The 288358-nt window shown below is 45.3% G+C and overlaps 1 protein-coding gene and 1 pseudogene across 1 annotated transcript; both read left to right on the top strand.

Annotated features, from left to right (window-relative positions):
* The first annotated feature begins 76102 nt into the window (after nt 1-76102).
* On the top strand, nt 76103-277465 carry NPHS1 (NPHS1 adhesion molecule, nephrin). The gene is made up of 30 exons (XM_069201119.1): nt 76103-76181; nt 81644-81841; nt 81954-82076; nt 95621-95752; nt 100764-100845; nt 103507-103610; nt 104053-104174; nt 114826-114997; nt 116636-116793; nt 137655-137796; nt 148052-148176; nt 156342-156540; nt 161295-161424; nt 162664-162836; nt 168686-168826; nt 174080-174220; nt 180939-181060; nt 183764-183929; nt 185127-185283; nt 187771-187922; nt 194064-194175; nt 211957-212138; nt 216370-216379; nt 237253-237293; nt 244496-244612; nt 259713-259740; nt 262005-262128; nt 269548-269662; nt 271657-271814; nt 275583-277465. Exons 1-30 carry the CDS (start codon nt 76103-76105, stop codon nt 275718-275720), a joined length of 3843 nt encoding a protein of 1280 aa, XP_069057220.1. The 3' UTR covers nt 275721-277465.
* LOC138246480 (protein arginine N-methyltransferase 5 pseudogene) lies at nt 189510-191789 on the top strand (annotated as a pseudogene).
* Nucleotides 277466-288358: the final 10893 nt, after the last annotated feature.

Genomic DNA, 288358 nt, shown 5'->3' with positions numbered 1-288358 from the left:
TGAATGAGAGCGGCACCGGACGGTAAGGAAAAGGCATCAAGATGACATTTTAGAGCTTGACTGTAAATAGAGGGACTTTCACAATAACCTTGAGGTGCGCGTTTAAACCGGAAGCTTCGGCCTCCGAGGGAAAAACCAAAAATATCTCTACTCTCTTCGGCGATGGGAATACTAAAGAAAGCATTCTTTAGATCAATAACTGAAAACCAAGTCGCTGTAGAAGGTATCATCGTCAACAGAGCAGTGATATCTGGGACTACAGGAAACTGCGGTACGACAATCTTGTTTACCTCCCGAAGATCAATTACAAAACGATAAACAGGAGGCTGAGAAGGATCAGTGCGTTTAAGAACCGGAAGAACAGGACTGTTACATGTATTTCCTCTCGTTTCCTCAACCACACCCTTCTGAATCAAATCATGGACAATTTCCAGAAGTGCTTTCTCACCTTCAGTAGAGATTCTGTATTGCGGAATACGTGGCATTTCAGCATTGGGCTTGAGAGTAACAACATAAGGTGGGATCTCAAGACAACCAACGTCATTCGGACCCGTAGCCCAAAGCGTTTCGGGAAGAGAAAGCAATTCAGGTGGGAATTGATCTTTTGATAAGTACATTGGACTAGTCATTTTCTGTCCTAGAGTGAGGTATACACCAGAAGGTGAACAATATATCGTAGCATGCATTCTTTTTAATAGATCTAAACCCAACAGATTTTCACCACAACCATTCGTCAGAAGAAGCGGAGCTTCTAAATCATAAGGGCCTATTGAAACAGGCAAAGGGCAAGAAACTGGATTGCGAACAGGGGCGCCAGAAAATCCTACAGATACATTCGTTAAGCCAGACAAAGGTGCGCCAGGGAGTTTAGAATGAATGATAGAGCTTCTCATGGCACCAGTATCTAAAAGAAATGGCTCTGAAACACCCATTGTAGTGACATTAACATAAGGTCCATTCTGATCCACTGGAATTGACGTAACCCCCTTGCTTTGTCCATGGCTGTCCTATTCAAAATGAAGACTTTCATTCCCTCCTTCAATATACTGATCCTCACTGTAATACTGTGTAGACCTAACATTTTGCTGGTCAAAGTAATTTCCGGAATTTGGAGGAACAAAAGAACGCTGCTCTTGGGTTAACACACCTCGACCTCTACCTCTATTTGCTGACTGAGGACCACCACGACCTCGTGAAGCAGATGTTGCTCCATTACGCTGCAACAATGCCGGACAACTGTTCTTAAAATGACCTTCCTCCCTACAATAAGCACATTGATTGGGACCTAGCAAAGGTCTTGGAATGAATGGTTCAGGCTTTTGATACAACCTCTGAAACTGCGGAGGCTGTTGAAACTGAGGCTGAACATAACGAGGAGGATAAGCCTGTTGCAAGAGAACTTTAGTTTTTAATTCTTTCGTCTTTTTCTCTTGTTTTTCCCTTTCTTCTTTGTCTCTATTTTCATAATATTGTGCAGTAGCCAATATCTGGGCGGAAGAAGAAACTGCCCATGAACTCTCGGAGTCTTTTAGCTTGTGTGATAGTTCAGGAAGCAAGTTATATACGAACTTATCCACAAATAATCGCTGCCCCCCTTCTGTAGCCATATCTTGACCACTGTGATCAATGAATGTCTCCTCGAATCGGGTAAAGAAATCGGAAACACTTTCATCTTTCTTTTGTTTACATGCTGCTAGCTTATCCCAATTAACTCTCAAAGCAGGCATCATTGTTTTCATTAATGTAATAATCCTACCAGGGAGTTCTGAGATCAAAGCGTCGGGCTTTGCACCACCTACTTGACCTCTATCTGCGGCAATAATAGCGTTCCAATCGCCGCCTAATTCTTGAGCGTGATCCTCTCTACGAATTTTAGCCCATATTGTCTGTGGAACTACATTTCCCATCAACATGTCAATATCTGCTAGATTCATAGTACATGCATCAACTGTTTGCGACAACTCTTTATAGTAACCAGCAGGATTTTTGCGTGGATCTGGTAGTGACTGTTTAAGTGCTAAAACTTCAGACCTTTTCCAGGGGACATGTACCCATATGCGCTGAAAATGCGCAGGAATAGCTGGATTAGCACCTGCTGCTGCAACTTCTTCCTTCCATATTGGAGAAACCTCTCTCATGGGATAGTTTTTCAGTGCTGTCCTAACTGAAGGATCAGAATCAGGAAAAGTCTGTGAGAACAATAGGGATCTGAAAGAAATAAGTGTTCTGACAGCGTTTTCAACCTTAGGACCCACAATAAGTCCTTTGTCAAAGTCAGCCTGAACATCTAACAGATCCTGTGGGACCGAACCCAAATTCATATCCTCCCATTCTTTAGCGAGAGTATCGCACATAACTTTAAAAACATATCTCTGCGTAGGTGCATTCCATTGCAGAAAGGTGGACATAATATCAGACGTACTACATTGGGGACCCTTCTTGATCCATCTACAAGCAAGTGAGTCCAATTTTTCTCGCTCTTCGGAGTCTGGGAATTGACTACGAGACTGTCTTCGAGAAAAAGCTGGAGACACATTTAAAGCTTCAAAGAAAGGTGATAAGAGACCAGAGACAGTATCTGCAAATCGCTTACGCATAGATGGAGAATTTGACATAAGGATAGGGGACAAGGTATTAGGTGAATTAACTAAAGGAGCATTAGGAATTGCCAAAGGAGCAGAAGGCAAAGGAGTTAAAGGCAAAGCTGGCATAGGCAATACTTGAGGAGGCAAATGTGGAAAAGCTGGAGCAGGCGGAAGCACAACTGGCGGCTGAACAGGCTGTAACATCGGGGGTGCATTAGCACCTTGTACATAGGGCGGAGGCAATTTCAATAAGTGGGACATTAAGGGATCTTCCTCAAAATCTTTTCTCTTATCAAGGGAAGAGATAGGCAACGTCGGATAGCATTTATCTATTGCCATTCGATGCTGTCTGTCTGAAATTTCCATTGCATTATCTATTTCATCATCTTTGAATTGCTGAGCAGCCTGTATAATCGTCATTCCCTGTGTTTTCCTATCTCGTTTCGCTTGTTTAATTTCTCTCTGTTTGGCTTCCTTACGCCAAAGGCGAAAAGAGTCAAACATTGCCGGCCGGGCTTTTCTTTTAAATAACGTTGCTTCTAAATTATCTAGCACATCAGTTTCGAAACTACCATTTTCTGGCCATTTTAAAACACCATCTTTCTTTGTATATCGGGTCCATGTCTTATTAAAGGCAATAGGACCAACACCATGTTTAGAATAGAGCTCATATGTGGGAGTTCCAACCGAAGGAATCGGACAGGAGTCCTCAAGCTGGGAGTCCCTATTACAACCAAAGCAACAAAGTTTTCCAAACTTAGTCAGACCAGACATCTCACGATTTTTACTGGCTGTTCACAAACATCAAGGGGGTAAAACTTTCAGTTTACACAGCACAAATGCACTTACCCCTCGGCTTTGGCCACTGCAATGGCCAAATCTAAGGACCTAAGGACAAAACAAAGACCAAAATTTGTGGGCGCGACCCACCAAATACTTAACTAAGGATGTCTTCTTACACCAACAGAGGCCCGTCTATCGTCTCGCTTTACCATACATCATCAAAGAAAGGGCCAAGGCAGGGCGGCAGTCAGGGCAGCAGTCGTCAGTAGCCGTCAGGAAGGAGTAACCGCGCTGAAAAAGACCTTCGGACCACTTTGACATACAGGGGTCGCTTGACGTGGCTCGCGATTCCTCCAGAATTTTCTTGCGGGGTTCCTCACGACCTTCAGGCAGAACCGGTACCGCTGAAGCCGCCCCACGTTGGGCGCCAGTTGAAGAACCAGAACCTTATGGGCCTGGCGGCGCAGGGTACGCCTGAAATCTCCTTGGATTCACCTGCCTCAACTAACAGAGACACGGGACACTCTGTCAGGCGTAAAAGATCAGATTTTATTAGCTGCAGCTAGTACAGTTGTCCAAGAAGTACACAAGGTATGTTCTCAGGAGACTGCCACTTTACTTTGTGGCGCACAATCTTATATACCGTATAAAAACCATTTATTAACTACATACACTCCCAGAACACATAGAAAGGAGCCAGTAAGAATAATGTAAAGATAGAACAGAGCCAATAGAAATGTCGGAAAATAAGACAGCACCAATAGAAGGAATTGGAAAACAAAGTATCAAGTGACTTAAGGTTGCCTCCCCTCCAGCTGTGTTTGTCACCCCTCCCTTGAACTAATTCATTAACCGATCCACAACGAAGTTGCATGTGGTGCGATAAGTTTGTGTGCGTTTGGAGGACAGTTGTGAAATGAGAGAATACTAGCAAAGGACAGCGAAGGCCAGACGATAAGATAAGATCGGCGGAGAATAGTGTGAGCCTACAGATAGTTGAAACAAGGATTAGAAAACCAGACAGGGATTAGTGTACTCGGTCAGACCTTAATACCAGCCTTGTAAAGATAGAGGCAGAAGGCTGTTTTGAACACCATGTTGCAGAATAAGCAGAAAAGGCAGAATGGACTTCGTTCGCTGTGCTGCCTGAGTGAAGGCAACATAAAATGGCGGCGGGCCACAAAATGGCGGGTCGATACGATCGTATTAAAAATCGAATTTCCTCAGGTCCTGATGGTCACATACTGATTAGGACTACCAGACAGCTGTTTGCAAATCGGAGGGTGTCTTCATCACGTGGATAGGGTTATTACTAGACAACAACTAGATTTGGTGTAGTTGGTGCTGGTTGATGTGGATAGATATATTGCTTCTGCCTTTTCTAAGTCTGTGCGCAGGAGGGGACAACAAGTGATTTACTTGTAACTGAGAGTTTACCCAAATGAATGTCTTTTATGAGACAAGCTGAATCTATTCAGACTTGGGAGAGGTGCAGAATGTCTGTTGTCCTGGGGTATGGAAAATGTTTAAGAAAGGTTTGAGTGCACCATAGGGCAGAGATCTGCTGATACAGGAGGAGACAAACCTGGGGTCATAACTGGCTGGTTTTAGAGATCTGATGATGTCTGAAAGGGTGTTTGGGGAGAGAGGGTTGAAGGAATTCCATTTGTGTATGTTTTTGAGTGTGGCATAGATGATAGGAAGCAGTGATTGAACTCTGAACAGTGCTATGAAGTCACTGTTAACAACATAGAACGTATCAATACATAATGTATCATAATGGAATGGAATGTATTTTGACACAAGAGGGCATATTTTCAAGCCCCTAACGCCTCCTTGAGCCACATTAGAGTAATTTTTTATGCTAATGTGGCATTAAGGAGGCATTTTTGCCATGCCAAATTTACAAAGTGGCGCAATGCATGTATTGCGCCACTTTGTAACCCCTTGCACCACATTATGCCTGGGCGAGGAATAATGGGCGTTCTGGCGCTTGGAGGCCTGCAAAAATAGCGCAGTGAAATTTACAACATTTCACTGCACCATTTTTGGCATCAATTATAACACCTGCTCAAAACAGGTGTTAAAATGACGCACTCAGAGTAACCTATGGGCCTCCTTGCACTTTGCTGCACTAGCGTCAAACTTTTTGTCGGTAGTGCAGCAAAGCACCTGAATGTAATAAATTCTGACGCTATTGGTCTAACAACCGCCTTGGTGCAGTGTATCATAAATATGGTGCAACCATGGTGTAGCTGGGTGCCGGTAGGGGGAACGCGAGAAGAGTAACGCATCATCTATGATGTGTCACTTTCTTGTAGATATTCCCCAAGGTATAACTTAACATAACAAAATATAACATAACATAACATGACGTATAACATATAACATACCATATAGCATAACATAGTAAAACATTTCACAACATAATATAACAGTGTTTTGTTTAGCTTACATTATATTTAGAGCATGATGGTCTGAGTGTTAATGAGTTTGTTTTTCAGTAGTGATTTTGAGGTATGTAGTTTTGTTTTGCCGCTCTTGAGTTATGGTAAGTCTAGTAAAGGTTTTATGGGTATTTTTGTGAGCGCAGCATGTTGGTCAGTGATATGCTGTAGGGCTATGCTAAGTGTCTCGGGCAGAGAGTGTTGGGTGTGGGTCAAGGAAAGGGGAAAGGGTTTGCTGTAGTGGTCTACAGGTGCAAAAACAACAGATGATGAACAGAATGCAGAGCAAATCAAACATTCACCCCCAGTCACAGATCTGGGATTAATCCATCAGTTGTTTTTCCCTACAGGGACACTTTTAAAGGACTATCTGCGTTTTGTAATTAGGGTGTTTGGTGTGTCAGTTCCCAAGAGGTGTTTTATGTGGGTTGAGACAAATGGTGACATAATGGCCCATCCAGTCAAGGGGTCGGGCATCTTGGCCTGCTAGTGAAGGACACAGACATTAAGTTATAGACTGCTGCCTTTAGAGCAAGGGGGATTTCATTGTGTCTGTATATGACGTGAGAAGTGATGGAGTTTGAAGGTATAAGTGAAAGGTGAGCAAAGAGGGACTTAAAGCTAGATGTGTATGCTAAGGTGATGCCCACACAGGTGCAGAGGGTTTGGTGGGCGATGGTTAAACCGCCCGAGAGTCATGCTACAGTCTTTAAGAATTAAAAAGAAAGTAGTGCATTGAGTTAGAAGGTGGTAACTTAGGGTTTGTGCGACCAAGTGCAAATGCATGCTTTTAGGGTTGGCATAGATTGCAGATATCTTGACTGTAACATTGGCATGCCTGGTAGGCATGTACTTTGTTTTGTGCACATTCTGCATAAGAATGCTTAGGTGCTGCTAGTGCAAGAGAACATGGCTCCAAATGAGTGACTATTAATAATTCGATGTCACTCCCTCCTCCATTGTTAATTAAAGTACATTGCAGTCGGTGTTCGATGCATGTAATGGGAACACTCCAAGTGAAGGCGCTTCTCATCTGACAGCATAACAAGAGCTAGACATATAGATCACCATCCAAATATAGCTGATGGTCGACATCATGGTATGTGCAGTGCTAACCACGATCCATAATCCACACTAACTCTGCCACTTGTCTACAGGCCTTGGTGTCTGTTAAGACATGTTAAGACTCATCGATTGAGTGTATGGAGTGAGCAATCTAATCCCATCACATAAGGGCCGCCTGGAGAGGTACCACCCCTGGACCATACTCGACATGAAACACATCATCCAGTCGCAATAGCACAAAACAGCATCGACCCAGCACAGCATCCTGCGCAAGCCCAGCTGCAATCCAGAGGCGCAAAGTGCAAAATAAATAAATAAACAAACAAACTAAAAATATATGTTTGGACCCGGTAGAATCTAAGTCCTATAGGAGGACAGCTTGATCTCTACATGTGGAAGAAAGCCATAATTAGCAAAAATGGTAGCTCAGGGCTCCAGGTGGGTGAACATTATAGGAGACAAAGAATGCGCAGAATTCAGGGGGTTTTCTCCATCGGTGAAATGCATAGCCTTCCGTCCCTAATTTCTGCCTCTTTCCCATCCCATCTGGTGGAAGGCGTAGATCGTTTGGTCACTTCAAAGGACCCAAACGCCGATCAGTTGGGTTGGAAGAAATGACCTCCTTCCTGAAGCATGGTGCCTCTATGGTCTGCTCTGCGATCAGGGCCATTGTTACATTAAGTCCAGCCTAGGGAATGCCTTAGACCGGTGAGGGGCTCTAGATTGTCTGCTTCCCGCTTACCAGGGACTTGGTATGCTGCAGTCCTTGTCGTCTGCTTTCAAGGCTGGCAGCTACTTTAATTGCTGCCATGAAAGCAGCAGCTGTGAAGGTAGCTGTGCCAACCGGTGCCCGATCGGCTGGCACTGCAGTGCATGCCTTGCCCATATCTGCATGTGCACTGCGCCTGTGTGACCCTCTATCCATCTTTACAGCCTACGGGGCATATTTATGAGCCCCCTGTGCCACAGTTGTGTCACTTTTTGTGGTGCAATGGCAGCTCAAACCTTGAACTTATATATATATGAGGCCACGCGACACCACTTTGCGTGGCTTTGAATGGTCTCATAGATGTGGAGTATGGCAAGGCATGCAAATTGCTGCGTTGCCTTAGTCTGCCAAGAGAGGCATTCCATAGGCGTTGTGGTGGGTATTCCCACGCAATACACATGAATTTTGACGCATCCCCAGATCTACAAGAAATGCCTTTATTTCTCCTTGTTTTTGCTCTTTCTATGTGTACTGTATTCTGCACCACACATAGAAACAGCCTTTCAGGATTGTTTTTGTACAGGAAGGTGCCCTTCCTGCACAAAAACAAGCATGGCTACAAGCCAGACACCCTTGAACCATGGTGCAAGAAGTTGGCACTAGACAGCCAAAATGGAACCCGCGCAGTGGGAAAGGACAGGAATGCGCCTTGTTGTATTGCTATGACCCATTCCTGCCCTTTCCCTTTGACGCAGGGAAGCACAGTAAGGTGACTTGCTGCACTGTCAAAACAGAAAAAGAGGGCTTATGTGGTGGGAGATTTTCTAATTTGTCCTGTGCACAGTACTCCCATATAAGTCACAAAAGAATGGATGCACAGTGGAGGTGGTTGATCTCCACCAGATCTGGATTGGGCGGAGATTAATCACCTCCATTGTGGAACTGTGCATCCATTCTTTTGTAACTTGCTGCACTGTCCTGCATCATAAGCCCATAAATATGAGCCTATGTGTACATTTATAGTCCCCGGACATGTAGGCTGGGCCAGCAGAACACTGGGCAATCAGCACACAGTTTCCATTGTGCTGAGCTGTGATTGGCTAAGGTGATGAAGGCATGGAATGTCTGTCAAATGTGACTACACCCAGACCTGGGCTAAAGTTGCGACTGTTCCAAAGGCCTGAACCTTTCACTGGCAACAGCAGGAGAGCAGTGCAGGAGGCATTGGCACTGCCAGTGGAGGAAAGGAGGAGCCAATGTTACAGACCAGGTTGGTCAGTCTTCCTGGAATATTCCACTGAGGGCAGTACCCAGCTCCTCTCTTGCCCTCACACCAGTCACATCACTTGTTCCTCAGCAGTAGCCTTTACTGGACCGGGCTGGTGTATAGTCTCAGCTCACACAGGGACTATGCTGAGCTGAACTGTGGCAGGCCCAGCTGTATGTGGAGGCCAACTACACCATTAGCACAGAAGGCAAGACTTTCATATGTGCCAAGATGCTAACTTTTCTGTATGAGAGTATTTGTGAGTTACAATGAAGCAGATCAACTGGAGAACTTGTGCATTTGTCTAAAATCCTGTGAGAACCATTTAGCTACCAGTGCAGATGTGAAATGAGACACTTTGGGCCTCATTACGAGGCTGGCGGTCGGACTGCCACAGACAGGGCAGTCCGACCGCCCCATTATAACCGTGGCGGAGCCACCACGGTCCAACTGCCGACACTACCAGGCTGCCGCCAGCCTGCAGCCTGGCAGTCCCGCTGGTTGTAATCCGCCAGGGCAGCGCTGCCAGCCTTTCCATGGGGGTTAACACCACCATGGAAAGGCTGGCGGAATGGGAGTGTTGGGAGGCATGGGCAGTGTCGGGGTTCCCATGGACAGCCCCATCGTGCATTTCACTGCCCGAATTACAGGCAGTAAAATGCACGACAGATGATGACGCACCCGACGCACCACAACATTGCCACCAGCTCAATTATGAGCTGGCATCAATGTTGTGGTGAGTTTTCCACTGGCCCAGCGGGTGGAAATGCTGTTTTTGCCTACTGGCCCAGCAGAAAATTCCTAATATGGTGGGAAAAAGACCTCCAGCACTGGCAGTCGTAATAAGGCCCTTTGTCTTCAACATTGTTTAATTGTGAGTGTGGTGCAAGAGTGGAATTTAAAGTCATCACTCAACTGGAGTTTTAAACTCAGAACTCAAAACATGAGTCTCGATAGGAAGAAATATCAAGAGAACATTACAACATATTATTTGGAAATGTTTGAAAAAGCTCCACTATCCTCCACAGAAATGATGGAGACCAAAATAATGCTAAGTTCAAGATTGCCCAGAACAGTCACAGCTACAGTCCCCAGCATCCAAAGACACTGGGAGTGACATTACTCTAATTCACAGCATCCATCTCCACAAGAAGTGACATTCTTACTTTTCCTACCATCTATCTCTAGAAGATGTGACATTAATGCTTTCCCATCAAAGCCAACCTCGAATGAAGAAGGAAGAAAACTTCTTCTCTGGCATAAGTCTCCACAGGAAGTGTCACTACAGCACTTTTGAGTATCCACCAAAATAGGGCGAGATGACACTTCTTGTCTCCTCCCTGTATCAATCAGCTCCTTTGGGTACCATATCATGCATCCTACAGCCTGGGTGCTTCGAGCAAAAGGTGGACACAGACAATGGCATTACTTGTTTGGGTCTGTTAATCCCAAGAAGAGCCTAGGGTCACAACCTCTGTTACACTGCAACCGACAAGCTAAGACCTTTTCATTTGTCTCGCCCAGATATACCTCACCCCACTACCTATACCCACATTCACTCTAAGGCATGAAACACTCACACATCACCCTCACAACACATGCACTCAACTTGTTACACATCCCATTAACAACGACACATCCTTCAACAACTGAAGAGAAGCTCCATCTCGTATTAATCACTGCAAGCTTTGCAATTCCATGCTCCAGACATCACAGACCTCATTGCCTATTACATCACCTATTTCAAGATGGGAAATTAAGTCATCTTGCATGGCTTTTTCCTTTAGAGATGGTTTGGCAGGATGCCAGTGATGTCACTTTCTGGTCCAGTGCTACAAACACTGTTTGCACCGCACATGTAAAGTGATGTGCATCACTTACCTGAAGCTTGCACCCTGAACCAGAATTCTTCCTATTCGTTGTTCATCAAGAACAGCAAGTAACAACTCGCCAAACCAGGCTCAGCAACATGAACCTGGACAGATTTGAACCCTTTCACTCGATGCCAAGTCACTTGGGTTCACCCTGGACACCAATCTCATCTTCAAGGAACCCATTGTGGAGATAACCACTAGTCTGGTACAAGCTCTCTCTACTAAAAAAAAGAAAGTATTCCTTCCAATGCGGAGATGCAGAACTGCTATTGGATCTGGATGGTAGCAACACCCTGCTCCTCAGCCTCCCAGACTCCAGACTGACCCTTTTAAGGGTATACTACACACTGCAGTTCATCTCATCAAGGGCATCACGAAATATGGCTCCATCACTCCCCTGGCTGCCTTGGCTGGCCTGCACCATTATCAAAGCCAAATGCATCATCTAAAAAGCAAGAAAACAACCACAACCTACACGCATGCCTATCTGGATGACAAGCTCACCACCTCCAGTGGCTGTGGACACACACGCAGCCAAAACACCATCAGACTGTAGACAAAGATGTTCAGAAAAGAAAAAGCAAGGACACAGGCCATCTCCAACTATACACCCAGGGTCCAGAATGACATCATCATATTCATCAAGAACCCTGTTCCAATTTGGGAAAGAGCTAAAATCACACCTCTTTAAAGAAGCAGTTCTCCAACACTCTTGGAGACCAGCTATCGCTCCAGTCCCACATAGACTGTATGTTTGCCTTTGATCCTTTCCAGCAGCTCCACTGCCTTACAGCTAGGTTCATACAATAAAATAACCATATACATGCACACTGTAGAACAATAACACTGAGTAACCAAAGACGATCTGGATTACTTGCATTCTGGACAACCCTACGGATTCTACGCTAAGGGTGTATCAGAGTCATCCCACTGTATCTGGTGGAGCTGTGGATTTATCCACTAACAGGTACATTCTAGATCCCTAACCAGTAGGAGACAACCCTCTGACGAGTGCGTGGCTTTTTTTATACAATCTTTTTTTTTTTTTTTGCATCAGACTTTTCTGTAAAAATGGCAATGCAGAACTGAAGTGGCTGAGATGAATAAGCCCTCGAATTGTTGTTGCAAAATAACCTCCCAGAACACTCGACCAGCACATAACAATGCCTATAGTGCATAGAGTTCTTTGAATGTTTGCTTCTTTGCAGCTACTGTTAGACTTACTGTGTGACAATCTACTTGAGGTCAAGGCTGCCTAAAGTGAAGAAATCTCCCTCTTTAGTATCACACAGTATCATCCAGGTCATACCCCTGAATATTACAATTGTAAATACAGAAGCAGCCGCCAATCTCACAAACCCAATCCACCTCTCTATAAGAACAAAAGATGAACCATGCATGGTCATCAAAGAAAACTCAATACCAAAGCATAAACCTTCTCAGGAAGCACAAATATAAGCTGGAGTTAAGTCCTCAACAAATATGTTCAGGGTGCACAACTGATGTCCTTCTCCCTAGGTTTCCTCCACTGCCAGGCTTGTGCCCTCTCAGCTGGAGTACACAAATTACCCACATCTAAGAGCCCAATAATCTCTCATACATAAATTATAATGGGTGCACATGCAGCAACCAGGTTACTACTACGCTTGTAATCCTGGGACCACATAATGCCTATCATTGTGTCCTTGCACTGGCTCTCAGTGTCTTGCCAGATTGTGTGCAAAGCCATTTTCGTTGCACATCAACTAGTGCATGGAATATGATCAATTTTCCAATGAAAGAAATTCAAGGCCCACCACCCAAAGGCAAAGCCTTTAGGGCCAGATATATCAAAGGATTTTGCATTTGCAAATGGTGCGAATCAACCGTTTGCGAATGCAAAAATGCCTTTCAAGATTTATGGCATTCGCAACGCAATTTCAAGGAATCGCTAAAATAGCAATTCCGTGAAATTGCGACTCCATTTAGAGAATCACAAATTTAGATGCTCTTAATAGGAAATCGCAAATAGGGAATTCCTATTTGTGATTTCCATAGCACATGTTTCAAGCATTTCCTAAATGCGAATTGGGCATTTAGGAAATGCAATTACCACCAAGTCCAATTTGGTGGTAAGCATGTGCAATTTAAAAAAATGCATTATTAATGCATTTTTAAAATGACTTGTAGCACACACATGTCCCTAGGGTATGTGAGCGCTTCACATGTTCACAAATATTTTTTTGGGGTGCATCGAAGAGCACCCTGGGGTTTGCATTACCTAATTTGCGAATTCCTAGCAGGAATTTGCAAATTAGGCAATGCAAAACCATTCTCACCTATGGGCCTTAAGGCCCACAGGGATGAATGGAGTCCCATTCCCTAATTGCGATTCGGTAATAGCGATTGCAACTTTTACAAAATCGCTATCACCAAATCGCAATTTTCATACATCCCATTTCGCATTTCTTAAATAGCAATTTCTTAAAATCGCTATTAAGGAAATGCAAACCGGGATAATGATACATCTGGATCTCCCTCACTGCACCTACCTCTTCCCACATAAGTCATACCACAGCTGCACAATTCTGCAGTCAAAGACAACATGTAATAACCCAGAATGTAAGGCCCATATTTATACTATTTTAGCGCTGCAGTTGCATCATTTTTTGACGCAAAAGCGGCACAAAATTGTATTTTGTAAGTTTTCGCCGTTTTTGCGTCAAAAAGCGGCTCAAATGCAGTGCTAAAAAAGTATAAATATGGGCCTTAAAATGCGCACAATGCCACGTTAGTGTTAGCTGAACACTAACTAGTGCCATAAACATGACATTTCCTCTAATCTAGGTCTCACTTCATGTCATGTGATTCCTCTGTGATATCATTGCTGGTCCAAAAGGTCATGTGATTTCATTGCTGGTGAAGACATCTGGATGGTAAATAGTGATTTTACACCTCTAAAATTATTTCTCTATGTTTTGTGCCACAGAATGTTGTGACACATGGACCTTGTAGCATTATGGGTCTCTGGGTGGGTGGAGCAGTTCAATATCTGCTGTCTCTTTCTATTTGTTCATATATGTCAGCAGGCTGGTCAAAGGGCAACATTTAGACACTCTTAATATTATTACGTATACTGGGACTTGGAGTTTCAATTTCAGTTTTATATGTATGAGCCTACACAATCCAGCACAGTAACTGCTGCTGGTAATCAAGCATTGGCACAGCCTGGCTTTGTTTGCAACTATTTGGTTCTGTCAATGCTTGTTTTGTGCTTTTTTGAAAATATTGTATTAAAAAACAAATGGGCTAACAGCAAAACTATTTTTTGGTCTCAAAAGCACACTTTGCCATAGTGGTCCCTGGAACTGAAGGGAAATACTTTGGGCCTGATTTATACATTTTTTGCGCCACATTTGGATCATTTTTTGACGCAAATGTGGCGCAAACTTACAAATTATGGCCCATATTTATACTTTTTTGTGAGCCGCATTTGCATCATTTTTGACGCACAAGCGGCGCAAACATACAAAATATAATTTTTTTTTTAAGTTTGTGCCGCTTTTGCGTCAAAAAATTACGCAAATGCGGCACGCAAAAGTATAAATATGGGCCCTTAACTGTATTTTTTAAGTTTGTGCCGCTTTTGCGTAAAAGAATTACGCAAATGCGGTGCTAAAAAAGTATAAATCAGGCCCCTTGTGTGTAGACGTGCTCCTCGTGAAAGTTCAGACTGCTGTCACTCATAGTGAAGTCAGCCAGTGACTGAAGTGGGCTGATCCCCTGCTTTATTCTGTATGCTGTAGTAGGTGGTCACAAGAATGACCAATGGAGGAAAAGGTCTTGCTCAACGTCACTATAAATAAATATATTATACATGACATTTTAGTAACATCGGAAGGAAAGGCTAACGCCAGACCTTAAAATCACGAACTTGTTTCACCCTCGTTTAAGGGAACCAACTGAAAGCTACGTTGTTATGAATCGCTTTACAAATCACACAAATACATTTAAACTTTCAGACATAACAAAGAATAGTACCCTCCCCAGGTCCAGATAAAAATTATCGTTTTTCGCCTCAATGCCTCAGACCGCATTGCTTGGTTATTGTGGAGGTGAGTAGTCGCCTAGAAGGAAGGATTCCCGTTACAGGCTTTTCTGCATTGAAGTTGACTCCTGCAAATCTGATGCTTTGCTTCCTCAAAATCTGGTACATTGCTTCCCCCTTGTGGTCAGTTTTTATATAATCATCTACAGGCTACTGCTGGACAGAGAAAGTTTAGTTAATAAAGCATATAGGCCCTCATTATGACTCCGGCGGGCGGCGGAGGCCGCCCGCCAGAATTCCGCCCTCCGTAATACCGCTCCGCGGTCAGAAGACCGCGGAGGGTATTATGAGTTTTTCCCTGGGCTGGCGGGCGGTCTCCAAAAGACCGCCCGCCAGCCCAGGGAAAAACTCCCTTCCCACGAGGATGCCGGCTCGTAATAGAGCCGGCGGAGTGGGAAGGTGCGACGGGTGCTGTTGCACCCGTCGCGTATTTCACTGTCTGCAAGGCAGACAGTGAAATACATTTTGGGGCCCTCTTACGGGGGCCCCTGCAGTGCCCATGCCGTTGGCATGGGCACTGCAGGGGCCCCCAGGGGCCCCGCGACTCCCCCTCCCGCCATCCGGTTCCCGGCGGGAGAACCGCCAGGAACTGGATGGCGGGAGGGGGAGTCGGAATCCCCAAGCCGGCGCAGCAAGCTGCGCCGGCTTGGAGGATTCCTTGGGGGCAGCGGGAAACCGGCGGGAGACCGCCGGTTTCCCTTCTCTGACCGCGGCTAAGCCGCCGCGGTCAGAATGCCCCGCAGGGCACCGCCGGCCTGTCAGCTGTGCCTCCGCGTCCAGCGGCCCTGGCGGTTACAAACCGCCAGGGTCGTAATGAGGGCCTATGTTCTTCTGTACAGCTTTTTTCGTGTTCCATGCACGCCCTGTTTGCCTCTTCTGACAATTCGTTTTTTCTTGTCCTCCTTCTGTCTGAGGCGCAGGTCTCTAGATAGATAGATATGGCCTTAGTCTGATTTCCAGGTCTGAAGCGGCTTTTATTCGTTTTCGGCCTTAGACCCTGTCTGTTTCTTGAGATTTGACCTCTTCACTGTGAGCTGATTGTCTGTCCGAGTACAGTTGCTCTTTAGTAGTTTGTAACCTTTCATTTGTTCAGTGTCTGGTCCTGGGGTTTCTTCAGAGATATATATTTGCTGTGTTTATTTCAATGGCAGATTCAGACAGCGTGTTTCTCTGTTTTTCTTCTTTCGTGGGAAATAGTATTTATGATTTTCTGGTTTACTCGTCTATCAGGATGCTTCTTTATTTCTTTTTTAGGTTTGTATAGCACTGAATTGGAAAACGTCGCTGTTACTTCTCCAGAAGTGTCTCTGGAATATTGCACATTGCTGTTCGTCTTGGCATGTCCTGTTGGGGGCACTCCCAGAGATCTTCTCTACATGACTGTAGAAGTACATGTTTTCTGTTGGTCTTAATTCTCCTTTTACCAGGGTTTCATGGGGGATGAGGTGGGAAAAGTAATCTAGTAATACATTGGTTCATGCTTTTCTGAAGAGAAACTAGCATTCTAGTGATTTGTTCTGGGAGTCATTTTTTCTGTGTTGGGTACACATTTGCACTAGATTTCGGGACTTTAGGCAAAATGACAGACCCCTCCCAGAGAAACAAGGCCGTTTTTGAGTCCTCTTTTTGCCTGTTTTTCCTGTTGTTTGTTAACACCACAAGGCAGCTATGTACTTAAAATAATGTAGTAAAAGACATAGGTGGTCATTCCGACCTAGGCGGGCGGCGGTTGCCGCCCGCCCGTCGGAAGCCGCCTGAATACCGCCCCGCGGTCAATAGACCGCGAGGGGTATTCTGACTTTCCCGCTGGGCCGGCGGGCGATCTGATTCAGATCGCCCGCCGGCCCAGCGGGAAAGCGCCTTCCACAAGGAAGCCGGCTCGGAATCGAGCCGGCGGAGTGGAAGGCGTGCGACGGGTGCAGCAGCACCCGTCGCGCTTTTCAGTGTCTGCATCGCAGACACTGAAAAGCCTAGTTGGGCCCTGTTAGGGGGCCCCTGCAGTGCCCATGCCATGGGCATGGGCACTGCAGGGGCCCCCAGGGGCCCCAAGACGCCCATTCCCGCCGCCCAGGTTCTGGCGGTAAGAACCGCCAGAGCCAGGCCGGCGGGAAGGGGGTCGGAATCCCCATGGCGGCGCAGCATGCTGCGCCGCCATGGAGGATTCCCCAGGGCAGCGGGAAACTGGCGGGAGACCGCCAGTTTTCCCTGTCTGACCGCGGCGTTAGCGCCGCGGTCAGAATGCCCTTAGGGGCACCGCCGGCCTGTCGGCGGTGCTCCCGCGCCCCTTGGCCCTGGCGGATTGTATCCGCCAGGGTCAGAATGAGGGCCATACTTTTGTGAAGATACCAGAAGAACATAAAGTTAAATCCATGTTGACCTGGGGCCGCATTATAGAAGTGCCCCGGGGGCGCAACAGGCATGTGTGCCTGCTTTGCACACCCCAGGGCACTTTGGTATTACAGAAGGGGCCACAGACACTTGTGCACCGAGGCTCTTTCCTCATTTGCATGAGTGCGTGGCGCCTGGCAAATGAGGGAATCCCTTTGCCTCCACGCCTGTGCGGTATTATAGATGCAGGCACAGAGGCAATGAAACTAAGGGGGCGCACTGTTAGTGCACCCCCTGATGGCAGCCCTCTGAAGTGGGGAAAGGGAGTTTCATGGGCTCCCCCCCCCCGACACATCCCCTTTAAGGCGGGTGCAGTCACTCACTGCACCTGCCTGCAAGGGGATCTCTAATCCCCCTTAAAAGTGCAGGCGGGTTGCCGTCTGTACTGTGAAACACAGAGTGACTTTAGAGCAGCTGCTCCATTTTTCACTTAAATGCCCAGAGCAGCGCGGATTTGTGGCTGTCCTGGGGGCAGCACATTCATGCAAATATGGCACATTTTCCTTGCTCGCACCTGGTGCACCTTTTAAAGGGTGCGCCCGTCACAAACAAGGAAATGCACAAAATGTGTGATACGGCCCCTGGTGTTCATTTCACTACATCTATCCTTTTTTTTCCAGCATGATTCCGCACCCCCATTTGTTCAGCAGAACAATGAGTCACATGGTGGAATCCTAGAGAGCTTTTCTCTTCTTTCGGCGTTGGTCAGCGTGTGTGTGTCATCTCTCACCCATTTGCCTAAACCTATTTCAAGTTCTGGGCTGCCACTATGTTGTTCACTTATACAGATGATACTCAATATTCAAATTTGTTGGGGGCTTGGCTATGACAATGCATCTGCTCCAGATAAATTAAGGACTTGGTACATTGGCCTCTGGGGCTGCAGACGGAAACTTCCTCAAACTAAATGGAAGATATAAGTGCCCCTTTGTTGCGAGGTGCATCTGTGGTCCCATGCTTAAAGCCTGGAGTGCATGTGCCTAACCTGGCACCTTTACACTAGCAGCACTTCCTTCTCAGAGGCTTCAGGGCACAGTCCCCTGCTTCCTGCCAGGCCCCTGTGCATTTTTCAGTTTAGCAGTGTTTATGAAAACACAAGGTTCGTGTTTTCAAGAACACTTCAGTGCACAGGTCAGCCTTGTCCGCCTTGTCTCCAGGCTCTTGATGATGGAGTGGGGGGACTTAGGAGGATAAGGCGTAATCCACCTACAGAATAGTATTTCAAAATAAAGCACTCTGCAGCTGGATGTCTGGTTTACGCATGTCTGTGGAGTGTAGTTGAAACCCTCACACTGACACAATCCATTTTATTTAGCAGACATACTACACGTGCCTCAAGCGGCGCAGTATGTGTGCTAAAATGTGGCTATCAGGGCGCACATCCGTGCATCCCAGAAGCCAATGAGAACCCACACAGAAGAGCAGGAGCAGCATCCCCAGCACTCTCCCAGCCTCTTGCATTGCTGTGCGTCCAGTCCTATCAGGAAGCTGGGAGAAGGAGTGAGGTGGGGCTCCCCTTTTCAGTCCTGCTGTTGCTGCTCCATCTGCTTGCTGGTTCCAATGCCCAACACCAAATTCCTGCTCTGCTGCTGCCACGGAGCCTCTACGTTGCCAGCTAAGCAAGGTAAGTAAAAAATGCTACTTCTCCATGCATGCGTGTAAGTGTTTGTGAGTGATTGAGTCAATGGGATTGAGTGTAACTATGTGTGTGAGTGTATTTGAGAGTGTCACTGAGAGTGTAAGTGAGTCAGAACCTGAGTTTGAGAGTGCGTATGAATAAATTAAAGTGAGGATGAGGGAGGGAGCGAAGGAGTGTGAGTGGGTTAGAACGAGTGATTCATTGGAGGTTTGCAACTATCAATGGTGCAAAAGGTTTAGTTGCACCAGGGCCCAGAGTCAGCCAGTGTGTGTAAGTGTGTTAGTAAGGACGAATGACAACCAGTGAGTACAAGTACTTTTGCATGTAACTGTACGTGGGAGTAAGTCTGTGTGAGAATGAGATAGTAAGAGAATGAGGTAGTGTGAGTGAAGGGTGAAGAGAGTAAATGTGACAGGGAGTGACTATGAGTGAGGCACTTTTAAAGATCACTAGCCTCACTGCTTTACCTAAGATGAGATCCCCAATCTGAACAGGACAGACATGGCGAAAAATGGAAATGGAGGATCTGGTGCATTGCATTCCAGTATGTTATTGTGACAGGAGGTGGTCCTAAACTCTGATGGGGCTCTTGTTCCAGATAATCTGGAGTGGTGTCTTAAAAGCATCATGTAGCTGCCATTGCTCTAAGGTTACTTTAGGTGGATTACGGAGGTCACATAACGTGGGGCACCCAGTGCTTAATTTGTGCTTGTTGTTAGCGGTGCTGAGCACCGGCACTTATTTTTTATTTTTCGCCTGATATAAAGAAGAACCAAACTACAACTACCAGAATGCCCATGGATGCTTAAAAGACTCGTGGGCACAATTTGAAAGTTGCTAATTGACTGCTCAAGCTGCCGTGATCAAGACCACAATGGTTGAAACGCGTAGGCGGCGTTATTGTGCTTTGCTGATGCCATTAAATTCATGCCATCCCTGAAGCCCCCTGGGAGTGCCGCGTTTTTTGTGCTTTGTTTAACATATATATCTATATATCTATATATATATATATATATATATATATCTGGTCTTTGTAACGACGTGCTCCTGGCTGGTGCCCGCACCAGGAGGGGAGACCCACCCCTCAATAATGATTAATGTTCCAAAGAATTGTGCACGGCATTCCGTTAATATAGATATCCTTTATTATAAATATCGCAACTACACCGACTTGTTTTGACCGCACCTTTCTTTTTCACGATTAGTGAGTCCTATCACTATGTTCACCTTTTATACTGCCCTTTCCAATAGCCCATTATGAAGCATTCTGGGAACTGTACTGAAAAACTAAAATCAACATCTAATTAAACCACAAAAAGGAAGTCAGTATTGTCTACTACTATTGCTGATATGGAACGGTCACCATCTCAAAATAAAATTATTATTATTTTATAAAACCTATGTTTACACGAATAGAAACCATCTACTGGGGCCTCATTATGATGGACGGACAGGGATAATACACCCTATTACACATAATGTGCTGCCCGCACGGGCAGCCACAACTGTGAGGCTTCCCTGGGAGCCTCGCATTAGTGAAAGGTGGAGCGACTATTTGAAGCAGCTGCTCTGTCTTTCAGTGTGTAGATTGCACACAGCCTGCTTTATAAAGACAGATAGGGATCCACGTGCAGGCAAGTTTAGTGTGCGACTGCACCGACCTGTAGGGGGATATCTGGTGGGTCTTTACCCCATCTAGAGGACTGCTTGCAGGTGTCGTCGTTTGGACTCTTGCTCTAGGCAAGACTGCTGGTTTAAGGATGACAGTACTTTTGTTTGTAGGCGACTATGCCTATCCTACAACAAGTCGCAGCTGTCGTCCCAACCCTTCCAGCTCACTAGCAGCACCTCACCAAAAACCCAAATAGTAAAAGGTGATTTGTGGCAGCCTTTACGCATGGACTCGAGAGTAAGACATCTAAGGGAGTGTCGTGGTTAAACGGAGATGACCCCTTTCTCACAGATACATCATGTCTCAACCAAACACAGGCAATAACGAAGATGCAGTAAGGTTTCAATAGTTTTTATTTAACACAACTGCATTCTGCAATAAGTTGCATGGGCTGCAATGATTAGGATAATAAACAGTGCAAGAAACAGAATTGTAAAGACAAGAGTCATTATTACAAAGACCCCTACCACCTTGAAATAGCATGTAAAGACATAAGGTGTGCAATATGCCCTAATACCCTAATGTGATAGGCCTATCCTCCTACCTAAAGGAGAGCTGGGTTTGTTAAACCTAAATCTGCCAATGCCATGTCCATGAGAGGAGCCCCCAACCCTCGTTACCTTTGAATGAGGTCTGTATCTCAGACTCCGCAGGGACACGAAGACTGGGTCAGCATCAAGATGACTGCAGCATCGGTATCAGCGATGGTGGCGATGCCCTCCGGTCGGAATCCCTCTGAATATCTGTCTAAAAGTGTGATGTATTTATACAGATCTACTTGGACCCCTGACGTAGGTGTGTTCCCAAACAATAGATAACAGACATGCTTGGGGCGGCAATTACTATAAACTATTCCCTCGAAAGTATAGAGAGGGAAAGTCCCTAAGTGTGAACACCTACTGTTTGTATATCTGTGTCGCTTGATCTGGACGCCTTAGCGCGGTGGCACTGATAATGCAAAGCATAACAAGTGGCCTAACTATAAAAAGGCAGCCATCTTAGAAGAATTAAATAATTAAATGGGCTAAGACAGAGCAAGCTAAGTAGGTTAAAAGACACTAGGTGATGGGGGCACGAGTCTGCAAGCCGAAGGCTAAGCAACTCCTGTTGTCCCATTAAAACAAACTAGGATTTACACAGGAGTCACACTGAAGTGCACCTCCCTTGTGGCACACAGTCAGTGTGCCTTTTGATGATCCCTGTGCATCTGCATCCATGTTCATAACAGGGCCAGGAGCAGAGGCAATAGGTTCCCCTCATTGCATTGGGCACTTTTTTGGTTGAGCGCGCAAGCACTCTGAAGTGTTATAATCTCTGTGTGCTTTTAACCACACCCACCGCATGCCCATCACTATCACTTATTCATGGGCTTGCCTTTCAAAAATCCTTTGTTACCATTGGTAAATGATTTACGTCTGTCCCTCATTGGGGCAGTTTTGTTACTGCCTTCGCCATCGACCCTGTTACATGGATAATTGCACATTTGCTGATAGGTTTGACTACGAGTGAACTTCTTTTTCCTTTTGTGTCTCTACTTCGGGCTCATGCTCATGGTGGCCATGGCACTTTGAATCGACTTGTAATATGACGTTAGGGTCAGTATTATACTTAGGGTGCACTGTACCCTGTTTGTGCTGCAGCTCACCTTTACTATGTTGCACCAGGTGCAAGCAGGAACATTATGTACTATGACTTTTAATGCACTACCCTCAGGGGAGCTGTAAATGAGTGGCTGACCTGAGGGCAGTGAATTAGCGAATGGAAGAGCACCTGTTTGATGCAGCCACTCCATCTTTCATAGTGCAAGCAGCATCTGGCTTCCACTTCAAAGTGGGGACAGAGATCTCCCCTTCGGGCGGGTGCAGTCAGTTTCTGTACCTGACTGTGGTGGATGTCTGAATAAACCACAGGACTCCTTTTTCCCTTTCAGAAGGCCATCTCAGGGGCACAATGACTGGGTGACACTTCTTTGTGTTGCACAGTCAGTGCACCTCCCAACGGCATCTTCACCCTGGCAAGTGAAGAACCAAGCTGTCTGCCTCATTTGCAAGGAGCAACGCCCAATGCAAATGTGGGACTGCCCCCATAGGATGTGCCAGTGTCGTACATGCATCGGCCTGATCTGTATTACAAAAGGGGCCACACATGCATCTCCAGCCTCTTCTGTAATACCAAAATGCCTCTGGTGCAGGAAGTGGGCGCACAAGCCCATTGAGTCCCCAGGGCATTTTATGTAATACAACAGCTGGTGCTTAAATCTGCCAAAATCTTTTAAGGGAAGTATAGTCCTCGATAAGATGTGAAATTGCTACATACATACATAATGTTCTACTTTTGCCACAAAAAGTCTTCAATTTGCCAGACAGTCAAGCCCTCAGCTCGGGTCTGTTTTTGGGCAGACAGGAACGCAGGATAACTCTGGATCCCATGACCTGCCCTACAGATACAAAGGTGCTGGTAGTCCTGGATATGCAGTTGTATAACTGAGAGACAGAGCTATAGCATGAGACAACATGAGTGGCTGTAAAGGCTGGTAAGTCACACACAGTGTTACATTGACTGAGATTTGCCCTACTTGACACTGGTACATTTCTGTCATTGCCTGACACATTGACCCAGCTGGTAGAGGACTGGTGAACTGCACCATGAGTGTTTGTAGTAGAGCTCCCAATCAGTCGCATATAGTTAGTGCACCCTATTTCAGAATACCATGCTGGCTCCAAGGACACTTGTTGTCCCCACGGTTAGAAGCTGGCTGGAGGCCGGTTTCCAAAAATTGAGTGATTCAGTTAATGAGGGATGGTTCATCACTTGTCCGCTGTAAGAGTGATAATAGGATCTTCACAATGAATATGTTGATGTTTGCACAGGTCTAACGACCATGTGCTCTGTGTTTACTCATTCCTATCATGTCCATGGGTGGATAATTTATTAACTTCAGAAGTTTGCTGGAAACAGGGATCTGGAATGTCACCTCCGGCCAGCAGTGTTTGAGGCACATAGGGGCACCCATAGGATTTTGTTAAATCTCGGTTATAAGGTTTTCCAGCAAAAGATATGCAGAAAACGGTACATCAGGCTGCACCTTTTACACAAAATGAATCCAGATATCAATTTGAAATGTCCCATTGAGACTCCCCAGAAACACCCATTTGAAATTTTGTTGGCCCAGTCCCTGGTGCCTTGCCCCATATTATCCTTGCTTGTGCAGTTGCCGTTTATTTTACTCAAGAAGCGGCTCCTTTCTTCTCTGAATCAAGAAATTCCATTGAGGGATCAAGTCACAAACTTCAAAGACAGGGAGGAGTTGAATCTTGGATCCATCTCAAACAGTGAAAAGGTGTTGTGACAAATTTAGAAGCTGTCTTGATACTACAGTGAAGAACGACTCCAAGAAGAAGATGGGTAGGACATGAGTGGGGAAGTGAGGGTACTGTCCTACAGTCATGAAGAAGTCATCCTTCAGCGCTTAACTCAATGCTTGTCCATGTTTGGCAATATCATTACCTTCCCCCTCAGCAGATTCTGCCCATCTTATATTCCACCCTGGTCTCTTTCCTTTCCCCTCTGTAGTTGACTCACCTATTATGTGCCCTCTCTGTTTCCTACTGTCCTCATCAATTCTCCTGGTTTTCTGGAACTCCTTATCCCTCCCTTAGGCTCCATCTTCAGTCCTCAGCAGTTCCTGCACATGAAACCTTTGAAGGTCTGTGTTAAGATAGTTCTCTGGAAACTGTGATGCTTAAAGCCAGTTAGAAAACCCTTGCAACATGTATTGCTGCTGTTCTCATAGACACAGGACTCGAGTACTACTGCACGCTTCCTGCATTGCCAAGTAGATCCTTTGTGGGCTTTCATTTTCATGGGTCGGAAAGTTCAGTAGTGAAAGTTTACTCTTGGAGGGTGGAGTGGAGTAGAACATCTAGATCAGCCTGCACATGTATGACGTGCAATACATACAGCATGAGTACCTGTCAAAAGAGAATGTTGGGTGCCAAAAATGAGCAAGGCATGATCACCGGTCACTGAGCCATCAAGCCAAGAGTGGCACATGGGCCTCACAAGGCTATCAGCCACCGATGCATTGTGGAGAGTTAGGAATACAGCACACAGGCTCTGATAGGTGTCAGGCATGAGGGAATCTTACTCCGCAGTCACTGTGAGAAGCACACACCAGTTTCAGGTAAACCCTAGATGGAAAATGAAGATGAGGGAAAACATCTTGGGTCTGCTAGAACTTTAGTGAGAAGCAGATTGTTACATGGACTTTTGACTGTACAACCTTATGGACGTGATATGCCACGAATCGCAGCTGTGACCCCAAGCTTGTCCCTTGCTACCCCTAGCACTGGCTATTTGTAACCTGCCTCAGTGGTAGAAAAAATAGTGCTGAGAAAACATGGACACCCCGCCCTAAAAGGCATCTGGGTTCCACCTTCCTTGTTGTTGCCCCTTTTTCATTACACGCAATGCGAATAATAGTAGATCATTCACTGTTAGCATAGTAAAAAAAATGAAGCACCAGGAGACGGAATGAGACCTGTAGTTGCAGATGATATAATAAAAAAATGTAATGTATTTGAGTGTGTACAGGTTAGAGTGTGTTTGTATGTGAGACCATGTGTATTTATGAGCGTGTGATTGTATGTGTGTGAGTGAAAGTTAGGGAGAGTCAGTGACCGGAAGTGAGTCAGAATGAGCGAGTGAGTGCCATTAGATGAGTATGAATGAGTCAGAGAGAATGTGTGAGAGTAAGAATGACTTAAAAAGAGCAAGAAAAAATGAGTGTGGGTGAGTGAGAATGTTTGGGTGATTGAATGTGAGCAAACAGCCACAACAGCAGAGAACTCTTCAGCATCGTCAAAGAGTTCTCCAACCCCAGCGCCAGCGCCAACGCCGTCACGCCCTCACAGGATTTGTGCGAATCCCTCGCCACTTTCTTCCATCGCAAGATCAGCGACCTCCACGACAGCTTCGGACACCAGACCCAACCATACACCACTGAACCCGCTTCCCCGGACATCACCCTCAACAACTGGACCCACATCAACACGGAAGAAACCAAATCCATCATGAACTCTATCCACTCCGGCGCCCCTTCGGACCCCTGCCCGCACTTCATCTTTAACAAAGCCGACGACATCATCGCCCCGCACCTCCAGACCGTCATCAACTCTTCTTTTTCTTCTGCTACCTTCCCCGAATGCTGGAAGCACGCTGAAGTCAACGCCCTACTAAAGAAACCTACGGCTGACCCAAGCGACCTGAAAAACTTCCGCCCCATCTCTCTTCTACCTTTCCCAGCCAAGGTAATAGAAAAGACCGTCAACAAACAGCTGACCACCTTCCTGGAAGACAACAACCTGCTCGACCCTTCACAAACCGGATTCCGAACCAACCACAGCACGGAAACCGCCCTCATCTCAGTCACAGACGACATCAGAACCCTGATGGACAACGGTGAAACAGTCGCCCTCATTCTCCTCGACCTCTCGGCTGCCTTTGACACCGTCTGTCACCGCACCCTAATCACCCGCCTACGCTCCACCGGGATCCAAGGCCAGGCCCTGGACTGGATCGCCTCCTTCCTCGCTAACCGCTCCCAAAGAGTTTACCTCCCTCCGTTTCGCTCAGAACCCACCAAGATCATCTGCGGCGTACCTCAAGGCTCATCGCTCAGCCCGACACTCTTCAATGTCTACATGAGCCCCCTCGCCGACATCGTACGCAAGCACGACATCATCATCACCTCCTACGCCGACGACACCCAACTTGTACTCTCCCTCACCAAGGACCCCGCCAGCGCCAAGACCAACCTACAAGAGGGTATGAAGGACGTCGCAGATTGGATGAGGCTCAGCCGCCTAAAGCTGAACTCTGAAAAAACGGAAGTCCTCATCCTCGGCAACACCCCGTCCGCCTGGGACGACTCCTGGTGGCCCACGGCCCTCGGCACCGCACCGACCCCCGCAGACCACGCCCGCAACCTCGGCTTCATCTTGGACCCTCTTCTCACCATGACCAAGCAAGTCAACGCCGTGTCCTCCGCCTGCTTCCTCACTCTCCGCATGCTCCGCAAGATCTTCCGCTGGATCCCCGCCGACACCAGAAAAACCGTGACCCACGCCCTTGTCACGAGTCGCCTGGACTACGGCAACACCCTCTACGCCGGGACCACCGCCAAACTCCAAAACCGCCTGCAACGCATCCAAAACGCCTCGGCCCGCCTCATCCTCGACGTACCCCGCAACAGCCACATCTCCGCACACCTGAGACACCTGCATTGGCTCCCAGTCAGCAAAAGGATCACCTTCCGTCTTCTCACCCACGCACACAAAGCCCTCCACAACAAGGGACCGGAATACCTCAACAGACGCCTCAGCTTCTACGTCCCCACCCGCCCCCTCCGCTCCGCTGGCCTCGCACTTGCTGCCGTCCCTCGCACCCGCCGCTCCACGGCGGGTGGGAGATCTTTCTCCTTCCTGGCGGCCAAGACCTGGAACTCCCTCCCCACCAGCCTCAGGACCACCCAGGACCACTCCGCTTTCCGGAGACTCCTAAAGACTTGGCTGTTCGAGCAGCGATAACCCCCCCTTTCCCCCCTAGCGCCTTGAGACCCGCACGGGTGAGTAGCGCGCTTTATAAATGTTAATGATTTGATTTGATTAATGAGGATATGGTATCATGCTCGTGTGTCGGCTGTTGGCCCTGAGATATAGAAGGTGATTCGTGACTTATAGAGGAATTCATGGTACGTTTCTGCACCTAAACTAATTGTTAGCATGGCAGGCACCTATGGTAAAGTACTGATACTGGCACACCGAAGGCAACTCCTGGTATATGGAACATCTATTGAAAAATGATGATCCTGACATAATCGAGAAAACTCTTGCCTTTGTGGACAGCTGTGGCAAAATGCTGGTGCTAGTTGAATGGAGCTAATTCTTGGCATAAAGGAGGAACACTGTGGCATTTGGAAGCAAGTGCAACCATGACAAAATATTGATCCTGATATACTAGAGGTAATTGTGATATAAGGGTCACCCATGGCATGTGGACAGCATTGATGGCAACATTTTGAGACTGATAGATTGTATCTAAGGGAGCATCCATGACTAAATGGTTGCCTTGGCATGAGGGTGGAAATGTTTGACATATACGGGTAGCGATATCACATTTTGAAAACAATGGAGTCAATTCCTGGGGAGCATCAGGTTTCATTAGTTTGGCACACCATGAAGGGATATGAATATTTAATAGGTGACATCTCACAGCTGATGTCTTTTTAGCAAATTTGTGTGAAAATAGTGCTTTTAAATGCACTATTTGACCAACATTTTTTCACAAATTTCTCAGGGGGAGAAACCTCCTCCAAACCCTCCTAAAGAGGTTGGGTTCAGTCGCTCACTACAACTCAGGCTAGAATTACGCCCATCATTTTTAATCTTCCTGCCAGCACATGAATTTAGGTGGTATCTAAAATGAAGATTTGTCTGTGTTGTCTTATTTTACCCATAGTGTTATTATGGAACTTCAGCAGTGTCAATGATTGTGAGGTTGTCAGTGCTAAGGTCATGTTACATCACTTCCAGTGATGTAATCAAGGTCAAAGGATGTCTGATATCACTTCAGCCTCCCCTGGCATTTTGTTGAATCGATGTTCATTTACAGCCTGTTTGTTCGACCTTTCTCACTCTGACTCCTTCTTTACTCCTTAGAGGTCTCTGCTTCTCCTACCTTTTGGGGATTTTTATGACCAAACAAGTCTCTTCAATGGTCACTAATTCTAATATTGCATATATTGCCACATCAGCATCGCCCTCTCCTCTGCTATTCCTGCACCTTTAACCTTCCCTTTGGTGGATCCCCAGTCAATAACTGCCTGGTGGTGCCCACCCGCACACCTGAATTATATTGATTTTGAAAATAAGGTCCTTAACACAAGTCAATGCTCATGGTACTGTATTGGTGGAAGACTAAGCAAGGGACAATTGTGCTCCTGTTTTTCAGTAATGTAGCACTATTAGAATTCATGTCTGCATATATAAACAAGCATTTGCAATGCAACGGGTCTCGCATTACGTCGAGTTAGATCTATTAGCATTGTAAACTCCTAACAGGACTTTTCTTGCCACATTAAATGAAAAAAAAAAAAACGAGCGCGATCGCGCTGTGTAAAACACAGTGCGATTGCGCTGCGAAATAAAGAGAAAAAGTAGTCCAGAAACCATACGCAAAACATGGAGCCTCGTATGTTTCCAGTGGTTTACCAGTGCTCTGGAGGAGGGCTAAACACCGGTAAAGGCATGACATATGCATGCCTTTCATGAATGAAAACAAGCGGATTTTAAAAGGCAAGCCATGAACCAATGAAAGTGACTGACGTAATATGGGAGTGGTTAAAATCCCCACAAAGAGAGATTAGAAGAGGGACGGAGCGCTTTGCGCACGCCCCTATAACAGTTTATCTCCTGTCAGTATTTGATGCACATTCTTTCAGAGCATACAACTTTGTCTCATCCGTATTTCATAAAAATGACGCATAGCGGGTGCTATGCGGAAATGGGGAGGCTTTTACAGGAAATGCAGAAATCACTTCACCTTTCTTTTAAGAAGCAACATCAACATTTGAGTGAAAGGTATGGTATCCTCCCCCCCCACACTCCAAGTAAATGTCATGTGACATATTCCTTGACAAAAATATAGCATCCGCTACATCGACATGAAGACTTTGCTGAGGCGAAGTACAGTGAAAGTGGATCTCGAATTGAGAATGGTAACTATTTCCTTCCCTTGACAATGTAGTGGTAGGTGATGTGGGACATGCAATATTTTTATAGAACGATATTAACAACCTCTCTGTTATTATTGTACAAACAAAGGTGCTGTGATGCTTTGTCGTCCATGTCATGAGGAGCAACCGGAGAAAAATCGATTGGGTTCTCGGTTCTTAACCCCCTGACACTGCACTTCATCTACAGACAACAGAGTAAACTAGTTCCCTCCTCTACCTTGCTGTTCAATGACAAGGTGGAGAAACAGGTAACTTACTGGTTTGCAACTATGGATGGGTTGCCCCTGCGTGGAGAAGTGAGTCCCCCCTCGGTCTTTAGACAAGATGATTACAAGGTTGCTGAGGGAGAAGAGCTCATTGCAGTCATGCTAATCTGCTAATTTAATATGTGTATCCTGAGAGCACTCTTCTCTTCCACATCAAATCAATGCACCATAAACCTAAGAGTAGCTAGCCAGTGTTTCCCAATACATAGATTAGAAAAGGCGTATGGTCTCTCACCCCAGTTGAACATACACTCTAGTATTAAGGGAATGGAGCCTGTCGCAGGCTCTCATGTGGTGCTTTTCTCAGTTTGATGCAACCTCTGGGTTATGGCCTGGGGTAAGGAACTCTGGCCTGCAGTCAGTGCAATAGAGTTGAATCGTGTCATGCGTGATGTCTGATAATGTTTGTGATGTCCACCATGAATCCCCCGCCTATTGCTCGCCATAAGTAGATACATCTATTGATATTCTGCATTTTTTAATGCCATGGCTTTATCCATACCAGCAATTGATGTTTTATAGAATTTAATTATTTAGCTTGAAAAGCAGAAGCAAAAAAGAAGATATATATATATATATATATATATATATACATACAAGATCTCACTATCTGCTCATAGCCATATGATATCTCTGCTTGTGGTCATATCTGTAAGATGTCTCTGACAGTTACCATGTCTATCCAATCTGTCTCAAGATGTCACCGTATATGTGAGATCTCTCTTGCCGCTGTCACACTATGCACTATGTCTAACATCTCTCTGGTTACTTTGATATCTATGTGATCTCTTTGGCTGTCACCATTTCTGGAAGATATATCTAAGATGTTATTGCCTATCATAATATATCTAAGATCTATTTGTCTGTCATGCCTACATGGCCTCCTTGGCTACCTCCTTTGAAATTTGTCTCTGAATTCCTCAAGATCTATGTGACAGCTCTCATATCTATGTCATGTTTTCACTATAAACGTATCAGTCCCCTCTGCTTCAGACATCCAACACCTCAAACACTGCGTGCATCTGATCCAGACCTGCACGTCCAGCACCTACCTAAAGCTGAATCCCATCAAGAATGAATTCCTGTTATTTGTAAAAATCAACATGCAACACCTAGTGCAAATGTGGCTCAATGCCATGTACCTGGGGGATTCAAAACCCAACTTTTACTCTATGAAAACTCACTTGGTTCATTATGGATACTGACCTCACGCTCAAGACAAACGCTGCAAAAAAAACAAAGATGTCCTGGCAACAGCCCTCTCTGCTAAAGTGAAAATGTTCCTCTCAGAAAGTGACATCAAAACTGCTGTTCAAGCCCTTGTACTCATGCATAGTGATGGGAGCAGCACCCTTTTCCATGACCTCCTGGTATCCCAGCCAGGGTTGGACTGGCCTTTATGGAAATCAGGCATTGCCTGATGGGCTGGTCTGACAGATGTGTGTGGGCTGGTTTTTAGCAGGTTGTGGGCCAGTTTTTTGGCTAGGTCGGACAATTTTTACTGTTGATTTCACTGATATTATCACTAGTATTGCCTGCAGTAAACACAAATGCATGTAGTCTCCTATACGTTGCAAAATACTCATACATGGTGAATTTACGAGTTCAAAATTGGCCAGATTTGCAAATGTGGGCCACTTTTGTAGCTATCTGGTTCCATATTGTAGGCTACTTTTATTCTGGTGCCTGGTCTATTTTATGTCCCACACCAAACCTCTCCTCATACGTCTAAGAGGCCTCTGGTTCTTCTCATATCTCTAAGAAGCCGATGGTTCTTCTCATATCTCTAAGAGGCTTGTGGTTCTCCTCACATCACTGAGGGACTGCCGACTCTCCTCACATGTCCAAAGGGGCCCTGCCAGCCCTCCCAGCTCCATGGGTCCCTGGCCGTCCTCATTTCTCTGGGGAACCCACAATCCTAAAGGTTCCCTGATCGTCCTCGCGGCTCTAAGTGGCTCCTACCACTTCCTGAATCTTTAAGGGTTCCCTCTCTAAGGGGCCCCTGTCTCCCCTGGCTGTCCTCACATCCATAGGGGTCCCTTGGCTCTCCTCCCATCTCTAGGGGACCCCTCCACCCTCCTCTTATGCATAAGGGCTCCCTGGCTTGTCTTCACATCTCTAAGGAGCCCTTTCGATCTCCTAACATTCCTAAGGGTCCATAGACTCTCCTCACATTTCTAATGGGCCTCTACCTGTTCTCACGTCTCTAAGGAGTGCTTAATTTGTGCTTGTTGTTTCCGGTGCTGAGCACCGGCCCTTATTTATGAGGGCCTGGGCTTATTCTTCTGCCTCAAGCATTTGCTGTGAGCAAAAGACACATATGGGAAGATGGAGGAAGAGAAAAACGAAAAAGCGTCACAAAGGGAGAAAGTAGAAAGTTGCAGGATGAGCTGAAGGGGCAGGGGTGGTGGTAAATGGATTGAAGAGGCCAGAGATGGCTTCAGGATTACGCTGCCTCAGTATTCAGTGCTGGCAGATTTAATCACAGCAGCCTCGTGTTTAAGAGAAGGGCTTTGAGCACCGGCACCTCTTTATTTACATATTAAGCACTGCTCTAAGGGGCTCCTTGTTCTCCCCTATCTCCATAGGGACTCTACCGCTCCTCAAATGTCCACGGGGGCCGTGGATGTCCGCACATCTGTTTCCCCACATTCTTAAGGGGGCTTACCTCTCCTCACACCCCTAAGGCGCCCCCTGTCTCTCTTCACATCGCTATGGGGCCACCGGCTCTACTCACAGCGCTAAGATATTTATTTGCCCAATACTACACATGTTAAGGAAGAGTCACTATCGTCCCTATGCCACATGTCATATCTGTGGCCTGTGGGCGGGGCTTCACCCAGGGGTAACCCAAACATACTGCAAGTGTACCCTGGTACACGGGCTGAACTCACTGCTCTGTCCGCGCGCCAGCATCCCTCTCGTCACCCGTGGGAGTCGTCGGTCAGGGGGCGCGCGCTCGAAATGGTTAAAGCAAAACAAAAGCCTTATTTGAAAAATGACAGATAATTAGGAACCGCTCCTTTTGCCTCCCTCCCCCATGTTTTTCCAGCTGTGTCCAGCTGTGTCCAGCAGAGCCTGTGGGGGGGCGTTGGTGCGGAGGGTTGGCCTACGCAGGGCTCTGACACCAGCTCTGCTCTTGGATTCCTGTCTTCTCTGGGCATATTGTGATCCTGGGCAAGCCTGAGACGCTGCACCGCAGGGAGCACCAGGGAGTCCGGAGGGTGGTGGAGCAGAGCCCGGCCCGAGACGGACCCCAGGGGGCAGGTGAGTGAGGGAACCCGAGGCAGGTACAGGTGGGACTAAAGCGCGCGCAAGCCTGCAAGAGTGACGTAATAGACAGGAGGAGTAAAGTGCAGAAGGAAAGAAACACGAGGTGGAATCATGTCTGGGAAGCCTTGGGATTCGGTAACTCCAGCATTTGTCCGGCGGTCATCTTAGAAAAACTTTGGGTCCCCTACTTAAGTGTTTGACTAATCAAGCACAGATTTGGGGCAGCGCACTAGCCTTCCTCAGTCACGCCCAGTATACTGATGGTTTTCTGCCAGGAACACGGTAGAGTTCATCACTACAGGGGCTCAAACCCGTCCGCCATGGCCGTCCATCAACCCGGGGTTCAGATACATCCATGGATAAGACCATCAATCCGTCCATGAGTCCAAAGACCTCCCCAGAAGGTCCATGGAGAGGCCAAAGTTGTGTATGGGATTCTGAGATCGTCCATTAACCAAGCACCCAGGGGAGTAATGATTTGTTTCAGAGATTCACTGGCGTCCCCCTTCCACCCAGAGGTAGGTAAACAGGACCTCTTCCAATGGGAGACAAGGAGAGGCCTTCTGCCCAGAGGCAATAACGTCCCATTTCACTGAAACCCTGTGGCCTTCCTTCCACTAATGTGTTACCACTGGTGTCACCATTCAGCCAGGCACCAACAACTCTATTCAGCTGGTTATGGGAGGTGTCTTCCACTGAAGCAGCAAAGTCCACTGTGACTTCTCTTCTAACCAGGGGTCCCAATGACTTCCTTTCCGATGGACACAAGGATGGCCCTTCCACGGGGAGTCGGAATGAGTGACTTCATCCCACTTATTGTGCAGTGCACACAGGCCACCACCTCTGGCCACGAGTGACCACTATGAGGGGTAACACTGGCTCGTCCATTCTACTAGGGCACCTGATTACTACTGAGGATGAAAACATCAGGATTATCAATGCAACCAAGGGGAAGAGAGGGAGTCATGAGTTTGTAGGGTTAATGACACTAGGAGTCTTGTTCATTTCGTGGGACTGATTATTAGCCTCCCCACAGACCCGAGTGACCCCCTGGGGTTTACCCACGAACCCTGGATAGTCTGCATTTATGTATGTATTTATATATCTATATGTATTATGTATGTATTTATTTAATTTAACTAATCATCACCAGCCAGAATACCATTTCTTCTAGAGATGTTTTACGCAAGGTAAAAAACAAAGTACATTACTAAACAGGTGTCAGGAAATACGTGAACGAAAGTGGTGATTAAAGTCTTGGACATCGAAGCTGTTCGGATGTAGAACCAACAGTAAGACAAGGGTACTTCGTGTAATGACATGGTAGATGTACGTACAGATTTAGGGCCTGATGTAGTGTTTGGTGAGTGGGTTACTTAATCACAACGGTGACGGATATCCCATCCGCCGAAATCTAAATCCCATTATATCCTATGGGATTTAGATTTCGGCGGACGGATATATTCTATTCTATGGGATTTAGATTTCGGCGGACGGATATATTCTATTCTATGGGATTTAGATTTCGGGGGACGGATATATTCTATTCTATGGGATTTAGATTTCAGCGGACGGGATATCCATCACCGTTGTGACGGAGTAGCCCCTCTGCCAAACTCTAAATCAGGCTCTTAGACTAGAGTGTGCCGTTAATTGTTCTTCTGCTCCAGAGGTCTATCTTACTAAGTACCAGTGAATTATTAGTGCCCGGCAGTGTGGAACGGAAGCAATGCATGCATTTTTCTGGTACCGTGCTTCTGCAGCTGTGCCAACATAGATGATTTCATATGCATTGAAGGGTTAAAGAAAACTCCAAGGTTTGTGACGCAGTAGAAAGTAAATTTATTTGGAGGAGAGGAGATAGAAGTACGCAGCGGTACGTACTGAGGACAAGGACAACTGAAGGACCTAATTTTTGGAGGAGCTCAAAATGAGAGACCATGATGGACAACCATTGTCAATGATGTGTTATTGGAGATAGAGAGAGGATGGAAAAGGCAAAAGGATGTCTGTGCCCTCAGCCTCGAGGTAATAAAAGAAGCTGAAGTAGGGGTGATGAACCCAAGAGAATTCACATGTAGGGAGATGAGAACTGGGCCTAGGAGAGACCCCAGAGGAACCCTCAATTAGTAGAGAGGCCACTGTGAAGTCTCTAGACCCATGCCATTGCGAAGGAGCAGCCTGTCAGATAAAAGGAGAATCACTGAAGAGAACTGCTAGCAGTATGGAGGGAGGGACGTAATGTAGGTTGTTTGAGGGTGTCAAATGCTGCAAATAGATCAAGCGGATGAGAAAGGAGGGCAGAGGATTGTAGTGAGCAGAGGAAATAAGGTTTGGAATATGAGCAGGTGCTAGTTTAGTAGAACGAGCAGTTTCCATGTGAGACTAGAGTCTCTTTTCTACCCATAGACCAAGTAAGTTCTCAGACTTATCAGGGTCCATCGTCCATCCACAGACACAGAGGTCCTCCTCAGGATGGGGCACTAGGATCCATCTTCCAACCACAGACCCAGAGCTTCGCCTTGGGATGGGACACTAGGATCAATCTTCCGAATACAGACCCAGAGGTCCGTCTAGGGAAGGGACACTAGGATCCATCTTCTAACCACAGACTCAGAGTCCCTCCTCTGAGTGGGGCACTATGATCCATCTTCCAGCCACAGACCCAGACCCAGAGTCCCTCCTCTGAGTGGGGCACTATGATCCATCTTCCAGCCACAGAGTCCCTCCATTGAGTGGGGCACTAGGATCCATCTTCCAGCCACAGACCCAGAGTCCCTCCTCTGAGTGGGCACTAGGATCCATCTTCCAGCCACAGACACGGAGTCCCTCCTCTTAGTGGGCACTAGGATCCATCTTCCAACCACATACACAGAGTCCCTCCATTGAAGTGGGCACTATGATCCATCTTCCAACCACAGACCCAGAGCTTCGCCTTGGGATGGGACACTAGGATCAATCTTCCGAATACAGACCCAGAGGTCCGTCTAGGGAAGGGAAACTAGGATCCATCTTCTAACCACAGACTCAGAGTCCCTCCTCTGAGTGGGGCACTATGATCCATCTTCCAGCCACAGACCCAGAGATCCTCCACTGAGTGGGACACTATGATCCATCTTCCAGCCACAGACCCAGAGTCCCTACTCTGAGTGGGGCACTAGGATCCATCTTCCAGCCACAGACACAGAGTCCCTCCTCTTAGTGGGCACTAGGATCCATCTTCCAACCACATACACAGAGTCCCTCCATTGAAGTGGGCACTATGATCCATCTTCCAGCCACAGACACAGAGTCCCTCCTCTGAGTGGGCACTAGGATCCATCTTCCACCACAGACCCAGAGTCCCTCCTCTGAGTGGGGCACTAGGATCCATCTTCCAGCTCCAGACCCAGATTCCCTCCACTGAGTGGGCACTAGGATCCATCTTCCAGCCACAGACACAGAGCCCCTCCTCTGAGTGGGACACTAGGATCCATCTTCCAGCCACAGACTCAGAGATCCTCCACTGAGTGGGACACTATGATCCATCTTCCAGCCACAGACCCAGAGATCCTCCACTGAGTGGGACACTATGATCCATCTTCCAGCCACAGACCCAGAGTCCCTACTCTGAGTGGGGCACTATGATCCATCTTCCAGCCACAGACCCAGAGTCCCTCCTCTGAGTGGGACACTAGGATCCATCTTCAAGCCACAGACACAGAGTCCCTCCTCTGAGTGGGCACTAGGATCCATCTTCCAACCACAGACACAGAGTCCCTCCATTGAAGTGGGCACTATGATTCATCTTCCAGCCACAGACACAGAGTCCCTCCTCTGAGTGGGCACTAGGATCCATCTTCCACCACAGACCCAGAGTCCCTCCTCTGAGTGGGGCACTAGGATCCATCTTCCAGCCACAGACCCAGAGTCCCTCCACTGAGTGGGCACTAGGATCCATCTTCCAGCCACAGACACAGAGTCCCTCCTCTGAGTGGGGCACTAGCATTCACTTCCACACACAGACCCTGGATGGCCTCTTTGGGATGAGGCACTAAGACTCATTTCCACCCACATCCCGTAGATGACCGTCTTTTGGTGAACACTAGGATTATTTTAACTCACACAGCACAGACCAGGATGACTCGCCACAAAAAATTGGATTTAGGACAGTAACATTTTTTTCATAAGTCACGCATGATTGGTGTGTGCGCATGAAGGAGCTAGGAACCCACGAACCTACAGCAAGTTGAGGTAAATAATTATTAATTTACAGTAAACGCATCCTACAGAGGCAGAGGTAGACTGGCCTACAGATAGCTGGGGGTTACTCAGTAGGCTGACAAATGAGTTTAGTCAGTCAGCCACATACCAGGCAACCCCCATTGTTATTGTAAATGTGTGACTTGCACTAAAAATGCACTGTCAGCATTTTCTAGAGAAGGTTAGAAAGTCATACCCTTTACAGAACACACTTAAGTTTAAAATCCTCATACTCCTCACACTTACGTGCACACTCATAGCACACAGATATTTATGCCACACCCACGCATTCAACACTACAGACTTACCCACGCTTACTGTACTCACATGCTTATCACACTCATAAACTTGCATGCAAACGTATGACAAACACTACTGCATAAACATGTAACTTGCACCCAGGTGCAGACACTTTTCACAAACTCACATATTTAGGGCACACGCATTCTTACACTTACATTATATTACTTAAACTACTTACGCTTACTATTACGTTACACGTACCCACTCGTTTTACTGAGAAACACGCTAGATGTATATTTGTACCTGTATCACACGCTAACCACACTTACATGTTTATTACATGCTTATTACACACAGGCATATATCACTGCATTCACTCACTTTTCACTGTCCCTGCTACACTGCACGTGCATGATGCGCATCTCAAAGATCACAAAGGCCGCGCCCCCACAGATAACAATTATGTAATTTTCATAAAGCGCTTAGAACGCACTTCTGCCATTCTTAAGCACTATAAATAACAGATGTTTCTGTCACTCACTTTCATTTGACATCAGAGGAGGAGACGTTGTACTGACAATAGGAAGCCTGATTTACTCTTCTCACCACAATTTTAGAATATTTTTCGGGAAACTTTGCAATTCTTCCACTACTGCAGATCAATGTTTTACATTTGTAAACTAGGATCTCAGCACAATCCCAGGAATCGCTGCACTGATGGAACAGAACTAGGAATACTCTAGCTCAGCCTCTCCCGCCAGGATGCCTACTGCTTCAGTTGCACACTTTAATGATACAGGCCTATCACATGCACTTATGAATCAAAACTGTCCAGTATGGTTACACACTCTGACACTCGAATAGCCCTCTCACCCGCATTTACCTCACTCACCCACACACTATTCACACATCCCCTACCACACTTTGACATGCTTACCAGAATGTGATGTAGACCTACCACACTTTAATACGATTCTCAAGCAATCTTACCACACACCCAGGTTTCACATATAACTTAATCATACACGTCACACACACATGCACGCATCCACACACACTCACAGAAGAGAAACCACTGTCTAAATCTGGGATGTGTCCGAGGTCCCTCACTGGTGAAAGAGAGACCTCTCAGAGGTCTTTCACTCTGAAACAGAGACCCCTCAGAAGAAAACAGGATACCCTAAGGGTCCTTACGCTCACCTTTGGTAGCAATCCAGAGTGTCAGCATAATCTACGGAGACAACGTGCATGGTCCGTGTGCCCCAATCCATTGTAAAGATGTTTAACCATGAAACATAAGAGCTTACAATGTGCATACCTGGTTTAGGTAAAAAACAAATGTTTAACAGGAAAATCAACACAACCTGCTATTTATTTTATCCACCCAACAGCTCCTGTCGCTGGAGTCCATTACTTTATCATACTGTGTATGTCTGTAAAGTCATCCTCGGAACCAAATCATCCCAAACATCTGAGCAGGCCATCCTTCAAACCAGGTGGTTTGACCTCACTGATACATTCCCCTCCACCCCCGATTTTTCCTACTCAAATCTAATCCCTTAAGAATTCCTGAGCTAGCCAAGTGCAGGGAGGATCACCCACACATTCGTTGCACAATTTTAACACACCTGACTCCCTCTACACATATAGCTCATTTGAGTACACATTTCACATTTACAGTGATTTGTTAGGCCAGATTGTGGAGATCTTTAAATATGGCAGGGGGTCCTCCCCCAGGGGAGCAGCAGCCATAGCATCTACTGACCTGGCAAGCTGTCTGGCCACATTCCAAGGTCAAACAGACACTGTTAGAGATTTTATTTAATGAATACATAAGCAGAGTTCAGGCAGGTAAAGGGTAACTATTAACAATTAACAATTAACTTTCCAAAAGGTACCTTTTCCTTAATATTTGTGAAAATTCGGACTTCACTATTGAATTGGGAACAAAAAAAGCAAAATACAGAAAACAAGGAGGCAGGCCTTCACCTAAGCACCTAGGATTTGGAGCATCCCCATCAACATCAGAACTGCCCCTCCCTTCTGCAAATCAGAAAGTCTCTGAACACCAACCCCTTCAGAGAATAGTACAACTCCACACTGTCAGACTCACCACCTCTGAATCTTGTTCAGTGCTCCATTGCTCTCTAGCTAGGTTTGCATCCCACAAACATATCTAGTGCCTTTACATACATACACACACGTTTCATTAGGCATAATAATTATATGCTAGCTTATATATGTTCTGAAAATACCAGTTGAATTGTGTTTTCCAGTGGGTAACTGTGTCTGCATCAGCTGTGATACAGTGTTGTCCACTTTCTATGTGCAAGTGGATCTTATTCCCCCATAGCATTGACGTGTCACCTGAGAACACAGAAAACAAGGAAATGTCAATCTTGAACCAATAGAAAACAATGGATATCGTGCTCACGTCCAGCCTCGTCTATCATTCAGGGATGACAGTTTATTTAAAGGAACCGCATAGTCCTTGTATCAGGAGACTGATTCTACAGTAGTTTATTGCTTCCGTCAATCACATCTATCTACGAAGTTGTTGGAATACGACCAAGGCCGGATCGGCTGTAGTAGGCATCATGCGTTTCCCTGGGACTCTAGAAGGGTGGTGGTGGGGGGGTTCTTACGTTACTGGGGGCCAGTTTTGTAGTAATGTAGCAGTTTTTAAAGCACTGTAGAGTTCCTTGTATATCCACAGTTTTAAGATAACAATAAAAGTGGCAAGATAACTCTGGTGTTTGATGGACCTGCTGGAGAAAGACCGGAGTTTTGTCTAGTAGCAGTTTTGACTCATCGACGGTAGCGCAGAGGATTAAAATACCTGCTGCAAAGAACATGTACTGTGCAGATCACAGAACAGTATTTTATGTGCATTGTTCAGTGGGATACTGCTTTTGTCACAGAGATCCCTTTGTTACTGTATAGTTCATAAGTTACAATTGTAATCTAGCACAGTGAGTTACGAATTGCCATTAAAGAGCTGCATGCAAACCGCATGGACAGGGTAGAAAATTCTGTGGCATAATTGCAAGCCCCTTGTGCCACCTTAGTGTATTTTTTTTGATGCTAAGGCAGTGCTAAGGTGGCCTTTTCCCCGCGCCTTATTTACAAAGTGGTGCAATGCAGGCATTGCGCCACTTCGTAACGCCTTGCTTACACCAGGCATAATGTATGCAAGGGGGCATTCCCCCGTTAGGAGGCCCAAAATAAATGGTGCAGTGAAATTTACAAGATTTTACTGCGCCATTCTGGCATCATTTTTTACGCTAGTGCAGCAAAGCGCCACAATAGCGTAAACAATGTTGACGCTGTTGGCCTAACGACCGCCATGGTGCACCGTATTGTGAATACGGTGCAACCACGGTGTCGGTTGGTGGTGGTAGGGGCAAGCAAGAAAAGTGACGCTTCAGGACCAATGCGCCACCTTTTCGTAAATATATGCCCCTAGGTTTTTTTAAAGTGTTTGATTATCCTCATTTTGCCAAAAAGGGTTTGTATGGGTAGAAAAAAACTGTTATTATTAAAGTCAACCCTAACCCCTGTGTTACGTTCTAAATCCTGAGTTTATGCTTCCCCAAACCATGCACTCTTAAAAAATGCCAACCATTATGGATGAAGTGAACCCTACACCTTGTCTTATATAACATTTTCTATACACTGATTTACACACGTATGATTCATTGTCTCTGTATGTGTGTGTGATGTAAAGTGCTCTAACACCCTACACTGGTAAGAAAGGCGCTATAAAACAAATGAAATACATGTGAGAGAGGGACTATGAAGGGATGAGAGGCTCTGTTAGAGGGAGAGGGTGAGGGAATCAATGAAGAGCCCTAATAAAGATTGCTGTATCCTGATGCACTCTGAGGTCATCATTTACTATCCTATAAAGACGAATACAATTGAATATACAATGGTAAATGTGTTGTTGAAAAACCATTCTTGCTATTGTTTCCCACATTTCCTTGGGGTGGGGGGGGGTTGGGGGGGGGGGGAGAACGCCTCAAGCCCCATTGTACTGGGCTATAATGCTGATCTGACAACATTTGTCAGGGATGCTTTGGGTTCCTACTCCAGCCCTAAATACCTCGACCTTTCATTCCCACAGCAGTAACACACATCTTCACGGAAACGACCTATGTATTTTGTTTTGTGTGTCACTGCTGCCATCTGGTGGCTATTTACCTTCAAAGCACCCAGCCCATAGGAGTAGAAAATACATAACAGCCACTTGACAGCTCCTGACATCACATGTACAAATACTTGTAGTCAATTCCTGAAAGCCACATGCGTATTCTTCTTCGTTCTGGCCAAATGTGAATTCTTTCATCCTCTTTTTACTGCAAAAATGTCTTAATTCCAGTTTCTGAATAATACAGTAAAATTCTGAACTTCTTTTCACTATTATTAATATTTCTAACCATAAAAACTTAAATAATTGTTCCAAAGATTACATTTCTAAAACTTAATTACTACAATGTCAATCAACCCACTTTGATCCCGTTATCTCAGCCCACAAGGCAATACATTTACAAATACAATCAGTGGCGCTGAAACAATTTTCAGAGTATGGGTGCTGTTGTCAATGTGTGGGGTCACCAAAGTAATGGAGTTCTGGAAAATCCAAGGGTTGAAGCTCAAGTGTAGCAAATGAGCAAGGCCCATTCAGCAAGAGAAGAGTGGGGGAGCAGTACGAGTCCAGTGGTGTATTTTGGACCACACTCTCCTGAATACATACTAAAGCAGGGTTCTGTAATGTACTGCTATTTACAGATTTCAACTTTTAGCTGCCTTAGACTCAATGCTGAAAATACAGAAGTCATGGTGGCAGGGAAACAGCCCTCAATATGGTTCTAGGCCTTGTGGCCAGATGATCTAGGCCCAACACAGACCCCCAAACCAAATGTCAAAAACCTAGATATTGTATTTGACTGCACCCTGTCCTTTAATACTCAGATCTATTCCCTGGTTGTAACCTGCTTTGGCATTCTAAAATGCTTAGAAAGTTACTGGATATCCTGAGTCAGTGAAAAAGGCAGCTGCCCAGGCTATTTTGGTGTCCAAATTGGACCACTGCAATGTGCTATACCTTGGGGTTTCTCAGGCTAGATTTAAAATGCTTCAGAGAGTTCAAAATGGGGCAGCGCGGCTGCTTTTGAACCACCCCAGGTACTTGCTTACTGATTCAGCGGTCTCTAAATTCCATTGGCTACCTATAAAGAAAAGAGTCTTATTCATAGCACTTTGCTTTTGTCAGAAAATCCTGAATCAGAAAGGTCCGCAATATCTTTTCCTCCTGATTAAACAATACCTTCCCAATAGGTGCATTCGATCCTCGGAGACAGCACTGGCTGAGGTCCCCAAGGTAATGAGAGCACCCTTTGTTGGCAACTCCTTTAGATATCTGACTGCTAAACTATGGAATTCCCTCCTACTGGAGTTGAGACCAGAACGTTTAGAAGTCATCTTCCAAAAAAAACGTAGGAGCATATTTAGAAAAGTTGCACCGCACACAGTGCAGCATCACTATTCTTGCACCCCATAACGCCCCCTAACGCCACCATGTTTGCTCCTTATTTAAAATATGGTGCACCATTGCGGTAGTTAGGAGACCAGCATCATAATTTTTGATGCTAGCCCAGAGCTTTGCAGGAGTAGCGTAAAAAATGTTGAGACTAATCCTGCAAAACCCTTTGAGGCCCATTGTAATCAAAGCTGTTCCTCCTTTTAATTCCTGCTCTGAGCAAGTGTTAAAAGTGCAGAACTAAATGATGCAAAGAAATCTTTAAGATTTCTTTGTGCCATTTTTTCAGCTCCCCTAAGGGGAAACGTTCCCTTTGCATACATTCTGCTTGGCACAGGCATAATGTAGCGCAAAGGGTTACAAGGTGGCGCAATGCATGTAAATATGGTGCGGGAATTTTGGCCACATTGGGCCACATTAGCGTAAAAACAATGACGCTAATGTGGCACAAGGAGGCGCTAGGGGCTCTTAATTATGCTCCTTAAAATCTGTTTTTTCATAAAAAGTGAGTGCATAGAGCATTGCATGGCTGACCTGCAGCTTTCTTGAAAGTTTAGCGCAGGGCCACTGCATTTGGAGTAACCAAGTACTCTACAAATTCTTAACATAACATTCTTGAAATGACTACTAAATGTTTACCGCACATGCAGTTTTGTGCTAAACCTGAATGGCACAGAAACATGTGTCTTTGTTTTAATCTTTGCTTCCATTACACTTCAGAATAAGAAAAAAAAACACTGGACCTCATTTGTACTTCCCTTGCTGCTGATATATATAGTAGTAAAGTTAATTTACACACATTTAAAATTTTAATGTGTGTTAGAAAGCACTTACTATCCTAAAGCCTTTCCATTCACACTGTACCCCAGCGAGTTTATGATTTGTTTCACATTACAAAATTGCCTTGCTTTTCAACTAGGAAAATGAAAAATTAACACTAATCTCTGTGTTAAATAAGCAGCAATTTGTTGGAAGACATTGTCTGAGACCTGACCTCTGCCTTTGACCTCACAGCAAAAGCAGGAAGAAAAACACAAACAGTTAAATGCGTCTTTATGGCTCATTCTCCTTCTGACCTCCTTCAAAAAATGAAGGGGTGCTACAGCACCCCTGAATCCATACCCCAGCATCCCTGATTACAATTTACCAAACAATACTTTCTTGTGTTCTGCTGCCACAAATCCCCCCCCCCCCCCTTGCAAGCAACTAACTAATACAATTAAGCACACAATTTTCCCCTCAGGCACCTGAACCTCCTCACCAACCAGCTTCCCACTTCCTATCCACAGAAAAATGTGTTTCCAAAACCATGTAAAGAGCATTCAACACACTCACGGGCCAATCGTGCTAGGTTATGTTATGTAATAATATTGGTGATTAAAGCGCACAAATTCTCCAAGTGGCGTCATGGCACTCAGGGAAACGAGGCACGAAGAATAGCAGAGGATTAGTAGGAAGCCAGGTCTCCTGAAAAGGATACGATCTGGAATACTTTTCAAGGAGAAAAGAGTATTTCAAGGCTGCTATTCCAAGGTTTGGAAGCCATGAAGCAGAAAGCTTGAGCAACCAGTCTGGCCTTATTAATAAGTGGGTCTGTTAACAGTAAAGAAGAAGTGGATCTCAATGTTCGGGAAGGACAATATATTTTCATTTTTATCTCTGAGCTGGATCGGGCCACTATTGTAAAGGGCTTGATAGACAAAACAGAAAGCTTGACATTGAGATCAATTTTTCACTGGTAGCCAGTAAAGGCTCTCGAGATGGAGGGTGTGGGAAACTGGCACCCTGTTGTAGTACCCACCTGTGAGAAGGTAGCCTCTTTCTAGCCTTGTTACCCCCACTTTTGGCCTGTTTGTGAGTGTATGTCAGGGTGTTTTCACTGTCTCACTGGGATCCTGCTAGCCAGGGCCCAGTGCTCATAGTGAAAACCCTATGTTTTCAGTATGTTTGTTATGTGTCACTGGGACCCTGCTAGTCAGGACCCCAGTGCTCATAAGGTTGTGGCCTATATGTATGTGTTCCCTGTGTGGTGCCTAACTGTCTCACTGAGGCTCTGCTAACCAGAACCTCAGTGGTTATGCTCTCTCACATCTTTCAAATTGTCACTAACAGGCTTGTGACCATTTTTACCAATTTACATTGGCTTACTGGAACACCCTTATAATTCCCTAGTATATGGTACTAAGGCACCCAGGGTATTGGGGTTCCAGGAGATCCCTATGGGCTGCAGCATTTCTTTTGCCACCCATGGGGAGCTCTGACAATTCTTACACAGGCCTGCCACTGCAGCCTGAGTGAAATAACGTCCCCGTTATTTCACAGCCATTTTACACTGCACTTAAGTAACTTATAGGTCACCTATATGTCTAACCTTTACCTGGTAAAGGTTAGGTGCAAAGTTACTTAGTGTGAGGGCACCCTGGCACTAGCCAAGCTGCCCCCACATTGTTCAGGGCCAATTCCCCGGACTTTGTGAGTGCGGGGACACCATTACACGCGTGCACTACATATAGGTCACTACCTATATGTAGCTTCACAATGGTAACTCCGAATATGGCCATGTAACATGTCTATGATCATGGAATTGCCCCCTCTATGCCATCCTGGCATAGTTGGCACAATCCCATGATCCCAGTGGTCTGTAGCACAGACCCTGGTACTGCCAAACTACCTTTCCTGGGGTTTCACTGCAGCTGCTGCTGCTGCCAACCCCTCAGACAGGCATCTGCCCTCCTGGGGTCCAGCCAGGCCTGGCCCAGGATGGCAGAACAAAGAACTTCCTCTGAGAGAGGGTGTTACACCCTCTCCCTTTGGAAAATGGTGTGAAGGCAGGGGAGGAGTAGCCTCCCCCAGCCTCTGGAAATGCTTTCTTGGGCACAGATGTGCCCAATTCTGCATAAGCCAGTCTACACCGGATCAGGGGACCCCTTAGCCCTGCTCTCGCGCGAAACTGGACAAAGGAAAGGGGAGTGACCACTCCCCTGACCTGCACCTCCCCTGGGAGGTGTCCAGAGCTCCTCCAGTGTGGTCCAGACCTCTGCCATCTTGGAAACAGAGGTGCTGCTGGCACACTGGACTGCTCTGAGTGGCCAGTGCCACCAGGTGACGTCAGAGACTCCTTCTGATAGGCTCCTTCAGGTGTTAGTAGCCTATCCTCTCTCCTAGGTAGCCAAACCCTCTTTTCTGGCTATTTAGGGTCTTTGTCTCTGGGGAAACTTTAGATAACGAATGCAAGAGCTCATCCGAGTTCCTCTGCATCACTCTCTTCACCTTCTGCCAAGGAATCGACTGCTGACCGCGCTGGAAGCCTGCAAACCTGCAACATAGTAGCAAAGACGACTACTGCAACTCTGTAACGCTGATCCTGCCGCCTTCTCAACTGTTTTCCTGGTGGTGCATGCTGTGGGGGTAGTCTGCTTCCTCTCTGCACTAGAAGCTCCGAAGAAATCTCCAGTGGGTCGACGGAATCTTCCCCCTGCAACCGCAGGCACCAAAAAGCTGCATTACCGGTCCCTTGGGTCGCCTCTCAGCACGACGAGCGAGGTCCCTCGAATCCAGCAACTCTGTCCAAGTGACCCCCACAGTCCAGTGACTCTTCAGTCCAAGTTTGGTGGAGGTAAGTCCTTGCCTCACCTCGCTAGACTGCATTGCTGGGAACTGTGACTTTTGCAGCTACTCCGGCCTCCGTGCACTTCCGGCGGAAATCCTTTGTGCACAGTCCAGCCTGGGTCCACGGCACTCTAACCTGCATTGCACGACCTCCTAAGTTGTTCTCCGGCGACGTGGGATTTCTTTGTGCGACTTCGGGTGAGCACCGTTTCACGCATCCTCGTAGTGCCTGTTCATGGCACTTCTCCGGGTGCTACCTGCTGCTGAGAGGGCTCCTTGTCTTGCTCGACGTCCCCTCTCTCTCCTGATGCAATTTGCGACATCCTGGTCCTTCCTGGGCCACAGCAGCATCCAAAAACATTTACCTCACGATTTGCAGCTAGCAAGGCTTGTTGGCGGTCTTTCGGCGGGAAAACACTTCTGCACGACTCTCCAAGGCGATAAGGGATCCGTCCACCAAAGGGGAAGTCTCTAGCCCTTTTCGTTCCTGCAGAAACCTCAGCTTCTTCTGTCCAGTAGAAGCTTCTTTGCACCCGCAGCTGGCATTTCCTGGGCATCTGCCCATCTCCGACTTGCTTGTGACTTTTGGACTTGGTCCCCTTGTTCCACAGGTACCCTCGACTGGAAATCCATCGTTGTTGCATTGTTAGTTTGTGTCTTTCCTGCCTTATTCCCCTATCACGACTTCTTTGTCCTTTGGGGAACTTTAGTGCACTTTGCACTCACTTTTCAGGGTCTTGGGGTGGGCTATTTTTCTAACCCTCACTATTTTCTAATAGTCCCAGCGACCCTCTACAAGGTCACATAGGTTTGGGGTCCATTCGTGGTTCGCATTCCACTTTTGGAGTATATGGTTTGTGTTGCCCCTATCCCTATGTGTCCCCATTGCATCCTATTGTAACTATACATTGTTTGCACTGTTTTCTAAGACTATACTGCATATTTTTGGTATTGTGTACATATATCTTGTGTATATTTCCTATCCTCTCACTGAGGGTACACTCTAAGATACTTTGGCATATTGTCATAAAAATAAAGTACCTTTATTTTTAGTATAACTGTGTATTGTGTTTTCTTATGATATTGTGCATATGACACTAAGTGGTACTGTAGTAGCTTCACACGTCTCCTAGTTCAGCCTAAGCTGCTCTGCTAAGCTACCATTATCTATCAGCCTAAGCTGCTAGACACCCTATACACTAATAAGGGATAACTGGGCCTGGTGCAAGGTGCAAGTACCCCTTGGTACTCACTACAAGCCAGTCCAGCCTCCTACACCACCCCCCACATTTTGCCTGGTTTCTGGATGCAACTTGGACTGGAGTGCACTGGGATCCTGCTAACCAGGTCCCCAGTGCCAATGTTCTTTCCCTAACAATTGCAAAGGTATTGATACAATTAGCAACACCTTTAGCTGCCACTGTAAGTCCCTAGTAAATGGTACTTAGTTACCCAGGGCATGGGGTACTAAGGGTAGGCACCTGAGGGCAGCAGCACAGATTGTGCCACCCTCCAGGGTTGTGCATCCAGAAGCACTCAGCATTGCCATTGCAGGCCGAGTGTTCTGATGCAATACTAAACGGCAAACTCAACATAGCACACAGCCTGTTCACCCTGTCCACTATACACTGAATGCACTATAGGTAAGTCACCCCTCTGGCAGGCCTTTCAGCCCTAGGGCAGGGCGCACTATACACTATGTGAGGGCATAGATGCATGAGCAATATGCCTCTACTGTGTCCCTGCCAAACCTGGGACATGGTAAGTGAACAGAGCAGCCATTTTAATGCATGTGCTGGACACTGGTCAGTACAAGTTTCACAGCTACAGGATGTCTACTCTGAACCCTCGGTTGTTTCATATCAAACAACCCAGAAGGATAAATCCAATCTGGTGCCAGCCGTGGATGTATCCCAAAATACACCCAGGGGTCACCTTACAGGTGTCCCTTGAAAAAGCTAACTACCCTGGCATGGTTGCTGGCCGTTCACAACCAGCCTGCCATCACCAGCCAAGATTCTGGAACCCTAGAGTGAGAGATCCTGCACTCTGGGTCCCAGAACAAATCCATTCCTTGCAGAGGTGCTATCAGACCTCCCCCCAGGAATGTGCACTGCCCTGCTAGCGAGCTTCAAAGGGCTTTCCACCCTTGAAACTTGACCCCACAAGCCTGCTGCTCGCAGCAGATGCCCCCGCCGTTGCAAACCCCCACTTTTGGCAGGAGCCACAACAGGAAATCACACAAAGGACTGGAGGAGTGGTCAGCCTCAGCTTCCACCACCCCTAAGGTGCTGCATGCGAGGTGACCCCTACATTTCATTTTCCTCCATCCTCAAGTGTAGGGAAGTGACCTCTGCCCACAGGAAGTGGTCACTTAGTGGGTGTGGTATATGACCCATTGGTCACTATTAGGTACTCCCCTAAACGCCCACTAAATACAGTATTTAGTGGGCATCCCCAGACCAAGAAATCAGATTCCAAGGACAAAAAAATACCAGCAACAAAGAAGACCTAAGGCTCGAGAACTAAAGTCCTGCTGCACGAAGAAAGGGCTCCAAACCCTGCCTGCGGCACCCAGGACTCGACTATCTCCATTGAGGGGTTGCTTGGATGTTGGACAGACTCTACAAATCCCCACAGGACCTCCACTCTTCGAAATCACCAAAAGATCTCCCTCCAGAGTGAAAGCATCACTCTCCTGCAACCCAAGACCAAAGACCCAATGAAGGCCACTTTACTGACTGGCTGCTGACCAAGGAACCGGATGCCACAGCCAGACTAAACTCCACCCAAAGGTACTGGTCACCTAACGTCAGACACCCAGAAGGACATCCCATTCTGGACTGTAAAAGAACCAAGAGGAAGCCCCAGTCGAGGGACTTCAGAAACCACCAGGACCTCTCACTAGAGTGTCCCTGCTGATCTGCAAGCGACCCTCAAGGTGACCTACCTCCTGTTTCCAAGGCCACCTTTGCTCACAGCTCCTGGCTCACTGTTTGTTCGGCACCCTGCGGCCCTGTGCCCTGCACTGAAGATCCAGCTGTGCCCTAAGGGTCCTCCACCCCTTGCAAACTCGACACTCCAAAGGGACCCAGCGGACTTACCTATAAGTCCACCTGTGCAGTGCTTTACCAAGTTGTCCCCCGCAGCCTGGCACCAACTCGGACAAGTTTCTGCAGCTGCTCCTGCCCAAACTTCTCCAGCTGGCCATAGTGCCCACCGACGACCTCGACATGCCTGCAAAACAGAAACATAGGCTGATTTTATATGCATTTTTAAAGTATTTCTTCATTGATTCCTCTGGTGCGTAATTATGTACAAAAAGACTATTTTTGTTGAAATTTGAAAATTCATAACTTCAAAAGTACTTACCCAAATTTGATGATCTTGGTCTTAAAAACGTTATAAAAATGTGAAGTATTTTTGTAAATTGGTCCCGAGTTATTCTTTTGAGTGTGTGGCCTCATTTATTGATTCTGTGAGTATAACAAATGCTTTGCACTTCTCGAAGATTAGCCTAACTGCTTGACCAAGCTACCATAAAATTTAGAGCATAAGGTTTTCACCTCTATAAACCAACATGTGGTTGCCTGGACCACCTGCACAGTGTGCCTAGCTTTGCACACTACAGAGGGCCAGCCGTCTACAGAGGGAAATGGAAACAAAGGGAGGAAAACTAAGGGGCAGCCTAGCTACAGCTTTCGAACAATTTGTAACCTACTGGTCAGGTAGTCCGAGAGACCTATACAAACAGCACCAACATAATCCAGGCACAATGTGAAGAGGGTGTGGACTATGGTTTTCTGCACAGATGCCTGGAGCATCTGAACATTCACAGGTGGTTAAAGCATGTGCCAGTAATCATACTGGTATGGTTGGCTAAGTATATCTCACCAACACAAAGTATGTCCAGGTTCCCAACGAGAGGGGAGAACTAAGTTGGGCCTAGTTCAGCCGGGCACCACATGGAAGTCTAGGAATTTGCCTGCATGCTAGAAAGTAAGATTTCTAATTTGTAACTGTTAAGTTTCAGGGAGTTGCTGCTCTACCAGCGAGCAACTGCACTCAAGGAGAGTCAAAGCTGGGAGCGAGTAAGATCAGGATTGTTGGAAATAGACACAATTGTTTGGGTGTCATTGGTGTAAAATACGAAGTTGAAACCAAAAGGCGGTATGAAGGATAGCCAATATAAGACACTTGCCAAGGTGCAGGCACCTTCAAATGTTAAAAACCTCACTTTTGACTGTATCTCCTTACAACACAAGTAACACACTATTACCAAATGCTTTTTAAACAATTGCTGTAGAATCCTGGTTTATAACAATTCTTAAGCCTTCATTGACATCCGCGTCCTTCCTAAACACAAGATCATCAGGTTGGATAGAAGGTAGAAAGCGAAAAATACCTCAAAGAATGCATTGCCCTACAATACCACAACTTCTGGAAGTTTATATATAACAAAACAAAATGCCCCGAATGAACTCTTTTGTAACTCTGAAAGAAACTATACCTCACAGACTTCAACTTAAACTGAGGAAATAATACAAAGCCTATCTCCATATGCTTTCAAAGTCTACTAAAATGTTGGTGACTGGTTAGACTATTTCTAAATTTCAGTTGAGATGAACTTTTTCACACTGAATGACAAAAAACATCATAAAAGGTCCTTCAGTTGTATCCCTTATAATTCTACAGCAGAAGCATAAAAAGCATCTCAGCTGTGATGCCAATGCTACCTTTGACAAGTACTAAAAGTCAAGAATTACTTCTCCTAAACTCAAAACACTTTAGCTAATATTGGCAAACTTTGGCTCTCACTCCTCTTCCTTGCTGAAGGGAAAGCCTTTTTCAGTTTGGGAAAAAGGCTGAAGATCCAACAAATTGACCAAGAAATCAGTGTGCACTAAAGGGAATTGAGAACAAATACCAGCTTGGTTTCCTCAGACAAAGGGTCAGAAGTCTCATATTTGACGAAGAAGCTATCTCATGTTTTAAAACATAATTTCAATCCTGCTGTAGATTTTGATATAGGCCCCCACTGAATTAAATGTAAATAAAATCAAGACTTTTTCTGCAAAAAATTAACTCACTCAGAAACCGTATCACCCCAATCAACTGCACAGCCCACAAACACGTGTCTCCTGCCCCTCCCACTCATAAGCCATGGTCTAAATTATCTTTGTTATGTGACAACCAATTAACCAAGACCATCAAGTACTGAAATCCACCATTTATTATGGTGAACTAATTCTACCCTCCATGCAAGATGAGCAATGAAATGCAGGAGATTGCTTTCATAATATGTAGGTACTTCAAGCATAGTCGTAGGAACCCGTAGTTAGCACCTCGATCCTGGTGGGTGTTTGCACCACAATTGAAGACAGGAGGATCATGGCCAGCACCTTTACGCCTGAAAAGATAGGGAGTGCACTTTTCCTGAAGAATTTCAATGAGAATGAAATGTGCGGAAATTCAAAACTCTAATGTATTGCACAATGCATTTGTGTGAGACAGAGCTCCCTCCTTATTTGACCAGTGCTGAACTGTGGAATAATGTTAAGACTACAGAGACTAGAAAGCCTGGGGAGGCTCACAAGGGTGCCTAGTAAAAGATGAGTGCCGAAGTGATGAAGGAGAGCACTGACACACTATGTTGCAACTATCATAAAAAGATCCTTCAAAGATCCACCAACCATAACGCTGATAATTCTTTGTAAGAATCATTGAAATAAATTACCACCAATACTCATCTCAGCAATGATATCAACAACTCCATTGGCAACTATCAAAATGGCACAAAATCAGCCATCAACAAGCCTGCTTTTCCGAAAATGTCAACAAGAGGTCATCTCATACCCACCTATTGAGCTCTTCCCTCTTAGTTACAAAGTTACCTCTACACCCTCCTTAGGTTTCATGCCCAGCTGGTAACAAAAAGTGCATCTATGTAAGATAAATTAGATTGTCAGGAGGTTAAATTATGCTTCAAATGTATGAAGAATGCTGACATTTGTAGCCACTGCAAAGAATAGGGACCTTTAAGGACTGGCAAAGGAGAGGCCAGCAATGAAATAATTATTGAAGGGAGTCCTTCACTAAATCATCACTACACAGCTATTTCATCACCAGTTTACCATTTGGACTTTATTCTAGTGGTAAATAATTTGCTTTTTTTATGTACAATTGAAAACTTTCTAACAAGAACAAGTCAGTGTATCAGTTTGTTTTTATTGTTTTGTGAACGTGTATTAGAAACCATCAGTGTTGCAATCGTGAAGTTGATATCCATGAGTACATGATAAAAGGCAATTATGCACACTAGGGTCCGGCTGGATAGAAAGTAAGTTGTTTTCCTTTATGTACAACTATATTCTTAAGATGCTCTTTGAGGCCCACTGAGGACCAGGGCAGCTTGGTCTTTCATTCACCTCACGCTTTTGGCCATTTCTTTGTATCTTTCATCCTCCTATGGCATCCTAGCATTGCAATGTATGAAGGTCTATTTTACATCTCAAAATTACACTGAATCACCACACATTAAACTCTTTATCTCATGGGGCATGCTATACAGAAAGCACTAACTGTTTTGCTTCTTCACGGCAGCAGGCTTTCCTTTAATGTTTTAGTCAAGACTCAAAATGCATATGTCAGGGATACGTGTGGGTCAGACAGAAGGTGACACACTGGTACGCAACACATATGTGACACATACACAGCTGTCATTATGGTGCAAATAATCATTTCCAAATGAATGCTGGCCCCACAATGACAGTACATTCACACTTGTCAACTGTGCCAATGTGTGTACATTGCAAGGGAACCTGTACGTGTCATGTTGTACTTTGAGTTGTGTGAGTGAGTACATATACGCGTGTGTGCAAGACGATTGGATGGATGAGGTGGAGGGAGGTGTAGTGGGTGATATAGTTGTGTCAGTATGTGTCCCTATTACAAATTGTATGCACCCTGTCCAAGTAGGGACCGTAATCCTAGTCAGGGTAAATCACAACACAATCTAAATTATCATGTGCTCACCATCCTGTAGCTTGGCAAAGAGCAGGCAGGCTTAACTTAGAAGGCAATGGATAAAGTATTTGTGCAATAACTAATACAGTAACACAGTGAAAACACCACAAAAAGTACTCCACACCAGGTTAGGAAAATCAATATTATTTATCTGAATAAAACAAGACCAAAACGACAAAAATCCAATAAGCACAGGTCAAGATATCACTTTGTAGAAGTTTAAATAATCTTAATCCACAGGAATTAATCAATGTATCTCTTTAGTACAAAGTACCTAGGATACGTCAAAAATAATTACAATATGGGGCCGCAGGGGTTGAGGCATCGGAAAATAAAGCTATGCGTTGACTTTTCTGGTGCGGTGGAGATGATGCATCCATTCTTTCCTCTCAGTAAGGGTGATGTGTTGATTCCCAGTCACAAAGCCTCTGTTCCTTTATGTGGGTGCGGTGACAAATTGACACCTATGGACGAGACGTTGAAAATCCATATGCGCTGTGATGGTGAAACAGCCGCTGCATTGATTTTGTAGGCGTTGCATCGATTTTTTCAGCCCGGTGGATTGTCTGTCTTAAGTGAAGTTCTTGATGAACTTGAGAGTTCTTAAAATGAGGCAAGCTGACAAGGCCTTGGAGTTTACTTGTGGGGGAAGGCAAAGTCTTCCAGCAGAGTCAGAAGCAGCAGGCAGCAGGACAACAAGCAGCAGGACAACAAGCAGTAGGGCAGTCCTTCCAGAAAAGCAGTCGAGATGAGCCCTTTGGGCAGCACCGCAGTCCTTCTGACAAGGTCCAATATACATATATATATATATATATATATATATATATATATATATATATATATATATATACGCCTTTGAAGTGGAGGAAACTGTTTTTGAAGTGCACCAGTTCCCCTTATATCCTGGTCCTGAGATCTGTGGGGGGTTATCAGTCCTTTGTGGGAGGACAGGCCACTAGACTTTGAAGTGTAAGTGAGAGCATCTCCACCCTTCTTGCCCAGGAAGACCCACCAGTATGCAGATGAATACAGCTGAGTGTCCTGTGTTTATGGCTGTCTGGGTGGAATGAACAAGGAGAGCTGTCAACCAGCACAGACTAGATGTAGATTGGAGACAGACTGTATGGCATAGAGAGCAGTAAGTGCAGAGAAATGCCTTCTTTCTAAAAGTGGAATTTCTAAAATAGTAATGTTAAATCCAACCTCACCAGTAAGCAGCATTTCTCACTACCATTCCTACCATAACAAACATGGCAATGCCACTCTTTTCAGATCAGAAAGTACCGCTTAAAAGTATAGAAGGGATTTTGCAATACTGGCTTATGAGAGGAGCAGGATTCACAATAGTGAAAAATTACTTTGGATGTTTTTCACTAACAGGACATGTAAAAGTTACAAGTACATATCCTGCCTTTTACTTACATAGCATCCTCCTCTATGGGATACCTAGGACCTACCTTGGTGGTGACCTATATCTAATAAAAGTGGAGTGTAAGGCTTGGCAAGTAGTTTTAAATGCCAAGTCGAAGTGGCAATGAAACTTCACATATAGGCCTTGCAATGGCAGGCCTGGGACAATCAGTGGTGCTGGCCCATTAGTAGCATTTAATTTACAGGCCCTGGGCACATGTAGTGCACTTTACTATGGACTTACAAGTGAATTAAATATACCAATTGAGTATGAGCCAATGTTACCATGTTTAAGGGAGAGAGCACAAGCACTTTACCACTGGTTAGCAGTGGTAAAGTGTGCAGAGTCCTAAAACCAGCAAAAATGAGATCAGAAAAATGGAGGGAGGAAGGCAAAAAGTTGGGGAAAGACCACCCTAAGGCTGTCAGGTCTAACAGTGCCACTTGCATATGGTGTGGATGTTGTCTTGTGTTGCTTCATGCAGAATTCAGGTGAGTCTTGTGTGATCGTTGTTGTTGTGATGTGTGTAGTTATGCTTGTGTGTGCATGTGTTAGTGTAGATGAGAATGTTGTTGTGTTGGTTGTGTTATGTGTGATGTAGGGGGATGCATTTGTGAATAGTAGGGTGTGCATGTGTGTGACTTACCTGTAATCCACGGGCATTGTCTGATGTCCATTGGGTCCAGCAATGTCCTCCCTCCGTCAGAAAACCGTCAGCAGGACACCGCCTGTCCAACTGTAACATCTAAATACAGGCAGCAGGTACCCACCTGGCTCACGGCTAGGAAGAGCATTATGTCATGGCGGTCTTTGGCTCAGCCACAATACATCTAAATATGGCGGGTGGAACACCAGCGACTTGACGGTCTTCTTTTGGTGGATGGGCTATCCAACACCACTGTGATGGAGTAACCCGTCCGCCGAAGTCTAAATAAATGCTTGACAAAACCACCTGTTAAAAACTACTGTGTTTTATTTAACAGAATCATATTCTGCTGTTCTCTTTCTTTTCCCCAAGATGGAAAATGCACTAGAACAGTGAATGCTTCACAGAACACAAAGGCTAAGTGCCTTGGGCAGCTCTCACACGTGCCTAGAAGGAGCACAGTCCCCACACTGCTTTCAAATAAACAGAGGGAGTTGTGTTTGTTATAAAACAATTCTTGGTGGTCCTTGTGCTGGCTTGCCAATAAATACAAAATCCCACAGGCATGACCCAATGATCTAAAAACATCATTCATGGTGTGAACAGTACAAGCAAAGAAGTCTAAGGCATCCTGCAGGTCAAGAAGTTTATTTACTACCTGAGCTGGATAGCAGTCGAGTTTGTTGTCACCAAAGACCGCATAGCTAACAGTCTGCTATTAATTCCTTAGCAGACATCTCCCCTGTGACCACTTAGAGCAGGAATACACCCCACTCAGAGGGTACTGCAACATTTACTAACCCAGTCCTTGCTTGGTATCTTGAGACAGAGAACAATGTAATCTCATGGCATAATTAGATACTCTTCATTGAGCCTGTCTTTGTAATTTCTCCGAAGAGTAGACCAGCAAGGCGGAGTGTGAATGCTGACCATTATTCTTTTATTATGTGCTACAGTTAAATCTTAATGGGGTGCAGATACTGCCATCCATGTGAGTCTTGCAAATAGGTTGTGACCGGACTGCTGGAAAGAGGAGTATGACTGCTGGGAAACAATATAGGCAGAGAGATGAGGGAAATAATGAAAAATTACTTGGAAGATCAAATTTAATGGAAACGGTACAGAGAAGAGAATTAGGAGCAGGGAACTATGAAGGAAGAATTAACAATAGGGCTGAATGAGGGAAGGAAGGACATAATAGCCACATTCTTTACAAGCATTGGAAAAACACCATGCCCATGATTTTTTATGGAGCAAAAAAAGGTTAAACACTGATAACTACAGATCTCAACTTTTGAATTTTTAGAGTTCACGATCAACAAAGTCCACCAGAGGGTTCCAGAGATACAGATTTTTAAAGGAAAGTGGTTGGATAAAAGATTAAGGGCCTGATATAGATCTTGGAGGATGGGTTACTCCATCACAATGGTGACGGATATCCTGTATGCATACTACAGGATTTAAATTTCGTCAGATGAGATATCCATCACCATTGTGATGGAGTAAACCGTCCGCTGAGATTTAAATGATGCCCTTAATCTTTTACCCAATCACAAACAAGCATTGGTAACTGTAAAGTTTGTAAACATTTAAAAAAGTTTGTAAAGGTTAGTGACTACTCCGATCCGGCTTGGGTGAGCAAATCCAACAGGAAGGTGGTCTGACGGGGCCAAAGGGGTAGATTTGGACAGTTACCTGAACACCAGTGGATTTTCCAGTCAAGTTCCAAACTTTACAGCATGACTGCCATTGACCTGAATGGAGTGGTCCTGATTCTGCGCATGCAGGAGTTGAAGAAGCTCAAGGATTCTCCAGTTGCTCTGTAGTTAATGGGGATGCCCTTGCAGTTTTTCCTAGGTCCACAAGTCAGGTGGGGTGACTTTGGCCTCAGAAGATGAAGTCCTCCTTGAGCCAATAGAAGGCCAGCGGTGGCTGGATTATCTGTTTCCCTAAACTGCAGTCCCAGTGATATCCCTATGTGGAGGCTGGTGTCCATCTTGGGTGACCCATCTGGGCTCAGACAACACTTCCTGGTCAGGCTGACCCAGGTGCAACCTTTGGCAGTCAAGGATTGGTCACCTGAGGCGCTCAGCAACACTTAATAGAGATTCCTCAATAGCTTCTGACTTGCCATGTTGGACTATTTGAGCTCCCAGCTTTGATGTCCCTGGTACTGGTTCCAGAGGGTCAGCCAACTGACTCTTGGAGTCACTGCTCTGGTCTGGGTCTGGAGCATGACTTTTCCCTGAGCCAGGAGCCACAGGCACAGTCCTCTCTTTGTTAGCCTAAGGTGCGGCAGGTGCAGTCCAGCAGGCCGTGCAGCCTCTCTTTTCCAATCTCGGGGTCAGCAAGGTAGTCATTTTTCAGTCCTCATTCCAGTACTGACGTGATCTGAGGTTCAGAGTGCCAGGGGTGGCATGTGTATCCCCATAAAGTGCCCTTGGTGGATGATGTGGTTACCAGGACTCCCAGGTGTCCTCCCTTTTGATGATGACTTTACAGCAATATGTGGCATCTGACAATCCCAGAGTGCACTATTCTGCCCACTCCCAAGATGTCTGCACCCTTCCTCGGATGTCAGGAGCTTGGCAGCCCACTCTAGAGGTGTGGTTACCTGCCCATGGGAAAAAGCAGCGGGTCGGCCAAACACACATGCTCACAGAGCTCTCTCCTGCATTGCTGGGCTGGAGAGAGCCTCCACAGGCTCACAGTCTGCCTGGGAGTGTCCTCTGGGAGTGATCTCTGAGCAGCGTCAGGATTGGTGCAGGGCAGGCTGGGAGCTTGTGCCTTCAGGCAGAGAAGAGGAGAGAAGCAGCACTGTCGCGAAGGCGGCGGCACAGGTAAGAGTTTTTTTTTTTATTTAGTCCCCCTCCCCCTGTTAATCCCTCCCCCAACGCCCCACTCCGCCCCTTCAGTGTCGCACGAGACACGACTGTAAGGTGTGTAAAAACTTGGACTTCAAGATGCATGCTAATCTCTCAGAGCATGCCATAATATTTAGAGGTTTCATCACCCTGCTCCTTTCAGTTGAAGATTCTCTGGAATTTAACCTGCGTCACATCTTCCAGCAGAGTTTCTTCGGTCACCACAAGGGTCAGGTCTTTTCTTGACTACAGGGCTCTTCTTTGTTTGGGAATATCTGAAGACCTCAATTTCATTCCGCAACTTCACTTCTGCAGTCCTTGCACCGTTAACTGGCGACTATGACATTACCTTTCCAAGGCCTGTGTCTCTTCCTTCAGTCTATTCATAGTTCAGTCTTCCTTAGGAACAGCTTCCATGTCTTCCTTAGGAACAGCTTCCACGTTTTGTTCCAAGTCTCTTCCTGTGATAACAGGATCAGGTACTTCTGAAATGTGACAGTTTTGTGTGCAATGGTGCAAGAGAATTTTCATTTGGGCACCCACTGCCTGGAATAAATTTCCCTTTCATCTGCATGGAATGGTTGATTGTTTCAGGTTCAGCGTGCTGCTTGTGAGATGGTGGTTTACTAATTTATAATATTACTAAACTACTCAGTGATTTTTGCTTTCTGTAGTTGTTAAGTTCAAAGAAATTCTTAAGGGTGAACGAAAGAAAGGAAACTTAACAAAATGGAACACATTTTCCACAATGAGGTTTATCAAGTTTCCCTGTTGTAATCTGCCTTTTCTGTACATATAGAACAATTACATCAATGGTGAACATCCTCCCTCCCGCTAATGTTCAGACTTCTTATTTCCTTTCGTCAGTCTCCCTTCTGCTGGTGGACAACCCAGTCTCCCCACCTGTCCTCCCACATACCCCTTGTACCACTCAGTACCCTTGTCTCCTTTCTGTGGTGAACCTCACCCAGATACCGATGGCCAGTCTCCATGTACCTCTATATTCCCTCATGTGATTGGTCAGTCAATTCATCTTTTGCTTGCATAAGCCTCTGCCTTGCTGGGGGCAGACTTTCTGCTTCCCTCGATTCTGTAGCCAAACTCCTGTCAAATGGTTCGCCTTCTCCCTCCACCTTGCTCCTAGCTGCCTTGCTGTTGCCACCTCCCAAGTCCTTCCTGTGAACATACCACACTCAAATCAATCACACCCTCCTCCCCTCCACCCTGTGATTGGAAGTTAGGTTTTGTTCTCTTTTAAGGTTGCAGTCTACCAGACATCTTGGGGACTTTCAGAAAATTGATCTTGGAATGCATTATGCTCCTTGATTACCATTGGCTGTGTGGTTTGTAACTCATGCTTTCCATTTGCTGGCTTTATTTGCCTTAGATTCAGTTTGTCCCACCCATTGCCTAAACTGTGTTTTCTGTATCCTTCCACAAATTTGCTTTCTGTTAACAGGCTTTTAAATCTTATTCCTATCTCGGCACATTGACCAAGGTCAAATGTCAGGTGCTGTCTTTCAAGGGCACTTGTTTACTTTTCTTTCTCTGACTTCACAGTTAGAGGATTTATGTGACAATCGTGCTGGATACTGGGGTAGGAAAGAGTGTTTTTTTCTTTCACACGACAACGTTTAAATGAACTGTGTATTTCAGAATATATCAGAATTATGAATGCAAAAATGAAGCACTTTTTGTTATTCTGAAGTGTGCTGGAAACAAATACTTTAATATGATTAAAACGAATCATTAAACTTGGTGATGCAATTTCCACTCATTTTCAATGGTGCATTGTATAGTTTTATTAGAAAGACTGTATGTCTGTGCAAATGTAATGGTAATTTCAATTGAAAATGCGTTGTCTGTAATGGCTGTGTGCTACCACACCCTGCACACTCCACTCTACGCTACTGCATTCTACTCTGCATTACTCCACTTTACACCACTCCACGCCACTGAACTCTGCACCACTCCACTCTATTGCACTCTACGCCACTTCACGCTATGCTTCCCTACTCTACCCTGTACCACTCTACTCTATGCCAATGCACTGTTCAGTACTCTACTCTACACCACTGCACTCTTTGCCATTGCACTCTACACCACTCCAGTCCAGGCCACACCAATCTACTCTGCACAACTCCACTCTACGCCACTGTACTCTACGCCACTCTGCAACACTTCACTCTATGCCACTGCCCTGTATGCCAATACACTCAATGCCAATGAACTTTATTATGTAACACTCAACTCTATGCCCCTGCACTCTACGCTAATTCACTGTATGCCTCTCTAATCTACCCTGCACCACTGCACACTATGCCACTGCACTCCACACCACTTTGTTCTACGCTATTACACTCTATGCCACTCTACGCGACTGCACACTACCCTGCACCACTCCACTTCACGCCACTTCACTCTGCTCTGAAACAATCTACTCTACACCACTCTGCTCCACTCTGCATCACTCCACTCTGTCACTCTATTCTTACCCACTGAACTCTACCCCAATGCACTCTACACAACTGCACTCTATGCCACTGCGCTCTACTCTGCATCACTGTACCCTAAGCCACTGTACTATACACCACTTATCTTTATGCAGTGCTTCATTTGTGGTTGTTGGTTACGGTGTGGAGCACCAGCACTTATTTTTGAGGGCCGGCACTTCTTTTTCTGCCTCAAGCATTTACTGCCAGCAAAAGACTCATATGGAAGAAGAGAAAAACAAAAAAGCACAACAAAGGAAGAAAGGAGAAAGCAGCAAGAGTGAGCTGAAGGGGTAGGGAGTGGGTGTAAATGGATTAAAGAGGCCCGAGATTGCTTCAAGATGACGCTGCTTCAGTATTCTGTGCTCGCCCATTTCATTGCAGCAGCCGCATGTTTCAGAGGAGAGCTTTTGGCACGGGCATGTTTTTATTTACAAGTTAAGCACTGTCTTTATGCCACTCTGCCCCATTGCACTCTGAGACTCTACTCTGCAACATTGTACTCTCTGCCACTCTACTCTGGACTACCCCACTTTACACCACTGCACTCTATGCCAGTGCACTCAACGCCACTTTAATCGACTCCGCACCACTCTATGCCACTACACTCTATGCCAGTCGACTGTATTCTGCACTCTATACCACTGCACTGTATGCCACTTGACTCTATTCTGCATCACTACCATCTGCTTCATTCAATTGTACACCACTCCACACCACTCTACGCCACTCTCCTCTATGCCACTGCACTGTACGCCACTGCAATCTGTCACTCCACTCTGTGCCACTCTACTCTGTGCCACTCTACTCTGCACAACTCCACTCTGCACCACTGCAAAACTACAATGCACCACTGTAATCTATGTCACTGCATTCTACGACGCTGCATAGTATGCTGCTGGATTCAATGCCACTGCACTCATTGCCACACTCTTCGTGACTCCACACTATGCTACTCCAATATACAACACTCTCTGCTACTCCACTCTACCTGACTCTTCGCTGTTCCATTCTATGTCACTCCACTCTCCTCTATGCCACTAACCTTTAACCATGCAGCGCAGCAGCCACGTTGGTGAAGAACGTGGCTAGACCACATTGGCAAAGCCAATAGTTCTTGCGTAGGCATATTTTCTTTGCCGATGCTTCTTTTAAGTGAGTGTTTTTAAGTGAATGTTTGCTTACTTCAATTTCTAAATGAGTCACTTAATTCTTATATTATATTTTAAAAGATAGACGTACGCTGGCATTTCTTTGTTAGTTACACGTCATTACTTCATGCAAGAAATGTAATATTTAAATATCACAGTCATCTCATGAGCGGTAACTATATCTGGCAGAAGTAAACACACTTCACGCCTTGAACTGCTGACAGATCTCACACTCAGCGCGTCTTTAACAAATGAGCATATTATGCGTAACTGCTAAAGGCTTCAAGCAGAAACATCTGTCTCTCCATTCCAGTTCTTCATCACTTTTGGAAAAAGTCGCTCACAGGCATCCCCAGCGGTACAGAATCTCAGATTTGAATAATACATCACAAATGTGCTGTCATTTTCAGTACAACCCCTCTTCAAGTCTACGTAAGTGAAGTATTTACAGCCTCTGGCCCAGTTCCACCCTTGCTCAGTTATTTCAAGCAAAGGGGACCATCTTTTATAGAAGAAAAGGAGGGATCACAACTCCGTGCTTAATCTGTGCTTGTTGTTTCCGGTGCGGGGCACCGGCGCTTATTTTTCTGCCTCAAGCATTTTCTGCGAGCAAACGACACATATGGGAAAGACGGGGGAAGAGAAAAACGAAAAAGCGCCACAAAGGTAGAAAGCAGGAAGCTGCAAGAGTGAGCTGGAGGGGCAGGGAGTGACTGTAAATGGATTAACAGGGTACAGATAGCTTCAGGATAAGCTGCCTCATTGTGCCGTACTCGCACTTTTAATTGCAGCAGCCGTGTGTTTAAGAGGAGGGCTTTGGGCACCGGCAGGTTTTTATTTACAAATTTAGCACTGTCGCAACTGAAGGTTTTGGGTACACCAGGAGCTACCACCAATCACAGAGGAAGTCTATCACATCTTACCCTGGGCCCTACTCCACAGGACTCGATCCGCGTCTCAGTATCAGGATGGAATATATGGAATATTTAATGGAAGACTCCGGGGACAACTACTTGATCTTTGTAGTTTATTTGTATAGTCACACCCACACCCTGCTTAATTTGTAAATAAAAATGTGCCTTGCCCAAAGCTCTCTTTTGAAACACCCGGCTGCTGCATTTAAATGTGCCAGTCATCTCGGGCATCTTTAATCCATTTACAGCCACTCCCTGCCCTTTCAGATCACTCTTGCAGTTTTCTGCTTTCTCTAGTTGTGACGCATTTTCGTCTCACTCTTGCTCCATCGTTCCCAAATGTCTTTTGCTCGCAGTAACTGATTGAGGCAGAAAAATATGTGTCGGCCCTCAAAAATAAGTGCCGGTGCCCCGCACAGGAAACTACCGGCTCAAAGTAAGCACTGCCCCCACAAGCAAGAACGTCTAGCATCTGCGAGGTGAGTAGAGCAACTGATTCAACATTGCGACACACCACGTGGATACCATTCAATTTCCGAGCACTGAACACAACTTAAACACTGACACAGCTTACATACCATCCTCGTGCACGCGGTTGTCTCAATATTACAATATTACAGAATACTTCTAGATATATTTAATCCAGGCGTGGGTGAAACTTTAATTATGTAGTTGAATTGCGTGGAATTCCAAAATTCTGCGTTATATGAAATTTACATTTCTCAAAATTTCGCAATTCAAGATTTCCCATAACTTACTTCACCTAACTTATTTTACCTGAGCGCTCACCTTACTTAAAAAAGTTAGAAAGATACCAGTGAGGTGCGCACTTGCTTAAACTAAGTAAAGTGAGACACCGGCAAGCCACACTTTGCTGCAAAAGCGTAATTCAATGCATGACATTTCTGAAGGAAAAATAACGTGATATTGCACGCTCCTAAAATGGAAATTATTTACAAGATCAGTAGTCATCTAGAAAACGTGGCTTGAATTCAGCTAATTTGAGCCAGATTTGGACGCCCATTTCTTAACATCATTCTTAATGTTATTCATTACAAGTGCCCCTGTAATCCCGATAATGGGTCCGTACCAGCCAGTGCTTAATTTGTAAATAAAAAGGTGCCGGTGCCCAAAACCCTCATTTTAAAAACGCGGCTGCTGGAATTAAATGTGCGAGCACGGAATACTGAGGCAGCGTAATCCTGAAGCCATCTCTGGCCTCTTCAATCCATTTAAAGCCACTCCCTGCCCCTTCAGCTCACTCTTGCAGCTTTCTACTTTCTCTCTTTGTGACGCTTTTTCGTTTTTTTCTTCCTCGGTCTTTCCCTAATGTCTCTTTTGCTCGCAGCAAATGCTTGTGGCAGAAGAATAAGCTCCGGCCCTCAAAAATAAGTGCCGGTGCTCTGCACCGGAAACAACAAGCACAAATTAAGCACTGGTACCAGCCGAATTAGCATTTAAAATCTGCAGCGGCTCCATGGAACAACATGACTTCATCTGGCACTGCGCTGCTAAGGGCGGCTGAGTTGTGGGTGAATTAACCAGCAAAACATATGGAAATGGGTGCAAAACACTGATTTCTGTATTTTATTCCCTAAAGCCCCAAAATTATGAGTAGTCCCACCTTTCTCTGATCCTCAGTTGATTTTTTGCACTTTAGAAAAGCCTTGCAAACATGGCTTTTCTCTAAATAACCTTTTATTGCATTTCATTACTTATACTGGCAGCTGCTCAGTCCCCCTAGAGGCTTGCTGCGCCAGGCTACCATTATGGTGATAGTGCACTTTATAAATGTTTTAAATAAATGAATACATTTGCCTTACCCCTCCTCCGCAGTTACAGATGTCTCTGGTATCAAATAGAGGGGGTAATATTGGTAAAAAAACAGCCTCAATCACAGTGAGCCCTCTAGATGAACAGGTGTCCCCCCCCCCCCCACCACCACCACCCCTGCTTTCGCTCTGTGGCCACTGGTAGCACAAACATTTATTTATTTGGTTATACTACTGAATATCAGACCTGCCAACTTCACCAAAAACCTCAGTGTGAGGATGGGGAGGGGCCTTGGAGGGGGCATGGACTTTAGCCGAAAGGCACTTTTGCCCCCACCCCGGCCCCAAAACCCCTCCTCAAAGAAAAAAACAAAACAAAAGCTGGGGCTACTGCCGATGTGCTGGGGTGTTTTCACACCCATTAATGCGCATTGGCAATTAAAAGCCTCCAAAAAACGAGTTGAAAACCACTGTTGACAGTGGTTTTCAACTAATTTTCCTTCCACCGTGTGATATTGGCTCCTCACCAGGAGACCGTTTGAGAGGAGTCTATACCGTGTGTCACAAGGTGGCACCATGTGAGTTGGCAGATCTGGTATATCGACCCACAGAATATCATGGTACAATAAGTTTGAGGACAGAATATTGAGGGACAAAATATCAAAAACTAAGTGCATATAGGTAAGTGTAAATTTACTCTTCCTAATTCCACATCTACGTACCATGAAGATATATGTATTGCGTACGTTCATATATGTGGGGTATAAAATCTAAATTTACCTGCCAATATCTTTTTTCGATATTTTGTCCTCGATATTGTGTCCCATCAATATTCAGGAGTCAATATTCAGGGTGCACATCAATTCATTGAGGTGTTTTCTGTACAACACAGACTGTCTTCATTGGATGTCAAAGCCACTCAAGAAAACCATGGAACAAAACAGACACATCACAATGCAGGTATTTGTGCTGGCATAAGCGATGGAAAATGATGCGTTCCTCCGGTCACCAAATGCCCTAGGCGGGTATCCTGCTATCAGGAGTAATTCTGTACACGCTTCCTCTGAGATGCAACTGACTAACTGTAAGTGTGCCTTGATATATGCCTTTGTTTTCATGGCCTTGTTACTTAGATAACAGCAGTGAACGTGGAAAGTGGATTTAGAGAGCACATTGGAAAAGTGATATTGGTCTAAATTTGATATGAATGGAAGACCACTTTAACAAGGAGTCTTGGAAGTCCCTTAATATAGGTAAATTAGAGGAAATCGTGAATTCCTTATTGGACCAATAACATCCACCGAAACGTGCTAAGGTTCGAAGACTACATTCCAGAAAGGCTCATTGTTTGCCCTACAGGATCTCTGAGTGGAAAAGATTGGTAAATAGTTCATTAAACAGCATACTGTGGCAGTAGCGGTGTTCAACGCATGTTAGGATTTAGGAAGCAATTTTAGCCTCCGTCAGAGGAGCCAAGCTGCTCTCTCCACCGAGTTTCTACCACCCGCCATTGACCACCAATTCAAATCAAATCAAATCATTAACATTTATAGAGCGCGCTACTCACCCGTGCGGGTCTCAAGGTGCTAGGGGGGGAGGGGGGGATTACTGCTGCTCGAAAAGCCAGGTCTTGAGGAGTCTCCGGAATGCGGAGTGGTCCTGGGTGGTCCTGAGGCTGGTGGGGAGGGTGTTCCAGGTCTTGGCTGCCAGGTAGGAGAAGGACCTCCCACCCGCCGTGGAGCGGCGGATGCAAGGGACGGCAGCGAGCGCGAGGCCAGAGGAACGGAGGAGACGGGTGGGGGCGTAGAAGCTGAGGCGACGGTTGAGGTATTCCGGTCCCTTGTTGTGGAGGGCTTTGTGTGCGTGGGTGAGAAGTCGGAAGGTGATCCTTTTGCTGACTGGGAGCCAATGCAGGTGTCTCAGGTGTGCGGAGATGTGGCTGTTGCGGGGTACGTCGAGGATGAGGCGGGCCGAGGCGTTTTGAATAAGTTGCAGGCGTTTTTGGAGTTTAGCGGTGGTCCCAGCATAGAGGTTGTTGCCGTAGTCCAGGTGGCTCGTTACGAGGGCGTGGGTCACGGTTTTTCTGGTGTCGGCGGGGATCCAGCGGAAGATCTTGCGGAGCATGCGGAGGGTGAGGAAGCAGGCGGAGGACACGGCGTTGACTTGTTTGGTCATGGTGAGAAGAGGGTCCAAGATGAAGCCGAGGTTGCGGGCGTGGTCTGAGGGGGTCAGTGCGGTGCCAAGGGCCGTGGGCCACCAGGAATCGTCCCATGCGGTCGGGGTGTTGCCGAGGATGAGGACTTCCGTTTTGTCCGAGGCATGAGGGTGTAGCGTCGTTCCCAGCCTGGGTACCCGCCAATGACTACGCCACACACAGAGCTGAATAACACACATCTTTATTCTGCGTGTAACTGCGAACTCAACATTCTAAATGAAGCTTTCATTGCATTCAGCTCTACCCACTACATCACACTTCTACGGAGTCCGTTTATAGCCAAAAGAGTTCAGTCAAAAAACTCACGAGGCATTACAGAGGGGAGGTGGGCATCAGCAGCCCTCCCATCACTTGCCATTTTACCATCAGATGGCAGTACTTTCCGTCTAATTTTAAGATTGCATGGGCGGAGGGATGTTGGTGAGCTAGCGTTGGTGCCTGCTAGATACACGGTGGATGTACCCCTGTCTCCTCTTTGGGTGTCATGAAGTCCCCAGGGATCACCCTTGCACATTTCAGCACTCTAATAATTCTTAGGATTACCTTCCCTGAGGTTTGTATATACCCCTTAGCAGAAGGCCAGTGCCAGGGATTACTTTGTTGTTAATGCGCACATGTACCTGAACGGAAACTTTAGTCACTGCACAGAAATTCTTACACAACCCATTTCAGAATAAATAGAATAACAAATATTGACAAAGTCAATAGCTCTGGACATGACAAGTTGGCCCAATTTTTTTTTATTGCAAGCATATACTAAAAAATAAAAAATAAAAAACCATGCCACTCCCTAAAGGTGGCACATTCTATTTACAATAACAACATTCAATTAAAAAAATGAACATTACAACTAATTTTGATAGAACAGTATAGGTACTTCCCAGGATGCAGGTGCATATCAAAAGAAAATATGATCCTTTTTGGCATGAGATAATCTATTATTGTCTTTCATTTACTTTAATCTTAAATCACAGTTGAAAAATACATGGATGACTACAAAATGTAATGTATTGGCCCATCAGCCCAGGCAATGCAATGACTGCTTTTTAGGCAGATGTGCACATCTAATCACTGACAGTGCAAGAGAACCAATGGCTGAAGTGGACTGACCCATTGACCTATGCTGTATGCTGTGGTGGAACAGAATCAAAATGTGTAACCAAAGGATGACAGGGGCTGACCAATGCCCCTGTAGGTATAACTGGATGTATACTCATGCGTGAATTTTGTTTATTACATAAGGCTAGCAAGACAGCCACAGCTGTATCCAGCCAATGCTTACAAATGACTAAGGTGGAGGTCAGACCTCTGCTATTTAACACCCAATTACGCCTAGGTGAAATTTGAATTATGCTAGCCAAAGTCACATAATTCCTGAAGTAAAATCCTGCCACATCTTTCATTACAAAAATTTGCATAATTTTGCACATGGGAGACTCCTGGAAAAATATACCACACCAAGAGACAAGTGCATGCTCATGAGTAAAAAGTCACATGAGATACTGGCAAACCACGTTTTGCTCTATATGACTAATTTCGTGAAAAAAACAGCTTGAACTTGCTTTACGTGAATATCTTTATAACTTTAAAATTATTTTCTAATTGTGTTCCAATTTCTACACAAATACCTCAGCTGATCTCCTATAAGTTCTAAAATGTAATTTAATTGGTAAGGGACCTCTAATTATACCACTATATACACATTTATTCACCTCCTTCTTTCTTTATCCAACTACATTTCTCACTCAGAAAACATGAATGGCATTCCAGTGTTCTTTAAAACACACAGTCTGTGTCTCCTTGTCCCTGTGTTTCTGTCTCACTGATCCAAAGTACGTGTTTTCCTTTATTGGAGTCTCCCTTTCCTGAACAATATATCCAGTTGTACTAGTCCTGGTCCTTGTGTCCATGTCCCCAAGTCCTAGCCTCTACCCCATTGGGTGTGCCTATTTTATCCTTTGTCAGTGTTTCTCTGTTCCTTTGTATGTGTGTCCTTACCCCAACGTCTGCATCTCTGTATCCTAGGGCCAATGCTAGGGTGCAACATCCTCACACCACCCTTGCCCCAACCCTCCTATCCGGCCTTCTGCGACAATTCAATATGGTGACCTCAAGTTGTCTGTGGAAAGAGCTTTCATGAGAGCTTCAGCTCCACCTCCAGCAGACAGAGCTGCATGATCCCCTCCCACCAAACCTTTAACAGTGAGGTCCTCCTGTCCTGCCTCCAGAGGTCTGACCCTCCTCCTTTGTTTCTATGGGCCTAGGCTGTCCCGGCCAGGTGCAGTGTGACAAACTAATGAACATGTATATTTCCTCCCCAGCCTTTCCTTTCACGGGAATCAGCTCAAGCACTGAGTTTGACTCTATTGCATTGGGGTGCGTTTGATTCTTCTTCTAGGCAGGAAAGTAATTAACTTGGCCCAGTAGGGATAAATACTTACACAAAATGTAATTAACCTTTCTGTGAATTGAACAACAAGCAGAACCCTTACATAGGTCACAAAGTAGCGCGCTATAGAATACCAATCTGGCTTCTGCAAGATAATCACAAAACAGGTATCTAGTCACCTTGAAAATACTTTACAAGTGGGAGATTTATAAACTGAATTCTTTCCCAGCAGGAGTGAAAAGATGGCTCTGTCGGACACTGAGAGACTGGTGGACACCGCTCTCTCTGCTGCACTCGATGCCATTGAGTGGTTCGTCTTCACCACCTACTTGCATCATGTTGTCGACTACACTTCCTTAGTGGGTGTGGAAGGAGCACCAGCACCATTGCGGGGGGCCGCAACGTTTCCCTCTCTTCCCATGCTATTTAACATCTATGTAAGCTACCCCTGATTTTGTGGTCTCCTGGGTGATAGAATGTTGCATCCATGCTGACAAATCCTAGTTAGATCTACTGGCAATGTAGAAGTGCACGTGGAAAGGTTTTATAAGTTGATCAACAGGATTCCAGTCTGGTTACAAGATAAATGACTTTCCCTAAATTCTCATAAAACTGCCCTTATGTTGATAACTTTCAAGGGCATCAATTATATTTTGAGCATTTTCCCCAAACGGTCAAAACTTTTGAGTTTGCTTCAGACAGACCCCTGAATCTGGAATATCAGGTGAACTCCTTGACGAAGAGCTGTAATTTTCACATATGAGTGTTGGCAGAGTTGAGACCTTTTCTTTCTGAAGAAGAATACACAACTATAGCGTAAGTAATAACAGGACCACAATGCAACTATTGCAGCAGAGAGTTTACTGGTGCTCCAAAAAAGATCACTAGTCATCTCAAAATACAAAGTCGATTGCTATTTGAGTTGTGATAGTATTAATCAATGTAGCAAGTCAATCCGTCCATTGGAGTGGCTCCCGATAGCTGACTGGTTTAAATTTCACACACTCACCTTAACCTTTAAATTCGTGCATAACATTGTTTATGTGCATTGCAAATCTAGGATGGACAGCCATACTCCTTACCAGCCTTTGAGATTCATGGGCAAGAATTGACTGACACTCTCCATGTTTAATAGGAGAACTACTGGAACAAAACCAAGAACCCAAAGTTCTCAGAAGAATCTGATGGCCTCCACCAATTTAAGAATAGATTAAAAATCTATCTCTTCTAACTACTCTGGTCTACGGCCCTGCTTGTGCCAGTGCTCTGGTACTTTTGAGTGTGGTGTGCGTCTTAAATGCCCCTGAGTGAGTGGCTGATTAAGTGACATCTGCCAAATTCTTAGGGGTTCTGCGTTATAGCTCTGTAACTTTTGACTCTCCAGCGTCAAAGCATCTCTGCTCCTGGATGTAACCTATGGTGCTTGGTAATTTATTTGGATGGTTGCTACTCCTCAGACTATGCTATAACCCGCACCTACTTAGCAAACAAAATGGACTGGATTGGTGCCACAAAGTTAACATAAGCGATAATTGTGGCAATGGAAGTGTGGTGAGAATACCTCAAAACCAAAACAAGAAATATTGATGGTAATTATACTAAGTTGTGTGTGTGTGTATGTGTATGTGTGTGTGGGTGTGTGTAAATAAATGAATTTACCCCACACCATGTCATGCTGCATCTACACCTATAGATATTGTACTAGCCTGCAGTGTTGTGCTTTCAAGCGTTCGCTACAAATAATGATTCTGTGAAGAACATTAAAACAGGATACTTGCTTCTTGCTTGTAAGAACATAAACATTTCAAAAGAGATTAATAATTTTGTTTTGTAGGATGCTGCCGTAACTCAAACCCACCATCATTCTCAATACACCACATTCCAGATGACGTGAAAAAAGCCTGCCTACCACGTGCAAAACATAACGGGCTGTGTTCGCACTCTGTACCCTTAAGTGATTTTCATGTGGACCAAGTCCCAGAGTCCTGTATTGGCAGCCACAACATTATGTTTAGAGTTGTGGCCAGCTAATCACAATGCTCAGTACCACGGTTCCAGCACTGAACCCCAAGACCAAAATGGCCACTGGGAGAAAAAGCTCCTTTGGCCAATCGGATGGCCTTATTTTTTTAATCTCCCTCAGGGTGAACTATTCAGATGTAACTATCTTTTTCTGAGCACTTACTCTTCAGGCCCAACCTGACGCCCCTTTTCAATTCTAATTTCTTGAAAACGGCTGAACAGATTTACATTAAATCACAAAAAGTATGCTTTCTTAGTATAGTTCTAACTTTTTGCCAAATCTGGTGTAATTCTATTCCGCCGTTTTACTATATTGGAGATCTTTCTTTTGGGCCCCCCTTTTTCTTGGTTCCTGCTTTATGGATCAGCTCAAAACTTTCCATGAAGGGTCTGAGATGGATAAAAAAAAAATCAAATGCTTCATGCAGATTCGTTAAACCGCGCAAAGGTTAATAGAAGAACACAAAAATGCTCTTCCAATGGAAACCCTGAACTAACTAAAATTACAATGTGTCACCCATTGAGTAATATATATTGAAATATTTATATACACACACACAAAAATAACTCTCTCCAGCACCTTTCAGTATTAGACCGAGCTAAATCACATCCACAAGTTTGTCTCAAAGGTTTTGGAGTACACCGTCACACTTCAAACTCAACAGCAAAATTCTTCACAACTAAACTGCACTATGAAGGACATACTCTACCATCCACACACAGCAAACTGAGTAGCTGAATAGTCGGCCAACCAGGAAGTGCTTTGTAGCCTTGGCAAGGGTATGGGAGAAGTACATAAATGATGCAATACAACACAAACAGAACATAAATACAGAGCCTAAGCAGGGTATAAGTGAAATGTATTAATCTAATCCTACAGTCTGTGAAATATTTTGTTCTAACAATACAAATGGGGCATCTGTTATTTTCAACTATAAATTCAATAAATGCTCTTCAATAACATGCACATTTCTTCGTATTGCCCATATTTACTTTTCTGAATGATAAACCACATACAAATTTGTGGTATCTAACAACCATTTTACCAGGTTCATAGACAGTTGTTTTGGGTTGGGTCCACACACACTCCAATAAAGGAACGTTTTACATATAATATGTATGGTTATTGTAAGAATGGCACCTTTCTGTTTGGTTTTGCCAGATTTTTTGCTTTCATTAAACTGGACGTACCAGCATATTTTTACTTTGGGTGCTAGAAAACTGCTAGATTGTCCCAGACCATGTGCTCTGACCCCTAAACATGTCTCACTAATCCCATTTGACATATATTACAGCATGGCCACAGTAATATGGCACTGGAAGTGCACCAGTGGCACACAACTTAAATGACACATGTGGGTTCCAGTTTGGAATTACACCATCCAATTGAGTGACTTTGTAAGTATAACTTTGAGGTTGCAACTGCAACACTGGACTGCTGTGAGCAAAAGTGTTGCAAGCACATATAAAAGGCACCCTGTGCTGAGATGCTTAAAAGCCCACGTTTGATGTTAAGCAATAAGCGATACGTAGCGCCTTAAAAGTACAGCGCTCTGGATCTATGTGTATAGGTAGGACATGCCTAATACTGGCACTATTGCTTGTCATGCAGTGACAGAATACAAAAGCTTATTGACTGCATAGATTGGGGAAGCCATATACTAAGTGGAAAGCCAACTTGTGAATAAAACTCATTCTTTTCATCAAGCGCCTTGGAAAAAGCGATGTGATTAATCCACATTAGCAAAACAATCTGAAAGGTGAAAACTTATTTTTGTTAAATAACCTGCAAAGATCATTTTGATCAGTGCTTTAAATGGGCCGGTACTCTCCGGTACTGAGTACCGGCACTTTTCTATTTTGAGAGGGAGAGTACCGGCATATCTCAAGTAAAACGTAATACTTTCAATTGGAGAGTACCAGCACTTCTCAGAAACAAGCAGGTACTCTGATAGAGAGTACCTGCACTTTTATTTTTCCATTTAAAGCACTGATTTTGATGATTTCATTACAATACATTTTTTTGCTGCCTGAAAAACTGGACGGAAATTATTTCAATTCAGCCACGATCTTCCCTCTCTAGTGTCAGAATGTAACCCTTGGATGAGGTGTGAAATGCCTAAATGGGAATGCACAATAGCTTGGACTGTCTGCCTCCATCTGGCAGGGAGGCATTGTTTACACATTATCCACACCAAGCAGCCTTGGAATGTGGGAGAGAGAAGTGGGCAGGAAAAGTAAATGGTATACAAAAAAACAGCTGGAGTCTGATATATGTCCTGGTTGTAGCACAGAGGGTCCTAGTGTGAGGATCAAATTTGATGTTGGTTAGTTTTCAGCCACTCCGTCCTCACTAGCAAAAGGAGGGACCATTCCTCGGAAATAGCCAAGGATGGGTTTCTAGGGAGTTCACTCATTATGGGCGAGCACAAAGTGATCCGTCCATTCTGTAATCTCTCTTTGGGCTTCAAACCACGCCCATGCCATGTCAATCACTTTCATTGGTTTGTGGGCTTGTCTTTTAAAATCCACTTGCTTTCATTTGTGAAAAGCATGCATACATCATGCCTTTTCTGGTGTTTAGCCCACCTACACAGCACAGGTAAAGTACAAAAAACATACGAGGCTCGATGTTTTCAGCCTGGAGTCCGGACTACTTTATCTGTTTATTTTACATGCAGCGCATTTTACATAGTGCGATCACGCTGTGTTTTTATTTTGCTTTACAACGCTAATAGCTCTAACTCGAACAAATGCTAGACCCGTTGCATTGAAAATGCTTGTTTTTATAGGTCAGAGCCTGAGTGGGAATTTAGAGTTCCACTTGCTGACTCTGAGGTCCTTCCATGTTGAAAGACCCCCTCCCGACACCCACCACCCTCATCAGGCTTCCCAGGCTTCCTAGAACTGTTCATAGTACATCACTGAAAATGCTGCGAAAAGGTGGCTGAGCTGAGAAACATTTCTTAGGGTTGGGGTAGAGGTTCCCGTCAATCACTGCCTGGCGACCCCTGTGAGAAAGGCTTCCCATCACAAGCAGCTCAGTATACTACTGGACACTGCTGGGCTTAGAGGAGGACCGGAGGAAGAGCTGCCTGCTGCTGTATCTCTCTGGAAGAGGACTGAGGTAAGGACCTGCTCTCCCTTGTACACCGGTTTAGTGCTTCCGCAGTGTTACCCCAGCTTGAATTCGGTGTCCTCAGGGAAGCCTGTTGCACTCATGGTGCAAGCCTTGGCTGGAGCCTCCATCCCGCTGCTGTCTGTGACCTGAGAACCTAGAGGTCTCCTCAGCTTCCCAGCAAAACATATCACCCCATAGACAAAGTGGGGACATGAATCTGAACTAACAAAGGGCCCTTGCTGTTCCTGCAGCACTGGGAGCCCTCAGCCTATCGGGCGAGGGGGGGGGGGGGGGGGGGGGAGGGGGGCAGCCATTTAGGAGGCTCCCAGTCAACGGACATATGTGATATATGAGACACCCAGGGGCCCCTCATCACATTCTACATGTGGCCCCCATCATTTTGTGTTACACACACTACTGTAACAGCGGCATGGTAACTGACGGTGCCCTGCTCATCGAACCTATGTGGGACGCAAGCAGTCTGCTGCTAACTATAATGCCTATTTTTCTAATGCAAGAGTGATCTCTTGTGGCTGTTTTTAGTAATGCACATAGAGTAAAATCGACGTTACACCTAATTTTTGCCTTTGTTTTTTTTCACGTCCTTCACATCCCCTACATCACTCATCCAATTTTACTTGCTTTGGTCTTGTTTTAATCAATAAATTCTACACTTTACTAGATTGGTTTCAGCGTTTTACGATTGATTACTTAACTTTAATATTGATTTGACACAGCATAAGTGCCCTTCTGACATTTCTCTGGAGAAAGGTCTGCTACATGGTGCATTGTTACGAGGCCTAAGCCCTGATTTTCTCAGTGAACCTGCATTTGAGTGAACGTGGCAGTGGATTGCTAACTTTGCGGAAGTCCATACCCTGTCCTCCTCTCAGCTAATAAGCCAGAATCTCACATTTATTTTGTTGAAAACATAATTGGCACTAAAGTTAGTGTTGTGGTATTATATTTTACTTTTTTCAAGGTAACATTCTTATTCAGTGTCATGTCACCAGTGTAGTCTGATGAACAGGTGCACCGTTTCCAGGGAGAAATCGTGCCACATTGCATTTTGTAGTGCTGAGGGAAGTCCAGTTCCAGCTTATCCATGAAGGTAAATTTTTCTCCTACCTTCTAATGTGCACAGATCTGAAAATGGTTTACCTCCTAGAGTGTATTGTGTACACTGGCCTGAAGATCTGTGTAATCCCTTATACTGTAGTGTATACCCCGGCCAGAAACTGTATTCAACTCTATTCTGTAATGTGTATCTAGACATTTAGAGATTTTAACTTTTACTTGTATGCTTGCCTTAATTATTCCGTGTCTTTTTACTTGTTTTAAGATGCATCTACCCTTTAGGTTGTATCCTGTACACAAGCCATAAGGTGTTTCAACCTTATCTTATATTGCACACCACATTCCTAAGCTGCTTTCAATTTCACATTGTATGCAGGGCCCTGAAATGTAGTTATTTTAGCGCCCACTTGATATACTGCACCAATACATGATGCTGTTCTGACCCCTTTTCTGGATCTTGCTGCCAGGCCTTATCTGCTTTTAACCCCTTACAGGTATCATGTCCACAGGCCGGGGAATGGGCTTCAAGATTCAATGGGCTTTGAAGCTGGACTTTGCGCCTCTCATCACGAGTCTGCTTTGCCTATGGCTGAGAGGTGAGGTTTCTGCAAAGAAGGTGCATTTCACATTTTCAGGACTGTTCCCTAAAAATGTGCCTCGTCTAATGTTAGAAATCTCTCAGCAAGATAATATTTCATTATTCATCTTCTAATTCTATAATTAACTTTATAAATACAAGTATACTCATATGTTACACTATGGGTACTCGTGAAAGCATTCTTAGCTCCATCAATCAAAGCTTTCTCAACCTAATCCACTTATCAGATCCTTGTACAAAATGCCTATGTCAGGTGAATCCACTTTCTCACTCCACCTGCTAACCAGCACTATCCCCTGCTCTAGCTACACATCCAACCCTTCATTCTCCCGAGCTTCACACACTCACCCATTGCTTCATTCCACCTTCATTCTCAGCTGCAGGCATCTAACCGTTTCATCCAAACTCCAAGTGGTTTCCCCTCCATCACTGTCATCTGACAAGAGTGTGACCTTCACATCTTCAAATAATTCTCCCATGAACATCCCTCTGAGATGTGTCAACATTTCCAACCTTCCCTTGAAACAACTTTCTGATTTCTGCTTATTCATCTAACCCTTCAATGCAACATCCTCCTAAGCACCATCCAATCATCAAACCATTCAGTATACACAATGCCCATACTAACTGTAGTAATGCAACTAACACTTCTGAGCAAGGCCTGACCTTGGATTCTGAACTCAAAAACGTCCTCCGAATGATAGTTTCCACATACTCGTTTGTGGAGTCCCAGGAGGGTCAATGGTTACTGGATTTCCATTGCAATAAACCAGTGTTGCTTGCCACTAGTGTTGTGTATCAGCATCCTAAGTGGGCCCAAGATGACATACCCAACTCCTCCTCTTCAGCACTTGACTCTCTCAGGATAGTGAGGCAGAGCAGTCGAATGCTTACTCGGTGAGGTGATGAGGGGTGGAAACTCAGTACACAGTCAAACATAATACCCCTTAACAGCTTTACTTTATAAACTTCAAATTATAGAGAAACAAAAGAATTGTATATGAAATGATGCTAAACATGGCAAGCACATCTCTATTGTTCCTTCCTGGCCAGAGATGGGATCCCAAATGCTATTAAGTGATTAAGCCCTACATGGTGTAAGGACATTTAACATGGGTGGGTACCCAATGGTTCTTGTGAAGCTTCCAAAGTTGTGACTCCTGAATGGCAGCCAAAAGAACAACAATGTAGATTTTCATAGTTTATGACGGAAAGTCTTAATTTTATTAAAGACACGGAGACGAGTATTATGCGTTTCTCTTCTCGCTTTTTAATAATACAGCAGTCAAGAAAAAAAACTACAAATCCCATGTGGCTAACACAGACAGCCAATGGGATTAAAAACGTAGTACAGAACATGCTAACCAATAGCAGTACCCCCCATGCTATTGTGATGTCACTTGACTGCAAGCAGCCCTCTTTTCTTGCAAATAAAGTCAATTGCTGAATAAAAGTGGGAATAGAGAACAAAGAATAAACAAAGCCATTAGGAAAGCAAACACATCAGAAGAAAAGTCCAACATTCTACAAATGAAGGAGTATTCCATCAATACATGAAGGAAACGATCCTGAACTTGCAATGAACGAAGGGTTCCCATGATGTGAGGAAATCCTACTAGGACGCTGATTGATTGGCCGGAACTGGCGCTGGAAGAAAGGGAGGGAGAAAAAACAGGGTTCATACCAGCGGTGGGATAATACTCGCCTCTGTGTCTTTAATAAAATTAAGACTTTTCTTCATAAACTAGGAAAATCTACATTTTATGACAAGACCGGAGGCTCCTATTATGCGAGTTTAAAGCGTATTAATTATATTCAGTGAAACATCATCAACAGGTTTGCAATAAAAGACTCTAAAGGTATTGTCATTAGACCAGTCTGCAGATTTTAGAATATCCTCTAAACGGGAGCCCGCCCAGAAAGCTTTGGAAGCCATTGCCCCTCTGGCAGAATGAGCTCCAAATCTGGAAATATCAATACCAGCTAAGGACATAATCCATTTCACCCAACGAGCTAAGGTGGCAGACGAAACCGGGTGATAGGGTTTCCTAAATGAAATAAGAAGAGGGGGAGAAACAGAAGGAATCTTGGGTTTCTTAGGAGGATGAGCCGAAAAGGAATCAGTGTCGTCCTTGTCAGAGACATAGATGTCCGAATCCGCATCCGGGATATCATCATCAGAATTTGGGGTAGAGGTATAGGGAGTGGGGAGAGGAATATTTTGTTGTTTGGCTTTACGTTTCAAAGAGGGTTTAGAAACCATATTGTTATACTCCTTGGCAGGAGCCTTTTGAGGAACTGCGTCCTCTGTCATATGTGAGGTAGACTCACTCTCCGTTTGTGCCAGAACCATAGGGTTGGCAGGCAAGCGTTGACTGCATTCCCCCGCAAACTGGGCCAAAGATTTGGATAAAAGCTTTGAAAAATTTGACTCCAAATTCTTTGATAATTTCTGCATTGATGACACCATTGCCTGTTGAACAGAGTTCTTAATAAAATTGCGGAGTTCATTTCTTATGTCCTCAATCTCACTGGGAACACCCTGTTCTGCAGATGAGGTATTAGTTTCCATGTTAATTTTAAAACTAATAAAGAAGAGGAAAAAATTTGCTGAGGAACCAACTCAGAATTAAAAAGGAATTAATCTTAACAGAATTTCTATTTTTGCCAGGCAACTGGGGGTTAACTGGAGAAAACACAGAGAAAGGTAGGAAAGGACCCTCCTTCCCGAGGGCGGGGTCAAGGAAAGTGCTGCCGTCAAAGCAGGAGGAAATCCCGTGAAAAAACAACTGTTTTGAGGTGAGGGAGCGCGTCTGCAGGGTTTTCTCTCCTCGTGTCAGGAAAACCGAGTGACGGTTATTTCTGAACGCGAGGGAAACCCATGCTGGAACGCCGCGCGCACGGCGCCCAGTTAGTTTGTTTATTATTCCTGACTCGGGGGCACCCGGGTTGATACCGAGGACAGGAAAAACAAACGCGAGTGCGAGCAAAGCGCTTATGGAATGCAATGCGGCAACATGCCGTCGACAAAATATGAAATAGTATACAAATATATATAGTAACGAAACCAACTGTCATTAATTAACGACATGAGGAAAGAAAAAGGTGACTTATCTTGACTGCAGCAGCAAGAAAAGAGGGCTGCTTGCAGTCAAATGACGTCACAATAGCACGGGGGGTACTGCTATTGGTTAACATGTTCTGTACTACGTTTTTAATCCCATTGGCTGTCTGTGTTAGCCACATGGGATTTGTAGTTTTTTTCTTGACTGCTGTATTATTAAAGCGAGAAGAGAAACGCATAATAGGAGCCTCCGGTCTTGTAATAAAATCACATTTTAGACCCTCACTAGTTTCAATTCAAATTGCCACCATTTTGGATTGCTTCTTTCTAAAGTTAAAATGTATCACTGCAGAGACTTGTGCTGCTGTTGAAGATATAATTTACTTAGCTCAGTTTGCTGGAAGTGGAATTCTTTCATGACCTTGGTTTCTCTTCCTCAAAACTGATAAGTACCAAGCAATACCCATGAACCCTCTCAAAAGGTCTAAAGTGCACACCCAAGCCTGAGAACAGGCAGGGCATTTTACATGTGTTAGGGTCCTGTCCAGTGGCTGGACACAATCCAGCGGAGTTCACTGGCCTACTTGCTAGTCGTTGGAGGACCCAGTTGGCTATGGTGCATGTACACCAGAATCCCAGCACCAGAGGAAGTCAAAGTTTGATTCTGGCCCTTGAGACAATAAAGACAAAGCTTGAGACAACAGACTGGGTTTTTAAGTTGAAGATCTCTGGAACGTGTAAGCCAACAGGATTCAGGCAAAAGTCCTCAACGCAGGGCAAGCTCCCCTTTTAAATGACCAAGTTCTCAGGCTTGAGATGACATATTCCTCAATGCCAACCCAAGTAAGAGGTTTATTTGGTCCCAGATTGTGGGCCATGTCATCCAAATATGCAGATTGTGGCAGGAAGAAGGAGAGAAACTGGGATATTTCTGGTAGAACTCTGCACAACTACAGAGGCTAAAGACCTTCCACCCCATAGGATTGTAAAAAAATGGCAGCTCCTAGATCTGCAGAGACCTTCAAACAAAGTTTGTCACTATTCTGAATTTGTGCACACATGAAGTCTAACTGGACACCACCATGCACTGTTTCAGACATTTTCATAGACTTCCCCCTCAACCACAGCATATATGAGCATACAAAATAGCCCTCAATACTTTTCTGATCTATAAATGAGGCTAAAGAGACCTCAGCTGAGGGACACTTGGAAGACCTTTTCCATGAGGAGGCCAGGAGGCATCTGCCCCTGAATGGAACAGGTTAAAAGGCCTGCCCCTTTGCTACAGGAAAGCAAAACAGGGCAGGCCAATATGGCTTTCCTGAGTCTTGTACTTGACTTTTCATCCCACCACTGAGCTCTTCCATCACCCACCTAGATGATCTCTTTCCACTCACCCATCAAAAACCTTTTCCACTGGATCCATTTATCTAAGCCTTCAGTCCTGCACTGTTCTACCTTCCTTCATGTATGGTCTTCCATCGTACACTCCTGCTTCCACACAATCCCATCATGAAACACTTCAACAATTGTTACAGCCACAGCGACTTATTTACTTCATCAAGCAAACTTTCTGAGCTGGTTGAATAGCACAGTGTGGTGAACGCTTGCTGTGGACCTATGCAATTATCTGAGGGTCACAAGTTTGGTTCCCAGCTAGACCAACACTGAATTCCAACCTTCAGAGGTTGGTACCTTGAGTGCCATAACCTGGACAGGAGTAACACCTGTTATTTACAACACTTTCAAATGACAGACATGTGGTATAAAGAGGCATGTACAAACAAGCTGCAGTCTGCCTGCTAAAACCATCTCATCAGTAGTGTCCTCATTGAAGCACTCCAGTAACAACTTCCCAGCTGTGATGGTCAACACTGGCAACCAAACCATGTCTCAGGCTCATCATCATATATAGATCGTCCTTCCACCCAACATTCCTCCCAGGCTGATCCAAAAACATCCTCTCTGTCATCGGTCACTCTTCTAAACCTTGGGAGCTTATCTATTGTACCTCCCCCAGTTTCATTTATGTAGTCATACTGTCCATCCAATTTAGTATGTCTTTGATTTATATGCTGGACAGTTGAGGAAAAATACTTGATGCAGATCTGTTAAGATTTGCTGTAATATACAATAAAATACTTGATCATTCACTCAACCTGTCACCTGGTTATTCATGCCATGTAGGTATGCTCCATTTTAATTTCATCATCCATGATTGTTACTCCTGATGAATCACCTGGATGCTCACTCCCAGTTTCCTTTTTGTATTTGTCTATGACTCTACAAGCTTGACTGTCTGTCTTTCCATCATCCATCCATCACTGAACTACACAAACCCAGACATCTATCGCCCTTCCATGCAGACATGCCATTATGAGTTTTTTGCTGCACAGGTTTCTGGTGCCAGCAGCAGGCTTTCCGAATCCAGCCAAATAATGTCACTGCGGTGGCAGGAAGCATTGCCATCTTGCAGTGTGAGGTGGAGAATCCATCTGGCGTTGTCCAGTGGGTGAAGAATGGGCTCTTGCTTGGCCCAGAGAGGGTTATCCCTGGCTTTCCTCGATACACCATGTTTGGAGATCAAAGCAAGGGTAAGAAACCTTCATTTATGGTTCATTTATAAGGAAGTAGAAGATGTCCGAGGGTGTTTGGGGCTTTGGTTTGCAAGCATGCTGTTGACCTTTCACCCTGTCTGACCGCCAGGAGAGCACCATTTGCAGATCACCGGCTGTGAACTGCAGGACGACGCGTCATATGAGTGCCAGGTTGGACGTTCAGAGACAAGCTATGGGATCATCTCTCGCACAGCCCTCCTGGACGTGCTCAGTGAGTAGAGTGTGCTTCTGGTCCTGTTCATATCCAGTGCTGATCACACCTTCAAAGGAATCTTCTTCACACCTTCCTTGAAAGCCTTTAATACTTGCCTCTTCCATTGTTTTTTCCTTTCCTGTTTACTTTACAGACATGCTTTTAACTTCTGTCCTTCTGTTCGCCTCTTCAATTCCACAGTGCAGTCCTGCATGTTTACTTTCTTGTCAATCATTCATTTCCTCTCTTCTGTTATGTAGGACTTTAGTATTATTTGGGTTACCACAGGAGTTGGAATGGCCTGTGATGTAAGAGTGGGCATTTATGGTGATGAGGGTGGACCAGTTGGGTTGTTCAAAAAAGTACAGAATTATCACCACACTGGGTACATGTGCCCCAGTCTCCCAAAATCCAAATTCCAAAATCCAAAATCCTAATTCCAAAATCCAAAATCCTAATTCCAAAATCCAAAGTCCAAAATCAAGATTCAGCAATGAAGGGGTGAGCACCCCCACACCACATGGTGCCACATGGCTGAGTCACCCACATGCCTGGAATAAACCTACTGTACACAAACACTGTTGGGTGGCAAAGGAGGGTCTGAGGAGGGGTCCGACAAGGAGTATCCCTGAGACCTGACCAAAAAAAGGAGGTTGAAAAGTGGGAAGTGTACAGCTGCTGGCGGCGTCACAATATGGAAGAGAAATTGAGAAAGCTGGAAGAGGCCAACATAAAAGAGAGAGTTGAAGAGCCCACTCTCTGGGTTTTCCTGATCCTAGTGCCGGGGGAAGTCAGGCTATGCGGCTCCCAAATGAGATCATCCAAAGGGAGCTGCATATTACACCAACTGCTGATGACAATGTGGGGGAGTTGAGCGGGGCCTGACGCTTCTTGAAGATGAACCTGCGGTAAGGATGCTAGTAGATTATATTAGCCTCCGAATCCAGATATATTACCATGTCCTACACCCACTTTGGTCTGAACTGTTACATGGAGCTAAACTCTGGCATAACTAGTGCTGCAAAGTTATTCCGAAATGGCATCCGAGAAGTCTTGTCATGATTACAAGGGGTGTTGAACGTAAGCGATGACATTTTGATACATTCCACTTCCTTGGAAGAACACTATCAGCAGCTGACACAAGTGCTGCTGAGGTTGGAAGACTGCAGTCTGACACTCCATGAAACCCAGTTTAAGTTTTTGAATTGCTACTCATTCTCTGCTGAGGAAGTTGCGTTGGGCCAGATTAAGTTGAGGTATATGGAAGCTCCCTGTGTATCATCCCCAGTCACTGAGGTGCAGAGCTTTGTCTGGAAGGTGAATTATTGTGGACGATTTAACTGGCATTTAATGTCTCTTCCTGTGAATGCTGACCAAGTCCTCAACACTGTGTCCTTGGGAAACAGCTCACGAGGGAGCAGTCGCAAAGGCCAGATACATGTTTCTGTTGACACAATGTTGACATGCTTCGACCCTGCCAAGGAGACTAAGATCGTTATAGATGGCATCCCCACTGGCTTAAGAGCTGTGCTCTCGCAGTGGCAAAGGAGTGGAAAGTGGGATCCAGTATCCTATGCCAGCTGTGCCCTCACTCATACTGAGTAACTCTACTACCAAACAGAATGGCCATTGTGGTCCATTAAGGGTGTTGACACTTCATTTATACGTCTCCGTGTCACTGTGCACACTGACCACAAGTTGCTTATCCCCCTATTCCAAGGGTCAGCCTCCACTGCAAATCGAGAAATGGGTGTTCTAGAGTTCATCCTATGGTGTACAAACTAGGAGCCAAGAACCTGGTGTATTTGTCCCGTAATCCTTGCCCGGTGACCCCGAGGAGGTAGCCAAAGCACTGGAGACTGAAGAATACATAAGTCCAGTCATTGAGAGATCTAGGTTGCTCCTACTATTCCTGGAGGACATTATGAGTGCCATTGCCCAAGATGAATGCTTTCACTTGGCATACCAGGCAGTGTGGCCAGGAAACTAGAACATGCTGAGGAGAAACCTGTCTCGAAGAACTCCTGAAGCTCAGCAAGCTTTGACTTCCCTCCACAAATTAACTAATGAACTAGTATCATCTGATGATAAGTGTTTCTTAAGAGGGCACCAACTGGTAATCCTTCAGCGCTTAGTGCCACAAGTCATCACGGGCCCAATTTATTTATAGGCAAGTGGCCAATTTATACATCAGGGAGTCGGAGTAAATTACTCCCTTGTCCTGATGGAGGTGCCACCCTCCTGATTTAGAAATGACTGCCAACCTGGCGGTCATTTATAAAGCATTGGCAGTGTAAGGAAATGCCTCCTTGGCATGGTTACCCCCTGACTTTTTGCCTTTGCTGATGCTATGTTTTGAATTGAAAGTGTGCTGAGGCCTGCTAACCAGGCCCCAGCACCAGTGTTCTTTCCCTAACCTGTACTTTTGTTTTACACAATTGGCACACCCTGGCATCCAGATAAGTCCCTTGTAACTGGTACCCCTGGTACCAAGGGCCCTGATGCCAGGGAAGGTCTCTAAGGGCTGCAGCATATCTTATGCCACCCTGAGGACCCCTCACTCAGCACAGACACACTGCTTGCCAGCTTGTGTGTGCTGGTGAGGACAAAACGAGTAAGTCGACATGGCACTCCCCTCAGGGTGCCATGCCAACCTCACACTGCCTATGCAGTATAGATAAGTCACCCCTCTAGCAGGCCTTACAGCCCTAAGGCAGGGTGCACTATACCATAGGTGAGGGCACCAGTGCATGAGCACTGTGCCCCTACAGTGTCTAAGCAAAACCTTAGACATTGTAAGTGCAGGGTAGCCATAAGAGTATATGGTCTGGGAGTCTGTCAAACACGAACTCCACAGCACCATAATGGCTACACTGAAAACTGGGAAGTTTGGTATCAAACTTCTCAGCACAATAAATGCACACTGATGCCAGTGTACATTTTATTGTGAAATACACCCCAGAGGGCACCTTAGAGGTGCTCCCTGAAACCTTAACCAACTACCTGTGTAGGCTGACTGGTTTTAGCAGCCTGCCACACTCGAGACATGTTGCTGGCCACATGGGGAGAGTGCCTTTGTCACTCTGTGGCTAGTAACAAAGCCTGCACTGGGTGGAGATGCTATCACCTCCCCCTTGCAGGAGCTGTAACATCTGGCGGTGAGCCTCAAAGGCTCACCCCCTTTGTTCCAGCACCACAGGGCATTCCAGCTAGTGGAGTTGCCCGCCCCCACCGGCCACGGCCCCACTTTTGGCGGCAAGGCCGGAGGAGATAATGAGAAAAACAAGGAGGAGTCACAGGCCAGTCAGGACAGCCCCTAAGGCAACCTGAGCTGAAGTGACTCTGACTTTTAGGAATCTGCAGATGGAGGATCCCCCCAATAGGGATAGGAATGTGACCCCCTCCCCTTGGGAGGAGGCACAAAGAGGGTGTAGCCACCCTCAGGGCTAGTAGCCATTGGCTACTGCCCTCCCTGACCTAAACACACCCCTAAATCTTGTATTTAGGGGCTCCCCTGTACCTAAGAATTTAGATTCCTGCAACTTAAAGAAGAAGAGGACTGCTGAGCTGAAAAACCCTGCAGAGAAGAAGAAGACACCAACTGCTTTGGCCCCAGCCCTACCGGCCTGTCTCCCTCCTTCAGAAGAAAACTGCTCCAGCGACGCTTTCCCCAGGACCAGCGACCTCTGAATCCTCAGAGGACTGCCCTGCTTCCAAAAGACCAAGAAACTCCAGAGAACAGCGGCCCTGTTCAACAAAGACTGCAACTTTGTTTCCAGAGGAGCAGATTTAAAGACCCCTGCAATCCCCGCAAGAAGCGTGAGACTTGCAACACTGCACCCGGCGACCCTGACTCGACTGGTGAAGAAACAACACCTCAGGGAGGACCCTCCGGCGACTCAGAGACTGTGAGTAACCAAAGTTGCCCCCCTGAGCCCCCACAGCGACGCCTGCAGAGGGAATCCCGAGGCTCCCCCTGACCGCAACTGCCTGACTCTGAAATCCCGATGCCTGGAAAAGACCATGCACCCGCAGCCCCCAGGACCTGAAGGATCGGAACTCCAGTTCAGGAGTGACCCCTAGGAGGCCCTCTCCCTTGCCCAGGTGGTGGCTACCCCGAGGAGCCCCCCCCTTGCCTGCCTGCATCGCTGAAGAGACCCCTTGGTCTCCCATTGAAACCTATTGAAAACCCGACACGTGTTTGCACACTGCACCCGGCCGCCCCAGTGCCGCTGAGGGTGCACATTCTGTGCTGACTTGTGTCCCCCCGGTGCCCTACAAAACCCAACTGGTCTGCCCTCCGAAGACGCGGGTACTTATCTGCTGGCAGACTGGAACCTTACTTTGAAATAGTGCATACAGAGCCAACTCCCTACATTGGTGGATCAGCGGTGGGGTACAAGACTTTGCATTTGCTGGACTACTCAGCCAATACCTGATCACACAACAAATTCCAAAAATTGTCATTAGAAATTGATTTTTGCAATTTGAACTATTTTTCTAAATTCTTAAAAGTCCTGCTAGGGCCTTGTGTTAGTCCCTGTTTAGCATTCCTTTTAGAGTTTAAAAGTTTCGTGAAAGTTCGAATTAGGACCTATAACTAGTTTTAGATTCTTAAAAAGTATTCCAACTTTTAGAAGCATAATGTCTAGTGCAGAGATGAATGTGGAGGAACTCGACCTCACACCTTACCTCCATCTTAAGATGAGGGAGCTAAGGTCACTCTGCAAAATAAAGAAAATAACAATGGGCCCCAGACCTTCCAAACTACAGCTCCAGGAGCTTTTGGCAGAGTTTGAAAAGGCCAACCCCTCTGAGGATGGCAACACAGAGGATGAAGATAGTGACTTGGAGGAAAATTCCCACCTACCAGTCCTAACTAGGGAGAACAGGGCCACTCCAGCCCTGTCTCCAAATATAGTAGTCAGAGATGCTGCTTCCCTCACAGGAGGGACCAACATCTCTGAAATCACTGAGGATAATTCCAGTGAAGAGGACATCCAGTTAGCCAGGATGGCCAAAAGATTGGCTTTGGAAAGACAGATCCTAGCCATAGAAAGGGAAAGACAAGAGATGGGCCTAGGACCCATCAATGGTGGCAGCAACATAACTAGGGTCAGAGATTCTCCCGACATGTTGAAAATCCCTAAAGGAATTGTAACTAAATATGAAGATGGTGATGACATCACCAAATGGTTCACAGCTTTTGAGAGGGCTTGTGTAACCAGAAAAGTGAACAAATCTCACTGGGGTGCTCTCCTTTGGGAAATGTTCACTGGAAAGTGTAGGGATAGACTCCTCACACTCTCTGGAAAAGATGCAGAATCTTATGACCTCATGAAGGGAACCCTGATTGAGGGCTTTGGATTCTCCACTGAGGAGTATAGAATTAGATTCAGGGGGGCTCAAAAAACCTCAAACCAGACCTGGGTTGATTTTGTGGACTACTCAGTGAAAACACTGGATGGTTGGATTCAAGGCAGTGGTGTTAATAATTATGATGGGCTGTACAATTTATTTGTGAAAGAACACCTGTTAAGTAATTGTTCAAATGATAAACTGCATCAGCATCTGGTAGACCTAGGACCAATTTCTCCCCAAGAATTGGGAAAGAAGGCGGACCATTGGGTCAAGACTAGGGTGACCAAGACTTCCACAGGGGGTGACCAAAAGAAAGGGGTCACAAAGCCTCCCCAGGGGAAGAGTGTTGAGACATCCAAAAACAAAAATAGTAAAGAGTCTTCTTCAGGCCCCCAAAAACCTGCACAGGAGGGTGGGCCCCGAGCCTCTTCACAAAACAACTTTGGGTACAAGGGTAAAAACTTTGATCCCAAAAAGGCCTGGTGTCGTAGCTGTAATCAGCCTGGACACCAAACTGGAGACAAGGCCTGTCCCAAGAAAACTACCACTTCTAACTCCACTTTAGCTAACACTGAAATGGCTAGTCTCCAAGTGGGATCAACAGTGTGCCCAGTGCAAATCAGGAGTCACACTGAAGCTACATTAGTCTCTGAGGGTGGGGTGGATTTAGCCACACTGGCTGCCTGGCCTCCTAACATGCGAAAATACAGGCAGCAGCTCTTAATTAATGGGACAAGTGTAGAAGGCCTGAGGGATACAGGTGCCAGTGTCACTATGGTGACAGAGAAACTGGTTTCCCCTGGTCAATACCTGGCTGGACAAACTTATCCAGTCACCAACGCTGACAATCAGACTAAAGTACATCCCATGGCTATGGTAACTTCAGAGTGGGGAGGGGTCAATGGCCTGAAACAGGTGGTGGTCTCCTCAAATATCCCAGTAGACTGTTTGCTTGGAAATGACCTGGAGTCCTCAGCATTGGCTGAGGTAGAACTGACAACCCATGCAGCCATGCTGGGTATCCCTGAACTAGTGTGTGTCAAGACAAGGGCACAGTGCAATGCTCAGGGTGAAAAAGTAGAGCTGGAGTCTGGAAAAAGGGCCCAGCCTACCAAGAGGAAAGGAAAGCCAGCTGGGAAACCAGCTGCAACACAACAACAAAAAGAGAGCCTCTCTTCTCAGGAAGAAGTTCTGCCCTCTGAGGGAACTGAGCCTATGGAGTTAGAACCTTATCAGGTTGAGCTCTTAGGCCCAGGGGGACCCTCAAGGGAGCAGTTGTGTAAGGGGCAAGAAACCTGTCCCTCTCTTGAAGGCCTTAGGCAGCAGGCTGCTGAAGAGTCCAATGGCAAGAAAACTGGAACACATAGGGTCTATTGGGAAGATGGGCTCCTGTACACTGAGGCAAGAGATCCCAAACCTGGTGCCACTAGGAGAGTGGTAGTGCCTCAGGCGTTCAGAGAGTTCATACTGACCTTAGCCCATGATATTCCCCTTGCTGGGCATTTGGGGCAAACAAAGACGTGGGATAGACTAGTCAACTACTTCTACTGGCCCAACATGTCCCAGAAAGTTAAGGAGTTTTGTCTCTCCTGTACCACCTGTCAAGCCAGTGGTAAGACAGGTGGACATCCAAAGGCCCACCTCATTCCACTTCCAGTGGTGGGGGTCCCCTTTGAAAGAGTGGGTGTGGACATAGTGGGTCCACTTGAACCTCCCACAGCCTCAGGAAATATGTACATACTAGTAGTAGTGGATCATGCTACTAGGTATCCTGAAGCTATTCCCCATAGGTCGACTACTGCCCCTGCAGTAGCCAAGGCCCTCATTGGTATCTTTACCAGAGTGGGCTTCCCTAAGGAGGTGGTGTCTGACAGAGGTACCAACTTCATGTCAGCATACCTGAAACACATGTGGAATGAGTGTGGAGTGACTTATAAATTCACTACACCCTATCATCCACAAACTAATGGCCTTGTTGAGAGATTCAACAAGACATTAAAGGGCATGATCATGGGGCTCCCAGAAAAACTCAAAAGGAGATGGGATGTCCTCTTGCCATGTCTGCTTTTCGCTTACAGAGAGGTGCCTCAGAAGGGAGTAGGGTTCTCACCCTTTGAACTTCTGTTTGGCCACCCTGTAAGGGGACCACTAGCTCTTGTGAAAGAAGGCTGGGAGAGACCTCTTCATGAGCCTAAACAAGACATAGTGGACTATGTGCTTGGCCTTCGCTCAAGGATGGCAGAGTACATGGAAAAGGCAAGTAAAAACCTTGAGGCCAGCCAACAGCTCAAGAAGTTTTGGTATGACCAAAAGGCTGCACTGGTTGAATTTCAACCAGGGCAGAAAGTCTGGGTTCTGGAGCCTGTGGCTCCCAGGGCACTCCAGGACAGATGGAGTGGTCCTTACCCAGTGCTAGAGAAGAAGAGTCAGGTCACCTACCTGGTGGAACAAGGCACTAGCAGGAGCCCCAAGAGGGTGATCCATGTGAACTGCCTCAAGCTCTTCCATGACAGGGCTGATGTGAATCTGTTGATGGTAACAGATGAGGATCAGGAAGCTGAGAGTGAACCTCTCCCTGATCTCCTCTCATCAAACCCTAAAGATGGCTCAGTGGATGGAGTGATCTATTCAGACACCCTCTCTGGCCAACAGCAATCTGACTGTAGGAAAGTCCTGCAGCAGTTTGCTGAGCTCTTTTCCTTAACCCCTGGTCAGACACACCTGTGTACCCATGATGTGGACACAGGAGACAGCATGCCTGTCAAAAACAACATTTTCAGACAGTCTGACTAAGTTAAGGAAAGCATCAAGGTGGAAGTCCACAAGATGCTGGAATTGGGAGTAATTGAGCACTCTGACAGCCCCTGGGCTAGCCCAGTGGTCTTAGTCCCCAAACCTCACACCCAAGATGGAAAGAGTGAGATGAGGTTTTGTGTGGACTACAGAGGACTCAATTCTGTCACCAAGACAGATGCCCATCCCATTCCTAGAGCTGATGAACTGATAGACAAATTAGGTGCTGCCAAATTCTTAAGTACCTTTGACTTAACAGCAGGGTACTGGCAAATCAAAATGGCACCTGGAGCAAACGAAAAGACAGCATTCTCCACACCTGATGGGCATTATCAGTTTACTGTTATGCCCTTTGGTTTAAAGAATGCCCCTGCCACCTTCCAAATGTTGGTGAATCAAGTCCTTGCTGATTTGGAGTCCTTTAGTGCAGCTTATCTTGATGATATTGCTGTCTTTAGCTCCAACTGGCAGGATCACCTGGTCCACCTGAAGAAGGTTTTGAAGGCTCTGCAATCAGCAGGCCTCTCTATCAAGGCATCCAAATGCCAGATAGGGCAGGGAACTGTGGTTTACTTGGGACACCTTGTAGGTGGAGGCCAAGTTCAGCCACTCCAGCCTAAGATCTAGACTATTCTGGACTGGGCAGCTCCAAAAACCCAGACTCAAGTCAGGGCATTCCTTGGCTTGACTGGGTACTATAGGAGGTTTGTGAAGGGATATGGATCCATAGTGACAGCCCTCACAGAACTCACCTCCAAGAAAATGCCCAAGAAAGTAAACTGGACTGTAGAATGCTAACAGGCCTTTGACACCCTGAAACAAGCAATGTGCACAGCACCAGTTCTAAACGCTCCAGATTACTCCAAGCAGTTCATTGTGCAGACAGATGCCTCTGACCATGGGATAGGGGCAGTTTTGTCCCAAACAAATGATGATGGCCTTGACCAGCCTGTTGCTTTAATTAGCAGGAGGTTACTCCCCAGGGAGCAGCGTTGGAGTGCCATTGAGAGGGAGGCCTTTGCTGTGGTCTGGTCCCTGAAGAAGCTGAGACCATATCTCTTTGGTACTCACTTTGTAGTTCAAACTGACCACAGACCTCTCAGATGGCTGATGCAAATGAAAGGTGAAAATCCAAAACTGTTGAGGTGGTCCATCTCCCTACAGGGAATGGACTTTATAGTGGAACACAGACCTGGGACTGCCCATGCCAATGCAGATGGCCTTTCCAGGTTCTTCCACTTAGAAAATGAAGACTCTCTTGGGAAAGGTTAGTCTCATCCTCTTTCGTTTGGGGGGGGGGGGATTGTGTAAGGAAATGCCTCCTTGGCATGGTTACCCCCTGACTTTTTGCCTTTGCTGATGCTATGTTTTGAATTGAAAGTGTGCTGAGGCCTGCTAACCAGGCCCCAGCACCAGTGTTCTTTCCCTAACCTGTACTTTTGTTTTACACAATTGGCACACCCTGGCATCCAGATAAGTCCCTAGTAACTGGTACCCCTGGTACCAAGGGCCCTGATGCCAGGGAAGGTCTCTAAGGGCTGCAGCATATCTTATGCCACCCTGGGGACCCCTCACTCAGCACAGACACACTGCTTGCCAGCTTGTGTGTGCTGGTGAGGACAAAACGAGTAAGTCGACATGGCACTCCCCTCAGGGTGCCATGCCAACCTCACACTGCCTATGCAGTATAGATAAGTCACCCCTCTAGCAGGCCTTACAGCCCTAAGGCAGGGTGCACTATACCATAGGTGAGGGCACCAGTGCATGAGCACTGTGCCCCTACAGTGTCTAAGCAAAACCTTAGACATTGTAAGTGCAGGGTAGCCATAAGGGTATATGGTCTGGGAGTCTGTCAAACACGAACTCCACAGCACCATAATGGCTACACTGAAAACTGGGAAGTTTGGTATCAAACTTCTCAGCACAATAAATGCACACTGATGCCAGTGTACATTTTATTGTGAAATACACCCCAGAGGGCACCTTAGAGGTGCCCCCTGAAACCTTAACCAACTACCTGTGTAGGCTGACTGTTTTTAGCAGCCTGCCACACTCGAGACATGTTGCTGGCCACATGGGGAGAGTGCCTTTTTCACTCTGTGGCTAGTAACAAAGCCTGCACTGGGTGGAGATGCTATCACCTCCCCCTTGCAGGAGCTGTAACACCTGGCGGTGAGCCTCAAAGGCTCACCCCCTTTGTTCCAGCGCCACAGGGCATTCCAGCTAGTGGAGTTGCCCGCCCCCACCGGCCACGGCCCCACTTTTGGCGGCAAGGCCGGAGGAGATAATGAGAAAAACAAGGAGGAGTCACTGGCCAGTCAGGACAGCCGCTAAGGCAACCTGAGCTGAAGTGACTCTGACTTTTAGGAATCCTCCATCTTGCAGATGGAGGATCCCCCCAATAGGGATAGGAATGTGACCCCCTCCCCTTGGGAGGAGGCACAAAGAGGGTGTAGCCACCCTCAGGGCTAGTAGCCATTAGCTACTGCCCTCCCTGACCTAAACACACCCCTAAATCTTGTATTTAGGGGCTCCCCTGAACCTAAGAATTTAGATTCCTGCAACTTAAAGAAGAAGAGGACTGCTGATCTGAAAAACCCTGCAGAGAAGAAGAAGACACCAACTGCTTTGGCCCCAGCCCTACCGGCCTGTCTCCCTCCTTCAGAAGAAAACTGCTCCAGCGACGCTTTCCCCAGGACCAGCGACCTCTGAATCCTCAGAGGACTGCCCTGCTTCCAAAAGACCAAGAAACTCCCGAGAACAGCGGCCCTGTTCAACAAAGACTGCAACTTTGTTTCCAGAGGAGCAGATTTAAAGACCCCTGCAATCCCCGCAAGAAGCGTGAGACTTGCAACACTGCACCCGGCGACCTCGACTCGACTGGTGAAGAAACAACTCCGAGACTGTGAGTAACCAAAGTTGCCCCCCTGAGCCCCCACAGCGACACCTGCAGAGGGAATCCCGAGGCTCCCCCTGACCGCGACTGCCTGACTCTGAAATCCTGATGCCTGGAAAAGACCCTGCACCCGCAGCCCCCAGGACCTGAAGGATCGGAACTCCAGTTCAGGAGTGACCCCTAGGAGGCCCTCTCCCTTGCCCAGGTGGTGGCTACCCCGAGGAGTCCCCCCCTGTCCCCCCCCCTTGCCTGCCTGCATCGCTGAAGAGACCCCTTGGTCTCTCATTGAAACCTATTGAAAACCCGACACGTGTTTGCACACTGCACCCGGCCGCCCCAGTGCCGCTAAGGGTGCACTTTCTGTGCTGACTTGTGTCCCCCCCCCGGTGCCCTACAAAACCCCTCTGGTCTGCCCTCCGAAGACGCGGGTACTTATCTGCTGGCAGACTGGAACCGGGGCACCCCCTTCTCCATTGAAGCCTATGTGTTTTGGGCACCACTTTGAACTCTGCACCTGACCGGCCCTGAGCTGCTGGTGTGGTGACTTTGGGGTTGCTCTGAACCCCCAACGGTGGGCTACCTTGGACCCCAATTTGAACCCCGTAGGTGGTTTACTTACCTGCAAGAACTAACATTACTTTACCTCCCCCAGGAACTGTGAAAATTGCACTGTGTCCACTTTTAAAATAGCTATATGTGTTTTAGGTAAAAAGTATATATGCTATTGTGATTATTCAAAGTTCCTAAAGTACTTACCTGCAATACCTTTCAAATGAGATATTACATGTAGAATTTGAACCTGTGTTTCTTAAAATAAACTAAGAAAAGATATTTTTCTATAACAAAACCTATTGGCCTGGAATTGTCTCTGAGTGTGTGTTCCTCATTTATTGCCTGTGTGTATGTACAACAAATGCTTAACACTACTTCTTTGATAAGCCTACTGCTCGACCACACTACCACAAAATAGAGCATTAGTATTATCTCTTTTGCCACTATCTTACCTCTAAGGGGAACCCTTGGACTCTGTGCATACTATTCCTTACTTTGAAATAGTACATACAGAGCCAACTTCCTACAGGCAGGAACCGCCATCATGATGCTTCTTGTCAGTGCTGTTTACAGTTTGGTGTAGGGCTCCCTCAACATGATGGAGCCCTGCATCAAGATGTTTTCTAATTTATTTCCAAAAAGAAAATCCAGTAGAGGGACTTTCTTTTTTAAAATAAAAAATAAAATCCTTCTCTTGCCATGGGAGAGGAGAGCATTCAAATGTTTTCACTGCCTCTTATCGCCAGGGTGTTCCTGGCGGCGACGGGCAGTAGAAACTGGCCTCTAATTCCACCCATCTAAATTAGATGAGAAGAATTAGAGGTCTGCTTCCGATGGCCCTAACTCCACAAGGCCATTGGAGGGGTTTAATCACAGTCAAGATGGAGTAGTTTCTGCCGTGAGTAAATATAAGGTCCACTTACTTTCAAATTTGGGGGTGGACCTTTATCTTGGCAGTATGTATACTCCATCACTGTTGTGACGATTAGTTATGGAATGAGAGTAGTGCAGTTTTGAGTAGACCTGGTGTTGGTTTGGGATTGAAATCCAGGTAGTATTGTCTGTCTGCCACTTCGGGTTCAGGGTCCAAGGACACAGCCTACTGGGGCCACGGGGAGGTCACTAGCAATGGTGCCTGGTGAAGTAGACAGAGTTGTGCTGGAGTCTGGTTCTGATGAGCCATCAGTTGTGGATGATAGAGGGGAGGTAAACTTCCAGACTGGTGAACGGGCGCCGGGTGTACACCTTGCTCTGAGACTGTCCCTATGCTGCACCCGGATAAGTGCTGAAGTTGGACAACCGGAAACTGTATTGAGGGCAAAGCCACTTGCAGTATCATCTCAGGGCACTTCCCAAGCCCTCCACCAAATGCCAAAACAATGGGCCTAATTTATATTTCAGCAGACAAGTTACTCCGTCATAATATTCTGTCCGCCAAAATATAAATTCCATTATGTCCTATGGGATTTAAATTCCGCAGACAGGATATCCATCACCGTTGTGACTGAGTCACTCGTCCTCCGAAATATAAATCAGGCCCTATGTCTGAAAGGGATCACTGGCTCAGTGTTGTTTGTTCTGACTCTACGTATTTTTGGGAGGAATGCCATGTAGGACATTAGTAATATTTGGGCTACCCCATCCGGGGCGCCCCCTGTGTTTGGCTGGAGGTGTTGGAAAATCCCAGGACATTAGGGTGGGTATTTATAGTGAAGAGGGTGGGCCAGCTGGGTTAACAAAAAGCACAGTATTGGCCCCACACTGTGTCCGTATGTGTGTATGACCCCCGACCTCCAAATACAACATCTTACTGTCTACTGGCCTCCTCCACCCTTTTTTCGCACCACCTGGGTCTCACTGCTTTGACCCCTTTCCCTATCTTTGCATTTCCGGGTGGGAAGAGGGTGTGTGCGCTGTTTCTTAAAGCTCAGTGCCTGTTGTCTCTCTCTCTCCTGTGTAGTCCCCCCGAAGACGCCGCTGCTGAAGCAGTACCAGGCAGACAGCATCGTGACCTGGGTGGCCGGACTGGAGTACACAGTCACCTGCGACGCCCCGGATGCTAAACCCGCCGCCGAGATCACCTTCACCAAAAGTGAGTGAGGGGAGAGAGGTGGTCCTTAGGTGGGCAGGAGGCTTGAGGACCCTGTGCGCAAGCGGGAGAGGCCCTGGGTACTAACGAGCCAAACGACTAGATGTGACTCAGACCACCGATAGAAGAGGCTCTGACAGAAGGACGGGGTTAGGGGGTTGTAGGCGGAAGTAGAAGCGACACAGGGTGGAAGGGGTGGAGGGACTGAGTAGAAAGGGGCCTGGAACGGAAAGAGAAGAGGGTTGGGCAGGAAGGGGTGGAAGGGCTGGGTGAGAAGGGTCCTGGAGCTGAAAAAGAAGAGACTTTGGCATGGACCTCATTTATGCCCTTTGCGACCCCGGCACTGCCTTTGGGACCCCTGACCTCAGAGGTGGCAAATTCCATGCCAGGAACACAGTGGCAGCTCGTCCCTTCCTTATGGAGGTCAGTTGGGGCTCCACTCTTTGTTTTCTGTCAATTTTTTATTACACTAATAGTGAATAATACTATATTTTTCACTATTAGTATAATACAAATATAGTACAATTAGCTGGAATATGCCCTTCAATGCTAGCTGAGGAATCTAGAAAATGCTTTTAAATGAATGTTGTGTGCGTGCTCGCGGATGAGTGTGTTCATGTGAGAAAGAGTGTATGTGAGTGTGAATTCGTGTGTACGTGTAAGTATGTTTGTGTGAGTGAAAGTGAAGGTCAAGGGGTGTGTGATGTCACTCACTACCCTGGAATTTCAATGAATTGACATCCATGGACTGAGGGCGTGGTTTAGAGTTTGACAGAGGGATTACTCCAAACCGCGGCAGATATCCCGTCCACCATATTACAAGTTCCATAGGCTATAATGGAGTCGTAATACAGTGGACAGGATATCCGTCACGGTTGTGATGGAGTAACCGCTCCTCGAAACTCCAACTCAGGCCCTTAGGCAGTAAGCTGAGATGGAGTCAAAGGTGCATGAGCCGGATCACGGCAGGAAGAGGACTGGTTGCAGAAAGAGCAGTTTGCAGGCGGAAGGGGATGAGCAGTGAGGGACTTTCAGCAGGTTGGAGTCTGAAGCATGGAGGGACTGGACAGGAAATTACCTAGAAGAGACAGGACATTAGAGAGGAAATGGGATCGAAGTAGCAAAGAGATCATTAGAGAGTGGCCTAATGCAGAAAGACCACTTGAGCAGACCTTTAGGGTGTAGGAAGAAACAGGAATGCACTGGACGCATGAAGACTTCTGACTGGAGGTTGAATGAGTGAGAAAACTCAGTGTTTTGTAGCGCCCATAGGTAGAAGGGCTGGAGTAAGATTAATTGGGAGCAGGAAAGGTTGATGTCAGGAAGGAAAGGAGCTGGCGGACCTGTAGTTGATGCAAAGAGGGAAGGGATTGCAAGTAAGAAGATGGTCAATTAATATTATAGTGTTCCTTTGCGGGTGCTGTGTACCCCTGAACGGACAATAATGGATACACCTATGCCCGTGTGAACACTCTGACTTCTAAATCCAAACTAAGCAGGAGTCCAATGGCCTATATCGGGGTGGGGCTGCATTTCTGTGCAGGATGGAGTTCACTGAAGGGAGCAGCAACACCACCAGAACTTGATGAGGTAAAAGATACAGAAGCTGTCTCAACTAGTGGACAAAAACACAGCCAAGATTGGTCCTCTGGTCTCACTGGCCCTGAGGACAAGTCTGTATCTGCAGTGGCTCATGAGGGGTTATTCCCCCCCTTCCTACCTCAGACAATTGGGCATTCTCCCATATTTAGGCGACCTGAACAAAGCAAAAGAACCCTAGCACTGGTGTCCCTTCAGAGCTGAAAAAAATAGCATTTTACATATGTGTACCAACCACCAACCAGACCTTGATGCAGGAGCAGCGTGAGATCCAGCCAACTCCATGAACCCCACGCATGACATCTTCCTCATGCGGAATCATTCGTATCCCTTGAGATAGTCTCCTGAGGCAGATTGCGTCCAGTAGTCCTATGAAGAGATCAAAGAGATCACAGCCTCTTATCCAGACCTATGGCTACAAAGGTGACAAATGCATTTACCCTGTGTCCCACTATAACCACCTGCAGCACTCACATTGGGGTGCTCAAACCAGACTGGGCCGTCTCCCAGACATGCTGACTTTCTCAAGGGGCTTGTGGTGGTAGTGTTCCACAGTTGTTTGGCTACTGTCTCAAGAAGCTTCTGTCTCAACACATGCTCCTTAGAGCTGGTACCTGCTGTTGGTGGCGCCTTGGCGTACAGCTGTGTGGGACCTGTCAGCAAAGTGTGGGAGCCAGCTGTTTTGCTACTGACATCTTTCGGCGTGTATTGCTTGTGGAGGCAGATACCTGAGCCCTGATTACAAGTTGTGTGGAATGGATTGGGGGGAATGACCACACCTGCAGAGTGAGGTATTTACCAGGTATGGTTTACAACTTTTAAATGAGGCAATAACTTACAAAACCGGTATTTACCACACTAAATTTCGCATTTTTGAGCGTTTTCCACCAATAAATGGTGTATTGTTTCACCTGCCTAAATCTTCCCGGGTAAAACAGCGAGAATGATGTTAATTGTAATGTAATGCAATTCAAGGTGGCTTTGTAGAGCGCTGCTTGTCACAGGTAAGGGTATCCAGGCTTGGACTAGGTGAGAGTAGGCGTGTGGTGAGGCTGGGCCTGAGCACTGGCCATCTCAATGGTCCAACAAGAAACCCAATTGCATTATCACAATTGAATTATCACTCTACTCTCAGGATCATGGAGCAAACATAATTTTGCACGGATTAGCATTTGGACCCTGAATTTGTAATCTGGGCCATAGCGGGCTAGGTGTGGGTGGGGACTTTCCCAACAGCCAAGTGAGATGAGCACTCGCTTCTGACAAATGTGATGATCTGAAATTCACAGGTTTAAATTCTGATAGAGGCTGACTCACCCTCTCATCCTTTTGGTGAACTCAGTACTGTAAATTGGGGAGTAGGAATAGCAGTAATGTGGTATTAAGCATATCATTATTATTCTAATTTTATGATGATAGAGACCAGGACCGCCCTGGCCCCTCTTTCCTACATTCAGGAGATCTTTTTCGGCATAAATCAGGAGGCCAGGTCTCCATCTCTTAGTGTCTTTTCGCTTACGGCCTTTTTAAAAGCGATTTTTTAAAACTTAAAATTAGCTATCGGCACAGTTGGGCTACGCTTGCTAGGTGCACTATGGGGCTAATAGGACACACTTTTCCAGTATCGCCATTGGCTCTCAGGTTAGCCCTGCAGAGTAGACAGTGTGGGGAGAGGGAGGATCATGGCGTGGTTTTCCTTGAGAGTTTGTGAAACCCCAAACTTGTGAATTTAGTGGTGTTCAGAAATTCCTATGTAACCCTTCCCACCAGAGAAAAAGTCGGAGATTTACTCCTGCAAAGGCAAATGGTTGGAGTAAGTCTAGCCTGCGAATAGAGCATTCCCAAACTCTGTGGGAATACAGCGCAAGGGGTTTCTCTCTAGGAAAAAATAATTCCCCACCGAGGAAAGCTTTAAAAAAGGATAGCATGTTCACCACCATCCCCATCTAGACCATGTTGCTCTGGTTAAGTAGTTTATATGTGATAGGTTTGTGGTTAGCGAGTAAAAGGAGAGGAGATGATTGTGGAGAAAGGGAACAATCACTGAGGACAATAGAACCAGTTTCACTTGGCTGACTGATCATTTGCATGAGTGATCCTGGAACATGCACTAATGGGGGAATTTTGGGAATTTTTTAAATGAGGCTGTGTGACCCAAGATGTGTGACACTTCCCAGGGCTGAAGGCAGGCTAAGGATACAGAAAGTATGTGTGGTGAAAGGTAGGTAGGTGAAATAATAACATGCTCGATCAAGGGAATTTGGAATTGTATGACTGAGTTGGGAACAGCTCTCGTTGGGGACATATCATTGAAGCTCAGCTCATCAATGGGGGAAGAGCCATGGTGGGAGGAGATGCATGGGGTGGGGCGCTCTTCAGATAGGTCTACAGCTCTGGCAGAAGGTCACAGCTCATGGTGGGAGGCGCTGCATGGGATGGGGCGCTCCTCAGATAGGTCTACAGCTCTGGCAGGTCACAGCTCATGGTGGGAGACTCTGCATGGGATGGGGCGCTCTTTAGATAGATCTACAGCTCTGGCAGGTCACAGCTCATGGTGGAAGGCGCTGCATGGGATGGGGCGCTCTTCAGATAGATCTACAGCTCTGGCAGAAGGTCACAGCCCATGGTGGGAGGCACTGCATGGGATGGGGCGCTCTTCAGATAGGTCTACAGCTGTGGTAGAAGGTCGCAGCTCACGGTGGGAGACGCTGCATGGGATGGGGCGCTCTTCAGATAGATCTGCAGCTCTGGCAGAAGGTCACAGCCCATGGTGGGAGGCACTGCATGGGATGGGGCGCTCTTCAGATAGGTCTAAAGCTCTGGCAGAAGGTCACAGCTCATGGTGGGAGGAGATGAATGGGGTGGGGCGCTCTTCAGATAGGTCTACAGCTCTGGCAGAAGGTCACAGCTCATGGTGGGAGCATACATGTAAATTGATCTACAGCTTGTGGTAGGAGTGGAATAGATCAGGTTGAGGCAGAACTAATTACAGTTTGATTGCTATCTAGGCCCGTTTAAAATCTTACCATGAAAGCAAAAGTTTGTAAAATTCCTAATTTGTTGGATTTTACATATTTCACGTAATTGTTTTCAATCAGTTATTTTTTATGTAACTTTTGCCTACGGGGGACTGGTTTGAGAGGACAATCTCATGAGGCCTTGGCTGCAGGCAGCTTCTCCTCGGACCAGCCTCCTGCAGGCGTAATTTACTCGAAAAAGCGTAATCTTCTGCGGTATTTGTTTGCGAGGTATGTTCACGGGGATGATTACTGAAATCTGTTTAATGTGATACAGTAAGTTTAATGAAAGTTATGTGTATAACATGAGAAAAAATGCAATATCTCCCACCCACCCCTACTGCCTAAAGTTTGGTCACAGCTCATTTAATCCTCATGTCCTGAATGTCCTTCCGCAGGTGGCAGTGCCCTCTCTGGGGTCACGTCTGAGATCCGAGCAGGCTCCAAAGAGAAGCTGTCCCACACTGAAGCCACGGTGATGTGAGAGAACCTGCAGCCTCTTTAATCATGGGGGACTGGAAGTGTAAACTTAACCATGGGCATCAGGGATAAATGGCATCTGAGACGCGTAGGCATACAAACATGAGCATTAGGAGCATATGGGCATTGTTGCTATGTCGGCCGGGCATTAGAACACAATGGCATCAACAACTGTGCACATCAAGGCCATTTCACCATTGAAGACACTGGGGATATGAAAGACTCGAGGGCAGGCTGTGGACACTAAGGATATAGCATCAAGGGAGATGAGAATGTTACTGGGAGATGTTAGTAATAAAATTGAATGAGGGAAGATCTGCATGCCCTGAGCTCTAAGATGATGAATGCATGAATGGACAGAGCTACATCCCTCTACAGCTAGGCCTGTACAGGTACCACTGCATAAATACATACACGCTTCCTGTGTTTGAATTCAAGCAATGAAGATTTAGCCTGTACTGACATTACAGTTGTGAAGTTAGATCACATGCCTATTGAAATTCTTAACACATCAGTTTGTGCTCCTAACCAAACCTTTGCTTTTCCTGTGCTCTGACAGTGGAGTATGCAGGTTTTTGTCCTTCATACAAAAGTAAACAATAGAGAATGTGTGTTGCATACTGGATCCCATGGCCTTTTTTTGATAGTTCTATAGTCAATGAGTAGGTTCCCGTTCCTCAGTACATTCTGAGTCAAGCAGAGCATTTGACTATCAATGGTCGTCAAAGGGGAACTAGTGCAGATATTGAGTACTGGGTTTGCCAGGTCCCTTTGTAAAGCCGCAATTTGGTTTGATGCCCAAGTTGGAAGTACCTAGTCTTGCCTAGTGTGTTTTCTTCCTATTGAAGATTTTATAAACCTTTGCAGTACTGCAATTTGTGGAGGACCAGCTCTCCATCTTGGTTCACAGTAAGATATAGCCACAGCTTCCTCCTGAAGAAGAAGGTGCTAGAGATGCTCTCAGAGATGACATTGATTTGTTTTTGGAAATGGAGAAGGAGAAGTAAAGAACAGCCAGGCACTGGTATTCAGGCTCGTTCAACAGAGGGCATCAATTGGAAGCAGTTCTGATTAGCGGTGAGGTGCCTACTAAGGTATATTTCCATGTCCTTCCCATCTAGACTCAATCATCCCTGACAAATGTTTTATGATTGTCGTATAGTGGCTCAGCTGACACAGCCCCAGGTTTAGGAATTGCCCGTGTATATTTGGGTTTAGAGACTTTAGGCCCAATTTGCAAAGTTTCCAATCATGATGTGTGCGTTATACTATTAACTGAGGAGTAAGACATCAATATGTAAACAGTAAGCCACCCTCATGCACAGAAAAATCTTCATGAATGGGGTCCTGAGTGGTGTGGCGTTGGTGTAAGAGACATTAAAGAATAGAAGTTACCTTGTTTGGTAAATGTTCTCCCAAAAGGGTGTTTTTTGTGTCCTGTTGCTGAAGAAGGATTAGGTCCTTATTGTTAACGCTATCTACTATTTATTTGTAAGGTTTGCGCCAGAGTGGTTGTGTGCACTGTGAGATGCATGATAAGAGGATGAGTGCCATCATGGGAAAGCGTCAGGGATAGAGCTGCGCACCTATTTTATTCTGTGGTCTCAGGCTGTATTATTGTATGTACACTGAACAGAGATCCAGCCTGGTACACATTAATATACCAGCCAATGCTCTGAAAAAGACCTCTATCTCAAGCACACCTCCATCAGCCCAAGGACCATCTTCATATCACTGGACATACAGCACCTGCTGGAAGCACACCACTACCATGTGATCACATATTGTACTCCATATCACTACCACTAGCCCATCACTCTACAATACTGCAGAAGTGCTCCAGCCCCTCACTTCTTGTGTGTATGTGTGTGTCTCTCTCACGCTATCATGTAATCACCATCATCATCTTTCATCTTTGATGCCCTTCACTCCATACACCTGCCTCACTCCTGCCGCTGGGACTAGTCCCTTTCTGCCCCCATCACTGTCCTGGCCCTCACCTCTAGTGTCCTTTACTCTACATCACCTCTCAAAGGCCCTCACTTTTTGTACCTCACACACTATATTGCCCTCCTGAGGGTCTCACTTTTAGAATCTTTCACTCCATGCCAGTGGCCTCAGGGACTCACCTTTGATCTCCTGTACTCCACATGTCCTCCTCCACTCTTCACCCATACCTCTTTAACTTATCACCATCCAAACCCTTTCATTTTCCCTCCTATGCCTTTAGTACTGCATGTCATCCCTCTTCCCCACACCTCTAGAAGCTTCAATCCACACCCTTTCTCTGCCTTTCACATATTTCCCCCTTTTCTCAAACTATCATCCATAAATGAATTCCCACACATCACTGCAGTCATCCTCCTTCACACCACATCACATGGGTCTGACCACTGGCCCATGGCAAGTCTCCACCTCTGCCATTTACCTCTATTGCCTTTCACATCTCAAGGCACTTACCTCTGGAGCTTGCATCCCCTCCGTTCTTAACCGCCTACCTCTGGTGCAATACCTGCATTCCCTGCCTCAGCACCATAACCGGCCTGTTGAGAGGAGGCCACGATGCAGTTACTGAACCTATCACATCCCAAAGCTCCCATCAGCAATACATCCTATTTGCTTGCTCCTGCTTGCGCTAAGACGCATCTCATGCTATTGCAGGGTGACACCACAGAGTGCCGACAATGGGAACCGATTTGCGTGTGGGGCCAGGAATGATGCTATCACCACTCCTGCCGTGGCTGGCTTCATCATGAATGTTTTGTGTGAGTACCTCTTGGATAATGTATTCTCTAGCACTACATATCACTATCAAGAAGGCCAACTGGGCTGGGGGTGGGAGCGCTCTTCAGAACATGGGAAACAGGAATTATTGTGGTGAGATCTTGGCATGAAGAAAGAGAGTGCCTACTCATAGAGTTGTCACACTTTACGGAAAAGTAGGAAGGCATGAGGCGGCCATTTACAGTGACCCAATATGAGAGCCAAGAGGTCTTACCATTAGATCAGCAAAGAAGGCTTGCATTGGTCCCCGAACTCCTGATTTTGTTTCACTACTAAGATGCAGACTTTTAAGAGCAAGATCTTTCCCTGTTGCTTTATAGGACATTGCCCACGTTAAGAGAACAATCCTTTGATGATAGGAAGTTCCTAACACATTTATACACACACCACCTCTTTAAAATTAATATCTGTTTTGTTTTACAGTTCCCCCACAGTCTCCCATGATCGAGGGATACAACCAGCCTGAAGTGAAGGCCGGAGAAAACCTTAAGCTGACATGCACATCCACCAGTGGCAACCCTCTGGCCACGCTGCAGTGGTCCAAGGTAAGTGGCCGACTGTCATTCTTCAATTTATTAATGGTAAGTAAAGAGGCAGCTGTGTACATTGCATGCTCAATCGGACATATCCAAAAAGCAGAGGTTACTGGAAAGCTTGTACGTTGGAAGAACATAGGCATTTACCACGCCTGCCTTAGGATCGCGGCCCGGACCATGAGTGCATCTCTACAACGCATTCCTTTACCATGCAAGTCTTTACCACGACTTACCTAGAGGAAAGTGCTGGACTTTGGAATAGTATAATTTACTATTCCACCTCCAATCTTCTCCGCAGTAGGTAAAGTGTTGGACTTAAAGTCCAGTATCAGTCAACAACGCGTTCCCTAAGGCAAGTCGTTGTAATGACTTGCGTGGTAAAGGAATGCATTGTAAAGACGCATTTGTGTTTGGGGCCGCATTGTAAAGGCACAGCGTGGTTCAAGCTGCGTTGTTAAGGCTGTTTTTTTACTAGAAATTGTAGGATAGCAAAACACCGAGCAACTGGACAGGTTGTTCTAATAAAACCATTGCTCATTTAACGTTTGTGGAGAGAAAATCAAAAAAATGCCATGCCTCAAATGCTAAAAGTCATTCCACTTTTTTGTAGTCTGAATATTTTCAATTTTACGTTTTGGGCGTAGACAATGATTTAAAAAATGAAGTTAACCCTTAGGTGGCATATCAGGCAAAATGTTCCTGATCCATAATTTCCAATTCTCAGAGAAAAGCAGAAACATAGCTCCTAATGGGATTTGTAGGAGCCCAATAGATGGTCAGGGCCTAGAAGGAGTGACTTGGAATGACACCAAAAGGAAAACAGCCATTAAGTGTGGCTTGTGTTTCACTACTGATGAACACATTTAAAAAGCCTGCTCCACTAAAAAAAATACTTTCTATAAACAATTTATCTATGAGACAAATAATTTAAAATGTGAGAATTTAGTGTACTTTTGAGATGGAAAATAGCACCTCATGCACTACAGTGCAAATACTCAATAGGAGGCGGAATGATACACCAACCAACCAATAGCATGAGACGAAAGAGAAATATTCTGAGCCAAAGCTCACTCTAGGTATATTTTAAAGTATTGGTAACAGAATGTTTTGCAGACAGTTGTGCTGTGAAGCCAGTTGTAAAAATGAGTATCTGCCAGTTTTAACATACTTATAGGGGTCCAAAATGCGAAACCTGTTCAGGCATGATGCAGTATATTGTCACATATTTGCAGTTTTCGTGAACTTTAAAAAGTTCGATAAGGTCTTAATTCAAGTTCTACATTTCACTGCAGGTTCCGGTGTTGTGAACCTGTTATCTGTGGAGAACACAAGGATCTGTTACATCTACAGTTGGCAGGGCTGTAACAACAGGGTGTTTACAGAACATATGACACAGCATCACCTATGCAAACCCCAGTGCTTTCTATCAGTGTGATCAAAATCACAGGGCACAGAGGTTTCTCAGAGAGAATGATACAACACAACCAGGGTTAACAAAGTCCACAGCATACTCTGTTTAAAAGGCTGAGAACAAACTGCACCATCGTTTCCTCAAAGTATAGTTCACACAGAAAGCATGCCGTACATAGCGCCAACGTGTTTACTAGGCACACGGCACACACACATCACCGTGTTTATAAAGCACAAGATATACCAACAGTTGTGTGTTTGCAGAGTATATGTCACTCTAGCAGCACCTGTTTCTCCTGTTAAAATATTTGGTTCCATTAATATGTTTTTGTTAAATCCATTTGCTATACCAATGTTGTGATTATGTTTTCTTTGCAAGTTAAGGACAGGATGAAACATTCACGCTTAAATCGTCCAGGAAAGCTATTTTCAAAATTGATAAACATAGTTTTCTCAGTTGTATTTCACCCTCTCAGTAGCCCCAATCCCTTAACATAGCACGTCACACCCCTGCAGCACTGCATACGGGTCTTCTTTTAGAAAATCAAACTAACTTTAGTTGCATTTAAAGTAACAGAGGCAGACCAGAGCTTAATTTAAACCGGTGATTTCCGGTGCTGAGCACCGGCCCTTATTTTTGAGGGCCGCACTTATTTTTCTACCTCAAGCATTTACTGCGAGCAAAAGACGCGTATTGGAAAGATGGAGGAAGAGAAAAACGAAAAATCGTCACAAAGGGAGGAAGTAGAAAGCTGCAGGAGTGAGTTGAGGGGGCAGGGAGTCTCTGTAAATAGACTGAAGAGGTCCGAGATGGCTTCAGGATTAGCTGCCTCAGGCTTCCGTGCTCGCACATTTAATTGAAGCAGCCGCGTGTTTTAGAGGAATGCTTTGGGCACCACCACGTTTTTATTTACAAATTAAGCACTGGGGCAGACAAACGTGCAGGTATCTCGTTTCGACTATTATATCGTTTGCTATTATTCTACCATTTCCTATTATTTTGACAGTTACACACGAGCACGAGTATATAGTTGGATACACATGATTTATACTATATTTCGTTTCTAGTTTGACAACAGGATGGAATGTAGTGGCAGCCTTTATTGCTCGTCGGGTGATTTACAGAAATGTTTTACTTTTCTTTGGAAGTCTTTCTCTTTTTATAGGAGGTTTCTCCAATATCTGACGCTGCACGAAAATAATTTACTTTTCTCTACTGTGTTTTTTATTGAACATGAGGAGGCGACAAGACATAGATGTTCCTGGAATGGATGGCACAGCCAATTTATAGTAATGATAATGTACAACAAATTGTCATATGTAACATTTAAACATTTTTATTTAAGTTTATATTAAACGTTGGTTACTACAACTCACATAAACAACCGAATTACCCAGTTCAAAGCATTTCTAATACACAGTCATTAAATCTACGTAAATATAGCAATAATATTACATCATCTGATTTATAGATTTTGATGCACTTAAATTCAAAATTTACAATGGCACAGATAATGGAGTAAAAAGTACTGATTCTTGAGGGTGTTAATTTATGGCAGCAACATAAGAAGTGTTCAGTCGGTTCAAGTGCTTTTTAGTCCCCGCCTGAGGCAACGCATGCACTCTCACTTGCAAGACATTTCACTTACTAAAAGGGGCTTGACCCCATCCCACTGCTTACCATTCATGGCCCTTATTGTCACTCTTATTTGCTGCCACCTGGTTGGCCTGCATGTGTCAGCCTCACTTCCTCTTTGTTCATTTTACTCTTCCGTGGAGCATGGACCAAGTACTGGTTGCTTCATTTTGATTAGTGTCCTTTCGCTGCCTGCACTGTGATTGAGGTACTCTTTTTTTCTTTCTTCTTCCACTCTTATCATGGCTGTTGCTTGTTCCACCCTCCAGTTGACCGCGTTACTTGTTTCCTTCCACCCTCCATCCAGTTGTCTGTGTTTCCCCTCCCCACGTGCCATAAAAAACAAGCATTTGCAATAGGTCTCGCGTTTGCTCATGTTGTAAACTCCTAAACAATTCTTGTGACATAAACCATGTACGTAACCGGAAAAAGTGCAATTAACTGTGTAACAGGGTCAATAATATGCAAAGTGCTCAACTTCTGCCAAGCGAGATCGCATTGCGAAAATGGAGAAAAAGTAGTCCACAAACCCAGCGAGCCTCGCATGTTTTCTGTACTTGGTCGCTGCGTTCGAGGAGGGCTAACCACCGGAAAAGGCATGACGTATGCGTGCCTTCCACTAATTAAATCAAGCAGATTCTAACAGGCAAGCCCACGAACCAATGAAAGAAACTGACCTCATGTGGACGGGGCTTCGAGCCCTTATTAATTCCTAAAGCGTCTCGCTAGCGAAACGCATGCACAAGCGCATGCGACGCAGGCTGGACCCTAGAAATGCACTCTGATCCGGCTAGTGCTGGCTGCATCATATCGCTTTTTTACCCTGTCTGTGTTTGTTGTTCCCTAGCATCCTCCCTTCTGTTGTCCGCATTGTCCCTTCTAACCACTATGAAAAACAGCACTATAATGCGGCCACTAAAAGCCCCCGAACAGCACTTTTTTTCCTAACTTTTAGTAATGTTGCGACAGTGCACTAAAATTACATTGTCAAAGACGATTTACCTTGAATAAGTAAAACATACTGACTTTGCCAATACTTGTTTTAACCTTCAGATATTCTTTGGTAGAGCAGTTGCTGAAACTGCTACAACTAGGCGACAATTAAACTTGAAGCTGATAAATGTTTGAAGTTTTTGCAGACATGTATTCCACTTTGCCTTTTTGAGGCCATACCCTTGGGCCCTAGAAAGCCTTTCTGCCACTGAGGAAGGCAAAATGGGAAGGGTTACCCCATCTCTATCGGCTAATATGTCAAACCTACACCCATTGGAATCCAAATTTACTCTTGCCCTGGGGCAGAAAGGCTGTGTGGGTTGAAAGGGTTAGGGGGAAGCCTAAAGCCAGAATGGCCAGCCACCACACCATTCTGTTTTTTGTTAAAAATCTATCTCTGGTATCTTGTCAGCCTAATGCCCTTTGGGGGGGGAGGGGCAGATTGGGAATAAATCCCCAATATACCATCCATGGATGCAATAAGATTGTTGGGGCTCTAGGTGTTGGATTACAGCCTTAAAGCCAGACTGGGACATTGCTCATTCCATTCTTATTAATAAAAATCACCCCTGATGTCTAGTGTGCTTTCTGCTCCTACTCCCACTGGAGAGGGCAGTTTCCGGTTAAACCCCCCAGTTTGTCCACCCAGATGGCAGAAAAACTGTTTGAGCTTTAAGACTGGGTGATGCAGCGGAATGCCACAACAGGGTGGTCCCCACTCAATATCTTCAATAAATATATCTCTGGTTTGAAGTGACAACGATGGATGGAGCTACTCACTACCCTGGACACTATCCTAGGTGGGCACACAGGCAAGTGTGCTTTCTGCACCCCACACGCATAGTGATGACAGCATGGGGGTAAATCCTCCAATCTACTCCCGTTGAGGCAGAAAGACTGTTGGGGCTTTAGGAGGGTGCAGCCAGATTGCAGGACAGACTGGCCGCCACCCCATTCTTTTTTTAATAAGCAGTTGTCTGATGTCTTTAGTGGGATTTCTGCCCCCTCCCCTCTGGGGAAGGTAGGTTTGGAGGTAAATCCCCTGGTCTGCTCCTGGGGCAGAAACAGTGTTGGGGCTTTAGAGGTGGGGGATGCAGCCTAATGCTAGGATGGGCCAGCCACCACTCCATTATGTTTTTAAATAATAAAACTATCCCTGGTTTCTTGTGGAATTTCTGCCTGCCATTTCCTCGGAAGTGCACATTATAGGTAAATCCCTCAATCTACCCCCAGAGGACAGAAATGCTGTTTGTGCTTTCGGGGTTGGCGGTGCAGCCTGATACCAGGATGGGACAGCTTCCTTCCATTCTTCTAAAAAAATATGAACATCCTTGAAGCCTAGTGTGCTAGCCCAGAGAGGACAGATTGATGTTAGACTCCCCAATCTTCTCTCTAGGGGAGCAGAAAGTCTGTTTGTCCTTTTGGGGTGGGGGTATGTCATGATGCCATGATGGGCCACCCAATTTCTTAAATACCAAAAAGAGTCCTGGGGTCTTGAGGGCTTTCTGCCCTGTGGAAAGGCATATTGGGAGTAAGCCCCAACATACACTAGGCTGCACTAATGTGGCACAAAGACTGCTGGGGACCCTGGTGGTTAAGGGAAACTATTTTCCAAACCCCAGGTTTCAAAAACCCTGGTGTTTACTGGGTGAATTCCTCCTACAGGGCATTCCCCAGCAGTAATCCAATAAGAACCAGTGCCATGGGAAAGGGAAAGGAGAGCAGGGAGCTTTGAAAAGAAAGAAATAAGAGACTGAGAACATTTCAGAGATGAGTTTAATAAGTGAGAGAAACTTGCGGAGACAGAGCATCTATATTTGGAAGGGAGTGGAGAAGCCAGTGTTAGCTGTGAGGCCTGAGTGTGTGTAGATGTAGAGAGAATTGAAAAGAGGCCAGTGCAGATAATGGTCTTTGGGGAGATGGAGGTGAGAGTTGAGGAATAAACGGAGAGGAATGGAAAAGGATACAATGGGCCGGATTTACAGGTCAGATGGTAAGTGAGGATCTTCTTTGAGGAAGTACCTGTTGGAGGGCAGCCTCTGAGTGCCACTGAGTTGGATAATGATTAACATCAGTTTTCATGTCAAACAAATATATGCAATAATAATTGTGTTTATTAAAAACCAAAGGCCAATTTAACCCAGCCACAATACTGGCAGTGACAGAGGTCATTGAACACGTGGAGAATTCTTCATTGAAGGATTTGAAGACCTTCATCTTTTTATAGCCTAATGTAGAAGGTGTAAGAGCAGGTATTTCATAACCAGACAAATAGGAACTGGACCATTTTTTGAGTATCCACAAGTAAGCTACATTGAAATACATGTAGTAAGTTACAGTCTGGGGCACCACTTCAGGTGAACAGCTCTCAAGACAGAAAAAAAACATTTCTCTGTATTTCAACTTGTGAAAAAAATCAGGCCTGTCGCTGGTTTATAGTCACATTGTTTTCTCTGTGTCCCTAAAACTCCACTCCCTTGTCAGTAACAGCAAGAGGAATAGCAGGGGTAAAACTTCTTGATCAGGAAAAAGTCACAATCAGACAATCAAGAGTGGCACATGTAGTGTGTCTTTTTCGTTCAGGAATAAAGTGACACCCCCACGGATTCACCATCATCTCTTACGCAGACGACAGCCAGCTCATCATCTCCCTCACCAGGAACCCAGCCACCGCCAAGATAAACCTACACGCCGGACTCCTCGACATTGCCAAATGGATGACAGCAAGCCACCTCAAACTTAACTCGAACAAAACAGAAATCATCATCTTCGGCCCCAACAAGACAGCATGGGACGAGTCCTGGTGGCCCACCACCCTCGGACCACCCCACCACACACCACCCACGCACGCAACCTTGGCATTGTTGTAGACTCAACTCTCTCCATGGCCCAGCAAATCAACACCATATCGCCCTCCTGATTCAACACCCTCCGCATGCTACGCAAGACTTTCAAATGGATTCCTTTAGAAACAAGAAGAACGGTCACCCATGCCCTCATCAGCAGCAGACTGGACTATGGCAACACCCTCTACGCAGGGACCACAGCCAAGCTTCAAGGAAAACTCCAGCGAATACAGAACGCAGCCGCACATCTCATCCTCAACCTCCCTCGCCACGAACACATATCCACCCACCTCAGATCCCTTCACTGGCTGCCCATCAGCAAAAGGATCATCTTCAAAGTCCTCGTCCACGATCACAAAGCCCTCTACGACACTGGACCGACCTACCTCAACGAACGAGTAAACTTCCACATACCAGCTCGACAGCTCCGCTCTGCTGACCTCGCCCTCGCTACAGTCCCCCGCATCCAACGCACCACCTCCGGTGGCAGATCCTTCTCCCACCTCGCTGCCAAGACCTGGAACTCCCTCCCCACCAACCTACGCAAGACCCAGGACCTCCTAACCTTCAGAAAGCACCTCAAGACATGGCTTTTTGAGCAGTAACCACCCCCCACCCCTCCCCCCACAGTGCCTTGAGACCCTAACGGGTGAGTATTGCACTTAAGATTATTATTTTTTTTGGTTGATTGACAATGCAGGTGCAGTTCGACACTCTGCTCTTCCCCTTTAAAGGGAATCTGGATCATGGGCACCCTGATTGAATCAGTGGGTACATGGGAACACAACCAGCAAGGCGAATGGTTCAGGTCTTGAGGCCCCTTCCAGGTGGGAGTCAGAAAAATTATCTCTAGGTTTCCTAGGGACCCAAACTTCAAATAAGGGAGGGGAGTCCCACACAATTTCAAGCACCAACTTGGGAAGAGGTCCTTTGACACCTCTTTGAAATGCTGCTTTGATGGCTTTCAGCCAGGGCGTTAAGAGCAGTGGCTCCTGGTGGGCTGTCCATAGTGATGGCCAGTGTAAGACTATGAAAATGTAGTTTCCAGAAGCGTCGGGTAGAATGTGTCCTGGTGTACCTGAGTTGGAAGGTGGACCTTAAGAGTGGGTTGGAGGTCTCTAAAAGTTCTAGGAGGTACTTTCAGGAGGTTTCAATGAATGGTGCCTCTTTGTTTTGTGTGATACCTTCACCAAGCTAGCCTGGTGCTTGGACAGCTGGTTTCGTAGAAACAGTCCCTGGAGTCTACAGTGTGAGATATGTCCATAGGGAAGAGAAGGAACACTCAATGGCCTTAGTCATCTTAGACTCGAGCTTGGGATTTTATACAGTATCGTAGGCAGTGAATTGCCACAGATATGAGGGAAATCAGAGTTATTGTTATTTCCACTTAATATAGTGCACAAATCATACCCAAAGGTGTATCTCGGTGCCACGCCAGCACAGAAGCACCACGTCAGCCTAAATAGCCAGGTCTTCAGAAGTTTTTACGAATTTGTCAAAATCGGAGCAGCAGCATGGATGGTACAGAAGTTGATTCCAGGTAGATGGTGGGAAGGTAAAGGAAAAAGCTCTTCCACTAAGTCTGGAAGTACGAACGCAGGGAACGGTCAGGAGCAACTTATTGATTGATTTAAATGCTCTTGCAGGACAGTAATACTGCAGTGTGTCCTTTAAGTTAGCGGAGGCTCCACCCATAAGAGCTTTATGGGTGAGGCAGCAGATTTTGAAAATGGGGTGTTTCCTAACCAGAAGCCAGTGTAAGGCTCTCAGTATGGGCACCGATAGGGAGCCTGCTGGAAGATTACAGACCAGGCATGCAGCCGTGTTTTGCACCACCTAGAGTTTGGCCAGTAAGGTATCTTTTGTGGCCATGAGTAAAGCACTGCCATAGTCAAGGCGTCTTATGACTAGGCCCTGAACCAGAGTCTACCTTGCAGACTTTTCTCAGTAGCCACATGGTTGTGAAGCATGCCCCACAGATATGATCTTTCATGGGTGGGGCCTTTTCTAATTTAATGGCGAGATTTTTCATGACAAGCTTGAGGGAGGGGACGGCCCCCAATTCCGAAGGCCACCAGTCTGGGACCCAGAAGTCCTGGACTTTGCCAAACAGCACAACCTCCATTTTTTCGTTGTTGAATTGAAGACAATTCGCGTCATCCAGGCAATTATACTTTTTATACAGGCCATGAATTAGGACTTTACCTTGTCAGAATCCTGACCACACGAGATGATCATCTGGGTGTAGTCTGCATATGATATCACATCAAAGCCACACGATTTAACCATCTGGGCAAGGGTGCTACATAGATGGTAAACAACATCTGGCTCAATAAAGAGCCCTGGTGCAGCCCTTTGGTTATCGTGATGGAGCGGGACTTAAACAGACCCAGCATGATCATTTGAGTGCGGCTGACTAAGAAGTCCGCAAGCTCTAATAATGCATTTCCCCAACACTGATCTCGTGCAGTCTGCACAGCAGCATGTCATGAGAAACAATGCCAAAGGCCGCTGACAGGTCCAACAGCACTCGCATGGCAGGAGAGCCTGAATCTAAAGACAGGCGGATGGTGTCAGTAACTGCCACCAGTGGTGACTCAGTGCTGTGGCCAGATCTAAATCCCGGTTGGGAGGGATCTAGGATTTTAAAGTCCGCAAGGAAAGTTATGAGCTGTTTGTTGACAAGGCTTTCCAACATTTCCCCCAAAAATGAGAGAAGAGAGATGGGGCTGTAATTAGACAATCTCTTTGGATCTGCATTGTTCTTTTTTAATGTCAGAGAGACCAAAGCAGCCTTCCAGGCAAATGGTATTTTGGCTGTATCTAAGGATAAATTAAAAAGTGAAAGGATGGTAGGTGCTACTACGGATGCAAGCTTAGCGATGACCCTAGGTGGACATACGTCTATGGCTGAACCAGATTTAATTTAGGCCAGGAGCTACGAAATTTGATCGAACATAAATGGTTGGATAAGATTAGGAGAGTGGCGGCATTAGATGGGAGCACCATCAGCGCAATTGGGTTAGTCTGACTATGGATGATGGGGAATTTCTGGTAGATGATTTTAATTTGTTCCTCAAAAAGGTCAACCAAACAATCGCATAGTTGCTGTGAGTTAGGAATCAACATAGAACAAGAATGTGGTTTGGTGAAGTCATTGAATACTTTGTAGAGCTCTAAGACGAATTGCCAGAATTCTTAATTTTGCTGCAAATGTAGCTTCTCCTGGTTCCCCTAATGTCTGGGGTTCTCCTATTGTATATGTGACACCAAGAAGAAGTGAATGGCCTGAAACTGTGCATTTTGTGAACTGTGACCCACATAAGAAAAGGATTAATTCCTGCTCATCACATGAGTAAATTTCTGAATATTTCTAAGGTGGGAAAGGATCAGAAATAGTTGTTGAATGTGAGTAGACACCAATGTGGAATTTATTTATGTTAAGAAACTTCTAGGGCATGTCCATACAAGAGCCAACCTATTCTCATTGAAACCTCAATGAGAAAAAGTGTTTTTGCAATTGCAAAACTGGCTTCTGTTGCTTCTTTTGTACTAGAAAAACGCTTTAGACTGTTTAAGGCAGACATATACAGAAGTCAAGGAACAAAACTCACACTATGTTTACTTGCTGCAGAGAGAACAGATCAGTGTTCACTCAATTAATGTGACTAATGCAAAAGGTTTCCTATTGCAGAAAAGACATACAGCAAGAATTGGGGAAGAATACGTTTATGGCATTAAAAATCAGTTTGGTACTAACCTATCTTTCCTGCAGAATGAGGCAGTCATTTCCACGAGCTGGGAGACGGATGAATCTGCAAGATGTGCCCGGAGTACAATCGCCCTGGAAATTAAACCAGAAGATAACATGGCAACCCTGAGCTGTGAAGCGCTAAACCAGGTCACTCCCCTGCCTCTCAGATCCAGCATCACCCTTAAAGTGGTCTGTGAGTACTGGTAGCATGCTCATATACAAGAACCAATGCTTGCTGTTTTACCTTTCACTTAAGCATTCTTAAACTATGCTCCAAGGAGGGATTTCCTTCACCATCTGCCACAATTAATGCACCTACACTAAAATTACATCTACCATAGCATTAGCTCTGCCACCATTCTCCCTGCCTCTGATACCATCCAACACACAAAAGGTGATGGGAGGATGCTTGCAATAAGTCCAATCACTAATAATCACTCAGGTAGCATTTAAACTCATCGTTCTTTTGTCACCTATACCACCTCAGTTTAGACCCAGCCATATGCAAATCAGTCTTGGAATAGTGCAGCCTGAACTGCCAGGCCAGGTTCTCCCTAATCTGGAACACAAGCAACCCAAGATTGGTTTTGCCATGATTGGGGATCTTCAGTCGATGTAGCATAACACCATGCCATCCTCAACAGCCAACTAACACCACCCTTCCCAACCAGTCCTCTTGCACCACCTGGCAAATCTAGTGCTCCTACTCTATCTCCAACAACCCGATACACAACCCTCCACACCCTGTGCACCAAAACCATCCTCCATAGCCAGCATTATTACAGCAATCCTGATAGCCTGAGACCCCTCTTAACAGTCTTCCTGCAACACATGACACAGCCATTGATCCTATACAATGTACCCCGATTCCCTTTTTCACAACAAGCTCCCATACACCATTCAGTACAATTAGTGCTTCCAGATTGCCTCTATAAAGTGCTCCTATACTAGCACCCACACTCAGGTGTCCTATACCATTGTGCACAGCATGCTCCACGGCCAGCTCTCCTGCACCACCTCCTATACGAAGTTCTAACCTACCACCCAACACAGTTTTCCTACCTTATCCCCTACAACCAAGTCTCTTACACCTTTCCTCCCAGAAAGTCTATATGGAACTATCAGCAACAGCTACCACACTTAGACAACTCGCCACAGCCACAAACCTTTAACCAAGGGCCACATCAAGAACCCATACACAACTGTCCACAGACTATTTTTCTATGCCAATAAACAACTTCTTTTGCAACAGGTAGTGCGTCCGCACTATCCTTCAGTGTGTTGTTACACCATCTCCTACAGCTGCCACACTCACAGCATCCCCCATTGTGAGTGACTCCACATTAACCACCAGCACCATGTGTCTCACATACAATGTTCCCAGTGGGAGTCATACATATGGTTCGGTAATTGAATTGTTGAACTAGGAACTTGCAGACCTACATAATAACATCTGCTTTGTTATCCTGGCCAGACCTCTCCATCTCTCTGTGGCTCGAATTATACATATGTTTAATGAAACTGATTGTGAAATATGGGTAATGTTTAAAACAAATGTACAGTGAGCACTTGTTAATTCCCATAACATCCAAGCCAAATACCCACAGTAAACAACGTAACACTCCATCCATCCTCCACAGTCTTCTCACACCAGTCCAGACAGCTATCCGATTTCACTGTAAATAGTTCCTTATGTACTGGTACTGATGCCATGATTTTCTTTCTCATGCCATCCCTCTTATTTCTCTACTCCCTTGTTCTCTTCCCTTGCCCTTCTTCCTGTTCCTCTCCGTCTTCTCCATACTCTCATACTCACCTGTACCTCCCTCAGTTCTTCCCACAAAGGTCACTATCTTGGGATCATCCAGTGTTCAGGAGCACAAGGAGATCTCCATGTCCTGCTTCACGGCAGCCAGTAACCCTCCGGTGCAGATCCGCTGGTGGCTGGGCTGGAAGGAGCTTGTGAACACCGTGGTCACCATTACAGACGTAAGTGCCTCCTGTGCATTCATTGGAAGAGAGCGCATGACCACACACCCACAGACATATAGCAGATGCAAGAGTTCCCTGACACACTCCTGGGCAGAGAAGGGGAGGTACCATGTTCATCAAAGACATTATCACTGGTATAGATGCCCTCCTTTTGCACTGCACCTATCCCTGAAGAAGTTCCTATAACTATCAAGAGAGTTGTGAGGCTGACCTCATAGCCTCTAATGCCACTATGTCAGGCACTGGTGCCTCTCACATACCTTGCTAAGACAGGACCAAGACTCATACCCATACTAAGGCGGTCATTTCGAACATGGCGGTTCGGCCCGCCATGCCGGCAGTGGAGGCTAAAGCCGCCAGCCGGCATGGCGGGCCGAACCACCATATAAAGAGCAGGGTGACGGCGGCCAGCGGCAGCTGTCACCCACGCCGTGCTCCCGCCGCCAGACAGCCTGGCGGCGGGAGGAAACACCATCCGCCAGGGTAGCTGTGCTACCCTGCGGAAAATGTTTCAAATGCACCAGCCTTTTCCTGGCGGGATATTCCGCCAGGAAAAGGCTGGCGGAGGGGGTGCCCCGGGGCACCCCTAGGGGCCCCTGAACTGCCCATGCACTTTGCGTGGGCAGTGCAGGGGCCCACGTGCAGGCACCCGTTGTGCATGTCACTGCCCGATTTACAGGCAGTGACATGCGCGAAGGGTGCTGCTGCACCCGCCGCACAACAACATTGACATGAGGAGCTGCCCTCAGTGTCTCCGCCCGCCGGCCTGGCGGGGAGATCATTATACGGCCGGTGGGTTTTCCAGGAGGCTGGCGGTCGATGGAAAGACCGCCAGCCCGAACATGGCGGGAATTCCCGCCATGTTCGAAATGAGGGCCTAGGTCAAGAAGGACAGGATTCAGGAAAATTTAGGTCACCATCACTGCCACGGATGCCTAAAGTTGCCCACCGGTCATTTATTGTCAAACCTAATGCACTCATACCTTGAGAGGTCACAATTTCTGATGACATTATTGGGGAGACAGTGTCATCATAGTCCACTGAGGTCACTGTCAGTGACATAAATATCATATACAATCCTCAACACAAACCAAATTCTAGAAAACCAGAGCACCTTTCTCATGACATAATGGAGGATTTCACTAATTACATCATCCATTGGAATCATGGATCTGAAAAAACATATTTGAGCTACTCTTTTTGCTGAATAATTTCAGAGTTGTAATGAAAAAGTGTATTATTTGTACCTGTTTTTCAGGTTTGAAAACTCTATATTTCGGATAAATATTTAGGTTAAATAAGTGAAAAACAGAGGATTTTCCATTTTGCCAAAAAGTGGGATTTTGAAATAAAGCTACAGTCATTTCCACAACATATGCTAATTCCTATTACTGTCATATCAGCAAGGGCAGAATCTCTATCCACAGTGATTCACTAGAAATAGTAAATGTTATTAACATGAAGGATCCTCTATGCACTTAAACAAAGAGGTGGGTTCTTCAATTGTTGTGCAGGTGGGAGGTGGAGCACAACTTATACATAGTGGTGGAGTGTGGTCCATTGAGGAAAATGTATGGGATGAAGTACAACCATGCACCTAGGTTGCGGTGGTGATTTGATGAGATCACTCTTTTATCTCACCTTTGACTCATATAAAGCCCCTTCTGCTACTATGATCTCCCTAACCCCTTCCCACTGACTCCCCCCTCCTCCATCCATCCTTTACTCATCCCAAGACTCATCCTATTACTACAAATCCCAATTAACACTTCTGGCTTCTTCCCTCCTCTATCCCTTTATTACTCCAGTCAGTCCAACTAACAAACTCACATATCCTCTGCTCACATTAACTAATAATAATACTAATACTGTACTCATATTTCCCTATACTAATCCACCACTAATTCCGGAGTAGCGTGCTACTTACCAAAAAGTGATTCAATGCCTCTTCAGGGGTAGTAAGCACTACATAAATACAATTCCAATTACAAGGGCAGCATTAACTTGAAAGTTGGTGGATGTTGGTCTAATGAGGAAGAGATGGGATGTAATTATACTTTGAGGTTGATGGAGGTTTCTTTGGGGTGTCGGATTCAGAGGAGCCTCACTAGGTGTTAGATGGAGGTTCAGGAGGAACATTACTTGGAACTGGAGGGGATCAGGGAGTCAGAACAACAAAACAACATGTAAATCAGTAAAGCAAAGGCTCACCCTGGAGTGTATATTCACACTGAAATAACATTGTTACTCAGATCAATGGTGCTCATTTCATTGATCTCTGAAGGACAGAAGACTGAGTGAAACCAGCAGTATTTGAACCTCAGATCACATGGGAGCATTAGTCCACTCAGTAGATGCATTAGTCCACTGAGCCACCTGGCCCAGGCAACAGCATACTGGCTTTTATTCCGAGCTGGTCAGCAAAATTAGGTGGTAATACTGGACCCGGCGTTAACGTCTTTGAAAGTATTACCATGTTAGTCAATTTCTAAATATATCTTTCCATACTCGCACCAAGAATGAATCCCCAGATTCAGCATGTCCCTTCCATCCCCCATGCCACAGTAAGGAGGATGGGGTGGGTTTCCTTCTTTGATTCCACTGTTTCGTAAGACGCTGGTACTCCTCTCGCTTTCCAGGTTTCCAAGCCTCGTTTCTAAGCAGCAGCCATTTTGTTTGGCCATTGCTCTGTTGAGTTCCACCTCATTTCAAGCATGTTTTGTCAGTGATAAGCACACATTAAAGGCTTTCAATTCCTTTGCTTCCCTAAGTCATAGTGTGCTTTCTCCTCCAATATGCACACGTCTAAGCTTTGGAAACTGTGGGAATACACTGAGGTATTTAGCAAAATTATAAAAACAATTTGCAGTTTCTACCAAGTTCCTCCAGAGTAAGGTTGATCCACTTATCCTGCGGAAAAAGTGGAAAGAAGGAGTTATGACTTACCTTGCAGCTACTAAAGCTGACAAATTGCCTGTTGAATGGGGGAAGTACATTCTTCCTCCCTGCCTTGGGACAGAAGGTCAATACATTTTCAGAATATAACCTGAGAAATTCAAGCAGTGGGGACGGCAGTTGGAATGATTTTGACGAGGCGTTAGTCTGGCTGGAAAAGCACTTAAAACCTCAGATCACTGTTACCTTGAAAATATACCATTTTATTCTCATAGACAAAGAGCAAATAAGACCTTTGATTTGTTTCATACTTCATTAACAGGCTTATTGAACATTTGAAACTTCGAAGCTACCCAGGAGAAAATATGCTTAGTGGCCAATTTATGATCTACAGGAGTAGCAGAATAATTCAGGTACATTTTTGGGATGTGGGTGATCTCACTTTGGAAGAAGTCAGTACTTTCGTTAAAGTGACTGAACAATCAGCCACAAGGATTAGAGAGGTTAATAAGGGCAGAAGATACAAAAAGAATAGGGAAATGATTCAGTTTCAAGAATAAAACTCATCAGCCTAAACGTATGAAGAAGTGACGTTGTATATAGCTTTTATCATTGTGGCTGCACATCCTATTTAGTTGGAATCCCACCCTTAAATAAGGACTGTACAAATCTGCAGTAGAAGACATTGCAAAAATGGTGAGACATCATCAAGGCATTGTGCTGCAATGGCCATGATGTTCATGTATAATGAAGAAAATGAAATATTGCATGAAGTCAAAAATATGGTACTGATCAATGGAACTGTAAACAGAATAAATAGCAAGATTGAAAGTCAACCTTAAAAGTATTTGGTACTGAATTCCAAGCCCTGGGCATCTCAAAGTCACCTTTCAATCATCATCACTATTCATCATTGTTATTCAATAGAAAGTTACTGTGAGAAATTGGGTTGTTGGTTGACTTGAGCGTGAGCCCTTGTCAAGCAAGAGCCACAATTCCATGCAGAGTGAACCACAAAAAGTCATTCAATTAACCTGTGCTTAATCATGGGTAGCTTGGCACAAAAAGTAGTCAGGCTTAACTTCGAGGCTATGTGTAAGGTATTTATTCAGGACCAAACAGTAATAAAGTGAAAAAATAATACAAGAAAAATCCCAAACCAATTTAGAAAACTTAAGTCAATTTTAATAAATTATTTGACAATAAAATGACAAAAATCCAATCAGTAGAACGAGAGTTATGAGTTTTTAAAGTTTAAGTTTCAAAATAGCACCTAAAAGATCAATGTGCCAGCCATGAACATCTAGCCGAGCAAAACAAGGTAAAAGTCAAAAGTGAACACCAACAGTGATGAAGTGCGGTTCAGATACACAGAAAGTGGATTGGGACCGGTCAGCGCTTACCATCGGACTTAATAAAATTCTTGAAGAAGAATGTCTGATAAGGTAAAGTTAGGAGGGACAAGGCTGCAGGAAATGTCTGAGGAGGGAGATTCGTCATTGGATGGCCTTGGGTCGAAGCCATGGAGAGGATTGCTATGTTTGGAGTTAGTTACTGAAATCGAAGTTGAAAAACTCCAGCGGGACGAGGCAGAAGGCTGTGGCCCAAGACAGTTCGATGAGGTCAGATACACCTTTGGTGAAGGATTTGCTGCTGCAGAGAAAAACATAGCAGGAGAAGCCGCAAAGTCAATCTGACTGGTGATGCACCTCTGGCAGACAGGCAAGCATGTTGGTCCTGGTCTCCTTCTGGTTCTCAGGGAATTTTTTGGCCAGGTTTTGTCAAAGTCCTCTATCTGGGTGCCTTTACCAGCACAACAAAGGGTCCAGGACTGTTCAGACACCTCTTGGGTGTTCAGGACTCACTCAGGCAGGATCCAGGTATGGGTTCAAGATGGCAGGGGTCTGTTATGTTCCTGTGGCTCTGAACAGGAGGCCAGCAAACTAACCCTTGGACTCACTTCTGGTAGTTCAGGTTGAAGGTGTAGATGCAGGGCTCAAGAGCAAGACTGGCCTCTGAGGGGTCAAGGCAGGCTCTAAACAGCAAATCAGTCCTTCCACGTACAGCAGCAGTCTGGCAGAATGCACAGCAGGTCACAGCAACAGGCAGTGCTCTGAGAGTCCTTCTGCAGGTCTAGTAGTGAACTAAATAGTGGGCCTGAAGGTCCTATTTTTATACCCTGGTGCCCTTCTTCTGGAAGGTAGGAGAAGCTTCTGGAAAGGTCCTTCAAAGTGCATGGGATTCCCTGACTCCCATGCCCTGCTTAAAACTGGCTGCAGTGACAATGCCAGGTGTGAAGGCCGAGCATATGCTATTCAGGTGTAAGTGGGGCTATGCTCCGCTGTGCCATCCCACCCCTCATCCTGCCAGCAGATGGCCCATTCAGGCCCGCCTAGAGGTCGGATTTAGGATCAGAGTCAGCCAAGCTGCATATCGAGCAATGAGTGCCATGGTCCAGGATAAGCCCAGCGGAAGTGCTTCTCTATTGTGTGACTATCTGGGAGGGATTCACAAAGTCTAACCGTCAGCTACACCCAATCAAGTGACCCGAGACAGGCTGATGGTACAAAAGGGCTAAGTGCAGGAGAAGGCCAACTTTTAAAAATTGCCATTTTTTAAATTGTACTGAATAAATCTGACTTTACAATTAAAGTGGTTTTGTGATCACAATTTCAGAGGTACTAAACATGATATATCTACCTGCCCTTAATTAGTAATTACAGCTTATTAAATGTAATAAGGAACCCCAAATGTAATTCCCTGGGGGTGGTAGACCTCACAGTAGTTAAACACAATTTGGGAGGTCTTTCGCTATCAGGGTGTGTAAAACTTAAAAGTACATGTCCAACATTTACATTACACTGCTTCCTGCCATACATGCTAAGCAGGGCCTACAATGGGGGTCTTATGTAATAATAGGGGACTTTAAGGGCTGGAAAGGGGGTTTAAATGTCAAATCAACTTGGCAGTGTGACACTGTATTCAGGCTGCAATGGCATGCCTGGGACATGTTTTGGAGGGCTATCTAAGTGGGAGGTGCAATAAGTGCTGCAGGCCCACTGGTAGCATTTAATTTACCAACCCTGGGTATTAAGTATAGCACTGTACAAGGGACTTATAAGTAAATTAAATATGGCAATTAGGTATATGCCAATCAAACCATGTTTAGGGGAGTGAGCATAAGCACTTTATCACTGCACTTTATCACAGTCCTAAGGCCAACAAAAATGAAATCCAGCAAAAAATTGGAGTTAAGTAGGCAAAAAGTTTGGATTTGACCCTGTAGAGAGGGCCAGGTCCAACAGTTACCTGAAATCCTTTATTCACCCACCTTACAAGTATAGTTGTTAGTTTTTAAATGCATGAAGATAAATGTGCCCCACCAAAGGCATACAAACATACATCTTCCGTACTGGGTTTGATGGATGGGTCAACCTTAGGGTGTCCTTCCCCCAAACATTTAGCCTTAATCCTCCTGTTGAATTCATATTGTTGACTTTAGGACTCTGCACACTTTATCACTACTAACCAGTGCTAAAATGCATTTAACCATGGTAAAATTGGCATACACCTAGTTGGCACAGTTAATTTACTCGTATGTCCCTAGCAAAGTTGTACAACATGTACCCAGGCCTGTAAATTGAATGCTACTCGTGGTCTACAGCACTCATTATGCCACCCACTTAAGAAGCTTTTTAAAAACATTTCTCAGGCCTGCCATTGCAGCCTGTGTGCCCAGTTTTAGGCTGCCATGTTTACCTGGAAAAATAAACCTTTTGCCAGGCCAAAACCTTCCTTTTTAATACATATGAGTCACCCACAGGGTAGGTCCTAAACAGCCCATAGAGCAGAGTGCAGTGTTTTTAAAGAGTTGGGCATGTATTGTTCAGTTTTACATGCCCTGGAAGTGGAAAACCCTTCACATCGTTTTTAGGTACTGCAAGGCCTACCTCTCCCATAGGATAACCTGGGTTACTTTATTAGATTTAATAAGCGATACCTTTCGATTGAGAGCAGGCAGGGAGTTTGGGTTTGATGTCTAAAGAATTGTAATTTAAAACCCTCTTCAATAGTGAAGTCGGATTTTAAGTCACAATTCTCAAAATGTCATTTTAGAAAGTTGCCATTTTCCTGTCTTAACCATTTGGTGCCTACACCCTGCATCCTGGGTCACATGATCTGGTGTGGGTCTTTGTATATCACTTTCAGAAAGTGAGACAAAGGGGCAATATGTGTTGGCAGGATGAGCCATCTCTGACTTGATAGGGGAGGAGCTGTCACCTACCACCTTGGTACATCACAAAGACTCAGCCCCAGCACACTCACACTAGGTTTTTGTGCCACCAGACAAGCTGGGGCCAGAGCGGGGAGGAAGGAAATTATAAACACCTTTGGACGTGAAAACCTCTATTTCTCTTAGTTTGAAAGCTGGCACGAAGTATAAATATGGGACTCTCAGACCCAACTCCTCAGTATACCTTCCTGGACTTGTGGATACTGTTGAAGAAGGACGTCCTCCTGCTTGAGGACTATCCTGCTTGATGAGAAGAAATACTGGACCTGCCCCCTTCATCCCAGGCTGAAGTACCTCCAGAGATCATCTGACTGGCTTCCTGTTCTGAACTACAGGAAAATAACAAGCTCCATGCCTCCCTGCGTTTACCCAGCTGACCTGCTACCTGGATCTGCAATTGGAACTACCTAAGCCCTACTGACCTCTGCTGAAGTGAGTTCCTGATCCTCCATGAGGAAACAAGAAATTATGAAGTTTTGGGCTCTTTGAAATGCAAACGGTCCCATTTGTGTCAACGTTTTTTCCACCTGTGCCAAAGCAAAGCTCCAATGAACCAAACACTTTGCCCTACAGTGACTGTCAGTGACCACTGGCAATGCAAGATCTACACTTCATACTACCTCATGGATAGTCCGCAGAGACTGCCAACACAAAGCTCTAACAATGGCCATCCGCGATGTCCAACAGGATCTTCATGCAACAGTGAATATGATCCGCAAAGCCCGGCCAGTTCTTTCCTGTACTGCAATGACCACCCACAAGGCTCTCCCTGTTACTTGCAGGCTTCCCCACCGCGAACTGTACTCTTTGTGCTAAACTTTTCAAAGGTAACTATTCAGCCGGTCTTACCAGTTCCCTGTATATGGCTCGTGCTCCACCGTGGTCGGCCTCAACTTGTAACTTTCACCTGTTCTTGCACAACCAAATAACCACGAGTGACGCTTTGTGATTTTCGGCATTATACTTACCATAAATCTTTAACATTAAATATCTCTGTTTCTACTGATTGTGTTTTTGTTGTTTTGGTATCAAATCATTTATTACATTTATTTTCCAAATTTGTGTGGAATTGTTCAAGTATTGTGCTTTCACATTATATACTGTTACTGCATAAATACTTTACACAATGCCTCTAAGTTAAGTGTTACTGTTTTTGCTGCCTTTGTGCCAAGCTACCAGAGGATAAAGCAAAGGTTAATTTGGGGATTGCTTGTGTTGCACCCTGACAAGAACTGTGGTTGCAGCTTGAGTAGGGTTTCAACCCCCTCTACCAGTAACCCAATTTCCTACTGGGCTCAGTAGGCACATGGAAATGCTATCCATGAAATATTTCATTATATCTTTTTTCTGGTGGCCAGGATAGGATAGGCAAGCTGATGAGTGGGTTAGATGTTGTGAACTGTGTGTATTCACTGATCATGAATATCAGAACTGCCTCAGACCCTATAAATCCAATCCCTTGGCTAGAATATGGCACAAATTAGCTTGTGACATTGCTGGAATGTTCATTGGCCTTCACACGTCCAAATGTTTTATGCTGGTCCTTACCCATTTTCATTCCAAGTGGCAGGAAAATGTGTTGAAAGAAGCATATCCATTTTGTTATAGAATTAATGTCTGAGGATTTGTGATGTGTTAAATCTTTTCTATTGTTAATTATTGGGTGTATTTAGCACCCGTATGTACTACTGCCTTCTCTCACTTGTTCCTTTAGTTTGCACTCTTTCCATCCCTCCTCTAACCCTCTTGTGAGGATTCTTTGTCTTGTTCAGAATCACAATTGGTTGGCAGTTGTTCTGAGGTTCCAACCCTCTTGACATGTATGTTCTTTGCTACTTTATCAAATAAAGAAACCACATCCTACTTTGGCCTACAAGGTTGTTTTTACAGACAAATGTCTCTAGAAAAGGGAGTTTTACATCAGACATCTCTCTGAGGTCTTTCTTCTGACAACAGACATTTATGTCCAGAGGGGGTTTTATATATAAGGAATTGTGTGAGCTCCTTAAGCACTATTGTCACTGGATGACTTTGAAAGAGTCACTTATGTCATATAATAGTAATCTGAAAGATGCATGTCCATTCATTCAGAGGCCTAGATTAAAATCTGTTGAACATCAAGAAACATTCAGTACTGTAGAGATGTCCAACATGATACACACCATTCTCTTGTCCACGGTCGGGCCAGCTATCCTCTCGTCCTCTTTCAGAAGTAGAGATCCTGCCTCTCTGGGCCTTCTCCAATAGGTGATTGTCAGGAATTACCATCTTTTGTGTGGAATTCACCCAGGCGTTTTGCCTTCTGTAACTTAATCTGTTTTTGTTGGCATTAGGACTCTGTGAACTTTACTCTTGCCATCACTAGTGAAATGTATGTGCTCTCTACTTTCTTAACATGGTAAAATTGGTATCCACCTGAATGGCACGTTTAATTTACTTAAACAACCCTAATGTATGGTACTAGATTTACCCAGGGCCTGTAAATTAAATGCTATACGTGGGATGCAGCACTCATTGTGCCACCTGCCAAAGTGTCCCCTGGACTGCCATTGCAGCCTGTGTGTGCAGTTTTAAACTGGCAAGATAAACATTTTGTAAGGCCTAAACCTTCTCTTTTAATACTTAGAATGCACCCGTAAGGAAGGCTCTAAAGGCTCATAGAGCTGGGTCCATGGTATTTGAAAAGAAGGACATGTGTACTTAAGTTTTACACATCCTAATAATGAAAAACACCTAATATGGGTTTTCACTGCAGAAAGGCTAGCTTTCCCACAGACTGCGGATCACCCAATTTCACTTAATAACTTCAGTTACAGAGCAGATAGAGACATGCGTCTTCCACTGATTTGAAATATAATTTAAAATCCTCTTTAATTGTAATGTTTGATTTGAAGTTACTATTATGAAAATGCCACTTTTAGAAAACTAGTCTTTTTCTGCCTAAACGAAATGTGCCTTTCTGCCAGAGACCAGGGTAACACGCCTGTTAATGGCTCATATTTGGTGGGATGTGTATTCCTTCCAGATAGGGGACAAAAAGGCCTTGGAAGTGGAGAAGGGTGCTTCTCTCATTAGCAGAAAGGCCACTTCGGTGTTGTATTCAGCCTTTCCTGAGCTTCCATGGGTAGCCTGGGAGCTGTGCCCACCCATTTTCTGGCTTTTGAAGATGCCTGCTCTTTCACTGGCAAATGCAGCTCACACCTGGACCTGCCCTTTGCCTCACTATAGACAGATTGGAGCCAAACCAAGGAAGAGGGAAGAGCTGACCAGAACTACTTTAGGGTTAGACAAAGGGGGTGAACCCCATACACTCACTGGTGCTGGGTGTAAAAGTAGCACACTCAGAACCACTCATCAGGACACTCCTGGACATGGGAAGATTCAGAAGAAGGACTGCCCTGCTGCCTGAAGAAGGAAGACTAGACCTGCTTGCCATGCGTGACTCCAAGGGTCCGTTGGCTGGCCTACTGTTTGAGCTCCAGGCACACATCAAGCTTCCAGAGGCCGTCCTGCAACTTCACAGCTTACGATCACCAACTGGAGCTGCCTGGTCCATGAGGCTGTCCTTTGCTGGAGTGAGTCCTGGCCTCCAGCAGGTGACTCCCCAAGTTTTGGACCCTTGCCTGGTATCAGAATATACTCTTCCAATTTATAAACTGTGATAATGGGACTCTAGGTGAAAATCCAGACGTTCTGGGCTATTTGCGTCGTAAACGAACTGTCAATAAAAACAGTATCAGGGCTACCACCGCTCACAACTAATAACCCAATTTCCTACAGTGATTTTTTTTTTAATCTCTTTTTTAATTTTCATATAACTGGTAAAAAGCAGCCACTCACCTGCAAGCAAACAAAACTTGAGGAATGAGAAATATAATATTTCAGAATCAATTATCCGAGGCACCGGCCTAACCCCTGTAGGGCCAGAATGTGTGAGCAGACACCTTAGAAACCCCCACTATAAGTAGCTTGTTTCCTTACTTCCTGGAACCAGCCAGGTCCCCCCTCTGAGCCCCTCTCTCAGAAAATATCTTTGATGACTTGCTGCCAGGGTCCACATAATTTATCAAGTTTCTTAAGGCAGGCATGTGCCGGATACACATTGCATAAACTATTTTGTCAAATTGCATACAACAATCTATGTTAGCCTCCCAGGTCATTTGAATCAGGACCTCTCTGCTCCCCCACAATCTGACGACATCACACTTCACCACTGTTAGTGCCATATTGCAGAAGAGTAGGGAATATTTGTCCAGGGGGTGGTTGTTCCATATGCCAAGGACAGTCAGTTAGGGGGTTAGTTCTATTACGCAGTCTAAGACCATCAAGATCCTCTTCCATTTTCCTACTAACTACTTCTGGAGTATGAAGCATCCCCAGCTGGTGTGTAGTAGTGTTCCCTTCTGGATACACCCACTCACACACCAATCTGCGTTGGCTCTTCTCAAGAGAAACAGCCTAGTTCTGGTGAAGTAGGGCCTATGGAGGAGTTTTATTTAAACTAATTGAAATCGGCCCCTGTGGCTGCCTCGCAAGAGTATCTACAGGCCGCAACCCCAGTCATCATCCTCCATTCTACCCAGTTCTCCTCCTGCTTTTCTTGGAGGTGGTCAAGTGGGGAAATGCTGTCCTGTAGGAGAATTGAGTATAATCTAGACACTGCATGATTGGTGAGGGACACCCCCAGTACTTTGAATTCCAAGGGTGATTTGTCTGGGGTGTGCCTCAGGGCCTCTACATGTGGTCAAAAAAGATCATGCAGGTAGCATAGATATTGACCCCAAGACAATTTGTAATGGTCTTGTAACCCTGGAAACAGTATAATCTGGTGCACCCTCCAGATATCCACCACCTTAGATATTCCTATCAGGTCCTATTTAGCATGGCTATCAATAGCCTATAGTTACCTTAACCGGTCAGAGGCCCATAGCGGAGTTTCTATCGCAAGTCTACCCCTCCTTTCATGGGCTTTGGTATCATTGTGCAAGTGACAATCACCACCGCAGCGGGCGTTGGCAGCTGGAACAAATCCCTTTTATTGTACAATCTTTGAAGGTACCTCTCCGGGTCCATTGATCACCTGTCCGTCATCATGGAGGATCCTGTTGTGAGGAAAAGACCCAGGCATGGAATGTCTGCAGTTGAGTTGCCCAGTAGTAGGTATGCCCCTGTCCAATGATTTCCTTGTAAGGGATGTGCAGGCTATTCTCAGTGTCCTCCCCCTGCCCCGCCCCAGATAAACTCTGCATGACTTCTGCCACTGTCTGAAAGAACTCTTCAGGAATTGGGAACAGGGCATTTTGCAGGATATGGAGAAGTTTTGAGAGGTAAATCATTTTGTAGAGGACCGCTCCATCCATTAGTGATAGTGGCAGCTTTTTCCACCATTCTGCCTCAGTTTTATAAGAGTCCAGGGTTTACCCCAGGTTTTCCACCAGGGACAGGTCCTGACTTTTTGAACAAATATTCCCAAATATTTAAATCCCCTGGGCTGCCACATCAGGGGATGGTGCCAGGCCTTGCCCACCAGCTCCCCAGAGAGTGGGAGCCCAATACACCTGTGCCAGTTAATTTGCAGCCCTGAAAAAGAGCCAGACACCTCCAGAATCTCCAGCACCTTGGTTACTGATAGATGTTGTTCAGCTAAGTACAGCAGTACGTCACCTGCGTAAAAAGATCCAACATCTTCTCAGTCAGGGACCCATACCAGTCCGCACAGTAGCACATCTATTAGCAATCACCATGCCAGAGATTTGATCACCATTGCAAACAGCAAAGGGGAGACAGGGTAGCCTTGGCTGGTGCCCCTACAAAAGGGGAACTCTCCAGAAAAGGCTGTGTTCACTTTCACCCAGGCTACTGGGTCTTTATACAGTAAGCCCACCCAGGACATAAACCTCCTACCTATACCCATTCTTTGTAGGATAGCCATGAGATATGGCTACTCAAGGGAGTGAAATAACTTTTTGGCGTACAAAGAGAGAAGGAGCACAGGCTTCAGAGAGTCTGCCAGTCTACGTAGATTGTGGCCAGTCACCCTGTAGGGCAAGAAGCCTGACTGGCCCGGGGCAATCAGTGTTTCAATTACCTGAAGGAAGCCGTTTGCAAAGGCCTTCACCAGAATTTTTGTCTGTAAATTGAGAAAAGATTTGGGCCTACAGGAGGCACATTCCTCTCTGGGCTTTCCCTGATATGGATTAAGACAATTGTCACCCTGCAGAGGTCCAGAGGTAAGGGTTTCCTATTTTTCATCTGGCCTATTCCCTCTGCCAATTCCCTCTTGGACAATTCCGCATCAAAAGATTCACTCAGATCTCCCTGCAGTTTGGGAACTGATATTTCACTTGTGAAGTTCTCAAGGTTCCATGGGTGAGTGCCCCCAGGCCCGGTAAAGGATCTCTAAATGCACCGCAAAGGCTTGTGCTTTGGCACCTGGGGCTCACTACCTTTGTCCCCGATTCTCCCTCAACCTCTGTGATCCACCTCTGGCCCTCGTTCTGTTTTGGCAAGTCATGCATTCCGCTTTCCCGCCTTGTTGCCTTCTTCATACAGCCTGCCTTTCTTTGCCCTATACTTTGCCCTGGCATTTGTGGCGTAGCAGCTGTCACAGCTCCTCTCTCCATGCTGCAGTCTTACCGGCTAGATCGGGGTGTGGTTGGGTACATAATCAACTTCCCCCTGAGGCGGTCTAACTCGAGCGCCTCAAACACATTGTCCCTCTCTTTAGGCTTACCTGAGATGTAGGCTAGGGGGCATTCCCACTGGACTGATTTGTAGGCTTCTATCACTGTGACCTCTGAGTCCATTCCCTGTATTTTCCTTAAAGTATTGGGTTATAATCTCCACCACCAGCTTTCTAGTTTCTCATGCAGTCAAGTCCCAGGGGTCCAACTTCCGTTCCCCTCAGGATCTCTAAATGTCCATTTATAAGAGTGCAGTTCCACTGATCACTCACGGCAGCCCATGCTATCCACCCGTGTTCGGATCACCTTCAGGGGGAATGATCATCAAGCCAATATACCCAACCTTCTGAAGCCAGGCAAAAAGCCAGTGTATTAGCAGGTGTAGTATCATTTATTGTTAGTGTCTTTAGTTGTGTTTCTCTTTCATGTCATAGTTGTAATTTTATGTTTTGTATGGTATATTCTGTCTCCCCCTATCCTGGCACATAGTGTTATGATCTGGAATGTTGAGAGGTTCCACTGGAGTCAGTTGGTGGAGAGCTGCGCCAAGTGTGGACGGAGTTTCTTTTCCTGAGTTGTATCAATAAAGAATCCTTATTCATCTCTACCTAATCTTCAGATCATCTTTATTTCCAGTACTGGAAAGTAATACTACAGCAGGCTTTATTTATCATGGTTAATTATAATACAAGCGTTCCCTGCAAGACCCGCCTTTTGGAGGATGAAGTATCTCTGGATTCTTTCTCCCTAGATACTTCCACATAACCCACCTCTTCAGTTTGCGGCCCAAGCCATTAATGTTCCTTAAGGGTGAGGGTTGGGTCCCTTGCTGATTACACTGAGTATTATAGAGGACAGACCCCCAATTCCATCGTGGAGACTGTCCCCCACTGCGTTGGAGGATCAGCCGTACCGAGAGGCCCTTCGATGCCATTTGACAGAACATATCAAAATTAACAGTGGATCCGCCACATCCAGAGCCACAGAATGGGAAACGCTTAAGGTGGTAACGAGAGGATTCTGCCTGGGTCAATCAGTGGGGGTGAAACGCACACTTGAAAGGGAATTGACCTCTTTAGAGAAGAAAATACACGAATGGGAAGTGAGACAAGATGTTAGAGCCCAAGAGAATGAGGAATATAAGCGGGCCCGTAGAGAGCATTCCCAGATCGAGTCACAACTTAGGTGCCACAACACACAAAAATACCTGGCATCAGTGCAATCAGAGGAGGGTAGATCGGGAAGGCTTCTAGCTTGGCTGGTACGCCCAAGCGGAGGGGGAGAGCCCATCACAAGTGTACAAGACAAAAAGGGAATATGCAGGCGAAGCCCAGGCCCAATCAACAAAGCTTTTAAGGGATACTACATGCACTTGTATAGGAAACCCCATGACCTGGGGGTGGAGGCCTTCCGAGACTCCCTACAGCGAATCGCTCTCCCGGCCTTGGACCAAGCGGGGAGGGATAGCCTGGGGGGACCTGTAACAGTGGAGGAGATAAGTGAGGCTATATTGCAGTTGGCTCCTGGAAAGACTCCCGGTACCGATGGCCTTCCAATGGACTTTTACAAAAAATATAGGACATTGTTAGTGCCCCAGCTGGCTGAGGTATACGCGGAGGCGTTGCACCGAGGAGAGTTACCGGGCACATTACGTGAGGCTTTGGTGATACCACTACCTAAAACAAAAAACAGGGAAGCGCCGGTGACCGACTTCCGCCCATTGTCAATGCTGAATAGTGACTTTAAGATCCTCAGTAAGATCATGGCTAACAGACTGATCCCCCTAATGACAACACTAGTGCACACAGATCAGAATGGTTTCGTCCCTGGTCGCAGCACGTCGTTGAACCTGAGGAGGGTCTTTGCCATCTTACACATGCCAGCAACAGAAAAACCTCCGACAGGGGTTTTATTAGCAGTGGACTTCGAAAAGGCCTTTGACTCGATCAGGTGGGACTACCTTAGGGCTGTGATGCTAAAGATGGGACTAGGTGGAAGCTGGGTGAAGTGGGTGGACCTACTGTACTCCTCCCCAATGGCTAGGGTGAAGACGGGCAGAATGATATCCGACACATATCCGGTGTATCGAGGAACCAGACAGGGATGTCCTCTATCACCGCTGCTATTTGCCCTGGCAATTGAACCTCTAGCGGCCCAAATACGACAGGAAGGAATCGGTAGAGGAATTAACTGGGGTCCTAGCGAGCATATTATTTCCCTATACGCGGACGATATTCTGGTGTATTTGAGAGACGGAACCAGTGGCCTCCTGTGGGTTTTAAAGATCCTGGAGAGCTATGGGGAACTGTTGGGACTTCATCTTAACCGCGGCAAAACATTTGTCTTCCCCATACTACCAAACATGGAGCGCCCTGAAACATGTCCGAAAGATATGAACTGGGCCCCGCGGACTTTCAAATATCTAGGGATCCAAATATTTCATGAGCTGGCCGATCTTCGGGACGGCAACCTGGGTGGGGCGCTCCGGTCCCTGCGCGCCTCAGTTGGGTTTTGGCGGTCGCTAAAACTAACAACAATGGCCAGAGTGGCGTTGTCTAAGATGGTGATGCTGCCCCGCCTCCTCTACTTTTTTGCTAACCTACCGTTATGGGTCCCCCCTGCATGGTTCCCTGAATTAAACACCCTACTTCGGGAATTAATATGGGATGAGGGCCGGAGACGCACAGCATTGACTACTATGTGCAGACCGATGCGAGCGGGTGGATTAGGGGCTCCTGACTTTGAGGCATATTACTTGGCATCCCAGCTGCGGTGGGTGGCAGGCTGGATGGTGGGTAAGGGGCAGTTGGACCTAATTAACCCCCACGGTTCGATGGACATAGATCGAATAATAGCACGCATGATAGAGAAGAAGCTGTCCCCCTTCGGAGACAACCTAATGACTAACACCGCGAAGATGTGCTGGAAAAGATGTGCGAATAGGACTGGAGTTGGTCCACCCTACTCACCGGCGATACCGATTCCGGTATTGCTCGTGGAACCGAAGGGAACCGGATCTGGGGGCCGGGGATTGGGCCCATGGAGGGATGCAGGAGTATTGACGGTGGGGGAGCCCTTCAGGGAAGGTACAATACAGAGTTTCGGCGAATTGATAGGGAAGGGGGTCCCTCAGGGTCAATTTTTGATGTACAGGAGGCTGGTGCACACTCTGAAAGGCCAGTGGGATACGATTAACGCAGAGCCCAGGACTCACGGAGTGTTGCACCTCCTGCTGACTTCGGGAGAAGAATCCCACTTAATTACGAAAATATATCGAGCCCAGTTAGAAGCTGCATTGGATCCCCTGCACTCACTCAGGGAGAAGTGGGAGAAAACAATCGGACATATGCTATCTGAGGCAGACTGGAACAGAGCTCTGGCTTATCCTCGGAGGACATCGCGTAACACCCGGCTGCAATATATCCAATATCTACCTGCATAGAACTTATCTTACCCCTCACCGACTGTTCCGAATATATGGGGGAACCCCCAAGATATGCCCCAGATGTGGTGAGGGCGAGGCAGACTTTGACCACATGATGTGGAAATGCACAGTGTTACAAATGGGCTGGAGAGCAGTGATGGAGAGCATGTCAAGATTATATGACACGGAACTGCCGTTCGCCCCCGATGTCTGTCTGTTGGGCCTAAAGACGGATATCCAACTAGGGAAGATTGGGAGTCGCTTCCTGGATCTCGCCCTGGCCCTCTACAAAAGATTAATTATGAGGGGCTGGAAAGCTACTACCCCTCCCTCACTTGTTGAATGGAAAAATGACGTCAAGAGGTGGGCCGGGGCGGAATTGCAGGTCTTAAAAACTGAAGAAGCAAAGGGTATCCGACAGACTCCCGTGGCCCCAGGGTGGGAAGAACTACTGATGAGCTGGGATAGCACAGGGGAAGAACCATTAAATCCTAATACAGCTCAAACAGAAACGGAAACCTAAACAGATACTGTAAGGAGATAAGGAATAAACCCAGGTACACCGCTGGTGAGGGTGAGAAAGAATAACAATGAAATAGCTAGCAGAGAACACTGACAGCTCATAATAAACCACAAGGTGCAGAGTGGAGTGGAGTACAATCACCCACAAGGAGTAATAGGAAAACGCATACAGCAGATGATTATCCCTCCAGATACAGCCCCCTAAGGGATCGATCCTCACTACCTAACACTAAAACCACCCACAAAAAGCCATTAAGTATGTACATAGTTATGTTAAAGTTGAAGCTGCTATGTGAACATGTAAGACAAATGGGTAACAAAGAGACAAGGAAATAGATACTTAAGGAAACAAATATAGAACCCTAGAGCTAACAGGCAACAGAAATCGGATATAGACCTAGATGTGAGTTAAAACACAACATAAGTCATCTGTGAACACATGCAAAGTAAAGTATCCTTTTAAATGGTGTGAATAACTTGGATTATATGTTCCCGTAAATGTAACTGTGAAAAGTAAACAGCGACCTATTAATTAATAAAAATATATTCAAAAAAAAAAAAAAAGGGTGAGGGTTGGGTGTTAAGTGATGCGTGGCCATTGTTTGTGGCGTCTAGCCTGATTCCATGTCTGTCTACCTTGGTAGTGCCGCTGTATGCCTCCAACAGTGCCCCCAAACATGCCCATCCCCCCACCCACCCTCCTCGCACTGCGTAATTGAAACTACCCGCCCCTCAATGCCTGAAGTGTCTGTCGCCCAAATATCTACAACAACAACTACAGTAGTCACTGATTTACAAGTCTTTTATAAGGAATATGAATACAAGGGGTGTTGGGCCATGCCTCAAGCATTTGTTATATTTCTGTCTTTCCGGCCTGCCATCTGCTGTCCCCACATAGGGTGCTCAGGAAATCTCAGCTGCCTCAAGCAGCTGCTTCAGATGATCATATCAGCCATCACTGGGATGACAGCTGGCCTGTTGTTTTCCTCAGATCTGGTTACCACACATTTGCTTGCCTTCTCATATAAGCCTTTTATCAGAGCCTCCCATTTTTTACCTGACTCCCCAGGATCGATGCTGTCTGCCACTTCCTTGGCCCTTGCTCTCTCCATCTGGGATCTTCTTGGGACCGCCATCAGGCCCCCGTGACTCCTCTTCTGCACCCACCATCACTGCCACTCCTCTTGAGGCTGCTCGCCTTGGTCTGGGAGATGATATCCCTTCTGCTCCAACCACTCCCAGGCAGCCCCAGCCATGTCGAAAAATTGTGTCTCAAACTGAAGTTTCGCTTGGAAGAAAAGGGCATTTTTAAGGTTCAGTGCTCAGAGGTGTCTTTTTACTTGGTGGAATGCTTCCTGTTGCTTCTGGACAGCAGTGGTATAGTCCGGATAAATGTTCACTGTATCACCTCCTATTTCCCAGGGCCCATGAGCCCGCACCACTTCCAGGATATGATCTCCGCCACAGAAGTTGAGTAGCCTTGCCACAATTGGCTTGGGTGGGGCCCCAGGCACTGGGGGTCTGCCCGGCACTCTGTGCATTCTCCGTCATGAACATCTTCGATGTCTTGCCCCCCGACACCACCGTAAGAAGCCAGTCCTCCAAGACCAGTTCCACACTGGATCCTTCTGTTGATTCTGGGACCCCCACCAATCTAACACTGCAGTGCCTCTCTGCATATTCCACCCTCTCCCTGAGTTGGGAAACAGTCTGCTGGAGGGATCAAATCACTTAATCGCGCCCAGTGACCCTGGCCCAGTGACCCTGGCCCCCAGTCAGTCTCCATCTTCCTTTGGGCCCCCAGAAGTGCATTCTGCTGTGACGACAGCTCCTCCACTCCTGGGACACCCCTGAGATACAGCTTTGCTTGGCCCTCTCTCTATCAGCTCGGATTGACATCACACCGGCTCAGTCCAAAGGTCCAGCCGTGGAGCCGGAGGAGGCAAGTGTTGTTGTTGACGAGTCCTGGGTCGAGGGCTTTGAGCTTGGCGGCAGTGTATCTACAAGTTGTGGTCGGACCATGGGTCCTGGCAGTGGGTGCGGTCCAGGCAAGGATGGGCACAGACAGGCTTACCTTTGGTGCACCCTCAGGATGCACCCACTGCACATCCTCACTGTGGCCTCCATAAGTAGTCCTGGGAGGTAGGAGGGGCTAGCAGGCAGTAGGGGGCACAGAGCGAGAAAGAAAATAAGGGGAGCGTGAAACAATAACACAAACAAAATCCAAGAAATAAACTTACACACAATATTCCGCAAAATATAGGGCAGCAGAGAGGGTTACAGGACTCTAGAGGACAGGAAGTCCCATTGCAGGTAAAGAACGATTGGGGTCAGCGGGGAGTCAAGGGCTGCTCCCAATTATCAGAATTTAAAAACTGGCAAAATCCACACTTCTTTTTCAGTCCACATGTGCAGCAAAATTGGGCTGTAAAATGGCCTAATCCCCTCTCCAAGGAAACCAGAAAAACAGGCATATATCAGGCACGTCATGCAGTTTGTACAGGTTGTGTGATGCTACCTGTATAGCGAAATATGGGCTAGGAAGAACCATACACACAAACTGCCCGATTTTCCTGCAAATTGGGCATATATCGGTTCAGGATTACTGGCTGCCTTCCAACATATTTTTTCGTCTCTGGGATGCAGAAGCATATCTGCAAAATTGTGTGGATTCATGATGCTTCCGCTTACTTCAGATTGAAAACATTTATTCAGCCCCATTCTATATGTGTGTATCCAGTGGCAACAGAAAGGGCGCCAGTGCCATCAAGAAAGATGCTGCTGCCATTGGCATGCTGTAGCAAGCATCACATGAACATGAGCATAGTGGATGGGTGTGGCATGGCAGGCCTCTATTCCAGGTAATTGTAGAAAATAAATAAGATTGGCACCAATGGGGAGTGCGTGGCGAGTGATGGTCATGTACTATTTTAAGAGTCAAAAACGTTGACAAGGCAGCATTCCAGGGTTCCTGTGTCCCACTCTTCTAACAACCTCTTATTCTCTGTCTCTCTGCCCTGTTCATTGCCTCCCCTCCCAGGCAGACAATGGAGGAAAGATCACAATGTCCAACCTGACACACACAGCCGTGCGTGAGGATAATGGACTCCAGCTGACCTGCGAGGCCTTTAACGAAGCCGTACTCTACACCAAGATGAACTCTATCACCGTCACTGTGCAGTGTGAGTATAGCTGAAGTTTACCGGTAGCATTGATGCCTGTGGGGGACTAGATGGAACCACAAAGAAAGCTGTTCCCAAGAGGTTGGTGAGAAGAACTGAAAGAGTGCCATATAGAAGTAGGAGGTTCTAAAGATCTGCTGTATCTCCTTCTGAATAGAATACAACCAAAACATAAGGTGCAACAAACCTTCCTACATGCAGAATAAATGATGGAAATCTGATTAATGTGGATTCTGTGCCTATATTTATGACGCAAGACCCAATGAAGATAATGCCTTGATTGGTGGGTGAGGGTCCTGCATCCTAAATATAGGTGCACTGTCCCGATTAGTCAAGCTTCTATCATTAGCTCTTCATGTAGCAAAGTTATGATAGCCTATGATCTGGTTATATACCAGCAGCAGCAGGACTGGCGTTTATCCTAGAGTGCTGCTTCCCAGAGCAGTGTAAGTATATATGAAAGAGTATCCAAAACAAGAAGAGACAACCTCCGCACTCTCTCAGATTCTCCTCAGAAATGGCCCGGGGAGTCCCTTTGTTTTTTAAAAGAGACTCTCCCCCACACATACTCTGGTGGCTTGCTTCATCACTGAGTCCTCGTCCAGATACTGCCAATATCTGGATGAGCTCTTTTGGGTAGCGACTGCATCTTTAATTTAAAAATGTCTAGAGAGTACCCCAGTTGATTAATTTTAGAAGGTGGTCATGATAAAAGCAGAGGTGTGATGCATATAGAGGCAATTATTAGCTTCAGCGTCAGAACAAGGCCTACATGCTTCAGCCACTTAGTTGCCCATACGAGTCATGTCTTTCTTTCTTTCTTCTTTTTTTTCTTTCTTTCTCTCAATCTCTCTTTCTTTCTCTCTTTCTTTCTTTCTTTCTTTCTTTCTTTCTTTCTTTCTTTCTTTCTTTCTTTCTTTTTCTTTCTTCCTTTCTACTGCCCTAGTGTACACTTAGGGGCTCATTATGACCCCAGCGGGTGGCGATAATGTGGCGGTAGTACCACCAACAGGCTGGCGGTACTTACTGCCACATTATGACCGTGGCGGACCCGCGAAGGTAATACCACTGATACTGCCAGGCTGCCACCAGCCTGGAGGTCCCAGCGGTTGTAATCCGCCAGGGCAGCGCTGCCCTGGGGATTACGAGTCCCCATCTGCCAGCCTGTCCATGGCGGTAAACACCGCCATAGAAAGCCTGGCGGTATGGGAGACCCGGGGTACCCTGGGGGTCCCTGCAGTGCCCATGCACTTGGCATGGGCACTGCAGGGGCCCCCATGCACAGCCCCATTGCGCATTCCACTGCCCGGATTACGGGCAGTGGAATGCGCGACGGGTGCTGGTGCATCCGATGCACCTCAACATTGCTGCCGGCATGATTAAGAGGTTTCAGAAGCTACACCGTTAGCAGCACGAGAACATCTACTCAGTCTGTTACCGAGCTCAGCTTTATCATGGTCCTCGGCCAATCTATCTAACTCATGCTATGCTATCTCGCAAACATCATTGATTTTCGGATATTCACCACGGAATCTGATATTTCTAAAAGTTGGAGGCTTGAAAAAGTCAATTTTGACGAAACGCGTGTCGGCTGTTGTTTTCCGGATTTATTGGCTCGTTAACATCAAACTTATTTCTGCCTTACTGGAACAAGGGTTGTGTTTTTCCGAGACGCCATAGAGGAATAAAGTGAAATCTTCATATACCTGTGATGTGCCATGGTTTCTTTCTTCCTAAGCACTGGCGGTATGTTGGGTCTTTGAAAAAGACCACCGAAGTCGTAATGAGGGCCTTCATATTTTGTCTATTCTTATATTTGTGCATGCACACACATGCAAATTCATACAAACTGGTCTAAGAGAATTTCTCTTTTATCTGCAGGCTTTAAAAGTAGGAGAATATGGTTACTGCAATTAGCTTTATTTCTCAGGTTCATTGTCCACTGCAAGTAAAAAGCATGCATGTTCACTATAGGAAGAAATACGTATAACTTATGAGGTCTACGTGATCTCATTCATTGTCCACTCCCATAGCATTTAGTGGCTGGTGATTGGTCTTAGAAAAGTCTTTTCTAACATACTTTTGATCTTGACCTTCCTAGTTGCCATCCCTAAGTATCATTTTGGGAACCGGAATGTGATCATTTGTATAACAGATTCTGAATTACAAGTAGTCTCTTTTCATACAACCCAAAGTTTTCCTAGATCCAGCTTCAGTACTTTGATGGGGGTCACTTAAGTGACAAATGATGCAATTCCCACACAGGTAATGGCCCACTAGTATCGGATGTCCCCAAATATCTGAATGTATGTATTAATACAATTCAGTTTGTATTCATGGGTTCCTCTTTTGTTCTTGTGTGTGTCCCACAGACTCCTGCCTGTTTTGTAGTAAAGCATTGGTTTTTAAAATTATAGTTTTCTGCTGTTCTGTAGTCTCCAGTTTTATCTATTATCTTCTTCACCTGGTTAGATGCAACTTTGTATGTTGTCATACAAAGCAGTGCATTATCTACTGATGCTTTTGGACTAGTCTCAAGTAGGGTCTATCTGCTGGCATCCCTCACTCTTTTCATCGTTCTTCTGATTATTCCTTCTAGGTAGTCTGTTTGTCTCAATTTGTTATCCAAATCCTACTCTTCTTTCATAAAGGTTCTGTGTTTATTATAATTCATCATTAGCCACGAAAATTGGCCGTAGAGGAGGTTCTCTCTCAGTGGTCTCAGTTGAAAGCTGATAAATTTTAAGAGGTTATTATTAGCTGTCATTTTCTCATGTCTCTGTAGTCAAAATTCCTCCTCCTATAGTAATCTTGTCCAAACAAGTCAGTTCTGTTTTGCTTATGTAATGGGTGAAGCATGTGTTAATCTAAACTGCTCAGCATTTGAAGAAAGCAGTGGCAGACTCCTCCTCACCTTCCCAATGAGAATATCATCTATGTACTGCTTCCAAAGTTTTATCCTATTCTTATATGAGTTATTTTCTGACAGAATAAATGTTGTTATAAAATCATGGACTTAGAGACCAGCTACACTAGGGGCAAAGGTACTTCCTATGGATGTGCCATGTATTTGTAGGTAAAGTGCACCGTTGAATAAAAAAAAAAATCTTTCATGAATGCTAATCTAACACACTCCAGTACAAAATGGCATTGTGTTCTATGATCCCATGTTTCTTGGTAAGGGATTTGTTCCAAGACCTTGACTGTGTCTTCCTGTGTCAAGCTAGTGTAAACGCTCTCAATGCCAAGACCAATCAGTAGGTTTTTGTCAGGGTCAAAATATATGTATTGTAATATATGCAACTGTTGTTTTGTGCCTCTTAAGTATGTGGGTGTCTTCTGCACTATTGGACTATTGGAAGAAAAAGTCACTGAATTGCAACAGGGGTCTTATAACTGCCCCTAACCCAAAGACAATTGGGAGTCCTCCTGGTGGGATGCGATTTTTAAGGAAATTAGGGAGAGAGTAGTGTTTTCAATGTTCTTCAAAAACTCTGCCTCCTTCACAGCGATCCAATTACCAGTTAGTTCTTCTTGGATTATATAATCTATTGCTTTTGATAATAGGGGTGTGGGATCAGTTTCTATTATCCTGTAAATTTTCTTGTTTTCTAACAGGGGAAGACACGCCTGTCTGTATGCTTGAGTTGTTTATATTACTATCTTCCCCCCTTTATCCGCTGGCTTGAGTATGATTGTACAATCAGATCTGAAGTCTACTAATGCCTCTTTTTCTGCACAAGACATTATGAAAAAATTTCCTAGTGTCAACTTGTATTTGTTTCTACATCATTGTATACAGCTTTCTCAAAGGCTAAAATTTCTATTGGTACAGCATAGGTTGGTGAGACACAGGTAGACTTCTTCTGCAAATGCACGTACCCTCTTCTGAATTTGTTCAGCGATATCTGAGAAGTAGGTCTTGAGTTTTATTCTCCTGAAGAATTCAGTCAATTTGCAGTTGAGCTAAATTTGTCTAATGTTGGGGTTGTCACACATTGCAGGCCCTTATTGAGAACCTTCAGTTGGATGGCCTTGCCACTCAAGTTTATCACAAGGTTGCGGTGGTGGCCGTCTTTGTCATACTCTTTATCTTGACTCTCTGTGGGTTGTCCTCCCAGTGGACCAGTGTCTCTTTTTTCTTTTCCCCTCGTAGTGGTTCCCATACTCTTACTAAAAAAGGTTGTGTATTGTCAAGCAGATGATGGCTCAACCAACTGAAAAAATGTGGTACTTTTTGTGGTTGAAAGGCTGGCCAAGGAAAGATTGGTTGCGGTGTATTGAAGGAGATCTTTGGATGTCCCCTTTGTTTCTTTCTCAGTCGCCCTTTTTCATTTGGAAGTATAGACACTTCCTCTTGGTGCACTTCTGCTTGCTTTTTTTGTTATATATTTGAAAGAGGCGAGCAGTATGCAGGACTGGGGTGTGCCCCATTATGCTGCTCCCCAGAGAAGTGTGAGTATATCTATAGGAATCCAGAAGCATGCAGGACTGGACCATACCACTGCACTATGCCTCCTAAGGGACTATCAGCAGGCATGGCTGTGGGAACACACCAGCATTCTGATTCCCAAGGGCAGTGTGAGTATATCACAAGGAGACCAGCATCATGTAGTGCTGATGGGGATATCACAGCACACTGCTGTCCCTGGGAATTGGGGGTATATATGAAGGAGACCATCTGCATTCATGGCTGGTAGGACACCACAGCATGCCTCTCCCCCTGCAATTGTGATTATGCATGAAGGCTGCCTGCTAGCAGCATGCAAGATGTGTTGGGGTGATCACTCAATATGATGCTCCTCTATTGCAGTTTTATTTTAAAGGAAGCCAGCAGCATGCATGGCTAGAAGAACATCACGGAACACTCTTCCACTGGGCATTTGTGAATGGTAATATAGTTGCATCATCCACGTCAAGAGGCGACCCTTCAGTATATTGCTCTCCTAGGGTAGTGTTAGTATATCTGAAGGAAGCCATTAACGTGGAGGCCAGGGCACAACACAACATGCTGCTCCTGTACGGCATTGTGAGTATATCTGTCAGGGCTGACCATAAGGCAGGACTGTGGAGACTCCACATGATGCAGGGTAGTGTGAGTATTTCTGAAGATACTAGCAGCAGGCAGGGATGTGGGGGCCCCACAACATGCTCTTCCCCCAGGGCAGTGTGAGTATATCTGAAGATACCAGCAGAGGCAGGAATATGGGGACACCACAGCCTGCTCTTCCCCCAGGGCAGTGTGAGTATATCTGAAGATACTAGCAGCAGGCAGGAATGTAGGGATACCACTGAATGCTCTTCCCTCAGGGCAGTGTGAGTATATCTGAGGATACGAGCAGCAGGCAGTAATGTTGGGACACCACTGCATGCTCTTCCCCCGGGCAGTGTGAGTATATCTGAAGGAAGCACATAGCACTTGTGGCTTTGAAGAAACCATAACGCTGCTCCTCCAGGCCATTGTGAATATGCATATAGGAAACCAGCAACATTAAGAGTGGAGGGACGATCTCTCAGCTTGCTCCTCCCAAAGGAAAGTGTTAGTATATCTGAAAGAGACCAGCAACTGGCTGGGCAGCCTGCTCCCCTAGGGCAGAGTGAGTATTTCTAAAGCAACTGGCCTGTATCCTGAATGTAATGCTGGTAGGACACCACAGGATTCTACACCCTGGCAGTGAGAGCATATGTGAAGGAGACAAGCAGCTTGTGTGGCTTGTTGGCCATCACAGCATGCTGCCCCACAGCACACCGGAAATAGATAAAAAGGAGACAAGCAGCTTGTAGAAATAGGGGTTATTTTTACAAATGGACACCCCACGGACCGGTCTCCATAGCTCTTTAATTTGGTTGGGTGCTATCAGCAACTGCTACCAGTGATTTTGTGCCCCTAATCCAGTGGTAATTCAGTTGTGATGGGTGACGCGGTTCACATAACTCAATGGACATAGTAGTGCTGCAGGTAACGTTGTTCACTAGCAACGCTTGCTGCACACCTCTTGACCTAGGGGTAGCGCAGGCTGGTTCAGAACCTGTTCGTAGTCCTGGGTCCTGCATGTCTGTGACTCAGTTGTAGCAATGAGTGCTGTATGTCCTGTGGGTGAATGATAGTGCTGGAGGCTGCAAGTCTTATGAATTAGAGTTAGGCCTTACTGCTGCACGTTACATAACTCAATGACTCCACTGCATGGTGCAGGTTCTAGGGTTTGGTAGTTGTATTGGGTGCTCCACATTCTTTTGATGGGTATAAACCTCACTGCTTAGTTGTAGTAAAGAATGCTAATGGTCGCATATCTAAGTGGTAGGCTTGGACTCCGCAAGACCTGTGATTCAGTGGTAGTACTCTGTACTGCTAGACCTTTGGCTTAGTAGTAGTGTCAAGTACTTCACATCCTATGGCTTGATAGAAGTAATGGGTCCTGCTGGTGCTGTTGCTCTGTAGTGTCAAGTTCTGTAGATCCCCTGGTTTACTAATACCAGTCAGTGTTGTTGATCCTGGGTCTCAACAATAGGATTGAACACTGTGCTTCCAAATGCTTAGTGGTAGCACTGAGTTCTGAAGCTATCATCACTCAAGGTAGTGCTGGTGGCTGTGAGTACTGAGGTAAAATGGTTATTGTGAGTACTGCAGTTCCCATGCTGAGGGATAGAGCTGGGTGGGACTCAATGATATGACTTGTACCTGCAGTTTCCTTGGTTTGACCAAAGTATGGGTAGTGCAGATGTTGTGGGTCAGTAGTGGTAGTGGCACTTCTCAATGCTGAACATCCCCTACCTCGATTGTTGTGTGAGCGGTGCATGTCCTGTGGCTCAATGGATGTCAAGTAATGTTGGTTTTGTGGCTTAACAGTGTAACTAAAAGCTGCAATTGCCCCTGCTTGATTGCAGAGTGAGCTGTGCTGGTCCGGTGGCCCAGTTTTAGTACAGATCATGTTGGTCTTGTGGGTTAGTAGTGGTACTCAATGTTGCAGATGCCCTAGCTCAGTTATAGTGTGAATGGTGCACGTACTGTGGATCAGTGGTAGTGCAGATAATGTTGGTCTTCTGTGTCAGTGCTTAATTTGTAAAAGAATAAATGCCAGGGCCCTTGTCAGGAACACTGCAGTTTGCACCCCCCATTGCTTCTGCCAGTGCTGCCTATCACACTGCTAGCACAACGTCTAACCATCACACTCCTACAACTGTTACAATTCAGTCTATTCCAGGTCCCTTAGCCAGAAGATTGGCTTCGGTGGCAGGTATTAGTCATTTTTATTATATAGTGAAATAATAAACAACTGTTCTGGTGCATTTTCTGAATTAGACAAACAGCACCTCCACCTGGCAGACTATTATAAGTGCAGGTGTTGATAGTTAAGTACCAATGCCCGGCACCAGAAACCGCAGGCTCAAATTAAGCACTGGTGTTAGTGGCACTACTCAATGCTGCAGATTCCGTGGCTAGATTGTAGTGTGAGCAAAACAGATCCTGTGTCTCAGTGGTAGGGCAGATCCTGTTGGTCTTGTAGGTTAGAAGTGGTACAAGCAAACCACACTCAAGCTCATATAATGTAATTTAATTTATCATTAAAATAACAAAAATATAAATTCATAATAAAACTTGGTTTGAAGTGGTCAGTAGGTCTGTGGTCACATGTGATACAATTGCTTGTGAAAAGATTATATAAGTAACCGTTACATAGGTTTCTAGCAAGTATGATACTGCAACTGACAATGGAACTATAGGGGATGAGGCAGTGTGGTGGCATTGAAAGAACCGTGACACTACAGACTATCCTCAGTCTAATTGTAAATGTATAAGTTTTGCCTCAGGTCATCATCAGTGCCTCTAGGGTCAAGCAACTGTGCATCAGTTTCAGTTTTTAATCCCCAACAGCTCAACAAGCTCTAGAGAAAAGTGATGAATAGGTCAGAAAGTTCAGCATAATCAAGAGGCATAGTAACCAATACTTTGCTATGCACTAAAGCGTACTATGCAGGACCATACTGGAAACCAAAGTCAGCCCTGGCAAAAAAATGTCACACCAGCCCAGCACTGCGGAGGCTGCAACTAAAATGAGGCTACTGGGACATGGTTGGAATAAGTCATCCCACATGTTCTAAAACCAGTCCCTTACCCTGCAACCCACTGGGGAAATGACAAAGTAGGAGAATGATTAGCATAGTTGTGATACTATGTGTCCCATAGTGAGGGAGGTATTCAAGTAAGAAGTAGTGTCTGTCCAATGATATTTGTTCACCAAACCAAGTCAGCGCGAGTCTTTTAAAATAACTTAATTGTCCAGTAAGTTGAATGTTCTAACACACGTGGACTTAGATAGGCTCTAAATTGAATAATTTCTCATATTCAGAAATCCCAAGCAGCAACAGTACCACAGGACAGATGTATTGCTCCTTATAATGTAAAATTGATAGCTAAAATAAGTCCGGTTGGACCACTATCTTCAGGTCTCACACACAGACCTCACATAGACCTTGCAGGTCTATTGGCAAACAGATATTGTATAGGGGTGGGCGGCGACCTCTGCCCCGCTGGCGGAGCTAACGAAGTATTTGGCATGCCGTGCTCTGCTTGAAGCGTGGAGTTCACCCAAAAACTCTGCTAGTCCCGCCAGTGGAGTGGAGCTCAGCGGAAGTGCACTGCATCCCAGTTAGGGCCACACAGCCCAAGCTCAGACAGTCTGCACTTACGCTGTGTAGCCCATAACTGGGATGCAGTCCGTAATCTCAGCCCAACGTAGGCACGGCAGCATGGAGCTGCTGCCAGCACCCGCTCCAGACCGGATCCTCCAGGGCTCCCTCCGCTAGCAGCCCAGGTCAGGCACAGGAGCAGGGGGCGACAGAGGCAGAGCACCAGGCTACTGACAACGAGGACCCAGGTGAGTCCAAGTTTTAAAAATTTTTCCGTACTGCATATACTTGTGCATACGAGACCTGAAACTGCGGCTTTCGCTGCCAAGGGCCCTGGCCTGAAATCAGGCCAGGGCCCTAGGCAGCGATAGCTGTCATTTCAGGCCTCTTGTACACTGGCCTGCCCCGTATGCCTACGGCCCTCTCCTGAATACACACAATCTCAGAAGCACTAAGTAGGGTCGGGCCTGGCTAACCAGGCCCGACACTGCTTAGCACTTCCGACATCGGCACATTCAGGATTCCGTGGCTCACGGAACTCCGCATCTGCATAATTCTACTGAGTTTCTAATCAACTCTGCGGAATTCCACAAAGTGAAACATCGTGAACTCCGCCCAGGCCTAACATTGCATTTACTATGGACTCGATTAGAATTTGAGTGCATACTTACCTCATAATTTGATGGTTTTTTCGTTTATGTTAGTTCCCTGGTCTTGATTTGATGTCTTTCCTTCTTTGTGATTCACCCACGCAAGGAGCATTTCAGTCTCATCATGTCTTTTCTGGGGGTTTGTGTGATAGCCCATGGGATTCTGGGTGTTGTAGTCTTCTTTTGCTTCCATTGAACTCTTTAGGCCAACAGACCTGAAAGCAATGATCTGTAGGTGAATAGTTCAGGACTGGAGACAGAGTTCATAATGACCTGGAGTAAGGGGGCCAGCCCGGACCTGAGTGGGAAACAGTGTTGCGACACACCACAGATAAATCTGAAAAGCAAGTACCGACTGCCACCAGTTCCAAATGAAAAGGCCTCATAATGCGTGCAGGAACATACAGCAATGGCAAAAGTAACACATGACAGAAGGAATGATGGTGAAGCATGCAGACACAAAAAGATGAAAAGATGAGGAGACCAAATGTAGGGCTCTAGTGAGTAGGGCAGAGACAGCTGTTGGCAGAGGGCCAGTCTTAGTGGCCAGCAGAGCAAGGAGGCTGAAGGAGTGCATACATCTACATTTCAGGAGAGATGGTTGAGCATGTGATAACGAAGCCAGAGCACAAACGTCTGAGTAGAGGTGCAAAGAGGAGAAAGGAATGAGAGAATTCGTCCTGAAGGGGAGATGGTAAGGGGAGAAAAGTAAGATAGGGAGAAGCAGACATAAGCAGCGGTGTGCGAATAGCATTGGAGAAAAAATGTGAGTGTAATGTAAATAGAGTGTGGCTGTGAGCATCCATGGGAGTCATTCAACAGAGACGAAGTGTAAGGAAAGGACAGGTTCTAAGAAGAAGTGCAAAAACTAGACTTACTATAATGCAGTTTCTGATCTTGGGAAAGTAGGAGAGGTCTGCCCTGCCTGTGCTGTGAAATCTATTCACGGTCGACCTTTTTTGCCTTTTCCTCCACAGACCCACCTCATAGGTTGTGGATTGAAGCTCCTCCCCAAGAACGCCGCTTCCGCGCGGGCACACCAGTGAAATTGACATGCTTCTGCAGTGGCGGAAACCCACCCCCTCGCCTCACCTGGTTTAAGGTATGTGTTGCAATAAAAAGACTCAGCTCATAGGATTGTCATATCAGTCATCATCTCATGACCCGTCCTGTGGGGTGCTTTATTTCAGGAGTGGCTGGTAAGGTGCCACAGCTTAGGGTCCGATAGCAAAGAAATGGACATGTACAGAGCCTCATGGGAACTATCAAGGGTAAAACTAAATATTGGCTCCTGCACTTCAGAACCACAAGCTGAGACAGGCAGAGACACCTGAGCACCATCATTTACCCCTAATCTCTCATGGAAGACAGAGAGCCCTTACTGTGTGGTCTGTTCTACACAAATGGCAGCACATGAAGAGATTCAGACAGCTTATCTCAAAAGTACATCATAATACAGAGAAGCACCAAATGCAGCAGAGCCCAGCGGCAGATACAACTGAGCTGGTCCTTTAAAATATTCTTCTAGAGAATTGTGCGTATTGTGTAACACCAGTTAGCTAGGGGTTACCGACAGATGTATAAACAGACAGCAGTGAGGATGGGCACAGCCTTCCCAAGCTCTAACAGACCTGTTGGCTGAAGTGATTCTGTAAAAATGGGACAAAGTTGTGCAAAAAGGCAAAATGCATTGACCCAATGACAGCAGAGGCCTGCAGAAGGATCCCCGGAGGCTCAGAATCTGATCTAGAGAGCCAGAATCCCCTTACCATCTTTGAAAGTGGCCAGAAAAGATTAAAGTTGGAAAACAGAAAATACATTGTTTTATGTGTGGAGAATGTGGCCACACCTTGGTAGATTAACCAATAGTGAGTTGGTCTGCAAGCCATTAGGCGGTGTAGCTGAAGCATATTCAGGAAGAACAATGCACTTCCTATCTCACAGGATTGCTGAGGCTGAGTACGTCTACAGTAAATTGGAGACACGACAACCACACTTGGCATGCACATTTAGGCCACTTCAAATATTGATAGACCAATGGAATTTCAGTCCTAGAATGGAATGATTCTACAGCCATTAAGAAGTTGAGAAGAGAGGTGAGGGGGGTGGAGTCTGGCCACCGACTGATGTGGCCGCCTTGGAATAGAGCACCAAGTCTTGCGAGGAGAAAGATTACTCAAACTGTTCTCAAAACACGACCATGGAGCCAGAATGAAAAGCAACATGAATGAGATAACAGAGCCATAACTTTCATATCTTTTCTGGCATAACAGAGGACAATTAAGCTGAGGTCTTCTCTGAAGTTCTGCTGCTTGGTTACACCCCACTCGGACACCGTTCCTTCAGCGGAGAACGTCTTTGAAAAAACAACTCTTTCCGTCAGGAAACACAGCCACCTGCTGAACAGATAAATGGCACCCTTTGCATTTAAGTCAAGAGGCTGATAAAGGAGAATTGAATTACTGCTGGAGTTCTGTTGATCTCCTCATACTGTACAGAGGAAACATATGAGAACTCTCTCCTCTGAGGTATTTCTCTTCACTTGACAGCTCAGACTCTGTTGCTCGGGTATGAATGCAGGAATTCCTGTCAGCAGAGTTTGTGGAGCGAAAGCTGTTAGGTAAATGGGAGCTATACATCATTTTTTCAGCTGAAAGAGTCTGTGAAAGAATGACTCATTATCCAAGAAACAGAGCCAGATGCTGAGGAGGTAAGTGACATTTCCTTTATTTGAACCGAGAGGCTGCTGTAGGAGTTTTTTTGCAATGCTGCAATATTTCTCACACATTGCAGGGGAAACATACAAGAACTTTCAACTCTGAGATACTTCTCTTCATCTGACAGCTCAGACTCTGCTGCGCATTTAAGTGAACGTGGGAATTTTTATCAGCAGTGGGTGTGGAACAAATTTAGATAGGCAGGATGGAGCTCTGTGATGATTCTAATATATTGTTTTTCAGTGGTGCCTGTTTGACAACATTCAGCCATACATTTTTGCCTCACAAATGTTTGTCTTCATTCTAATCTGTATTTGGCTTTAAATTGTTACTATTGAATTACTTTGCACGACAACTTAGTACCATATTTGATTACTAGGCTGTACTTAATTATTGCCCTCTCTAACGTTGAATTATACCAGTATGGCCAGAGGAAAAGCTAATAGAAAACCTTTACAGAAGTGGTAGGGAATACTTTACCATCCGGCACTTCTACTACAGATCCACAGGAGACCGCTTCTGTGGACTTTATTGAAAAGAGATCTTCACTGTGGGGCAATAATTGGAATCTATGGATATCAAAATTTCAGATCTTGCAGAGTTGAAGACAATACGGATGGACCATCCGTGGAACCTCTGGATAAACAAACCACCCTTTTGGAAGAATGAATGGATAATGCAGAGTATTGAGGTCCAGATATCTGGCATTTAAAACAAAATGTAATAGGTTTGGAAGACAGGGCTCGAGGAATATCATCTGTTTTTATGGAATTCCAGCAAAAATTGAAGTAAATAGCGATGTGAAGAGCTTGCTACAAATACCACAGTTAATACTGCTGCTACTGCTTATATCTTTTGAACATTCATTTGAGTTGCAGAGAGCACACAGGATTCAGTCAAGAGCTTCAACTTCAATCACTGAATCTAGACCTAGACCAATCATTGCATGCCTCCTGCGTCATGAACAAGTCCGCCAGATACTAACACCTGCTCATAAACATGGTCCTTACAACTTGAAGGCCATAGAGTATTTATTGCTGCAGACTTCTCCACTGAAATCAATGCCAAACAAAAGGCGTTCTTGCAATTTAGACCAAGACTTCGGAAATGGGATATCACGTATGGCTTTTTAGGCTCTGCCACAATGTGGGTCCCAATGGATGGCTATCAAGGAATTATACAGAGACTGAAGATCTGAAACAATTCCAGTTTAGATGACCAGCACATGGATTTATTACCACCACCCCTGAAAGAAATAACTATGAACAGTCAACTTCAATCACAGGATGATCCACAAAGTCACCCTACTGGTAGATTATACATTCACACCTTTAAGAGGCAATCTGACAGAGATAAAGTGGTCCATTGTGCAGAGGTACTCACACAGGGAAATTCCAGAGACAAATCAAGATCACCTCTATAGTCATCCACATCCTTTGATAAAGAAACTTATGATCAACCTTCCACTATCTCTTCTTCCAGCTGGATGAATATATGTATAAATGCTATGTATAAGTATGATTTTATTACTGGTTTACTGCAGTTAATATCTTTGATGGATATGACTCATTTGATTCTCTCATACATTGTTATTACGCTCACCCTGCATATCGCATATTGTATTTGTATGGACTTTATAACTACATGGTGTGGTTTTCTCTCATCATCTATTAACGCAGAGTGTTTTTTTCTGGGTCTTGATTTGAGGTCTAGACCCACCGACAAAAGATGCACATTTTTGTAGTGTTCTTTTCTATTCTAGCATGTAGAATGGTGTACTTGCACCATTTAGAGTTTGGTATTAACAATATTTTTTGGTAATTCCACATGGTTTCAGGTTTACTATACTACTGATAGCTTTTCCCTCCAGTAATTCTCCATTACCACATTCCCATATTATTCTGTCCCCTCACCTTTTTAACCCTTTTGACCCTTTGTCACACAGTAAAGATATACTTTCATATTTTCAGTCAGCATCATGACAACTATTCCTGTGCAAATGGCTTCTATCAATGTCAGTGGCTTTACTAATTACATTAAAAGGAAAAAACTATTTCCTACTTAGCCTCCAAACAAACAGATATTGCTCTTATTCTGGAGACACATCTATCTGATATAGAAATAGAAAAATGAAAACGAGATTGGGTAGGCCAGATTCTTTACAGCTGTGAACCCCCTTCTCACATGCCAGGAGATCCTATATCTCATACTAGTACTAGAAAAAGAGTGGTGCAGCCATTCTCATACGGACAAAACTGCAACATCAAATACTACAGTCTTTGTCAGATGAGGATGGTGATTTGTTTTAACTAAACTTAAATTAGGTGAGAATGTCCTAGGACTGGATTCCATGTATGTCCCCGTTGGACAAAAGCTCCTTTTTTCCTTCATCTAAACAGATTTCTAATGAAGTGGGAATTTCCAAACAGTTTTGGGAAGAGACTAGAATTTCCCTTAGATGTAATTTTAGACAGAACAGGTCCCCTAGGTATGATACACGGCAGAAATAAGAGTGACACTCAGAGACATTCCATAAGATTATAGTTTAATTGCTATCTGGTGCTTATTACATCCATCAGATAAGGGGTTTACATATCACTCAGCAGTGCATGATACCCATTCTAAAATGGACTATTTCCTTATTTGACATTCTATTATACTTCAAGTTTTAGGTTGGAACATTTTAGAAATTGCACTTTCAGATCATGCCCCTATCAGTCTCCAGCTTGATTGTGGTCTGAAATGACCTTGTAGGAAACCATGGTCTTAAAACATATCTCAGTACAAACTACAGGACGAAAAGTCATAATTACAATCACATTTGACTGCCTATATGAAAGACAGCAGAGGTTTGGTTTCTTCTCCACAAATAGGACAGCTGCAAAAGCCACCACTGGGGGAAAGTAATGAGAGATTCTGCATAGCCAAGAAACATAGAATGGAAAAACAGACCATTCTAGAAAATGATATCAAAACCCTGACACATGCCCATTTTACCAATCTAACTGAAGCTTTCTGATACAAATTGAAGGAGGTTAAAATGGAACTTAATGCACTATACACTTCGAAAGCAGAATATATGATATATAGAATTAAAGCTTGCAACTATGAACAGGGGGAAAAAACTGGTAGTTTAATAGTGGCATGATTAAAACAAAGATAAACTATTCCAGCTACATATAACTCTGAAGGTGAGCTACTAACTGAGACTCAGGCAATCACTAGTACATTTACAGATTATTATACAATAGTATATTTCTCAGAAGTTGATGATGACAACCTCAAGGTACAGGAATACTTTGATAAATAAGCTGAGGAAACTGGTAGTCTCTCCTCACTCTCAAATAAAGCTATCATAATGGTCCTTCCCAAAAACAAGAAAGATCCATCATAATTAAGTGATTATCATCTGATTTCTCTTCTGAATACATATTTGAAAATTGTAGCCACAACATTACTCACACTGATCAAACGACTTCACTCCTGTCTCTCTGTCTGCCGTTTCTCACTTTTCAACCATTTCTGGTTAGAAAGTCATTTTGAAGTATAGTGAAGCTCTTCTGTTGTCCCAGGGTACAACAAAAGCAGGTATCTTAGGCTACAATTGTCAATGGAAAGCAGATCGTCTAAAGTATCTAGATATTTCTATCAACAGAGGTTTAGAACATATGATTCAAGATAATTTAGATCAGTTTATTGCCAAAATGAAGTCAGAGTATAAAAAATTGTCACATGTTAACCTGTCTTTTTGGGGTACAGTGCAGGCAGTGAAAATTCTTATAGTGGTTTGTTTCACTTAAGGGTTAGGTAACATGCCTTTCACAATTAAAATATCAATATTGTGAGACATTGACAAAGGCATTAAAACTTTTATTTGGGGATATTTGAGACTTAGATTTAAAATCTCCAAAATGATTTTTCACAGGCTATATGTTGGCCTTAGTTTACCATGCATTGAACATTACTATCCAGCCCTCCATTTATCTCAATTGGTTTATTTTTGGTCCGGGCAGGATGATCACCCACTATGGGTTCTTATTGAACGACAATCTGTACAGGCAACTCATAGGTCACCTGCTTTACAATAATCCTATTATTCAATCTGTGCTTAAGGTTTGGGTACACACCCACAAACATCTGACCAGTAAGTCGAGACTGCATAAAAAGGCTCCCATATGCCATAGCACTGATATTAGAATAGGTAAACAGACTATTTCCTGGTATATATGAAAAAAAGAGAGTATTATAGTATTGGCGCACTTACATTAGAAGGTGAGCATAAAACCTTTGACATGCTTAAGATAGAATTGCAACTACCTAGCTCTCAAGAGGGGAAATACTTACAGCTAAAATAAGTTCTATTTAGTAGGCTAGGACCATATTAAGGGATACTTAAGGATTCCCCAGTGCTACAATACTTAAAAACTTGGGGGAAATTCAAGGGTCAGTCTCTGGCTTCTATAATCTCATAGTGCATAAACTAAACTCATACCCATTACTAGCACAAATCCACGTCAAATGGCAAGGGTTAAATAATGTAGCCTATACCGATTAGGAATGGAATATGGATAAGGGAATCAGAGAGGCCAGAATTAAATCTACTTTTGCCAAAATTCTTCATTACTGGTACTGGTCACCACAAAAACTCAACACAATAAGTTTACTACACCATTCTACCTGTTGGATTTGTCCTCGGGAGGACTGTGATCTACTCCACATTTTATTCCAATGTCCAGTTTTAAGGAATACTGGTCTTCCTTAATTGCCTCTCTATAGATAGCAATACATATGCCCATCCCTTTAACTGATAAATGAGTTCTATTACATGATGTTACTGATCTCCCAAGTGTAACAAATCATACAAGATGATTGATAGCTATTGCACTCAATGTAGCAAAAATGTGTATATTACAACATTAGAGAGTACCACAAGTCCTACACATGATGAATGGTTAATTGAAATGTATAAAATAACATCATATGAAAAACTCATTTACAGATTGCGGGATGATGTTGGAATTTCATCCAAGTTTGGAAATCCTTTCTAGCTAATACACATTCTACTTAAGATTTTTCTTCCTAATTAGGACATGCAATACGGGAATTCCTTTAATTTTCATCTCCTTATTAACTAATCATCATTATTATTGTATTCATACTGTTGTCATTATGTTATTTGTATGTTAGGACTTATTACTGATATATTGGATATTGTTTAGGTTGTAGGGGTTTCTCCTTTTGAAATATTTTATCTGTGGATTTATATAATATATCTTTAATCTTCTAACTAGCTTTAATATATTGTTCAGTCTATATTGCATAGAGTCTACATCACCTCCTTACCTTGTCCGTCTCCCATTTTCTTTCCAGGTCTTCTTTCAAAGATCTAATACACAGCTGAATCCATTATATCTCTGCTATTGTTATCTATTGATAGTTGATCATGTTTACAACTCAATTGTGTGTTACTGTGTAACTATGATTTGATGTATTGTCTAATTCACGTCTTGATGTATTGTTTATATATTGACATGTACTTCTTAATAAAAATATACAACACTACAGAAGAGAAGTGAAAAGATTGGGAAATCTAGAGCTTTGCAACACTCACTCACATTCCAATTAATTATATGACTGGGTTGAACAGGTAACAATGGAAGTTGGCGAGGAGGTAAAGGTTTTTTTTTGTACAAGCACAGTGTGTGTGTGTGTGTGTGTATCGGTCTGTCTGTGTCTTTCTATGTATGTGTGTGTGTGCGGGTATTTGCCCTGCTACTGACTATAAGACTTACCCACGCACATATCCACACCCATGAACTGTATGTGTAAAGAATAATAAAGAAGAAGCCAGCCTGCAATTCTGTTTTGCAGCCTCTTGGAACCACTAAAAGTATGCCAGTTAAAAGGAATAAATAATGTAATAATGTTGTCCTAAGGATATTAGTATTACAGAAAGTATGAGTTAAAGTCAATTAACTGATCAAAGGATATGCAAAATGCTTGCCTTATGCCTTCTGGTAATTAAAAATCATCTGAGCAGCTTTATCCCGGGGTTTGTTATTCCATTTCACTTGAGCAGTTTTACGTTTCTCCTAGATGTGTATAACATGTACTGTCTCCTCAAAATGGGGTAATAGCAAGGGCAGCGCGTGCTGTCTACATAGATCCACACAGCAGCTCCTGCATGTATAGAGCTGCATGTGACTGGGCATGCCTCCCCCTGTGTGTAGAGAGTCACAACATATCCCCATTTTAACTACAGGATGATAAATCCCTTCCTCAATGAAGCATCTGTTACAAGGTCAGAAAGTACCACTTCTGTTCCAAAAGTGGCACCTGCTAGGTGGCCTTCTGTGTGGTCAAATTCTGTCTTCCAGGGGACACTAGCTTTGCCCACAGACCTTCGAACTACCACTTTTCGCTAAAAGGGGGCACCTGTTCTGGGTATATCAGAGATGGTTCTATTCCCATACACCATGGTGAGCCCCGACATTGTATCATATCAAATGTCTTCTCCTGCACTGAAACTTACCTCTTGGCTTATCCCTAGGATGACAAGGCTCTAAAGGAGGGTACCCCGATTGCCTCTGGCAAGATCATTTCCAAAGAGATCATCTCTGGCAAGATCGTTTCCAAGGAGATCGTCATTATCACAGCACCCAATGACAACCTGGCCAGGTACCGCTGCAATGCCAGCAGCGTTGGCAAGACGCCACCCCTCACTGCGCAAACACAACTCAATGTGCAATGTAAGTGATCAGAGAAAATGGGTTTGGGAATAAAGTTGTGGGCGTAAGACACATCTTACCACTTCATAGAGAAACACACTGGGATCCTCTGCCACTGCTAGAAGGAAAGAAACACATTGTTACACCTTGCCGCAGGTGGACCAGTGTTACCTGTGAAGCTATTTCAGCCTGGTTGGTGTCTTACTAGCCCCTACTAGTCAGATGACCAGCTGGTTGTATCATACAGGCAAGGTGTAACCATTTATGTTTCCTACATTCATAACTAGACAAATCTAGGTTACTAACACGCTATCAGTCAGTCAGTAAATGACTATTTACCATAAGTCTTTAAACAATATACAACACACAAACATTAGTCATCTTTGAATAAAATCATTTGCTAAAATGACACAATCACACAAACAATAATCATCTTTTAATAAAAACATTCTCTAAAATGATGTACAAAATGTAAAATAATAACCATGCATAAAACCTAATTAAACTTGATATCCTAAATATGCGAGGCATTGAGGGTCTTGCCCTAGGCTTTGTAAGTTTAGAGCTACGAACTAGGAGGCATACCTATCTCTTTTAAAGAGCACCGAGGAGCCCACTGTCTGGACCCTCACGAGCCATGATGATGAGGTGTGGTCCAATGATGAAATGTCACTGTCCTTTAACCCAAAGCAATCCATGTCTATGATCAACACATCACGCCATACGTTTTTCCCACTTAATCCCCTATTGAGTCATTGTTAATGATGCTGGTCATAGGACACTAATGTAAGGTGTACATTGCTTTGGCTCTTTCTCAGAGCTCCTAGGATTATCTTTAGCGCTAGCAGCCTAATATGAAAATATATGTAGCTTTACTGCTCTCAATTATTGCAATGCCCTCCCTGCTGTTTGGTGGGCATAAACAGCGACCCCAGAGAGACATCAGAGACGTTTCAAGGCATAGGCAAAGTGGGCAATTGCCCAGGGCCTCCACCTTCCGAAGGCCCCCCCTGGGAAAGTTAACTTTCTCTCTCAAATCTGTCTATTCCATTTGACTATCTAAACCTCTCTACCTACCTTTATTTCTAACTCTCAGTGTCATTTTAAGGATTTTTGGTGTTCTAGGCAAGACATATCTCAACAAAGTTTAACATATTATTAAATATTTTTGGCATCATGTGGGCTTGTATTAGCTAACAATTAGTAATAGAATTCAAAGTTGTTTGTGAACAGGGGCCCCACAGAATGTCTTACCCAGGGCCCCCAAAATCCTTAAGGTGACACTGCAGAGGGTGGCCCAGGATAGCCATTTGGCCTCACCTTCAAACCCAATTGGGTTACCAGACATTTTTATTTTTTTAGCAGTTTATGAAATTAGAATTATGGGCAGGCCTAGCTGAAAATAGCAAGTACGTGTTCTCACAGTCTCCCTTCCTTGAGTATGTGCGCACACACAAACACAGACAGACGTGGGTGTCAGTCTTATTTTTACATGGCACTTGTTAGCACAGCTTTGCTGTTTTAAAAAGCAATGTGCATGCTATTAACCAGCACAAGTGGCAGCTCATCCAGCCTCTTCTGTGCTGCACAGATCATTTTCACAGCATGTTAAGCAGTCAATAGGATAGATGTGGCTGCTAAAGTAACCCAAGTCTTTCATCTGGTTAGCTCACCACGGAGCATGTGCCCACACCTTCCCACCTGGCGCAGGCGTTTTACCAAGGCAATTCGGTTGGATCCACGGCTGATGGGCAGCATTTTTCTAGGTTGAAGCAACTAGAAAGCAGACCTGTCTGGTTAGCTAACAGCATTTTGGGAACATTCACTCTAATCTACTCTGCACTCTATGCCACTCTACTCTGCATCACTGTACTCTACTGTGCACTACTTCACTCAACTCTGAAACAATCTACTCTATGCCACTACACTCAGCTCCATTGCGCTCAGCACCACACCACTCTGTTCCACTCCACTCTACTCTGCGCCACTCCACTCTGCTCTGCCCCACTGAATTCTACTCCGCATCACTAGACTCTACTCCAATGCACTCTGTACCACTTTACTCAAACCCAATGCACTCTATGCCATTGCATTCTACGCCAACTATACTCTGCTCTGCATCACTGTACACCATTGCTCTATATGCCATTGTACTCTACGTCACTGCACTCTATGCCACTCTATTCCACATCATTGTGCTCCACGCCACTCTACTCTTCACCACTCTACGCCACTGACCTCCACACCAACGCACTCTGTGCCACTCTCATATTCACCACTGCACTGTACGACAGTCTACTCTGCATCACTGCACTCAAAGCCACTGCACATGTTGCCACTCTACACTAATGAACTCGAAATCTCTGCACTCTATGTCACTCTATTCTACGCTGCACCACTGCTCTCTGCACCACTCTACTCTGCACCAATGTACTTTGCGCCACTCTACTCTACACCACTGTGCTCTACACCACTGTACTCAATGACCTTCTACTCTGATGGACTGGACACTCTGCCAATGAACTCAACACCACTCTACTCTGTGCCACTGCACTTTACGGCACTACATGCTCTGCCACTCTACACCATTGTGCTCTAAGTCTCTCCACGCTACTCTGCACCATTGTACTCTATGCCACTGCTCTCTGCACCACTCTACTCTGCACCACTCTATTCTCTGCCACTGCACTCTACTCTGCACCATTCAGCTCTAAGCCACTCTACGCCAATGCACTCTATGGCACTATACTCTGCATCACTCCACGCCACTCTAATCTAGTCTGCACCACTGCATTCCACTCCACTGAACTCTACACCACTCTACTCTACATCTCTGCACTCTACCCTGCACCATTCAACTCTACCCTGAACCACTTCACTCTACGCCATTTCACTCTACTCTGAAACATTCTACTCTACATCACTATACTCTAAGCCACTGCACTCTACGCCACTGTAATCTACTCTGCACTGCTCTAAGGTACTGCACTCTACACCACTGTACTCTATGTCACTGCATTCTATGCCAATGCACTCTACATTATTTTATTTGAAACCAATGCACTCTATGCCACTGCACTCTATGCCAATCTACTCCACTGTACAATATTACAATCTACAATACTCCACTCTATGATGCTCTACTTCACTCTGTGCCACTCTGCTGTCCAACTCTCTACTCCACTCTGTGCCACTCTGCGAAATTACTATACTCTATAACGTTCTACGCAACTCCCTCTATGCTACTCCATGGCACTTTTCTCCACTGTATTCAATGACACACTACTCCACTCTACTCCACTCCACTCCGTTCTATGCCTCTCTACTTTCTCTCTATGTCACTCCACTCTATGACAATCTACTCCACTGTACACCACTCCACTCTACAACACTCTATTCCACTCTGCAACACCCTCTGCGCCACTCAACTCTCCTCTACACCACTCTATGACATTCTATGCCACTCCACTCTACGACACTCTACTCCACTCTCACCACTCAACTCTACTCTGCTCTACACCCTTCCACTCTATGACACTCTACTCCTTCCACGGCATCCACAACACTCAATGGCACTCCACTTCACTCCAGTCCACGCTACTCAACTCTATTCTACACCACTCCACGCCACTCCATAACACTCCAGGCTATTCCACTTTATGACACTCCACATCACTCTCCTTTACCCTTTAGCCATGCAGAACAACAGCCACACTAGTGTACGACACAGCTACATTATTTTGGTAAAGTCAACAGCTGTTGCATAGGCGAGACCTATTTGATTTGCCAATGCTTGTTTAATTATTCTTACTACTGCCTGCCACTGCAGGGAATGTCTTGGTGTGCACTGTTAAAGGTCTGCTGTGATAGTTACTAGCAGATTCACAAGCTACCTCTGGTTCTGGCCTTTTAACCACTCCTGAGCTTGTGGTTGAGCAGGATTCAGGCACATGGCACCTGGGCAGCTCCACTTGGTGCAGCCGGAAAGTGCGAGGCATAACTATAGTTCAGTGTTTGGGGTCTCAGTGGAAGGACTCTGCTCCTTCATGATGTGAAGCCCTCTACTTCCCTAGCCTGTTTCTTATTGGCAGTGGTGGGTGCCGAGTACAGGCCTCGCCTGGTCCTTGGCTGCTGTAGGTTCCTTCCTTTATCCTGCATCATCTCAGTCAGCCCTCCTGTTGTCATGACCACCTTCATCAAACTCTCTCTTCCTCCATCCAGCCTGACATTAACACTCCTCCAGGGAAATACTTAGGACAGATTCTTGGATACCATTTATAGAGAGTTCTAAATCATTAGCGGACAGTATGGGGGAGCAAATATCTTCACTTAATGCCCTCCAATCCAGTCTGATTGCCACAGTAGGCAATTGCCTTGTTTACCTTACACTAAGCATAGGCCTTGGCACTCCTCACACAAGCTCACTCTTTCGGAGCAGAACAACCTCAGAAGAGTGCACACAAAGGGACACTCGATACGCAACCTACAAGGAGCACATCTACTTTGGAACCAGATCTCAGTCCCAGTTCTCAATGACACAACCAGAGGACCAAATATATTTATAATGTAGGTGAAAAGGGGATGCTCAGGATCACACAGAACACCTAAGATATTCTTTACATCCTGACATTTCTATGGCTTTACAGGCCTTTCAGGCGCAGTGGATTCTAAAGAAACATAATCAAAGGTTTAACGCAGGGCTACCTCCTCCTGTATCTTGCATGGTCATGAGTGGTTCCACTATATGTTCTAACTAGCCCTGTCTTTACTCACAGTCCCAGCCATCAACGTGAATATCACAGCGACAGCGAAGACGGTACGGAGGGGTCAGACCATCACCCTAAACTGCATTTCAGGGAGCAGTAACCCATTATCTGCGCTCTCCTGGTTCAAGGATGGGGAAATGTAAGGTGTCCGTCTCATTGCTTAGTGTCTGACCACTAACCTGCACATCGCAGCAATAGCGATAGTTACCCTGAATGTGTCCACAGTAACTGGTAGTGAGAGCTAACCTCACTGGATATACCACATGCAACAACTAACCTATCCATCACTGATTCATATTTCACTCTACGCCACTCCAATCTACTCTGCACCAGTCCACACTATGGCGGTCATTCTGACCTTGGCGGACGGCGGAGGCCGTCCGCCAAGGTACCGCCGTCAGAACACCGCACCGCGGTCGAAAGACTGCGGCGGTGATTCTGACATTTGCCCTGGGCTGGCGGGCGGCCGCCAAAAGGCCGCCCGCCAGCCCAGGGCAAATCAACCTTCCCACTAGGATGCCGGCTCCGAATTGAGCCGGCGGAGTGGGAAGGTGCGACGGGTGCAGTTGCACCCGTCGCGTATTTCAGTGTCTGCAAAGCAGACACTGAAATACTTTGCGGGCCCCCAGGGGCCCCGTGGCACCCCCTACCGCCATCCTGTTCATGGCGGGAGAGCCGCCATGAACAGGATGGCGGTAGGGGGTGTCTGAATCCCCATGGCGGCGGAGCGCGCTCCGCCGCCATGGAGGATTCAGACGGGCAGCGGAAAGTCGGCGGTACCCCGCCGGCTTTCCGCTTCTGGCCGCGGCTGTACCGCCGCGGTCAGAATGCCCGGCGGAGCACCGCCAGCCTGTTGGCGGTGCTACCGCCGACCTCCGCCCTGGCGATAATTACCGCCAGGGTGAGAATCAGGGCCTATGTCACTCCACTCCACAGCACTCCAGTCTGTCTCTCTGCACTCTATTCTGCACCACTCCACTCTGCCACGTAAAATCTACACCTCTCTACTCTACAACACTCTACTCTATGCCAATGCACACTACCCCACACTACTCTTCTATTCACCAATGCATTCTTCACCACTGCACTCTACACCCGGCAGTGACAATTAACCTGTCCATCACAGATGGCAGTGACAATTCACCTGTCAGTCACAGCCGGCAGTGACAATTCAGCTGTCAGTCACAGCCAGCAGTGACAACTCATCTATCCATCACAGCCGTCAGTGACAACTAACCTTTCCACCAAAGCCAGCGCTGGCAACAGACCTATCCACCACAGGTGGTGCAAAGAGCAGATAGTTGACATCATTCTGTGAATAAACCCTGACTCATGAAGCAATGATCCCTGACTTTTTATGTCCATGCCTATCTTTCAGACTCAAAGGAGTGGATCTGGGGAAGAAGAATGCAGTGTATGGAGGCATATCCACCTTGGGTAGGGTGACCCTCATTGCCTCGTCTTCAGATAATGGCAGGCGTGTTACGTGCCAGGCTTACAGCGCTGTCCTGAATGAGGCTGTTCTCACTTTCCACCAGCTTAACATCCTCTGTGAGTACCCAGGCTCTAGGGATTGGTAATGGTGGGGATGTGTGGTACAGATCGCCGCTGGAGAACAGAGAATTGTGGTCCAACACTACTTGTGTCTGTCTTCTTCTTTCCTGATATTCTAAGGAGAACAACACCTTTATTTCTTCTGCTTCAGCTGTGGATACCTTTCCTCTTCGAGTGATGTTAGCTATCAGTCATTCTCCCTACTTTCTACTCTACCTTAGTAAAAGGAGTGAACAGTTGTTTGTGTGTACAGCTTGGCTTTTCCTGTTCACAGGTGAAGTGGCGCCCCATAAGTCACGAATAAGGACTAAGTTATTCAACTAATAATAAAGAAAATTCATAAGTGTTAGTTTCATGTGTAAGCGAGGTTAAGTATTGTAATTCTTCTACGTAAACTCAGTAATATATTTTTGGATAAAGCAGCCAGAGGTTTGTGCGTGTACACCATTGAGGCTATGTTGCCCATGTGGGTTGCAACACCTGGTTGTAAAGCCTATAACCTAACTACACCCTCACTGACCGGATGCAGATTATAAATTCAGGCAAAGGTCTTTCCCTACTTGCCCTATAGGAGAGCAGCAGCACCTAGGAGAGCCATACACCTGCCATGCTACACCTATTGCTGAAGGGGATACCATTACCTCTCTAAAATTATCACTGAAGGCCATTAACTGAACAAGATAGAAATTACTTTCCCTCAACACCATTAACCTCTTTACCATGACATTGTACACAATTAAATCAGCAAAGGGACAAAAGAGTTAAAAAAATAAATATATAACCATTATTTAGTACATTAATATTAACAAAATTAAAATTTTTTATAAATGATTCCATTAAATATATTTAAACGTATTCATTCAAAATAATTGCAATTTGTTATTGTTAGTGTTATGTTTAGCATTAGAGGTTAAGTTAAAAGTATCATTGTTCATAAAAATTAGCTTATATTAAATTGAAATTCATTTGTAAAAAAATCCATTGTTTGGGTAAAAGTTAAGATTAGGTATTATGTTAGGCTCTTTATTGGAGTCAGGGCAAAGTGTCCCATCCTTGGTTTATAAACAAATAAAAGTAATTTAATGCAATTGATTTAAAAATCACATTAAATACTAAACTCCTCTTAGAGGTTATAGTACCCGAATATCATATTCAGAATAATGGTTAACATAAATGATTGTGAGTTCCAAAGAAATTAGAAAATCTGAACCCACAGACCACCTACATGCAAGTGCAGATTTACAAATGTCTGGAATTCACAAACATTCCAGGCATCTGGAAAGAAACTTGGGCAAGGTGCATATTTCCTAGGGCAGTCGTGCAACTTCTCTTTGAGATCGTTTTCCTGCTGTGCAGAGTTCTTGATAGCAGAGAACTCCATGCAAGGGTAAAGGGATTCTCTGTGTAAATAGTCACTTTGTTTCTCGGTAGGATAAATATTTCCCCCATGGAGAAAACTATTCCCCTATCTCCTCAGCAAATCTGGGGTGATGCATTCCCTTTCCCAACCTGTCCTGTTCTCATGGTGCAGAGTTGTTCATAGTATAGAACTCAACAAAGGAGTAAATCGATCCTCTGTGTAAATGTACACTTGTACTTTTCTTTGTAGAGAAATATATTTTCCCGTGGATATACCAGTTCCCCCATATCTCAAGCAGATCTGGGGGTGATCCATTCCCCTTCCCACCCTGGAAAGGGTTTTACGCGAACCCTTGGCTCGAGTAAAAATCCAAATCTTTCCACGGAGGAAAGTGGTATGAGAGGAGTTAGTGAATGTCTACAAATGTAAATTTTTGTGGGAGTTCGCAAAGTTCCAAGTCTAATTGCACTTGGGGACACTTAAAGTACCCATTGTCCTATCCCTTGATTGGCATTTATGTGATGCTCTTTCTTTGAAAACTCTGCATCGTGGTGAAATTTCTGCACCAATATTTGACTTTACGCCTGCCAGGAATGCCTTTGTGAATTTCTGGCTGATACAAAACTGATTTTTTTGGTTGTAAATGTATGTTTATGAATATGATACAAAAATAATTCTGCATTTAAGTTAATAATAGTAAATCCACACCTAATGCAACCATATTTTTGTAAACTATATTTAGGACAGAATATTTATGTCAGACTATATTTCTGAGTATGATATGCTGGATTGCAACCTGCTTTGAGAACGGATTATTATGAGACCTAATTTAACAATACATATGTTATAGTTATTGTGAGAAACGGTCTTGTTGGTTGACTGGGGTGTTAACCCCACTCAAGCAATAGCCACAGTCCCTGTAAGGGTGAAATATCAAAGTCACTAAATTAACCTGTGCTTAAACCTCTGTTGGCTTGGTACAAAAGCAATCAGGCTTAACTTGGAGGCAATGTGTAAAGTATTTATGCAGTTCACAAACAGTTATAAAGTGAAAATACAACGCAAGAAAAATCCCGCATCAATTTAGAGAAATAATGTAAAGTTTAATCATTTTTTTGAGGCCAAAACGAAAAAAGCGCAATCCATAGAAGCAGAGTGATGAATTTTTAAAGTTTAAGGAAAAATCTAGCGCCTAAAAGATCAAAGCACCATCCGCAGACATCTAGTCATGCGAGACCGACTCAAAGTAAAAAAATAAAGCCGGCTACAATAGAACAGTCAGACACAAGGAGTCAATTGAAACCAGTTGGCGCTTACCTTCAGGCTTAGAAGAAATTTAGACAAAAATTATCTGAGAAGGTAGAAGTTCAGTGGGGCTAGGCTGCAGGAAGTGTCCAAGGAGGAGGCGTCATCGTCGGGGAGCTGCTGGACAAAGTCGCGGTGAGGATTTCAAAGTCCATACTTAGGGCCTGATTAAGAATTTCAGCGGATTGGTTACTCTATCACAACAGTGACGGATATCCTGTCCACCAAAATATAAATCCCATAGGAAATAATGTTATTTACATTTCGGCGGACGAGATATCCGTCACCAGTAAGACAGAGTAACCCTTCCCCCAAAATCTAAATCAGACCCATAATCTCTTTTTTGGAATTTGAAAACCTCCAGAGTGGGACAAAGCTGATAGCTGTTGCTGGTGAGAACTCCACGAGGCCAGATACCTCTTCTGCGAAGGACCGCTGAACTGAATTTGCTGCTGTAGAGGGGAACGTATAAGGAGCAGCCCTAAAGTCAGACCCACCGGCGATGCACCCTGTGCAGAAAGATGAGCAGGTTGGTCTCGGCCTCCTCTTAGTTCTCAGAGCAGTTTTTAGCCAAACATTTTTCTACGACCCAAGTTTGGGATTTTGGCTTTCTGGGCACCTTAGCTACCACTCTGATGGTGCAGGTGCAGAGGGGAACTGCTTAGAGGGTCAGGACTCGCTCAAGTTGGGACTCGGTGTGGGTTCAAGGTGGTTGGAGCCTTTTCTGTCCCTGGGGCTATGATCAGGATGCGAGCTATCTAGCCCTTGGAGACACTCTTGTAGTCCCCAGTTCAAGAAATGGAACAGGGCTCAAGTAGCATTGCAGGCCTCTGCGGGTTCAAGGCAGGCTTCAGGCAGCAGAACAGTCCTTCCAGGGGCAGCAAAGCATTCTTCTGAAGTACACAGCAAGCCACAGCAGCAGACAGTTCTTTGAGAGTCCTTCCACCGGTCCAGAAGGAGAACTGAAGAGTGTGTCTGGGGGTCCTATTTTTATACCTGATGCTTTCCTTGACATAGGAGAAGTTCCTAGAGTGATTGATTCCCTTTGAAGTGCTTGGAGTTACCTGCCTCACCGGACCTGGCTCCAGCCTGGGTGCAGGCACAATGCATTGATTTCAAGTCTGTGCCCAGCTCCCCCTCATTTCTGCCAGTGATGGCCCATCCTCGCACACCTAATCCCTCCATTGTGTGGCTGTCTACTAGGAATATACAAAGACCAACTCCCAGTCATGTGACCCAGGAGCAGACTGCAGACACCAAATAGAGCAGGAAACTGTCAACTTTCTAAAAGTACAAACAACAAAATGTTCCCAGAAGAATTATTTAAACTCTATTTAGAATTATGATGGTCACACAATCCAATGCTACAATTAATCTGTCAATGAATCAGACAAACAAAAGAAAGTGTACTGTGGTTACAGACTTATTTTTTGTATACAAATGAGCATCAAAAAGATTAACTTAGTCACAAAGCAAAAAAAGACCAAGTACAATGAAAATATATCACCACATCAACACTGACACCCCCACAGTCCAAAAATCACTGAGAAGTGTCTGGTCATCTTAACCTAATAGATTGACAAATCCTCAGTCCATGACTCTATCCACTACCTCTTTTTTAACTGTCCATTTTGTCTCTGAGCTCAGGAAATCATCTAACATCAGACCACCAGAATGAGACATGCAGCAAATATCCTCTCATCCACCTAGGACACACTTTCTCTGTTTGTAACCATACAAATTAAGGTTGCTGTGGACTAGGGGTTAGGTTTGATTATCACTATCGTATTGTATGCAGTAAAGTGCTCCATCTAGATCTAGGTTTAAAGGAGGGCAATATTCTTACAAAAATAAAAGTCTGCAAAGTATTCAGTGGGAACGTATGACACCATGGCACATGAGAATATCTTGAACATTATCCACATGGATCCAGTCTGCTTCTTCCATCAATCAATTCCAATCTACTGTGACTGAGAGGATAGTGCAGGTGTGGTAAATATACCTCACTACTTCACCATTCTATTCCTTCACTCTCACATGTTCATGCCACCACTGACAGGAAAGTGAGACAGAGTGCAAATAAGGAACATCCCACACTTACGGTACATGCAGAAGTGATGACATACATAGGGGTGGGCCCACAGACTAGGAAGACTGCTGATAAACTAACTAAGGGTTTGTTATGGCGCAATCAAGTGAGGGAGGATGAGTTCAGAAATGTAAGGCACAGCAGATAATTGGAGACCACAAAAACACTGCATGTCAGTGAAGATGCCAATAGTTTGTAAAACGGCAATAGTCCAAATAAACCAATGGAGGAACACCAAGACCACCTCTTTTGGGACAGGGGTCCTGTTTCCCCATTACATTCCTCACAGTCTCGGTCCAAAGGGCCCCAATGATGATCCAAGGGACCACATCTTTTGTAGTTAAGTGTTCCTTATGCTTTATTGTACTTTACAAATTCCCAACTCAAAGAACTGATGATTGCCTTATTTCTTTTGTTTAAGTGACTGCTAATGACTACCCCAGCTGATGTGAGTCAGATATAAGGGGTGAGCGCTTGACTTCACAAGCTATTTAAGCCTATAAAAGTTCTTTAGTGCAAAATTCAGAGGCATTTAATGCACCCTTATTCTGTATTATCTTGATCACTCTGGTATCAAGGATTACTTTTTAGTGTTAACCTGAGAACTAGATTTTATTTCAAATTTGGCAAACCATATTTTCCAGTGGAATTTTGGAAAGGTGTTTTTGTCAGTGCTTAGCATTAAAAATGATATAGGTATACAATTGATAGCTATGATTTTCAAAAGAACTAGAACCTTTACATTCTATTATCTGTGGTTAGATCACATTCTATAATGGGTCATGTTTTGGTACACTGGCATGGAGTTACGGTATAAAATAATGGAGGTTTATGTTTAGAAAATTAGAGTCGTTTATTAAAGCCATTATTTTGGGTTATGTGGCATAAATCATTTTCACATTTTAATGTGAGTAGTTAGGGAAAATACAATTTTAACTATACATGTTGTTACTGAGAACAGTTAAAACATGTTACTACAATTTTTCTTTGTACACAGTTTGTTGTCAAATCATCAGAAACCACTGCCAAAATGGTATTGGCAGGCATGACTATCCACTGCCTCTTCTTTAACTGTCCATTTTGTGTCTCCAGACCCACCAGAGTTTTCAGATGCACAGTTGAAGGTAGTGACGGCCGTGGAGCATGGAGCTGTGAGGCTCCCTCTCTTGGTGTCTGCGAATCCCCCAAAGATCAACTACACCTGGAGCTTCAGAGGGGAGAACTTGATCAGAGGTGAGGAGGGACACATCTGTGAGTGAGTGGCTAAAACACTTATTAAGTGCACTCTGGAGTTAACCATATCTAAGACCTGATTAACTCAAAAACATCAAAAGGCCTGAGTGGTTGTTTAAGTAGTGCTTATCCTCTTATTTCCTCATCTGTAGGTTACATTAATGTTTGAAGTCTTAGCAGAGAAAGGAAGCATCTTCTTCATCTCCTAACAATTTAAATAAGCACTGGTGTAGCAGATGGAAATTTCCCAATCCTGGTGTTTAGCAAGGGGTTTTGTGAATTATTAATCCATGCATATATCTTGGAGTTGTGTGAGTGAAATACAATATCTAAACTCTAGCCTAGAGAGTGAATGCCATAGGAAATTCAAACTTCAGAAGACCCCTGATCAATTTAGCTGTAAGAAATTAGGTTATTAGTTGGGAAAGATGTGAGTCTTACCTGAGTAATAAGTTCCAAAATCTTGTCAGGTCGAACACAGTTTAAAAAACGTAAACATAGGCTCCCCCACTAGTAGCTATGGCAGAGAGCAGACAAGCTTGTGTTTGGAAAATGTACACAGTATTTTAGAAACACTAAGCTAGTCAAAAAAAAATACAAGTCAATAAAGATCCCACAACCAATTTCCAAAAATTAGGAATAAAGCTACTATTAAAGACACCAAAATGACTACAATCCAATAAGTGGAACTGAAGATAATAATTTATAATGGTTTAAGGCAAAACATTCAAGAAAATGTAAAATACCAACAGAAACCAGGGCTCACCGTTCACTGGGACCTAGGTGCAATTTCAGGCTGACAGCAGTGAAGCGGTGGTCAAATACATCAGGCAGAATATCCCAGTCAAAGTTTTTACATTCTGACAGTGCAATATTGAAGGTTGTATCTGACAAAGTCCCTTTGAATCCGGATAGCTGTTGTACGAGGTTCAGGTGAAGCCATTGACTTTGGCAGGAAAACCTCTGAGCTGAAAAATTCAACACCAGAGTCTTACACTCACAAACCTAAACAAGGACTGCAACAAACAAGGACTCACGATTTTGGACAAGATTGGAGAGTGGGCGGTTTAATAATCTCATGTAGGTGGGTGACTTTAAGCTTGTCCCTCATGCCACCAGAGATAGCTATCCCCACAACAGATACATACAGGGGGTGCTATCCAGGGAATTAAAAGATGGTTTAAAGGACCTAAGTCTAGTGTATATGTAGTGAACTAAACATCCCTTAGAACGAAAATACACATTCTTTTTCCATGTGTATAGGTATTATTCATGAATTGACCTAATCTGGGGCACACAGGAGATAGTGAAAATGTTCTCCCCTGTCACTCACGGCACTGTAGTGATCTCTGACCATGCAATACTAGCATGGGTGGGGATACTGTCCCTGGCTTAATGTATGAAAGGACGGTGGTGATTTGAGAAATATATCTTAACTTAAAGTCAGCATAGCTAGGAAAACGTTAAAAGATGCTATCTCAAAATACTTCCAAGAAATGAAAAGGGTGAGACAACTCAGAATACGCTAGGGGACTCCTTTAAAACTGTATTTTGGGACAGAAAGGGCAGACTGACATCAGAATAGCACACTTGGTAGACAATCCAAATATTCTAGAAGAAGACTATAGAGCTTTGCATCACTCAGAACTCTGCAAAAGATAATAACCCTCAGGGGCCAGGTAGGATTTTTGGCCACAGAGAAATCTGTGAAAGTGCTACTCTACCTTAAGCAGTGACTTTACGTATAAGTGTATAAATCTGGGTCACTTGGAGGCAAACGTTTACAACTTTAGTCAGTCTCAAGAGGTATCCCCTCTCTTCATGGCCCAAATAACACCATTCTTAGTAAAAGTTTTGACAAACTCAAGGCATTCTATGTATTTTATGTAAATCTTTACCATGAGGAACTGGCTGACTTGAAGGAGGTCAAGGTTGTCACAACTGTGGCAAAACTACCCATAGTCAATAAGGTTGATAGAAATAACCTGGAACCCCCCACCACAACTGAAGAATTCAATAGAGTCATTTAAGAACTCCACCCCAAAAAATCACCAGGACCTGACGGACTGACCAATTGTTTTTTATAAATAATTTTAATCAGACCTGGTACCTTCTTTAGAGACCCCTTTGAATTTTAAACTCCAGTCACAAATAGTATTGTCTTCAATGTCAGCAGCCAATTCCTCTTTAATCCATAACCTGTGCAAACCTGATAATAATTGTGAGCCATATCAGCCGACAGAACTCCTGAATTTGTAAGTAAAAATATTTACAAAGGTGTTTGCCAAGAGACAGATGCCCCCGTTTACCGTTCCTAATAGATCTAGACCAATCAGGCTTCATCCCACAGAGACAAGCAGCAGACAATATCAGATGAGCACTCCACTTAATCAAGAAAGCCACCATATGAAAGATTCCTCTAGTGACAGTGTCACTCGATGCGGAAAAAGCATTTGACAGGGTCAACTTGGTGTTCTCCTCCGAGTTTTTTCTGCGATGTGCCTGGAACCCCATATGCAGATTTGAACTGAAGCAAACTATAAACAACCTATGGGAACATTTCTCGTCAATGGAGAGAGGTCAGAACATATTCCATTGGCAAGAGGGACACGACAAGGCTGTCTCCTCTCTTCACTGTTGTATGCTCTGGTTGTTGAACCATTGTACAATGTACGGATAACTCTAACTGATCATCAGTTTTCTATTAATGGCGTCTTGGAGACACTAGATCTATGTGGCAGAGTATCAGGTTACAAGGTAAGCTTAGCCAAATTGGAAATACAAAATATTGGCCTCTCAACAGCACTTCTACATGAATCAACTGACAAGACTCCCTTTCGCTGGGACTGTAAAACATTAGGGGCCAGATGTAGGAAATTCCTGAATTGCGACTCGCAAATTGCGAGTCTGAGAGACTCGCAATTTGCAAGTTGCAATTCAGGATGCAGGATGGTGTCCCTGACACCATCTGCGACCCCTTTACAACTCGCAGCACTCACAGGGATGGTGGGCTGCTGGAGACAGCAGACCACCATGTCTGTGACTGCTTTTTTTTGTAATGCAGCCCATTTTCCTTAAAGGAAAACGAGATGCAACACAATATGAAAAGATGAAACGTTTTTGTAGGACCACTGCCTGCTCTGAAAAATTATTTTCCATGCCATTCACAAAGGGCATGAAAAAGGTTGCGCCGCCATGTAAAAGCTGATGAAGACGGGGCCCCCTGGGGCCTGTGAACTGCCCTGCACTTGGCATGGGCAGTGCAGGGGCCCCCATGGACAGCCCTGTTACACTTTTTACTGTCTGCTTAGCAGACAGTGAAAACTTCGACGGGTGCTGTTGCACCCGACGCACCACAACATTGCCGCCGGCTCGATTATGAGCCGGCTTCAATGTTGTGGGCTGATTCCCGGTGGGCCAACAGGGGTTGCAGAAGGGATGCCGCATAGGCAGTAACCAGACACCAAGTGTTTGGCGAGCTCATAATCAGGGCCTTAATGGTTTAAATTTCTTTACTCCAGTTTAGTTTTGTATGTATTTCCATTTTACATTTTTTTACCTATACATTTGCTTTGCAGTCACAATCATTTTGTGTTTTAAAAAATGTCTATCGTAAATTTACATTGTATTGCGCATTATTTAAATATAATGTTTATTGTTAGCATTTGAAAAATATTTCTTTAACATTAAATTAACACTCTTTTAATTTGTGAAACATTTAAATATATTTTATCATCATAAGTTTATTTCAGTGAAAAAACATAAAACTGCCCTCATTGGAATCAGCAACACCAACATTGTAACTTTTTCCTTCATAACATATTACAATATTTATAATTCACAAATACGCAACTCTCAGGTCAAAACGTTGTGTATCATTAAGCTTGAGTTACAGATTAAAGTGCAGCATGCAAAGGCTCAAAGTTGCAAAGTGCAAGTTAAAAATCAGGTGCTTGTACAAGAATAAACATATACAAATGTTTAATCACTTCAATTCCTCATTTCTATATCTCATGGAACTGCATTTTTCAATAGATCATGATTTATTTCCTGGATCTGAAATGCTATCTTAATAAAAGTTACAGTTCTAGATCTAAATCTATATATTGTTAAAACAACACCTCTCTGACAGTGTTTGTGAATGCCCTAAAACCCAGACATTCCCAGAAGGGATTTGTAATCTAATCTGCTCAATGTGATACCAGGGACATATAGTTATAAAATTAGCTAAGTTCTCCCTTAGAGCAAGCGGACACATATACATTTTTACTGCACATTTCTCTACATAACTTATATTGACATTAAGTAGTAATTACTTATTCGTTAACTTTTATAAATACATTTTAATTTTATTGCTAATTAGGCTGTATTTTCAAGGCCAAAATTTCTAAAACTGCAAATGGTTAACATTCACATCTTTCACCCAAAACAAGTCCTTCTGTGTAACCAATAAAAAAGAATCCTCCTTTTACTGTTTTCTAAATATCTATTCTTTATTTACTAATTCCTTAAGGGATGCCTTTACAGCCATATTGACTAAACAAAGTTCAAAGTTTATTCCCATCAGTTTAAGTTCACATTTGACGTAAAACTGGAACTATCGCAAGATCTCTGTTCAGTCACAGATTCCCAGGAGTACGTCTGGAATTCTTTGTGAATTCCATGTTGTTCTATTGTATAACCAGTTATTCATGTGTAAAAATAGCACGTGTACATTTCCACGAGCCTAAATATATTGCAGAAGTGTATTTGCATGTTAAAACTTATTTTTTCTTCTCTTCAAATATATTGTACCATATTTTGAGAAACAAGTTGCTTTCAAGTTTTCCCCACTGGTTTTCCCATCCTAAAATGAATTTATTTGACCCTCTGTTACAATCTATTATATATTATTTATAAATGTCATTATCGTCAAGGCTTCTTCGCTGTAGAAGGACAATGCAAACACAGCATTTTGGGGACTGGGAACCTATTACAGATTGAACAACTAGGTCTTCAATTTCTTTTAAAGGATTAAACTGTGTAAGATGTCTCTCACGTTAAAATGGGCAACTTTTGTGCCGAATAAAATCAGTTTGTAAATTTTGGTATGTTTTCTGATTGCACAAGGTATGTCATGGAAGAGTAAAGGATACATATATCTTTGATTCAATAGTGATAACTATATGTGATTGATTGTCAAGTCCTTTTTAGGAGTAGATTTCATTTGAATTTTGATTGTTCAAATCTTGACCTGGCCCCTTTTTCTTGTAGAGGGAGCACATCGACACCACCTGCGAGATGGAGGAACACTGGAGATCTGGAACCTGACACGTGCGGACGCTGGTGACTATAAGATTCACTGCAAAAATGAAGAGGGTGAAAACCAGACTGTAATCAAGCTGGATGTCCAATGTGAGTCATAAGGGGTTTGTAATGTGTTAGCCCAAGGAAAATAATACTGTGCATAAAATGGCTGGCATTCAATCATCTTTCCCCAAATTCAAACCCAGAAGCTATAGGCATTACAGAAAACCACCCACATATGGAAGTTCAGTTGAAAAAAAATTCTTCAAAGAGTAAAATATTCTTACTAGTCATGGACATTTCCTAGAATATCCAATCTTCAGTTAAATGTAGCTTTTCCAAATTCTCCCCCAGAGATGACCACAAACCTTTACATATAAACCTTCAGTGTTATCAACCAAAGGCTTGCTGTGGGAACTGTGTCAAAAAATCTATTTCAACACCTGTAGCCATGGATAGGTCGGCTAAGTACCAGGTGAATGTTGAACATTTATTCTACAGCTAGCAAGGGTTAATAGAAAATCTACATTTTGAAACAAATATTACATCTTCTGGATATATTTCAGAGGAGTAGACCATTTTCCCTGAATCTGGGATGTGTCCACTACAATACAAAATGATGATAGACAGGGTGCTGAATATTTTCAAATACTCACCCCAGTCACAGATCTGGGTTAAATCCATTGTTCTTGTGCTCACCATGTCACCCCAGTTTGGACCCAACCATATGTAGATTAGTCTTGACCCTGCTTCCCAAGGGAACAGTCCAGCTTGGACTACAAGGCCAGGTCATACCTGGACCAAAAACAAACATCCTGGGACCAATTTTGGGGTATAACCCCTCATCAGCCAGGCTACATTGAATCCAGTGGCACAGCAAACAGGAGGCCCACGTCTGGGGATACCCTGACCAATTATGGTAACTTCAGCAACACAAAACGATGATGGATGGAGTGATGAAACTTTTCAAACACTCACCCCATTCACAGATCAGAGTGAAATCCGTTGTTCCTTTGCTCACCATGCCAACCCAGTTTGGGCCCAGTCATATGCAAATCAGTTTTGACCCTGCTCCCCACGGGAACAGTCCAGCCTGAACTGCAAGGCCAAGTCCTATCTAGACCAGAAACAAGCATCCTGGGACCGGTTTTGGGGTATCACCCCCTCACCAGCTAGGCTAGCTTTAATCCAGTGGCACAGAGAGCAAGGGAACCATGTATGGGCATATCATGGCCATTTACAGCAACTTTAGCAACACAAAAGTTTTACTTCTGGACCCACTCAATTTCTTGACTCTTGTGTGTAGGAGGTTGGCCTAGCTTATAGTGGGTACCTTGTGGTACTAACACCTTGTGCCAGGTCCAGTTATCCCTTATTAGTAGATTAGTAGTGTTCTAGCAGCTTAGGTTGATAGAGGTAGCTATAGCAGAGCAGCCTAGGCTGAACTAGGAGATATGCAAAGCTCCTACTATACCACTTATATCATATAGCACTATATCATAAGAAACACAATACTCAAAGTTACTAAAAATAAAGGTACTTTATTTTAGTGACAATATGCCAAAAGTATCTCAGAGGATATACTCCCTTAGGAGGTAAGTAAAATACTTAGAAAAGTAGTGCAAACACTCTAGAACACAATAGAATGCCATAGGAGACAATAGGCCTAGGGGCAACACAAACCATATACTCCAAAAGTGGAATGCGAACCAAGAATGGACCCCAGGCCTAGTGTAGTGTGTAGAGGATCGCTGGGAGTGTAAGAAAACACTAAGGGTGTCCAAGATACCCCACCCAAAAACCCTGAAAAGTAGGAGTAAAGTTACCCTACTACCCCAGAAAGAAAGTAAAGTCGAGATAAGGGATTCTGCAAAGGCAACAACTGACTGAAAACAATTGAAGATGGATTCCTGGACCTGTAAAGGAAGGAGACCAAGTCCAAGAGTCACGCAAGTGTCCGGGGGGGGGCAGGAGCCCACTAAACCCCAGATGAAGGTGCAAAAGGGCTGCCTCTGGGTGGAAGAAGCAGAAGATTCTGCAACAACGGAAGGTGCCAGGAACTTTTCCTTTAGTCAGAAGATGTCCCACGGCGTGCTGGAGGATGCAGAGTGGTTTCCACGCAGAAAGATCGTAAACAAGCCTTGCTAGCTGCAAGAGTTACGGTTGAAAATAATGGGTGCTGCCAAGGCCCAGGAAGGACCAGGAGGTCGCCCCTTGGAGGAGGAGACAGTGGGGGCGCTCAGCAATAGAGAGAGCCCATGCAGAAGCAGGCAGCACCCGCAGAAGCACTTGAACTGGTTTTCAAGAAGTCTGAGAACGGCGGTCGTCTCAACACAACAAAAGAGGGTCCCACGAAGTCGATAGTCAACTCAGTGAGTTGAGCAATGCAGGACGGAGTGCTGGGGACCTGGGCTGTGCTGTGCATGAAGGAATCCTTGCAAAAGTGCACAGAAGCCCTAGCAGCTGCAGATCACACAGTACACAGGATTAATGTCTGGCGTAGGGATCCAAGGACTTACCTCCACCAAATTTGGACAGAAGGACCACTGGACTGTCGGGGGCACTTGGATCCAGATCCTGTGTTCCATGGACCACGCTCGTCAAGATGAGAGGGGACCCAGAGGACCAGTGATGCAGAAGTTTGGTGCCTGCGGTAGTTGGGAGAAGATTCCGTCGACCCACGTGAGATTTCTTCTTGGCTTCCAGTGTAAGGTGAAGGCAGACAGCCCTCAGAGCATGCACCACCAGGAAACAGTCGAGAAAGCCAGCAGGATTAGGCGTTACAATGTTGCTGGTAGTCTTCTTGCTACTTTGTTGCGGTTTTGCAGGGGTCCTGGAGCAGTCAGCGGTCGATCCTTGGCAGAAGTCGAAGAGAGAAGTGCAGAGGACCTCTGGTGAGCTCTTGTATTTGTTATCTGAAGAGAAACCTACAGGAGAGACCCTAAATAGCCCTCAGTGGAGGATTGGCTACCTAACCAGGTAAGAGCCTTTCAGGAGGGGTCTCTGACGTCACCTGCTGGCACTGGCCACTCAGAGGTCTCCATTGTGCCCTCACACCTCTGCATTCAAGATGGCAGAGGTCTGGGACACACTGGAGGAGCTCTGGGCACCACCCCTGGGGTGGTGATGGACAGGGGAGTGGTCACTCCCCTTTCCTTTGTCCAGTTTCGTGCCAGAGCAGGGGCTGGGGGATCCCTGAATCGGTGTAGACTGGCTTATGCAAGGAGGGCACCATCCATGCCCTTCAAAGCATTTCCAGTCCAGAGGCTGGGGGAGGCTACTTCTCCCCAGCCCTTAACACCTATTTCCAAAGGTAGAGGGTGTAACACCCTCTCTCAGAGGAAATCCTTTGTTTCGCCTTCCTGGGAATAGGCTGTCCAGACCCCAGGAGGGCAGAAACCTGTCTGAGGGTTGGCAGCAGCAGTAGCTGCAGTGAAAACCCCAGAGAGCTAGTTTGGCAGTTCCCGGGGTCCATGCTGGAGCCCCGGGGATGCATGGAATTGGCACCCCAATACCAGATTTGGCTTGGGGGGACAATTCCATGATCTTAGACATGTTACATGGCCATGTGAAGATACACATAGGTATTGACCTTTATGTAGTTCAAGCGTGTAATGGCGACCCCGCACTCACAAAGTCTGGGGAAATTGCCCTGAACAATGTGGGGGCACCTTGGCTAGTGCCAGGGTGCCCTCACACTAAGTAACTTTGCACCTAACCTTCACTTAGTGAGGGTTAGACATGTAGGTGACTTATAAGTTACTTAAATGCAGTGTAAAATGGCTGTGAAATAACGTGGACATTATTTCACTCAGGCTGCAGTGGCAGTCCTGTGTAAGAATTGTCTGAGCTCCCTATGGGTGGCAAAAGAAATGCTGCAGCCCATAGGGATCTCCTGGAACCCCAATACCCTGGGTACCCAGGTACCACATACTAGGGAATTATAAGGGTGTTCCAGTGTACCAATCGGAATTGGTAAAATTAGTCACTAGCCTGCAGAGAGAGCATAAACACTGAGGTTCTGGTTAGCAGAGACTCAGTGATACAGTTAGGCACCACACAGGGAACACATACAGGGCACACTTTATGAGCACCGGGGTCCTGGCTAGCAGGATCCCAGTGACACAGGCAAAAACAAACATACATACAAGTAAAAATGGGGGTAACATGCCAGGCAAGATGGTACTTTCCTACAAGGAGTCACTATGCTTCATGACTCAAAAGACTTCTTTGAAGAAAAACAAGTTGCAAATGTCTTAGCCCAACAATAGATGGCAGGAGTCTGCAGAGCATGTGAATCTACAGCTCTACATGTTACAAACAGATGCTTACAGGGTAAGTAACATATCCTTATATGCAGTGGTCCTACAAATATCTTTGATTTGATAAAAGTGACAAATGTGGCTTGAAATATCTCCAGCTCTATGATCTTTCACTTGTAAGTACACCATGATATCTTGACATGCAGGATGTGGGTTTGATTTTCAGGTGCAGAATTATTATGACATAGAAAAACAGGCAAGTTAATGCACTGAATCAGGTAAAGGTTTGGGCCCACTTTACGGAAGGTGAAAACACAGCTCTCTGATAATGAAAAGCTAATCATCAATTATTAATTTAAGGGCCTTACAAATCACTTGGTCTAACATTTTATGGAATGTAGCACATAACAACAAACCTCTGAAACCTAAAACCTTGAATTAAATCCACCAATACACTGAAAGTGCATCATTAGCTTTTACAAAACAAAATAGATTTCCAAGAGCCAAAATGTATGTGGCTGGAGAAATATTAAAAAAATACAAGACACTTTGAAATGATGACCTTAAAAGCAAAGTATTCTAGCCTATAAGTATCATTGCCTATTGTTCTTCTCTTCACTGTGATAGCAAATAGAGCAATAAGCCAAGCTGGTCAGAGACTCCAGGTCAGAGATGTCCACACACTGTAAAATGCACCACCCGCCATCAGATGTGCAGAAAAGCTCCAACGACCCCTAATAGATGGGCGATAAGGAGAGTCCAATGAGCCCCCAGCTCTCCAGGGACTCCAGGTCCCAGAATCCCACACAATGCAAGACGCTTAACCTGGCATCAGACACAGTGAAAAGTGCTTTAATTATCCCATAGTCAGGATGCAAGCAGGCATGGCCGTCCACAGCCATGGCAAAACCCAGGTCGAACGCTGGCCCATCTGCATCCATCAGAGCCCGGATGAGGCTAAGCTGCACCACCCCTCTACCACTGATAACTCCAATCTTTTGAAACTGTGAGTAAAAATGTATGTTGCTTTCTTATGTAGCTGGGTTATTGAGAAAAGATTTCTGGGTGAAAGAAAGGGAATGATCTCCCAGGCGGTGGACAGTAAGAGGAAACAAACTAACTATACTGTGATGTCTCCTAAACCAAGGTAACAATGTTATTAATTGAAGATGAAAGCCTATTGGAGATTCTCCCCTAGACCAATTGCAATTGCATTGATATTAAGTGAAGGACTTGCTGGGATGTAAATGCAAGTCATGGAGCTCTGCTCAGAGCCCTTCTCTTTACTTGATGAAAGCTAATAAATCATTGATTGAGGCCTCCAGGAGAGACAAGGACTCTGGCCATATAAGACACTAAATCCTTGGAACCCATAGCTAAGTGGAAATCTAGGCCTGTTGCTAGACACAGGATTCAAAGCAAATTGGATTTTCCTAAAGTACATCCTAAAAATCATATGCTGAGCACACAAAGGAAGCTAGTGACGGTTAACAACTTGCATCAGGAGAATAGGAATAAAGACAGCATAAATGATGTCTCAAGCTTGCTCTTTAGGGACATTGCTCATGAAGACTCCACAGTGAAAGCTGGGCCTAACACCAATCCTTTGCCTCCTCCTGGTATACTGCAAAACATGTTGTTGCAGATGTATGAAATCATTATTAGGCACTTTCTGGGGTAAGATCATTGTACTTGGACGCGGCCATCAAAGAAGTCAAATTCCCAGCTAGAAGAATGTGTTTCAAGATGGAACATCAAATTCTTGCATAATTACCTCTGTTGTTACTTGTCACAATTCTTACCATAGCTCCGAGTTAAATCCTGCTAAGCCTGATCCTTTACTGAGAGTAATTAATGCAGGTTCTATTTCTAAACACTTCAAGCCAGTGTGATAAATATTGATAATAAAGATACCCCATTAAGTAAGAAATTTTTTATTGTGTACAGCCAAGCCATATGAGACGTCCCTATTTCATTAAGCCCAGCTCTCTGCAATAGCAATGTGAGTTCAATCTTGGCCAAAAATAGGAGTTCTGTGTTTTTGGTGGGGAAACTAAAATTATGAAATAATTATTGATCTTCCGTATAGTCTGGAATGCCCTTGCAGAGATCATACCACACGTAACACATACCCTTTTCATAATTTATCAAGCTACCTTTCTGACTCCCTGCCAGCGTTATGCCACGCACTCTCCAGCACCTAGATGCATAGCATGTAGCGGGCAGCATCTGTCATGATCATCATCTTTTCTTTATCAGTAACTGATATGTGTGTGATACACAATCGTTTTACCCAGTCTCTTGTAGAGGTATCTTGTCACCCTGTGCTTTGTTAAGTGTTATAGTGACAAAGGACCTGGAAGTGGCTTGTGCTGATCTGAAGATGTTGATACACTCTATGGAGAGACTGTTATACATAACGTCCAGCGCAAACTGCTTGCCCATTGCTCAATCCACTCTTCTCTTTGCACTCATGTATGGTGTTTTACTCTTCAGATCATACTGAACATGTTTATTACATTCTGGGAACATCTTTCCACAGTGATGGTCATTTCCTCTTGCAGATTCTCCGGGAATTAAGAGCATCGGAGATCCAACAGAAGTAGACCTGGGAGGGACGGTGGAGATCTTATGCACTGTGGATGCCAATCCCATCACGGACAGCATGTTCCAATGGAAGTGGCTGGTATGGAGTACACAGATGTCTGCAGTCATTTCATATGCTTTCATCTCTATTTGAAAATGAAGACCTTTGGAAGTTAGAAAAAGCACTCTGTATGTTAGGGTTCATGAACATATGCCAACGGATATTATCATTCACTATCAGATGAGACTAGCATTACTGTTAAAAGTCTAGATTCACATTTTGGGGTCTAGCATTATGGGAGGAGGGCAAGTATTACCATTCAAGGCAAATAATAAAACCCAGCAGCAACTACTGTTTAACTCCAAGAACCGCACTACAAAGATATTCCAAGTGCTTTTGTGAACGGAACTAGACTCCCCTCCTGCAATTCCTTGTAGACAAGAACTCACAGGCGTGCCTCTTCAGATTTCTAGTTAGCAGGGCAGTTAAGGTGCGTGAGGACCTACCAGATGCTTCTGCAAGTTAATCATTTGTGTCTACCAGATCACTAACCTGCAGTAGAAACTGCTATTTAGGACAAGTACTGCATGCAGCCTTCAATATGTGGCAACCCAGGAACTGTAAAGGGTAGAAAAAAAATTCCACTGGCTCTTGCCCATAGTCAATAGTGATCAAAAAATCTCTGAGTCCATATTGGGTTCAAGGGTGGCAAATACAGGCCCCGACAAAGCCATGAGTGAGGTCAGGAATGATTCAAGTTCACCCCAGTGACAGTCCTGGAATGCTCTTTGTGAATCTCTATATTTTTATAATCCACAGAGTTGAGTGGCAACTCCTTGCCAGTGAGGTAGAAAAGCCTTTAAAACACCCTGGTTTATTTCAACATTCAGTCAGATGATCTTTGCTGTTGGCCAAACCCAAACTGGTCATGAACCAGCTTCTCTCCACATATTAGGCAATCCAGCATTATTTTCTTCCTGGACAGGCCGCAGCAGCAAGTCTTATTCCAGAGTCCTTGCATTGAAGGTGCACAATAGAAGGGATATGTGTTTCTCAGGTTGTCAACAAAATCAGCTTCATAAGACCAGATGAAAATAATTTCAAGGGGGCTAGCACTTTCTCTCACTTGAGGGCACCACCAGTATTTCATGGCCCACTGCTGTAAAGGGCAGCCTCTAGTCTAGACAGACGGCTTCTTCTGAAAGCATATACTTTGTCCTGGACGTTTTGGAAGGACAGAGGAAAGTCTGATATTAACCACACACTAGTGGGTTATCTATAGGAATTCATCAATAGCATCATGATTTATTGTGTCACATCCACAAGGTGGACAGAGACAGCCTGAAAACCATGATTTTGTGTATTTCCTAACTATGTTTGCCATAAGACATCATTTACTCTGCTCTCGATCTCCCAGCAACACAAGAATGATATAAACTCTCACACATGTACACACAATTACACACACACACATATGCTCACAGTCTCACACACACAACACACTGAGTACATACCATGGGGAAAGGCTAACATTGTTCCATACAAAGGATCAACTTACTATGCCTTTAAAACAATCTTTCTGAGGTGAAGTCCCTGAAGCCTGGAGCTCTGACCTCACTGAATTTTGACTGCTCTTACAAGATGCCTGAAAATGTTTCTGATAAACCATCACCTTGCTGTTTCAGTATTTTCCCTCCTAACTTCCTCTATCAAGATATGTGTCCCTATTAGAACTTCTAATGTTTGTTACTACATCCCGTGCATATTTGAAATTCTTCCATGTAGTTCTCTATGACTTTTGTTTTTCTCATATTTACCTTAATGATCTCCCTTAGTCTCATGCCTGCCTCACTGTTTGGCTCTAGTTTCTGATGGTCACTTTTCAATCAATTGCTATTTCTTTAGTAACTCTGGGCTTGATTTAGGTTTTGGCGGACAGGCTACTCTGTTCCAACGGTGACAGATATCCCTTCCACCGAAACGTAAATCCCATTGGAAATAATTGAATGTATTTTTCGTCGGACAGGATGTCCGTCACTTTTGTGATGGAGTAACCCGTCAGCCAAAATCTAAATCAGGCCCTCTGTCTGCTATGCAATGTTCCCGTTGCTGTCACTCCTCTTCCTAACAGCTTTCCCCCACAAAGGGTTGTATGCTGCTCTGCCACCACTGTTTGGCCTGGTTCCTACCTAACAGGAAATCATGTAAGAACCTGAAGGATGGAGGATGCATGATTATAGAAGGGATGATGATGCTTCCTCTTCAGGAAGACTGGTAAAAGCCTTGCCTGTATGGTCCCTAATGTTGGCTGGAGCATCAGGAAACACTTCCGTCTCTAACCCTTGAGCTATAATGGCAGGCATACTAGGAAGGACTTTTAGTCAAGAACAAGCACATTAATAAGTTGCTATTGCATCATTCACTAGGAACTGGTATGTTCATCCACTTGACCTGAGAGATAACCACATGCATAGCCAAAGAGAGATGGACAGGTGTAGGCAGCTTTGATGCCTTAAACTGACCCTCATTGGGTGGAATCATAAAAGTCAAGTGAATACAACTGAGTGAATTTTTTTCCTGCTCAAGGTTTTACCAATACATTTACCATGACAAAAATAGGCCTTCCAGTAGGCTGAATGGTCCTCTGAAGACCACACCTGGTTTCAGGCCTAGCTTTACTTTACCTGACTGCTTTATGTAGTTCTCTCTGAACTCCAAAACATTTTCAGCTGGTGAATAGAAAATGTATTACCGCTGATGGTCCCTCTTTTGAGATCATGCCTTTGTCTCCTCTGCCTTCAGGGTGAAGATGAGAGGGACTTGGCATCGTTTGAGAAAATCGTCGATGGAGACACCGGGAAGTTGGTTGTCCGAGAAGCCAAGCGGTCGGATGCAGGGAGATACGAGTGTGCTGTTGACAATGGCATAGCGCCACCTGTGAAAAGTGATGCCAGACTCATTGTGCGCTGTAAGCATGAAGCCATTAATACTGATCCTATGTATACTACATAGGGAAGGTGGCTATGCCAAGGCTGCAGTGCAGGGGCTCCTTACTCCTGCTGCCTTGCTGTCAGAGGCCTTGTCTGATGTATATTGTAGAAAGGGAAGGGGACAGAAAAACAAAGCAGCAATACATTCAAACTGTCTGTGAAAGATAATGGAGTTATGATTATAGAGATGCAGACCATAGTGAAATACACATGAGCAAATCACATTGTATCCAGTAGAAATGAAGAAACTGCCTCAGACAAGAAGGTGTGTGTTTTGTCTGAGACAGTGATGTAGAGACCTATGCATGGGGTAGAAGAGGAGGTCTGATCACCAGTGACACCCAGAGAAGAGAATATTTAAGTTGATTACCTGTTAAAAGGGATGACAAGCAGATCACCAGACTTGGGCAGTACAGATCACATGTGATTAGAGGAAACAGGTGGGTCATCTCTGAATAGGACAGCAGATCAGCTGTAGCTAGAGGAAAATAGACCCTCTGTGACTTAGAAAGGAGAGTAGAACATCTGTAACTAGGGGAGAAGAAAAGATGACTGGTAACTAAGGGAGAAGAGCAGCCTCACATAGCTAGGGGAGAAGAGCAGATTGCTTTTAAGTAGAGGAGGAAAGAAGAGAACATGACGAAGGGAGACTAGCAGGTCATCTGTGAATTCGGGAAAAGGGCAGATCACCTGTAATGATGCTGGAAGCAGGAGATTAACTTTAACTTCGTGACTAGACCAGTTCACTAGTAATTGGGGAGAAAGGTAGATAGGGTGATGCTAGGTGAGAAAGTTCATCTATGACTAAGAGAAGGAAGCAGTCACTGATGGCTGTGGGAAAGGTGCACACTTAATGGTGAGGAGGTCAACTTAAACTAAGTTGGGAGATTACGACAAAGATCTGTGCAGAGAAAAGTGTGGAGGGCAGAACCACCTGGACAGAGAAGAGTTGATCGAGATTGCTGCCACTAGACTATCTCATTTGAAGCCCAACAGACCCTTCAGTCACTGGCCTATCAGGCGATCTGATAACTCTCTCTAGAACAGTCTATGTCCGGCAACTACACAAACTTACTATGTCAAGGTCAGTGACAGCAGAAAACACATGAATGCTCATATTACATTGACCTCATCCTGCCTCAGTGTGTAACTTCAGTTTCTGCTCTTTCACACAGTTAAGCCTGAGATCCAGAAGGGGGTGCATCTCAGCAAGGTGGCCGCGACTGGCGATGGAACCCAAGCTGCTGCCCTTGTCTGCAAAGCCGAGGGGATCCCCAATGTTCAGTTCAGCTGGGCCAAGAAGGGCGTTACTCTCGACTCCAGCAGCCCCAGGTAATGTCAGATCTCAGTGAGTACTATGTTGAGGTAAGTCTAGGCTGGTTAGGAAGACAGGGATGAGTCAGTTTGTCTTCTCTGGACATAAAGTGACAGGTTTCGAAACCTGCACTTTTCTGGAGTGGGATTAGCTGGTGGAGGAACTGTGACCTACAGCTGAGATTCACAAGGAGCTAATCGCGTACTGCCTCTTCTGGATTGGGTGGGCAAATTCTGGACAGGGATTGGCACAGAGGTGAGACGGTGCATTCATGTGTCATCACACATTCAAGGTGGTATCTCGGAGAGCATTAGCAAGTTCTTTTGAACTTTTTAGAGTGATTCTTACATCAGCCCAGGCTGTTTTCCTCCCACCAGCTCTAGCACCTTCTGACTCTGCATCACAACTCACCACATTCATGCATGACCACAACTAGATTTTAAGATCAGAAAGAGCTTTTAAGGCAATGTAGTTAGAGTCAGGCATTGTCAACACCAGAGCAATATGCGCTCTATTGGCGACAAAAATACAAAAACCCAGCACTCTCAAAACAAAGTAATTTATGCATTGTGCTGATATGTTGTGGTTTAACCTTTTGCATTGCAGAGTTCAATCCTGAAAACTTCTCTTTTTGATATGCTTACAAATACTGTTCCTTTGCAATGTATTGCTGCAGGTTTTCAGAGTGTGTTAGGGTGTGGCCCCTTTCCAGGGCCTTCCAGAGACTTTCCCTGCAACATGCCTGGGTGTGGTTCTGGGCTGGGCCAAGACTCTATAAAAGAGAGACAGCCCAACTCCCAGTGCTCACTATTCAGAGGTCCCGGTGCAGAGCAGCAGCTTCTTCCTGAGCTCCTGTCCCGGCGGCCTATTTGGATCTTCCAGTCTTCTGCCCTAATCCTTCATTGGTGATCATTGTTCCAGGCGGTAAGACAGTGGTTGGACTGTCCCGACACCGTTATTTAGAATTTTCATATTCTTGGTTTAAATTCTTAAATGAGTAACAGATTACTTGCGCGCTACCATTTCTTGACATTTACATGGTAGTTTACAAAAAGGCAAGACGCGCGATTTATTTCATAAAGGTTTGACTTTGTTATTCATTGCGCGCTACCATTTCTTGACATTTACATGGTGGCTTAAGAATCGGCATGACGCGCGATTCGTTTTATGGTGTTTAAACATTGTTGTCCATTGCACGCTACTATTTCTTGACATTTACATGATGTTTTACGAATTGGCAAGACGCACAACTCGTTTCATGAGCATTTAACTTTGCTGTTCATTGCGTACTACCATTTCTTGACATTTTACATGGTGGCTTAAGAATCAGCAAAAGAAGCTTGATTTGTTTCATTGTACTTTGATCTTGTTATTTATTGTCAGCTGTTATTCCTTGACATTTACATCGTGTTTTACGAATCGGCAAGACCTGCGATTCGATTATTGATGATTTGACTTTGATATTTATTGCGTGCTACCATTTCTTGGTATTTTACATGGTAACACTCGAATTGGCAAGACGCACGATTCTCTCCTCGAGTTTAATTCATGTTGTTTATTGTATGCTACTATTCTAAGATATTTATTATGTAATATTCGAGTTGACAAGTTATGTGATTTGGTTCCTGAATCTATATTGTGTTATTCATGGTGCACAATCCTTTTATGGTGTTTACTATAAATATATATGTATATATATCGGCAATATGCACAATTTGTGTTGAAACATTTTAAGAGTACACAGAAGGCCAGAGTTTCTAGATGCAATATTGTATGGTCCTAGTATACATTCTCAAAAACAGGATTGATATGACTGGTTTAAAATTTAGTCAGAATGTTTTTTTTTGATTCTCATGTAAAGGAAAGTACTTGAATAAGAAAGTTTTAATTTAATTAATCTTGATTCCCCTACAGGTATCCGGCCATCTTGAAACTTAGTCATTTTAAACTTAACTCCTAGATTGTTCATGTTTTCAGAGTGACTAGGCTTAGAATCATAGTCTAGTATTGATTTCAGGAGATATAATTTTCATATTGTGTGTTCTAACCTTTTTCTTTCTACAGGTCTCCTTCCCAGCTGTTCACTTCCTAATCCCTTCTTCCCCTCTTGAACTCTCTCAGTCTCTGTGATTTATCTATCAGAATCTTGGAGCTGTTCAGTGGTGGACGTGTTGGGAACGTGCACAGACCCCGAGGATCTGGTGACTCTGACAGGCATACCTAACGTTACCACCGCTTTCCAAATATAATGACAGCCACGACAGCAGTGGCTGATGGGGTTTCAGGGTGAGCCTTAGATTCCCTTTCACTGCTGCTCATGGATGCTTTGGGGCAGTTTGTGTGTGTTTTCCAAAGTGAGGACTGAGAGAGGCAAATGGCAGGATGGGGAAATGTAGAGTATCTTCTAATAAGAAAAGGCACAAAGGTATATGTGATTTTTGAAAAGTTTAAGGTAATTTGTTCTTTGTCCTCACATGATACACTCTCAATATCTTGCTTATCAGGTACTCCGAGAAGACGCTGCACGAGGGCTCCATCCACACCAGCACCCTCATCATCGTCAACGTGAGTGCATCGCTTGACTACGCCCTCTTCACATGCACCGCCACCAACCCACTGGGAGTGGACAGCTTTGACATCCAGCTTGTCAGCACAAGTGAGTCAGCATCCTGAGGACAGGGGTTCAAAAAAGGGATAGGAGTTGAGGTACAAGAAGGTCACTCATTATCATGGGGAGGAAGGGTCAACATTGTCACCAGTGCTGGGACCACTGGCAGGTGCTGTTGAGCCTTCCGGCTCCTTGTCTGTCATGTTTACCTGTCTGAGCCCACCATGAAACCCCGGGCAGAAAAAAAAGATGAATGTCTCCAACATGTTATGAAAAAACTGCCATCACATCACAGACATTTATGTTTTCATTTCCAAGAACAAACTCCAGCTTTGGGTTTTGTAGAAAAATGTCAGCCATTTCATCAGAGAAGGGCCTGGTAGAGGCAAGGGACGTAGGGAGAAAGGTGTAGACAACAGATGACTACAGGAGGAGGGGCAGCAAAGAGGCTTGAAGGAGGACAGTGGAAAGGGAGAGAAGAAAGCTCATGGAAGGACATAGATCCTTGGTAGGAGAAGAGGTAGAGGACATGGAAAGGGAACAGGATGAGGGTACGAAAACAACAGGAGGGAAAGCCTCATGGTGCAAAGACCAGTTGTGTTTCAAGGTCAACCTTGTACCTCGCCACTAAATACACCAAAAGTGCTATGAAGAGGACCTTGTCACAAGTTAGCCGATTGCCAGATGGGAACCTAAATAAATAAAGGGGGTCTGTGGAATGTTCAGTTACTCAGTCGTGAGTGAACTGAATGACCAAAAAGAAGCGCAGGTACTCACTGTGTCTTATAAACAAGGCCATCTGGGACTTGTGGTAGGCTCTCATTTTAAGCAGCAAGTATTCCAAGTCAAACACATTATTCCACCTGCTCAGTGCAGGTGCTGTGCATAGTCTTTGAAGTATCTGGATTGGTAAAGGGTTCAAAACATGTCCAGTTCTATGAAATCTAAATAGTCTACACCATACATCCAGGCCCTGTTGTATTTAAGGCAACTTGGATATCAACAGCTAGTAGGCACCAGATTCCACTGAGAAGCATCTAACACACCACGATTTCCAGGTCCAGGGATGGCAAAATATAATTTTGCCTGTGGTTCTAAAATATAGTTCACTGGCCCTGCTTAAAGCCTTGGTGCGGAATGCAGGTACTCGCTGTTTCACTGCTCTTCTGGGAAGTGAAAGGTCTCACTCGCTCACATTCATGCCGAGCTTGCAGAGACATGTGTGTACTCAGTCTTACTGCTCAACAGAAAACTACAGGTGCTGACCCTCTCACATCCCTGAATCTTCATAGCCTCACCTTTGACTATCATCATATCAGAGCCTTACATACAGGTGCATGTAGCCATTGTCTGACAAGCCTGGGAAGTTGAAAACATATTCTCAGAGGCATACCGATAAATTCAGGTTCTTGCAATGGAGGGGCCCTGTCACCTGGGGCTTTTCAAACTGATCCCAAAAAGTTTAACTCTGCAGTTGAACCACTGGGTACATTGATCTACGGACTCTCTTTCTTCCAGCCTCCCATGGCCATACAGACCTGGCCTGTTGCTTAGCTGTCACAAGTTGGGGGTCTAATGCAGAGCTACATCCCTGCCACAGCTTTAGACTTGCTACAGCAGCACGTGTGGTGTGGCTGAAGCGGGAAAATGGCGGCGGTAGCAGCGACTGGTGGGGCGCCCGGCACCGGCGGGAGTCGGGTATCCAGTGGTAGAGATTTGAATTGTGTCCCCGAGGTGCCCGACAGCCTGGGAGCCGTGGCCAAGCAGGGGTTTGACTTCCCTTGCATGCCCATCTTCCATCCCAGATTCAAGAGGGAATTCAGCTGTCAGCCGGCTCGAGGGAGGCCCGGGGCCCACCCGGTCTGATCTGTTACTGTCTTGAAGAGATTGGAACACGCTGATCGTGGGGAAGCTGTCCATGTGGATTCAGCCAGATGCCAAGCAAGAGGTTGTGTGAAGGAACTCTGAGACGGCCTTGGTTCAGGAACTGAACTTCTCTGCCTACCTCGGACTTCCCGCTTTTCTGATCTCTCTCACTGAAGGAGACAACAGCAACCTGGCTCGAATTCTTATCAACCATATCCATGGAGGCCATCACTCATCTGTGTTCTGGATGCGTGTGCCTCTCATCGCAGCAGAGGACCTGCGAGATGACCTCATTGAGAATGAGCAAGTGCTTAACCCTGATCAAGACAGTAGGAGTGAAGAGACTATGTGGATGTGGTGGCACAACTTCCGTACACTCTGTGACTACAACAAGCGGATTGCCCTTGCCATCGAGGTGAGTGCTGACCTCCCCTCGGATCATGTCATTGACCGCTGGCTTGGGGAACCCATCAAAGCTGCCATTTTACCCACCAGCATCTTCCTAACTAATAAGAAGGGCTTTCCTGTGCTGGCAAAGAGCCACCAACGCCTCATTTTCCGGCTCCTCAAGCTAGAGGTGCAGTTTATCATTACCGGCACCAACCACCACTCCGAAAAGGATTTCTGTTGCTACCTGCAGTACCTGGAATACCTGAGTCAGAACAGGCTCCCACCCAATGCCTATGAGATGTTTGCCAAGGGATATGAGGATTACTTGCAATCCCCCCTCCAGCCTCTGATGGATAATCTGGAGCCACAGACATATGAGGTGTTTGAGAAGGACCCTGTAAAATACTCCCAGTACCAGCAGGCTGTTTACAAGTGTCTACTGGACCGCGTACCTGATGAGCAGAAGGATACAAACACACAGGTGCTCATGGTTTTGGGAGCAGGCCGAGGGCCCCTGGTGAACGCTTCACTCCGGGCAGCCAGTCAGGCCAACCATAAGATCAAAGTGTACGCTGTGGAGAAGAATCCAAATGCTGTTGTGACCCTGGAGAACTGGCGCTTCGAGGAGTGGGGCAGCCAAGTCACAGTGGTGTCGGGTGATATGCGTGAGTGGGCAGCCCCCGAGAAGGCAGACATCATCGTCAGCGAGCTGCTCGGCTCCTTTGGAGACAACGAGCTGTCCCCAGAGTGCCTAGATGGAGCTCAGAGTTTTCTTAAGGATGATGGCGTTAGCATCCCCACTGAGTATACATCATTCTTAGCACCCATCTCCTCATCGAAGCTGTACAATGAGGTGCGAGCGTGTCGAGAGAAAGACAGAGACCCTGAGGCCCAATTTGAGATGCCATATGTAGTACGGCTGCACAATTTTCACCAGCTTGCTGATCCTCTGCCTTGCTTCACTTTCTGCCACCCCAACAAAGATGCAGTTATAGACAACAATCGGTTCAAGGCACTAGAGTATTCCGTGGAGCTGAACACTGTCCTGCATGGCTTCTCCGGCTATTTCGAGACAGTTTTGTACAAGGATGTCACCCTCAGTATTCGTCCAGAAACTCATTCCCCAGGGATGTTCTCCTGGTTCCCCATCCTTTTTCCCATTAAGCAACCCATCATGCTTTCCAAAGGTGACAAGGTCTGCGTGTGCTTCTGGTGCTGCAATAACTCTAAGAAGGTGTGGTACGAGTGGGCAGTTACTTCGCCTTCCTGTTCTGCTATCCACAATCCAACTGGATGCTCTTACACCATTGGTCTGTAGTACAGGGACTCTTCCTGCCCTATATTGAACCCGGGCTACAAGTCTCGACTCTAGTGCAAAAGAAGTCCTGCAGAGAGCTCCCGCTTTAATCCCTGGATATGGATTTAACTGCACCAGGTCCGGTCTTTCCTGATCTCTTCACCAGGTCCATCTTCTCAAACACTTGAGGTGCACTGTCGGCAGAAAATCCCATTAGCCAGTTTTGAGTCTTGCCTACTAACTGAATGTTGGACATTTTTGTGGTGAATACAATTGAACTGGTCGAGGTCTTCTTAGGAACTACCAGCAGAAAGGATTTGTAGCAGTGTAACTCTCCTCTGAGCACAATCATGACCCTTGTCATTCTTGCTGTGCAGGATTACAAAGCGTGCTTCGTTTTGTAACTGATGTAACCTCACCCCCATCCCCCCAATTCTTAGAGACGGGGCATTAAATTCACTTTTAAAGAATGAATGCTGAGGGCACACCTTTCCATTCTTCTCAATTATCTGCCCAGCGACCATACTGCCGTTACCACTATACCACTTTGAAGTGTCCTAGTAACTATACACTATGCACTTGTCATTCATTCTCTCAACCCCACCCCCGATTCCCTAAAGCACTATCATTTGCAGTGTAGGAAATTATACAATTTTGGCTACAGTGTGTCAAAAATCATTATAGTCTTATCGCAGCTCCTGGCATAAGGCAGGTCTATGTTTTCCCTTGTGGTGGCACCCTGCCATGGATGGGCCTGGGGGTGTATCAGGTGCTGCTGTTTGCTGTGAGGGTGGTCTGGGTAGTGGGACCTAGGCTCATGTTCACCTAAGCTCTGTGCTGTGCTGATATGTCTTCTCCTCCTGTGTGGCATTACAACAATGTTGAGACCGTGTTTATAGAGATATGTGTTCTATTCATGTATCTGTCCTATTCAGTTAGGCTCGACACTCTGGTGGAATAGCGGAGTTCTATTTTTGGGTGCCCGGGTGTGGAAGAATACCACTGTCTGGATAGGAGGGCTAGATGGGAATTAAACTTGTGTGATGGGTTAGTGTGTGTAGTGGAACTGGTGTCTGCTTGTGGCACAAAGTCACAGCATGAGAGGGTGTTGCAGAGACTGACTATACTAGGATTCTTTAGTCTACAAAACCATTTTCTCTTAATTTAGGTTCTTATATACTTGAAGTGTTCATTCCAAAAATACAGATTTTTTTGCATAAAAAAAAATAATCCCTGCCACAGCTTTTCACGTGCACTCCTTCTGCTCAGTCATGTGACCTGTTATAGACAAAAAGAAGCAAACAGTGCATATTCACTTATGTGCTATAGTGTGAGCTCCACAGTCTGAAATGAGGGTTCCTTTGCTCAAAGCATCAACACACTTCTTACCGACAGCTTTAGCTGCATGTTTTGAAAGACCTGTTGTGCAATGCGTAGATTGGACTTTGGACAGTTCCTTGCTGATTATTGGATGGCTTTATTGCCTATCACAGTTTGAGGTTCCTCATGCTGCTTGGTTTTAGCCCAATCCTGAAGCTGAGCTTCTTTACCATTGTTTTGATTAGATATGTTGCATTGTTCCGCTGCCATTAGAATTGTTTTCGCTTCTGTTTTAGCAGTATGTTGAAGTGCATGGCTTTCCTTGCCATCCATTCCGTTCTTGACTCCTACCAATACCATGCTCATCTCTGGCTCCCGTTGTCCTTCCTACCCATAAAGTTATTATTTTTGTGAGGGCCCTGTAGCTGTACCCTGCTACAAGGCCACTCGCTTCCATCTGTTTTAGCAGCATTCCCATTGGTTTTTATTTCTTACTTTGCTATTCCAAAATGGTTATCCAGTGTCTTGGAACAGCAAATTAGTTATAAATCATACAAATTTATTATAGCTGTCACGACTGAGTACATAAGCACCCATCTTAGAATGATTTTTGTTGTACTTTGAAAAGAAAAAGTTTCCATAATGGCCACTCATACTTGCATGTTTGTGTAGTTGCATGGAATGATATCTTGGAATTTTTTCAAATTATAAATATTCATTCCAAAATGGTCACTAATGTCCATGCATGCGGACACATAAGCAGCCATCTTGAATGGTTTGTTATACTTCATAAATAAAAACATTCCAAGATGGATACCGTTGCATGTGCTTACATGTGCACATACAGGCGGCCATCTTTGAATGACTTTAACCGTAAAGTATGCCACACTGAACAAGCACTGACAATGCCAATAGCCCAGTACTCACAATTTATAGGGCTTGACCTATTGGCTATGCCAGTGTTTGTTTTTCCTACCAAACCAGCTAAAGACAAATTTGTCGTCTGGCATGAGACGGCACCTAATTTAGACTATTTCATCACTATGTAGGAAGACCACCCATCTCTGAATTTATCCTCTTCTCTTGCAGTTCCTCACTCTTCAGGAATGCCTGAGAGCCATACTTGCTTCTGGCTGCCTTACAGCTCAATAGTAAAGTGGAGTGCAGTTGGGGCTATTCATATCTTAGAAGGCACCAGAGAATCTCCCCTTATAGTAGATCTTGTTCCTGAATATGGAGAGCATGCCGGTACCTTGTTCGAAATGACTGTTGTTTGACATCTCTCTTATGCCTCTCTCCTTCCCTCTCTCATACAGGTCGCCCGGACCCACCAACTAACTTACAAGTGGTTAGTTTCACACACAATTCAGTGACGTTAGCTTGGGACGCTGGCTTTGATGGTGGATTGGAGCAGAAGTTCCGCGTGAGGTGAGCGGCAAGGAAAGAGTAAGCTTGGAATGTGAAATGCACTAAATAGATGAATGATTGATTGAATCCAGGGTACCTGTATGCTGCCACTTGTCATGTATCTCATGTTATACTACTGCATTTTAGCATATTTCTTGCCTGTCTGAAGGATCCAACATTCATCTTTAAATCTTACTGATCATAGGTGTGCCCAATAATATCTTATCCAATCCTGGGAGACTCTAAGGAAGTTTTGCATGTAGTGCTGGACCAATCTTGGCCAATGTCCGAGAGCCGCCCAGCATTTGAACAGCAAGATGGCACTTGATTGGTTAGACTCAGCTGCCAGTTACAGGCAGCCTTTCCTCTACTCATGTGTACTTCTCAATATTCTGTGAGGTGCAGAGTTGCGAGGAGCCTGTGTCTAATTTAGCTTGCAAGCTATGGTTGCCACCATGGATTGCCTTTGCTTTAATGACAAGCTCAGCAAAAACAGGGAAAATTAGCTAAAACCCATATTTTCTTCCTTTGTGAAACATAAGCTTAACAATGTTGTCTATACTATTCCTACATAATTGTAAAAGCAAATAGAGGCAGAATTTCCATGCAAAAAATGAATTGAGAGGATTTTGCACAAAATCACGTCCAAGTACCAGCTCTGAGCCGTTTTAGAATCTAAAAACATAAAAAAAGTCCCCGTATTCTTCCCCGAGAAAGTTGTCAGACTTATTTCTAGCATCAGTACAAAAGCACCGGTCTACAAGACGTTCAGAGATAAGGACAGAGTGAACACAGAGGATAAGCACTGACAAAGGGAACAATTGGTTTATATAATGAATAGTGAGTGGAGAATCTGTTCTTTCCACCTGGTGCCCCCCCGCCGGTCGTGAATTGTTAAATATAGATTTTGAAACTGTGGTTACACTTTTTGAGGAGTAAATTCGCCAAGGTCAAAGTACAGGTCTCGGAACAAGGAAGAATCGTCACAGGGAATCAATCAGACAAACAACTTGAAGGTTAATCTCCGATGTAAGGTGTTAAAACTATATGTGTGTGTGTGTGTGTGTGTGTGTGTGTGTGCGCGCGCCTCCACAGGGCCTGCTGTGGCTCCTGTGAAGGCACAGAGATCACTGCAGGTCTGGTGGTAATCTCTAGATATGGGAGGGTAGCAGTCCAGCCATTGTGATGGAGGTAATGACCTCCACTAACCTGACGGACGAGGGCCCGCCCACCATACCTTTAATCAGGCCCATAGTCTTCTACTATTTCATTAGGGCATAGTCTGCTGTGCCTTGTCCCGAAGAGATACATGGATTTTTGCAGTTAGGTTTGAAATGTTGACTGTCAACATCAGGAATGGGCTTTTCTACTATTAGATAATTAATAAGACTATTCTCAATTCAATGGATATCAGGCCTGCTGTCCACTTGCGTTGCACATTTTATACATATTCTCTAAAGCACCTTTTCATGTACTGCGCTGTCAGAACAATCAATAAATTATTGTCCATATGCATGATATAGTGAATGTAATTCATAAACTTTGCAAGACTATGTTTTTGTTGATTGGTCCTCTGTTGATACTTTTACTACTTAAGACAAATTGAATCATTTATTGCACTGATTGCTTGTACTGATAATTTATTGCATATAGATGTAATTATGCAGTAGATACACATACATGAATAATACACCATATATCATTCATTAGGCTTTGTTTTTTTGTGTCAATGATTGTCTGGTGACCATTGTCCACATATTTCTCTCTTGAAAATTTCCAGCCACAACCTTGTGAATCAAGATTGTAGATGTTGTTCTTTTTGTAAGACTGCAGACTAAACAAGCCTCTCTTTCCTCTGTGGTATATTTTACATACCATCAAATCTAATGGAGACAAAAATGTAAATGGAATACAGCTGGCGTAACAAGAACTCTCTACCTGACTATGTTGTTATTTTAACAAAAGGGAGCAAGCATCAGAGTCAAAATCTTACACAGACACACCATTGTGTCGGAACTATCAATTGTCTAATTCTGCAGCAGATATGACTAATTGCTTGCCTGTAGTAAAGACATGGGTGTTGCAGAATTTTCTGTAACACAGTGCCAGTAAAACCGTGATCTTGAAAGTAGGCAACAATCTGGAGTGACAACCATACTGGCAACCATAGGAGAGGCTCTCTCCTGCAACCAAAGTTAAATCCTTAGGAGTCTTGTTGGGTAAAGATTATTTTCTTAAAGCCTGGGGAATGCTATAATTTCTATTAATTCTTATTATGGTTATTCACGAAGAGTAATTGGAAAGCCCTCTTGTTCTTGCCATGCCATCCTCATGCTCAAGACGTCTCAGCATATGGTCTGCTGAGCACTGTCTGTTGTAACATCCCCTGTCTGGGTTTACCTGAAACCTCTTCATCTAAAATGTAGTGGACACAGAGCTTCACTGTATGGTACCAAGCCACCTGGGAAAATTTGAAAATCTCTATTAAGTCAGAACTCAACTCTCATGGCTCCTTATCGAGCAGACAATCTATTTGCCTTATGCAAAGCTGAATAATTACTGCTTTAGGCAATGTTCTCCCTGTTCCTTGTTTTAAACAATCCTTTCTGGAAGTATGTCTTTTTCGTCTGCTAAGCCCCAAATCTGAACCAATATTCCTATGTACCTTAAAAACATCCACTCAAGTGACACCTCACTTTAGAAAGCCCTGAAAACCTCTTATTGTGTGAGATCTCCTTTTGCCTCCCTTCTTCCTTTTTTTAGATGTCCTTTATACCTTTTGCTCTGCTACTCCATAGCATCAAAATGCCTAACTTGGTGAACAAGCACTATTCATAAATAAATCAAATTAAAACTTTTGCTTAGACCTACAAATGTGTGAAAAAGATCAATTTGATTTCAGGTCCAATAAAAAAAATATCAGGTTGCCAATTAACAACACTGTCAGGCATCTCCCCTGGCAAGCTGTAGTGTGTTCTCTTCTTGGATAGAATGTTCTCAGATGCTGACCTAGGGAGATTCCACGTTCTATGACGGAGTCTCCTGAAGTCAGTTGAGTCTGAGCTGTTGTCCTCAACGGACCTGTTCCTTTTACCTCTTCTTACAAATAAACGTGTTCCACTTACCTTGTCTGCAGTCCATCATCACTTCAATATGGCGACGTAGGAATGGACTTCGACAAATTTTCGTTTTGATTCCCGATTTCGGCTGGGTGTTGTGCACTCGTCACATTGCTGGCTGTGCGGTGCGATACCTGGTGCCTGCTGACCTGGTCTGCCTGCGCAGGACTTTCCGGTGAAGATTTTTTTTAAAAAAAACTATTTTTGGTTGATTTTTCCTGTTCCTCGTTTCATCTCACGGTTGCAGCCGTTGGTGTGGAGCGCGCGTCGTGTCTATTGAGCGTCTCCTAGGCAACGGACACGCGGAGGAGACTGACGCGGCTTCCACGAGCATCTTACGTTCGTCTCCTCAGCAACGTACACGAGAAGACGTTCGTCTCCTCAGCAACGTACACGAGAAGAAGACTGACGCCGCTTACGCTAGCGTCTCCTAGGAGACGGAGACGCTAGCTATTAGGAGATTGACTTCGTGGAGACGCATTACACCAAATCTTCTTCGAGCGCACTAAGGCGTTCATGTTGGAATCATAGTAACGCGCTCTCTTCTAATAATTCTTTGGAGTAGAGAAGGTAAAGAAGGAAAAGAAGAAAGAAGTAAGACTATTTTCTTTTAGGAAAGAAGGAAGTGAAGACAGTTTATTGTGAAGAGTTGTATTTTATTGTTGTGAACAGGTCCGGGGAGGGAGGAGTTGAACATTTTAGTTATTAAGTCAGCGCCTTAATTTACCACGTGTTCTTTATAATTTGCCCCTGATATGGCGCAAGCCAATTTTTCCATCGTTCCCCCGCAAGCATTTTGGGCAATAGGTAATTCGCCACCCATCAAGTGGCTGGAGTGGAAGGACTATTTTTTAAATTATTTAGGTGCTATTGACGTTGATAATAAGATGTCCGCAGAACAGAAAAAGAGGATTCTTTTGCATTCTTTGGGTCCAATGGGTCTCAAAACATTTAATAAGATGTTCAAAAACCCTGCAAGTGGGGATATTTGTGTTTTTAATGCCGCATTGTTGGATCTCGACAAATATTTTGCTCCAAAAGTTTGTATGGGAATTGTCCGTTATAAGTTTTTCCAAAGAAAACAAGAGAAAAGTGAACTGGTGGATGACTACATTGCGGACTTAAAGAAACTGGCTCTTGACTGTAAATTTGGGACAATTCATGACGAACTTATTAGAGATCAAGTTGTTATGCACTGCAATAATCAATCCATTCAGGAAAGACTTTGGATAAATGGTGACTCTCCTCTGGAAGAAATTTTAGCCATAGTAAGGAAGGCAGAGATTTCTGAAAGATGCTTTTCAGAACTAAAATCTACTGGGAAAAATGAGGATGGCATATATAAAATTTCTAATAGTAAAACTGGAAGGGTTTTTCAGAGTAAGGAACCTGAAAGAAGATGTTACAGATGTGACAACAAAGACCATTTGGCTCACTCCAAGTCTTGCCCGGCCTTAAATTTGAAGTGCAACAAATGTGGAATCGTGGGCCATTTTGCAAAGGTTTGTAAAAGTAAAAGGAAAATAATTAAATGTATATATGAAGGTGAAAATGTTGCAAAGTGTGATACGGAAGAAAGTACCACGGAACCCAGAGTATTTGATGAAGATAAGAATTTCATTCTCAATATAATGGAGGCGAACACTAAGGATAAACCCATATGCAACATGGAAATAGGTGGAGTACCTATTACAATGTATGCTGACTCAGGCTCACCCTTCACAATTGTGAACGAGGATGTGTGGAACAAATTTTTCATGGAAAAAATTGGTAAACAGCTTGCTCCGCCAGACATTCAACCGGAAAGTTACACAGGAGAAAAGATTGATCTGTTAGGTTTTAGATGGTTGGCATTCTCATTCAAGAACAGGAACGCCAGGGGAAAACTATACGTGGCAAAAAAAGGACCGTCAGTTCTGGGTTGGAAGGATCAAGGACGGTTGCAAATGATTTTGGATCCAAATGGCAAAGAGAAAGTTTTAATGGTGAACGAGGAATGTTCTTTGACCCCCAAGATAGAATCTAAGTTTCCAAAGGTGTTTGGTAAGGGTTTGGGGAAACTTACTGGTTTCGAGCACAAAACTCATATTGAAGAGGGAGGCTGTACCAAAAATTCATAAGGTCAGATCTGTGCCGATCATGATCAGAGAAGAAGTTTCAAAGGAGCTTGATAAATTAGTATTAATGGATGTGATAGAGCCAATTGAAAGCTCGGAATGGATTTCGCCTGTAGTGATAGCTCGGCGCAGCAACGGAAAAATCCGCTTATGTGTGGACTTGAGATACGTAAATAATAATATTCTGATTGATCGGTTTCCCCTACCCAAGATCACGGAAATGGTTTCGGGTCTTGAGGGAGCATGCTGGTTTTCTACTATTGATCTGTCGTCTGCTTATCATCAGATTCCCTTATCTGAAGATTCCAAGGGTCTAACAGCCTTCATCACACCGTTTGGATGCTTCCAATACAAGAGGATGCCTTTCGGCCTTGCGTCTGCAGCAGCTGTTTTTCAACGTCTTATGCACAAACTTTTTGGAAAAATCATAGGAGTTATGTGTTTCCAAGATGACATATTAATCTTTGGAAAAGATAAGAGCATGCATGATGAGCGGTTGGAACATGTGTTGGAAGTGTTAGGTGATAAAGGGTTAACTGTGGAACTGAGTAAGTGCAAGTTTGCGAAAAGGAGTGTGGAGTATTTGGGACATGAGATAAGTGGTGAGGGTGTTAAACCTAAGACATCCTTGGTGAATGCTATAGTGGGGGTATCTCCTCCTACATCTAAGGATGAGGTAAGATCATTTTTGGGCATGGCGGAGTTTTGTGCCAAATTTATTCCGAACTTTGCCAGCAAGGTTTATAACTTAAGGGGTTTACTCAAAAAGAACTCTCCATTCACATGGAGTGAGGCATGCAACCAAGAGTTTGAGATCGTGAAAAGTGATTTAAGCAAGGCAGCATGTTTGGAAAGTTTTGACCCTAAGTTAGATACATTTGTTACCACAGATGCTAGTAATAAGGGTCTAGGTGCTGTGCTATCTCAAAAGGGTTGTAATGGTAAGGAAAGAATTATACTTTTTGCTTCCAGGTCATTGTCCCCATCGGAAGAAAAGTACTCAGTTATAGAGAAAGAAGCCTTAGCCTGTGCTTGGGCTTTGGAGCACTTCCGGGCATTTGTGTGGGGAAAAGACGTAACTATTCGGTGCGACCACAAACCTTTGATTAAACTTCTTACAAGTGAAGGAAGTGTACTAGCTTCAGCCAGGATCTTAAGATTGTCCATGCGCTTAAAGGATTTCATTTATCGTATTGTGTATGTTCCTGGAAAAAGTAATGTAATGGCGGATTGTCTTTCCAGATTACCTATTTTGTTGGAGAGGTGTGTGGATGATCCGTGGTATGAGTGGAGCGTGGCTCTTGTACAAGATTCTGGTAGCCCTGCTCTTAATGAAGATAATTGGAGGAAGGAAATGGAGGTAGACATCAATTTACTGTCTGTTTTAAAATACGTTTTAGAAGGATGGCCTAAGAAGGATCAGTTGTCTGAACAATGCAGGGTTTTTTGGGAGGTTAGGAACGAACTCTCAGTTGTGAACAATGTTCTTTGGAGAGGTGATAGGATAATTCCTCCATCGGGTATAAGAGAAGCCATTTTAGAATTGTGTCACGAGGGCCATTTTGGCATCGTTAGAACCAAGTCTGTGGTTAAGGAGTTATTTTGGTGGCCAGGTGTTGACAAATCAGTGGAAAGGTTTGTCAGAACTTGTCATGTGTGTTCTTACGCTGACAAGAGTCTATGTACCCTTAGACCGCCTATGCAGCAAACGTTCATTCCTAGGCAACCTTGGGAATATGTTGCTATTGATCTCTTGGGTCCTGTGGGTAACTCTCAAGAGTTTGTAATAGTTATGATTGATTTGTTCTCAAAATGGCCTGAAATTGGTGTTTTGGAAAGAGCAGATACTAGCAGTGTGTTGGAGTTTTTGGATAAGGTTTTCCTGGCTGAAGGTGTTCCTGCTAAATTGTTAAGTGATAATGGTGTACAGTTTATGTCAGATGCTGCTAAAAAGTATTTTAGGAGAGTGGGGATTGAGCATAAAACTACTTCATTGTACAATCCCAGTGGCAATGGCGCAGTAGAAAGGTTCAACAGAGTCATTAAAGGGATAATTCAGGGGGCAATGGATAGTGGAGAGGATTGGCACGTTGCCGTCTTTAAAGCAGTGTGGGCTTATAGGATTACTGAGAATGTTACTACTGGTCTCAGCCCTTTCATTGTTATGAGGGGTAGAAGTCCAAGATGCAAACATAACCCAGCTTGGTTGGTTAAGACTGGTATCCAACACTGGGATATGGAGAAAGTAAGAGATAATTTGGATAAGTCTCAAGAGAAATCAAAGTCTTATTATGACAAGCTCCATCATGTCAAATCAGTGGTAATCAATGTTGGGGATTGGGTTAGAGTTAAAAAACCTTATAAGGTAAGAAAGGGTGAGAGCCAGTACTGTAATCCTGAGCGAGTTATGGAGGTTTTGCATAATGCCGTAAAACTGAGTGATGGTAGGGTGTGGAATCTTAAGCGCATTGTCCTACTTAGGAATGGGCAGGAATCTGGGCGTGGCGATGTTTGTACTAGCAGTAGAAGGTGTGAGAAGGAAAGAGCAGAATGGTTGGAGGATGAGGTTACTACTCACGATGCGTTAAGGTGGCATGCATCGCCACACGTGCTAGATGATTGTGCTTTGAGTGAGGAGGAAGATGTGACGAGTGATTCAGTAGCTGACTCAGTAGCAGACTCTGAGAATGGGGATTTGAGTTTATCTGAACGTGTGCAACAATGTGACTCGGTAGGAGGAAAAAGAAAAGTGACACCTCCTGGTTGGTTAAAGGATTACGTGTTAGGATACATAGCTAATATTTCTGATTTTCGTGTTCCACGTTTGTAAGTATTTTTTACTTTGTATTTTATTTTTGTTGTTTTTTGTTATTTGTTTTATTTCCTTTATTTTGGGAAAAGAAGGGGGATGTGTAGTGTGTTCTCTTCTTGGATAGAATGTTCTCAGATGCTGACCTAGGGAGATTCCACGTTCTATGACGGAGTCTCCTGAAGTCAGTTGAGTCTGAGCTGTTGTCCTCAACGGACCTGTTCCTTTTATCTCTTCTTACAAATAAACGTGTTCCACTTACCTTGTCTGCAGTCCATCATCACTTCACAAGCATAGATGGACTGATGGACTGATCTAGATGGAAACTGGAGGATTTATCGGCTGACAGGTGCCTCTGAATTGCTAGTACCCTGAGGCCAATCCTCCAAGTTAACAAAAGTGAGCAAGCAAGAGTGTAATAGATGGAATTAGAGGAATGTAGAACATAAGTGTTAGAATGGTCTGACGCTCGTAGCATTCTGGCAGCGACTGATGTGTCAGTTGCGGGCAGGACGCTAGGAGAGGAGGACGCCGTATGAACTGTGGGCATGTATTTAAAATGCAGAGCATTCAGAACCTACCAATGACCATATAAGGCTGTTTCTTCATATTGGCGACGAGTTCCTTCAGTCTTCAGCTCTACATGCCCACAAGGACTACAATTATTGTTCAAACTTCAGTTGTCCTGGCGATTAATAGGAACAGAAACCACGCAGTGAGTACAGTGTAGCCGGGGTGCTCCGATTCAATTTTAATCGCTCAGCTGATAATGCATTTGTACGCGCAGCAACGTGCGGTTAGCTTTTGTTTTCTCCGATCCTCTATGCGTCTCATAATAACGTTGCAAGCCATCACGCTTCGTTGCTTAGCAACACCTTCTTGACGGCTACGCTTTACAAGGCCGCTCCTCGCTTAGCAACATCATTAATGGAGGCACTTGCACTGCATTTAATGCCGTTTATCTTATTCGTTTGAATGTGCATAGTTTTACATTTCTCCAGCTTTTGTTGAATACAGTCTTCGGATTACAAATACTTGAAATGAAGAATTAAAGATTGTTTACAGCAACAGTATTTTCTTCGGAGGCATTTCTTCAATGTGTTTTTCCAAATACAGATACATCAGAGAAACAAGTAACTCACATTTTGCCTGCATTATTTATTACAAGCACATCAGTTTAACTTTATGTATGCTTATTACACAAAGCATAATTACAGCACATAGATTATAGAAATGGCTTCATCACAACCCATGCAACATCAATTTATTCATCCTCCACCTTTTTTGCAACGGCCTGGGAAGCCACCAATTAAATGGAAACAGTGGTTCAAACTATTTCAGAACTATCTAATTGCAATAGATGCAACTACATTTTCTTCAGCAAGAAAATTATCTTTATTATACAGTAGTTTGGGACAGGCTGCTCAAGAGGTTTTTGATAATTTACCTTTCGTGACTACCATAAGAGGGCAAGCAGGAGATAATGCGGCAGAAGTTGATCAATATCAAGAAGCTATTGAGAGGCTTAGTAAACATTATTGCGAAGAACCCAGCATTTTGGTTGAAAGACATACATTTGTAAAAAGAAAACGGAATGCGGATGAAAGTGTTGAAGAGCACATTTCTGCACTATGTGAATTTGGGGCAAATATCAATACGGCTATTCGAGACCAATTTGTTTTTAATTGCTATTCACGCAAAATTCAGGAAAGATTTTTAGCATGTAGAAATCCTACACTTGCAGAGGTAATTGAATTAGCTAAAGGTATCGAACGCTCCATGATTTCTTCAAAAGCTCAAAATGAAGAGATTCCTGTAAACTTCTTAAACAATAAGAGGGACATAGAAGAGTCTGCACAAATGTTGTGTGCTGTCAGTATGAATGATAAAACAGGACAGAATTTTGCGAAAAAATAAGTCATGCAATGTTTTAGATGTGGATCCAAGAATCATATTGCTAACAATCCTAGTAGTCCAGCGCTAACAAAGCGTTGTAAGTTATGTAAAAAAGTTGGTCATTTTCAAGTAGTGTGTAAACTGAATAAGACTAATGTTAAAGTGAATAGTGTAGAGTCAAATGATAATAATTTTGAAACCAAAGAGAGTGTACTTCTAACTGTGGAATGCAATTTAGTCACTGAAACTGACAGCATTAAAGGACGAGTGGTAGATGCAAAAAGTCATAATGCTACAATACAAGTTATGGCTGATTCAGGTTCTCCTACAACCATTTTATGAGATTCTACATTTTTAGAGATGTACGGATGTAAAATTAAATTAATGCCTACTGACATAAATCCGAAGGCATTTGGGGCCAGATGTAGCAAGGGTTTTATGCATTGCAAACAGCGATTTTCGCTGTTTGCGACGCGCAAAACTCACATCGCGATTCTCTATTCCCATTTTGTGAGTCGGTAACCTGGTTACCGACTCTCAAAACGGGACTGCGAGTCGCAAATAGGAAGGGGTGTTCCCCTTCCTATTTGCGAGTCGCAGCGCGATGCAGGATTGCATTGTGACCGCGAACGCGGTCGCGGTCGCAAAGCAATCGCAGTTACCACCAGTGTCACACTGGTGAGAACCCATTTGCAAAAGGGAAGGGGTCCCTATGGGACCCCTTCCCCTTTGTGAATGGCATTGAAAACATCTCGTTTTCCTTTAAGGAAAACGGGCTGCACTACAAAAAAAAAACAGCTTTATTTAAAAGCAGTCACAGACATGGTGGTCTGCTGTCTCCTGCAGGCCACCGTCCCTGTGAGTGCTGCGAGTCGCAAGGGGGTCGCAAATTGCGACCCACCTCATTAATATTAATGAGGTGGGCCTTTGCGACCCCCTTGCGACTCGCAGATGGTGTCAGGGACACCATCCTGCATTGCGACTCACAAATTGCCAGTCGCTCAAACTCACAATTTGTGAGTCGCAATGCAGGATTTTTCTACATCTGGCCCTTGGTGAGAAAGAAATTGAGATGCTTGGGCATTTTCTAGCTGATAGAGAATGTTTGGGAAGAAGTACAAATTCTAAAGTCTATGTTGCCATTAAAGGGAAAAACATTGTTGGATGTAAGGACTTAGCCAAGTTGGGTTTATATTTAGTCCCTGGATCTGAAAACCCGATTAGAGCAGGCAATAGTGATCATATTAATATTAATCATATTAAAGCACAAATAGTAAGCGTGAACTCAATTTCTCAAGATGTAGAGGTTATTTGTAAGAAATTTGAATATGTTTTCCGGGAAAAATCGGTCTGGTTAAAGGATTTGAACATCGTATTAGACTTAAATCTGATGTGCGCCCAGTTATTCAAAAAGTACTGAATGTACCTCTTAACATAAGAGAGGATGTGAAGAGAACATTGAAAGATTTGTGTTCACAAGGTATTGTTAAACCAACTGAATCTTCTCAATGGGTTTCTCCAATTGTTGTAGCTAAGAAAAAGTCAGGGGAACTCAGATTGTGCGCTGATTTAAGCATACTAAATAAGAACATTGTTGTGGATTGCCATCCCATACCTAAAATCCAGAAGTTGTGGGTAAACGTAGGCGGGTGGAAATCTTTTCATTGTTAGATATGGTTCTGCATATCACCAAATTCCTTTGACATCTACTGCTAGGGAACTCACAACTTTCGTAAAACCGTTTGGAGCTTTTGAGTACTGTAGACTTCCACTTGGTTTGGCATCAGCTGCTAGCATTTTTCAGAAATTAATAGACAAGTTATTTGGTGACATTCAGGGTGTGCAGGCATATCAAGATGATATTCAAATTTTTGCAAGAAGTGTTCATGAACACAATCAAATTTTGTAGAAAGTGCTAAAAACATTGTCTGATGTTAGAATGATAGTAAGACGAAATAAATGCAAGTTTGGTGTAAGAAATCTAGATTACTTAGGTCACACGATTTCATCACGTGGCATAACACCTACATTTTTCTTGTTAAGGGCCATACAGGAAGCCAAAGCGCCAGAGGACAGGGATAGTCTTATGTCATTTTTAGGCCTTGCTGAGTATTATGCAAGGTTTGTACAAGGGTACTCACACAAAGTAGAACCATTGAGAGTATTGTTAAGAAAAGGAGGGAAGTTTGACTGGACGGAACAATTGGAAGAGACATTTAAAGATGTGAAGAAATTGATAATTGAAGCTCCTGCTTTGCAACCTTATAAATCTGAGTGTAAATGTATAATCACTGTTGATGCCTGTTTAACAGGTTTGGGTGCAGTTTTGAGTCAGTGGGTCAATAATAAAAAACAAACAGTTGGGTTTGCCTCGAGGACACTTAAACCATCAGAAAAATTGTATAGTACTATTGAAAGAGAGGCAGTGGCGGCTGTATGGGCAATTTAAAAATTTACAGTATACGTGTAGGGACGTAAATTTGATCTGTAAACAGATCACAAACCCTTGGTGCATATTCTTCATGGTAAAACCTATAGCAATGTATCTTCAAGATTAGTGAGGTTATTATCCAAGCTTCAGGATTACAATTTTGATATAAAACATTTATCAGGTAGTAAACATTTTCAAGCTTATCTAGGATGTCAGTAGAAGACAATGATACAGAAGTACTAGATGATACAGAATGTGTAATTGCAATTTTAGATGCAATTGAAGAAAGTGGTGGTAAGATTACAGAAATAAATGGGTAGAAACATGTTGTTCTGATGCTAATTTATCTAAAATAAAAAAATTATATTTCACAGGGATGGCCTGAAATAAAATATTTATCTAATGACTTGAAGAAGTATTTCAAAATAGCTGATGAATTGTCAGTAGTTAATGGCATAGTGATGCGTGGTGAAGTGTTTATTCCACCAGAAGATATAAGACATGAATTTATTGTGATGGCGCACCAAGGACATCCAGGAATGTCCAAAACATGGAAAAGAATTAAACAACTTTATTGGTGGCCATCCTTGGAAAATAATGTAAAATCAGTGATTGACAATTGTCCTGATTGTTTAGTCTCAGATAAACATTGGAAGACGAATGAACATCCTCTGCAACCTGTTCCTTTTCCTGTAAGTTTTTGGGAAAAGGTAGGTTTGGATTTCTCTGGACCATTGGTGTTGTTGCCTTTCAACATGAGGTATCACATAGTTTTAATTGACTATCACTCTAAATGGATTTATCATTCGTTTGTTGAGGCTCCTAGTGCAAATTCTGCCATCACATTTTTGGAAAGTGTATTTAAAATAGAAGGTTCAGCTAAAGCAGTGGTCTCCAAACTTTTTAATGCGCGCCACGCCAGTTGAAAAATAAAAATCATTGGCCCCCGTCGGAATTTTTTACAATTATTTTATAAAGATGGCAATGTTTAAATATGTTTAGACCTATTTGAACATTGCAGTTAAGTACTGTTACCTTTTTAAAAATGCAATAACATGCTTCTGCTTAAAACAAAGCCCTGTTATCTGTATAATGCTTCATTTGGCCAGAGCTTGGCGCCCCCCGGCGGATCACTTGAGGCCCCCCTAGTGGGGCCCGCCCCCCGGTTTGAAGACCTCTGACCTAAAGTGATTGTAACTGATAATGGGACTCACTTTGTTTCAGAACAGATGAAAACGTTTTTAAAAAGTCATGACATCACACATTACCAAGTTGCTTTGTATTCACCTAGCTCTAATGGATTAGTGTAGAGAACTAATAGGATTATGAAGGAAGGGATACAAACAGCACTTACTTCAGGACATGATGTAATGGAGTTCTTAAGAGAGAAAGTGTGGAATTATAATATCACTCCACAACGTACAACCGAAGAGACACCTTTTATGTTGTTAAGAGGACGCTGAGTACACACAAGCTTAAATCCCACTTGGTTAAGACATAAGACTGGTGTTGACCAAGAAATGTGAAATATCGACGAGGTTTCACGCACAGTGGCTCTGAAACAAATCAAGATGAAAGAACATTTCGACAAGAAACATTGCTGGTATGGTGAAGATTTCAAGGATGGAGATTGGGTTTTAATCAGAATTCCTGGAAAAGTTCAAAAGGAGTCTCAAAAGTTTCCATTCCCGTGCTAGTGTTGAAAGTTAAAAAAAAATCTGTTCTACTGGATAGGAAATGCTGGTGCAACAAAAGACAAGTGGTTAAGATTTCGGCAACGCAAGCAAACATTATTAAAAGTAAAAGACAGATAGAAGGTGGTTGTGACTGCCAAACTTGGTATCAGCCACAAGCAAAAATGGACAGTCAGAATAGTGTGAATGTAAATGTTAAAAAAGAATTGAATTCTCAACATACTGGCAATTCTAGCATTGTTTAATCTCGGCTAAGAGAAGTCAATCAATCAATCAAGGTATTTATACAGCGCGCTACTCACCCGTGAGGGTCTCAAGGCACTAGGGGGGGTCACTGCTGCTCGAAAAGCCAGGTCTTGAGATGCCTCCGGAAGGCGAGGTGGTCCTGGGTGGTCCGGAGGTGGGCGGGGAGGGAATTCCACGTCTTGGCCGCCAGGTAGGAGAAGGATTTCCCCCCTGCGTTGGTTCGGCGGATGCAAGGGACGGCGGCGAGAGCGAGGCTGGTGGAGCGAAGTTGACGGGTGGGTGTGTAGAAGGTGAGGCGACTGTTGAGGTATTCGGGTTCCTTGTTGTGGAGGGCTTTGTGTGCGTGGGTGAGGAGCCTGAAGGTGATCTGTTTGTTGACGGGTAGCCAGTGCAGGTGTCTCAGGTGGGCGGAGATGTGGCTGTGGCGGGGTACATCGAGGATGAGGCGTGCCGAGGCGTTTTGTATGCGCTGAAGACGTTTCTGAAATTTTGCGGTGGTTCCTGCGTATAGGGTGTTTCCGTAGTCCAGGCGGCTTGTGACGAGGGTGTGGGTCACAGTTCTTCTGGTGTCGGCGGGGATCCAGCGGAAGATCTTTCGGAGCATGCAAAGTGTGAGGAAGCAGGAAGACGAGACGGCGTTGACTTGCTTGGTCATGGTGAGAAGGGGGTCCAGGATGAATCAGAGGTTGCGTGTGTGGTCGGAGGGGGTTGGTGCGGTGCCCAGGGCCGTGGGCCACCAGGAATCGTCCCAGGCGGACGAGGAGTTTCCGAGGATGAGGACTTCTGTCTTGTCTGAGTTCAGCTTCAGGCGGCTGAGCTTCATCCATTCTGCGACGTCTTTCATTCCATCATGCAGGTTGGTTTTGGCGGTGGCTGGGTCTTTGGTGAGGGAGAGTATCAGCTGTGTGTCGTCGGCGTAGGAGATGATGTTGATGTTGTGTTTGCGTGCGATGTCGGTGAGGGGGCTCATGTAGACATTGAAGAGAGTAGGGCTGAGCGAGGAGCCTTGTGGGACGCCGCAGATGATCTAGGTGGGTTCAGAGCGGAAAGGCGGGAGGTAGACTCTTTGAGAACGGTCAGAGAGAAAGGAGATGATCCAGTCCAGGGCCAGTCCTAGGATACCGGTGGAGCGGAGGCCGGTTATTAGGGTGCGGTGGCAGACGGTGTCGAAAGCAGCCGAGAGGTCGAGGAGGATGAGGGCGGTTGTTTCTCCGTTGTCCAGTAGGGTTCGGATGTCATCGGTGACTGCGATGAGGGCGGTTTCCATGATGTGGTTGGCCCGAAAACCGGACTGGGAGGGGTCGTGCAGGTTGTTGCCTTCGAGGAAGTTGGTCAGTTGTTTGTTGACGGTCTTCTCGATGACTTTGGCCGGGAAGGGGAGGAGCGAGATGGGGCTGAAGTTCTTCAGGTCGTTGGGGTCCGCTGTAGGTTTTTTCAGGAGAGCATTGACTTCCACGTGTTTCCAGCTCTCGGGGAAGGTGGCAGATGCAAACGAGCTGTTGATGATGGTCTGGAGATAGGGGGCGATGCTGGCGTCGGCTTTGTTGAAGATGTAGTGTGGGCAGGGGTCCGAGCAGGCACTGGAGTGAATGGTGTTCATAGTAGTTTTGGTCTCTTCGGTGCTGATGGGTGTCCAAGCGTTGAGGGTGACGGCTGGGGCTGTGTGTTCCGTGGTGGTCGGCGGGATCTGTGGACCGAAGCTGTCGTGTAGGTCAGTGATCTTTCGATGTAAGAAGGTAGCGAGGGAGTTGCAGAGTTCTTGTGAGGGCGTGATGGAGTTGGAGCTGGCGTTGGGATTGGAGAGCTCTTTGACGATGTTGAAGAGTTCTTTGCTGTTGTGGGTGTTCTTGTCCAGTCTCTCTTTGAAGGATGCTCTTTTGGTGGCGCGGATCAGTTAGTGGTGTTCGCGGGTGGCGTTTTTGAGGGCTGACATATTTTCGGCGGTGTGTTCTTTGCGCCAGGTTTTTTCGAAGGTCCGGCAGGTTCTCTTGGAGTCTTTGAGGGCATCTGTGAACCACTGGGATTTTCTGGCGTTGGTCTGACTTGGGAGGCGTCCGAGGGGGGCGAGGTTGTCAGCGCAGTTGGTGATCCATTGTGTGAGGCTGAGGGCTGCGTTGTTGGTGGCGGAGGTGATGGCAGGTTGGTTGTGGTTGAGGGTGGAGAGTAGCTGTTCTGTGGAGATTTTGTTCCAGGGTCTGCGGGTGATAGGTTGTGTGCGCAGGTGGTGAGTCTTGCGTCTGAAGGTAAAGTGGACACATCTGTGGTCGGTCCAGTGTATCTCAGTAGAGTGGCTGAAGGATAAGTGGTTGCTGGCGGAGAAGATGGGGTTGAGCGTGTGTCCAGCGATGTGGGTGGGCGTGTTCACCAGTTGCTTGAGACTGAGGTTGGCGAGGTTGTCGAGCAGGGTGGTGGTGTTGGTGTTGTTGTTCTGCTCCAGGTGGAAGTTCAGGTCTCCGAGGAGGATGTAGTCTGGCGAGGCTATGGCGTGCGGGGAGATGAAGTCTGTGATGGATTCGCTGAATAGGGCCCGTGGTCCAGGGGCCCTGTAGACGAGAGTTCCTCTGAGGGTGGTCCTGGGGTCGGTGTGGATCTGAAAGTGCATGTGTTCGGCGGCGAGGAGGGTGTCTTCGGTGGAGGTAGTGATGTTGATGGAGCTCTTGTATATGATGGCGATTCCTCCTCCGACTTGGTTGGTGCGATCTTTCATGGTGATCTTGTAGCCGTCGGGGATGGCTAGGGCGATGTCGGGGGCCGATTAAGCGTTCATCCAGGTCTCAGTGATGAAGGCGACGTCCGGTGCGGTAGAGTCCAGGCGGTCCCATAGTTCAATGGTGTGCTTGTGGACGGAGCGTGCGTTGATGAGGATGCACTTGAGGAGGTTGTTGGAGCGTGGGCTGGTGGACGGAATGCAGTCGCGGTGCAAGGTATGCTTGCAGGTTTGACAGGCGAAGGGTCCATGAGTGCGTTTCGGGCTGGCTTGGTAACAGGTGGTGGTACGTCCCGGGTTGAGTGCGTGGAGGGCGGCGGCGTCGTAGCTGTGCTGGGGGTTTTGGGAGCGCTGGGGGCAAGGGGTAGAAGTTAGGCTACCAAGAAAGTTTCAAGACTATGTTATGTATTAGAGGGAAGTTATTTCAATGTATTGCTGTAAGGGGGAAGAAGATGTAATAGGTGGAATTAGAGGAATGTAGAACATAAGTCTTAGACTGGTCTGACATTCATAGATTTCTGGCAGCGACCGGTGTGTCAGTCGTGGCCAGGACGCTAGGAGAGGAGGACGCCATATGAACTGTGGGCATGTATTTAAAATAAAGAGCATTCGGAACCTACTGCTGATCGTGTAAGGCTGTTACCTCAAAGAGAATGAGTCTTTTTACTGTTGTTCCTCCATGATGTATGGCCGTAGCTGACACTCTTTCTTAAATTAGCTTACCAATGTGCCATTATGCTCCTGACCCTGTCCTGTTTGACCCTATTTGTGCTCTCTCTGCAGATACTACTGGAAAGAGGCCCCCAGCTTTATGTATGTGGATGTGTTCCCACCTCAGGCACCCACCTTCACAATCACTGGCCTGAACCCGAGCACATCATACAATTTCTCTGTCAACTCTATCAATGCCTTCGGAGAGAGTGACTATGCTGATGGTGGTGCTGTGCTGACTGTCACTACAAAAGGTAATGGATAGAAGTATGATCAGCTTCACCACAGAAGGTAATGTGCCGACTGTTACTCCAAGAGGGTCCAGGGGGCATGCTGACCATCACTAAAGAGGTAATTTGGAGAAGAGCATATGTTTGCCAAATGCAATGTAGAAATAGCCCACTGTAGGTAATAGGGGACATGCTGAGAATCACCAAAGAAGGTAATGGTCGTGCCTGTTGATGATGACAGGGGCCGCATACTCTCAACGTCGAAAATATTGGAGGGTAAAAGCATATTGGTCATGGTTAACTAAAGTAATAGATGGGGTTGTTTGCATGTCACCACTGAAGGTACTTGGAGAGCTGCGGGTGCTCACCATCTCCACAGGTGGTATTGGTCAGGTTGTGTGATATGTATCTCAATATCTTCAATAACCAACTGGGAATCATTATTGGTAATTTTCTTTACTGGGAAAACAATATGTCTTGATGTATAAATGACCAGCCTGCAGCTGCAACTTACACATCCAACATTACAAAACAACATCAGAATGTCAGTATACAAGCAAAGATGCTGGACACCAGGATGACAATCTTCACCATTATGCACATCACCCTTTGATATCATTGACAAAACATTAATGCACATGCAACATATCCCACCTTTGATAACATTGACTTCCATTGACAAACATTAACCTAAGTTACAATACAACTTCAATAGGTGCAGTATTTCCAAGCACTAGATTGGGCCTAGAACTTCTTAATACTCTTTTAACCAGGAATGGCATTTTCTTCAGTCTTCCAGTTTGAGCAGAACATGTTTCTTTTTCTGTTCTCACGGCCTCTTAGTACACACCCATCGCTAATTCTTTTCCTTTCATTCTACTTCACCTTCCAAAAAACATCATAGGATCCGAAGCACCTTTCTCATGTTCCAGATATTTCAGCCTGACAGCTCCACAACATGGAAACCTCCTCTCACCACACACAGAGGAATGGGGAAATCTTGACAGTCCATTTTTGACTCTTCGCCCTCATTATCAGTCACCTTAAACTGATCATGTCCATCTAGCACGTCCTTGCCCTTGATCTTCTTCGATTTGCCAAAATATCCATCACCTTCCTTTCCATTGACTCCAAGTATCCAACTACACCTCAATTCTGAATGGAAATTCCTTGCCTGCATCAATTTATATGGAGTTTGCCCTGTATCAACACTGGGCGTGGTGCGATATGCCTAAATTAACTTCCTAGCTGCCACTTCCCAATCTTCACCTGCCCATAATGCCAATTGCAATCGTTCTCTCCAAACTCTGGGAATAATACACAGAGGTTCTTTCTCTGACCCCACTTATATTCCAGTGTCTGCTACCACTAACGAGAGTAAACCTTCCCTCACAAATAGCTCGTCCAAAAATTGTATCACAACTTTTGTTTCTACCTTCAACAAAAACTTAATTCCCGGCCAATGTATAGTCAGCACACACAAGGCACACAGAATGTATTCTCGCACATGGTTTTCCACTTCTGTATCCAGTCCTAGCCCCTAAAAATCTACTTTAATTTTTCTCTTCTTACTGCTCATTCCAGAATGACCATCATCAGCCATATAGCTAATGTTCTTGCACACAGTACTATTGATATAACTAGTGCTGGCAAAAACATAATCTTGCAATGTTTGTGAATTATATGTATATGTATGTGTATTTACCACATGCATATGTAAAATAATTTACTAATAGCACAGTGCAACATGAAAAGGGGCTTGAGAGAGTAAGTGTGAAAAGTTTAGCAGAAGTGGACAGCAGGCTGGCTATGGTGACACATTACTCTGGCCATGACAATTCCAAGTCAGCATTACTGTGACTCTTCTCTCCTCCATTTAAGTCACATTTTCCATTCCTGGGCAACCAGTTTCCGTTCTCTGTACATGGTTGCTCATTACTCCATCCTCTACAACTTCCTGTTTCTGTTCTTCCTCTGGCACACCTCTAGTATTGACAGCATTGCTTAAACTTGCCACAACATATCTTCATCATCTCCCCCACTATCCTCGACATACAATGACAAACAAGAGAGTCTGCTCTTATGTTCTTAACACCAGGCACATTCCAGGCACATACATCACGAGGGCACAGGTAATCCAAAACACTGCTGCCAAGCTGATTTGTAATATGGACAGATTCAGTGCCGCATGAGCGTGCTTCACATCTTTACATTGGCTTCCAATGCGAAAAATAGCTAGCTTTAAACTTCTATGTCATGCTCATAAGGCACTGTATAACAATGGGCCTGAAATTCTACAGGCTCGAGTCGAATGCTATAGACCTACGCACGATCTGAGATCCCGCAGTCTAGCTCTCGCCAAAGCTAAACAAAGAAGGGAAGTCGGAACTGGCGGGCGCTCATTTTCTTATCTGGCTGCAGTCCAGCGGAACTCATTACCTCTTGATCTCCGTCCTACTGACAACAACTTTTGGTTTAGGAAAAAAATTTTAACCTGCCTTTTTTCGAGAGAACGTCCCTCCTGTATATGATTCAGCATTGTTCTCACAGATAGGGAGCGTCCTAGCGCCGTGATATCCCCTAGGGATTGAGTGTAGCGCTCTATAAGTACTGGAAAATTAAAATAAATAAATACTCTATCTCAAAGTTATATTCTTGTGACCTGAAAAGCCGTTTGGCAATCCATAGCATTGTTTTGCCTGCCTCTTTGGTGGTAAACAAATTTCTCAAAGGTTTATAATCTGTTCTCACCATGAACATCGTACCCAATACATATTACCTGAAATGTAAGATATCCCACATACACGCTAAAGCTTCTTTCTCAATAACAGAGTATTTGAAATCTGTTGCCCTCAGCCTTCTAGATGCATATACCCCTGGAACCTCCCACCCATCCTTATCATAAAAATGGACAGCAATACTATAATTACTTAAATCCATTACGATAATGGATTGACATTTAATATCAAAGAGTCTTAAACTTGGTGCTATAATACTTAAAATTATATCTTTTCAAATTAAGTTGTTTGAGTTGTTAAAATATTTTCAGTTATTAAATTATTTATGTTAATTGTTTTTAACGTTATTAAATCATTATCTGAATTGTTTACTAAAGATGTTAGTTCTCTTAAGCAAAACATAGAACCACAAAATATTAGACACCTTGGTTTCTGATTGATAATTACATTGCAGTGGCAATGACTCCAAATGGATGATGCAGTTTTGCATTTGGTTAATCATTCTAGCATTCTCGAACACCAGCTAAAGTATGTTAAGTAACAAACAACACATGAACTTAACAAACCATTGTAGGAGGCTGGCCTGGCTTGTAGTGGGTACCAAGGGGTACTTACACTTTGTACCAGGTCCAGTTATCCCTTATTAGTGTAGAAGAGGTGTCTAGCAACTTAGGCTGATAGAAAATGGTAGCTTAGCAGAGCAGCTTAGGCTGAACTAGGAGACCTGTAAAGCTCCTACTATACCACTGGTGTCATATGCACAATATCATAAAAAAACACAATACACAGATATACTAAAAATAAAGGTACTTTATTTTTCTGACAATATGCCAAAAGTATCTCAGTGAGTACCCTCAGTATGAGGATAGCAAATATACACAAGATTTATGTACACAATACCAAAATTATGCAGTAATAGCAATAGAAAACAGTGCAAGCAATGTATAGTCACAATAGATTGCAAAGGGAGCACATAGGTATAGGGGCAACACAAACCATATATTCTAGAAGTGGAATGCAAACCACGAATGGACCCCAAACCTATGTGAGCTTGTAGAGGGTCGCTGGGACTGTAAGAAAACAGTGAGGGTTAGAAAAATAGCCCACCCCAAGACCCTGAAAAGTGGGTGCAAAGTGCACCTAAGTTCCCCAGAGAGCACAGAAGTCGTGATAGAGGAATTCTGCAAGGAAGACCAACACCAGCAATGCAACAACGATGGATTTCCGGACGAGAGTACCTGTGGAACAAGGGGACCAAGTCCAAGAGTCACGATCAAGTCGGGAGTGGGCAGGTGCCCAGGAAATGCCAGCTGTGGGTGCAAAGAAGCTGCAACTGGATGGTAGAAGCTGTGGATTCTGCAAGAACGAAGAGGGCTAGAAACTTCCCCTTTGGAGGATGGATGTCCCACGTCGTTAAGAAGCTTGCAGAGGTGTTTCCGTGCAGAAAGACCGCAAACAAGCCTTGCTAGCTGCAAGGGTCGTGGTTAGGGTTTTTGGATGCTGCTGTGGCCCAGGAGAGACCAGGATGTCGCCTATTGCGTGAGGAGACAGAGGGGGCGCTCAGCAGCAGGCAGCACCCGCAGAAGTGCCGGAACAGGCACTACGAAGAAGAGTGAACCGGAGCTCACCCGAAGTCACAAAAGAAGGTCCCACAACGCCGGAGGACAACTCTGGAGGTCGTGCACTGCAGGTTAGAGTGTCGGGACCCAGGCTTGGCTGTGCACAAAGGAAATCCTGGAAGAGGGCACAGGAGCCGGAGCAGCTGCAAATCACGCGGTACCCAGGAATGCAGTCTGGCATGGGGAGGCAAGGACTTACCTCCACCAAACTTGGACTGAAGAGTCACTGGACTGTGGGAGTCACTTGGACAGAGTTGCTGAGTTCCAGGGACCACGCTCGTCGTGCTGAGAGGGGACCCAGAGGACTGGTGATGCAGTCTTTTGGTGCCTGCGGTTGCAGGGGGAAGATTCCGTCGACCCACGGGAGATTTCTTCGGAGCTTCTAGTGCAGAGAGGAGGCAGACTACCCCCACAGCATGCACCACCAGGAAAACAGTCGAGAAGGCGGCAGGATCAGCGATACAAGGTTGCAGTAGTCGTCTTTGCTACTTTGTTGCAGTTTTGCAGGCTTCCAGCGCGGTCAGCAGTCGATTCCTTGGCAGAAGGTGAAGAGAGAGATGCAGAGGAACTCTGATGAGCTCTTGCATTTGTTATCTAAAGAATTCCCCAAAGCAGAGACCCTAAATAGCCAGAAAAGGAGGTTTGGCTACTTAGGAAGGTGGATAGGCTAGCAACACAGGTAAGAGCCTATCAGAAGGAGTCTCTGACGTCACCTGCTGGCACTGGCCACTCAGAGCAGTCCAGTGTGCCAGCAGCACCTCTGTTTCCAAGATGGCAGAGGTCTGGAGCACACTTGAGGAGCTCTGGGCACCTCCCATGGGAGGTGCAGGTCAGGGGGGTGGTCACTCCCCTTTCCTTTGTCCAGTTTCGCGCCAGAGCAGGGCTGGGGGATCCCTGAACCGGTGTAGACTGGCTTATGCAGAGATGGGCACCATCTGTGCCCATCAAAGCATTTCCAGAGGCTGGGGGAGGATACTCTTCCCCAGCCCTGACACCTTTTTCCAAAGGGAGAGGGTGTAACACCCTCTCTCTGAGGAAGTCCTTTGTTCTGCCTTCCTGGGCCAAGCCTGGCTGGACCCCAGGAGGGCAGAAACCTGTCTGAGGGGTTGGCAGCAGCAGCAGCTGCAGTGAAACCCCGGGAAAGGCAGTTTGGCAGTACCCGGGTCTGTGCTAGAGACTCAGGGGATCATGGAATTGTCTCCCCAATGCCAGAATGGCATTGGGGAGACAATTCCATGATCTTAGACATGTTACATGGCCATGTTCGGAGTTACCATTGTGACGCTATACATATGTAGTGACATATGTATAGTGCACGCGTGTAATGGTGTCCCCGCACTCACAAAGTCCGGGGAATTTGCCCTGAACAATGTGGGGGCACCTTGGCTAGTGCCAGGGTGCCCACACACTAAGTAACTTAGCACCCAACCTTTACCAGGTAAAGGTTAGACATATAGGTGACTTATAAGTTACTTAAGAGCAGTGGTAAATGGCTGTGAAATAACGTGGACGTTATTTCACTCAGGCTGCAATGGCAAGCCCGTGTAAGAATTGTCAGAGCTCCCTATGGGTGGCAAAAGAAATGCTGCAGCCCAAAGGGATCTCCTGGAACCCCAATACCCTAGGTACCTCTGTACCATATACTAGGGAATTATAAGGGTGTTCCAGTATGCCAATGTAAATTGTTGAAATGGGTCACTAGCCTGTTAATGACAATTTGTAAAGAGAGAGCATAACCACTGAGGTTCTGGTTAGCAGAGCCTCAGTGAGACAGTTAGGCATCACACAGGGAACACATACATATAGGTCACAAACTTATGAGCACTGGGGTCCTGGCTAGCAGGGTCCCAGTGACACATAACAAACATACTGAAAACATAGAGTTTTCACTATGAGCACTGGGCCCTGGCTAGCAGGATCCCAGTGAGACAGTGAAAACACCCTGACATACACTCACAAACAGGCCAAAAGTGGGGGTAACAAGGCTAGAAAGAGGCTACTTTCTCACACAACCCCCCCCCCCCCAAACGAAGGACAATAAGGCTAACCTTGGCCAGTTGAGACTTTATTGTCTAAGTGGTGATAAGTAGAGAGTAGCTCTGCAATAGACTGGTTACTCCCTTTATCATCCACTATATGGTTACTTCCCTGTGGGGATGTAAACCACCCTGTTTGAAGTTTTTTAGCTAAGCAACAATGTGAAGATATTTTGTCAGAGTTTCTATCAGTAAGTTTTAGTTTAGAACAGTGGGAATTGTCCACTGGACCTATTTCTAGTGATGAGAATGCCAGACAGGGATGCTGTCTCAGTAAAGCCATAGCTGGGCAAAAACTTTGTCCATATGGCTGGAAGAGAGAACAGGGATGCTGTTTCTCTTGATTTGGAGCAGGGCAGGGATGCTGTCCTATGAGCTCCACACTAGGGCAGGGATGCTGTCCTAAGTGTTGTGAGGCAGTGCAGGGTTTCTGCACTAAAGTTTCTCTGGGAGGGTTGGAGGGATGCTCCATGTTAACTAAAATGGTGCTCTTTTTCTCACCAATATGAGTTATCCCACAGAGAGGTACTTTCACCTCAGGGAGTACAGCTATGCCAGCTGATGATTCCCTTGGAACAGGTGCCACCCCAGGAGAGGTTTCTCCCACCACAGGAATGGTATCCTGAATGGCAGAGTGGTTAGGGGGTACTGTGATACCCTTTTTACCTGTTGATGGAGAGGGATCCTGAGTTTTCAGGCCTTCTCTCCTTTGCTTTTTCATTTCAGTAGAAATGAGAGGGAACAATTCCTCAGGGATACCCAGCATGGCTGCATGGGTATAAAACTCTACATCAGCCCAACCTGAGGCTTCTAGGTCATTACCTAAGAGACAGTCTACAGGTAAGCTAGGTGATACCACCACCTGCTTAGGGCCAGTAACTCCACCCCAACTAAACTGAATTATAGCTAAGGGAAGAAACTTAGTGGAGTTATGGACATTAATAATCTTATACTGTTGTCCAATGATGTGTTGTTCAGGAGCCACTAGGTTTTCAGTCACCAAAGTGATACTGGCACCTGTGTCCCTGTAGGCCTGAGCCTCAATGCCATTTATTGAAACTGTCTGCCTGTACTTATCCATTGTAAGGAGACAAGCAGCCAGTGTGGCAAGGCCAATGCCACTAGGTGTGACAGAAACTGTCTTGGGACTGACTACCCCAGTTTCTATGATGGACCCATAAGTGAACCCAACTACACCCTTAACTTGACTGTTGCCAGCAGTCCCACCACTAGTACCACTACTGTTAGGGGCACTAGAGCTTGATGTATTAGTGGTGGTAGGCTCAGGGGGTTTACCTGGACAGGACTTATCCCCTGGCCTATGGCCTCTGTTTTTACACTCAAAGCACCAAGGCTTTTTAATGTTTGCAGGTTGTGAAGAAGAGGAAGAATTTGTTTTACCCCCACCCCCTGAAGAGTGTTTAGGATTTGAAGAAGGATCTTTGGTTTTACCCTTATCACCATGCTTATCCTGAGATTTCTCACCATCTTTCTTCTTGCCATCCTTGTCACCACCTGTATGAAATTTTCTGTTCACTCTTGTTCTGACCCATTTGTCTGCCTTCTTCCCCAATTCTTGGGGAGAGGTCAGATCTGAGTCCACTAGATACTGGTGCAACAAATCAGACACACAATTATTAAGAATATGCTCTCTCAGGATTAAGTTATACAGGCTTTCATAGTCAGAAACTTTACTGCCATGTAACCACCCCTCCAAGGCCTTCACTGAATGATCAACAAAGTCTACCCAGTCTTGTGAAGACTCCTTTTTGGTTTCTCTGAACTTGATCCTGTACTGTTCAGTGGTTAAGCCATAACCATCTAGGAGTGCATTCTTAAGAACTGTAAAATTATTGGCATCACTTTCCTTCACATTAAGGAGCCTATCCCTACCCTTTCCACTGAAAGCCATAGGATAGCAGCCCACTGCCTTTGAGGGACCCCCTGTACAACACAGGCCCTCTCAAGTGCAGCAAACCACTTGTTAATGTCATTCCCCTCCTTATAAGGGGGAACTATCTTGTGCAGATTCCTAGAATCATGCTCTTTCACAGGATTACTATCTGTAATACTGTAGCTGCCACCATGGGGTCCAAACCCCAACCTCTGTCTTTCTTTTTCTAAGTCAAATGCTTCCCTGTCTAGATCTAGCTGCTTCAGCCTGGACTCTTCCCCTCTCAATCTATTGAGTTCCCTTTCTAACACTCTGTCTTCAGGGTGGGTGGGTTGGGCATGCTTAGACACAGAAGAATGGTGTGAATGGACAGAGGGAGACCTGTCCCTAACAGATGTCACTCTAACAACCTGGCCTAAAGGAGTAATCTCCCTACTGTGATGAGAACTCACATAAGTACCAGCCCTGCTAGGTGGCCTGCTAAGGGGCAGGTTGGGAAGGTCCCCATCTAACACTTTTACTGGGGCTACCCCAGAATCAGAGTGTGAACCATCAGCTAATCTGTCACCTGATGTGCCAGCTATGGCCTTATCATGTTCAATGAGCATATTAACTAACAATTCTCTAGAGGGATTCTTCCCTACCCCTAAACCTCTATCAATGCAGAGACTCCTTGCACCTTTCCAGCTAAGGAGGTCATAAGGAGAACTGGTCAGATCCAGAGTTTGACCTGTACCCGACATGATAGCAAAAAGTTTAAGGGACAGAAAAAGAAAGAAAAAGTTTCAGAACTTTTTAAGGAACAGGAAAAAAAACTTTTTCAACTTTTAAGAAACTTTTTGAAAGTTTAGAGGTACTTTCCAGCACTCAGCAAATAGAGTAAGAGAAGAAAAGCAAAACTTTTTGGTTAGGTGTACATACACTGAACTTGTTTTGTATATTTTTCTCCTATGAAAAGTACAATATGACAAAGTGGTAAGTAGTTGCAAGTACTTATCCCACCGCTGCACGACCAATGTAGGAGGCTGGCCTGGCTTGTAGTGGGTACCAAGGGGTACTTACACTTTGTACCGGGACCAGTTATCCCTTATTAGTGTAAAAGAGGTGTCTAGCAGCTTAGGCTGATAGAAAATGGTAGCTTAGCAGAGCAGCTTAGGCTGAACTAGGAGACGTGTAAAGCTCCTACTATACCACTGGTGTCATATGCACAATATCATAAGAAAACACAATACACAGATATACTAAAAATAAACGTACTTTATTTTTCTGACAATATGCCAAAAGTATCTCAGTGAGTACCCTCAGTATGAGGATAGCAAATATACACAAGATATATGTACACAATACCAAAATTATGCAGTAATAGCAATAGAAAACAGTGCAAGCAATGTATAGTCACAATAAATTGCAATGGGAGCACATAGGTATAGGGGCAACACAAACCATATACTCTAGAAGTGGAATGCAAACCACGAATGGACCCCAAACCTATGTGAGATTGTAGAGGGTCGCTGGGACTGTAAGAAAACAGTGAGGGTTAGAAAAATAGCCCGCCCCAAGACCCTGAAAAGTGGGTGCAAAGTGCACCTAAGTTCCCCAGAGAGCACAGAAGTCGTGATAGGGGAATTCTGCAAGGAAGACCAACACCAGTAATGCCACAACGATGGATTTCCGGACGAGAGTACCTGTGGAACAAGGGGACCAAGTCAAAGAGTCACGATCAAGTCGGGAGTGGGCAGGTGCCCAGGAAATGCCAGCTGTGGGTGCAAAGAAGCTGCCACTGGATGGTAGAAGCTGTGGATTCTGCAAGAACGAAGAGGGCTAGAAACTTCCCCTTTGGAGGATGGATGTCCCACGTCGTGAAGAAGCTTGCAGAGGTGTTTCCGTGCAGAAAGACCGCAAACAAGCCTTGCTAGCTGCAAGGGTCGCGGTTAGGGTTTTTGGATGCTGCTGTGGCTCAGGAGGGACCAGGATGTCGCCAATTGCGTGAGGAGACAGAGGGGGCGCCCAGCAAGACAAGGAGCCCACTCAGAAGCAGGCAGCACCCGCAGAAGTGCCGGAACAGGCACTACGAAGAAGAGTGAACCGGAGATCACCCGAAGTCACAAAAGAAGGTCCCACGACGCCGGAGGACAACTCAGGAGGTCGTGCACTGCAGGTTAGAGTGTTGGGGACCCAGGCTTGGCAGTGCACAAAGGAAATCCTGGAAGAGTGCATGTAAGGAAATGCCTCCTTGGCATGGTTATCCCCTGACTTTTTGCCTTTGCTGGTGCTATGTTTTGATTTGAAAGTGTGCTGAGGCCTGCTAACCAAGCCCCAGCACCAGTGTTCTTTCCCTAACCTGTACTTTTGTTTACACAATTGGCACACCCTGGCATCCAGGTAAGTCCCTTGTAACTGGTACCCCTGGTACCAAGGGCCCTGATGCCAGGGAAGGTCTCTAAGGGCTGCAGCATATCTTATGCCACCCTGGGGATCCCTCACTCAGCACAGACACACTGCTTGCCAGCTTGTGTGTGCTGGTGAAGACAAAACGAGTAAGTCGACATGGCTCTCCCCTCAGGGTGCCATGCCAACCTCACACTGCCTATGCAGTATAGATAAGTCACCCCTCTAGCAGGCCTTACAGCCCTAAGGCAGGGTGCACTATACCATGGGTGAGGGCACCAGTGCATGAGCACTGTGCCCCTACAGTGTCTAAGCCAAACCTTAGACATTGTAAGTGCAGGGTAGCCATAAGAGTATATGGTCTGGGAGTCTGTCAAACACGAACTCCACAGCACCATAATGGCTACACTGAAAACTGGGAAGTTTGGTATCAAACTTCTCAGCACAATAAATTCACACTGATGCCAGTGTACATTGTATTGTGAAATACACCCCAGAGGGCACCTTAGAGGTGCCCCCTGAAACCTTAACCAACTACCTGTGTTGGCTGACTGGTTTTAGCAGCCTGCCACACTCGAGACATGTTGCTGGCCACATGGGGAGAGTGCCTTTGTCACTCTGTGGCTAGTAACAAAGCCTGCACTGGGTGGAGATGCTATCACCTCCCCCTTGCAGGAGCTGTAACACCTGGCAGTGAGCCTCAAAGGCTCACCCCCTTTGTTCCAGCACCACAGGGCATTCCAGCTAGTGGAGTTGCCCACCCCCTCCGGCCACAGCCCCACTTTTGGCGGCAAGGCCGGAGGAGATAATGAGAAAAACAAGGAGGAGTCACTGGCCAGTCAGGACAGCCCCTAAGGCAACCTGAGCTGAAGTGACTCTGACTTTTAGTAATCCTCCATCTTGCAGATGGAGGATCCCCCCAATAGGGATAGGAATGTGACCCCCTCCCCTTGGGAGGAGGCACAAAGAGGGTGTAGCCACCCTCAGGGCTAGTAGCCGTTGGCTACTGCCCTCCCTGACCTAAACACAGCCCTAAATTCTGTATTTAGGGGCTCCCCTGAACCTAGGAAATCAGATTCCTGCAACTTACGAAGAAGAGGACTGCTGAGCTGAGAAACCGCTGCAGAGGAGACGGAGACACCAACCGCTTTGGCCCCAGCCCTACCGGCCTGTCTCCCTCCTTCAGAAGAAAACTGCTCCAGCGACGCTTTCCCCAGGACCAGCGACCTCTGAATCCTCAGAGGACTGCCCTACTTCCAAAAGACCAAGAAACTCCCGAGAACAGCGGCCCTGTTCAACAAAGACTGCAACTTTGTTTCCAGAGGAGCAGATTTAAAGACCCCTGCAATCCCTGCAAGAAGCGTGAATCTTGCAACACTGCACCTGGCGACCCCGACTCGACTGGTGGAGAAACAACGCTACGGGGAGGACCCCCCCCGGCGACTCCGAGACTGTGAGTAACCAAATTTGTCCCCCCTGAGCCCCCACAGCGACGCCTGCAGAGGGAATCCCGAGGCTCCCCCTGACCGCGACTGTCTGAATCCAAAATCCCGATGCCTGGAAAAGACCCTGCACCCGCAGCCCCCAGGACCTGAAGGATCGGAACTCCAGTGCAGGAGTGACCCCCAGGAAGCCCTCTCCCTTGCCCAGGTGGTGGCTACCCCGAGGAGCCCCCCCCTTGCCTGCCTGCATCGCTAGAGAGACCCCTTGGTCTCCCATTGAAACCTATTGAAAACCCGACGCGTGTTTGCACACTGCACCCGGCCGCCCCAGTGCCGCTGAGGGTGTACTTTCTGTGCTGACTTGTGTCCCCCCCGGTGCCCTACAAAACCCCCCTGGTCTGCCCTCCAAAGACGCGGGTACTTACCTGCTGGCAGACTGGATCCGGGGCACCTCCTTCTCCATTGAAGCCTATGTGTTTTGGGCAACACTTTGAACTCTGCACCTGACCGGCCCTGAGCTGCTGGTGTGGTGACTTTGGGGTTGCTCTGAACCCCCAACGGTGGGCTACCTTGGACCCCAATTTGAACCCCGTAGGTGGTTTACTTACCTGCAACAACTAACATTACTTTACCTCCCCCAGGAACTGTGAAAATTGCACAGTGTCCACTTTTAAAATAGCTATATGTGTTTTATGTAAAAAGTATATATGCTATTGTGATTATTCAGAGTTCCTAAAGTACTTACCTGCAATACCTTTCAAATGAGATATTACATGTAGAATGTGAACCTGTGGTTCTTAAAATAAACTAAGAAAATATATTTTTCTATAACAAAAACCTATTGGCCTGGAAATGTCTCTGAGTGTGTGTTCCTCATTTATTGCCTGGGTGTATGTACAACAAATGCTTAACACTACTCCTTTGATAAGCCTACTGCTCGACCACACTACCACAAAATAGAGCATTAGAATGATCTCTTTTTGCCACTATCTTACCTCTAAGGGGAACCGTTGGACTCTGTGCATACTATTCCTTACTTTGAAATAGTGCATACAGAGCCAACTTCCTACATTGGTGGATCAGCGGTGGGGTACAAGACTTTGCATTTGCTGGACTACTCAGCCAATACCTGATCACACGACAAATTCCAAAAATTGTCATTAGAAATTGATTTTTGCAATTTGAACTATTTTTCTAAATTCTTAAAAGTCCTGCTAGGGCCTTGTGTTAGTCCCTGTTTAGCATTCCTTTTAGAGTTTAAAAGTTTTATGAAAGTTTGAATTAGAACCTAGAACTAGTTTTAGATTCTTAAAAAATATTCCAACTTTTAGAAGCATAATGTCTAGTGCAGAGATGAATGTGGAGGAACTCGACCTCACACCTTACCTCCATCTTAAGATGAGGGAGCTAAGGTAACTCTGCAAAATAAAGAAAATTACAATGGGCTACAGACCTTCCAAACTACAGCTCCAGGAGCTTTTGGCAGAGTTTGAAAAAGCCAACCCCTCTGAGGATGGCAACACAGAGGATGAAGATAGTGACTTGGAGGAGAATTCCCCCCCTCCAGTCCTACTTAGGGAGAACAGGGCTGCTCAAGCCCTGACTCCAAATATACTAGTTAGAGATGCTGTTTCCCTCACAGGAGGGGCCAGCACATCTGAAATCTCTGAGGTTAACTCCAGTGAAGAGGACATCCAGTTAGCCAGGATGGCCAAAAGATTGGCTTTGGAAAGACAGATCCTAGCCATAGAAAGGGAAAGACAAGAGATGGGCCTAGGTCCCATCAATGGTGGCAGCAACATAACTAGGGTCAGAGATTCTCCTGACATGTTGAAAATCCCTAAAGGGATTGTAACTAAATATGAAGATGGTGATGACATCACCAAATGGTTCACAGCTTTTGAGAGGGCTTGTGAAACCAGAAAAGTGAAAAAATCTCACTGGGGTGCTCTCCTTTGGGAAATGTTCACTGGAAAGTGTAGGGATAGACTCCTCACACTCTCTGGAAAAGATGCAGAATCTTATGACCTCATGAAGGGAACCCTGATTGAGGGCTTTGGATTCTCCACTGAGGAGTATAGGATTAGATTCAGGGGGGCTCAAAAAACCTCGAGCCAGACCTGGGTTGATTTTGTGGACTACTCAGTGAAAACACTGGATGGTTGGATTCAAGGCAGTGGTGTAAATAATTATGATGGGCTGTACAATTTATTTGTGAAAGAACACCTATTAAGTAATTGTTCAAATGATAAACTGCATCAGCATCTGGTAGACCTAGGACCAATTTCTCCCCAAGAATTGGGAAAGAAGGCGGACCATTGGGTCAAGACTAGGGTGACCAAGACTTCCACAGGGGGTGACCAAAAGAAAGGGGTCACAAAGCCTCCCCAGGGGAAGAGTGTTGAGACATCCAAAAACAAAAATAGTAAAGAGTCTTCTTCAGGCCCCCAAAAACCTGCACAGGAGAGTGGGCCCAGAGCCTCTTCACAAAACAATTTTGGGTACAAGGGTAAAAACTTTGATCCCAAAAAGGCCTGGTGTCGTAGCTGTAATCAGCCTGGACACCAAACTGGAGACAAGGCCTGTCCCAAGAAAAGTACCACTTCTAACTCCACTCCAGCTAACACTGGAATGGCTAGTCTCCAAGTGGGATCAACAGTGTGCCCAGAGCAGATCAGGTGTCACACTGAAGCTACATTAGTCTCTGAGGGTGGGGTGGATTTAGCCACACTGGCTGCCTGGCCTCCTAACATGCAAAAATACAGGCAGCAGCTCTTAATTAATGGGACAAGTGTAGAAGGCCTGAGGGATACAGGTGCCAGTGTCACTATGGTGACAGAAAAACTGGTTTCCCCTGGTCAATACCTGGCTGGACAAACTTATCCAGTCACCAATGCTGACAATCAAACTAAAGTACATCCCATGGCTCTGGTAACTTTAGAGTGGGGAGGGGTCAATGGCCTGAAACAGGTGGTGGTCTCCTCAAATATCCCATTAGACTGTTTGCTTGGAAACGACCTGGAGTCCTCAGCATGGGCTGAGGTAGAACTGAAAACCCATGCAGCCATGCTGGGTATCCCTGAACTGGTGTGTGTCAAGACAAGGGCACAGTGCAAGGCTCAGGGTGAAAAAGTAGAGCTGGAGTCTGGAAAAAGGGCCCAGCCTACCAAGAGGAAAGGAAAGTCAGCTGGGAAACCGGCTGCAACACAACAACAAAAAGAGAACCTCTCTTCTCAGGAAGAAGTTCTGCCCTCTGAGGGAACTGAGCCTATGGAGTTAGAACCTTATCAGGTTGAGCTCTTAGGCCCAGGGGGACCCTCAAGGGAGCAGTTGTGTAAGGGGCAAGAAACCTGTCCCTCTCTTGAAGGCCTTAGGCAGCAAGCTGCTGAAGAGTCCAATGGCAAGAAAACTGGAACACATAGGGTCTATTGGGAAGATGGGCTCCTGTACACTGAGGCAAGAGATCCCAAACCTGGTGCCACTAGGAGAGTGGTAGTGCCTCAGGCGTTCAGAGAGTTCATACTGACCTTAGCCCACGATGTTCCCCTTGCTGGGCATTTGGGACAAACCAAGACGTGGGGGAGACTAGTCAACCACTTCTACTGGCCCAACATGTCCCAGAAAGTTAAGGAGTTTTGTGTCTCCTGTACCACCTGTCAAGCCAGTGGTAAGACAGGTGGACATCCAAAGGCCCCCCTCATTCCACTTCCAGTGGTGGGGGTCCCCTTTGAAAGAGTGGGTGTGGACATAGTGGGACCACTTGAACCTCCCACAGCCTCAGGAAATATGTACATACTAGTAGTAGTGGATCATGCTACTAGGTATCCTGAAGCTATTCCCCTTAGGTCGACTACTGCCCCTGCAGTAGCCAAGGCCCTCATTGGTATCTTTACCAGAGTGGGCTTCCCTAAGGAGGTGGTGTCTGACAGAGGTACCAACTTCATGTCAGCATACCTGAAACACATGTGGAATGAGTGTGGAGTGACTTATAAATTCACTACACCCTATCATCCACAAACTAATGGCCTTGTTGAGAGATTCAACAAGACATTAAAGGGCATGATCATGGGGCTCCCAGAAAAACTCAAAAGGAGATGGGATGTCCTCTTGCCATGTCTGCTTTTCGCTTACAGAGAGGTGCCTCAGAAGGGAGTAGGGTTCTCACCCTTTGAACTTCTGTTTGGCCACCCTGTAAGGGGACCACTAGCTCTTGTGAAAGAAGGCTGGGAGAGACCTCTTCATGAGCCTAAACAAGACATAGTGGACTATGTACTTGGCCTTCGCTCAAGGATGGCAGAGTACATGGAAAAGGCAAGTAAAAACCTTGAGGCCAGCCAACAGCTCCAGAAGTTTTGGTATGAACAAAAGGCTGCAATGGTTGAATTTCAACCAGGGCAGGAAGTCTGGGTTTTGGAGCCTGTGGCTCCCAGGGCACTCCAGGACAAATGGAGTGGCCCTTACCCAGTGCTAGAGAAGAAGAGTCAGGTGACCTACCTGGTGGACCTAGGCACTAGCAGGACCCCCAAGAGGGTGATCCATGTGAACCGCCTAAAACTCTTCCATGATAGGGCTGATGTGAATCTGTTGATGGTAACAGATGAGGACCAGGAAGCTGAGACTGAACCTCTCCCTGATCTCCTCTCATCAAACCCTAAAGATGGCTCAGTGGATGGAGTGATCTATTCAGACACCCTCTCTAGCCAACAGCAATCTGACTGTAGGAAGGTCCTGCAGCAGTTTGCTGAGCTCTTTTCCCTAACCCCTGGTCAGACACACCTGTGTACCCATGATGTGGACACAGGAGACAGCATGCCTGTCAAAAACAAAATTTTCAGACAGTCTGACCAAGTTAAGGAAAGCATCAAGGTGGAAGTCCACAAGATGCTGGAATTGGGAGTAATTGAGCACTCTGACAGCCCCTGGGCTAGCCCAGTGGTCTTAGTCCCCAAACCTCACACCAAAGATGGAAAGAGAGAGATGAGGTTTTGTGTGGACTACAGAGGACTCAATTCTGTCTCCAAGACAGATGCCCATCCCATTCCTAGAGCTGATGAACTGATAGACAAATTAGGTGCTGCCAAATTCTTAAGTACCTTCGACTTAACAGCAGGGTACTGGCAAATCAAAATGGCACCTGGAGCAAAAGAAAAGACAGCATTCTCCACACCTGATGGGCATTATCAGTTTACTGTTATGCCCTTTGGTTTAAAGAATGCCCCTGCCACCTTCCAAAGGTTGGTGAATCAAGTCCTCGCTGGGTTGGAGTCCTTTAGTGCAGCTTATCTTGATGATATTGCTGTCTTTAGCTCCAACTGGCAGGATCACCTGGTCCACCTGAAGAAGGTTTTGAAGGCTCTGCAATCAGCAGGCCTCTCTATCAAGGCATCCAAATGCCAGATAGGGCAGGGAACTGTGGTTTACTTGGGACACCTTGTAGGTGGAGGCCAAGTTCAGCCACTCCAGCCCAAGATCCAGACTATTCTGGACTGGGCAGCTCCAAAAACCCAGACTCAAGTCAGGGCATTCTTTGGCTTGACTGGGTACTATAGGAGGTTTGTGAAGGGATATGGATCCATAGTGACAGCCCTCACAGAACTTACCTCCAAGAAAATGCCCAAGAAGATAAACTGGACTGTAGAATGCCAACAGGCCTTTGACATCCTGAAACAAGCAATGTGCACAGCACCAGTTCTAAAAGCTCCAGATTACTCCAAGCAGTTCATTGTGCAGACAGATGCCTCTGAACATGGGATAGGGGCAGTTTTGTCCCAAACAAATGATGATGGCCTTGACCAGCCTGTTGCTTTCATTAGCAGGAGGTTACTCCCCAGGGAGCAGCGTTGGAGTGCCATTGAGAGGGAGGCCTTTGCTGTGGTTTGGTCCCTGAAGAAGCTGAGACCATACCTCTTTGGTACTCACTTTGTAGTTCAAACTGACCACAGACCTCTCAGATGGCTGATGCAAATGAAAGGTGAAAATCCAAAACTGTTGAGGTGGTCCATCTCCCTACAGGGAATGGACTTTATAGTGGAACACAGACCTGGGACTGCCCATGCCAATGCAGATGGCCTTTCCAGGTTCTTCCACTTAGAAAATGAAGACTCTCTTGGGAAAGGTTAGTCTCATCCTCTTTCGTTTGGGGGGGGGGGTGTGTGTAAGGAAATGCCTCCTTGGCATGGTTACCCCCTGACTTTTTGCCTTTGCTGATGCTATGTTTTGATTTGAAAGTGTGCTGAGGCCTGCTAACCAAGCCCCAGCACCAGTGTTCTTTCCCTAACCTGTACTTTTGTTTACACAATTGGCACACCCTGGCATCCAGGTAAGTCCCTTGTAACTGGTACCCCTGGTACCAAGGGCCCTGATGCCAGGGAAGGTCTCTAAGGGCTGCAGCATATCTTATGCCACCCTGGGGATCCCCTTTCCTTTGTCCAGTTTCGTGCCAGAGCAGGGCTGGGGGATCCCTGAACCGATGTAGACTGGCTTATGCAGAGATGGGCACCATCTGTGCCCATCAAAGCATTTCCAGAGGCTGGGGAAGGCTACTGACACCTTTTTCCAAAGGGAGAGGGTGTAACACCCTCTCTCTGAGGAAGTCCTTTGTTCTGCCTTCCTGGGCCAAACCTGGCTGGACCCCAGGAGGGCAGAAACCTGTCTGAGGGGTTGGCAGCAGCAGCAGCTGCAGTGAAACCCCGGGAAAGGCAGTTTGGCAGTACCCGGGTCTGTGCTAGAGACTCAGGGGATCATGGAATTGTCTCCCCAATGGCAGAATGGCATTGGGGTGACAATTCCATGATCTTAGACATGTTACATGGCCATGTTCGGAGTTACCATTCTGACGCTATACATATGTAGTGACATATGTATAGAGCACGCATGTAATGGTGTCCCCGCACTCACAAAGTCCGGGGAATTTGCCCTGAACAATGTGGGGGCACCTTGGCTAGTGCCAGGGTGACCACACACTAAGTAACTTAGCACCCAACCTTTACCAGGTAAAGGTTAGACATATAGGTGACTTATAAGTTACTTAAGTGCAGTGGTAAATGGTTGTGAAATAACGTGGACGTTATTTCACTCAGGCTGCAATAGCAGGCATGTGTAAGAATTGTCAGAGCTCCCTATGGGTGGCAAAAGAAATGATGCAGCCCATAGGGATCTCCTGGAACCTCAATACCCTGGGTACCTCTGTACCATATACTAGGGAATTATAAGGGTGTTCCAGTATGCCAATGTAAATTGTTGAAATTGGTCACTAGCCTGTTAGTGACAATTTGTAAAGAGAGAGCATAACCACTGAGGTTCTGGTTAGCAGAGCCTCAGTGAGACAGTTAGGCATCACACAGGGAACACATACATATAGGTCACAAACTTATGAGCACTGGGGTCCTGGCTAGCAGGGTCCCAGTGACACATAACAAACATACTGAAAACATAGAGTTTTCACTATGAGCACTGGGCCCTGGCTGGCAGGATCCCAGTGAGACAGTGAAAACACCCTGACATACACTCACAAACAGGCCAAAAGTGGGGGTAACAAGGCTAGAAAGGCTACTTTCTCACAACCATTTGAAACGTTGCCAAACTACACAAACCTGTTGTATTCTTAACTGGTAGTGGATTTGTAAGGTATGTTGTCATTGATCCTTGACAGTAGAGCACATTTGGGCAGACCCTGTACAGTACTGTCAGTAGACCAAAGCATCCCTGTTACACTTTCAACTGGCAACAGACAGCAATGTATTATCCTTGTTGTGAATCCTTTGTCAAGCAATTATATATAGTAAACACTTTCCATATTTCATAAGTGGTGTTGTAGTGAGCCAGAAGGAAGTGTGGCTGTTGCACGCTGTAAGAATATATCGTCATAACAATAGTTTTGAATATACCCAATGGAAATATTACTGGTTGGTGACTTTGGCATCTCCTCTCTTTTATTGGCTAGAGCTAGCAAGAGAGCATCCCAAGTTTGGCATCCCCTCGTCCACTTTTTGTCGATGTAGCCCAGTGAGATTGTCATTTTCCTGCAGTTACCCGTCTCAGGTGTAGTTAACTCTGCAAGCCATGGTGATCCTGTTTTTGGCCAGGACATTTGCTAAGTCAGCAAATGTATGTGCAGAACAGCTTTTTTTGATTTGGGTAAATGTCGCAGTATATACGATCCCGGGCTGCACGTAAGGTGTCTATCACTAACATCCTTTTCCAAATATTCATTGACCATTCCCAGACCACATGACAGAAATTTGCACTTGTGGTTTTGCTTATGGAGCAAAAGACCCCAGCACAATTGAATTCTCTACCAATATATGTATGGGACAGACAGAATATGCGCACATATTTAAATTGGATCAAATTAAACCTGGAATTACAGGACACTTTTTGACAAAAGGAGTAAGTCGACATGGCACTCCCCTCAGGGTGCCATGCCAACCTCACACTGCCTATGCAGTATAGATAAGTCACCCCTCTAGCAGGCCTTACAGCCCTAAGGCAGGGTGCACTATACCATGGGTGAGGGCACCAGTGCATGAGCACTGTGCCCCTACAGTGTCTAAGCCAAACCTTAGACGTTGTAAGTGCAGGGTAGCCATAAGAGTATATGGTCTGGGAGTCTGTCAAACATGAACTCCACAGCACCATAATGGCTACACTGAAAACTGGGAAGTTTGGTATCAAACTTTTCAGCACAATAAATGCACACTGATGCCAGTGTACATTGTATTGTGAAATACACCCCAGAGGGCACCTTAGAGGTGCCCCCTGAAACCTTAACCAACTACCTGTGTAGGCTGACTGGTTTTAGCAGCCTGCCACACTCGAGACATGTTGCTGGCCATATGGGGAGAGTGCCTTTGTCACTCTGTGGCTAGTAACAAAGCCTGCACTGGGTGGAGATGCTATCACCTCCCCCTTGCAGAAGCTGTAACACCTGGCGGTGAGCCTCAAAGGCTCACCCCCTTTGTTCCAGCACCACAGGGCATTCCAGCTAGTGGAGTTGCCCGCCCCCTCCGGCCACGGCCCCACTTTTGGCGGCATAATAATGCCGGAGATAATTAGAAAAACAAGGAGGAGTCACTGGCCATTAAGGACAGCCCCTAAGGCAACCTGAGCTGAAGTGACTCTGACTTTTAGGAATCCTCCATCTTGCAGATGGAGGATCCCCCCAATAGGGATAGGAATGTGACCCCCTCCCCTTGGGAGGAGGCACAAAGAGGGTGTAGCCACCCTCAGGGCTAGTAGCCATTGGCTACTGCCCTCCCTGACCTAAACACACCCCTACATTCTGTATTTAGGGGCTCCCCTGAACCTAGGAAATCAGATTCGTGCAACTTACGAAGAAGAGGACTGCTGAGCTGAAAAACCCCTGCAGAGAAGACGGAGACACCAACTGCTTTGGCCCCAGCCCTGCCGGCCTGTCTCCCTCCTTCAGAAGAAAACTGCTCCAGCGACGCTTTCCCCAGGACCAGCGACCTCTGAATCCTCAGAGGACTGCCCTGCTTCCAAAAGACCAAGAAACTCCCGAGAACAGCAGCCCTGTTCAACAAAGACTGCAACTTTGTTTCCAGAGATGCAGATTTAAAGACCCCTGGAATCCCCGCAAGAAGCGTGAGACTTGCAACACTGCACCCGGCGACCCCGACTGGTGGAGAAACAACACTACAGGGAGGACCCCCCCGGCGACTCCGAGACTGTGAGTAACCAAAGTTGTCCCCCCTGAGCCCCCACAGCGACGCCTGCACAGGGAATCCCGAGGCTCCCCCTGACCGCGACTGTCTGAATTCAAAATCCCGACGCCTGGAAAAGACCCTGCAACCGCAGCCCCCAGGACCTGAAGGATCGGAACTCCAGTGCAGGAGTGACCCCCAGGAAGCCCTCTCCCTTGCCCAGGTGGTGGCTACCCCGAGGAGCAACCCCCTTGCCTGCCTGCATCCCTAGAGAGACCCCTTGGTCTCCCATTGAAACCTATTGAAAACCCGACGCGTGTTTGCACACTGCACCCGGCCGCCCCAGTGCCGCTGAGGGTGTACTTTCTGTGATGACTTGTGTCCCCCCCGGTGCTCTACAAAACCCCCCTGGTCTGCCCTCCGACGACGCGGGTACTTACCTGCTGGCAGACTGGAACCGGGGCACCACCTTCTCCATTGAAGCCTATGTGTTTTGGGCACCACTTTGAACTCTGCACCTGACTGGCCCTGAGCTGCTGGTGTGGTGACTTTGGGGTTGCTCTGAACCCCCAATGGTGGGCTACCTTAGACCCCAATTTGAACCCCGTAGGTGGTTTACTTACCTGCAAGAACTAACATTACTTTACCTCCCCCAGGAACTGTGAAAATTGCACTGTGTCCACTTTTAAAATAGCTATATGTGTTTTATGTAAAAAGTGTATATGCTATTGTGATTATTCAAAGTTCCTAAAGTACTTACCTGCAATACCTTTCAAATGAGATATTACATGTAGAATTTGAACCTGTGGTTCTTAAAATAAACTAAGAAAAGATATTTTTCTATAACAAAAACCTATTGGCCTGGAATTGTCTCTGAGTGTGTGTTCCTCATTTATTGCCTGGGTGTATGTACAACAAATGCTTAACACTACTCCTTTGATAAGCCTACTGCTCGACCACACTACCACAAAATAGAGCATTAGAATTATCTCTTTTTGCCACTATCTTACCTCAAAGGGGAACCCTTGGACTCTGTGCATACTATTCCTTACTTTGAAATAGTGCATACAGAGCCAACTTCCTACAGTGCACAGGAGCCGAAGCAGCTGCAAATCACGCGGTATCCAGCAATGCAGTCTGGCGTGGGTAGGCAAGGACTTACCTCCACCAAACTTGGACTGAAGAGTCACTGGACTGTGAGAGTCACTTGGACAGAGTTGCTGAGTTACAGGGAACACGCTCGTCGTGCTGAGAGGGGACCCAGAGGACCGGTGATGCAGTCTTTTGGTGCCTGCGGTTGCAGGGGGAAGATGCCGTCGACCCACGGGAGATTTCTTCGGAGCCTCTAGTGCAGAGAGGAGGTAGACTACCTCCTCAGCATGCACCACCAGGAAAACAGTCGAGAAGGCGGCAGGATCAGCGATACAAGGTTGCAGTAGTCGTCTTTGCTACTTTGTTGCGGTTTTGCAGGCTTCCAGCGCGGTCAGCAGTCGATTCCTTGGCAGAAGGTGAAGACAGAGATGCAGAGGAACTCTGATGAGCTCTTGCATTCGTTATCTAAAGAATTCCCCAAAGCAGAGACCCTAAATAGCCAGAAAAGGAGGTTTGGCTACTTAGGAAGGAGGATAGGCTAGCAACACAGGTAAGAGCCTATCAGAAGGAGTCTCTGACGTCACCTGCTGGCACTGGCCACTCAGAGCAGTCCAGTGTGCCAGCAGCACCTCTGTTTCCAAAATGGCAGAGGTCTGGAGCACACTGGAGGAGCTCTGGGCACCTCCCCTGGGAGGTGCAGGTCAGGGGTCTGTGTCACTGAGGCTCTGCTAACCAAAACCTCAGTGCTTATGTTCTCTTTGTCTTTCAAATTGTCACTGCAGGCTAGTGACCATTTTTAACAATTCTAATTGGCACACTGGAACACCCTTATAATTCCATAGTATATGGTACCTAGGTATGCAGGGTATTGGGGTTCCAGGAGATCCCTATGGGCTGCTGCATTTATTTTGCCACCCATAGGGAGCTCAGACAATGCTTACACAGGACTGCCACTGCAGCCTGAGTGAAATAACGTCCATGTTACACTGCACTTAAGTAACTTATAAGTCACCTATATGTCTAACCCTCACTTAATGAAGGTGAGGTGCAAAGTTACTAAGTGTGAGAGCACCCTGGCACTAGCCAAGGTGCCCCCACATAGTTCAGGGCAATTTCCCCGGACTTTGTGAGTGCGGGGAGACCATTACATGTGTGCACTACATATAGGTCAATACCTTTATGTAGCTTCACAATGGTAACATGTCTAAGATCATGGAATTGTCCCCCATGCCAAATCTGGTATTGGGGTGCCAATCCCATGCATCCCCGGGGCTCCAGCATGGACCCCGGGTACTGCCAAGCCAGCTCTCTGGGGTTTTCACTGCAGCTACCGCTGCTGTCAACCCATAGACAGGCTTCTGGGGCAGTCCCAGGAAGGCAGAACAAAGGATTTCCTCTGAGAGAGGGTGTTACACCCTTTCCCTTTGGAAATAGGTGTTAAGGGCCTGAGAGGAGTAGCCTCTCTTGGCCTCTGGAAATGCTTTGAAGGGCACAGATGGTGCCCTCCTTGCATAAACCAGTCCACACCAGTTCAGGGATTCCCCAGCCCCTGCTCTGGCGTGAAACTGGACAAAGGAAAGGGGAGTGACCACTCCCCTGTCCATCACAACCCCAGGGGTAGTGCCCAGAGCTCCTCCAGTCTGTCCCATACCTCTGCCATCTTGAATGCAGAGGTGTGAGGGCACAATGGAGACCTCTGAGTGGCCAGTGCCAGCAGGTGACATCAGAGACCCCTCTTGATAGGCTCTGACCTGGTTAGGTAGCCAATCCTCCTCTGAGGGCTATTTAGGGTCTCTCCTGTGAGTTTCTCTTCAGATAACGAATGCAAGAGCTCACCAGAGTTCCTCTGCACTTCCCTCTTCGACTTCTACCAAGGATCGACCGCTGACTGCTCCAGGACCCCTGCAAAACCACAAAAAAGTAGCAAGAAGACTACCAGCAACATTGTAGCGCCTAATCCTGTTGGCTTTCTCAACTGTTTCCTGGTGGTGCATGCTCTGAAGCCAAGAAGAAATCTCCCGTGGGTCGAAGGAATCTTCCCCCTGCCAACGCAGGCACCAAACTTCTGCATCACTGGTCCTCTGGGTCCCCTCTCATCTTGACAAGTGTGGTCCCTGGAACACAGGAGCTGGATCCAAGTGGCCCAACAGTCAAGTGGTCCTTCTGTCCAAATTTGGTGGAGGTAAGTCCTTGCCTCCCCACGCCAGACAGTAATCCTGTGTACTGTGTGATCTGCAGCTGCTAGGGCTTCTGTGCACTTTTGCAAGACTTCCTTCTTGCACATCACAGCCCAGGTCCCCAGCACTCCGTCCTGCATTGCCTAACTCGCTGAGTTGGACTTCGACTTTGTGGGACCCTCTTTTGTTGTGCTGAGACGACTGCCGTGCTCAGATTTCCTGAACGCCTGTTCAGATGCTTCGGCGGGTGCTGTCTGCTTCTGCGTGGGCTCTGTCTCTTGCTGAGCCTCTGTCTCCTCCTCCAAGGGGCGACCTCCTGGTCCTTGGCAGCACCCATTATCTTCAACCGTAACTCTTGCAGCTAGCAAGACTTGTTTGTGGTCTTTCTGCGTGGAAACAACTCTGCATCCTCCAGCACGCCATGGGACATCTTAAAGGAGAAGTTCCTGGCACCTTCTGTTGTTGCAAAATCTTCGGCTTCTTCCACCCGGAGGCAGCCCTTTTGCACTTTCATCCGGGGTTTAGTGGGCTCCTGTCCCCCCTGACACTTGCGTGACTCTTGGACTTGGTCCCCTCCCTTTGCAGGTCCTCAGGTCCAGGAATCCGTCTTCAGTGCTTTGCAGTCAGTTGTTGTCCGTGCAGAATCCCCTATCTCAACTTTACTGTCTTTCTGGGGTAGTAGGGTGAATTTACTCCTACTTTTCAGGGTCTTGGGATGGGGTATCTTGGACACCCTTAGTGTAAGGGATAACTGGACTTGGCACAAGGTGTAAGTACCACAAGGTACCCACTATAAGCCAGGCCAGCCTCCTACAGACATCATCTGCACCAACCAGGAACCCGCATCCATCTTCTTGGGTGCAGTACTGATTGTTGTTCTTCACTGGTGGTTCTTCTTTTGCACCTTCATCCTGGTTAGCAGGGGCTCCTGTTCCCCCTGGACTCTTCAGTGCTTCTTGGACTTGGTCCCCTTCTTCCACAGGTCTTCAGGTTCAGGAATCTATCTTTGGTGTCTTGCAGTCTCTTCTGTGCGTTGCTATTACTTACTTTTGGTGTTTTCTAATACGCCCAGCACCCCTCTACACACTACACTTGCCTAGGTGGGAAACGGACATTCGCATTCCACTATTTTAGTATATTATTTGTGTTCCCCCTAGGCCCATTTCTGACTATTGTGATTTTCACTATTTGCACTGTTTTTTGGATACTAGTGTATATATTGTGTATTTTACTTACCTCCTAAGGGAGTATAGTCTCTAAGGTATATTTGGCAAGTGTGACACCAAAATAAAGTACCTTTATTTTCCTACCACTAAGAATTTTCTTTCATGTTTGTAAGTACTGTATGAATGTAGTGATATTGTATGAGTTTCGCATGTCTCCTAGTTATGCCCTGGCTGCTCATCCACACTCCCACTAGAGATCCTGGCTTCTAGACACTGTCTACATACACTAATAAGGGATAACTGGACCTGGTATAAGGTCTAAGTACATGTGGTACTTACTACAAACCGGGCCAGCCTCCTACACAGTGTATTTCCCATGTCAGTGTATCTGTGTGTATGTCCCAATATCACTAAATTCTCTTTGGAGTGCTACCATATTCCCTGATGCATTTTGTGCTCCTGTGTCCTTGCATTCGCTCCAGGCTCAGCATATCCCCTGTCTCATTGCCCCTGTAGTCTCTGCCTCTATACCATTGTGATCCATCTCCAGAGACCAAGGTTATCTCTGGTCTGCACATCTTTTATCTGAACTATTACACATGTCCAGCCAGGTGGGTGTACAGTACAACCTCTAAAATTGTATTATTAGTTTAAGATTTAACTCCCCTGGGAATAGAGTCCAAAAATGGCACAAAGCTTTCTAATGTAGAGGAAACCCTCTATTTTCACAAAATGACCTCTCATGTTGTCAACGTGATTTAATATGGCATAAATCTAAGAGATTCTGCTAGCAGTAACAGGATAATACAGTTTTTTAATTTTATCCAAAAATGCATATGCTTCATTTACAAAATAATAAAATATTAAAGAAAATGTGTATCTCTACTTGTAGAATTTCATTCATCTTCACATGGTTCCTTCCTCTTCTTTGGCAGAACAATTCGTGATCGGTCCAGGGATTGAAGAGCCCACCATTCCAGTGGCTCCTCCACCAGGTAAGCAAAGACGTTGCCAGGGTAGGAAGTAGAAAATTGAGAGCACATAGGAAGCAAGTCATAGGATATGGGCGCTCACAGTGAGTCAATATAATAGCATTAACATTCCAATTTTAACATGGTGCTCCTGGCAAGAGGATCTTCCTAACTCCTCTAATGTTTCCAGGGAAACTCACAATGACAAAACCACAGCTGTCAGGGCACCCATGAATATATAATCCCAAGTAAGTAATGTATCAATATGTAATGTATAATGGCATTAATACCATGGAGAGTTTCAAGCTCAATTTATTCTTCAACAGAAAAGTTCATCATAGTAACCACAGAATTGTCCTTTGACATCCATGTTCATGTAGTAAACACAGTATTGAAGTCAGTATCCATGTAGCACATACAGCCACAGCCAGTTTCAAGCTCAATTTATTCTTCAACAGAAAAGTTCATCATAGTAACCACAGAATTGTCCTTTGACATCCATGTTCATGTAGTAAACACAGTATTGAAGTCAGTATCCATGTAGCACATACAGCCACAGCCCTTTGACATCCATGTTCATGTAGTAAACACAGTATTGAAGTCAGTATCCATGTAGCACATACAGCCACAGCCAACACGTGTTTCGTCCTATGAGAACAGTACTCTCACGGACTTCATCAGGGCTTAACTCAAATTATATCTACATGTATAACCAGTATCATTAAGAACCGTCCAGAGTCTGAGTAAAATATATATAATATCCAACATTAGGATGCAAATGAAGTATTCAAGAACCGTTTCCTATCGTATATGTAAGTAGCCATCATCAAGAAAGGCAACGACCGCGGTCGAAATCCCCCCGCGGCGTCCTCTGTATCGGTAATTAATCTCGAACCAGGTTCGATGTCAAAGGGCTGTGGCTGTATGTGCTACATGGATACTGACTTCAATACTGTGTTTACTACATGAACATGGATGTCAAAGGACAATTCTGTGGTTACTATGATGAACTTTTCTGTTGAAGAATAAATTGAGCTTGAAACTGGCTGTGGCTGTATGTGCTACATGGATACTGACTTCAATACTGTGTTTACTACATGAACATGGATGTCAAAGGACAATTCTGTGGTTACTATGATGAACTTTTCTGTTGAAGAATAAATTGAGCTTGAAACTCTCCATGATATTAATGCTATTATACATTACATATTGATACATTACTTACTTGGAATTATATATTCATGGGTGCCCTGACAGCTGTGGTTTTGCCAGGGTAGGAAGTAGAAGCTGGTACTGGGAATGGAGAGCATAGACGTACTTAACAAAGGTCCAATCCCAACAAATGACAAGACAACTGCTGTGGCAGTATCCCGAGAGCTGACTTTTAAGATGATAGTTGTCCACTTCCCACTTATCTGTTGAATGCATGACCTGATGGATGCCCCCTATGTCTTGAGCCTAGGACAAGGCTCCATAAGTTACAGTAGGACATGTCATTCCTAGCTCTGATACACAGGACTTGGTTTTGGAGATACTGTAAAGCAACGTCCTGACATTCTAAACACTGATACCTTGACCTGTGTTATAAAATGATGGTAGGCCATGCGTATGGTAGAATAATGACAGAGCTCATATACCCATGTGTTGCCAGGATTTGTGCACTTCCTCAAATATGAGGTAACCTACAAGTACAGTCATCAGTCATAGTATACCACAGCTCCACCCATCTTCAGTACTGCAGCTGCAACATGCCTGTCACTGGTACCTACTAACCTCACTCTGAAATGATGGTATCCCATATTTCACCTATATCTGAATCTCAAGCGTGGTGTCAAACATAACGGCAGCTCAAGACATGTCCTACCCTGGAATACTGACCTACTTTCAATGAAGATGGTAGGTCACACCTATGTCACGTCTGGCCCATCTCTAGTACCACAGACCTTTTGTCAGAAGTGAAGGAAGTTTTGCACTGCTCTTCTTTGGTATCCCATTTCTGCTATTATAGGCAATGATAGGCCATGCACCTCCCTCATCCGATACCCCAAACCTGCTATCAGAAATGATGGTTGGCCACATCCAAACTGGTTAAAATGCCCTATCGTGCTGTCCTGAGGAAACTGTTGCTGCATATCACCAAACATTGTTACTTGTGACCTGATGTAATAGATGTTCGTAAGCCCCATCCATATGAGATGTCCTAGTCCACACAGCATCTATTATAGCATGACTTCACTTTCAGAGATTGAAGGAGGCTATGCTTTATCTGGCGCGGTACCCTGGACTTTACCAGAGGTAGTAATAGTCCCTGGACATCCCATCTCTAGGTTTGCAAACTTTGCTTCAAAGATGATTGTAAGCCATGTTTCACCCATCTGTAGAAATCTGGATCTGACAGCAGAGATTGGAATGTCATTGCTAACTAAACTATTGTTCCTAATGTCAGAGATGGTGAAAGCTCCTGTCCTGTCCATCTCTGATACCTGGCTGATGGTAGGCCTGTATCCCACCCATCTCTGGAACATGGCAGATGGTTTCAGAGATGATCTTAGGAACCATCTACCCATCAGTGGTACTAGAGATATGCTGGCAGCATTGAAGCAAGTTACACCCAGTGCTTCATTTAAGCCAGTGGTTGTAGATGGCGCCCACAGGCACTCATTTTTGGAGACAAGGGCTTATTCTGCATCATCGGTATTTCACCCAGAACAAGAGAGAGAAAGTAGAAAAGTGTGAAAGAAGCATTTAGAGGAGGGGCAAAGGAGGAAGAAGAGAATGCTAAAAAATAGCGACACCATGAGAAAGCAGGGATGGAAAAGAAATGTTAAGAGTGAGATAAAGGGGAAGGAAGTGTATTGGTTGATAACATAAGCATGAGGTAAAACTAATTTTAAGCACCCTTGGCAACCACAACATCCGGCAATGCTGGATGCATGAACTTTGGGCACCGACACTTGTTATTTTACAAATTAATCACTGGAAGCACTCTTCCTGCTACTGGTACCTGGCCCCAGATATTAGTAGGTCACATCGTGCCTTTCAGGAATTGGCTTGAGATTCAAGAGCATGCTTCAGCCCGCCAGAGTATAGGAAACAGAAACAATAATTATGAAATGACTGGAGCCTCCACCTTTCTAGTTCCTTTATTGGGGTGCTGGCTCTACTGATGGTGTTGGTTTCTCTTCACCCATCTCTAGTTCCCAAAAGCTAAGGACAGAGATAGTAGCAGTCTTCCATGCCCATCTATGGTAGCTGGTATTCAGATTCAGATCTTATGGTGGGTTAAGGTCAGCCTATGTGTGGTAACCAAGATGTGTTTCAGATCTAATGGCAGACCATGCCACACATATCTCTCTAACACAGAATCTTCCTTTAGACCTTCGTCTAGGCCTTTCCCCACAAAAGCTTGATAGTCAGAGATCTGATAATATGCTTTGCCAACCCATCTTTTGCAACCAGGATCTGCTTTACATTCTGATGACTGGCCATGCCCTGCCCAATTTTGTATTAAAGATCTGCTTCATATGTGATGGTTTGGTGCTCCCTGTCCATCTGTGACAGAGGGCTTCGTAAATGATTGTATGTCCTGCCCTGTATATATCTGTAGTCCAGAGCCTACTGCCATAGGCTGTGGCAGGCCATGCCCTGTCCATTTATAGCATACTGAGCCCAGCTTTAAAGTTGGCTTCAGGCCATGCCTCGCTGGTATCATTGATTTGGCCTAGTAGATAAAGGTAGGCTGCTTCCCACCAGTCTTCTGTACCTGGGATGCCATCTGTTTCCACCACTCCTTTGCTTTTTTAACTAAACTTTAATTGTGTTCCAGTACACATAACATACGTAGAACATATGAATAACCCATGCAATAACCCAGCACAGATGATAACGAACATCCCATAGAGCATCCATCAGGACATATCAGGATGAACATGTTTATAACAATAGTAACACTGTACATATCAATCCCCTCCATCATCATCCCTAACAATGTTTGCAAATCCAGTTCCAATTGCTGCCCAGGAACACCCCATACATCCTCTCAGCCAGCGCCCGAGAGCCTTATAGTTAGTAGTCAGAAGACCCAGGGATAGGAAAATTGCTCACCAGTGTCACCATCCAAGCATACCAGTATAACAAAGTATCAGTTGGGTACCTCCGTTTAGGGATCTAGGCTCTACAGATAGGGAAGGGATGCTGAACACCACCATTATTGACACCACTTCTCTTGTCCACCCTCGTCGGACTTCAATATACGTCACCATCTGGCCGTGGTGCTTCGCAGTCACTAGCCAACGCTTGTGGCTCTTTGTCGTGCAAGAATGGGTTCCAGATTGTTTCAAACCCTTGGAGGTGATCTAAAGTTTATAGATATACCTCTCGTATGTAGCTAGCCTGGAAAGTTCTGCAATCCATTCCTCATGTATAGGATTGACAGGTGTCCTCTAATGCCTAAGGTTACAAATTTTCACCACTATAAGAGCTGGCGCCATCCACCTGCACCAATGCACGGACCAATGTCTGTGCCAAATCTGTCTTAAAGAACAGCCAGTTTGCTGAGTTCACAAAATGTTTCCATCACTCCTATGTGTGATGTATTAATGCAGTGGTTCTTAACGAGTGGTTCAAGGAGCCTTAGGGGGCCGCAAGGTATTCTCAGGGTCTCTACGACTGTTTTACAAAATTAATATTAAAATTAAAATATTAAAATGAATAAAGTATTTAGAAATGAAGTTTCAAATTTGAAAATGTGAAAACTTTCTGTATCTCTGATTGTGAATTACACAAAATGTTTCAATATTTGAGCATTTGTTTGGTGCACACTTTTTTGTATTTTTGTGTATTGTTTAGAGATCCAGTTTATAGAAATTGCTTAGGTCTGAGTTCCCGACTTCCAATAATGACTTAGTGGGGGTCTCCAGATTCCAGTAATAATTCAGTGTGGGTCCACAGAAGACAAAAGGTTAAGAACCTCTGCATAAAGCTAAAAGACTGTGAGAAGTGCACTGGTGCATGTTCATGACCCACAGACAAGAGGCCAGCAGTGAGTTAGATTGAAGGAGCCCTAGAAAAAAGGGTGAGGCATTGAACACTGTGGTGCTTGGTAGAGGGGACCCTGAGATATTTGATCATGGGAGGTGGCTCAGGATTTTGGGACATTCAAGTCTGCTCTGTTCATGACAATTTTTTCCCCTCCAGAAGCCTTTGTGCTCCCACTCTACCTCATTGTCACCCTTGCTGCTATGGGGGCAGTCATCCTCATCTCGAACGCCACATTCATTGGATGCCTGATCCGGAAGCGCTGTGCACGTTCAGGTAATGTATGGATGGTAAGCTACACCTGCTCAGACTGCTGAAGTAAGCTTACCCTGACAGGGGCTTTTTAAGGAACGCCCAGACTGCAGGAGCATTACAGCAGCCACTGCCATCAGGAAACACAAAATAGAGGGCCAGATGTATGAAGCCTGTTTGCATTTCTTAATGGCCCGAATCGCTATTTCAGGCCATTAAGAAATGCAAACTGGGCTTTTCATATGTACAAAGCCCCTTAAGGAATTGCAAATTGTGATTTCTACCCTGTAGAAATCGGAATTTGCAACTCCCAGAATAGGAAATTGCAAATAGGGATTTCCTATTTGTGATTCCTATTCTGATGTACCATGCATTTCCTAAAGGGGACTTGGGCATTTAGGAGATGCAATTACTATTGACTTGAAGTTTATGGAAACCAGGTGCAATTTCAACAGAGCACCCCGAATTGTTTTTTTTTTATTGCAATAGAGCACACACATGCCACTTAGGCATGTGTGTGCTCTACAGGTGCACCCCTATTTTTGGGGTGCACCAAGGGGGGCTTTTTGCTGATTACCATCCTTGATTTTGCATTTTCTATATAGCGATTTCCTTATAAGAAATCGCTATTTAGGAAATGCAAAACCGTCCCGTTGACTCAAATACAAGGGCATTTCTTAATAGCGATTTCCTAATAGCAATTCCTACTTTGTAGGAATCGCTATTAGGCCATCAGTATCTAGTACATTGCAATTTGCATTTCCTAAATAGCGATGAAGTCGCTATTTAAGAAATGCAAAATTGGGTTTTCATATATATGGCCCTTACTCTTTTGTTCATTTGCTCCGGCAGTCTGTTGTGAAGTTCACAAGGATGGGAGTTTCTGGGTAAATGAGACTTAAAAGCAACTTTACAGACTTAGGGGCCTCTCTGTATGGTGATATGGGTAATATTAGTTATAAATGCAGCTCTAGGGGATGAGAGACCAGTGCACTTGATTTAACCTGAACATTTAGGAGGCCTTTTGAGATCTTCAGAAAAATGTGGTGCTTTTTTAACCACATTGGACCATTGATACTAGTCAAAGGCGACGTTTGGTGGTGCCTGAGAGCAGGGTTGGACTGGCAATGTCAGCGTGTCATTTGTCTGTCTATTTTTTAGCCTGTTTTATGGTCTCCTGGGCCTGATTTTACTGCTGAGTTTCATGATGTTAAAGCAAACATTGCCTCTAGCAAGCTCAAATCTATGAAGTCCTCCATACCTTCCAAAACACTTATACAGCGTGTCTTTACAAGCTCAAAACAGCCCTAATTTCCAAACATAGGCCATGTTTTTAACTATCTAATTCACAAGTGGGGGGCAACTTTTATTTTGGTGCTCGGTGTATTTTCTTTCCAAGTCCATCTCTGGTTGAGAGAGCAGAGATGCTCCTACTGGGATACTTTCAAGGACCACTTTTTGTTAGAACATTGGAAAGTTGGGAGCTTCATTGAAAACAATGGAGTGCTCCAGGCTTCTAATGGCTGGTGAAAGCCCAAAGCGCCGTTATTCCGATATTGTTTTTACAGCTATTGTTGTGAACAAAGGCCTCATAGAGCCTGAGGGGCTCCATAAGGCCTTTGTTTTGTTTATTAGAACATTCTGCTCTCTAGTGGCGAAATGTTCTAATAGCCTTACAGCCTTCCGTAGCTGGGCTACACCGGTATTAATGTCCTGCTCCCTTGTTAAAGGCCCTCACCTTCAGCCTTTAACGCTGGAGCGGGCATCTATTGGCCTGTATAGCCAATAGTAACTGATCCATAATAAGGCACATTGGGCCAGGGAAACTGGGCAAAAGATTTGAAAGATGTCTAAGACACTTCCCCAGGAATATTTTGATATAATTGGTAGTTTTTGCATTTTAGAAGTCATCGGGTGGGCCAATAATACTCAGCAAAGCTGGCCATGGTTTAAAAGTACGTTTGCAGGAGAGGCCAGTTGAGGACCCTCCTGCTCTTCCTGCTTAGTGGGAAGTCTCCCTAATTTGTAAAGCAAGCACATTGATAACCATAACTTTGTCAAACGTTACTGACTTCACCTACCTAAAACAGGCTTTTTTCCACCTGTAAAAGTCTCAGTGAGTGTTCCCAGGCCAAATGTTGACTTGCAAAGCGTACTGAACCATTGGTCACCCAGCATTGGATCTGCAGAACCCTTTGTTGTGCCAACAAGGGACCATTTGCTTCTGTAGCTGCATACCTTGGGTCTTACGGCTCAGCATGCTTTGCATGTACACATTACATCCTTGTAACGTTTTCCCCATAATTATTTACATAGAGAGGCCATCGCGCTTCACAGATATTATGGATTCTACCCGGGCGAGCTGTGTCTCCTTGAGCTATGGGATTGCCTGGCTCCTGGTAGTGCCTAGTATGATGGAAAATAGATGTGTTTGCAGACTTTGGCACTTCTATGGTGATGCTTTGATTTATGAAGGACATGGTTCTAATTATTTCGTTATTATAGGCAGAACAGGGGTATATAAGGAGCCCTACTTTCTGTCACTTGTGGTTTGTCTTCCATGGTGTATGGTGTATCTCACTAAGGAGAGCAAGAAGTGTGTGCCAAAGAGGTGGACAATAGGTGTGCTCAAAAGAGGCAGATGCTTTCCTCTTCCTCTGAATCAGAGAGGAGTTTGCCTGGGGGCCAGAGACACAGAAGCCCAGGGAGTAGTCACTTGCCAGTCCTGCTTATTTAACTGAGTCTATGATTGAGGTGACGGTAACTAAAGCATAGGCTGCCAAATCTAAGAAGAAAAAGTGGGAAATCTGCACGATGGTTGCTCATATTCAGCTTTGGAGTGTCCTAATACTTCTGCTTATTGGAAGCACATTTCCAGGGTGGATCTGGGCCAGATATTAATTAGATCATGTCAGAGGCAACCTGGGCTTTGAAAAGCCAACCACTCAGCCAGAGGAGGAGGAGGATGTCTTTCCTCAGTATGCCAAGCCTTTGCTTTTGTCTTTACCTCTTCATAAAAGACTTAGGGGCATATTTATACTCTGTTTGCGCCGGAATTGCGTCGTTTTTTTTGATGCAATTCCGACGCAAAACGTACTCCATATTTATACTTTGGCGTTAGACGCGTTTAGCGCCAAAGTCCATGGAGTTTGCGTAATTTTTTAGCGTGGACACCTACTTTGCGTTAATGAGATGCAAGGTAGGCGTTCCCGTCTAAAAAATTGACTCCGAGGCATGTGCGCCGTATTTACACTCCCGGGCAAAATTCACGCCCGGGAGTGGGCGGGTCAAAAAAAATTACGTACGGCCACTTTTGCGCCGTTTTTTAGTGCCTGGACAAGGCAGGCGTTAAGGGACCTGTGGGCTCGGAAGGAGCCCAGAGGTGCCCTCCCATGCCCCCAGGGAGACCCCCTGTCACCCTTGCCCACCCCAGGAGGACACCCAAGGCTGGAGGGACCCATCCCAGGGACATTAAGGTAAGTTCCGGTAAGTACTTTTGTTTTATTTTTTCTGTGGCATAGGGGGGCCTGATTTGTGCCCCCCTACATGCCACTATGCCCAATGACCATGCCCAGGGGACAGAAGTCCCCTGGGCATGGCCATTGGGCAAGGGGGCATGACTCCTGTCTTTGCTAAGACAGGAGTAATTTCTATGGGGGTTGGGAGTCCAAAAAAATGGCGCAAATCGGGTTGAGGCGAAAAATTTGCCTCAGCCTGACTTGCCCCATTTTTTGGCGCCCAAGCTCCATATTCCCCTACGCCGGCGCTGCCTGGTGTACGTCGTTTTTTTTTACGCACACCAGGCAGCGCCGGCTAACGTCATTGATTAAATACGGCGCCCGCATGGCGCTTCAGAATGGCGTTAGCCGGCGCTAATTTTTTTGACGCAAAACTGCGTTAGCGCAGTTTTGCGTCAAAAAGTATAAATATGGCCCTTAGGATCCTAATCTTCAGGCACTGGGAGGATGTGGCTCAATCCAGTATTCCAAGGTTCCTCCAAAAGGTGTACACCCTCATAGAGTGGAAGGAGGTATTTTTACCAACTGTAGTATTTTGGGCAGAACCATCGCAGCCCGATGCATCTCCTCACAGCTCCGCATCAGACATGCCGCTGTGCAAGGTATCCTCGATGCAGGACCTTTCATCGCAGCCTGCAGTTCCTCAATTTTCGCTGTTTATGAAATTTTACTCTGTTTTTCTCAATTGGTGTGGGATTTTTCTTTTGTTGTGTTTTCACGTCATTCCTGTTTGTGTGCTGCATAAATATTTTACACACTGCCTCTAAGTTAAGCCTCACAGCTTTTGTGCCAAGCTACAAAGAGAGTTAAGTAGAGGTTAATTTGGGGTTTGCTTGTGTTTTACTCCGTCATGAATTAAATTTGCTGCCTGAGTAGGACTTCACCTCACTCAACCAGGAACCCAATTTCCTACACAAATGAATCAGGATGTTTAGTAAATCGAGTGAATACCAATCTTCCGGAGGGAGTTCCATAGTGGTTGCCTGTGGATATTGCCAAATGCAGAGCAAAGGTCCATGAATACAATCTATAAAGGAACTCTCTATAGTTAGGCAAGATGTTCCAAAATTAAATGGAGTCAGAAAACTATAAGTGGGCGATAAATTCCACTCTGCTGGTGGAGATGGTGGAATTTTGACGTTCCTTGCATGTGCCTCACCAATGGTAAGTTGGTGAGCGCAAGTGAGAACTGACGTCACCAAGTGTAGGAAGTTGGCTCTGTATGTGCTATTTCAAAGTAAGGAATAGCATGCACAGAGTCCAAGGGTTCCCCTTAGAGGTAAAATAGTGGTAAAAATAGATAATACTAATGCTCTATTTTGTGGTAGTGTGGTCGAGCAGTAGGCTTATCCAAGGAGTAGTGTTAAGCATTTGTTGTACATACACATAGACAATAAATGAGGTACACACACTCAGAGACAAATCCAGCCAATAGGTTTTTATATAGAAAAATATCTTTTCTTAGTTTATTTTAAGAACCACAGGTTCAAATTCTACATGTAATATCTCATTCGAAAGGTATTGCAGGTAAGTACTTTAGGAACTTCCAATCACCAAAATTGCATGTATACTTTTCAAGTTATTCACAAATAGCTGTTTTGAAAGTGGACACTTAGTGCAATTTTCACAGTTCCTAGGGGAGGTAAGTATTTGTTAGGTTAACCAGGTAAGTAAGACACTTACAGGGCTTAGTTCTTGGTCCAAGGTAGCCCACCGTTGGGGGTTCAGAGCAACCCCAAAGTCACCACACCAGCAGCTCAGGGCCGGTCAGGTGCAGAGTTCAAAGTGGTGCCCAAAACACATAGGCTAGAATGGAGAGAAGGGGGTGCCCCGGTTCCGGTCTGCTTGCAGGTAAGTACCCGCGTCTTCGGAGGGCAGACCAGGGGGGTTTTGTAGGGCACCGGGGGGGACACAAGTCCACACAGAAATTTCACCCTCAGCGGCGCGGGGGCGGCCGGGTGCAGTGTAGAAACAAGCGTCGGGTTCGCAATGTTAGTCTATGAGAGATCTCGGGATCTCTTCAGCGCTGCAGGCAGGCAAGGGGGGGATTCCTCGGGGAAACCTCCACTTGGGCAAGGGAGAGGGACTCCTGGGGGTCACTCCTCCAGTGAAAGTCCGGTCCTTCAGGTCCTGGGGGCTGCGGGTGCAGGGTCTCTCCCAGGCGTCGGGACTTTAGGTTCAAAGAGTCGCGGTCAGGGGAAGCCTCGGGATTCCCTCTGCAGGCGGCGCTGTGGGGGCTCAGGGGGGACAGGTTTTGGTACTCACAGTATCAGAGTAGTCCTGGGGTCCCTCCTGAGGTGTTGGATCTCCACCAGCCGAGTCGGGGTCGCCGGGTGCAGTGTTGCAAGTCTCACGCTTCTTGCGGGGAGCTTGCAGGGTTCTTTCAAAGCTGCTGGAAACAAAGTTGCAGCCTTTCTTGGAGCAGGTCCGCTGTCCTCGGGAGTTTCTTGTCTTTTCGAAGCAGGGGCAGTCCTCAGAGGATGTCGAGGTCGCTGGTCCCTTTGGAAGGCGTCGCTGGAGCAGGATCTTTGGAAGGCAGGAGACAGGCCGGTGAGTTTCTGGAGCCAAGGCAGTTGTCGTCTTCTGGTCTTCCTCTGCAGGGGTTTTCAGCTAGGCAGTCCTTCTTCTTGTAGTTGCAGGAATCTAATTTTCTAGGGTTCAGGGTAGCCCTTAAATACTAAATTTAAGGGCGTGTTTAGGTCTGGGGGGTTAGTAGCCAATGGCTACTAGCCCTGAGGGTGGGTACACCCTCTTTGTGCCTCCTCCCAAGGGGAGGGGGTCACAATCCTAACCCTATTGGGGGAATCCTCCATCTGCAAGATGGAGGATTTCTAAAAGTTAGAGTCACTTCAGCTCAGGACACCTTAGGGGCTGTCCTGACTGGCCAGTGACTCCTCCTTGTTGCTTTCTTTGTTCCCTCCAGCCTTGCCGCCAAAAGTGGGGGCCGTGGCCGGAGGGGGCGGGCAACTCCACTAAGCTGGAGTGCCCTGCTGGGCTGTGACAAAGGGGTGAGCCTTTGAGGCTCACCGCCAGGTGTCACAGCTCCTGCCTGGGGGAGGTGTTAGCATCTCCACCCAGTGCAGGCTTTGTTACTGGCCTCAGAGTGACAAAGGCACTCTCCCCATGGGGCCAGCAACATGTCTCTAGTGTGGCAGGCTGCTGGAACCAGTCAGCCTACACAGCTAGTTGGTTAAGTTTCAGGGGGCACCTCTAAGGTGCCCTCTGGGGTGTATTTTGCAATACAATGTACACTGGCATCAGTGTGCATTTATTGTGCTGAGAAGTTTGATACCAAACTTCCCAGTTTTCAGTGTAGCCATTATGGTGCTGTGGAGTTCGTGTAAAACAGACTCCCAGACCATATACTCTTATGGCTACCCTGCACTTACAATGTCTAAGGTTTTGCTTAGACACTGTAGGGGCACAGTGCTCATGCACTGGTACCCTCACCTATGGTATAGTGCACCCTGCCTTAGGGCTGTAAGGCCTGCTAGAGGGGTGTCTTACCTATACTGCATAGGCAGTGAGAGGCTGGCATGGCACCCTGAGGGGAGTGCCATGTCGACTTACTCATTTTGTTCTCACCAGCACACACAGGCTTGTAAGCAGTGTGTCTGTGCTGAGTGAGGGGTCTCTAGGGTGGCATAAGACATGCTGCAGCCCTTAGAGACCTTTCTTGGCATCAGGGCCCTTGGTACTAGAAGTACCAGTTACAAGGGACTTATCTGAATGCCAGGGTGTGCCAATTGTGGATACAATGGTACATTTTAGGTGAAGGAACACTGGTGCTGGGGCCTGGTTAGCAGGGTCCCAGCACACTTCTCAGTCAAGTCAGCATCAGTATCAGGCAAAAAGTGGGGGGTAACTGCAACAGGGAGCCATTTCTTTACACAAGCCCCCCCCAGCCTACAGGCCAGGAGACTCAGCCCAAGCTGGGAGAGTCTTCCTAGTCTGTCAGGCGAGGAAGAGTAGGAGAAATAGGCTGGTTAGTTGCAGGGCCTACTCTGCCTTACATCCTTCTGTTCAGGTCATTCCCTTTGGGGAACTGACCCACTTCCACAGTGATAGGACCTAGTCTGAATTGCCTCTTGTCTGCCTCTTCAATGTCTCCACCCATTCTTTCTATTTTGGTCTTAGAGGTGTCCACCTCTGCTAACCTTATCTTGGCCAGGGTCACCCCTAGCTTACCCAGAGAGGTTACCCAGAGCTGGAGTAACCCCACCATGACCAATAGGGTCAGGGGGCCTAACTTGCTATTTGGCATGGGGTCAGACCACCATGCTAAGGATAGTGCAGCCATAAAGGCTAACACCCAGCAGAGGCCACTGACAGCTGTCAGTGCCCAGAACCACACCTTTAGCTCTTCACCTAAAAGGGAAGGGGCTAAGTTACAGGCTTCTTTGGGTTCAGGTTGCCTGTCTGCTGTATTGGAGTGGGGGGTTACCACATCTTGTAGTAAACACCCTTCTTCCACTCTTCCTTCTGTTAGCTGAGGAGCCACCCACTCAGGTTTAACAGTTGCCTGACTAGCCAGGACTTCTTGTGGGTCAGGTTGGACTTTATCAGGGCCATTTTTGGAGTTCTCCCCTACTGGAGCAGAATCTCCCTGGCTTGCTGTAACCTTGGCTAAAGGTTGTCCACCCCTCCTACTCTGTTTTCTTTTCTTCTTCTTCTGGGGCCTGCTTGCATTTACTGCAGAGGCAGGATTTCCAGAATCCTTGGGAGAGGACTGGCACTGGACCAGTTCCTCTCTTGGGCTCTGACTAACCTCTGGGTAGTCATTTCCAAGGAGACAATCAAGGGGGAGGTCTGTACTGACTACTACCCTTCTCCAGCTAAGAGTGCCACCCACTTCTATGGGCACTAAAGCCACAGGCCTCTTAGTGACCCTGTCTAGGCTAACTCTTACCCTGGCAGTCTCACCTGGGATGTACTGGTTTGGGAGCACCAGCCTGTCATGCACAATAGTGTGACTGGCACAAGTGTCTCTCAGGGCAGTGGTTGGGATTCCATTCACCAGTAGGTGGTGGAAGTGTCTACTTCCCTCTGGAATCTCCAACTCACCTGTTGGGCCCTGTTTCCAGTTGAAGGCTAGGAAGACCTCCTCATCTGAGGAGTCATCTCCCATGGCTACACTGGTTACCCCTGGAATTTTGTTCTGGGGTTTGTTTTTGGGACAAGAAGTGTCCTTGGTGTGGTGCCCAGACTGTTTACAGTTGTGGCACCATGCCTTAGTGGCATCCCAGTTCTTACCCTGGTACCCACCTTTGTTTTGGGTTGTGTCTTGGGGCCCACCCACCTGTTCTGGTTTTTGGGGGCCTACAGAGGACTCTTTTTCTTTGTTTCTAGTGTCACCCACTTTCTCCTGGGGAGTTTTTGTAACCCCTTTCTTTTGGTCACCCCCAGTGGAAGTTTTGGTTACCCTAGTCTTGACCCAGTGGTCTGCCTTCTTTCCCAATTCTTGGGGAGAAATTGGACCTAGGTCTACCAGATACTGATGCAACTTTTCATTGAAGCAGTTACTTAAAATGTGTTCTTTCATAAACAAATTATAAAGCCCAACATAGTCACACACTTCATTTCCAGTTAACCAACCATCTAGTGTTTTTACTGAGTAGTCTACAAAATCAACCCAGGTCTGGCTCGAGGATTTTTGAGCCCCCCTGAATCTAATTCTATACTCCTCAGTGGAGAATCCAAAGCCCTCAATCAGGGTACCCTTCATGAGGTCATAAGATTCTGCATCTTTTCCAGAGAGTGTGAGGAGTCTATCCCTACACTTTCCAGTGAACATTTCCCAAAGGAGAGCACCCCAGTGAGATCTGTTTACTTTTCTGGTTACACAAGCCCTCTCAAAAGCTGTGAACCATTTGGTGATGTCATCACCATCTTCATATTTTGTTACAATCCCTTTGGGGATTTTTAGGATGTCAGGAGAATCTCTGACCCTATTTAAGTTGCTGCCACCATCGATGGGACCTAGGCCCATCTCTTTTCTTTCCCTTTCTATGGCTAGGAGCTGCTTTTCCAAAGCCAATCTTTTGACCATCCTGGCTAACAGGGGGTCATCTTCACTGGAGTTATCCTCAGTGATTTCAGAGGTGTTGGTCTCTCCTGTGAGGGAACCAGCATCTCTGACTATTATTTTTGGAGTCAGGGTTTGAGGGACCCTGTTCTCCCTAGATAGGACTGGTAGGGGGGAATTTTCCTCCAAGTCACTATCCTCTTCCTCTGAGTTGCCACCCTCAGAGGGGTTGGCCTTTTCAAACTCTGCCAAAAGCTCCTGGAGCTGTATTTTGGTAGGTTTGGGGCCCATTGTTATTTTCTTTATTTTACAGAGTGACCTTAGCTCCCTCATCTTAAGATGGAGGTATGGTGTGGTGTCGAGTTCCACCACAGTCACATCTGTGCTAGACATTTTGCTTCTAAAAGTTGGAATACTTTTTAAGAATCTACAACTAGTTCTAGGTTCTAATTCAAACTTTTACAAACTTTTAAACTCTAAAAGAAATGCTAAACAGGATCTAACACAAGGCCCTAGCAGGACTTTTAAGAATTTAGAAAACTTTTCAAATTGCAAAAATCAATTTCTAATGACAATTTTGGAATTTGTCGTGTGATCAGGTATTGGCTGAGTAGTCCAGCAAATGCAAAGTCTTGTACCCCACCGCTGATCCACCAATGTAGGAAGTTGGCTCTGTATGTGCTATTTCAAAGTAAGGAATAGCATGCACAGAGTCCAAGGGTTCCCCTTAGAGGTAAAATAGTGGTAAAAATAGATAATACTAATGCTCTATTTTGTGGTAGTGTGGTCGAGCAGTAGGCTTATCCAAGGAGTAGTGTTAAGCATTTGTTGTACATACACATAGACAATAAATGAGGTACACACACTCAGACACAAATCCAGCCAATAGGTTTTTATATAGAAAAATATCTTTTCTTAGTTTATTTTAAGAACCACAGGTTCAAATTCTACATGTAATATCTCATTCGAAAGGTATTGCAGGTAAGTACTTTAGGAACTTCCAATCACCAAAATTGCATGTATACTTTTCAAGTTATTCACAAATAGCTGTTTTGAAAGTGGACACTTAGTGCAATTTTCACAGTTCCTAGGGGAGGTAAGTATTTGTTAGGTTAACCAGGTAAGTAAGACACTTACAGGGCTTAGTTCTTGGTCCAAGGTAGCCCACCGTTGGGGGTTCAGAGCAACCCCAAAGTCACCACACCAGCAGCTCAGGGCCGGTCAGGTGCAGAGTTCAAAGTGGTGCCCAAAACACATAGGCTAGAATGGAGAGAAGGGGGTGCCCCGGTTCCGGTCTGCTTGCAGGTAAGTACCCGCGTCTTCGGAGGGCAGACCAGGGGGGTTTTGTAGGGCACCGGGGGGACACAAGTCCACACAGAAATTTCACCCTCAGCGGCGCGGGGGCGGCCGGGTGCAGTGTAGAAACAAGCGTCGGGTTCGCAATGTTAGTCTATGAGAGATCTCGGGATCTCTTCAGCGCTGCAGGCAGGCAAGGGGGGGATTCCTCGGGGAAACCTCCACTTGGGCAAGGGAGAGGGACTCCTGGGGGTCACTCCTCCAGTGAAAGTCCGGTCCTTCAGGTCCTGGGGGCTGCGGGTGCAGGGTCTCTCCCAGGCGTCGGGACTTTAGGTTCAAAGAGTCGCGGTCAGGGGAAGCCTCGGGATTCCCTCTGCAGGCGGCGCTGTGGGGGCTCAGGGGGGACAGGTTTTGGTACTCACAGTATCAGAGTAGTCCTGGGGTCCCTCCTGAGGTGTTGGATCTCCACCAGCCGAGTCGGGGTCGCCGGGTGCAGTGTTGCAAGTCTCACGCTTCTTGCGGGGAGCTTGCAGGGTTCTTTCAAAGCTGCTGGAAACAAAGTTGCAGCCTTTCTTGGAGCAGGTCCGCTGTCCTCGGGAGTTTCTTGTCTTTTCGAAGCAGGGGCAGTCCTCAGAGGATGTCGAGGTCGCTGGTCCCTTTGGAAGGCGTCGCTGGAGCAGGATCTTTGGAAGGCAGGAGACAGGCCGGTGAGTTTCTGGAGCCAAGGCAGTTGTCGTCTTCTGGTCTTCCTCTGCAGGGGTTTTCAGCTAGGCAGTCCTTCTTCTTGTAGTTGCAGGAATCTAATTTTCTAGGGTTCAGGGTAGCCCTTAAATACTAAATTTAAGGGCGTGTTTAGGTCTGGGGGGTTAGTAGCCAATGGCTACTAGCCCTGAGGGTGGGTACACCCTCTTTGTGCCTCCTCCCAAGGGGAGGGGGTCACAATCCTAACCCTATTGGGGGAATCCTCCATCTGCAAGATGGAGGATTTCTAAAAGTTAGAGTCACTTCAGCTCAGGACACCTTAGGGGCTGTCCTGACTGGCCAGTGACTCCTCCTTGTTGCTTTCTTTGTTCCCTCCAGCCTTGCCGCCAAAAGTGGGGGCCGTGGCCGGAGGGGGCGGGCAACTCCACTAAGCTGGAGTGCCCTGCTGGGCTGTGACAAAGGGGTGAGCCTTTGAGGCTCACCGCCAGGTGTCACAGCTCCTGCCTGGGGGAGGTGTTAGCATCTCCACCCAGTGCAGGCTTTGTTACTGGCCTCAGAGTGACAAAGGCACTCTCCCCATGGGGCCAGCAACATGTCTCTAGTGTGGCAGGCTGCTGGAACCAGTCAGCCTACACAGCTAGTTGGTTAAGTTTCAGGGGGCACCTCTAAGGTGCCCTCTGGGGTGTATTTTGCAATACAATGTACACTGGCATCAGTGTGCATTTATTGTGCTGAGAAGTTTGATACCAAACTTCCCAGTTTTCAGTGTAGCCATTATGGTGCTGTGGAGTTCGTGTAAAACAGACTCCCAGACCATATACTCTTATGGCTACCCTGCACTTACAATGTCTAAGGTTTTGCTTAGACACTGTAGGGGCACAGTGCTCATGCACTGGTACCCTCACCTATGGTATAGTGCACCCTGCCTTAGGGCTGTAAGGCCTGCTAGAGGGGTGTCTTACCTATACTGCATAGGCAGTGAGAGGCTGGCATGGCACCCTGAGGGGAGTGCCATGTCGACTTACTCATTTTGTTCTCACCAGCACACACAGGCTTGTAAGCAGTGTGTCTGTGCTGAGTGAGGGGTCTCTAGGGTGGCATAAGACATGCTGCAGCCCTTAGAGACCTTCCCTGGCATCAGGGCCCTTGTTACCAGGGGTACCAGTTACAAGGGACTTACCTAGGTGCCAGGGTTGTGCCAATTGTGGAAACAATGGTACATTTTAGGTGAAAGAACACTGGTGCTGGGGCCTGGTTAGCAGGGTCCCAGCACACTTCTCAGTCAAGTCAGCATCAGTATCAGGCAAAAAGTGGGGGGTAACTGCAACAGGGAGCCATTTCTTTACACCAAGCATCGAGGCCACCCAGTGAGATTTTCTCAATGTGAACGGTCACAAACGTTCAGGATCAGAAAGCTGCCACTCGAGTGGAAAATCTACTTGTGGTGCAGCAAAATCAACTGAAGCGCCCTCTGGCACGCCAGGAAGTGCAGTTTGCGCTGATTTTTCAGGGTGGAACGAGCTCCTGGCGCTAAAAACCAAAGTGAACAGCGCGACATGCCGATTTCATCCTGTTTGAGGACCCAAGGAATCTCGCTGAGGTTTCACGTATAACTCCACAGAATTTCACGGAGTGAAACTAAATGAGTTCCGCACACCCCTACTGCAAACTTTATCAATGGTGCCTGTCTTATTTCCTAAAGCCTGTCTGGCTCAGAGATAGGACTGAGTTAGAGTTGAGCCATCCCACATGCCTAGACAATATTACAGAAGAAATGTTCTTGTTATAAATTATTGAGAAGGCTAATCCGGCAGTAATTGGCAGGAATTTGTACTATCTCTGCCCGAAAAAAAGTTGGCGTTAGTGCTGCCTCTCCTAATATTGTATGAAAAAGAAAAAAACATATTGCAGCCCCATAAAATAAGGACTGATTTGTGCAGATCAGTCATTACTTTGTCCGGGCCGGGGACTAGTCCCTCTTTTGTTTGTTAAAAGCAGCAAACGTTTTATTTAATTTTAACAACCCAGCTTCTGAAGGCTCTCCTGTGACTGTCCAAGGTATAAACCATTTTATGAGGGTGCTGTGTAGTCTAGGTACAGCCTGCAAAATGCGCAAGCTAACAGTCTTCAGGGATGAGAACTTGTTGGTGTGCAGAGTGATGTTCCATTTGTTGGGCAATAGGTTGAGCATCTTTTACAATGGCAGCTTTCCGAAGCACCTTCTATTTTCAAAGCTCCCATGCCATCTTTTTAGTTTTTAGTAGGTGCTTGTCCTTTGCTCTGCTATATACAATTGTGCCACTATCATTGTTTTTTCGAACTATAAGTAGCAATTGCTTTGCATAGCTACAGTCTCAATAAAACCACACATGTTTTTTAAATATGTGGGTCAATCAATGCCAATAGGTCTAGAGAGCTCTTCAGAATATGTTGTCAAAAACAGACAAATGAATGGTCTGATAGTTTCTGGAGGTTAAGGACTGACAAAGACGGTAAAGCCAACACATCAGCTATTTGGTTGACAATGGATTCAGATTGCACCTTTTCCCACTTTATTCTTCTCCTGTTAGACATAATGGGGGTCATTCTGACCCCCGCGGGCGGCGGTCGCCGCCCGCCTGGAGGGAGCCGCCATATGGCCGCTCCGCGGTCGAAAGACCGCGGAGGCCATTCTGGCTTTCCCGCTGGGCTGGCGGGCGACCGCCAGAAGGCCGCCCGCCAGCCCAGCGGGAAACCCCTCCCCACGAGGAAGCTGGCTCCGAATGGAGCCGGCGGAGTGGGTATGTGCGACGGGTGCAGTGGCACCCGTCGCGTATTTCAGTGTCTGCAAAGCAGACACTGAAATACAAAGTGGGGCCCTCTTACGGGGGCCCCTGCAGTGCCCATGCCATTGGCATGGGCAATGCAGGGGCCCCCAGGGGCCCCACAACACCCCATACCGCCATCCTGTTCCTGGCGGGCGACCCGCCAGGAACAGGATTGCGGTATGGGGTGTCAGAATCCCCATTGCGGCGCAGCAAGCTGCGCCGCCATGGAGGATTCTGCAGGACAGCGGAAAACCGGCGGGAGACCGCCGGTTTTCCTGTTCTGACCGCGGCTGAACCGCCGCGGTCAGAATGTCCTGAGGAGCACCGCCAGCCTGTTGGCGGTGCTCCCGCATCCCCGGCCCCGGCGGTCGGAATGACCCCCAATATGTGTATCAGGTTTTCAATTAGAACCCATGGGTTTCCCAGTCAACGAGATGGAAGGTTGTGATGTTAGATATAGAGCTAATGGGGGATAGTCACCTTCTCACACTGTGGAGTGACCTCCTGGAGGATTCTCATACTTTTGGGGTATTTTAGTTTAGACTGGGCACTGCTGGAGGATGACCTCCCTGGAAGTCATGTGACACTAGTGTGGCACTTGCAGGGGATGAGGTGGGGCCTTACAGTGCTAGGTTCATGTAGTCCTCGAAGGGTATTGCTGTACCGGACACTGCTGGGAGGGGGTTCACACTGTGGGGCTCGTATAGCACTGGCAGCGCAGAGAGGCTAACAGTGCTGGGAATAACCAGTTTTATTTTTCTGTTTATTTCTTGCAGCAGGTGAAGAAGTGACAAAAGCAGAGAGGTAAGACTTCAGCCATGTAGAGATATGTGAGGGACGGGGAACAGCAAAGGTGGGACTCGTAAGTAATATTTGCCAGCTGTGTTTTTGTTTGGTGCTTGAAGTCCCCACATGCATCAACAACAGTCAACTAATGAGGAGGAGAGTATGTAGGAGCCTTTTATATGTGTGAATGAGTATGCAGGTGAGTGACACAAGAGAACAATTGAGAAAAGTACTAAGTGCCCTTTAAGCTCCATCTCCAGAAGAGTCCGGGTCCAACTGTGCCCTACTAAGGCCGCTTTTATCTATAGGGGTATCTGAGCCAGAGGTGGTTCCCATTGCTCTAAAGAGCACTAAGGAGCTCTTTGAAGGGTCAGGTATGTCACTTTGTGCAAAGGTCATTTGTGGTTTAACATTATGTGTGCGGTCCAAGTGTTTGAAGCTTAAGATACACATTCACAGGAGAACATGCCTATGTTCTCTGCACTTTGAGCTCTGGGGTCTGCCATAGGAAGGCCTTGTAGTACAAGACTATCTGTAACAAGTGTTGCATTGACAGGTTTTTGTGGGCAGATTGAGGGAAGTGTGGGACTTTTGGGCATTGAAGTGGGGTGCAGGAGTGGCGCTGCACTGCACAGCGTTGGGTGGTGGGTGGGTTGGTGGAATCAGCCAGAGGCAAGGTTGGGAAAGCTGAGGTCGCAAAGTTTGGTGTTGTAGGGCACTGTTTTCAGCTACCTTAGCAGCCAGTTGGACTGAGATAGAACGAATCAAGTGGTTGCTGCAGTGGCTGTGCTGGTTGGTGGGTTAGGACAAATCTAGTATGTGGTAGCTAAAGTAGTGGCAGGAGTAACAGAGGTGAGCAAAGTTGACAAGGCTTGGTAAATTGAAAAAACATCTGAGCTTAGCTGTTTTTGAAATAGATAAAACGTTAAAGGTGGCATGGATGTTGCAGCCAATGCTTCAGTTAAATTTTTGGAGAGGAAGTCTTCCAAATTCCACACCTAATATTGGAAAGTTGCTCCATTACGTTTAAAGCTCAAATGATTTTCATTATAAGAGCTGGGTGAGGTACTAAGTATTATCCCCCATTGTTACATTTTGAACTCAATGACGTAACAGTTACTCGGATTTATAAGGGTCATGATCTGGAAAGAGCAAACAGAGGAGAGAAATCAGCCAAACATTCAAGGAGAAGATCTGTCAGTCATTACAAGAATACTTGTGAGTCTTCATGGCAGGAAATGGTCATGGAAGGCTTTGACTTGCTTACTCCTATTTTATGGAACTTATTTAGCTTTTTCCATATTTTCCCATACCTAAGCAGTGATGAAAAGGGGCCTAACTAAATCACTGGGGCATCATATTTCAGGTTTAATTGGGACATCAGTATTGAATAAGACACGTTCTATTTGTTGGTTTTTTAGGATAGTATTTATTTGTAGTGACAAGGTTAGGGTTTGCTAGGCTGGGTGGCACCGTCATAGTATTGGAAGAGTTGTTTGAAATCAGTGTGGTGAGTTAGTGGTTGCTGGTTGAAACTCTGGCTTTTTTGTTGTGCTCCATTTGGATGTAGGCAGGTGCATAATTAGGCGCAGCATTGATATGGAAGGGTAGCAGTGTTTGAGTAAGTTAAGTAGGTGGAGCAGCATCTGAAAGCTGCACACTTGGGTAAATGCAGTGACAGAGTTGTGTTGGCAGGGCCATTAAAAATTGTGGCATTGTAGGGTGAGGCACTTGCAAAGTTGTATTAAGCAATCATACGGTTAGTTTAATTGGTTGGTGAGGGGAAGGCTGGATTGAGAGAGCAAGAATGCTGAGTGAGCTGGTATTTCAGGTTGGCTTATCAGTGATAGGGCTTGCATGGCTTAGTTGGTACTGCAAAGTTGAATCAATAGGCTGATTGTCAAGGTTGTTGGGCAGAGTTGGGATGGCACCATTTCATGAGGCAACAATACAGTTAGATGTGTTACCATCAGCACGGTCAGGATCAAACCCTGGGTGTGGATGCAGGCAGGAGGTATGAACCTCACTGTAGTTAATTTCATGCACACATCCATATAAAGAGACCAGGTTGGGAGCATGGCAGCGACTGGATTTGGGGGTGGCAGAATGCAGGAGAACGGGGATTAAGCCCTGCCGTGGGTTGTTCCGTAGTACTTCACATACTTCACCATGTAAGGGTTAGTCTGGGTTGGGTAGCATCCCCTAGGCATCCTGACCATGCAGCTTATCTCAATAAGGTCTCCACAGTCACAATCTCTGATTATTGTGTGTTCTTTTTTTAGCTCCCAAAAGGTTGCCCTGAATGAGTATGGAGAACTCATCAACATTGGGGCAAAGAAAACCCTGTTAATAGACAGCGGCTCAGAGATCAGCTCCAGCACCTATGACAGCTACAGCAACCAGGAGGTAAGAGGGACGTCAATGGAAAGTAAGAGAACTAGGTAAAGTATGAGAGAGAGAAAAGATGGAAATAGAGAGATCCAGCACCTACAAAATGCACCCTCAGCGAAGTGAGGAGGGGATACTGGAAAAGAGAGAGCCTTGAACTCTTAAAAGTTCTACTTGATCTGACACTCAGCTGGTCCTCTTGTAGCCTGACGTAAACCACATGCCTATAGTCCAGTTGTGCGAGAGTAAATGGACCAACAACCGAGGCCCATTTCTCCTTGTGGATAAAAGGAAGAATTTTCAATAGAGTCTACCATAAAAGGAATTAAGACTCACTAAGTTTTTGGATTTGACAGTCGGAGCTGAGGCCATTGTCAAACCAGATGCCCGCATTTTTAGCTTATAAACTGGCACCAGAGGGTTGTGGCCTAACGGCCAAGCAAGTTAAACAGAAATTCTCTAGAAGGGTTCTTTCCTACCACTAAACCTCTATCAATGCAGAGACTCCTTAGGCCAGTGGTTCCCAAACATTTTCGACCCACGGCTCCCTTGATCTATTGCCCACTGGCTGCGGCTCCCCATTATGTTACTTTTTGTTGGCGGGTGGGGGATGTAAGCCTGGCCTAGGGAGTACATCCATTTGTCTCCCTGAAAAGAATTGGGATGACGCCAATGAAGGTATTGTAATTCTATATATAACTGTAAAAAAAAAAAATGTAACAGTTGTTTAATTACAGCATGCATAGGGTTTTTTAGTAAGGGGAAAATATTGGTTGACAGTAACCCTAGTAAAATGGGCAGGTCTCATTTTTATGTAGTTATAACATAACTGTTTAAATATTGTGAAATGTAGAATCCCTTTAGTTGTGTTTAACCACCAGAGGGCGCTCAAGGACAAAATTAAAAAAGAGCTGCTACAACTGAGTAGTTTTATTTTGTACGAACTGGCCCAAGGGCTATAAATAGCTCAGTGGTTCCCAAACTGTGTGCGGCGCCCCTGGCTAGTTTTGATGGCGCACCAGCGAGCCGCGGCGCACAGATTGGGAACCACTGCCTTAGGCTCTTGAAATTTAAATTGTCATAAGTTGTGTTGACTAATTGAAGAGCAGTACCTACATCAGACATGATACAAGGAGGTTTAGAGACAGATAGAAGAGAGAAAAAGTTTCAGGACTTTTTAAAGAACAGGAAAAAAAACTTTTTCAAACTTTTTCAAACTTTTAGAAAGTTTAGAAGTACTTTTCAGCACTTAGCAGATAGTGTAAGAGAAGAAAAGCAAAACTTTTTGGTTAGGTGTACATACACTGAACTTGTTTTGTATATTTTTCTCTTATGAAAAGTACAAAATGACAAAGTGGTAAGTAGTTACAAGTACTTATCCCACTGCTGCACAACCAAAGTAGGAGGCTGGCCTGGCTTGTAGTGGGTACCAGAGGTACTTACACCTTGTGCCAGGTCCAGTTATCCCTTATTAGTGTAGAAGAGGTGTTTTTAGCAGCTTGGGCTGATAGAAGGTAGCTATAGCAGAGCAGCTTAGGCTGAACTACGAGACATGCAAAGCTCCTACTATACCACTGGTGTCATATGCACAATATCATAAGAAAACACAATACACAGATGTATTAAAAATAAAGGTACTTTATTTTTATGACAATATGCCAAAAGTATCTCAGTGAGTACCCACAGTATGAGGATGACAAATATACACAAGATATATGTACACAATACCAAAAATATGCAGTAATAGCAAAAGGAAGTAATGCAAGCAGTGTAAAGTTACAATAGAATTCAATAGGAACACATAGGTATAGGGGCAACACAAACCATATACTCCAAAAGTGGAATGCGAATCACGAATGGACCCCAAACCTATGTGAGCTTGTAGAGGGTTGCTGGGACTGTAAGAAAACAGTGAGGGTTAGAAAAATAGCCCACCCCAAGACCCTGTAAGGTAGGTGTAAAGTGCACCTACAACCCCCAGAGAGCACAGAAGTCATGATAGGGGGATTCTGCAAGGAAAACCAACACCAGCAATGCAACAACAGTGGATTTCCGGACCTGAGTACCTGTAAGACAAGGGGACCAAGTCCAAGAGTCGCGACAGTGTCGAGAGTGAGCAGGAGCCCAGGAAATGCCAGCTGAGGGTGCAAGGAAGCTGCCACCGGATGGAAGAAGCTTGGTGTTTTGCAAGAACGAAGAGGACTGGGAACTTCCCCTTTGGAAGATGGATGTACCACGTCGTGAAGAAGCTTGCAGAGGTGTTCCCACGTGAAAGACCACAAACAACCCTTGCTAGCTGCAAGGGTCGCGGTTAGGGTTTTTGGATGCTGCTGTGGCCCAGGAGGGACCAGGATGTCGCCACTTGGATGAGGAAACAGAGGGGGCACCCAGCAAGTCAGGAAGCCCTCACAGAAGCAGGCAGCACCCGCAGAAGTAACGGAACAGGCACTTAAAAGAGGAGTGAACCGGAGTCCACCCGAAGTCAGAAAAGGGAGTCCCACGACGCCGGAGGACAACTCAGAAGGTTGTGCACTACAGGTTAGAGTGTCGGGGACCCAGGCTTGGCTGTGCACAAAGGAAATCCTGGAAGAGTGCACAGGAGCCGGAGCAGCTGCAAATCATGCGGTACCCAGCAATGCAGTCTAGCGGGGGAGGCAAGGACTTACCTCCACCAAACTTGGACTGAAGAGTCACTGGACTGTGGGAGTCACTTGGACAGAGTTGCTGAGTTCCAGGGACCACGCTCGTCGTGCTGAGAGGGGACCCAGAGGACCGGTGATGCAGTCTTTTGTTGCCTGCGGTTGCAGGGGGAAGATTCCGTCGACCCACGGGAGATTTCTTCTGAGCTTCTGGTGCAAGAAGGAGGCAGGCTACCCCCAGAGCATGCACCACCATGAAACAGGCCAGAAAGCTGGCAGGATGAAGCGATACAAGGTTGCAGTAGTCGTCTTTGCTACTTTGTTGCGGTTTTGCAGGCGTCCTGAGCAGTCAGCGGTCGATCCTTTGGCAGAAGGTGAAGAGGGAGATGCAGAGGAACTCTGGTGAGCTCTGCATTCGGTATCTGAAGAATTTCCCAAAACAGAGACCCTAAATAGCCAGAAAAGGAGGTTTGGCTACCTAGGAAGGAGGATTGGCTACTAAGAGAGGTAAGAGCCTATCTGAAGGAGTCACCTGCTGGCACTGGCCACTCAGAGCAGTCCAGTGTGCCAGCAACACCTCTGAATCCAAGATGGCAGAGGACTGGGGCACACTGGAGGAGCTCTGGGCACCTCCCCTGGGAGGTGCAGGTCAGGGGAGTGGTCACTCCCCTTTCCTTTGTCAGGTTTCGCACCAGAGCAGGGCTGGAGGATCCCTGAACCGGTGTAGACTGGCTTATGCGGAGATGGGCAGCATCTGTGCCCATCAAAGCATTTCCAGAGGCTGGGGGAGGCTACTCCTCTCCAGCCTTCACACCTATTTCCAAAGGGAGAGGGTGTCACACCCTCTCTCAGAGGAAATCCTTTGTTCTGCCTTCCTGGGCCAGGGCTATCTGGACCCCAGGGGGGCAGAAACCTGTCTGAGGGGTTGGCAGCAGCAGCAGCTGCAGTGCAAACCCTGAAAAGGCAGTTTGGCAGTACCCGGGTTCTGTGCTAGAGACCCGGGGGATCATGGAATTGTCTTCCCAATGCCAGAATGGCATTGGGGTGACAATTCCATGATCTTAGACATGTTACATGGCCATGTTCGGAGTTACCACTGTGACGCCATACATAGGTAGTGACCTATGTATAGTGCACGCGTGTAATGGTGTCCCCGCACTCACAAATTCCGGGGAATTTGCCCTGAACAATGTGGGGGCACCTTGGCTAGTGCCAGGGTGCCCACACACTAAGTAACTTTGCACCCAACCTTCACCAGGTGAAGGTTAGACATATAGGTGACTTATAAGTTACTTAAATGCAGTGGTAAATGGCTGTGAAATAACGTGGACGTTATTTCACTCAGGCTGCACTGGCAGGCTTGTGTAAGAATTGTCAGATCTCCCTATGGGTGGCAAAAGAAATGCTGCAGCCCATAGGGATCTCCTGGAACCCCAATACCCTGGGTACCTCAGTACCATATACAAGAGAATTATATGGGTGTACCAGTATGCCAATGTGAATTGGTGAAATTGGTCACTAGCCTGTTAGTGACAATTTGGAAAGCAGAGAGAGCATAATCACTGAGGTTCTGGTTAGCAGAGCCTCAGTGAGACAGTTAGGCATCACACAGGGAACACATACATATAGGCCACAAACTTATGAGCACTGGAGTCCTGGCTAGCAGGGTCCCAGTGACACATAACAAACATACTGACAACATAGGGTTTTCACTATGAGCACTGGGCCTTGGCTAGCAGGATCCCAGTGAGACAGTGAAAACACCCTGACATACACTCACAAACAGGCCAAAAGTGGGGGTAACAAGGCTAGAAAGAGGCTACTTTCTCACACCAACCTTTGAAATGGGTCCTGAGGGAGCCAATTGGTGATTTTGTAATCCAGCAGACGGAAAGGTGCTAATGATAAAAATTGTGTGCTTCATGTCAAAAAGCATCAGAACCAATTTAGTGCCGTTCTGGCCAGATCAGTTCCTCTGAGCCGCTCGAGCAAGATAGAATAATCCATTGTGTTGAAAGTGACTGACAAGTCAAGTTGCATCAGACCAGTTGGGTGACCCCGGTCTTGAATAGAAGGGAGTTTGTCTAATGAGGCAGTCACCATTGCTTCAGTGATGTGTTCAACTGTGAAGCCTGTTTGGGCCCAAATGAGCAGAATATGGCTGTCCAGCAGAGACATTTATTTAGGAGCAGAGTGATAATCTCCTTTTTACAAGATCAGAGGCTTTCAATTCCTTGAAACAGGAGTTGATATTGCTTATCGCAGTTACAGACCCCATGTCCATGGATTGCAGAAAGAAGACTGTACAGGGGTCATCCGGAGAACCTGAACTGAGATTCAGCATCTTGCTTCCTCAATGGATAGTTGAGGCAAAAGTGCAAATATCTCTGAGGCAGCTCTATCATCATCCATGGGGAAGAGTGAAGTGCCGGACATCGGCATAGACAGCTCAGCCAGATGCAGATCCTGGCAGATAATGATCTCTTCATAAATCAGGTTCATCTTCTAATGGAAGTGACCCATCCGTTTTTCACATAATGCCTGGGATGGCTTGATATAAGAAAGGCCACAACACTGAATATATCCCGGGAAGAAGAGAGGTAAAGTGGTGATTTTTTTTGTAAATGAAATAGGCTTTGCTGAAGTGCAAAACCTCCCTGTTGGACAGTGCAAAACCTCCCTATATTGTTGATGTTGGGCTTTGAATTGCTTGAGTAGTTCTTTGGAATCGTCTCCTAGTGCGCGTAACTCTGCAGTGAATTATCTGCTAGCAGGGTTGCAGGCTGAGTTGTGGGAGCATGCAGTGAGGCTGGCAGAACCTGATCAACCAGCAGTAATACTTTTATGAAAGAGGTTGAGCCTCTTGCATGCAGTATCCTACAGGTCCAAGCAAGTCATATCATTCATGAGGCTGGTAGGGACTGCTAAGGTATCTGTTTTATGCAATAGTTTGTGTCTGGATTTGGGATTATTTCTCCGAGAGTTTTTGCTGGTATCCTAGCTGTGGAGTCTGAGTCTCGCCTGTCTGGTCAACAGGGTAGGTAGTAATGATTGAAATGGCCATGAAGGGAGCAAACATTTAATGTGTGGCCTGCTCTTTGAGTGGTGCTGCCCATGTGCTGGACTGAATTGAGGTTAGTTAAACCAGATTTAAATTTGCATGATTGCCATCAGATCCACCATAAGCATCAAAGTTAAAACTGCTATGCAAATTATGACTTCATTGATGCATGGAAAGATCACTTGCCAAATCTAATACATTCTCAAACCATTCACAGCTGGAGTTTGATTTGCAGTAGAAGTGCACTGTCAGGGTAGAGAAGCTTGGCAGAGATGAAAAGCTGGCCACGGTATTAGCATAGTGTGTTTAAAATTATCAGCACAGTGAATGTAAGGGAGTATTGAAAGATGTTGCAACCCCTCCACCCTTCAGCTATACTCTGTCCTATCGCAGAATTATATAGGGCCTGATTACAACTTTGGCGGAGGGGGTTATTCTGTCCCAAATGTGACGGATATCCCGCCCACCGTATTACGAGTTCCATAGGATGTAATGGACTCGTAATACGGCGGGTGGAATATCCGTCACATTTGGGATGGAATAACCCCCTCCGCCAAAGTTGTAATCAGGCCCATAGTCTACAGGGATGGATTTCTTCAAATCTGAATTAAAACTGTTGTTAAGCCAAGATTCTGTGATAAAAAAAAAGGAGGTTTAGACTGGTCTCATCCAGAAGATAGCAAATCTGTAATCTACGTTTTGGACAAGATCTCACATTTTGTAGACCACAGGACAGAGACTCATTATGCAGTTTAACTTTCAGAAGATTAGAGGCACTTGAAATGGGTTCATTCCCTGCCGCATCAAGCAAACCCTCAGAAGAGGAAACAGAGCTGTCTGTGATTTGCCAGGGAGATTAGGGCCCTACAAGAGTAGTTTTTTAGAGGTATCTAAATCCTTATTTGTGCGTTTAACCTTTTTGTTGAAAGTAAAGGAGGGTTTCGCTGTACATGTATACGCTCTTACCAATAAGATCATCAGAACAGCCCTCCATCCGAGCCCCCACAGCTCGAAGGGACCCATACAGGATTGCCTTTATAGTTCCAGTAGCATGACCACACTGCAGCCATTCTTAAATATGGCTCCCTCGAGGTTCTACACATTAGGCCGCTAGACCATTGAATACGCACCAAAAGGGTTCCTCCTAAAATGTTGTACAAAAAAAAGACTGCACCACTCAGGAGAGAAACAGCATTGATTAGTCAACAGTCCAAATGTTACATGAGAGACACAGGAAAGAAGACAAGCACAGGAGAAGGGAAATACAAGGGGAAAAGTAAGAAAAAAATAAAAAATTGAGAAAATAACAGAAAAGAAAGACGCTAAGAACCCAGAGGACAAAGAAGGAAGAAAACAATCTCTCAGAACTTAGCAGCAGGATATTAAGCTCACCCTGGGGGAGACATGTATTGATATCAAGAAGTAAAAATCACCTATCTAGGTCTGTGATGGTCATGTACCTATATTGGTTTGTGATGGTCCTCTATCTATGTGAATACATCATGACTATGAATCTAGGTCATGTATTGAAGTGTGCAGGCCATAGTCGAGTATCTATGTCTACATGTGGTGGTCTATCTATGTGTCTTTATGTTATATGCCTATCTCTGTTTGGGAATGTTCAAATGTTACATGTCTCTGTTTGTGCCACTTAATCTAAATTGACATTTTTAATTCAGTGCTTGAGGTGTGTTTATTTGTAGCCTTCTCTCACTCTGCTTTCTCTGCCATTTCTAGGACAGCTCATCTGATGCCGGGCTTCATTACTACCCAGCGAGAGACTACAAGCCTTCTCTGTTTCCTCACTATGAGATCGTTGAGGGGGAAACCGATGACACACCAAGTGTTGCAGGTAAGAAGTTCCATTTGAAGAAATTGAACTATTGGCATTACTCCGCCACAGCAGGCCCCACACACTTTTTTTGCTCCAAAAACAGAGGTGGCAAGGTCCTCCACCCGTGCTCAATTGCCATTCAGTAGAATCTTTACTAGCATACACTTGTGAAACACCTGTGTGGTTAGAATCCCCAGAAAACATGGAGATAAGATTTCCAATTAAAACCCCTGCACCAGTGATTTATCATCCCATTTTATTAATTTAAGAAATCAATCAAATGAAAATGTTTTGATTCTGAATTATGCCATCTGATGTTATTTGGGACAAGAAGTTCAGTCATATTAGATCAATGAAAGATGTATTTCTACGTAAAATTGAGAAATGTAAGTGAAAGATTAGGTTTGTTCATGAAAGGTAAACCTTATGCATTTAGATTATGGCTAAATAATGCAGTGCCTTATTACAAAGGGGACTGATGGCATTACTGGTGCCGGGATTCAATGTAAGTACCGCCTTCATCAACCCAGGAGTGAGCTACCTCATAGCCTTGCCTTCAGCAGTGTCACCTCTTCTCAAAAGAGCACTTAATTCTGCTCCTCCTACTTAAAACATGATATGCCATCTGGGAACCCAGATACAGGGCTGTGTTAGATCAAGGAGGAGTCTCAGAGCTTCTCACTGGTGATGGGCTGGAGAAGCCCAGTAGGTGCAGGGTATATGACATACAGTTGGGATGCAGGTGTGTGCTGATCGGTTTGTCTTCCCTTTCAATGGTTTCCATTGGGTTAGGAGTTTTAGAGAGTATCCAGCCACCCGCTGGCCTTACGATCTTCCTCTAACGCTGGAAGATTAAGCAATATTTGAAGCTTTCATTAAAGGAGAACTACAGAATATTCTACTCATATTTGTAACTGTGAGTATCCGGGAAACACAAAATGAGCTTTGGGAAGATCAAAGCACTGCCAACAAGAATGATAGGGAGTCACAGAACGTCTCTCTTACCATTGTATCACATGGCTGTTTGGGGATATTCAGTCTTTTCATGGTTAATGACAAAGGTGGTTATAGACAGAATCACATTCTAAGGGATGGATATGTTGTTGTTCTAGAACCATAAGATCTTCTCTGAGTTGAATCTGCCCATGTTTGAGCGTACCAGAGAGATATTCTTTTCATTGGATTTGGAGGTATAGGAAACAACATCTTCTCCAGCTTGGATTCAGAGGGAGTTGAAAAACACATGGGGCCCGATTTGGAGTTTGGCTTATGGAAAACTCCATCTTCCAAACTCCCAACAGGGTGGCCGCCGTGTATGTGGTGACCTCCCCACCGGAGTTAATAAGAGTTTCCTGCTGGGTCAGTGGGCAAAGCAGACAGTGAACACTGCAAGGGTGCTGGCCAGGGGGCCCCTGCACTGCCCATGCCTCCTACACCCGTTCTCTGCCAGCATTTTCATGGTGGTGGTACCACCATGCAAATTCTGACAGAGAAGAGGGCGTAATTACCAGGGCAGGGCTGCTTGCAGCGCTGCCCTGGTAGATAAGGACTGCCACTACCTCCAGACTGCCAGAATCTCTGATCCTGGCAGAGCTGGCGATTCCCTGGCACTCGGACCGCCGCATTGGTGGAGGTCCACCCTCCATCTGGGAGTCTGGTGTCCGCCAGACTCATAATAACCCCCATAGTCATCTGAGGACAAATTATTTTCCGAGGTACTTTCAAAGTTGATTAGGAAACACAAGTTCTTCTCTGGATTGATGGGAACAGTGTGTGAGGATCACAGAACTAATTTAACATTTGGATTTTGAGATATTTATGCAACACAAGATGTCCTTTTGGTTGAATGAAAAGTAATTTGTACACATACAATCTCCCAGGAGTTTGTTTAGAGAGGTTTTAGGAAGCACAACATCTTCTCCTGGCAGTGGTGACAGTGCTTTATAACTTAAGACAGTAATTCTCATAAATAGAGGGGGACGCGCAGCCGCAGTGACGATTTTGTGTTTTAGACAGCAGGTTCCGAGCTCCGTGGATGGATTCCAGCGACCTGCACGAGTATGAGGAAGTGAGAGATCGCAGCATATATGAAGAAGTGGGTGGATTTTATCCACAGCCCCGCTCAGCTACCTACGGTGCCCGCGGAGAGCAGCAGATCGAGGATTTCATGGTAGGATTAAGCAGACAGTAGTCGGTTTTCAAGTAGAATTGTTCTTTTGTGTTTCACTTTGATATCTATTAGCTAATGCAATGCCACTGTAGAGTGTATATTACCTAAATTACAGGTATGAACGGAGCTTCACCTACTCCATATAAGCCAAAGATATGAGCTTCTATTACTAGTATTAAGCTTTTAGATTTCAAAGAAATTTGCACGTCAACATTCTAACTGAAGTGATGTGTAATTTTATTCCCACTATCACCATATCTATTTTGTTTTATATTCATTGTGATCTTATGTTTTCTATTTTTTGTTGATATCAGCAGCAATTAATTTAGCAATGGTTATTGTCTCCCTCTCTCCTGGTCACCTGATATCACCAGTTTCATCAAAGTGATGAGGAAATATATTGATGAGACCAAATTAAGCAGTTCCTAGTACAGGACAGACGTCCTCACATCTGAGATGGATATATGATTTTTTGACTTGTCTAAGAGTAAAGAAAGAAGGTCCCCTCTTTTACAAAGTAATAAACTCTTTTCAAGCTTCACAGTACTTCCTAACATTCCATGCAGTTATTTTATAAGGAGTTTAGGGAATTAAACTAATATAAATTGATACCTTTGAGAGGTGGAGGCCAGTGGTGAGTCGAATTACCACTTTCTTTCGAGCTCTGTAAGCCCCTCATGTTACCTGAACCTTTTCGGCAGTCCCCAGAGCCTGTTTCCCTGCCAATCTTTACCCAGTTGTGGCAGAGCAGATGGCAGGACAGCAGCAGCTGCTGGAGTAATGACGAGATTTCCTCAGCCTGTAGTGAGCATCTGCTTGTGTGCTCCCTGGATTGCCTGGACGGAGACAAAATTACTTCAATTTCGATGACCCCTCCTGTGTACTGTGGCGGCCAGGCAGACCATTAAGATACAGGGGTGAGCAGATGTAAACCTAGGGCCCTTGCTAGCTACCTGGGCACTGGAGACATGAAGGCGAGGGATCGGAGTGTGTGGAGGTGCTCCTAAGACAACAGTGAAAAGGTGTAACCCTGTCGGAGTCTAGCCACCATGACAGCGGTGAAGAACTTAAGTGTCAAATCATGTGTAACAGAGGCCACAAATAGAAGCAGGAGGAATTGTTCCAGCCTGACTCAAGGAGAAATAAAGAAAAAGCTGTAGGAAGAGAAAGTGATGCAAGAGTGGGAGATTTAGCTGATGGTCAAAAAGGAACAGTGGCCACCATGCATTCTACTATGAAAAACTAGACAAGGGTGAAATGCCTTCTGCCGCACTGGGAGCATATCTGGACTGACTGAAAGGCAAAGTGACTAAGGTGGAGTGCTCCATGAAAGATGTGAGATGTATGGTATTTCAAGACATGAAGGTGCAAGAGGTACTTTAGGGGAGAAAGTGACTAGGGGCTGGCTGTCACTTGATGGTATGGCTGAAATACTTGAAAACCGGAAGTGTATGACCATGGGCGTCCCCAGCCGTAATAGTCCAGGTAGCTTAACACCACGGCAGCCATAGTGTTACGCTGCACTATGAGCCTGCACACCAGAGTGCACCTAAATCCGAGGGGGGGGAAGCAAGCGCCTCTCCTCCCCCCGCCATGGACGCCCATGGGTATGACCCATTTATGGTCCTGGGATTCCTCTAGACGTGACATTGACAGAAGCCTTCTGAAGCATTTGTTATAATCATTGTAATGGGACTCCTAACTAGATAGAACACTATAATGCTTCTTTGTGGTGTTCTAATACTGTGTGCTATAGTGGACCATGTTCTGGTTTAAGATTATGGTTTTGTTTAATACGTTCTGTCTGGGGTATTCATCGCAATGCCACCCGCTAAGCTACATTTCAATAAAACGATGGAAAGCTAAAAATTTATACTTTTGAGTTAAAGAACTACATTTGTGAATGAAGGCTAGTTGAGACCTAAGAATTTGCCAATCCAGGTACATGTTGGGTGAGTTGTAATAAGTGTTCAATATCTCCTAAATATGCTAAAGGAACACTACAACAGTTAGAAAAATTATTTGCAAAACATAGATGGTCCCTAAAAATTGCAATCTATTATGAAATCCCCTTCATGTTTTCAGACTATGCAATGCATGTATTTAGGGTCTCCTAAATGACAGATAGAAGAAACAGAATCAAGGTAGACTGTAGATTGGGCCTTGTGGAATCATTTTACTTTTGTATAATACGTGAGATCATTTTAGGAGAGGTCTTTTATATATCTGCCTAGTGAACTGCTTTCATTCTCTAATGCAAGAAGACGTCTGCACATATTCAATTCACAATCATTACACTCTTCTTGGAGGAGAATTTGGACTTTAAAAAATGAAAGATGCGGAAGATAACAGTCGCATTCACATATACAGAATACTGACTGTTAGCTTGGGTATCTCTGTTTTTCTGTTCTACGTATTTCTTTATTGAATATTCAAACAAGCCATAGAATGTATAAAGTGGAGCTTTGCACAAAGCAATTCAAGCAAACCAAACACAGTCTTTACAGAGACAAAACCCTAACAAGTCCCAAGAAGTCCGTGTAATTCCCTTCAGTCACATCTGGGGCCAAAACCCTCCCACATATCAGTCCTTCGTGCAATGCACCCCAATGGCTCAAGCCATCAAGCCATCAGCCTCCCCATCTGCCCTTTATCTACCTCCTTTGCGATTCCAACCAAACTGGACAATGCAGTAAACCCAGATCCAAGCCCTGAAACCAAACTCCCATCTGGAAAAGTGCAATGAACCTATAAAAGTAACCACGAGTAATGGAGAAACTCATGAACTAAATATAACAACGTTTGTGTAAATAAGCTTAAATGAACGCTTGTGAATACCTAAATTAATCTTCAGTGCATATACAAAAATACCGCTGTACGCCCTCCAGTTACACCACCAGCCAGAAAATGTACACAATATTCACCCATGAACGAACATACACTTTGTTAATAAACTGATTTGAACTCAAAATATCTTTACACAACCCTTGAGAGATGGGAGTATGATTGTAGTGGTGATTTTCACATTATATATTATTGCTTAAATAATGGCAGCACATTAGTTCCTTCACAGTCGGGTCTCGTGTAGAATCAGTATTCTAATTAATTGACAGATTTGACTATTCTATGATTTACAGCTGGGCTGTTCTCCTGGTGTCTTAGGTGAAAGGTCCAAGTAATATGGTGCATGTGTTCTCAACACATTCACTGTTGAAGATATTAAACTTATATATCTAGAAAGCGTTTTGGAAATCTAGGTGTCTTGGTTGAATTAACAGTTAAATCTACAATTTTTGGTGTAATTGTGCCGGGAGATATAGGACTGGGCTTGTTTACGTTTATGTGTGCAGCAGCCATTACAATATCAATGTGCTACATATTTTGTGTCAGCAACCGAATTTTACTCAAACTCCTGACGAAACTAAAGCGATCATCTACAGTTTTCAATTTTATTGGGCTTTATAAGGGTTTATATTAATGTTACCCATGTTGCCCAAAAATAAATATTAAAATAAACTAGAAAATGGTGACTATGGACCCGTGAGATTAGTCAGAGATGTTTTTTTCTAATTGTGTTATCAGATCAGTCATTGTGAGCATGGGACAAGATGACAGAAGACATTTAACAATTATCTAATCATTGCGCATTTCTGTGTGCTGGTGACCCGATAACGATCCCTAAGTGTGGCACCTATGAACACCCACCTGTTTAACTTGCACCCTTCCAATTCATCGCTTTCTTCATCTGCTATTGTTCTCTTTTGCTAGGGAGTTTATCACAGAAGAGGGCCTCATTTGGATGAACATGAGAGCCCAATGAGAAGCTACAATGAAGGGGCAGACTTCTCATCCTCAGGAAGGAATTACGAGGCTGTTCCCTATGAGATGAGAGGCCAACTGGTGTGAACACGAAGGCATTGAAGTGCCAATGATGGTGGACATGGAAACCTGAAACGCTTGCCCTTTTTTGGAGAAGAGGTTTTGATGTTGAAGAGTGATAAGATGCTGTGGAGGAGATACTGAAGCTTAGAAAAAGACAAGCAACATTACACATGATGCCCAAAGAAGACTAGTGATAGATTTACAGCTGAGGAATAAAAACAATTTTCTAATGTTATCATTGATTCCTTGGTTGTCTACCGTCTAATGTTATGCCGGATTGTTCCTGAAGCTTAAATTTGGCTCATCTCACTTTTGTTCTGAATGACAGTTTTATTCGCTGATTCAAAGTTATGCCTATATGCAGGTGCCATTATTCCCAATGTTCCTTCTCATATCATAGCTATCTCCCTCATTCTGCTCTTCTTATACTTTGTTCTGTTTCATATGATCTCAGTTATTTTTTTCCTACTACTGTTCTAAGTTAGTTATTTTCCATTTGTTTCTTGCTTTTCCTTCTCCCCTATTACTCCTATACTTGTTTTTCCTCATTGCATCTTGCCTTATTCCCTTGTTTGTCAAGCCTGCCTGACCCTTACTGGGATATGTATTTTCTTGTTTCATTGTCTAGTTCCTGGCCCTACCCACCCCTCTGTCACTCAGTCTTCATGTTCTTCTCTTATAATTGCTTACATCTTTCCCTTTAGCTCCACTTTTTAGGTTTCACCTGCACAGCGAATGAGCTCGGCTCGGAAATCTCTTGTAAATACAAAATAACTAAAAACGGGCTTCAAGCTCACCCATCACTTACCTATACTTACCATCGGGTAGGTCCAACGTCACTCACTTTTCCTTACTTCTTATTGGTCAGCTTGTTGCCTGGTTTCACTCTGCAGGTCTTCCTGCCCTGATTTCTGTTCATGTGGTGGCGTGGAGCTTGGCCAAAGTACAGCTTCCGGTCACTCAGCACTGGACGGTGGCCAGTGTCCTTCCCATGGCTATACAGTCTGAAGGTACTATTTTTTGATTATTTTCTGTCTACCACACCGTACGAGTGCATGGTTAATAGGCTCCCCTCCAAAGCGGCCTTATTCGGTGATACACCCCACCTGTACTTTATCATGATTATGTTTGCTTCACACTCCTTTAAGAGCAGCAGAATCCCGCTGTCAGAGCACCTATCGGCATTCAGCTCGCTTTCTTCGCTGCCCCTCCTGTGCTCCCACAAACCACTTTGATCAGTGCCTCTGTTGGTGGCTTCAAGCATACTGAGTGGGATGTGTTGGGTTCCCTCACACACTCTGGCTCACGCTCTGGCTCTCTCCCAGGCTCCATGAGTGGGAGTGATTTGCACAGAATCACGGGATATTGAGCCAACACTGATACTCGAACCTGGCTCCCCAGTCGGCAGCTCTGGCCATTACGCCACATCCTCTGTTCTGCTCTTTCTCATAGGTATTTTCGGTACATAGAACTCTTGGGGGTCACTTATCGGGCGCAAAGTGTGCTTGCTTTTGTTCCTACCAACTCCTTTCCATCAAGGACTTGTAACTGTACTGAAACCACATAGCTGTTTATCTCTGTCTACCCACATCCTGGACGCAGGTTCAGGCAATGATAATTTTGACAACTGTGCTGAGAGCGCATGACTCCCTGACAGGCTCACTCTCTGCTCCCACTGATCTTTAAGGCTTGTTTAGGTTTCTTTTCTCACCATGGAGCTCACTTTTTCTCCCTCCCTCTCACTTCCATTGTTTCTCCCCCTTTGCCCTCCCTCCATGCTCTGTCTCTCTACATGGCTTTTAGTTTTATTTCTCCATCTCCCACATTTTAAAGCCACTTTATATCTTATTACCCTGCTGTTTTTGTAATTCAGTTATAATGCAGAGCATTCCATAGGGACAATAATGGTTTTCAAGTAGGGTCTCTTGGCTCAGTCCACTAACGCATTGATACCATGGATCAGTGTTTACCTCCTGGGCACAGGTTCGAATCCTGGTGAAACATTCACCTTTCACCCTTCAAACATGGGCAAAATGAGCTGGGAGGCCAGGTGCAACATGTAAAAAATATTGACAGAGCCAATAGATTTTGCATAGGTGATACCTTTTGGCTTTGCCAATGCTTGTTCTTTCTTGCTTCCTTCTTCTTCTGCTTAATTTGCTCTTGTTGTTAGTTCTCCTGGCGTATTCCAGACTCTATTGCTTATTTTGGTTCTTTTATTCCCCGGTCTTCTCTCCGTCTCAAATTTAGAACTTTTGTTTACATATGTTTGGTTTGATGTATGTTTTAGTGTGCTTAATACATGTGTGAAGAGAGCAGTGAATCCTGTTTCTGCACTGAGATGAGATGTACAAAAAAAATAAAAGGCCACATAAGCACCAGCTGTTCTACAACACTTTTCCATTTGTGTGAAAGTATTGAGAAGGAATCAGACCATGTACTCCATACGTCCTCAATCTCCTAGCGGCGGTGGCCACTGATTCGGTCAAATCTTGCAGCATGTGGAAAACCACCACTTAGCCAAGGCTGCATTGAAAGAGGTAGCATCTGCTTATCCCACCCAGAGCATGATGTGCATCGCTTAGAGACGGCATAATTCACTTAGACGCAAAGATGGAGCAGCCTCATGCACTCTTCATTGGATCCATAAAGGGTGGATTCCAAAGCAAAGAGATGCTTCTCTATTGGTGCTCCTTACTTCACGTGTTTGATGAATTGATGAGGTAAAGTTGCTGTTCAGGTTTAGCATTCAAGCTGGACCCCACCTGACCCCGGATCTTTGTAAATCTGTGAGGTGGTGTGGTGGTGGGATTGGTGCTAACAGTTCGGCAGTTGTTTGGAATCATTTCATTGGGGTAACCATCATTTGGTGAGTATTTAAGGTGTACATTAATATCCTGAATTTTCTGCTGGATCAGTTAATCTCTGCCCATTTACTGGTATAGCCCAGAGTCATTCATGATACCTTGGCTTCAACAGTGTCTAAGCAGTTAGGACATGACATCAAAACTGCAGACCCCAAATATCTAGATTCAGAACTGAACTTCATGCTCAGCAATGGTCCAAAATGTTAAAACATGCATATAGTGTACTATTTCAGAGTTTTTATGCATTCGCGAAGCAACACAGTGCCGGGTTGGAGGCAGCCCAGTGTGCATCCAGTTGGCTCTCTTCAAAACACACATGCACACTAAGGGGAGTCCACTTACCACTCCCCCTGGTGCCTGTCATCCCCATGGCCCGCCCCTGACAAATAAAAAGATAATAAATGTAGTTTATTATCGTTTTACTTTTCAAGTTTGCAGCTGCTGCTGGCGGGATGGGGGGGTGACGCCCCTACGCCATAGCGGAGGAGCCACCGCTGAGATTAATGAGTTTTTTCTGTGATGTCACCTCCTGCCTAAACCATATATAAAGAGACATTTCCAAATTTCCAAACAAACATACCTGTCGCACTTAGGGCGTTAATTGCAACAAGTGTGTCACCCTAAGTGGGACAGGCATGCCGTGGTCCCCTTGCGCACTAGAACAAAGCTATACCCGGCTGATGAGCCCCTAACAAGGGTGAAACTCGTCCTAGGTTGCTTGTGTTCCATGTCAGGGATGACCTGGCCAGGCAGTTCAGGCTCAGCTGTTCTTATTGGAACAGGGTCAATGCTGGTTTGCATATGGCTGGGTCGATACTGAGGTGGCATGGTGTCTGATGAACTGGGATGCGACCCGAGTGATTATCAGTGGCTGAGATTAATTTAAGCTTTATAACAAACACTTTTTTTGTATACTTTAGTGGGTCACCCTATGTGGGAAGGTATGCTCATACGTGGGTCCCGTGCACACTGTGTCACTGAAACCAAGCTACACCAGACTGATGAGCAAGGGTGAAACCGGTCCTCGGTTGCATGTGTTCCAGTTCAGGGAGAACCTGACCTGGCGATTCGGGCTGGACTGTTCCTACTAAAGCAGGGTCAAGACTGATTTGCACATAGCTGATTCCAAAGTGATGTGCCATGGTGTGCAAAATAACTATAAACTGGGATGAGACCTAAGTGATTACCAGTGGCTGAGATTTATTCAAGCATTTCATCTATCACTTTCTTGTGTTCTTTAACTTTCTAAAAGTGGGATTTCCCCCCCAAAAAATCCAACTTTACAATTAAAGAGGATTTATAATTACAATTGAAATGAGTGGAAGAAGTATTTTTCTAGCTGTTCCCAAACTGCATTTAGAACATATTTAATGTAATAAGGTAAACCAGTTTTAATCCATGAGAAGCCAACCTAGCCACAAAAAAAAGACTTTGGAGGTGTTCTCTGCCAGGACATGCAAAACGTTGAAGGTATACATGTACTACTTTTTAAATACCATGCACCCTGACCTATGAGCCTTTTGGCCCTACCTTAGGGGTGACATAAGTGTTAAAAAGGAAGTTTTAGGCCAGGCACACAGTTTATTTTGCCTAGTCGAAATGGCAGTTTCAAAACTGCACTGCAGGTGGCAAGGGCAGGCATTAGGCGTGTTTTAGGGAGCTACTTTACTGAGTGGAGTGGTACAATGGGTGCTGCAGGTCCCCTAGTAGCATTTAATTTACAGACTCTGGGACTGATAGATAAATTAAATGTGGCAATTGTGTATGCCAATTTTACCATGTTTAAAGGGAATAGCACACATACGTTACCCCTGTTTAGCTTGCATAAAGTGCCCAGATTCCACTGGCCAACAAAAAAACGGTTTAGAAGCATAAGGCAAACATTTGGGGTTACCATGCAGAAATGGCAAATTTCCAATAGCTCCCCTGAATGCAGCCTTCTGAGGACAATGTACTACATTTCACCAACTATGATCTCTTTGAATTAATTCCTTGGATTACACTCTTGCCTGCATCACACATTTAATAATGTTTTTTCAGAACCCACAACTACTTAGCACAGACATTGACTACCTCTGGCAGGCTAGCCTCTTTCAGAATAAGTAAACCTTCTCCTCATAACACCAGGACCCAAGAAGGCAAAAGCTGTAAACCAAGTCATCTCAGTAATCACACTAAGGGTGTAGAACTCAATTCCACCAGACCTTAAGACAATTCCATCCTGCGAAGCTTTTAAGAAAGAGTTAAAAAGCCTGTTATTCCATTTCACTTTAAATTGTAAAAGATCACTCTCTTTTGCTGTCATTTACTAAAACAGACTTTACACGTGGCAATGTTTTAACCTTATTCTATGTCACTAACACCGATGACAGGACTATGTAGCTGTTTCTATGTTATCTTACAGCCCTCTTTGTTTAATTTTATATCTTATACTTTAAATTACTTTCTTTTACTGCTTTTATTAAACAGTTTATATGTAAGGTGCTCTGTTATCCATTGGGTCCCCATTATATAAAACTGCTAATTATTAAATACATTAACATATATGATATGTGTCTTATCTCTGGTACTCTAGGTGGTGTTAGGAGTAACGTAGTTTAAGTTTCATTACAGGGAGATACTCTTGGTACAGGACCCAAGTCCTGAAACCCTAATGTAATGCCTCATTGAGAGGACGCTATTTGACAGAGAAGATTGGTATGGGTTATTAAATCACCCTTCACATTCTGCTTTTGATGTCTGATGTGAAATTTAAAACTGCTGTAGTATGTATGGTCAGATGGTCTCTTGAGCAGGGACATGATGGTGACACGTTTCCATGTGTCCAGGAATATGTCTCAGTCTAGAGAGGCATTGGAGATGGGTGTTAGTGCTTCACTGATCAGTAGGGGTCCTTTGGTTAAGGCATGGCAGGGGCAATGGTTAGAAGGTGCCCCAAGTAGATGATGTTCATGATAGCAGCAATTTAGATGGTGGTGATGGCAGGCCATGAGGTCAGTGATGGGAAGTTGAGTTGCAACAGTGATGAGGTCCAGTTGAGGGTCAAAGTTGCTGTTAGAAATGGAGTGTTTGGTTGGCAGTCAGGTTACCCCCTGTCCAAGCAAGGACCCTCACTCTAGTCAGGGTAAGCCACACACAATCCAAATTATCCTGTGTCCACCCTCTGGTAGCTTGGAACTGAGCAGTCAGGCTTAACTTAGAAGGCAATGTGTAAAGTATTTGTGCAATACATCATGCAATAACACAGTATAATATCACAAAACTACACCACACAGTGTTTAGAAAAATATAGAATATTTATCTGGGTAAATGCGGGTCAAAACGTACACATTGAGATATCACTTTAGAAAATGATAAAAAGAGTCTTTAGTCTTTAAAAAGCAACGTGTCTGTTGCAAGCACAAAGTACCTGGTTTGCGTTCAAATTCTCCGCAACGGACCGCAGAGGAGGAGATACGTGGAAAACGGGGAGGTGTGCATCTTTTTCTCTGGGTGCACACAGATGATGCATTGATAATTTTCCAGGCAGAGAATGCTTTGTGTTGATTTCCAGTGTGCTGACTTGGATCCTCTTCGGGTTGTGGGGTATTCAGACGGCCCGGGGACAATGCAGAGAAATCCTGGGTGTGCAGGACAAAATCACAGGGACTGCATCGATCTGGTGGGCAATGAAGGGAAATTTCTGTCGCACGGAAGGCGCTGCGTCGATTCGTCTCGCAGGAAGTCAGGCTGCATCATTCCAGCTCAGCTATGCATTGATCCAGTGTGCCGTGCGTCGAAGTTCGGGTCACAACGCTGGCGCTGCGTCGATCTCTTCTTGGGGAGCCAGGCTGCGTCATTCTGGTTTGGCATGCAGTGATTTTCTCACCATGATGCAGGCTGTGCGTCGTTTCTGGCAGGCTGTGCGTCGGATTTTCGCTGCACAAGGAGTTCTTTGTAGGATGAAGTCTTTTTGGTCCTGAGACTTCAAGGAGCAGGAGGCCAGCTCTATCCAAGCCCTTGCAGAGCATTTCTCAGCAGAGCCAGAGGGCAGCAAGGCAGCAGGGCAACAGCAGGGCAGCAGTCCTTTGCAGAAAAGCAGTCAGGTGAGTCCTTTGGGCAGCTAGGCAGTGCCTCTTGGCAGGTTGCAGGTTCTGGTTCAGAGTTTCTTCACTAGTGGGATCTTGTCCATAAGTGTCTGAGTTGGGATGGTCAGAGGCCCTGTTTAAATACCCAAATGTGCCTTTGAATTGGGGAGACTTCATAGGGTGGCTTAGAAGTGCACAAGGTCACCTTTCATTTCCATCCTGTCTGGCAGGGTCCCACTAGGGGGTTTGGCAGACCATTGTGTGAGGGCAGGCCACTGTCTTTTCAAATGTAAGTGCCAGGCCCTCCCAGCCCAGGAAGACCCATTTAGTATGCAGATGTATGCAGGTGTGACTGAGCATCCTGTGTTTGGGGTTGTCTGAGTGAAATGCACAAGGGAGCTGTCAACTAACCTAGCCAGGCGTGGATTGTAAGGCACAGAAGGATTTAAGTGCAGAGAAATGTTCACTTTCTAAAGTGGCATTTCTAAAATAGTAATATTAAATTGAACTTCACCATTCAGCAGGATTTTGTATTATCATTCTGGCCATACTAAATATGACTTAGTTACTCCTTTCAGGTCAGAATCTACCACTCAAACAGTATATGAGGGTAGCCCTAATGTTAGCCTATGAAAGGAGCAGGCCTCACAGCAGTGTAAAACGAATTTAGGAGTTCTACACTACCAGGACATATAAACTACACACGTATGAATATTTAGTAGGGTATGTTTTGTAAGAGGCTTGTCTTCAGCTGAAGTTTTCATGGCAGCCAGAATTTCATTATCTAATCTCGCCTGAGAATGGGCCACTGCCAAGTCAAAGTGGCAGTGAAACTGCACATACAGGCCTTGCAAAGGCAGGCCTGAGGCATGGTTAATGGGTTACTTATGTGGGTGGCACAATCAGTGCTGCAGGCCCTCTAGTAGCATTTAATTCACAGGCCCTGGGCACATGTAGTGCACTTAACTGGGGTCTTACAAGTAGATTAAATAAGCCAATTGGGTACGATCCAATGTCACCATGTTTTAAGGGAGAGATCATATGCACTTTAGCACTGGTTAGCAGTGGTAAAGTGCGCAGAGTCCTAAAACCAACAAAAAACAGTGGAGGGAGGCAGGCAAAAAGTTAGGGGTGACCACCCTAAGGCTGTCAGGTCTAACAGTTGCCATGTAAGCAGGTGATTTTGTTACAGAAGAATATGAAAATTGCTGCAAAATTCTTGTTGGGGGAGGGGGAGATGTTGCCAGAGATGGCATGAAGTGCGGTGAGATCTTTGATGATGGACGCTGTCATCTATGTGATCTGCAAGAGCTGTGTGCTTGAAATCTGCTGGTATTAGCGTCATAGGTCTGATTTAAAGATGGCTTCTTGACTTGTTCACGTTTTTCTAGAAGGGTGTAGAGTTTGAGCAGCTGTGGTCTTTTAGGTGAAAGTTAAGAGCTCTGGGGAGGAAGGAGGTGCTGACACTGAGGATGAGGGTGCAACGAAGTCTGTGATGTAGCTGGTGAAATTGGTGGGGGACCTGAGGGCCTGTATAAAAAGGTTTTGCCCAAGCAGAAGTTGGCTGTGATGTATATCTTCAACATGAGGTCTTCTGTGATGTTGGTGGGGGTATCTGTGTAGGAAGTGCAGCTGATGGTATCTTTGAATATGATGGTAATTCCACATGTGGGGCTCGTGCTGAGGGTCTTGCCTGGAGATCATGTGCCAGTGAGGCTGTTGTTAAATGAGCTTGTACTGAACCTGAAATCTCAAGACCTGAAGCAGAACAAGACATCAAAACTAATTCCATAATCCAACAACTCAGGATAGAGAGGGAAGATTTCCCATCTTTAATGGCTTGATCATAATTCACAAAAACTGCATCACATTTCCTGTTATCAGCAGACCTTTAGAGGCAAATTCTGACCACTCTCACTACCTCTAGAAGAGCTTCTCCTTCTCAAACAGTAGAATACAAATAAATGATCAGAATTATTTCCTGGATTGTGCAGAAAACAGAGCTCACCTTTGACCCAAACTGTGGTCTCAACCACAAAACTATTCTGAGATAAGGAGGGTTACATATAAATGCGGTCACAAATAACCACTTTTTGTGTCAGAAATGTATGAGGAACTTCACTTAAAGTTTCAAAAGGGGCTTATTGTAGTTTCCAAAACCAAACAAGGTCCCTAATCAGAAGCATATTTCTTACCCCAGGCCTCAAATTTTGAAACCCTTGAAGGACTTTGAAATCCAATTGTCAGCTTCCAAAAGAAGACACCAAAGTGATTGGAAAGCTTTAATAGCCACCCACTGCAATTTCAAAGTGGAGCTCCACCAACCTTCTCAGAGTGTCCTCCTCCCTCCATTCACATTAAAGCCTAAGAGCATCATCTGCGGTCTCCCTCAAGGCTTATTCCTCAGCCCCACCCTCTTTAACACATATATGACCCCCCTTGGTCAACATCATCAGAAACTATGGACTGAACATCATCTCCTATGCGGACGACACCCAGTTTATCCTCTAGCTATCCAAAGACCACTCCACTGCAAAGGTAGGTTTCCACCTCTGTATGACCAGCATTGCCAACTGCATGCAAGACTACTGCCTGGGACTCAACACAGACAAACGGAAGTCCTGATCTTCGGGAGCACCACCTCACTGTGGGAAGACTCCTGGTGGCCCACCGACCTGGGGTCCCCCACACCCCACTCCCCATTGACCAAGCCTGAATCACTGGCATCATTCTGGACAACAAGCTCACCATGAAGAGCCAGATCAACGCAGTCTCCTCTGCCTGCTTCTTCACCCTTTGCATGTTCCGTAAGATCTTCAAATGGCTCCCAGTTTCCACCAGATGAACCTCACACAAGCCCTTGTCACCAGCTGCCTGGACCTTGGCAACTCCCTGTATGCCGGAAGAACATCACACCTCATGAAGAGACTTCAAATCATACAGAACTCAGCAGCCAGAATCATCCTGGGCCTCCCCAGATGGACCCACATCATCACACACCTGAGGAAACAACACTGGTGCACCCTTATACAAAAGATGCCAATGCAAGATGTTGAAGCATGCCTACAAAGTCTTCACAACCAAGGACCAACATACCTCAACCATCGCCTGAGCTTCCAAACCCTAATTGATTGAAGCTTTATCAAAGCCATCTTGCACAAATTGTAGTACATTCTCTGGAGTGAAAAGAACCGGAGAATAATCACTGTCTTTACACATCTTTACATCCTCTTGAAAATGAAGCCCAATGATAAACATGCACTTGGTGAGTGGAATTTTATCTAGGGTCTTAGATAGACTCAGTTACAGAAACAAACAACCCTGATCTCCTAAACCCTTCCCTTTCAACCTCCAGACAGCTAACCTTAACTTCTGAAGACATGCAAGAGGCAACTGAGGTGGAGGGACTAAAATACATAGATCGAGAGGAAGAAATCAAAGCTGTGCCACTAACATCTCCCTGATTAGTGGAACCCAATCTCTCTGAGGCCAAAACAGGCATACCAGGATTACCTCTGCTCTTTCTCTTTGAATTCTTGCTGTCATACAATCAATCACTGGAATCTGAGGAAATGCATACAGAAGTGCCACTGACATGTCAACAGATGTACACCTGCAACTAGAGGATCCTGGAATCTCAAGAAGAAGAGGAGAAGAAGAGCACTGTAACAGTTACAAAGATCTATCACTGGACTGCCAAACCTCAAGCAAATATCCTAAAATAGCTACCCTAAAATCCTAAAATTCTTAGAAGGCGTAAACACTTTGCTCAGAGTGTCTGCCAGTACTCTGAGAGGCAAGAGATTATGTTCTGCCCAACCTACTAATTTTTGAACCAGTGATTCAGAGAAGATGACCCTGTTCCGCATTGTCTGTTCAGGTGAGACATAGCCACTAAATTTTCCATTCTTACTACCACATTTGAAAAAAGGATCTCATTGTGGAACACCTGAAAAGTTTTCCAAACTGCCATAAGCTCTCTCCAATTTGAGGAGAGTACCTCTTTTGGCATCACCAATACCCCTGAGAAGTTTTTTAGTTCATCGCCACTCCACAGCCATCTGTTGTGACCACCACAGGAGCCTAAGTTGAGAGAAAAAAAACCTTTTCCAAATTGCCAGGACCCACCCACCTCTAGAGTTGATGTTTCAGGGTGTGTGAAATTGGAATAAGGAAGTTGAAGTTTTTGGAAACAGGGTCCCATTGCTGAAGAACACAACCCCTGCATCCGCAGAGCCAGAGCTGGTGGTAGCACTTTCTTGTATCTCACTCCCAAAGCCTGAAACGACCTCACCCTCACAGACTGAATATACTGACCAACTAATATGTATTCCAAACAAAAAACCTTCTTTGATGACAGTTATTAGGTATGTGTTGGCCTACTCACACACATATAATAATGTTACTAACTATCCCACACTAGCATCTGTTCTACCTAGTAATAGTACATCTTCATATGCATGATTCACCCACAATTAGTAGAGAGAGGTAACCCACTATATTACTAACCATGCATAACTTACCAGCAATATCGGTTAGAAAACATGGTCATTATGTTTTCCTTTCCATCCTCTCAGCTTCGTTTCTCTTATCTTGGGACTTTACATAGATTCACCCTCACAGGACTGTGCCCTCAATCATTTCTCCCCTTCCTGTACCTGCATTGGACATACGTGGCATTTTTGCATGCACCAAACTCTCCTGCCCTTTTATAGCTCCTTCCAATACTGACCCCTTACTTCATATATGTATTTTGAGACTTGATAAAGCCCCAGGTAGACCCACCAACGGGGGCCAAACACGTGTCGGCTCTCTATTTAAATATCTACGTAAGTTGTTCAAATTGGACATCAATATAATTACTCTGGACTCTCTGCTCAAATGGTCATGAACCTTCTCAGAAATGAAATCCAATAAATAACTTTGTATTTACTATTCAGACTATGGAATATTTCTACAGTACAAATCGTTACTAATCACAAATCTGGAATCCTACACTTGGAAACGAAGTGGGCTCTCAAAGTTTTGCAATTCTCCGGAATATGTAAGCATGTTATGCATGTAAGTTTAGTAAACTCAAGAGGTCTTGGCTCAACCCAGATATAAAAAAGAAGTCTGGAAAATAAATATGGTCCACCGCACTATCCAATAAGAGCACATGCCTCGGCAATGTGTAAAGAAAGAGTACTTATTCAGAAGTAAACCAACATGAACCAGGATGTTATAGAGAGACCATGGCCATTTAAAGCTTAAAGGGGGTGGGACTTTGTTCATAGAAAGAGAAGCGCTTGAAAGCAGTGCCTCACACCTGCAGTTAGTAAGTGGACTAGGGATGGGGTTGAGGAGGTATTGTATTTCACCCACACTATCCACCTTCCAGCATCATCACCAGCTGAACCCCAGACTGGCTGGTCACAATCCCACTACGTCTTTGTTACAGTCGACCCTCTGTCAACAGAACAATTACGTGTTCAAAATTCTGGCGCTGAAAAATGGAGAACGAATGGCTTCCAATCCCAACTCAAAAGGGGTACTGTGTGACCATGGGCAACTTTGTTAGTCTCCTCTGTGTCGCCAAAAAGTGAAAAAGTGCCATTTAAACATGGCCCACACTTACGGCAATAATATAACACAGAGTTTCCATAGCACTGTCCCAGATGTTTGAGTGTTATTTTCAGCCTAAACCATGCTATCTCACTACATACACACATAAAGCTACCTATTTTGT

Source organism: Pleurodeles waltl, chromosome 7, assembly GCF_031143425.1.
Source record: "Pleurodeles waltl isolate 20211129_DDA chromosome 7, aPleWal1.hap1.20221129, whole genome shotgun sequence".
Classification (NCBI taxonomy): domain Eukaryota; kingdom Metazoa; phylum Chordata; class Amphibia; order Caudata; family Salamandridae; genus Pleurodeles; species Pleurodeles waltl.
This window is presented reverse-complemented; position numbering and strand designations above follow the sequence as displayed.

Bases quoted from the DNA above. Each gene is read 5' to 3' on its own strand.
- NPHS1 (XM_069201119.1), top strand. From the start codon at position 76,103: ATGGGCTTCAAGATTCAATGGGCTTTGAAGCTGGACTTTGCGCCTCTC. The intron at 100,846-103,506 runs GTGAGAGAACCT...ATGCTATTGCAG, and splicing joins CACACTGAAGCCACGGTGAT to GGTGACACCACAGAGTGCCG. The intron at 162,837-168,685 runs GTGAGTACCCAG...TTGTGTCTCCAG, and splicing joins CCACCAGCTTAACATCCTCT to ACCCACCAGAGTTTTCAGAT.